This window comes from Mustela lutreola, chromosome 6 (assembly GCF_030435805.1).
Source record: "Mustela lutreola isolate mMusLut2 chromosome 6, mMusLut2.pri, whole genome shotgun sequence".
Taxonomy (NCBI): Eukaryota; Metazoa; Chordata; class Mammalia; order Carnivora; family Mustelidae; genus Mustela; species Mustela lutreola.
The window spans coordinates 120,588,870-120,844,781 of record NC_081295.1 but is presented as its reverse complement, the minus strand read 5'-3'; the positions used below and the strand labels follow the sequence as shown (position 1 = coordinate 120,844,781).

The 255,912-nt window shown below is 38.4% G+C and overlaps 4 protein-coding genes and 1 pseudogene across 7 annotated transcripts; 3 read left to right on the top strand and 2 right to left on the bottom strand.

Moving 5' to 3' along the window:
- The first annotated feature begins 30,593 nt into the window (after positions 1-30,593).
- LOC131834282 (SLA class II histocompatibility antigen, DQ haplotype D alpha chain-like) lies at positions 30,594-143,321 on the top strand. 2 transcript variants are annotated; one of them, XM_059178729.1, is made up of 5 exons: positions 30,594-30,752; positions 35,197-35,445; positions 35,899-36,180; positions 36,425-36,599; positions 143,003-143,321. In XM_059178729.1, the coding sequence occupies exons 1-4, from the start codon at positions 30,671-30,673 to the stop codon at positions 36,577-36,579; spliced, it is 768 nt and encodes a 255-aa protein (XP_059034712.1). In that variant the 5' UTR covers positions 30,594-30,670; the 3' UTR covers positions 36,580-36,599; positions 143,003-143,321. The 2 variants fall into 2 exon arrangements, with proteins under 2 accessions (XP_059034712.1, XP_059034711.1); XM_059178728.1 differs by lacking the exon at positions 143,003-143,321 and adding an exon at positions 36,781-37,131.
- Positions 58,172-66,586, bottom strand: LOC131834280 (HLA class II histocompatibility antigen, DQ beta 1 chain-like). Of its 2 annotated transcripts, none has more exons than XM_059178725.1 (6): positions 66,396-66,586; positions 64,648-64,920; positions 60,237-60,518; positions 59,665-59,775; positions 59,160-59,183; positions 58,172-58,532 (listed from the first exon to the last, which is right to left on the bottom strand). In XM_059178725.1, the coding sequence occupies exons 1-6, from the start codon at positions 66,490-66,492 to the stop codon at positions 58,519-58,521; spliced, it is 801 nt and encodes a 266-aa protein (XP_059034708.1). In that variant the 5' UTR covers positions 66,493-66,586; the 3' UTR covers positions 58,172-58,518. The 2 variants fall into 2 exon arrangements, with proteins under 2 accessions (XP_059034708.1, XP_059034709.1); XM_059178726.1 differs by having other exon boundaries at positions 64,648-64,917.
- LOC131834279 (HLA class II histocompatibility antigen, DQ beta 2 chain-like) lies at positions 58,172-171,910 on the bottom strand. 2 transcript variants are annotated; one of them, XM_059178722.1, is made up of 6 exons: positions 171,756-171,909; positions 169,980-170,249; positions 168,207-168,488; positions 167,603-167,713; positions 167,093-167,116; positions 58,172-58,532 (listed from the first exon to the last, which is right to left on the bottom strand). In XM_059178722.1, exons 1-6 carry the CDS (start codon positions 171,865-171,867, stop codon positions 58,519-58,521), a joined length of 813 nt encoding a protein of 270 aa, XP_059034705.1. In that variant the 5' UTR covers positions 171,868-171,909; the 3' UTR covers positions 58,172-58,518. The 2 variants fall into 2 exon arrangements, with proteins under 2 accessions (XP_059034705.1, XP_059034706.1); XM_059178723.1 differs by lacking the exon at positions 58,172-58,532 and adding an exon at positions 166,195-166,534 and having other exon boundaries at positions 171,756-171,910.
- Positions 137,021-143,321, top strand: LOC131834281 (HLA class II histocompatibility antigen, DQ alpha 2 chain-like). The gene is made up of 5 exons (XM_059178727.1): positions 137,021-137,154; positions 141,439-141,684; positions 142,128-142,409; positions 142,654-142,828; positions 143,003-143,321. Exons 1-4 carry the CDS (start codon positions 137,067-137,069, stop codon positions 142,806-142,808), a joined length of 771 nt encoding a protein of 256 aa, XP_059034710.1. The 5' UTR covers positions 137,021-137,066; the 3' UTR covers positions 142,809-142,828; positions 143,003-143,321.
- Positions 171,911-247,015: 75,105 nt separating the features above from the next.
- LOC131834671 (H-2 class II histocompatibility antigen, E-S beta chain-like) lies at positions 247,016-254,142 on the top strand (annotated as a pseudogene).
- Positions 254,143-255,912: the final 1,770 nt, after the last annotated feature.

The window sequence follows — 255,912 nt, the reverse complement described above, 5'->3', positions numbered from 1 at the left end:
CCCATGATAATTCCTACCTGGTTCCTAATTAATTAAACTAATTAATTAAATTAATTAATTAAACATTAATAAATGTTTAATTTTTATTTCATTTCTATTCATCATTTCAGTAACAAAATAATCACAGAAAGGGGGAGGAAATGGCCTAAAAATTTATTTAAACTGATGATAAGGATAAATTTTTTTTAACAAGAGATTTAATTTTTTTATTTATTTACTTTTTTAATCCAGTATAATTTGCATGTAATATTGTATTAGTTTCAGGTATACAATATAGTGATTCGACATTTCTATATATTACTCTGTGCACATCATAGTAAATGTACCCTTAATACACTCATCTATTTTACCCGTCCTTCCACCGACCACCCCCTTGGCAACCATCAGCTTGTTCTTTATATTTTAGAGTCTGTTTCTTATATTTGTCTTCTTTTTCTTTGTCCATTGTTTTGTTTATTACATTTCACATATACATGTCCTTCTCTGACTTATTTAAAAATGACTAAATATCTAAAAGTGAGACATGAAACCATAAAACTCCTAAAAGAATTACAGGTGCTAATCTCTTTGACATCAGTCACAGGAACATTTTTCTAGATATGTCTCCTAGATATGGCAAGGGAAACAAGAACAAAATTAAACTATTGGGACTACACCAAAATAAAATGCTTTTGCACAGCAAAGGACCAAAAAGACAACCCACCAAATGGGAGAATATATTTTCAAATGGCATATCTGATAAAGCGTTAGTATCCATAACATATTAAAAAAACTTACACAACTCAACACCAAAAGCAAAAAAAAATATCTAATTAAAAACTGGACAGAAGACCTGAACAGACATTTCTTAAAGAAGACATACAGATGACCAACAGACATGTGAAAAGATGCTCAACATTAGCTCATCATCAACGAAATGCAAATCAAAAGTACAATGAGATATCACCTCACACCTGTCAAAATGGCTAAAATCAACAACACGAGAAATAACAGTTATTTGCAAGGATGTGGAAAAAAGGAACCTTTGTGTACTGTTGGTGGAAAAGCAACTGGTTCAGTCACTGTGGAAAACAGCATGGCAGTTCCTCAAAACATTAAAAATAGAAATACCCTATGAGGGGCGCCTGGGTGGCTCAGTGGGTTAAAGTCTCTGCCTTCAGCTCAGGTCATGATCTCAGGGTCCTGGGATCAAGCCCCGCATTGGGCTTTCTGCTCAGCAGGGAGCCTGCTTCCCTTCCTCTCTCTCTGCCTGCCTCTCTGCCTACCTGTGATTTCTGTCTGTCAAATAAATAAATAAAATCTTAAAAAAAAAAAAAGAAATACCTTATGATAGGACAATAGCACTACTGGATATTTACCAAAGAATACAAAAATACTAACTTGAAAGGATATAAGCCCCCTGATGTTTATTGCAGCATTATTAACAACAGCCAAATTATGGAAGCAGCCTAAGTGTCCATCAGTAGATGAATGGATAAAAATAAATGGATATATATATATATATATATATCCATTCATATATAGATATAGAAGTATCTGTATATGAATTCAGCCATATAAAAGAATAAAATCTTCCCATTTGCAACATAGAGGGTATAATGCTAAGTGAAATAAGTCAGTCAGAGATAGATTTCACTCACATATGAAATTTAGAAAACAAAACAAATGAACAAAGAAAAATAGAGAGAGAGGAAAAACCAAGAAATAACTTTTAACTATAGGGAAAATGCTAATGGTCATCAGAGGAGAGGTGGATGGGAGTATGGGTTAAATATGTGAATGGGATTACACTTACCATGATGAGCACTGGGCAATGTATAGAATTGTTGAATCCACTATATTGTACACTAGAAAGTAATACAACACTATATGCTAACTACACTGGAAAAATAAAAAACTTAATATAAAAAATAAAAATTAAAGAGTTTTATCTTTAAAAAGATAAAGGCAGAGGACATGAACAGATATTTTTCCAAAGAGGACATATAGATGGCCAAGAGGCACATGAAAATGTATTCAACATCACTAATCATTAAGGAAATGAAAATCAAAACCACTATGAGATACTACCTCACAACTGTCAAAACGGCTAAAATCAAACACAAGAATAAGCGTTGGCAAGGATGTGAAGAGAAGAAGGAACACTTGTGCACTGTTGGTGGGAATGCAAACTGGTACAGCCATTGTGGAAGACAGTATGGAAGTTCCTCAAAAAATTAAAAATAGAATTACCGTATGATCCAGAAATTCCACCACTGGGTATTTACTCACATAAAAATAAAATTTTTAATTATCCCAGAAGAAGGGGCACCTGGGTGGCTCAGTCAGTTGAGTGGCTACCTTCGGCTGGGGTCATGACCCCAGGGTCCTGGGATCGAGCCCCATGTTAGGCTCCCTGCTTAGTGGGGAGCCTGCTTCTCCCTCTGTGTGACACTCTGCCTTTTTGTGCTTTCTCTCGCTTGCTCACTCGCTCTCTCTCTGTCAAATAAAGAAAGAAAGAAAATCTTAAAAAAAAAATTATCCCAGAAGAAAATAATTTCCCAAGATGTCAAATAAATAAATAAAATCTTAAAAAAAATACTAGTTCTTTTTGGATTCTTTTTCAAATATCTCTTCATGACAAGAATAGGACATTAGTTGCTGGGAATGTTCTTGGGGTAACTGCTCATTATAATTCAGGAGTTGGCCAGGATACTACTAGTAATCTTTGCCTCCTAACATAGACTTGTGGAACAGGATCTTCACCCTTTGGGTGGAAAAGCATATTTCCTAAATTAGACAAAAATCTTTGTAGTTTAATTTTTATCACTAGGTGGACACCTTCATACTATTCTAGGCTTGCCAGTTCTGGGGCAATGGTGAGAAAGTGGAAATCCTTGTTTGTATATGAGCCACATGATCATAGTTCATGGAGATAGGAATATCCTTAAATAGAATTTGTTGCAGTTTCTTATAGGTATCCATAGATTATTGGACTACATGTCAAGAAAGGCAAAAAATAACAAAATATCCTGCCATTTTCAGCATTGGAAAGAAAAGAATGGTAATGGTAATACAGTTCTACTTTATGACTTAAAAGTTGGTCCAGCATGAAGCCTCTTACACACGCAATGTATACAGAGAATTGGTCACTGTTTTCGATAATCTATCATGTACAATAGAATATAAAACCAACTTTATTATTGTCAGTTTGCAGCTACCTCTCAGTGGGGTGTCTGGATTTTGGAGGAATTCCAAGACTGCCAAAATCCAAGTCCATAAAAACTAGAGTGGTTCACATTATTACTTGTTTTAAAAAATAAAAATTAATGCACCACATTCCTTATTACATAAAAAATGCTTGCTTGATAAAGAAGGTTGAAAGTCTACATAATTAATAGAAACAAATTAATTTGTCTGCTCTATCATGAGACAACTGCTACAACCATTTTAATGTATATTTCTGGCTTTTTTCCAAAATATATGCATCTTTATTTTTTTAAAGTGAGTTTATAATATAGATTTTTTTATCTTGCTTAGAGTACTTAACACTATATTTTAAATATTTTCTCATTTCCCCATTCATTATATTTCTATAAATGTTCATTGTAAAGTCTAAATAATTACTCATGAAGACCTCTGCCATGGTTCTATCTGCCATAATTTACTACTGTAACAGAGAACATGTTTTATTAATTAAATTTGTTATTCTGAGTAATTGAAGACCCACATGAAGTTGTAACAAGAAATACAGAGAAAAAAATACAAAGAGATCTTTGTATTTGTACCATTTACAGAATTTAGTCAAATGGTAACTACCTAAAATATTGCAGTATAATACCATAACCAAAAGATTAATATCAATAGAGTCCAGATACAGAATATTACATAATCACAAAGATCCCACAAGTTGCCCTGTCATAACTACATCTACTTCCCTTCCATCCCCTATGCTTACCCCACAACCCTCACCTTAACCCCTGGAAAATACAAACTTCTTCATTTCTATATTTTTTCCCATGTCTAATTTCTTTTATAAGGCAATCACTTATAGTAGTATGAAATCTAAAGAAGTCTACTGACATGCCCTCCCCCAGAGAAATTACTGAAAAATTACTATTTAGAAAAACTAAAGTCTCCATCTCAGAGGAAGGGGCAAACAGCAAATGATGAAATATTTGTTCAAGATAATCTATAAAAGTTTACAAAGAAAATTAGGGTCTGTGATATTTCAAAACAGACTCTATCCCTCTGCACTTTACAGTTTATCAAAGCAGAGATTCCACTCCAGATTGTTCCAACCAAGAACAAGGGGCTTTGCCTCCCCTAAGAGCCAGCCATTGGCTTCCTTCCCAGGAGAAGCAGGACTTCAGCATAAATCATCCTGTCTTCAGCTATCTGTTGCTGAGGCAAAGTCCTAAATGAGTGCAGTCTAGAGATGGGGTCTCATCTTCTGCTCAACCACCACTTGTGGCCTGGAGGATCTACCTTGAGTGTGGCGTGAAGAGAATACTGGGCCCCCCTACCCCTTTCCTTGACTAATAATGTGATGATTCCATGCCAGGAAAGTCAAACCAAGAGAACTTCAAGCTATTGGCCACTCCATGCACCACATGCTCTGCCCTGAAAGAGGAGATATCACTCAAAGAAGTTTACCATTGGTCCCACAACTAACTACATGATCCTAGCTCAAATATTTTTCCTGGAGTGAGAGGCCATAAAAGAGACACCTCCTATAATAGGCCTTAAGAAAGTGACTTCACTTGTGCAGAGCATGGAGAAGTTTAAACCAAAGGCACTCCCCAAAACAGTAGAGGTTCTGGTGAAGGGCAATTGGGAGGGGATTCATGGATCTAATGAAGATGCAGCTTAGACTGTAGGTTGACTAGTTTGCAGGAAAAAACTGGTGAATGTGTCAGCTGAGATGAGTCCTCCTGGGGTCAGAACAAAATTCAATAACTGACCTCAGAAACTGTTCCACAGAAAGAATAACAATCTTACTGGATCATTTGAAGAGAAATGTATGCCCCAAGGCACTACTGAAAGCAATGGCAATTAGTGGAGTTTTAACAGCTGGATGTGGTGAGGAAAAGAATGGAAGAGTCCTACCAGTACCACTATCATTCCAGGGTAACTGTGGGCATACTAGAGCTGCAGCTCCTTGAGGGGAAACACCAGAAACTTAGCTCTATGGGTTGAGAGAAGGAAAATAGACTTCACAGAAATAATCTAACCAATCATTATACAAAAAGAGAAGCAAATAACAAGCCCCAGGGGCCAGGGGTAGTATCCAAAGATGCTATTATATATTTCCTAATATATACAGTTCCCCCCCAAAATTGTGAGACATGCAAAGAAATAGGAAAGTGTGACCAATTAATCAGAAAAAAAGAAGGTAGGAGCACCAGGTTGGTCAATGGACCTTGTAGCTCTTGATCTTGGGGTCAAAATTGTAAGCCCCACATTGAATGTAGAGATTACTTAAAAATAAAATCTAAAAAAAAAAAAAAAAAGGGAAAGTAACTGAAGTTGAAACTGCCTATGAGAATAAGCAGATACTAGATTTATTAGAAAAATATTTGAGTAACCAATATAACCAGATTCACAGACATAACTGAAAATATGATTACAAAAGTAAAAGAAGATATATTGATAATGTGTCAAAGAATATCAATCGAGATGAAAGTTATTTTTAAAAAGTTTCTGGAGTAGAAAAGTATAGTAACTGAAATAAAGAAATCATTAGAAGGGATCAACAGTTAGAATAAATAGGTATTGAACTTGAGGATGTATCAATAGAAATGATACAAGTCGAAAGAAAAAAAAAAGGAAGAACAATGAAACAGAGCCTCAGAAAAACATGAGACATCATTAAATGCATCATCATGTGTATAATGGAAATATATAAATGACAGGAGAGAAAGGAGAAGAAAATAATTCCAAGAAATAATGGCTTAATACTTCCCAAATTTATAGAAAAATAATATCCTACACATACAATAAGTGTGACTCCAAGTAGAATAAATATAAAGAGATCCAAGGACACATTATAGTAAAAAATGCTGAAAGTCAGTGACAAGGAGAACATTTTGAAAGCAGCAAGAAAATATAATGATTCATTGCTTACAAGAAAACACCTTAACACCTAAACACCTTAACTAAGCTTATTTATCTTCAGAAAAAGACAAGCCATATGTATTAAGGTAACCAAGTGCTCAAAGGAAAAAACACTATAACAAAGAATCCTATATCCAGAAAAGCTCTCACTCAAAAATGAAGGAAAAATAAAGCTTTCCCAGACAAGCAAGAACTGAAAGAATTTGTTGCTAGATTTGCTTTACAATAAATACTAGAGGAAATTCCTCAGGTGTAAGCAAGGCTGGAGATAGTAATTTGAATCCACACAAAGAACATTGCTAAATGTAATTATGTAATTTTAAAGACACTAAATGCCTATTTTTACCAATTTTCCTTTAACTGTTTAAAAAGAATTATATAAAATAATATACATATACTATATTATGGAGTATATAATATATAAACATGTGTGTATCTATATGTTGTCAATAACAGCACAAAGGAAATGGGAGGGAACACAATTATAATGGGCTAAGAAAATTAGAATAGATTATAAATAATTCTTTACAATCAATATATATTTATATCTATTTATAACTATTATATCTATTTATAACAATATACAGTTGGTTTTTCAACATTAATAGATGTAATATTAACACCTCATAAAAAGGGAAAGGGGAATAGAGCTTTGTAGAAGGAAAATGTATATATAGATATAGATATATCTCAATTAAGCTAGCATGATACAGAATAGATATAGATATAACAAAATTAAAATGTTACATTAGGAAATATTTACTTCATTTAAAATAATAGTAGAAGTACAGTAGAGAAACAAAAGACACACCACATAGAAAGCATAAAACTAAAGTGGCAGATATAAATTCAACTATATAAAAAATAACATTAAATGTGAATGGATTTAAAATCTATCAAAAGGGAGAGATAATCAGACTGGACAAACAATTGTCCAATTGTATGCTGTCTATAGGAGATCCACTTTATATTAAAAAACAAAAAGAATAAAGATAAAAGGAGAGAAAGGGTATATTATAGAAGCAGTAACCACAGGAAAGCAGGAATGGCTATACTAACAGACAAAACAGATGTAAAAGTATCTTTCCAGAGACAAAGAGAGCATTTTATAATGATGAAAGGAAGCTGTAACAATTATAAACATATATGCATCTAGTAAAAGAATATCAACTACATGAAATAAAACTTGACAGAAATGAAGGGAGATATAGACAATTAAAAATAATACTCTAAGACTTTAATACTATACTTTCCATAATGGGAGGAACAATTAGAGAGAGGATCAAAAAAGGAACAAAGAACTTGAGTAACATTATAAACCAACCAGACCTAAGAGACATCTATAGAGCACTCCACCAAACAAAATAAACACTCTTCTCAACTGCACAGGAAACATTCTCCAAGAGAGATCATGTAGTAGGCCATAAAAAGGACTTCGATAAATTTAAAAGGATAGAAATATTACAAAATATGCTCTCTGACCTCAATGAAGTGAAAGTAGAAATCAAATGAGGAAAATTGTGAAAAAATATGTTGGAATTATAAAACACATTCCTAAATAACCAATGGGTCAAAGAATAATCAGAAAGGACACCAGGCACTACTTTAAAATAAATGGAAAATGAAAATACAAAATATCAAACCTTATGGGATACAGCTACAACAATGCTTAGAGGGAAATTTATAGCTATAAATACATATATTAAGAAAAAAAGGAATATTTTTTAAAATAAATAGTTTAACCTTGCATATTAAGTCACAAAAAGAGAGGAGGGACATCAGAAAAATGGAGGGCTAGAAGGTTCTGACACTTGTCTTTCCAAAAAAACAATAAACAACTACAACCAAAATAGCCCTGGGAAATCTCTGGATTGCAACAAAGAAGCAAAAACACTTGCAAATTTTAAAAACTGAGGATGGCCACATAGAGAAGTAAAGAAAGCATTTTACCCATTTCTTCCCTTTCCCCAGCCTCAAGAAATTAGGTGCTAGAATGGATATATACCACAAGAAAAAGGAGAGCAGGAGAACCCCAGCAAGCCCCATCACTGCAGGTGTTGGGAAACCTTTGTTCCAGAGTCCTCCCATACTCTTCACCAGTGTTAATCTATCTGATTGAGCTACCTAGAATCCCTTTGTCTGCACCTACTTCCCCAGGCTAGAGTTGTCACTGTAGTGAGATCTGCCCCCAAGGTCTCTAGGCGCTATCATGTCCACTCAACAGAACTAGAATGCCTTAGCATCTCACCATATGGAGGGCCAGAGTTACCACTGCTTGGTACCCTATTCCATGCCCCAAGCAGTAGCTTTTGACTACTTACTGGGGTAGTCTCCTGAGTACCACCCTCAATCCTATGTCAGGGCCCTGAACTTTCAATGCTGGCAGTCCTGCCAGCGGCCCTGTGCTCTGCTCTCAAGGGTCCCAGATCGTACTCTGCACCATCACTGCAAGCAACACTACCCCCGCCTAAAGCACTCATCATGCTAGGTTGCAACATGTAACTTTAATAAGACATTATTAGGAACTGATGCTTCTGTCCTGTGACTCCCCTCTGTCGCTAGAGTTGGGATTTTGAGCCACTACCACAGGCTGTGTTGCTACTGCACCTTGGGTCCTGGGCATAAGTCACTGATGCCCCTTGTCGTCCCAGGAGACTTGTTTCTGTGTTTTCCCCTTTTGCCCTAGAAGAGACAATGAAGGAAGCCCCAGAACCCAGATCCTGGCTCCGGGAGATATCTACACACACCCACACCTTAGATAGCAGTACCACTGCCTCAGAAAACACACTTGAGCTCCAGGACCCAGGGTGGTAGTTTTGTGCACCTGACTCCAGGATCCTGTGTCAACTATTCCTCTGAGTGCCAGCACACCAGAGTAAGTGCTATGATGGATAACCTAGACTAGAACTTCCAATCATTGGTGAAAAAGAACAGGGAGACTGCAACAGCCTTCACCTGCAAGGATCTCACTAGCCCTATCATCACTACCATTCATAGAACCTCTGCAGTCTTCACCACAAAAGACCACCACAGTCTGGCCAATGTCAAGGTCAGTTGATGGAGCTGCACAGAGACTATGCCATTCTGATTTCCTAGAACTAAAACACTGCACCCCACTCCCTGGTGCCATCTTGTCAGGAGTATATAGCAATTGGAAATACATATGCACCAAGTAGGAGAGCGCCTAAATATATGAAACACTTGATAAAAAATCACAGGGAAAAATTGGGGTGCCTGGGTGGCTCAGTGGGTTAAAGCTTCTGCCTTCAGCTCAGGTCATGATCCCAGGGACCTGGGATAGAGCCCCACATTGGGCCCCACATTGGGCTCTCTGCTCAGCAGGGAGCCTGCTTCCCTTCCTCTCTCTCTGCCTGCCTCTCTGCCTACTTGTGATCATGCCTGTCAAATAAATAAATAAATAAATAAAATCCTAAGAGGAAAGACCAAGAAAATCTTTAAAAAAAAAAAAAATCACGGGAAAAATACACAGTGATGCAATAATAGTAGGGGGCTTCAATACCTCACTTTTAGTAATAAGTAGATCATCTAGACAGAAAATCAATAGAGAAAAATGGATGTGAATGACACTTTATACCAAATGGACCTAAGAGATATATACATAACACTCCATTCAAAAGTAGCAGAATACACATCTTTCCAAGTGCACAGGAACATTCTCCAGGATAAATCGTGTTAGGTCACCAAATAAGTCTTAAAATATTTAAGAAGATTGAACTGAAATGATATCAAGTATCTTCTCTGACCACAGTGATATGAAACTAGAAATCAGTAACCAGAGGAAAAGCTGAAAAGTTCACAAATATGTGGAAATTAAATAACACACTTCTTAACAATAAACAGGGCAAAGAAGAAATCAAAATGTATCTTGAAACAAACAAAAATGGTAACACAGCATACCAAAATCTATGGAATGAAACAAAAGCAGTTCTAAGAGGGAAGTTTATAGTAATAAAGTCTACATTAAAAAGAAAGACCTAGGGGCATTTCGGTGGCTCAGAGGGTTAAGCTTCTGACTTCAGCTTAGGTCATGATCCCATGTTCCTGGAATCAAGCCCCGCATCAGGCTCTCTGCTCTGCAGGGAGCCTGCTTCCTTTCCTCTCTCTGCCTGCCTCTCTGCCTACTTGTGATCTCTGTCTGTCAAATAAATAAATACCTAAAAAAATAACATTACACCTCAAGGAACTAGAAGTAGAAGAAAAAACTAAACCCAAAGTTAGCAGAAGGAATGAAATAATAAAAATCAGAGCAGAATTACATGACATAGAGACCAGAAAGACAATTTTAAAAGATCAATGTTTGATTATACATATTAAAGTGTCATGAGTTTAATGCATCATGAATACACAAAAGCATCATATCACATATGAGAAACTCCCAGACATCAGTCTGAGTTTGATCCTGATTTTCATTCTTCAAAACAAAACTATAATTATAAGTAGCAGAAAAAAATCAATGAAACTAAAAGTTACTATTTTTTGGTATTGTTTTGAGGTTTTTTTTGTTTTGTTTTGTTTTGTTTTGGGAGAGAGTGAGAGAGAGGAAAACAGGCCACAAGAAAGTCAGAAAGAGAAAGAATACACCAGGCAGGATCCTGGCCCAGTGCAGAGCCTGACCAGAGCCACAATCAAAAGTCAGACACCCAACCTTTAAAGCAACCAAGTCATCTCTTTAAAAGTTGGTTTTTTGAAAACATACTTAATATGCAAACCTTAAGCTAAACTAATAAAGAAAAAGAGAGAGATGATTCAAATTAATACAATTATAAATGGGATAGGAGAAATTACAACTGATACCACAGAAATAAATGGGATCATTAAAGATTACTATGAACAATTATATGCTAAAAAATTAGATATTTTAGAAGAAATGGATAAATTCTTAGGAACACATAACTTAACAATACTAAGTCATGAAGAAATAGAAAACCTGAGCAGAACCAATAGGAAGGAAGGAATTTGTATCAGTACTAATAATCTCCCAACAAACAAAATGCCAGGATTAGATGACTTTCAAGGTGAATTCTACCAAACATTTAAATAAGAATTAGTAACAATCCTTCTCAAACTCTTCCAAACAATTGAAGAGGAAGGAACACTTCCAAATGCATTTTACAATACCAGCATTCCCCTAACCCTAAAGTCAGGCAATGACCCTGCAAGGAAAAGAAAATTACAGGCCAATATCCCTGACAAACATAGATGCAAAAATCCTAAACAAAATACTAACAAGGTGAATTCAAGAACGCATTAAAAGAATCACACACCATGATCAAGTGGGATTCAACACGGAATGCAAGGATAGTTCAATGGGATGCACAACACTAACAGAATGAAGAATATAAATTATATAATGGATTCAGCAGATCCACAAAAAACATTTGACAAAATTCAACATCCTTTCATGATAAAAATTCTCAACAGATGGGGTATAAAAGGAATGTTCCTCAATATAATTAAGGCCATATTTGACAAGCCCACAAGCCCACAGTTAGCATCATACTCAATGGTGAAAAGTTAAAAGATTTTCCTCAAAAATAAATAAATAAATAAATAAATAAATAAGATATTCCTCTAAGATCAGGAACAAGAAAAGGATGCCCATTCTTACTGTTTCATTTAAACTAATACTGGAAATCCCAGTCAGAGAAATTAGTCAATCAATTAATTAATCAATTAAACTTTTAAAAAATAGAAAATCCTAAAGACCCTACCAAATACTGTTAGAACTAAGAAATGAATTCAGTAAATTTGCAGGATACAAAATTAGTGTATATCAGCTGCAACTTCTATACACTAATAAGGAACTACCTGAAACAGAAATAGAAAAAAAATCCCATTTGTAAAGTATCAAAAACAATAAAATACATAGAAATAAATTTAACCAAGGAATTTAAAGAATGTACTCTAGAAATGATGAGACACCAACGAAAGAGATTAAAGAAGACACAGCTAAATAGAAAGATATCCCATATTCTTGGATTAGAAGAATTAATATCATTAAAATAACCATAATAGGGGCTCCTGGGTGGCTAAATGGGTTAAAGCCTCTGCCTTCCACTCAGGTCATGATCCCAGGATCCTGTGATTGAGCCCCGCATTGGGCTTTCTGCTCAGCAGGGAGATTGCTTCCTCCTCTCTCCCTCTCTGCCTGCCTCTCTGCCTACTTGTGATATCTGCCTGTCAAATAAATAAATAATTTTTTAAAAAATATCCATAATATCCAAAGTGATCTCCAGATTCAATGTAATCTCAATCAAAATTCCAATGGTATTTTCACAAAAATAGAAAAAAATAATCCTAAAATAGGTATGGAAACACAAAAGACTCCAAATAGCCAAGGCAATTCTGAGATAGAACAAAGCTGAAGGCATTACTTTCACTTATTTCAAGCTATATTACAAAGCTGTAGTAATAAAAGCAGCAGGGTATTGTCATAAAAATAGACACATAGATAGATGAAACAGAATAGAGAGCCCAGGCATAAACCCACACATAGATAGTAAACTAATTTTGACAAGGGTGTGAAGACCACACAATGAGGAAAAGACAGTCTCTTCAATTAATGGTCTTGAGAAAACTGGTATCCACATGCAAAGAGTGAAACTGGTCCCTAACCTACCACTCACATAAGTAAACTCAAAATGTATCATAGACTTAAATGTAATACTTGAAACCGTAAAGCTCCTAGAAGAAACTTAGTAAAACACATCTTTGACATTAGCGTTGGCAATGATTTCTTGGATGAAACATCAAAAACACAGGAAATAAACACTAAAATAAGCATTTGGGGCTACATTAAACTGAAGAGCTTCTACACAACAAAGGAAGCCATCAATACACTGAAAAGTCAACCTACAAAATGGAAAAAAAAAATTCACAAAGCAAACACCTGATAAGGTGTTAATACAGAAACATATAAAGAATTCATACAACTCAATAGCAGGGGGAAAACTCAAATAAGCCCTTTTTAAAATGTGCGAAGAACCTGAAAACATTTTTCCAAAGAAGACATACAAATGACTAATAGGAATATAAAAAGCTGCTCAACACTAATCATCAGCAAGATGCAAATCAAAACTACAATGAAATATCACCTCACACCTGTTAGAATGTCTGTCATCAGGACACCTGGGTGGCTCAGTGGGTTGGGCCTCTGCCTTCAGCTCAGGTTATGATCTCATGGGGATCAAGCCCCACATCTGGCTCTCTGCTCAGTGGGATCCTGTTTCCCCCCTCTCTCTCTCTGTCTGCCTCTCTGACTACTTGTGATCTCTGTCTGTCAAATAAATAAAATCTTTAAAAAAAAAAAAATGGCTGTCATTAAAAAGACCAGAGATAAATGTTGGTGAGGATGTGGAATATAAGGAACTCTTGTACGCTATTGGTTGGAAGGCAAAATGATAGAACCATTATGGAAAACAATATGGTGGTTCCTTAAAAAATTAAAAACTGAACTATTCTATCATTCAGCAATTCCAGTCTCGGGTATATATCTAAAGTAATTGAAATCAGTATCTTGAAAAGATGTTTGCACACTCATGTTCATTACAACACTATTCACGAAAGCCAGGATATATAAACAACATAAATGTCCTTCAACAGACAAATGGATAAAGAAAATGTGGTATATATGCACAACAGAATATTACTCAGCCATAAAAAAGGACACATTGCCATTTATGACAACATGGATAGAACTTCAGAGTACTATGCTGATTGAAATTAGACAGGGAAAGACAAATACCATGTGATCTCAGTTATAGGTGGAAGGTAAAAACAAAACAAACAAAAAAAGGCAAGCTCATATCACAGAGAACAGATTGATCATTCCCATAGGAAGAGAGTAGAGGATGGGTGAAATGGTTTATGGAGGACAAAGTTACTAACTTCCAGTTATAAAAAAAAATTAATAAAAAGGTTGTAATGTATGACATGCTGCCTATAGTTCATAATACAGTATTACATATTTGAAAGTTAAAGAAGTAAAAATTTTGAAGTTTTCATGAAAAGAAAAAAAAGTTATAATTATGTATGGTGACTGATGTTACTAAACTTATGGTTATAATTTTGCAAAATATACAAATATTGAATCATTATGCTGTACACCTGAAACTAAGATATTGTTATATGTCAATTATACATCAATTTTTTAAAAGCGTGGTAGTAAGATAAATCAGATAACAGGTGAACTAGACTAATTCTCAGAAAGACACAAACTACAAAATTAAATCAAGAAGAAATAGCAATATGAAATAAATAAATTCTCTCATAGAAAAAGTTTTTAGAAAAGATTCTCAGAATCTCTTAACCATTTACCAGATATGCACAGAGAGTTGCTGTGAGGGAGATGTTCAGATCAAAATGTTCAGAGTGGGAAAAGAGAACAGTGCCTCTCACCGAATTACTCAACACAGTGCAGCTGGTCTCCCCAAAACAAAGCAATCCTGAGGACTCAGGTATGTCCTTCATTTTCCCCATGTGATATACTAAGAACTCCCATAGTAAGGAGCCCTCAATAACTGAGATAATTAGGAGGGAAACTTATCCTCTGCTAGGGTGAACACGCTGTCTAGTTGATAGACCTATTGAGTAAACAAGGGAATAGAGAGATGCTTCTTTTTGGCATCCAAGTGTCAGAAAGGATTCCTAGTATTACATTTAAATTTATGTATAAGGAAATCTACTGGAAAAAAAAATTACAGATTTTACAAATTTACTGGATGATGCCCGAGCGAGAGTGAGAAAGCTGTAACAAACTGTAAGAGAAAATGCAGGACAGCTAAAAGTGAGCCCTCGTGATACCAATCTTGTTATAATTCCGTAATGTCATGTATCTTTATTCAGCACCAGAAAAGAACAGGAGTATAAATGGGTAGTGAGACACAGTATTTGTCACTGATAAATTTGCTCAACAAAACAAAATCCTATTCTTATACTTTAATTACCACATTGCTCTTGACTCAGTAGCAATGTAAAAAAAAAAAAAAAAGTGGTTCAAATTATCAGCTTTCATGTTTACAAAATTGTATAACACAAAGCAAATTAGGGCTGATGTATCAGATTTACCATTGGGTAAATGGTAAGGGGAAGAAGGGAGAGGAGGGTGCTGGTGAATTTAGCCCAGGCCCTGAAGGACTCACTGGTCTGGAAAACACACTCGTGCCCTTATTGATGGTCAGCACATACTCATATGCTGGCCTCCGGGAGGGGACATTTACTGCCTAGACCCCGAGCTGGCAGCCGGCATGGTTCCCATCTCTGCTCAAGTGTGAGCCCTACCAGCCCAGCCCCCTGTTAATGAAGTCCTCAGCCTTCAAGCCCAGGCTCTCAGATGTTGAGACAGTGGCCCTGAGACTGTTTGTCCAAAGCTGAATGCACTCTCACTAACATACCAAACAATTTCTCATTCTTCTTATTGTAATGGGTTTCCCTATTGTGTTTGGAAAGCTTTGCAACATAGTTACAAATATGTTGGATACACATGCCTAGAAAGTGTCCTGTAAAATGTAGTGCTTAACTGAAAATTGTCTTCACAGTGGGAAGTATTAACCTACACTCCTTGGATAACTTTACTTAATAAAACTTTTTGGAGGATCAACCAAAGTCTATGGTATTACCTCAAATTTACATTGAAAACGTCAGAGAAACTAGTAACACATTTGATGATTGTAGGAAGGGAGGAGCTGTCTGGGTGTGGGAAGTAGTTATTAGACCAGGATTGTGGTTGAAGGGTAAGGATGATGACATAAAGCTTTGCATAAACCACACTTTAATGAAACCATGATACACTGTTAGATACTTTTCCTTCCAGCTAACAAGGCAAAAGAGGGAAGGCAGCATCATTTGTCTCCGGCAGACTAAACTGTCAAGAAGGCACACCCAAATCTGCGGTGGCAGGCAGGGTGGGGGGAGAGAAATTCCATTTCCATCTTAGCTCCATGAAACTGGTGTATGCAACACTCGTTTTTGGAGCAGTGGGCACAATTTCTGAAGTTACTGACCAGGCTGTCCCCACTGAGTCTCTTTTCTGCCTTTCTTCCCCTCCCACAGGATTTCAGGTCCCCCTGGGGGATCACGGTCACAATGTTTACCACTTTGGAATCCTTTTATGTATCTTAATCATTTGAATTTCTCATTTTTGTCCAACATGTTCTTTTTTTACCCACTCACTACATGGAATTAAAATAATTACTACTTTGTACCTCACACATAAAGAGAAGAAAAACATGAACCTTCTCTAAATCCAATGAAGCCTTAAATTCAGAGCCCATGAACTGTGGTAATCAAGTGAGCAGAGACAGAAGAGCACTACTGAGGTTCACACTGCTTTCCCTGCAAGAGGAAACTTTCAGAAGAAACGCCCAGTCTGTCGAAAGTACAGCAACTTTCATGTTGGAACCTCTGGGATCGGAGGCAGCCTTGACTTCTTGGGCTGAATTTAGCAATGGTCTCAGCACAGGAACACTTGTTTGGTTTTTGATGAAGCTGGAAAGTTTAGCCTCAGAGTGTTTGAACCTGTAAGGTTTCTAGTTGACTGAATAACATTTCAGAATCTTCAGCTGAGCATGGATATGTCCAAAGGGTGTCACCTCTTTAAATAACCCTTTAAGTAAATGACACAGTCATACACACATGAACAAAATACTGTGTCAGTTATGAGAAACAGAGATGAGGAACAGCTCTTTTCTACCCAAAATGTGTCCACAAGGAACAGCTACACAAGAGCAACTCTCCACTTCTGGCTTATCCTGGTGAAACACTGCTAGGTGGAGGCAATTGAAGGTGTATGGATGTGGCCAGAGGACCAAGCAATTCCTTCTTTAGAAGAATTATGTGGTCTTCTGCCTGTGAGGGGAAGTGTGACACAAATGCCTTTCTGGAACACAGTGTAGAGCAGCCTCCCCACTAGCACATCACCTTGAGGTTAGACTGTCTGAGTTCGAATTCTGGCAAAACTGTCTAAGTTTGAATTCCACCTCCTCCTAATAGTGTGGCCTTGGGCAAGTGTCCACCTCCTTGCTACAATTTCCAAGCTGGTAAAATAGGAAAGGGAGGTGATAATAATATACCTACCTTGTGACATCATGAAGATGAAGACAGTTCATATACTACAAGCACTTAGAACAGTGTCTGATATATAAAAATCACTCAGTAAATATTAGCTATTATTATTAATTATCAATATCATCATGTCTAGAGGGCAACCTGGGAATCTGCCTTTATTCTCTCACTAGCCTGTTTGGTTAGGATACAGTACATCAGGGAGAAGGGTAGGGATTCTCACTGTCAAAAGCCAAAAGAAGCCTGGCTTTCTTTATATTAAGTGGGAAAGGGAAGGAGAGAAGGAATAGGAGGAATGAACCATTCATACTTTAGGTTCTGCCCTCTCCCTACTCACCTCCAGGAAACAAACCACCAATAAAACATCTAGGCAAACAGCTGAATCCATCCCCTTCCTCCCTCCCTTCCTCACAGGTCCCAGAATGTGCTGGTTGACTCTGAAACTGTAGGAATCAGGTTCACACCTGATTGATTCAGGTCAAACATATAGTTGATTTGGGGATTTATTGGCTGTTTGGTGAGCACAGCACATCCTGAAACTGAGCAGACATAAATATAGTATCTTCTGCATTTCTAGAAGTGCAAATACTTTAAGAGGTTGATATTTATAGCTGTCATTTCCCTTCAGACCTATGGTTGTGAGCCCAGCCTTGGTTTAAGTGCAACACTTGGTTATGACCTAGATCAAAGGGATAATACATATTCCTCCATCTGACCGCTGAGCCCTTCGCTCCTCTTTACATGTGGAACATTTTACTCCATAGAGAAGCAGAGCACTCTAAGCGACATTCCCATATTTGACACGCTATCACATTTCTTCACCCAAATCCGCAACTCCACAACCCAGTTCCCTCTAGCCAGGCTGTGGTGACAGTCTTTGGGGAAGTTGGGTGTAAGTGAAACCAAAATAAGATAATGGGTACATTCCTCTCAGGCCAATTAAAACCATCTGAGAGTCAGCATCATTGGTCTCTGGCAGACTAAGCTATGAAAGAGTCTAAGAAAAACATATGTAGATATATGAGAAGAAAAAGTATCCATTAACAAGAGTAAAAACAAAAAAAACCCAAAATATTCAGTCATATATTTACCAAGGGATATAAAGAGTCATCAGAAAAAACATTACAAAATGTTTCTGAGGACACCAAAGATGAAAAAGCGGGGCAGGACATAATGTTTAGTGAGAAATATAAGCTGTGGATTTAATGTAGTTTCCATCAAGATCTACACAACATTCTAAAAATTAATAATGTGTTTCCAAAAGTCAGTATTCAAAGTACTCATAAACAAATAAATGTGTGTGTGAGTGGGTGTGTGGGTATATGTATTTCTGACATTATACTGAGTAGTTTTTAAAAAATAATTAGCTTTTGCCTCCACTTTATTGCTTAATTTATAAAAATACTGTTCCTTGGGATGCCTGGGTGGCTCAGTAGTTAAGCATCTGCTTCTGGCTCAGGTCACAATCCAAGGTCCTGGGATCCAGCCCCAGGTCAGGCTCCCTGCTAAGGGTAAAAGGCAACTTAGCCCAACCCCCCAGGAACCTCTGAGTCTACTTTAACATTTAAAATTTCCTTTGGAAATTTCTTTTCTCTCTTACCCCTCCAAGATATATGTTAGCAATCGTCCTCCAAGCATAGGGCCCACTGACACACAACTGAAATGGTCTCATAACTGACTTCTTAGGAAAGAATAATAAATAATAAAATAACTGTCTCATAACTGACTTCTTAGGAAAGAATAATAAATGACATTTTCCTAAAAATAGTTAGCGCCCCCAGGGTCCTGGAAACTTTGTTTCTAAAATACTTTGGCGGTTCCTTTTGTCCCCTAAGCCCTTGTCCACTTGAAACTATATAATCACCACCCCTCACAACCACAGTGCAGCTCTTTCTATCCACAGGTCCTGTCCCTGTGCTTTAATAAAACCAGCTTTTTGCACTGAACATGTCTCAAGAATTCTTTCTTGGCTGTCAGCTCCAAACCCCAACATTTCCACATCAATATGCTTTACTTTTTCTCACTCCATAAAGGCACACTGAATTGCTACCCCCTTTTGCTTTAGAGAGTCTGTAACTTTCTAGAGCAATGATTCCTCCAACTGATGTTGATGAAGTTCTAGAACCTAGGTGAGGTTCGGTGGGCTGAGGTCCGGAGCCGATGACCAAGAAAGAATTCTTGAGACATCTTTGGTGCAAAATGGTGGTTTATTAAAGCACGGGGACAGGACCCGTGGGCAGGAAGAGCTGCTGCCCTGGGTTGTGAGGGATGGCAGGTTATGTACCCTGCTGTTGGGGGAAGGTGAGGGGAAGGGAGGTTTCAGTGGAGTTTTCATATGCTAAAGAGGGCCTACAAGGTGCCAGGATGTTCCAGGCCTGCCAGAGGCCTTGCCCTTGCTGCTGGATCAATGTTGTCTTTAGACCAGCCATTAACATTAAGATAGTTGGGAGACTTTTTGGTGGGGTGTCACAATCCTGCTATCAATCGTCTTTGTTAGTGAGATTTAGAACATTTGTAAGCCAAGGGAGACTCCTGTCTAGCAGGATTGTGAGCTCTGCAAGTTAACTATTTGCTTATTGTTCATGGCAGTCAGGGCTGCCTGAGGGATGCTACACATATGGAGGGGAGTGGATGAAGGGGGGGTGCAAGGCACCAGCTTTTGCTTTGTCCTCAGCCAGCCTCCTGCTCCCTCATCAATGTAAGGGCCTACTTAGCCAGAGGGAGCCATTTTGTTGTTTATTCAGTAAACTTAGATTGATCCTATGCAGTAAACTTAGATTGACCCTACCCCTACCCAGAGAAACTTACTTACAAAGCCCAGATACAAGGGCAGGTCAGGCCAGGTGGAGACATCCAATCAGTGGAGGGCGCGTACTGACTCCCTAGCTACCAGGGAGAGTGGGCCCCACCTTTGGGGCACCAATTCTGACCAAGGTGATGGGCTAGGGTAAATTGTAATCTCATTGGCCACCTGTGTGTAGCCAGGCTCAACCACATGGCCTTTGCTCTATAAAAACTAGTCTGTGAGGTGGGGAATGGTCACCTCTTTTTAAGAGATGGCCCTGACCAGACAGTTTGATTCTCAATGCTTGGCGCGAAATAAAGCTTTGCTTGACCTTCGCTTTGTATCAGTCTCGCTCCTTTAATCACGGACCCATTATTGGGGTACTTAAACGTGACATCTGGCAATGTCTGGAGATACTTTGTGTTGTCACAACTAGGAAGTATGCTACTGACATCTATCAGGTATGATGAGGGAACAGAAGGCTGGCTGACAAAGGACAAAGGACAAAGCAAAAGCTGACACCCTCCAACCTTCCCCCACCCCCACTCCTGGGTGGGACATACAGGACATTCTTTAGGAATATCCCACCCATCTTAATGTTAATACCTTGCTAGAGGGCAAAATGACCCTGGCAATGGCAATGCCTCTGGTAACTGGTATCTTGTAAGTCCTTTTTAGCATATAGAAGTTCTATTGAAAACTCCTTTTTCCTTACCTCCATGGTACATAACCTGCCACCCCTCATAACCCCAGGTCAGCAGCTCTTCCTGCCCACGGGTCCTATCCCCGTGCTTTAATAAACCACCATTTTGCACCAAAGATGTCTCAAGAATTCTTTCTTGGTCATCGGCGCTGGACCTCATCCCACTGACCCTCACCTATATTCTAGAACTTCATCAGGCAGAAGACAGGGATGCTGCCAAACATCCTGCAATGCACATGGAAGTCCTTAGAAAAGAGAATTATCCAAGTAACTGTTACAAAAGGTACAAATGTACAATTATAAAATAAATAAATCATGGGATATAACGTATAGCATGATGACTATAGTTAATCACTTATTGATTAACTGTCAATAGTGAACTTACTACTATCAATAGTTAACTATATATTGTTGTTATGGAGAACAAAGGCACAATAAGCATAGCTAAAATTAAATCTTCTTATAACTTGTAGCCCATTGACAAATACTGGAAGCAGGCAGAATTAAAACAATTAATGTTTTAATTCCTCCAGGAATCCCCAGGCTTAATGTTAATGTCTTCCTAGAGGGAAAAACAACACTACTTTGACAATAGACCTCTAGGTCCCAGTAAGTCTTCTTCAGCAGATGAAAATCCTTTTGAAAACTTCCCTTGTCTTTAACACCCAAAGTACATAACTCCATAGTCATATAGTCATTCACCCCTCACACTTACCATGCAGCTCTTTCTGCCCAGGGATCCTAACTGCTGCTACAATAAAAATACTTTTTTGCACCAAAAATGTCTCAAGAATTCTTTCTTAGCCATTGGTTTCCAAATCTTACCTACTTTAAACCACATCATTATAACAAATATGTTGATATTATCAATATTATCAATAGTTAACTATTAATAGTTAGCAAATAAATGTATATTTGAAAACTGCTAAGAGAATGAATCTTAAAAATTCTCATCCCAAGGAAAAACAAGTATAACTATGTATGGTGATTAATGTTAATTAGACTTACTGTGGTGACCATTCCACAATATATACAATTATCAAATCATTATATTGTACACCTGAAAGTAATATAATGTTATAGGTCAATTATATCTCAGTAAAACAAAACAAAACAAAACAAAATCCTAGTCAAAATACTGTGATTGAGAAACCTTTAAAAAAAAAAAAGAGGGGGCCGCCTGGCTGGCTCAGTGGATTAAAGCGTCTGCTTTTGGCTCAGGTCATGATCCCAGGGTCCTGGGATTGAGCCCCACATCCAGACTCCACCTCCAGAAGCAGGGAGCCTTCTTCCCTTCCTCTCTCTCTGCCTACTTGTGATCTCTGTCTGTCAAATAAATAAAATCTTTAAAAAAAAAAAAAAAAAGAGGGTGGAAGAAAAGATGACTTTTCTATTTAATCTTCATTTATGCCATTTTGGGTGTTCTTCTTTTCTTTTCTTTTCTTTTTTTAAGATTTTATTTATTTGTCAGAAAGAGAGAGGGAGAGAGAGCGAGCACAGGCAGACAGAATGGCAGGCAGAGACAGAGGGAGAAGCAGGCTCCCTGCCGCGCAAGGAGCCCGATGTGGGACTCGATCCCAGGACCTGGGATCATGACCTGAGCCAAAGGCAGCTGCCCAACCAACTGAGCCAGCCAGGCGTCCCTGTTTTTCATAATCTTTGTATAAATCCAGATTTCTGTGTAATATCATATTTCTACCACATGAAGAAATGGCATGTGTTCTTTTATAAAGGACTGTAAAAATTCTGTGGACTTCAATATTCCTGCTTCTCAAAGGTAAGAATGAATGCATAACTCTCAAAAGCACAGGCTAAAAAAAGAGGCCTAAGGAGTTGTGTGTTCTTCCCTTCCCCCTTATCCTCTCCTTAGAGCATAGTCTAAACCCTCTCAAGCTCTACTGTCTCTAGAGTACAAAACAAACTTTTTCTTTTAATGAGAGAGTGTTTGTGCCTGCCTCAAGCTATCCATAAACAATGTCGTTGCAGGACTAACCCCTGTGATTTTTAATAAGATGGCAAAACTCCCTCAGCAAAAGCCAACAGGAAACTTTGAAAGAGACAATGTTTATTACTTACAAATCCTGGAAAATACACAGCAGCCTGGGGCCATTCAGTGATGTCTTGGTTGGGAGTGGGGAGGAGCAAGTCTGGGGTCCTGAATCATTGAGGCTGAGTTGGGGGCAGGGTTTTGCAGATTTACTCTTTGATGATGAATTTAAAGCATGAAGGAAAACTAAGGCAAAGGAAGAGGGAAAAAGGAAGGGAGGGGGACTTAGTTATCCAAGTGAGTTCCTTCTCTAAAAGAAACAAAAAAAATCAAAGTGGGACACTGGGCCCTTTACCTAGTCCTTAGGTTGGCAACTTGTTTATTCAAGATAGGCTTTGAAGGGTAGCTTCTTTGAAGTGGACCCCTCAGCAATCAGGCTTAAGTAGGGCAATCTCATTGCAAAAAAGGAAAAGCAACTGCCAGGGTGTGTACTAGAGAGTTTTAGAGAAATACTTCAGTAGGAATATTTTGTAATCAATTCTATTATTGTAAACACAATTTTATGAAACACTTTTTGAAGTGTTTTTTTTTCAAAACTCCCAAATTTTATGCATATGTGGATTAGTTTTCCCTAATATTATCAGTTATTAGAACATTAGAATTCAAATTCTGTTATCACTTGTATCTTTAAATTCTGGCTAAATCCCAATTTAAAACTTTCTAGGCAAAAATGCTTTAAATATTTGTGTTAACATCTGGTTTCAAAAATGTAATTAACAATAAATAATTAAATTTAAAATTTTATTTAAGAGTTTTTCATTTGTCTTATTGACTAGTGATAAGTAAATTTTTCTGTATAATGAATTTTCATGATAGGATTGGAGAATTCCTGGAGAGAGAACCAATCACCACTGGACATGAAGAACATCATCTGTCTCCAGGCAGTCAGTTCTATAACCCGATGAATTAAGAGCTTCAGTTCAATTTAAACAAGCATTTGTTGACTACATGCTATAATCCCTAGCACACAGTCCTCATCAAAGAACCTATTCAGTTGAGCTGAAGAGTTCCCTTGAACTCTAGTGAAAGAAGATCTGGAGTTGGAGGCAATTTTTCAAGTTTTTCAGCAGTTTAAAAGAGAAATTAACTAGTTCATACATATAGGAGTTTTGGTGGCAAAACTAGGTGGGAGTGATACTAAAACAAAATAATCATCTTTGCAAAGCCCATCTGTTTCATTAATGTGGTGCCTAGAAGGGGTCTCTCTCTCAATCTGATGGGGGCTCCAAATGTGGAGGGATGATCAGGTGGAAGCCAGTGGCACTGGAGGTGAAAGAATTCACCTGAGGCAGAACAAAGGAGAAAGAAGTTTACTGAATACACAAGAGAGGGTAAGACCACAGAGGAGAGACTGTCTGTAAGGAGGCAGTGGGTGGGGGTTGTGTTTAAAGGGGGAAGATGAAGAGGTATGGCAACCTATGGAACTCTCCCTTTTTTGGTTACTTCCTGGATGTGAGTAGCCCATTGATTGGTCCGTGAGGGCCTGTGGATATTTTGAGGTGGGTCACCTGATGGACCTGTCTGTATTCCATCCCTCAAACCTGTTTGCCTAAAAGCAGTCTCTACAATTACCTTTGTCGTATGAGAGGCCACATGACTGGATATCAGTACACAGGCCTTTGCATCAGAATGTGCTTGGTGACCATAAGAATATCACTTATAATTCTCCCACTTTCTTTGCTTTCACCTGGAAACCCTAAAATGTTTTTTGAGAGAACAAATCAAAACATCTTGTGCATGTTGGAATTCAACTGTTCTTAATTCACATCTCCTTTAAGAAAGTCATGGGGACAAAGTAAAACTTACTAGGCAAGTGGGTGGAATTCAGGCCATATAAGGAAGCACTCTAACTCTCACATGCAAAACTCATTGCTCTACTATACCCAGAAGCCAGAGAACATTGTGGTAAATTACAAAATAGTCGTAAGTTCTTTGCAACTCATAGTATTAAGAACTGCAATGTTAACTCACCTCTTAAATTGACTTAGTACTGTGACTTGCTTTTATTAATAGAATGTAGTGGAACTGCTGGTGTGAGTCTAAATTTAGGCTGTTGAAGCTACAGCTTCTCCCTTGCTCTAGCACCTTGTGAGTAAGTCTGAGCCCACCTGCTGGATGATGAGCCCAAATGGAGAGGCCCGGCCCTCTGGGCTGCCACAGTGGCTGCCACAGACCTGGGAGCACCTGAAAACAGAGGAGCTGGCTCAGAACAGAGTGCCCACATGGGTGTAGCAATGATTAGGGAACAAAAGGCAAGGAGAGGACAAAGTAGAAGCTGACACCCCACAACCCCCTCCCCCACCAGATGGCATATATGTGACATTTCTCATGCACTCCTGGCTGCCCTAAAGCTAAGAAAAGGAAAAACAACTTACAGAGACCACAATCCTGCAAGACCTAAATCTCCCTCAGTTTACTTACAAATGCCTTGGCAATAGCTTCCAGAAGAGAATGTAAATACAATCAAATGTCCTTATACCCTGCACCTATTAACAGATACCTAAGTAGGCAGAGTGTAATGTTCCTCCAGGAAGTTCCCAACTATCTTCATGTTAATGCCTTCCAAAATGGAAAAACAACCTAAACTTGACAATGACAAGACCTTTGGTATCCTGTGAGTCTTCTTTATCATATAAAAATCCTTTTGAAACCTCCCTTTTTCATTACATCCCCCAACCCCATAGTATATAATCAGCCACCCCTCAAACCCTGGGCAGAAGCTGTTTCTGCCCAGGGGTCCTGTCCCCCTGCTTTAATATATCACCATTTTGCACCACAGACTTCTCACGAATTCTTTCTTGGTCCTCAGTTCCAGATTCCACCTTACCAAAATGCACCTGTGTCCCAAAACCCCATCAGCTCCATTTAGTATCTTACAAAATCATGAGAAAATACTAAAACATTACTCAAATCATTTCATTTTATAGCAGTTTGTGTATAGAAAAAGCTGATGAGACAACATCCTTCACAAAAAAAATTCAACTTCCTGGTGATCTCTTGGTGCTCCTGTGGCTCACAGGCTCTCCAAACTCATCCTGCCACGGAGAGAAGGTTGGATGAATGAGGGAAAAGCTATGGGCCATCCCTGGCCTAGCGCCATTAATATTAGTCAGTAGAGTTGCTATCGTTTGTGAGTATTGCCATGTGCCAGGCAATTGTATTTAAATCTTACAATTTGTATGTAAGGGCCTACTTGATCGGAGCAACCTCATCCCCATAGAATAGCCATTCCGTTGTTTAGGCAGTGAACTCAGGTTGACCCTGCCCTCTTCCCCCAGAGGAACGCACTTAGAAACAGAACCGGTGAAATACAGCCGGCTGGTAAAATACGGCCAGCTAGCCTTTGATAACAGAGCGCAGGTACCAGGACGTGTCAGGCCAGGTGGAGATGTTCAATCAGTAAAAACGCACTTATTACCTCCCTACCCACCAAGGAATGTGAACCCCGGCTTTCAGGCGCCAAACTAAGGCGCCAATTCTAACCAAGGTGATAGGCTGATTTAAATGACTATCATAGGGTAAAGTATAATCCAATTGGCCACCCGCGTATAACCTAGCTGATTGTATGACATTCTCTGTGCACTACATTCTCATTGGCCAGGCTCAACTAGATAGCCTTTACTCTATAAAAACTGGCTTATGAGGTTAGGGGTCCGTGGCTTTCACTTTGTAGGAAGCGGCCCCCACCGGTTGGTTTGGTTCTGGGTGCTGGCGCGAAATAAAGCCTTGCTTAACTTTCACTTTGGATCGGTCTCATCCTTTTGTCCACAGACCCTTCACGTACTTATTTATAATTTCATCTCATCACATACTAACACCTAATGGTTTTCATCCCCTTTAATAGAAATTTAACTTAGGATCATATATTTTGAGTGACTTGCCCAAGGTGATGCAGGATTGAAAACTTACTTATTTGATTACAAAGTCTGTCCTTTTCTTATTTCTGCTGTTCTGGACTCAGTTATTGCTGTGAAGCACCTTTAACGTCTGCAAGATGGGAGAGGCTTTGACCTTTTTAGTAAAACTTCACCAACACATAATAACCAGGGTTAGGACAGAGCAAAGGAGTTGAAAGTCAGAACCAAGGATTTTGAAAATACACAAGTCCCTAGAAAATGTTATAAATGTTAATTAGAACTAACCTACATTCTGTTGAAATAATTTCTTATATTTTATATTGTATAATATATTGTATATATCAATATATATTACATTTATATTAGTAACTTTAAGTTAAATCAATGGAGGAAATTTGTGATTTTTGAGAAAATTATTAGACAAAGTAATCTCCAAATTTTATTTCTACAATTAATTTATAAAAAAGAGTCTTTCATTTACCTTTCAGTTCGTAACAAATTAATTTTTGGCAAAAATGATACACCATTCTCTTGGATCCAATTCACTACTAATTTTACCTTATGTTAAAATTATGATCTGAAGACACAAATGACTAGAGCATGTTCCTTGGGTGACAGCAGGAGGAGGTGAGACAGAGTCAGGTTATAGACAGAGCTCATCTTCTCTTAGTTAATGACATGGACTTCTTGGACATCAACATTCCCCAGGACTTGAAATCTGAGACTAGACCTTCAACTTCTCATCCAAGGTGCAATTCTGATCCACAGGGCTGACACACTTACTTCCCAATTTGTGTTAAATTATCTTTAAAGATGTTATTAATAGGTAAAGTTCTGAGTATCATCAAGAAAGTTTTTGTCCATTTGTCAAAATTTTGAGTAATTTTCACAAGGAAATATCAAAAGTTCAAAATAGCCAAAGTAAAACCAATGAATCGCTGAAGTAGTAATTAGTAAAAATATATTTTTACTAATGCCACATGCCAAAAAGACAGTTTGCAAACCAGAAGCATTTAAACCAGAAGGTGGAAGGAGACTCAGGGGTCTTTTGTTACAAAATAGCTTATGTTATGATAAAGCAGTGACTGCTTATTCTTCATAGTCATTGGCTACAATATTACAGTTTTCAGTGGTTACCTCATATCAACCATGGGAAATAGTTCAATGTTCTTTGTCATTTCCAAAGACAAGCACGAAATGATCCAATTCATTTAGCCTTACAAAATAAGCTAACTTAAGTTTTGTTTATATGAATAAACTGGTTTTGTCTGTTTAGGGTATTTTTGAGGCAAGCTCCATTTATTTCTGATTTTAACAGTAGAAAGCAGTTAAGTCTGGATCCAGGAAAAGTGTAGAAACATATTATTTCCTGCACAGAAAGAAGAATGCCACATGGTAAATGAAGCATGCCTCAATGGAACCTCAGAATCTCTCTTCATCCATAATGACACACACTTGAAAACTAAATCCACACATAGGGTCAAATATCTATCCTAATTAGCTTAGGACTCTGTATTCTGAATCCACACAGGAAACTCCCAACCTCTACAAAGACTCATGGCTTCTACCCTTGTCACATTTCACCTCTGCACTCACCAGCTGTGTGACCCTGAGCAAATTCCTCCACCTCTCTGAAACTCAATATCCTCTTTGAAAAGCAGGAATACTAGTGTACTACAGGTAAAGTGGGAGCCCTAGGAATTTTTCATTTCAGGTGCAGCATATGTCTATTCCTCACAGCACCCTGATGAGCTGCCGTTGATGCCTCCAGCCAAAGACCACCAGGAGCACACCTGTGGATGAACAAGGTGGTTTAATTGTTCTTGTGGTGAGGGAGAAAACTCACCATGCTCACCATGGAGAATCACGGGGCATCTCAGTAAGAGGGTGTTGCAACCAAAGAGCAGAACCAGAGGGAAGTATTCATTAAGAGAATTCTTGCAAGGAAGTAGTTAATACAATTGTGGGGTGCACAATTGTGGCAGATTTGATCCACAGGGCTGGCCATTGTCAGGAAAGGCAGACTTGACTCCAGGAATAAGCAGGTGCTACCGTCCACAGTGCAATCTCTTATCTCAGGGAAGCCTCATCTCTGCTTTTTTTTTTTTTTTTTTTGGTCCTTAATTGGCTCCACACCTATCATAGAGCCCTGCATGGGGCTTAAATTACACAACCCTGAGATTAAGACCTGAGCTTCAATCAAGAGCCAGATGCATAACCCACTGAGCCATTCAGGAGCCCACAGATCTGCTCTGAAGACATTATAGCTGGTTGGTTCTGACTCATCCAGATTATCTAGGAAGATCTCTCTTTCCTGATCAACTGATTATGAACTGTAATCACATCTCCAGAATATTTTCAGAGCCACGCCCCATTAATATTTGACTGATTAACTGAGGACTAGAGCCTAACCAACACATAAAACTGACAGTTTAACTACTATAGGGTTTGGGCTTGTGTTAGGTGATTTTGAGGAAGATTTAAGAGAGAGGGTATTTGCTCTTAGTTGGATTGTCAGGAGGTAGATGGTGGGATGGAATATTTCTACAGTTGGGCATCTTAATAAATCTTACCTAAAAGGAAGGAAGACCAGGCTGAGGCTAAAGTTCTACCTGGTAATGAAGCAGAAGGCAATTGTATCATCTAGGAAAGAGGGATGCTTGCTCATTTTTGTGGCTTTGACAATCTTTGTGTTTTGTCTGTGTTCAGGCATGATTACTGAGTGGCCTTGTCCTCTGTCTTGATCCGTCATGGTCACTGAGTGGCTGTCTGACACTGCTGTCCTATTACATTGTTTATGTTCACCAGGAAAACACCAGAGCCTAGCTGTGATTTGCAGACCAGCTCTTGGCAACACCAAGACCTGCTTAATAGTACCAGGTGGCTGCTAGATGCCAGGGCTTTTCCTGTCTCACTCTTCCTACAGTCTCTGTCATCATGAGGTATGACAGTGTGCCGAGAAACAGAAGGCCATCTAACAGGGAAAGAGTTATTGATTCTGAGTGGAATCACCCATTAACCAGTGGCTTCCAAAACACACATAAAATCAATTCTTCTGAAAATAAAATTAATAATAATAATAATAATAATGTCTCCCTCTAATGACTGCCTTTGACATTAGCTCAATTTCTAGCCCCTTACAAATATCTGGAATATGTGGCAAGATAAAGAATATGAAAATATTCAGGAGGTTCTCAGAAGGAAACCAATTTCTAAATCATAGCAATTCTCAATCTGCCCTCAACATTTTATTTACATTGTTATTGTAAAAAAAACTTAAAAACTAAAAATCGTACAATGAGGCAGCCCAAGCTGTCTTTTATGTATTCAGTGTCCCCAGATTGCCCTTAAATGTGTATAGACAGCAGTAAAACACAGAGCACAGAGAATATTCCAGGCAGGGGAAAATTGAGGTGAAAGATGATGCAATTACTATAGACAGCATTCATGAATTTATGATTTCTTCTATTGTCCCAGGTGTAAATATGAGACTTTTGAGAACAAAAGAAGAACTTAAATCAATTAGATTTACATAAGTAGAAAAGCAAAGGTATTCCTTGGCCATCAGCAGCAGAAATACCCTAGGCAGGTAAATCAAAATTTGGAAAATTGTACATGCACAATGGAAGTAAAAAAGAAAGACAATCCATTTTCAGAGGTCAGGAAAAGGGGAGGAGTTACAGATTTCCAGGGAGGGAATCAATTATGGGAGAATTTTTGGAGATTGTAACCCAGAAAAGCCTGAAGAATACCATATTAGTGATGATATCTATACATGAAGCTACTCAGAAATTCCACCCCTCTCACCACCAGCAAGTACACACACCCATAAGAAGATTCTGATTTAAGACCCTCCCTCCTTTCCTAGAGAATATGCCCAGGTGGCTACATCAGAACAAGGGGATTTCCCAACCCTTCTTGGCTCTTAGTACAAGCTCTTCAACTGGCAACAGAAGTGTCATCAGAGGGGATTTTTCTGATTGGCCAGAACCTAACCTGGCAGGGTTTGGTTTGTTGTCTTTAGATTCCCTTATCAGTTGGGTTCTTACCGCTGCTCTGCAACTCTGAAGGGCCACTGAGGAGACCACATCGAGAAAAGGATGACCCTAAGCAGAGTTCTGATTCTGGGGACTCTTGCCCTGACCACCATGATGAGCCCTGGTGACAGTGAAGACATTGTGGGTGAGTGCACAGCTGAGGGATGTGGGGACTAGACTTGCGAAAAAGTTGGAAGGGGGGAAAATGGAGATTGGCATAGAAATAGCAGAGGCTCCTCGAAGGTGTTCTCAATATTAAGCAGATCTAAAAATTATGGTCACTCCTTCAGGGAACTAGAGACCCAACCCACTCTCTCTGCTACCTGTGCTGTTGCAGAGTTCATCCTTTCTAATATCAGATCCAGTGAATATAGCCTGCAGGGCTCAGTGACATTCATTTACGGTTGCCTCAGAGATTAAAGATGTTTCCACGAGTGGATGTTTTGTTACTAAAAATTCATGAACTATTGCTCTCAAATGTTTCTAAACAACATTTTGAAGCTTTTTATGTTTCTTTAAAAAAAAAAGAAAATATTTTATTTACTTATTGACAGAAAAATAGACAGCAAGAGAGGGCAAGTGGGAGAGGGAGAAGCAGGCTTCCTGATGAACAGGGAGTTGGATGTGGGGCTGGATCCCAGGACCTTGAGATCATGACCTGAGCCAAAGGAATGCTTAATGACTGAGCCACTGAGGCACCCCAGCTTTTTATATGTTTCTTCTGTAGTCTCACTTTGGGTAAAGAGTTCCGTGAATTATGTATATACTATGTAGATATAAAGAAGTGTGTCCTCTTCTTCGTCTCAGATTTACACATTTTCATGCCAGGAACTGGCATGGGGGCAGTGACTAAACAAGCCCAGCTGAATGCCTTTAGACCAGTCAGTCTACCACATGACCTCATATATGTCACTTCACAAATAATCAAATCAAATATGTATTTAGAAATGCTTTTCCAATGATGAAGACATAGAAATGTCAATGATCTTTCTTTTTTCTTAATTGTTACTATTACAGGTGTGGCTTAATAATTTTTTAAATTTTAATTCCAGCATACTTAACATACAGTGTTATTTTACTTTTGGGTGTACAGTATAGTGACTCATAATTCTATACCTTACTCGGTGCTCACCTAGATAAGTGTATATTTAATCACTTTCACCTGTTTGTTTGTTTTTTAAAAGATTTTATTTATTTGACAGAGACACAGCAAGAGAGGGAACACAAGCAAAGGGAGTGGGAAAGGGAGAAGGAGGTTTCCCGCTGAGCAGGGAACCCGATGTGGGGCTCGATGTGGGGTTCAATCCCAGGGCTCTGGGATCATGACCTAAGCCAAAGCAGATGCTTAATGACTGAGCTACCAGGCACCCCTCCTTTCACCTTTTTTAACTGCACCCTCCACCTAATCTCTGGTAACCATCAGTTTTTTCCCTAAAGTTAAGACTCTGTTTTTCTTTTTATTTACCTTTTTACTTGTTCATTAGTTTTGTTTCTTAAATTCCACATATGAGTGAAATTATATGATATTTATCTTTCTCTGATTATTTCACTTAGCATTACACTCTCTAGCTCCTACCATAATGTAGCAAATGGCAAAATTTCAGTCTTTTTATAGCTGAACAATATTCCATTGTATATATATATACCAAATCTTCTTTATCCATTTATCTCTCCATTGATCCAGATATCTATCAATGGACACATGGGCTGCTTCCATAATTATGGAATTATGGAATTCTGTACTCTTCCAAACTAGAGAATATTTTTATTTTTATTTTAAAATTGAGAACTTTATGATGAACTTAAATTATTTTATTAAAAAATTAAAAATATATAATATAAATAAAAATAATGTAACATATAAATTAAAATGTGTTATTCTCAAATTGTCAATTCAAATGACATGTCTTGCTTTCTATCTAATGGAGATCCTTAAAAGGAAAACAGGGCAAACACACATTAATTATTTAATCCCTCCAGCCCCTCTGCCTTTATTGCCTACCTCTTCCCCCCCTCTCTTCAGCCATTCCTTTATAATCTTTTCCTTCCAGAGTCTATCCCTGGTCCTTTTTATTGTTGTTTTATTGACATGAAGAATGGTTTTGTAAAAACCGAAGTAGAAAAACTAAATAGTTAAGAGGGGATGTGAAATGGAGCATACTCTAATTTTCACCAACTTTGTTAATCATGACTGCTCCCATTCTAATTTAAGTATCTCTTGTTTCTCCAGAGAATGTCCAATTCCTTTTTTCAGCATCACACCAGAGCACCCTAATCAGACTCATCTTATCCATTAGGTACAGTAAGCACAGTACCAAGGGCTTGTGATGCTCATAGGACACCATGAAAATGTTTTAATTTCTTTTAAAATTAGAAGAAAAAAGTGAACTTTTAGAGTAGAAGAAAATATTTTAATTTTTAATATAGCCTGGATTATATTTGTTTTTGCACCAATATAGTCACAAATACGATTCTTAATATTTTTATGAAAAAATGGGCCCATGAGAGGAATAGCACTAAGGCTCACAAGTCATAATACAGCCTTGGTCACTGCTGCTTCTGACCTTCATATGGTCCACCTTTGTGTCTCCTAGCTTTCACTCCCCCAATTTCTATGATCCTTGAGAACAGCAAATGATATTCAATACACACTTTTCAGCAACCAAGAGATAAATTTTGGAGATTCAAAGATGAAAAGACATGCTATCTGCCCCTTGGTGCAGGAGCAAGCTGAAAGTATAAAAGTGAATTGCTTCTAGTTGGCCCCATAGTGTGATACTCATCAACAGTTGGCAACCCAGGACAAGTACCAGGTGAAAACAACAGTTGCATATATTCATGTTTGGAAAACAGTCAAGGATAAAAGGTAGAATTTATAAAGGTTTTGTTGAGGGCATTTCAAATAATCAACCAAGGGAATCATACTGGGCAGGGAAGAGAGTGAGTTGGATGAGGTATGGATAAATTTGGAGAGCAAGACACTGGGATGGAGGTGCTAGAGGATATAATATGGTCAAAAACATGTTCAATGAGAGAGCTTAGCTAAAATTCGGTAAGTAAGCAGAAACTTAAGGAAAAAAATGGAGGTATCCAGAAAATCTGTAAAGATAACTTTGTTTCAAGGAGAAAGGCCCCTGCAAAGACCAAGGAACATGAAGGAATAATATACTTTGGTTTGACTGGGCAGCTGAGGTATTGCAGAGGAAGTGGGACCATAAGACTGCTGTTGTTCCCTTCCAGGACTCACCACAGCTTCCTGTCTTTGTTCCTATACTCATCTGGCTCTCTCACTAACAATAAGCTCCTTGATCCCTGCTCCTCATGATGTCTGACATCTCGATGATGTTCAGTAAATGAGGAAGAACACAAAAAGGAAGTGATTAAAACACACACACACACACACACACATACACATATATTTCTTCACAAAAAAAAAAGGTAGGCTCATTGGGTAGAATCCTACTGTTGCCATTCTACTTGGGTGTCCTCACATGAGTTCATTGTCCCTTTGAGAAAAAGGGCCATAGTTTACCTGGAGCTCTCAATAGACAGAAATGTTGCGTCAGAATAAGGGGAGAGGTTTAGTAACATCCTCTAAGCCATGATGGGGTAGAGCAGTGGGGTGTGACAGAAATCTAAAATCCAATATATCTTTCATTTTGTATCTCTGATAAAATCAAGTGCTCTCTTCTGAGGATTACTATTGTTAACAAAACAGAGACCTTAGGAGCATTGTTTATTTTTTATATACTTTATAGTATTGTCACTGTCCTTGTCACACTCTCACATCCTACAATATTTAGAAGAAATTCTTGTAAAACAATAAAGTCCTGTGTGTTCTTTTTGGAAAGACAAGAGGAAGAAGGAGGAGAAGGAGGAAGGAGAGAAGGAAGGAAGGAAGGCCTGTGTAGAAAATGTTCTGTTCTGAACCAGTCTGGAGGGGGAGAGGAATCCAAATGTATTTCTTATTAACTGATGAAAGAATTAAGTAAGAGATAAAACTTATGAAGCAGAGGGAGGTAAACTCAATCTCTGAGAAAGGAAGCTAAGAACATGATTTTTTCATTCCTTTTTAAATTTCATTATGTTTATCATAAATGGCACACCTGTGTGTGCCAGGGGCTAAGCTACACACACAAGGAACAGTAGTAACATGGCTGTTGAAATTCTGTCCTCATGTAACCTACATGACAGTGGAAAATCATCTGCATTTTAACTGGACACCCACCAACCCTGAGGGAAAGGGAGCAGGAAAATTTGCCTAAAGACTGCGAAAGGGGGCGGATGGGTGGCTCAGTCCCTTGAAAGACTGAATCTTGTTCAGGTCATGATATCACAGGTCATGAGACCCAGCCTGGCCCTGGGCTCTGTGCTCAGTGTGGAGTCTGCTGGAGACTCTCTCCCTTTGTCCCTTCCCCGACTTGTATTCTCTCTCGAATACACAAATCAATCTTGAGAGAGAGAAAAAGAAAAACAGTACCAAAGACAAAGCCCACAATATTTGAAAACCAGTTTAGTTTCCTCTGTCACTCAGTTTAATAAGGTTCTTTCTCCCTTTGTTTTTTTCTTGTTCCTCACTCTCTCATCAGCTGATCATGTTGGCTCCTATGGCATAGAAGTTTACCAGTCCTATGGCCCCTCTGGCCAGTTCACTGAAGAATTTGATGGAGATGAGTTGTTCTATGTGGACCTGGAGAAGAAGGAAACTGTCTGGCGGCTGCCTGTGTTTAGCACATTTTCAGGTTTTGACCCACAAAATGCATTGAACGAAATAGCTACATCAAAACAAGGCTTGAACATCCTGATTAAACGCTCCAACTATACCGCTGCTACCAATGGTATGTGTCCACCACTCTGCCTCTCTTTACTGAATCTATCCCTACATATCAGGTCTCTTTCTCTTCTTCCCTATGATAGATATACCCTTGACTGCTTTCCAAGGATCTTTCCCCAGATCTTCTCATAGTAATTACTGAACACTCATTCTCTGCCATCTCAGAGCTGAAATATTGTCATGTAATACAAGGATCCTTACCCCCATACCGTGTTCCCTGAACCCCTCAAGGAGAAGTCCTAGAGATCTGCCACTTTAGTAAGCACGCCCATACGGGGAAGGGCACAAGGATAAAATACAGGCAGTGTGTAGATAGCATTTCCCAAGCAGAAGGTAAGTAAGAACTCTTCTACCATCAGATGGGGAACTGTTGGTGGATGGGCTCTTGAAGGACACAGTGCAGAACCTGAGGGTAGAGCTCTTTGCAATTCATATCAGTGCTGCTTCCTCACCACAGAGGTTCCTGAGGTGACGCTGTTTCCCAAGTCTCCTGTGATGCTGGGTCAGCCCAACACCCTCGTCTGTCTGGTGGACAACATCTTTCCCCCTGTGATCAATGTCACGTGGTTGAAGAACAGGCACTCAGTCACAGAGGGTGTTTCTGAAACCAGCTTCCTCGCCAAGAAGGATCATTCCTTCTTAAAGTTCAGTTACCTCACCTTCCTCCCTTCTGCTGATGATATTTATGACTGCAAGGTGGAGCACTGGGGCCTGGATGAACCACTTCTGAAACACTGGGGTACGTATGAATTCCACCCCCTTGGCACCTTCTTTCTCTATCAAGTTCAGAATATCCTGCCTTTGAGTCTGTGAATCTCATGTTTTCTATACCTTAAAGGTTTCAAATAATAGACTTTACCCTCTTCCTTAACCATGGTGCCCTGAGTCCTCATAGATCAAAAACAATCCCTCCCGCTCCAACCCACACATGTGTACATGAACCAACACTCTTGTGTTCTGTTTTCCACAACTGCATTTTCTAGAACCTGAAATTCCAGCCCCTATGTCAGAGCTGACAGAGACCGTGGTCTGTGTCCTGGGGTTGACTGTGGGCCTTGTGGGCATCGTGGTGGGCACCATCTTCATTATCCAAGGCCTGCGCTCAAGTGGTGCTTCCAGACATCAAAGACCCTTGTGAGCCACACCCTAGGAAGGAAGGTAAGCGTTCAGATTTGTCAGAGCTGAGAGCTGAGAGCTGGAGACAAAGCACAGGAGGAAGGAAACTGGGAGGAATTTGTGGACACAGATATGGTTGAAAGGTTGTAGGAGTCTGGGGGAGGGCATGATGACAGCAGAGGAGCCCCCGTGGATCAACCATCCCATGTCTGTCCTATTGCAGGAGCACCGCATGCTCACCGACCAGAGCAGAAGAGTGGACTTCATAGGTGACCTAGCACTATTGACTGGCTAAGTTTGTCATATTCCTTCTCTGTCCAACGTTGCCCCTCTCACTTCTTCTCTAGGATTTAAGGTCCAGCTACATCCTCTGAGAGCTCCCATACCCTTTGGAATTCTGCCCCTTGAATGCCTGATTTTTTTTTTTCTTTTCTCAATTTTTATCTACTGTGAGATCTCTGGGATATTCCACCCAGTTACCTGCTTCTTTGTAACCCTGATCCAGAACTCCCATGGAAATAATAAATTTCCCTTTAGATCTCCTAATAAAATTTTCCTTTCTTTCATCTCAGAACTGACTAGTACTCTGGCCTCTTATGCTTATTGCCACTTATGCTCACTTTCAAGGTTATGTTTCATGTCCAGTAACACAGGAGCAAGCAAATACAGGCTGATAGTATTTTGATATTTTAGCTGATGTTAATATTTCTTTCTTATTATTCCCACACTAGGGCATTACCACTCCCCCTAATTCAGACATTAGTGAAAGTAATATAAGCCCTTTGTCTTTGCTATAGATTTGATATAGAAGAAATGCAAAAATGAAGAAATAAGTTCCTACTCATTTTAGTATAGTTTTACAAGGCTAAGGCGGAGAAGAAAAAGGAACTTTGAATTTCAAATATACTGAAAGTCAAATTGTTTTCCAAAAATTTAAAATTTCAATTCTTAAAGAATGAATAGCAATAGGAGAAGCTTTCCTCTTCTTTCCTCGCCCATGAGAAGATAAGAATTCTTTAGGCAGGAAAAGAAATGGATGTCAGTTAGGAGAGCATTAGAATAAGACCATAAGGTGAATATGTGAGAAGAACCAAATTTGGATATGGGGTGTGTGTGTGAGTGTGTGTTATTGTAATACAAGGGTTATACTGAATCACATCATGAGTGGTGTTCCAAGAATACATAAATGCTGACCTACTCAGACCTTTTCCCAATGAAATACCAAGGAAAACAAATTTTTTTTTTTTAATTTGACAGAGAGACATCACAAGTAGGCAGAGAAGCAGGCAGAGAGAGAGAGAGGAGGAAGCAGAGAGGAGAGAGCCCGATGCGGGACTCCATCCCAGGACCCTGAGATCATGACCTGAGCTGAAGGCAGCGACTTAACCCACTGAGCCACCCAGGCGCCCCAAGGAAAACAAGTTTAATGGAAGTCGTGTTTTATTAAGGGAATTCATTCATAAAGTCTTCATGTAATTTTAAAATGAAATTAATTCTAAAATGAGCAATCATTTCATTTTATCAGATAAAAGTTAAAGTGGGATCACCACATTATATTACTATACATAAAATTAGGTATCAGTACTCATGATATTAAATTACATGATTCTTTAAAAATTATTTGAGTTCTTTGAATTATTTCTGATCATGTGCATAAAGTGTGACATTATTAATATTTAATATCAATATCATACTATTTAGTAAGTAAATAATTAGAAAATCATTTTTTTCAGCAAATAATTTGCACGTAAAAATACAGAACCGAGAAAATTCACGTAAAAAAAACTGAAGACATATCAATCAAATGTTAGTTTTGGATGCATATTCAAACAAAACAACTGTTAAAAACTTCTTATGAGACACAAAAATTGAGCACTGGCTGTATTAAGAAATTATCTAATTTTAGATGTGGTTATGGCAATGTTATGTTTCTAAAAAGTTATTATATTTTAGATTTTCATAATAAAATATTCATCAGTGACATGATGTTTAAGATTATCTTCAAAATAATACAGTATGCATATAGGATTAAGTGGGTGGGTGTACTAAATTATCCAGAATTAATAATTATTAAAGCTGGACTACTGATACACACCACTATTCTCTCTAATACTACGTATAGCTAAAATTTTCCATAATACAAAGGTTTTTTTAAGTATTACAGAAAAGAAAAGAAATAGGCAGAGAAGCATTCTGTTTGAAGATATATTGGCTTTTAAGGTTTTCCTCATTTTTATCCCAGTTAGGAAACCGTGAGTATCCAAGTCCTGCTCTGGACCATAGGCCTCCCAGAAATATATGTCACAATGAATAATAGTAAAGGAAAACAAAATACTGCTTACTTTACTATTGGCTGAACTAAGCCCCAAACTTTGCTAATATATTCACTAATTTAATCAATAATGCAAAAATAAAGTGGTCATTGAGTACCAGTGTTGTTATATATATCATACTATGCTCTGAGTGTATTCAATTAATGTGAAAGCAGATGCATTCCCTGTCTTAAGAAAATTTACATTCCAGTGGGAAGAAATATACATATATAAAATAATTCCATTAGCATATAATGATAAGTTCTAAGAATTCAAAAAAGAACAGAACAGTGTAACATGAGCCTATTGCACAAGAACCAAGCACAATTTGGTGGAGGTTAGAGGACTCTAGAATATGAATATTATGAAATAGGTATGAAATAGGTATTATATAATATGTAAAGCAAAAATAAATAAATAAATAAATAACCCAATTAAAACTGAAATAATGGGGGTACCTGGGTGGTTGAGTTGGTGAAGCATCTGCCTTCTGCTCAGGTCATGATACCAGGGTCCTGGAATTGAGTCCCACAGTAGGCTCCCTGCTCTGTGAAGAGTCTGCTTCACTCTCTGCCCCTCCCCACCCCACTCATGCTCTCTATTTCTCACTCTCTCAGGTAAAATCTTTAAAAAATAAAATAAGATAGAAATAATGGACTAGAATATACTTAAGGCAGAATGGACCTAAGGGATATTTCTAGAGACCTGAATAGACATTTTTTTTTCTAAATTGTATTTAAATTCAATTAGTTAACATATAGCTGTATTATTAGTTTCAGAGATAAATGTTGGTCATTCATCAGTCTTATATAATAACCAGTTCTCATAACATCACATGCCCTCCTTAATGTCCATCACCCAGTTACCCTCCACATACCCCCCTCCCCTCCAGCAACCCTCAGTTTATTTCCTATGATTAAGGGTCTCTTTTGGTTTGTCTCCCTCTCTGATTTCATCTTGTTCTATTTTTTCCTGTCTTCCTCTAGGATCCTCTCTCTTGTTTCTTATATCCCACATATGAGTGAGATCATATGATAATTGTCATTCTCTGACTTACTTATTTCTCTCAGTCTAATACCCTCTAGTTCCATCCACATCATTGAAAATAGCAAGATTTCATTTTTTGATGACTGAGCAATATTCCACTGTTATATCACATCATCTTTATCCATTCATCTGTCAATGGGCAGCTAGGCTCTTTCTATTGTTCTTTCCGTAGTTTGGTATTGTGGACATGGCTGCTATAAACATTGGGATGTAGATGCCTCTTTGGATCACTACATCTTTATCTTTGGAGTAAATCCCAAGTAGTGAAGTTGCTGGGTCATAGAGTAGCTCTATTTTCAACTTTTTAAGAAACCTCTGTACTGTTTTCCAGAGTGGCTACACCAGCTTGCATTCCAACCAACAATGTAAGAAGTCTGGGTGGCTCAGTCATTAAGTGTCTGCCTTCGGCTCAGGTCATGATCCCAGGGTCCTGGGATCAAGCCCTGCATTAGTCTCTCTGCTTAACAGAAAGCCTGCTTCTCCCTCTCCTACTTTCCTTGCTTGTGTTCTCTATATCTCTGTCAAACAAATAAATAAAATAATAAAACAAATAAATAAAACCTTAAAAAAAAACAGTTTAAGAAAGTTCCCCTTCCTCCACATCCTCACTAACATCTGTTAATACCTGACTTGTTGATTTTAGCCATTCTGACTGGTGTGAAGTGGTATCTTGTGGTTTTGATTTGTATTTTTCTGATGCTAAGTGATGTTGAACAGTTTTTCATGTGTCTGTTGGTCATTTGTATGTCTTCTTTGGAAAAATACCTGTTCATGTCTACTGCCCATTTTTTATTGAATTATTTGTTCTTTGGGTGTTGAATTTGATGAGTTCTTTATAGATTTTGGATACTAGCCCTTTATCTGATATGTCATTTGCAAATATTTGCAACATACTGTTGGTTGTCTTTTGGTTTTGTCAACTGTTTCTTTAGCTTTGCAAAAGGTTTGATCATGATGGAGTCCCAATAGTTTATTTTTGCCTTTTTTCCCCTTGCCTTTGGAGATGGTCTAGCAAGAAGTTGCTACAGCTGAGGTCATAGAGATTACTGCCTGTGTTCTCCTCTAGGATTCTGATGGATTCCTGTCTCACATTGAGGTCTTTTATCCATTTTGAGTCTATTTTTGTGTATGGATCAGGAAATGGTCTAGTTTCATTCTCCTACATGTGGCTGTCCGATTTTCCCAACACCATTTGTTAAAGACATTGTCCTTTTTCCATTAGATATTGTTTCCTGCTTTGTCCAAGATTAGTTGATTATAGAGTTGAGGATCCATTTCTGGGTTCTCCATTCTGTTCCATTGATCTATGTGTCTGTTCTTATCCCAATACCATACTGTCTTGATGATTATATCTTTGTATTAGAGCTTAAAGCCCAGAATTGTGATGCCACCAGCTTTGCTTTTCTTTCTCAACATTCCTTTGGCTATTAGAGATCTTTTCTGGTTCCATACAAATTTGGGGATAATTTTTCCAGTTCTTTGAAAAAGTTGATGCTATTTTGATAGGAAATGTATTGAATGTGTAGATTGCTTTAGGTAATATAGACATTTTAACAAATATTATTTTTTCTAATCCAAGAGCATGGAATGTTTTTCCAGCTCTTTATGTCTTCCTCAAGTTCTTTCATGAGCGTTCTATAGTTTTCTGTATACAGATCCTTTCCCTCTTTTGTTATATTTATTCCTAGTTATCTTATGGTTTGGGGTTCAATTGTAAATGAGATTAACTATTTAATCTTCTTCTTCTGTCTATTGTTAGTTTATAGAAATATAACTGTTTTCTGAGAATTGATTTTATATACTGCCAATTTGCTGAATTCCTGTATGAGCTCTAGCAATTTTGGGGTGGAGTCTTTTGGGTTTGCCACATAGAGAATCATGTCATGTGTGAAGAGTGAGAGTTTGATTTCTTTGCCAATTTTAATCCTTTCTATTTCTTTTTGTTGTCTGATTATTGAGGCTAAGAATTTAGTACTATGTTGAATAGTAGTGGTGATAGTGGACAGCCCTGGGATGTTCCTGACCTTAGGGGGAAAGCTGTCAGTTTTTCCCCACTGAGAATGATATTTGCTGTGGGCTTTTCATAGATGGCTTTTATGATATTGAAGTACATTCCCACTATAAATACACAATAAGTGTTTTTTATCAACAAAAGATGTTATACTTTGTCAAATGGTTTTCTGCATCTGTTGAGAGGATCCTATGCTCCTTGTCCTTTCTTTTATTAATGTAGTGTATTATATTGATTAATGTGTGAATGTTGAAACATCCTTACAGTCCAGGAATAAATCCCACTTGATCATGGTGAAGAATCCTCTTAATGTACTGTGGGATCCTAATGGCTAGTATCTTGGTGAGAATTTTGGCATTGATATTCATCAGGATATTGGTCTGTCATTCTCCTTCTTGGTGGGGTCCTTGTCTGGTAATGATGGCTTCATAGAAAGAGTTAGGAAGATTTCCTTCCATTTCTATTTTTTGAAACAGCTTCAAAAGAATAGGTATTAATTATTCTTTAAATGTTTTATAGAATTCCCCTGGGAAACCATCTGGCCCTGGACTCTTGCTTGTTGTAAGACTTGATAATTGCTTCAATTTCCTTGCTGGTTATGGGTGTTTTCAGGTTTTCTATTTCTTCTTGTTTTTACTTTGGTAGTTTATACCTCTCTAGGAATGCATCCATTTCTTCCAGATTGCCTAATTTATTGGCAACTTGTTGCTTATAATATGTTCTTATAATTATTTCTTTTTCTTCACCTTCACTCATGATTGTATTTATTAATTCTTTTTTAAAAACTGCTCCTAGTTTCATTGTTCGGTTCTACTTTTCTTTTAATTTCTATTTCATTGATATCCACTCTAATCTTCATTAATTCTCATCCTCTGCAGAGTTTAGGCTTTACTTGCTGTTCTTTCTCCAGCTCTCATGGGTGTATGGTTTGGTTGTTGTATTTGAGACTTTTCTTATTTCTTGAGAAAGCCTTGTATTGCTATATACTTCCCTCTTGGGACTGCCTTTACTGCATCCCAAACTTCTGAACAATTGTGTTTCCATTTACATTTGATTCCAAGAATTTTTAAAATTCTTCTTTAATTTTCTGGTTGCACCATTCATTCTTTAAGAGGATGCTGTTTAAATCTCACAAAAAAAAAACTGAGGGTTGCTGGGTGGGGAGGGGAGTGTGGAGAGGGTGGTTGGGTTATGGACATTGGGGAAGGTGTGTGATATGGTGAGTGCTGCGAAATGTGTAAGCCTGATGATTCACAGACCTGTACCCCTGAGGCAAATAATACATTATATGTTAATAAAAATATTTTTAAAAAGAGGATACTCTTTAGCTTCCATGTATTTGAGGTCTTTTCAAATTTCCTCTTAAACTCAAAATGGATAAAAGACCTCAACATGATACAGGAATCCATCAGAATCCTAGAGGTGAACATAGGCAGTAATCTCTTCGATATCAGCCATAGAAACTTCTTTCAAGATATGTCTCCAAAGGCAAAGGAAACAAAAGCCAAAATAAATTTCTGGGACTTCATCAAAATCAAAAGCTTCTGCACAGCAAAGGAAGCAGTCAAGAAAACAAAGAGGCAACCCACGGAATGGAAGAAGATATTTGCAAATGACAGTACAGAAAAATGGTTGATATCCAGGATCTATAAAGAACTCCTCAAACTCAACACACACAAAGCAGAAAATCATATCAAAAAATGGACAGAAGATATGAACAGACACTTCTCCAATGAAGACATACAAATGGCTATCAGACACATGAAAAAATGTTCATCATCACTAGCCATCAGGGAGATTCAAATTAAAACCACATTGAGATATCACCTTATGACTGAGTTCAAATTTTAAAGCACTGTGGTCCAAAAATATGCAAGAAATGATCCCAGTTTTTTGGTACTGGGTTGAGACCTGATTTGTGACCCAGGATGTGATCTATTCTGGAAAATGTTCCATGTGCGCTTGAGAAGAATATGTATTCTATTGCTTTAGGATGCAATGCTCTGACTATATCTGTGAAGTCCTTCTGGTCCACTGTCATTCAAAGCCCTAGTTTTCTTGGTGATCTTCTACCTAGATGATCTCTCCATTATAGTGAGAAGGGAGTTAAAGTCCCCTACTATTATTATATTATTATGGATGTGTTTTTTAAATTTTGTTATTAATTGGTTTATATAATTGGCTGTTCCCATGTTAGGAACATAAATATTTGTAATTGTGAGACCTTTTTGGATAGACCTTTTAATTATGTTATTGGATCCTTCCTCATCTCTTATACTCTTTGGTTTAAAATCTGATTTTTCTGATATATGTGTTGCCACTCAGCTTCTTTTCATGTCCGTTAGCATGATAAATTGTTTTCTACCCCCTCACTTTAAACCTGGAGGTGTCTTTGAGGCTAAAATGAGTTCCTCTCTGTTCCTTTCTAGTCTATGTTTCTTTTGGGCTCTCTCTTCACTTAAAGAACCCCTTTTAATAGTTCTTGGAGGGCTGGTTTAGTGATCACAAATTCTTTTAATTTCTGCTTGTCCTGGAAGCTTTTTATCTCTCCTTAAATTTTAAATGACATCCCAGCTGGTTAAAGTGTTCTTGGCTGCATATTTTTCTCATTTAGCACCCTGAATATATGATACCAGTCCTTTCTGGTCTACCAGATCTCTGTGGATATGTCTACTGACACTCTTGTTTCTACCTTAAAGGTTGTAGACCTCTTGTCCCAAGCTGCTTTCAGGATTTTCTCTTTATCTCTGAGATTTCAAGTTTCACCATTATATGGTGGATTGTTGACCTATTTTTATTTATTTTGAGGGGTGTCCTCTGTGCCTCCTGAACTTGAATGCCTGTTCTCTTCCTCAGATTAGGGATGTTCTCAGCTATAACTTGCTCTAGTATACCCTCTGCCCCCCCTTCTTTCCTCTTCTTCTGGGATCCCAATTATTCTAATATTGTTTCATTTTATGGTATCAATTCTCTCTCAAATTCTCCATTTATGATCCAGTAGTTGTTTATCTCTTTTTCTCAGCTTCTTTATACTCCATCATTTGGTCTTCTATATCACAAATACACTCTTTGTCTCATTTATCCTAGCAGTAAGAGCCTCCATTTTTTATTGCATCTCTTTAGTGGCCTTTTTTATTTTGACTTGATTAAATTTTTGTTCTTTTATTTCTCCAGAAAGGGATTCTCTAGTGTCTTTGATGCTTTTTTCAAGACTAGATAGTATCTCTATAATTGCTATTCTGAACTCTGGTTCTGACAACTTACTTATGTCATTACTGATTTGGTCCTTGGCAGTCAGTACTACCTCTTGTTCTCTTTTTTTGAGGTGAGTTTTTCTGTCTTATTATTCTGTCCAGAGAAGAACACACTAAAATGGAAACAACAATCCCAAAGAATTATACATTAAACAGATCAGAAAAAAAAAAACAAAACCAAATAAAATAAAATAAAAGTAAAAAGAATATAATCAGACTGGTGGACAGAACAGAGCAATACACCAGTTCCTGTGTGTATTTTGGTCTGTTTGCTAGAGAACTAAGTCTCAAATTGTAAAGAAAGAAAAATCTATATATATGTACAAAAATGAAATTAAATACTATGAAAGGATAAAATGTAACTAAAAATGAAAATTAAAAGATAGAAAAAAAGGAATAAAAACAGACGGGTGAACAGAACAGAGCAATACACTACATACTGAGTGTATTTTGGTTGGTTTGTTAGAAGAACCTACATCTCAATTATAAAGAAAGAAAAACACATAGACAAATTAATTTCAATACATTGAAAGGATAGAATGTAACTCTAAAGATTAAAATTAAAATACTTTAACAAAGCAAAACAAAACAAAAAGCAAAGAGAGAGAGAATATGATCAGATAGATATTCTATCTAAAGATAGAATATGATCAGATATGATCAGAGAACAAAGCCATACAATAGGTTCTGGGTGTATTTTGGTCTGTTTGTTAGAAGTAACCATATCCCAAAATTGTAAAGAAAAACTTATATGTGTATATATACATATACATATATGTGTATATATACATAATGAAAGGAAAGACTGTAACTAAAAATGAAAATGTAAGATTCTTTTAAAAAGTTGATAAAATAACAAAGGAAACAGTTAACAAAACCAGAAGACAACTGACAGAATGAGAGAAGATATTTGCAAACAACATATCAGATAAAGGGCTAGTATCCAAAATCTATAAAGAATTTCTCAAACTCAACACCCAAAGAACAAATAATCCAATCAAGAAATGAGCAGAGGACATGAACAGACATTTCCGCAAAGAAGACATCCAGATGGCCAGCAGACACATGAAAAAGTGCTCCACATCACTTAGCATCAGGGAAACACAAATCAAAACTACCATGAGATATCACCTCACACCAGTCAGAATGACTAAAATTAACAAGTCAGGAAATGACAGATGCTGGCGAGGATGCGGAGAAAGGGGAACCCTCCTACACTGTTGGTGGGAATGCAAGCTGGTGCAACCACTCTGGAAAACAGCATAGAGGGTCCTCAGGAAGTTGAAAACAGAGCTACCCTACAACCTAGCAGTAGCACTACTGGGTATTTACCCTAAAGATACAAATGTAGTGATCCGAAGGGGCACGTGCACTCAAATGTTTATAGCAGCAATGTCCACAATAGCCAAACTATGGAAAGAACCTAGATGTCCATCAGCAGATGAATGGATAAAGAAGAAGTGGTATATATATACAATGGAATACTATGCAGCCATCAAAAGAAATGAAATCTCGCCATTTGCAACAACGTGGTTGGAACTAGAGGGTATTACGCTTAGCAAAATAAGTCAATCAGATAAAGACAATTATTATATGCTCTCCCTGATATGAGGAAGTTGAGGGGCAACATGGGGGATTTGGGGGGTAGGAAAAGAATAAATGAAACAAGATGGGATCAGGAGGAAGACAAACCATAAGTGACTCTTAATCTCACAAAACAAACTGAGGGTTGCTGAGTGGGGGGGCTAGGGAGAGGGTGGTGGGGTTATGGACATTGGGGAAGGTATGTGCTATGGTGAGTGCTGTGAAGTGTATAAAGCTGGCAATTCACAGACCTGCACCCCTGGGGCTAATAATACATTATAAGTCAATAAAAAAATAAAAAAAAAATTTAAAGTTGATAAAATAAGAAATTGGTTGAATAAGGAAAGAAAAAAAATTAAATGGGAAGACTAAAGAATCTGGCATAAAAACATAAATTCTGTATACTATTTTCCTCTAGGACTGGAGTTTTGCAATTCTCTATGATTGGTAAACTTGGTCTTGACTGGATGTTCTTGTTAATCTTTTTCTTTGGGTGGGGGGGGGGGGCCTCTTGTGATGAATATCAGTTGTCTTTGCCCTGGGCAGAATTGCACTGCCCTTGCCAGGGGGCTAGACTGGGTAATCATCTCTGGATTGCTCTAGATTGCTCTATGTAACTTTTGTTCCCTGAAGGCTTTCTGCACAGATTTAAAGGATGAGAATGAAAATAGAAGCCTTTCTGTCTCCAGTTCCAGAGCCAAGAGCTCCGGAGCCCTACTCATCAGGGCACTCTCAGAGACTAGCAGTCAATCACTCCTGTCTCCCTGGTCTCCTTCCACACTCTCTGCTCACTTAGCCTGTGGCTGAGTGTTTCTATCTCAGGAACACGACCCCATTTTGAGTCTCCAAACCTTCCAGACTCCTGCAGCACAAACCCACACTGCAACTTCCTGGAAAGGAAGGGTGGGGGGTTCCCCAGTTCAAAGCTTGCTGGGCCTCTGCTTGGGGAACAGTCACCCAACTATTCTGGGTTTCATGTTTTATGGCAACTCCCATCTGAGAGCCCACTCCTGGGCTTGCTGATTAGAGCTGGTTTCCCTACTCCGATGATGCCTAGGAACTCTGCTGCACTCAGGCACTCCTGGTCTTCCTGTGACACCAGGGATCCTGAGACCACATTGTTCCACTTGGGATTCCACCCCACTTCACCACCTGAGTGTGTTTTAGGCAGAGATATCCCTCACTGGAGCAGACTTCTAAAAGTTCTGATTTTGTGATTTGCTGCTATATCACCTTATGGTAGCCAGCTGCCAGAGGCTCCCTCCCCCTACTCAGATCTAACTTCCCATACACCACTGTGGTTTCACTTCTCTGCACCTCCTGTTTTGCAGAAAATGGTTGCTTTTATATTTGTGGAGTTGCAGCTATTTTCTTAGATCCCCAGTTGAGTATGCAGGAGATCAGAATGATTTGATAGCTACCTAGCTGAATTCCTGGGACCAGGTGAAACTAAGGTCTCCTACCCCTCTATCAGCTTGGACCAAAAAAGCTGAAAAGACATTGATTTTTCCAAGAAAAGTATTAAAATGGCCAAAAAGTACATGAAAAGGTACTCAACATTATTAGTCACTAAAGAAATGCAGATAAAAACCTTAATGAGATGTCACCTCCCACTTGTTAGAATTGCTATCATCTGGAAAATAAGAAATAACAAATGTTGGAAGGGATATGGAAAAAAGGGAACCTTTATGCACTGTTGATGGGAATGTAAATTGGTTCAACCTTATGGAAAACAATACGGAGTTTCCTCAAAAAACTGAGATAATTGCACCTTCATATTCATTCAGACTTTATTTACCATAGCCAAGACATGGAAACAATTTAAATGTCACTGATGATGAAGGGATAAAGCAAATGTTATACACACAGACATAGACACACCACAAAACGGAATACTACTCAGGCATAAGAAAGAATGAAATCTTGCCATTTGTGACAACATGAATAGACCTTAAAGGTATTATGCTAAATAAAATAAAGCAAATAGAGAAAGACAAATACTTTCACTAACATGTGGAATCAAAAAAAAAAAAGAAAGAAAAGAAAGAAAAGAAAAGAAAGCTAGACTCCTAGATACAGAGAAGAGATGATGGTTGCCAGAGGAGAGTGGGGGGTTGGTTGGTGGGCAAAATGGGTGAAAATATCAAGATTAATAAATTTCCAGTTGTAAAATAAACAAATCATGGGATGTAATGTATAGCACTGGGAACAGACAATAATACTGTATTAACTTTGTATGGTGACAAATGGTAACTCGACTTATTATACTGACCATTTCAAAATGCTTATAAATGTTGAATAACTATGTTGTATAACTGAAACTTATATAATATTGTATGTCATTTATACTTCAATTAATTTTGTATGGTGATGGATGTTAACCAGACTCATTGTAGTGATCACTTCACAAGACATACAAATACCATATCATGTGGTACACCTGAGAATAATATAAAGTTACATGTCAGTTACATCTCAATAAAAAAGAAATAACTTTTTCACTTTGGGAAAAAAAAGTTATTTGTAACAATTTTTTGATATAAAACCAAAAGCACAAGCAGCAAAAGCAAAAATACACAAGTGGGACTACATCAAATTTAAAAAAACATCTGCACAACCTAATAATCAGTCAAATGCAAAGGCAACCTAAGGAATGTAAAAAAAAAATTTCTAAATCTGACAAGGGGTTGATATAAAGGTACTCATACAAATCAATAACAAAGAAAACAAACTGTTTTAAAAGTGGGCAGAGGAGAACATCCGGGGAAGAGGGCAGAGTCGGATGATCTTAAGCTCACCTCATCCAATGGATACAACTAGGAAACATCCACACCATTGTAAATAACCTAGAAAACCACGTGAAGGCTGGCAGAATAGACTCTCCACAGCTAAATAGAGAGAAGAGGTCACATTCAAGAAGCAAGGAAGGGAAGAGATGATGTTGGGAACAAACTGGACCCACCGGACTGTCCTCAGGAGGGAGGATGCTGTGGGCTCATAGCAGGGAAAGAAGCAGACCTTCACTATAGGTTCTCCAGGAACAAGGAACCCATACAGGGAAGATGAATCCCTATAATATTTGTCTTTGACAACCAGAGTGATATAATTTTGCAGGTTCTTAGCATCAGCAAGGCTTAACACTTGGAACTTTAAAAATCAGCAGACCTGACCCCTGGGGAACCAGAGGGCAATAGGAAACCGAGTCCCAGCCTTTAAAAAGACAACACAAAATACAGCCCCAGGGAGATGCAACACATAGGCAGCAGTTTCAAAACTGCCTGGAGTATACAGGAGACAGTTTTATTTACTAAACTCAGAGCACATGCTGGAGTGGCAGGGATCTTTGGGAGACTTCCTCAAGAACAAAAAAGCTAATGGGTGTCATTTTCATCCCTTGCTACCCACCCTAGATGCACAGACACCTGCAGGAACCAGCATAGAACCGACATCTGCTACTTAATTTACTAACAGTGCTCCCCACCCACACACTTTCTTATTGACACACTTACTTCAACCAGACCTTATCTCTGGGATCACTCTCACATTGGACCTATGCAAACCTTGATAACACCTCATACCCATTCCTGCCTTCTCTTGTGGATCTGCTTCCTACAAAACTTCTGGCCAGAGGCCATCTGAAGCAATGCCACACTCCTGGCAAGAGGCAAGCAGCCCTGACAGGAGCCAGCATCACTGCAAAGTAACTCCTGCCCAGGAAAGAGGGAAGATAACCACACACATGTGTCTAGTTACAGCCCCAGCAGTGGACTGGGGGCAGATATCTGGTCTGAGTGTAGACATCTGGTCTGACTGCAGGCTCCAACCAACAACAAAAGCTCAGGAGACAACACAGAGAAAGGTAGCAATTCAGTGCTACCCTATCTCTGGCAAACAACTGGTCTGATTCAGTTCAAGCCTGATGATCTTAGTCCGGAGAACCTAAAGTAAAGGTCTGCTTCTTTCCCCTCTGTGAGCCCACAGCATAGGGCCAATGCAGGCCCAGACTACCCCATAAGTAACACAGGGACCACTGCTGAAGCTGACAGAAAAAAATTTGCAAATAAAAGGAAAGAAGAAGCCACAAGGAAGGTAAGAAGTGTAAAGCAATGGTTTGAGGAGAAACAGATGAAGGGTTCTGCATAGAGGAGGGAGCCATGGTCAGAGATAAAGGCAAGAAAGACAGGATTACACAGATGAAGGAGATTATACATGCAAGAAGAACACTTCCCCAGAGCCACTGGCTGGGAAAATGAAGGGAGCTGATATTCATGAGTTCTTGCTACCAGTGGGACTAAAAGACTGGAGTTTAAATGGCCAGGGGGTAATCTGAAGAATGCTTGGGATACATAGAGTGTTGGGGAGAGGTGATTCCCTCTTCCTAGAGCTGGTCCCTGAGAGGCAGAGTTCAGGGAGATGGCTCTTCAGGACAAAGGAGCTGGCCAGTGCCTTATCCCTCCCCCACATCTCAGCACAAACACAGAAAGTAGCCTTAGACCTGAATTGGCTGCCTAACCTGCTTGCACCAAGTCCCACACCTCTGTGCTCTAGGATGACTACCCATCTTGGGCAAGTATGCCTCTGTCCCACATGGCAGTCCCCTTCCCCAGAAGACCAGAAGAAACCCCATTCCACACCATGCCTCCCAACCAGAGATTCTGCAAGGCTTCTGTTCTAGTGGAAATAGTATCAAGTCTCATTTAGCAAGAATACCAGAGCATGCCTAATTAAAACTTGCCACTTTCTAGGCAAGGACCAAAGATTGCCCACTGCAGACAAGGAGAGCCTCTGCAGACAACTGCCCTGAAAAAATGAAGCAACCAAAACACAACAGCACACCAGCACAACACACACCGGACACAGCCCCTGAAATTCCTTGCCAGGCTCTGGACACAATATGAGCTCTTTTTCATAAACCAATTACCTCAGGAGCAGGAAATTTTTTTTTAAGATTTTATTTATTCATTTGACAGACAGAGATTACAAGTAAGCAGAGAGGCAGTCAGAGAGAGGAGGAAGCAGGCTCCCCGCTGAGCAGAGAGCCCGATATGGGGCTCGATTCCAGGACCCTGGGAGCACAACCCGAACCAAAGACAGAGGCTTCAACCCACTGAGCCACCCAGTCACCCCAGGAGCAGGAAATTTAACAGGCTTTTCTTACACAGAGAAAAAGTCAGAGACATAGAGGAAATACCAAGACAAAGGAATTCATTCCAAATGAAAGAACACAATAAGGTCTTGGCCAGAGATCCAAATGAAACACATATAAGTAACATGACTAATGGAGAATTTAAAGCAACAGACATAAGGATACTTGCTGGGCTTGAGAAAAGAGTGGAACACTCCAGAGACGTCCTTATCACAGAATAAAAGAGTTAAAAAGGAATCAGTCAGAAATGAAAACTGCAATAACAGAGATTGGAAACAGGATGGATGCAATGAACACAAGGCTGGAAGAAACAGAGGAATAAAGAGATATAGAATGGAAAATAATGAAGCTGAACAAAAGACAAAAAGAATTACAAAACACAACAACAGACTTATGGAGCTCAGTGACTTCATAAAAAGTAGTAACATCTGTATCATAGGAAGAAGAACAGAGAAAAAAGAGGGCAGAAAATTTATTGGAGGAAATAATAGCTGAAAACTTCCCTAATATGGGGAAGAAAATGGACATCTAGGTCTAGGAGGTACAGAGAACTCTCATCAAAATCAACAAAAGTAGGTTAACATCAATATTATAACTAAATTTGCAAAATATACCAATAAAGAAAAAATCCTAAAAGCAGCAAGACAAAAGGAGTCCTTAACTTATAAGGAGAGACCCATAGGCTAGACACAAATTTCTCAACAGAAATTTAGCAAGCCAGAAGGCATAGCATGATATATTCAACATGCTGACTGGGAAAAATCTGAAGCCAAGAATACTCTATCCGACAAGGTTATCATTCAGAATAGGAGTAATAAAGTTTCCCAGACAACAAATACTACAGGAGTTCATAAGCAGCAAACCAGACCTCCAAGAAATATTAAAGGGAGATTTTTGAGTGAAAAGGAAAGAACAAAAGTGACATAGACAGGAAAGGAACAGAGCAAATCTGCAGAAACAACAAAACAGGAATAAAATGGCACCAAACTCATATCTATCAATAATAACTCTGAATGTAAATGGACAAAATCTCCAATTAAAAGACATAAGGTGTGAAAATTTAAAAAAACACCACCCATCTATCTGCTGCCTATACAAGACTCATTTTAGACTTAAACATAACTGCAGCTTGAAAGTGAAGGGATGGAGAAATATTTATCATGCAAATTTTTGTCAAAAGAAAGCCAAAGTAGTAATACTTATATTGGACAAGCTTTAAACCAAAGACTGTAACAAGAGATGAAGAATGGCACTATATCATAATAAAGGGGACAATGAACAAGAAGTTCTAACAATTGTAAATATTTATACAGCCAATATGGGAGTGCCCAAATATATAAAACAATTAATTAACAACATAAAGGAATTCATTGATAATAATACAATAATAGTAGTGGACTTTAACACCCCACTTATATCAATGGACAGATCATCTAAATAGAAAACAAACAAGGAAGTAATGGCTTTTAATGACACACCGGACCAGATGAACTTAACAGATATATTCAGAACATTCCATCCTAGAGCAGCAGAATACATTTTTTTCAAGGGCACATGGGATCTTCTCCAAAATAGTCACATACTAGGTCACAACTCAGGCTTCAACAAGTACAAAAAGATTGAGATCATAACCAGGCATATTTTCTGACCACAATGCTATGAAACTTGAAGGTAACCCCAAGAAAAAATTTGGAAAGACCACAAATCCATGGAAGTTAAACAACATGCTGCTAAACAATGCATAAGTCAGTCAGGAAATCAAAGAGGAAAATTTTGAAAAATACATGGAAACAAGTAAAAATGAAAATACAACACTCTAAATCTTTGGGATGGAGCAAAAGTGGACCTCAGAGGAACATATATAGCAATACAGGCTTACTTTAAAAAGTAAGATTAAAAATCTCAAATAAGCAACCTAACCATACACCAAAAGGAACTTACACCTAAAGAGGAAAAAGAAAAAAAAAAAAAAAGAAAAAAAAAAAAAACTAAAGCCAGCAAAAATGAAAAAGAAAGGACATAATAAAGGTTAGAGCAGAAAGAAATGAAATAGAAACAAAGAAGAAGGAGGAGGAGGAGGAGGGGTTAGAGGGAGGAGAAGTAGCAGAAATCAGTGAAATCAGGAGCTGATTCTTTGAAAAAAATTAATACAATTTACAAACCACTAGCCAGACTTACCGGAAAAAAAAAAAAAAAGGAGGCCCAAATAAATAAAATCACAAATGAAAAGAAAAGAAGAGATCATAACAAAGAGCACAGAAATAAATTACAGAGAATATTCTGAAAAACTACATGCCAACAAATTGGACAATCTGGAAGAAATGGATAAATTCCTAGAAACATATAAATTACAAAAGCTGAAACAGGAAGAAATAAAAACATTTAACAGACTAATAACCAGCAAAGAAATTGAATCAGTAAAAAAAAAAAAAAGAAAGAAAGAAAGAAAAAGAAAGAAAGAAATTGAATCAGTAATCAAAAATATCCCAAAAAACAAAAGTCCAGGCCAGATGGCTTCACAGGGGAATTTCCCACACTTTTCCAAAAAATAGAAATGGAAGGAAGACTGCAAATTTATTCTATGAGGCCAATAGTAACCTGATTCCAAAACAATATAAAGACTCCATTAAAAATGAGAACTATAGGCACCTGATGAACATGGATGCAAAAAATTCTCAACAAAATACTAGCAAATCAAATTCAGCAGTGCATTAAAAGAATCACCAGTTCGATATTCACAAATCATTCAACGTGATATGCCACATTAATGAAAAAGAATATAATAACCGTATGATCCTCTCAATAGATGCAGAAAAAGCATTTAACAAAGTACTACATCCACATATAATAAAAACCCTCACCAAAGTACAGTTAGAGGGAACATGCCACGACATAATAAAGGCCATTAACAAAAATCTTAATACTTAATACCATCCTCAGTGGGGAAAAACTGAAAGCTTTCCCTCTATGGTGAGAAACAAGATAAAGATGTCTATTCTCACCACTGTTGTTCCGCCTAGTACTGGAAGTCCTAGCCTCAGCCATCAAACAACAAAAAGAAATAAGGGCATCTAAATCAGCTAGGGAGAATTCAGACTTTCAGTATTTGCCAATGACATGCTATTCTATGGAGAAAACACAAAAGACTCCAACAAAAAATATTGCTAAAACTGATACACAAATTTAGTAAAGCTGAGGGATACAAAATCAACATGCAGAAGTCTGGTACATTTCTATACTCCAATTATGAAGCAGCAGAAAGAAATCAAGGAATCACTCCTATTTATAAAGACACAAAAAGTAATAAGATACCTAGGAATAAACCAAACCCAAGAGGTAAGAGATCTGTACTCTGAAAGCTATAAAATAAATAAAAGATGACACGCAAAGAAATGGAAAAACAGTCCATGCTTATGATTTGGAAGAAATATTGTTAAAATGTCTATACTACCCAAAGCAATTTATACATTTTAATTTAATCCCTATCAAAATATCAACAGAATTTTTTACAGGGTTAAAACAAGCAATCCAATAATCTGTATGGAATCACAAAAGACCCTAAATAGCCAAGGCAACCTTGAAAACGAAAAGCAAAGCTGGAGGCACCATGATTCTGGTCTTCAAGATACATTACAAAGCTGTAATGATAAAGACAGTATGATACTGGTACAAAAACAGACAAAAGATCAATGGAACAGAGTAGAAAACCCAGAAATGAACCCACCACTCTACTGTCAATTATTCTCAGACAAAGCAAGAAAGAATATCCAGTGAAAAAAAGACAATTACTTCAGCAAATGGTGTTGGGAAAACTAGACAACAACATGCAAAAGAATGACACTGGACCACTTTCTTACACCATACACAAAAATAAATTGAAAATGGACAAAAGATCTAGGAAACCATTAAAATCCTAGAGGAGAATACAGGCAGTAACCTCTTTGACATCAGCTGCAGCAATTTCTACTAGATATGTGCCCTGAAACAAAGGAAGGAAAGCAAAAATAAACTATTGGGATTCCATCAAAATAAAAAGCTTCTTCACAACACAGGAAACATTCCTCAAAGCTAAAAAGCAACCTATGGAATGGGAGAAGATATTTGCACATGATATATCTGCTAAAGAGTTAGTATTCAAAGCCTAGAAAAAAATAATCAAACTCAACACCCAAAACACAAATAATCCAGTTAAGAACTGAGCAAAAGTCAGGAGTAGATATTTTTCCAAAGAAGACACACAGCTGGCCAACAGACCCATGAAAATATGCTCAGCATCATTCATCATCAGGAAAATACAAATCAAATCTACAATGAGATACAACCTCATACCAGTCAGAATGGCTGAAATTAACAACATAAGAAATAATAAGTATTGGCAAGGATGAAGAGAAAAGGGAATCCTCTTGTACTGTTGGTGGGAATGCAAACTAGTACAGCCACTCTGGAAAACAGTATGGAGTTTCCTCAAAAAGTTAAAAATAGCACTACCCTGAGATCCATCAATTTTCCTACTAAGTATTTACAAAAGAATACAAAAATACTAATTTGAAGAGATACATGCAGACAAAGATACAAAAAGATACATGCAGAGAAAGATACAAAATAAGCAGAAATAAAGAGAGTCAGATGAATAATGGCAAAAGTGCAGATAGAAATAGAAAGACAGAGGCAGAGATGCAATGAAAGCGTAAGAGTCACAACAGGGACAGAAAGGCATAAAAAGAAGTAGACATAAAAAGATCCAGAGACAGGGGGCGCCTGGGTGGCTCAGTGAGTTAAAGCCTCTGCCTTTGGCTCAGGTCATGATCCCAGGGTCCTGGGATCGAGCCCCACATCGGGCTCTCTGCTCTGCAGGGAGCCTGCTTCCTCCCCTCTCTCTCTCTCTGCTTGCCTCTCTGCCTACTTGTGATTTTTCTCTCTCTGTCAAATAAATAATAAAATCTTTAAAAAAAAAAAAAGATGCAGAGACACCCCTATGTTGACTGCAGCGTTATTCACAATAGTCAAGATGTGGAAGCAGCCCAAGTGTCCATGAATAGATGAATGGATAAAGAAGATGGGGGGGGGGTGTTACTCTACCATAAGAGTATTAGGTCTTGCCATCTGCATCAATATGGATGGATCTAGAGAGTATTATGTTAAGTGACAGACAAAGACAGACAAATACCACTTGATTTCACTTATATATGGAATCTAAAAAGCAAAATAAACAGACTCATAAATACAGAGAACAAACTGGTGGTCACCACAGGGGAGATGGATGGGGGGATAGACAAAAAAGTAAAGAGGATTAATAGGTACATCTTCCCGTTGTAAAAGAAGTCAGGAAGAGAAAAAGTCAATATTGTCAATAATATTATAAGAATGTAATATGGTGACAAATGGTGACTACACAACTATTGTGGTAACAATTGAGAAATGTATGAAATTGTCAAATCACTGTTTTGAACACCAAATACTAATAGAACATTGTATGTCAACTGTACTACAGCAATAAATAAAGAAACAAACAAATAAATAAATAAGGTGCAGAGAGACACACTGAAAGAGATACAAAGGACAGGAAAAACACATAGAAGTTACTTAAAAAAAAAAAAAAAAAAAGATTTGTTGATTTGAGAGAGAGACCAGGGAGAGAGAGGAAGAGAGAATCTCCAGCAGACTCCCCACTGAACACAGGGCCTGACACAGGGCTGGATCTCAAGAAATTGAGATCAGGGCCTGAGATGAAACCAAGATCCCCACCCTTAACCAACTTAGCTACTCAGGTGCCACTGGATCTAGTCACTTCTATAATCAGCTGGACCCCAGATGTCTGTGTAACCTGAACAAAGTAAACCTGAATTGAGTTTCAATCATGTGAAATCAGAAACAGTACTTTTATTTTTAGTTATATTTTCTCAAAATAAAAATGGACCTTTATCAATGTGACTTGCCAAGATATACTGGAAACACCCTTGGGGTTCTCTGAAACACTAGGTGCCACTATACCTGTGCCAACATAATCCCACGTCACCTTACATACATGATGCTCACCACACCTAAAAAGAGGCCGGCACACCCTTAGGCCATTGCACGGAACAATTATCAAATACTCATGAAGAATGTGACTATCGAATTGATCTTCTCTCTCCTCTGCCTGCTCTTCACTTGGCACCCACAGTGCCCCTAGTTTCCCTTCAAGGAGCAGTTATGCTCCACCTACAGAAACTGGGCACTGCACTGGTTTCCTGCCTCCACCCAGTTAAGAAGACTCAAGGTACAGAGAACTCATAATCATGTTTAATCACTGTAAAATCTCTACATTCAGCTAAATGGCTTCAATGTGCTCCTCTTGCACCATCTGAGAAGGAAGAATGAAAACAGAAAAACCCTTGGGGCGGGAGTAGATGCTGCTGGCAGGGAGCTCATAGGCAGAGGCTCTGAAGCCCCCAAAAGGAAGCAGGACCTCAGTCAGATCCTCAGGGCAGGGGTCACAGGAGGTGACATGGTGACAGAGGCACTGTAGGACTCTGATCCATGTGGGGAAAAGAAGGTCTGTAGCTGGGAATTCTGGGCAAGGACAGGCAGACATTAGAGAAGGCAGAATCCCATGTATCCTCGGGCGTCAGCGCAGGAGCCCTGTAAAAAAGAGGGTGATCAGCACAAGGGACCCTGAAGGACATTCCCTCTCCCCTCCTCTCAGGGCCACTGAAGCATCAGAGAAAGCTGGGGTCCAGGGCATACTGTCATCACCTCTCCCAGTATCTCTGGAAAGGTGCAATCAACTCAAGAGTTTCATCACCTCTCCCAGTATCCCTGGAAAGGTGCAATCAACTCAAGAGAACAGGGCACTCTGGCTGCACACAGGTGTGGGAGGCAGTGGAGCAGCTGTTAGCCTTTCAGGGAATATTAAGCTTTTACTAAATGTAATGATAACTCACCTTCTTTCCACCACTAGTAAGTGGTGGCCTTTCATTTATAAACTCTCACAGGCAGTAGCCGCCAACATGAAAAACAACATGGTCATCATCCTGGTGTCTAACACCCAAGACGTGGCTCTGGTTCCACATTTCACGGAAAGATGCCACCAATGTTGTGGCCTGGTTCGGGAACAACTCTGGGTCCACCTACAGAAACTGGGCAAACTTCTCCCTAACTCTTGATCTCTGTCGCAGGGACAAGGCAATGAACTGAGCGCTCTCACCTCATGCTCTGCCCTCTTTCACCGGTGCCCACACCCCCACCGAATCAGAGCAGAACTAGTACCTGTTGGCGGAGATCCATGAGGTCCTACAAAAAGAAACGATACAGAAAAAGGTCTCATTACACAAACAGCCAGTCTTTCACTCACCCCAAAGGGAGGTAAGATAAGCAATTTAAGTGGAATTTTACTTTGTCCCTACCCATTAACCATAAGACCTTAACTGCCCTAAGTTAAATCCCCCAAAATGAATGAAACTGTCCCCAGTAGGAAGGGAAGCAGATGCTCTGACCCTCATAAAGGAGGAAGCGTTCAGAAAGGAGCCAGAGAGACAATGATGAACTGTCAGGAAGCCTTAGAATATACTCCACCTGAGACCTCCATGATGGGGCTCCTTTCAACCAGTAACATCAGAGTCCAAAGCCTTCCCCTAGGTTGTTCCATCTCCTCCCACCACCAGCCCAGCCTCCTTCCTTTCAGGGTCAGAAGGAAAGAGCTACATCTAGAGGCCCCCCTGAACAGAGGGCCTCAGGCATAGCCCTTCTCCCCCATTTCCCCAGAGCACCTTACCTTTCTGGCTCCTGTGACGGATGATAAGGCCCAGACCGAGGAAGATCAGCCCCAGCACAAAGCCTCCGATGCCACTCAGCATCTTGCTCTGGGCAGATTCCGACTGTGCTCCTGGGAGCAGAGCCTGAGTGTCAGGCTGAGTGTCCCCATACCCCACAATGTCCCTTTGGGAAGCCTGAAGTCCTGGAGGTGCCAAGCAAGCCCAGTGCTCCCTTCTGGCCACCGTTAGGGGAGGAAAGGACCCACTGACAGACCCTCATACCCAGTGGGTATGTGAGAGTAGGGGAAAGCTGGATCCTGCTCCTCCAGACACAACCCTAACCTCAGATTCCAAGATCCCTGTCACCAGCCAGAGTATAAATCCGTTAGAGTAAAGGACTGGGCTGTAGGTTCAGGGTATGGAGAATGATCTCTCTAGTATCTAGAGAGAGACAATGAGATCGAGATTCTTCTGATACCCCTGACCATGGGCATCAGAGTGACATGAAGAAGAATGGAATGGGATGGGCTGGAGGAAACTCTGCTCTCTGCCTTGTGGGGCCCATGGTAAAAGGAAACAGAGTGTCCCTTACGCCACTCCACTGTGATGGGGCTCTGGAGGCTGGGGTGCTCCACATGGCAGGTGTAGACATCTCCTCGCTGGGGAGTCACTTCCAGCATGACAAGGATCTGGAAGGTCCAGTCCCCATTCCTAATAAGTGGAGTGGACACCACACCAGCTTTCTCCTCCTGGTCATTCCGAAACCACCGAACTTTGATCTGGCCTGGGTAGAAATCTGTCACTGAGCAGACCAGCATGTTGTGGTGGTTCAGAACCTCCGTCCTGGATGGGGAGATGGTCACTGTAGGTTCCACTGAGGGGAGTAACAGACAAGAAAAGACAGTAAGATGTGAGACTGCACAGCAAGTCTCCCCATGGAGAAGAGTCCTGTCTTGGTACCAGGGTGGAAAGATCCCTGGATTCTGAGTCTTGGATTAAGATCTGAGCTTGGCCACTTTATTAGTTTGAATAAACATATGAGTCAGTTTTCTTTTCAAAGTCTGAATAAATCATAGTAATCATCCTATAAAAGTTATTCTCTTGATACTAATTGATAAAATGAGGCATTTTGAAATTACAAATTACTGCATTACACAGGATATTCATAAAATTTTTAAAAATAAAAATAATAAAGCAGGACTTCTCCCTCCACACTTTTTGATGTATAAAGTGGTTGCTAATCTCTAACTCCCAGGGTAGTTTGTTGTGAAATTAAATGGTGTAATATAGATGGTGTATGGTAAGGTATTTTTCTAGACATAGGTGTTTATTAAATAACTACAATTAACTTGCAAAATGTCTACCCCTTAAGTGGATGGTGATGATTTGAGCAGGAGTTCCAGGGAAGAAGGGTGAGTAGGGTTCAGGCCAAAAGAAACTTGAAACAATTTTTATTCAGTAATTTAATAGCATCAGTTTATTGACTCCAAAACTTCAGCTCTATTTTGACATTGGTTGAGATATTCTAAGAAATTAAAATTCTGCCTTACAACACCATTCAATACTGTTTATATTTTTAGTAAACACCTTTTTCTTAGACTTCGCATTCACAAACCCTAAGTTATTAAGATTGAAGTCACAAGGGTTACTTTAAAACATGAAGCAAAATAATAAAGTCGAATTAATAGAGTCACTTTTAAGGCTTATTTTCCCTTCTATATTCTCTTTAGCTTAAGTGGATGGGTGGCCAAGTGCATTCATTCATTAATCCCAGGAATTCTCACACTACCTGGCAGTCACGGGGTCAGGTACTAGGCAGACAAGGATAACCAGTTCCTACCCCCCAGAGAAGACCAGGACTAGTCACAGCCATTTAATTCCTATTCTCCTGAAACTGTTCCAAAAAATAGAAATGGAAGGAAAACTTCCAAACTCATTTTATGAGGCCAGCATCACCTTGATCCCAAAACCAGACAAGGATCCCATCAAAAAAGAGAGCTATAGACCAATATCCTTGATGAACACAGATGCGAAAATACTCAACAAAATACTAGCCAATAGGATTCAACAGTACATTAAAAGGATTATTCACCACGAACAAGTGGGATTTATTCCAGGGCTGCAAGGTTGGTTCAACATCCGCAAATCAGTCAATGTGATACAACACATCAATAAAAGAAAGAACAAGAATCATATGATACTCTCAATAGATGCTGAAAAAGCATTTGACAAAGTACAGCATCTCTTCCTGATCAAAACTCTTCAAAGTGTAGGGATAGAGGGCACATACCTCAATATCATCAAAGCCATCTATGAAAAACCCACCGCAAATATTCTCAATGGAGAAAAACTGAAAGCTTTTCCGCTTAAGGTCAGGAACACGGCAGGGATGTCCATTATCACCACTGCTATTCAACATAGTACTAGAGGTCCTAGCCTCAGCAATCAGACAACAAAAGGAAATTAAAGGCATCCAAATCAGCAAAGAAGAAGTCAAATTATCCCTCTTCGCAGATGATATGATACTATATGTGGAAAACCCAAAAGACTCCACTCCAAAACTGCTAGAACTTATACAGGAATTCAGTAAAGTGTCAGGATATAAAATCAATGCACAGAAATCAGTTGCATTTCTCTACACCAACAGCAAGACAGAAGAAAGAGAAATTAAGGAGTCAATCCCATTTACAATTGCATCCAAAACCATAAGATACCTAGGAATAAACCTAACCAAAGAGGCACAGAATCTATACTCAGAAAACTATAAAGTACTCATGAAAGAAATTGAGGAAGACACAAAGAAATGGAAAAATGTTCCATGCTCCTGGATTGGAAGAATAAATATTGTGAAAATGTCTATGCTACCTAAAGCAATCTACACATTTAATGCAATTCCTATCAAAGTACCATCCATCTTTTACAAAGAAATGGAACAAATAATTCTAAAATTTATATGGAACCAGAAAAGACCTCGAATAGCCAAAGGGATATTGAAAAAGAAAGCCAAAGTTGGTGGCATCACAATTCCGGACTTCAAGCTCTATTACAAAGCTGTCATCATCAAGACAGCATGGTACTGGCACAAAAACAGACACATAGATCAATGGAACAGAATAGAGAGCCCAGAAATAGACCCTCAACTCTACAGTCAACTAATCTTCGACAAAGCAGGAAAGAATGTCCAATGGAAAAAAGACAGCCTCTTCAATAAATGGTGCTGGGAAAATTGGACAGCCACATGCAGAAAAATGAAATTGGACCATTTCCTTACACCACACAAAAAATAGACTCAAAATGGATCAAGGACCTCAATGTGCGAAAGGAATCCATCAAAATCCTTGAGGAGAACACAGGCAGCAACCTCTTCGACCTCAGCCGCAGCAACATCTTCCTAGGAACATTGCCAAAGGCAAGGGAAGCAAGGGAAAAAATGAACTATTGGGATTTCATCAAGATCAAAAGCTTTTGCACAGCAAAGGAAACAGTTAACAAAATCAAAAGACAACTGACAGAATGGGAGAAGATATTTGCAAACGACATATCAGATAAAGGACTAGTGTCCAGAATCTATAAAGAACTTAGCAAACTTAACACAAGAAATGGGCAGAGGACATGAACAGACATTTCTGCAAAGAAGACATCCAGATGGCGAACAGACACATGAAAAAGTGCTCCATATCACTCGGCATCAGGGAAATACAAATCAAAACCACAATGAGATATCACCTCACACCAGTCAGAATGGCTAAAATCAACAAGTCAGGAAATGACAGATGCTGGCAAGGATGCGGAGAAAGGGGAACCCTCCTACACTGTTGGTGGGAATGCAAGCTGGTGCAGCCACTCTGGAAAACAGCATGGAGGTTCCTCAAAATGTTGAAAATAGAACTGCCCTATGACCCAGCAATTGCACTATTGGGTATTTACCCTAAAGATACAAACGTAGTGATCCAAAGGGGCACGTGCACCCGAATGTTTATAGCAGCAATGTCCACAATAGCCAAACTATGGAAAGAACCTAGATGTCCATCAACAGATGAATGGATCAAGAAGATGTGGTATAGATACACAATGGAATACTATGCAGCCATCAAAAGACATGAAATCTTGCCATTTGCGACAACATAGATGGAACTAGAGCGTATCATGCTTAGCGAAATAAGTCAAGCAGAGAAAGATAACTATCATATGATCTCCCTGATATGAGGAAGTGGTGATGCAACATGGGGGCTTAAGTGGGTAGGAGAAGAATAAATGAAACAATATGGGATTGGGAGGGAGACAAACCATAAGTGACTCTTAATCTCACAAAACAAACTGAGGGTTGCTGGGGGGAGGGGGTTTGGGAGAAGGGGGTGGGATTATGGACATTGGGGAGGGTATGTGCTTTGGTGAGTGCTGTGAAGTGTGTAAACCTGGTGATTCACAGACCTGTACCCTTGGGGATAAAAATATATGTTTATAAAAAATAAAAAATTAAAAAAAAATTCTAAATAAAAAAAAAAAGAAAACAGCCTTAAGATGAATCATAATTTGAAACCAAGAAGTCAGAATTTGTCATGTGACGACTCTAACATATTTACCACGTGTACCAGGCATCCTCCCCAGACCGGTTCCAGCTCACTAAGCTGCACTGGGGCAGGGATGGGGGGCTCACTGGGCTCTGCTCAGGGAAAAGTGTGGAGGGAGGAAGCAAACACACTTATGGTGGCGGGGGGGGGGGGGTGCACAGAAATGGTGGAAACCGCAGAGGAAGCTGCCCCTCTGGATGGATCTGCCCACCTAACAGTGCAGAGCTGTGAGGTCCATCCCCTCGCTCTGCACAGCCCCTCCACCACCGGACCGCCCCCACCTCCTGTCCCGGCCTCCCCATTCTCCCATGGGCAGCTGGGAGCCTCCCAGCGCTAGAGGCGGCTGCAACACGGTTCGGTCTGCCCCTCCCCACCGAGTGACTGCCTGGCTGAAGGGGGACGACCACGGAGGGCGAATGGCCTGGCCCTCACCTCTCTGATGCAGGATAATTCTCTCGTGAATCTCGTAGTTGTGTCTGCACACGGTGTCCACCTCGGCCTGCGTCCGCTCCACGATGTCCTTCTGACTGTTCCAGTACTCAGCGTCCGGCCGCCCCAGCTCGGTCAGCGCCAGGTACTTCCCCACGTCGCTGTCGAAGCGCGCGTACTCCTCCCGGTTATAGATGTATCTGGTCACGAGCCGCACCCGCTTCGTCCCGTTGGTGAAGTAGCACTCGCCCTTAAACTGGACCACGAAATCCTCTGCTGGGAAGCACCGTGGGTCAGTCAGATCCCCACCGCTCAGCCCAACCGACAGCCACCGCCCAGCGGGTCTTGTGGGGCACTGGCAGGCGGCCTGATAAACCCAAAGGCCTCCCGCCTTGGATTCCTGTCACCCCTGCCCTGAGCATCCTCCTTCCCAGGCCTGCCTGCCCTCTCCAGGGCTTCCAGAACCGCCTTCATACAGGGAGGGGAGCGAAGAAAGCCCCTCTTTAGGTACAACCCCTGCGACCTCTGAGCCCTGCCTGAGCCTGAGAACTGAGGAAAACAGGGCAGTCTCGCTGATTTTACATCCATCCCTGTGTTCAGATAAGGACATTCTCATATGAAGTCCCAATTTACATAGAACTCCAGGGAACCTCAGAGACAAATGTCTGCCTAAACACAAGAGTTCAAGGGAATGAGCAGAAAGAATCACCTCCTCCTGAAAAGCATATTCTCTTGGTCCCCTGCAAAGGGCCTTCCTTCTAATGCCTGGGTTTACCCTGAGTTTCTGTCACACCCACCCAACTGCACTATGAGGATTGCTCACTCCTCCCGGGCTAGAAGGGACACACACCTTCCACGTCCTAGAAAGAAGCATTTTATTAACAGAAAGAATACGGTCTTTTGAATGAGATAAAATAGATTTCCAGTTAAACCCTGCCACTTACCAATTCGAGTAGATTACTAAACGGAATAGCTATGTTATACATAAAATTTGTAAACCGGAAGTTGTAATCGCTACACGTTGCTTTGTTAGGAAGATCCAGAGAGAATTCGTATGAAGATACTAATCTTGTGGCTGAAATTGTTTCTCAGTATATGCTATTTCTTCTTCTTTACATTCTCCTTTCTCCTAAATTCAGTACCCTTCAATTCAAGTCTCTGAATTCCACACAAGTTACTATCTAACCATAAACTAGTGATACTTGAAGTTAAAACTCCTGTCTGTGGTCACCCCGTCAGCTTCACTCAAATACCAGGAGTCTGCATCCATTCACACCCCACTCAGAATCAGGAATGTAGAGTCCTTTTAGTCAAATACAAAGAGTACAGAGACCATCACTGTCCCATATTTCTCCAACACAGAATCTCATAGTATGTGGCCTCTACAAGGTCTTGGGGGACCCTGAAATGAAAAATCCTGCTGTGGTTTTATTTTCTTACTTTCAAAATATCCTTATTTCCAAAAATAACCTGAATGTCACTTTGTATGAATGTCAGTGGTAGCAGATGCATGTTTTGTTTCCTCCTCCCCATTATAATATCCCCAGGATGGTTTGAGCCCCGGGGATAGGGATTGTCCTCATCCTTAGAGGTGGCAATGAGAATGTAACACAGCTGTCTACCCCAAAAAGAGAAAACCTATAGAAAGACTATATTCTGAGATCATAGAACCTTCCACACTCTAGCCCAAAGGTCCTTCAGAGCCGCCTCCCCAGAGAGGTGGCTCTGGGGAGCAGATGCCCTGCACTTACGTGGAGAGTCTCTGCCCTCAGCCACTGGGACGCTCAGCACCACCAAGGTCATCATCACAGCTGCTGACCAGAGGCCTCTGGGGATCCACAGAGCCATCTTCCCAGACAGCACTGGGAACAAGGGAAAAGAAATAGTAGTCAACACAGCTCCCACCTGGTGGTTCTGAGTACTCACTTCAGAGAATAAAACCTGTGAGGGCTTACATACACAGTAGGATTGGAGAGTCCCTAGGGAGGGAACCAATCAGCACTAGAGCAAAAGTACCTCATCTGTTTCTGGGCAGAGATTTTTTATGAAGGTTCTCAGTTTTTAGTAAGGTTCTCAGTCCTAGGTTAGAGTCCCTAGAAAGTGAACCAATCACCACCGGAACTGAAATTCCTCACCTGTCTCTGGGCAGACAGTTTTTATGAGAGTTCTTAGTCCAATTATTTATGAAGGTTCTCAGCCTGGCAGTATGTCTTCATCAAATTACACTAGATGAACTTTTGAGGTGAAGATTTTCTCCTAGTTACAGTAAGTCTAGAGATTGAATGCCTCAGAGATTAAAGAACTGAATGAAAAATGACTCAAGCGAAGACATCTTTGTGACATTAAGGATTTTTAGTTTGTATGCCTGGGATTTTTAGTAGGAAATCATATTTCAGGGAATACAAAATTATTGTCTCAGAGATGGCTACTTCTATTACCTTAGACACTCTGAAGAGCCTTAAGTTGTGGTGGGAAGAGCATAGTTCTTAGGAGGGAAAGGTTTTGACCTGTAGTTCTACTACTAATAGGCTTTATGAGAATCAGTGAATTACTGAACCTCTGGATCACATTTCATGAATTTTATGTCCAGGTCATCTTATACACAAACTTAAGACTAATATGACTTCCTTAATATTGCAAAATGTTCCTCAGCTACCATGTGCAACTTTTGGGAATACCAGGTTAATATGGAGAGCAAGAAAACAAGTTGAGAAGAAAAAAAAAAAGTGACACCCAGTCCTGTGGGCATGTGATTCTTCATTATGCAAGAGTCTTTTATATTTGTGCTTTCTGAATGAAAGTATTTTAAAAGTTAAGTTCACTTTTAAGTATAGCCATCCTATGTCAGCAAAGGTGCAATCCAAAACATTCACAGAAGTCAGACTCCATCACCTTTAGTTACAAGGGTAGAGAGCAAAAAATGTGGAGAAGCATTTCCTGGGGACTGAATGGAATTAATGAGGGAGCAGATGTTAGAGTTATAGATTGTGCACAGATGTGGCACTTACTGGGCCAGTCCTACGTTATCAAACTGTGAATGGCAACAATATCAATGTGTCTTTTTAACAGATCTATTAATTACCAGGCTCCTCTCACTCATGACTAGGGTGAGTGTTACATGGTTATAGCAATTACAACAGTGGGTGGCAAACATTGATAAACAAAACATCAAGTATCTCCCTCTCTTTCTCCCTCCTTCTATCTCTTCCCTATATTTTGTGTCCTTTTATAACAGAGGCTGGGATACCAAAGCAGAATATAAGGAGTTTACCAGGTAAAAAGAGATAGAGCAGAGACACAAGAAGTTTCCATTGGTGGCACATGAAAGCCGTGAGTCAGCTCAGTATTCTGTACTAGGTGCATGGTTCCAGAGCACCTGAGACTTAGTGCCTGGGCTTCCACTAGCAGTGGTGTACTTAGGATCAGAATAAGAAGGGTCTCCATGGTAGGATGGAAGGAGAAAGGAGGGACATCAGAGCTGGAATAGGGTTGGGGAGGCAAGGAAGCATGGTCAAAAGGGGACCTGGAAGGTACATTAGTCCCCTTAAGCCCCATCTCAGTGTCCCTCAGAATAAATGGAGAAGTCTGGCTCAAACCTTCCCTCTTGTCTTAAGGGGAAATTCTCTCCACTCTGTTGTGGGGCTGTGTGTAGAGGCTGAATCAGACCTGCTCATTGCCCAGTCTCACAGGCCTCTTCGCACTTTCCAATGAGCAACAAAATTGTCAGCTTAGAACCCTTTTTCTGATTGGCTAAAACCTTATCTGCAGGGCTCTGGCTTCTGTCAGCTGCCTCCCCCTGAGCCAGTCAGCATTCTCCACATTTCCTAGAGCTCTCTCTATGGTCCTCATACTCTGCTGCATTACTCAGGGAAGCCACTGCTGGCCTGGCCTAAGAGGAAAGCAACTCAGACAACTGATTCCAGGTGCTTATCTCAGTCTCCCTCTTGGGTCTCTGTGGAGGCAGAGCACTTGGGATGAAGGCAGTATGTACGCCATGTGGGTAGATGGTGCAATATAGAAATGGTCATGAAATGGGCCAGACTCCGTAAAAATATTCTTCCCAGGGGACATCCTTTGTTCCCCCAGAAAGAAAGATAAAATTTTTGTACTCTCTATAGCAATTTAGGGAGAAGTTATCATCCCTGGTCAGCATCCCTTGGGAAAGTTTCTTGGTCAGTGTAGTTAATCGTAAGCATAATAATAACAATCATCTGTGACCAGAAGGGCCCCCCAGGACCCTATTCTGTTTTTAACTCAGGAATTTTAAAATGTTAAATATTCTGAAAGGTTCTGTGACTTCCTTAATGCCAGTAATAATATAAGAGAAATCCTGCCCCAGCATATTATTTCCCTTTAATAAAAATTTAGCAAGCAATTGTCCCTAATTTTCTCTAAGTCTTTATAAAGCTGCTTACATATGTCCCCAATATCAACCCAGTTATATGAATTTTCCATGACACAGATAAAGTAGGACCTTGCTCTTAGCACAGTTAATCTCTTTAAGGTCACATTTTAGAATCTGAAGAAGGAGTGGACTTAGTAGCACATCAGCCATGGATAAACCATTTCAGCTCTGAAAGACTTAGTTTGCCTCATCTGTAGAAGGAATACACACCTCACTGGACCACTGTCATGATAGATATAATACATATAAATTATATACAGATATAATTTGTAAAAGTCCTCTGTAATCTATGCTGAGTGACACACACATCAGTTCCTAATTTAATAGTGAGCACATTTATTTAAAACATCATTAGCAGACACAGAAAATTCTTCTTGTTATTTCTCATCTCTCTTCAGATGAAAGAATCATCATAGTATTGAATCCCTGCTTCCTCCTTCATCAGTATGGAGAGAAAGGGAAGAGGAAGTATAGTAGATGTATTTAACCTTGAACCCATTACATGTTCCCTCTCTGAAGTGCCATGAATACCATTGCACAGATCTACCATTTCAGCTATAATTTCAGTCTCAGGATCTGGACCTTTTCTCAGTGTGCTCACAAATGTGGAAACTTGAGTGCAAAACACAGAGTCTCAATACAAACTGAGGAAAGAAGAAAGTGAACACAGCTGTGGGAGCTACATGGACAATTATGGCATTCATCTAGGTTTGACTGAGAGAAATAAGTCTGGTCACTTCTCATTGTGACTTCTGACAAATGTCTAAAAGCCTCATCCGGTGCCACTTTGCCTGAGTGCCCTACATTCCTCACTTTCATGATCATGAGTCCCCTCTGACTGAACTCTGACACATACATTTATGTAGTTTCATTTCCAATAATTCTCTCTTCCCCAAAATCCAACAAAAGTCAGATGGTGGGTCCTGTCACTCAATACTTTTTACACACCTACACAGTTAAGGTCCTGGGTTTCAAAGGTGGACATGCACAGATCCTATCTTCTAAGAGGTCAGACATATGTGGGGAAAAATAAAAGAGGAAAGTTTGTAACAACCACTGAATAACAACGTGAAGTACTTCCTGACTAAAGGCAAGACCCAGCAGTGTTGAAAGTCCAGGGGACACTTAAAACTGTCAAACAATAATGGTGCCCATTAGTTTAGTTATTTTCTTTTCTCTTGGAAAGTGTTGGCAACGTAGGACTAGAAGATGATGATTATTGATAGATTTATTCATGCATAATAATTTTACAAGATGAGAATGAAGAGTTGATGGTACAGTGGTAATGAGAGTTGAAAGTCAAGCTTTTCAGGTGTGCCTCTTAGTGGAGGTGATGGCTCAGCAGATAAAGGGCTACGTTCATTTCAGGCAAAAAAGCTTACATGAGTGCGGGGGTAGGTAGGATGCTCAGAGCATACGGTTTGGTGTGAGTAGAGTGGGATTTGGTTATCCTGGTCCTTGTGAGGTGTGGTGACAGCACCATTCAAAGCTGTCTGGGTTTTCCTCACAGTGTGACAAGGAAAATAGAGGGAATTTAAGCAGAGGGGCACCATGACATGCTGGTCCATTCATGAAGCTACCTTGGAAGCAGCATGGAAGGAACTCTTCAGAGGATCTGTACATGACCTTTTATGATCCAGAAAGGATCCAGGTTAGTTTGATGAGCCCAATCCACCAAAATCCAATTTACTGAGGAACAAGTCTGTCAATGGTCAGTTTGCTAAATTTACCAAAATTATTAAAGTGCCCCAAACTCATTTCCCTTTTTTTCCTATTTCTAAAGTCTGTAGATATTCTTATTGATGTGTTAAAAGTATTTTTAGAAGACTGTCAATCACAGATCTCCAACTTTCTGGGGTCCTGTCATTCTCCCATGATCCCCATTCTCTTGCTCTCTGGGCTCCATTTCATCTTTCTGCTGAAAAACAGCTCCCCGTTTCCATGAAGCTTTATAACAAATGCATTTATAACACAAAATGAAAAGTGGTCAATCACACTTCACAATTTCAGAAGTTCTTTAAGATGTTTTAATTAATATAAGTTGTAGTAGAAATTTTATCTAGAAAATATATTTTGGTTGAATTTGGTAAATGTTATGACTTGATCCTTTCGAGAAATTCACAAAAGCCTTTAAAATGCTAAAATACACAAAATGAAATACAATTCTTAAAAGGATTTGGCACCAAGTTAAATATAAACTGAATGTTTCTACATGAAATGTTGTCATTTTGTTATGTTCACTAGACAAGTAATGAGTAAGTTCAATAAAACTATTTCTCAAGCAAAATTGGGTTAAATTACTAAACGCACTAAATCAAGTCATATGTTACTCAGACTGAGGCTTGGGCTACTTGCTGTGAATTGGCCATTTGTTGAGTACACTGATCTTTTGAAATAAGCCCCCTGATCTGTCAGGCACATCCTTGAGACTGAACAGGAAACTTCACCCACAAGTTACTTTTATCCAGTTCTTGTTTCTGGACCAGACTTCTCAAATATAGAATGCTCCAATAGTAAACCTGACATTTCAAGAAGGAGGAGAGGGCATCTGGGTGGCTCAGTGGGTTAAAGCCTCTGCCTTCCACTCAGGTCATGATCTCAAGGCCCTGGGATCCAACCCCACATCTCATCGAGCTCTCTGCTCAGCGGGGAGCCTGCTTCTTCCTCTCTCTCTCTGCCTGCTTGTGATCTCTGTCTGTCAAATAAAAAAAAATTTTTTAATTAAAATTTAAAAAAAAAAAAAAAAGAAGGAGGAGGAGAGAGTTGCCTTGGTTTAAGGAAGTAGTTACCAAACCAGGAGCATAACCAAATATGGACTATTGCTTTTAAAAAAAAGGGATTCACTGAGGTTGTGTTTGAGTTAAATCATTAAACTCTCCAGCCAGTGAGCAGGTGTGAGGTAGCATCACTTGTTTCTAGCAGACCAAGCCACTAAGTCTGTTCGAGAAAAACGTTACTTATAAGAGTAATAAATATACAAAACTCAAAACAATAAACTTCATTGGCATGTGTACAATCCCTCAAAAAGATATGACGTAAGAACAGAAAGAAGTTTAATAATAAAGATAACATGTTCTTGAACAGGACAACTTGTGTCAATTTCCCAAATAAAATATTTAAATTTGGTGTTACTTTAATCTAAATATCTGTAAGATAATTTTATTAATAAAATGTTTCTAATTTTTGTCAAGAATAATAATGGGGGGATGCCTGGGTGGCTCATTGGGTTAAGGCCTCTGCCTTCGGCTCAGGTCATGATCCCAGGGTCCTGGGATTGAGCCCCACATCGGGCTCTCTGCTTGGCGGGGAGCCTGCTTCCTCCTCTCTCTCTCTGCCTGCCTCTGCCTCTCTTCCTACTTGTGATCTCTGCCTGTCAAATAAAATAAATAAAATCTTTAAAAAAAAAAAAAAAGAAGAAGAATGGTAACTAATAGTTGTTAATAAGTAAGATGGGGGTTGCTCTAATAGATGTCTATAACATCTATCTAATAGATGTCTATTTTAAAGCCAAACAATTAAAAAATGTGTCATACTTTACCAAAAGAAGGATAACTGTAGAATAAAATCATATGCACAGAAACAGAACCTAAGTTTTGTTAAGATTAATGAGATTGAGAAATTTACTATATTTCTAGGAATCTGTTAACTTTTGAATAAAGTTTTGGGAGGGGAGACAGGAACAGATTTCTAAGAAACTTTCACATTATAGGTTATGCTCTCCACTTCTCCATGGCACAGAAGGGCCAGTTAATGGAGTCAGTCCTAGTTTGTGGGGTAAATGGCAGTAGCTAAGGGGGATTGGAAATCAGTGGGGCATGAGAGTTCAAGAGATCAAGAGACCAGTCTTTTGAGAGTCTTTTAATATATGTTTGGTTGTCATGACACCTAGAGCTATAATGGAAGGGAGGGCAGCATTGTGGTAAGGAAACTGTGACGAGTGAAAAAATTCTAATATGAAGTTTCAGGGGAAGAAGAAACTTAAAGAATTAAAAGAATTAAAGAATTTAAAATAATTCTTCATGGTGGTAGAAATATAATACAAATTTGATATTTCTCAAGAGATTGAAATAAAGGTTTAAATCATTTTTAATTATGTCTTAAGGCATTTACTTCTCCTTCTTTAAAAAAAAAAACTAGTCAGACTAGTTTCAAAGACAGAACAAGTTACTCTGCTTTCCTTTTGGATAAATCAAGAATGTTGTATATAATAAAAATGAATTTCTAAAACAGTGGATAGGGAAAAATTTACTAAAACCAGCATTGGGTCTATTGATCATTACTAGCAAAGTAAAAAGAGCTCATATGTAAATGCATATATGGTGGTATTGAGACAGAGGAAAGTTTCACATTTGAATGAAGGTGGCATTCAAAATGTAGGAAAAGTGTTAACATTTATTTTATTAAAAAATAGATGATTTTCAAGAACAAAATAAATTGCAGAGACAAACTTTATTAAAATATATTTTTAAAACTTTATATTTAAAACTCATCATAAAGACAAGTTAAAAGAAAAATCAAGAATGGATATGTAAATGTATATCAATCAGTAAGCATTCCAGTTTTATGAAAAAAAAAAAGCTACAGGAGATGCAGTTAGTAAAACTTAATAAGCAAAAGCTAGTATATTAGTTTCCTGCTACTATCATAATTCATCAGTACAAACCTAGTGGCTTAAAACAACACCTATCGGAGGAGTCAAGATGGCGGAGAAGTAGCAAGCTGAGACTGCTTCAGCTAGCCGGAGATCAGCTAGATACCTTATCTAAAGATTGCAAACACCTGAAAATCCATCGGCAGATCGAAGAGAAGAAGAACAGCAATTCTGGAAACAGAAAAACAACCACTTTCTGAAAGGTAGGACCGGCGGAGAAGTGAATCCAAAGCGACGGGAAGATAGACCCCGGGGGGAGGGGCCGGCTCCCGGCAAGCGGCGGAGCAACCGCGCACAAAATCAGGACTTTTAAAAGTCTGTTCCGCTGAGGGACATCGCTCCAGAGGCTAAACCGGGGCGAAGCCCACGCGGGGTCAGCGTGGCCTCGGGTCCCGCAGGGTCACAGAAGGATCGGGGGTGTCTGAGTGTCGCAGAGCTTGCGGGTATTGGAACGGGAAAGCCGGCTACAGAGACAGAGCCGACAGTAAGCTCACAGCTCCGTGTTACCTTGAACCGGTCGCAGGCTCGGTGAGCTCGGAGCGCGGCCGGAGGTCAGGCAGACGGGAGTAACTGGGCGCGGTTCTCTGAGCGCGCACTGAGGAGTGCGGCCCTGGGCTCTCGGCTCCTCCGGGCCGGAGACCAGGAGGCCGCCATTTGTATTCCCGTCCTCTGGAACTCTACGGAAAGCGCTCAGGGAACAAAAGCTCCTGAAAGCAAACCCGAACGGATTACTCACCCCGGCCCCGGGTAAGGGCAGTGTAATTCCGCCTGGGGCAAAGACACTTGAGAATCACTACAACAGGCCCCTCCCCCAGAAGATCAATAAGAAATCCAGCCGAGACCAAGTTCACCTACCAAGGAGTGCGGTTTCAATACCAAGGAGAGCAGCAGAATTCCAGAGGAGGAGAAAGCCAAGCACGGAACTCATGGCTTTTTTCCTGTGATTTTTTTTAGTCTTGCAGTTAATTTAATTTTTTTTTTTCATTTTTTTTTTTTCTCTCGCCTTCGGGTAAAATTTTTTTTTAACTGTTACCTTTTTCTTTTTTAACGATTTTTTACTAGTTTATCTAATATATATATTTTTTCTTTTTTACATTTTTCTTAGGTGTTTTCTTTTTTTAAAAAATTCTTTTCTTTTCTTTTTTTTTTCTTTTCTTTTTGTTTTTTTTTCTTTCTTCCTTTTTGAACCTCTTTTTATCTCCTTTCTCCCCACTCACAATTTTGGATCTCTTCTAATTTGGTTAAAGCATATTTTCCTGGGGTTGTTGCCACCCTTTTAGTATTTTACTTGCCCCTTCATTTACTCTTATCTGGACAAAATGACAAGACGTAAAAATTCAACACAAAAAAAAGAACAAGAGGCAGTACCGAAGGCTAGGGACCTAATCAATACAGACATCGGTAATATGTCAGATCTAGAGTTCAGAATGACAATTCTCAAGGTTCTAGCCGGGCTCGAAAAAGGCATGGAAGATATTAGAGAAACCCTCTCGAGAGATATAAAAGCCCTTTCTGGAGAAATAAAAGAACTAAAATCTAACCAAGGTGAAATCAAAAAAGCTATTAATGAGGTGCAATCAAAAATGGAGGCTCTCACTGCTAGGATAAATGAGGCAGAAGAAAGAATTAGTGATATAGAAGACCAAATGACAGAGAATAAAGAAGCTGAGCAAAAGAGGGACAAACAGCTACTGGACCACGAGGGGAGAATTCGAGAGATAAGTGACACCATAAGACGAAACAACATTAGAATAATTGGGATTCCAGAAGAAGAAGAAAGTGAGAGGGGAGCAGAAGGTATACTGGAGAGAATTATTGGGGAGAATTTCCCCAATATGGCAAAGGGAACGAGCATCAAAATTCAGGAGGTTCAGAGAATGCCCCTCAAAATCAATAAGAATAGGCCCACACCCCGTCACCTAATAGTAAAATTTACAAGTCTCAATGAAAAAGAGAAAATCCTGAAAGCAGCCCGGGAAAAGAAGTCTGTAACATACAATGGTAAAAATATTAGATTGGCAGCTGACTTATCCACAGAGACCTGGCAGGCCAGAAAGAGCTGGCATGATATTTTCAGAGCACTAAACGAGAAAAACATGCAGCCAAGAATACTATATCCAGCTAGGCTATCATTGAAAATAGAAGGAGAGATTAAAAGCTTCCAGGACAAACAACAACTGAAAGAATTTGCAAATACCAAACCAGCTCTACAGGAAATATTGAAAGGGGTCCTCTAAGCAAAGAGAGAGCCTACAAGTGGTAGATCAGAAAGGAACAGAGACCATATACAGTAACAGTCACCTTACAGGCAATACAATGGCACTAAATTCATATCTCTCAATAGTTACCCTGAATGTGAATGGGCTAAATGCCCCTGTCAAAAGACACAGGGTATCAGAATGGATAAAAAAACAAAACCCATCTATATGTTGCCTCCAAGAAACACATTTTAAGCCCGAAGACACCTCCAGATTTAAAGTGAGGGGGTGGAAAAGAATTTACCATGCTAATGGACATCAGAAGAAAGCAGGAGTGGCAATCCTTATATCAGATCAATTAGATTTTAAGCCTAAGACTATAATAAGAGATGAGGAAGGACACTATATCATACTCAAAGGGTCTGTCCAACAAGAAGATTTAACAATTTTAAATATCTATGCCCCCAATGTGGGAGCAGCCAACTATATAAACCAATTAATAACAAAATCAAAGAAACACATCAACAATAATACAATAATAGTAGGGGACTTTAACACTCCCCTCACTGAAATGGACAGGTCATCCAAGCAAAAGATCAGCAAGGAAATAAAGGCCTTAAATGACACACTGGACCAGATGGACATCACAGATATATTCAGAATATTTCATCCCAAAGCAACAGAATACACATTCTTCTCTAGTGCACATGGAACATTCTCCAGAATAGATCACATCCTCGGTCCTAAATCAGGACTCAACCGGTATCAAAAGATTGGGATCATTCCCTGCATATTTTCAGACCACAATGCTCTAAAGCTAGAACTCAACCACAAAAGGAAGTTTGGAAAGAACCCAAATACATGGAGACTAAACAGTATCCTTCTAAAGAATGAATGGGTCAACCAGGAAATTAAAGAAGAATTGAAAAAAATCATGGAAACAAATGATAATGAAAATACAACGGTTCAAAATCTGTGGGACACAACAAAGGCAGTCCTGAGAGGAAAATATAGAGCGGTACAAGCCTTTCTCAAGAAACAAGAAAGGTCTCAGGTACACAACCTAACCCTACACCTAAAGGAGCTGGAGAAAGAACAAGAAAGAAACCCTAAGCCCAGCAGGAGAAGAGAAATCATAAAGATCAGAGCAGAAATCAATGAAATAGAAACCAAAAAAACAATAGAACAAATCAACGAAACTAGGAGCTGGTTCTTTGAAAGAATTAATAAAATTGATAAACCCCTGGCCCGACTTATCAAAAAGAAAAGAGAAAGGACCCAAATAAATAAAATCATGAATGAAAGAGGAGAGATCACAACTAACACCAAAGAAATACAAACTATTATAAGAACATACTATGAGCAACTCTACGGCAATAAATTTGACAATCTGGAAGAAATGGATGCATTCCTAGAAACATATAAACTACCACAACTGAACCAGGAAGAAATAGAAAGCCTGAACAGACCCATAACCAGTAAGGAGATTGAAACAGTCATTAAAAATCTCCAAACAAACAAAAGCCCAGGGCCAGACGGCTTCCCGGGGGAATTCTACCAAACATTTAAAGAAGAACTAATTCCTATTCTCCTGAAACTGTTCCAAAAAATAGAAATGGAAGGAAAACTTCCAAACTCATTTTATGAGGCCAGCATCACCTTGATCCCAAAACCAGACAAGGATCCCACCAAAAAAGAGAGCTATAGACCGATATCCTTGATGAACACAGATGCGAAAATACTCAACAAAATACTAGCCAATAGGATTCAACAGTACATTAAAAAGATTACTCACCACGACCAAGTGGGATTTATTCCAGGGCTGCAAGGTTGGTTCAACATCCGCAAATCAGTCAATGTGATACAACACATCAATAAAAGAAAGAACAAGAACCATATGATACTCTCAATAGATGCTGAAAAAGCATTTGACAAAGTACAACATCCCTTCCTGATCAAAACTCTTCAAAGTGTAGGGATAGAGGGCACATACCTCAATATCATCAAAGCCATCTATGAAAAACCCACCGCAAATATCATTCTCAATGGAGAAAAACTGAAAGCTTTTCCGCTAAGGTCAGGAACACGGCAGGGATGTCCATTATCACCACTGCTATTCAACATCGTACTAGAGGTCCTAGCCTCAGCAATCAGACAACAAAAGGAAATTAAAGGCATCCAAATCGGCAAAGAAGAAGTCAAATTATCACTCTTCGCAGATGATATGATACTATATGTGGAAAACCCAAAAGACTCCACTCCAAAACTGCTAGAACTTATACAGGAATTCAGTAAAGTGTCAGGATATAAAATCAATGCACAGAAATCAGTTGCATTTCTCTACACCAACAGCAAGACAGAAGAAAGAGATATTAAGGAGTCAATCCCATTTACAATTGCATCCAAAACCATAAGATACCTAGGAATAAACCTAACCAAAGAGACACAGTACTATACTCAGAAAACTATAAAGTACTCATGAAAGAAATTGAGGAAGACACAAAGAAATGGAAAAATGTTCCATGCTCCTGGATTGGAAGAATAAATATTGTGAAAATGTCTATGCTACCTAAAGCAATCTACACATTTAATGCAATTCCTATCAAAGTACCATCCATCTTTTTCAAAGAAATGGAACAAATAATTCTAAAATTTATATGGAACCAGAAAAGACCTCGAATAGCCAAAGGGATATTGAAAAAGAAAGCCAACGTTGGTGGCATCACAATTCCGGACTTCAAGCTCTATTACAAAGCTGTCATCATCAAGACAGCATGGTACTGGCACAAAAACAGACACATAGATCAATGGAACAGAATATAGAGCCCAGAAATAGACCCTCAAATCTATGGTCAACTAATCTTCGACAAAGCAGGAAAGAATGTCCAATGGAAAAAAGACAGTCTCTTCAATAAATGGTGCTGGGAAAATTGGACAGCCACATGCAGAAAAATGAAATTGGACCATTCCCTTACACCACACACAAAAATAGACTCAAAATGGATCAAGGACCTCAATGTACGAAAGGAATCCATCAAAATCCTTGAGGAGAACACGGGCAGCAACCTCTTCGACCTCAGCCGCAGCAACATCTTCCTAGGAACAACGCAAAAGGCAAGGGAAGCAAGGGAAAAAATGAACTACTGGGATTTCATCAAGATCAAAAGCTTTTGCACAGCAAAGGAAACAGTTCACAAAATCAAAAGACAACTGACAGAATGGGAGAAGATATTTGCAAACGACATATCAGATAAAGGACTAGTGTCCAGAATCTATAAAGAACTTAGCAAACTCAACACCCAAAGAACAAATAATCCAATCAAGAAATGGGCAGAAGACATGAACAGACATTTCTGCAAAGAAGACATCCAGATGGCGAACAGACACATGAAAAAGTGCTCCATATCACTCGGCATCAGGGAAATACAAATCAAAACCACAATGAGATATCACCTCACACCCGTCAGAATGGCTAAAATCAACAAGTCAGGAAATGACAGATGCTGGCGAGGATGCGGAGAAAGGGGAACCCTCCTACACTGTTGGTGGGAATGCAAGCTGGTGCAGCCACTCTGGAAAACAGCATGGAGGTTCCTCAAAATGTTGAAAATAGAACTGCCCTATGACCCAGCAATTGCACTATTGGGTATTTACCCTAAAGATACAAATGTAGTGATCCAAAGGGACACATGCACCCGAATGTTTATAGCAGCAATGTCCACAATAGCCAAACTATGGAAAGAACCTAGATGTCCATCAACAGATGAATGGATCAAGAAGATGTGGTATAGATACACAATGGAATACTATGCAGCCATCAAAAGAAATGAAATCTTGCCATTTGCAACAACATGGATGGAACTAGAGCGTATCATGCTTAGCGAAATAAGTCAAGCAGAGAAAGACAACTATCATATGATCTCCCTGATATGAGGAAGTGGTGATGCAACATGGAGGCTTAAGTGGGTAGAAGAAGAATAAATGAAACAAGATGGGATTGGGAGGGAGACAAACCATAAGTGACTCTTAATCTCACAAAACAAACTGAGGGCTGCCGGGGGGAGGAGGTTTAGGAGAAGGGGGTGGGATTATGGACATTGGGGAGGGTATGTGATTTGGTGAGTGCTGTGAAGTGTGTAAACCTGGTGATTCACAGACCTGTACCCCTGGGGATAAAAATATATGTTTATAAAAAATAAAAAATTTAAAAAAAAAAAAAAAAGAAAAGGGACAATCAGAGAACTAAAAGATTCTAAAAGTCATTAAAAATTATGAATGGGCAAAAAATAATGAATTGGCAAAACTAACTAGGTACAGGTGTGTCTGGGTGGTTCAGTCGTTAAGCATTAGACTTTTGATTTCAGCTCAGGTCATGATATCAGGATCCTGGATTGAGCCCCACCTAGTACTCTAAACTGAGTGAGGAGCCTGCTTAAAACTCTCTCTCCCTCTCCCTCTTCCCTTCTTCTCAGCTCTCTCTCTCTCTCTCACTCTCGCTCTTAAAAAGAAAAAGAAAAAGTAACCAAGTACAGCAATTCTTCCTCTTACATGCAACTCTATTTTTTAATTATCTCTTTTCTCTATACACTTTAATTTTCTGAAGGACAGTCTTGTTCTGTTTCTTTTTTCACAGTATTTCAAATCTCTCTGAGAATAATTATTTGTTTATGTTGTTGTCTTCCCTGCCTTACCTCTGAGGTCATTTTTTCCCCATTTTGTTCATTAAGTCCTTCTTTATAACACTGTTGGATTTCCAAAAATTATCTTCTCTTCATTGATTATTAGTTGATGTTTTCAAATGAGGCACTTAAGTCATGGCTTAAGAGACTGTAGTAGTAAAAGGCTTATGAAAAGATGGGCTTTGGGCTTACTTGGCTGATAATTCACTGGAAATACCATAATGAGAAAACTCTCTCTTTAGATGACTCATATATCCAAAAAGGAAATTTTCAGTCTCTTAGATGGGGGGTGGGGTAAAGTTATGGTAAATGAATGGATGTTCGTGTTCCATTATGGGGAAGTCCAACCATTCAATAGAGTTGCTAAAGGTGCTTGCAATGAACTCCCATAAGTGTACAAAATTTTAAAGGACTAAATAAATGAATTATGACATTATTATATATAGTCCTTCAAAACAATGGTTTAAAAGGACATTTAGCAACAAAACAAAATTGTTTATCACGTGTTAAATTTAAAAGTAGTTACAAATAGCCTATTCCACCATGATCTCAAGCCTCTAAACATCTTTCTATTTATAACTATATGTAAATTTATATTTTCAATGCCTGGAAGGAAAAAAAATATCACTCAAGAGTCTAGAATACAATAAAGGTGATCTTTTTTCTCCTCTTCCTGCTTCAAATGTTGACTGACAAATCTATTGTGGTTGGTTTAAAAACACAGCAATTAAATGAAATCTACATGTGGAGCTATTGGTCAGAATACTAGAACTGTTGAAGTTGAATAACCAAATAGCCTGTCCCTTTGTTCACCTCAGCCAGGCTTGTGGATGCAAAGCTTGTGGATGACGGCTTGTGATGCCATCAATGCAACACAATTAGTTTCCAATCTCAACTGCTAAACTCATTTATCAATCATTTTATTTATTCATTCATTCATTCTATTTTATTTTATTTTAATTCCCATAGAGTTAACAGCAGTGTTATATTAGTTTCAAGTCTACCACATAGTGATTCAGCAATTCTATATATTACTCAGGGCTCTTTGCAGTAAAAGGACTCTTAATTCCCTTAACTATTTCACCCATCCCCCATCTACCTGTCCTCTAGCAACCACCTGTTTGTACTCTAAGAGCCTGGTTTTTTAAATTTTTCTCTTTTTATTTCTCTCTCTGTTTTTGTTTTTGTTTCTTAAATTCTGTAGGTGAGAGAAATTATATGGTATTTGTCTTTCTATGACTGACTCATTTCGTAATGATTCAAGATCTAAATTTGAGACATGAAACCACAAAGTTCCTAGAAGAAAACATAGGTGATAAGCTCTTGACATCAGTCACAAGAACATTTTTCAAGGTAGTACTCCTTTGTCCTGAGAAACAAAACCAAAATTAAACTATTGGGACTACACCAAAATAAAATGCTTTTTGCACAGCAAAGGAGGCCATCAACAGAACAAAAAGACAACCCCTTGAATGGGAAAAGATATTTGCAAATAGCATATCTGATAAAGGATTAGTATCCAAAAATAATGAAAAAATGTATATAACTCAACACACAAAGAGCCCCCAAGAATCCAATTAAAAGCTGTACAGAAGATATGAACAGACATTTCTCCAAAGAAGACATACAGATGACCAAGAGACACATGAAACAATGCTAAACACCAACTCATCATCAGAGAAATGCAAATCAAAACAATGAGATATCGCCCCACACCTGTCAGAATGACTGAAATCAACAATACAAAAACAACAGGAGTTGATAAAGATGTGGAGGACAAGGAATCCTCCTTCTAGGAACTTTGTGGTTTCATGTCTCACATTTAGATCTTGAATCATTTTGAAATAAGTCAGTCAAAGAAAGACAAATACCATATGATTTCACTCACATGCAGAATTTAAGAAACAAAAACAAAAAAAGAGGGAAAAAAAGAGACAAACATAAAAATACAGGCTCTTAAACAAACCGGTGGGAATGCAAACTGGTGCAACCATTGTGGAAACAGTATGGAAAATCCTCAAAAAATTAAAACTAGAATTATCATATGATCCAGGAATTCCACCAGTGGGCATTTACCCATTTAACGATAAAATTTTTAATTATCCCAGAAGAAAACAGTTTCCCAATATGACCAAACAATATTAACCAACAAAGTATTTGTCCTTTTTGGATTCTTTTTGGATTCAAGTATCTCTTAATGACAAGAATAGGACATTATTTGCTGAGAATATTCCTGGGGTGACTATGCTCTTGTAATTCAGAAGTTACCCCATACACAGCTAGAACTCAGCCTCCTAATAGAATTGTGGAACCAGATCTTTACCCTTTGAGTAGAAAATACGTGTTTCCTAAATTAGACAAAAACAAACAAACAAACAAACACAAAAACAAAAAACAAAACTCTGTGGTTTATTTTTTATCACTATGTATTCACTGACTTTCCAATCCATTCCCTGATTTACTGATAATGTAGGTACCCGCATGGCAATGCCATGTAAACACTTGAAATACTGCAAATCTGGTGTGGATGCTTGTGTTTCTACAGCAAGTGGACATCTTTGTATTACTCTAGGCTTGCCAGTTTCTAGTCAATGGTGAAGAAGTGGGAAACCTCATTTTATATGAACCACAAGATCATACTTCATGATGGAATATACTTCAATAGGATTTCTTGAAGTTTTCTATAGCTATCTGTAGGATATTGAACTATCTGTCAAGAAAGGAGAAAAATACCCAAGTATCCTACCATCTTCAGCATTGGAAAGGAAACAACAGTAGTTGTAATGAAGTTCTACTTCATGACTTGAAAGTTGGCCCAGAATGAAACCTCCCTACTCAGGGGGTAGGGTATGCAGGGAATTGGTCCCTGCCTTTGATTATCTACCATGTACAAAAGAGTATAACACTGACTTTACTGTAATCAATTCCAAGCTACATCTCAGTGAGATTATTGAATTTTGGAGGAATTCCAAGACTGCCAAAATCCAAGTCCATAAGAACTCTAAAGTTTCGCATTCTTCTTTGCTCTTGAAAGTAAAAATTAATACACCACATTGCATATTTTTTTATTTTTGTTAAAGATTTTATTTATTTATTTGACAGACAGAGATCACAAGTAGGTGGAGAGACAGGCAGAGAGAGAGTAGGAAGCAGGCTCCCCGTGGAGCAGAGAGCCCAATTCAGGGCTCGATCCCAGAACCCCGAGATCATGACCTGAGCCGAAGGTAGAGGCTTAACCCACTGAGCCACCCAGGTGTCCCAACCACATTGTATATTATATAACAATGTTTGCTTGATAAATAAGTTTGAAAGTCTATATAATTAATAGAAACTAATTAATGTCTCTTCTCTATCATGAGATAACCAGTACAAAAACTTTAATGTATATTTCAGTATTTTTTCCAAAATATATACCATTGCTATATTTTTAAATTTTATTTTATTTTATTTTCAGTGTTCCAAAATCCATTGTTTATACACCACACCTAATGCTCCATGCAATATGTGCCCTCCTTAATACACACCACCAGGCTCACCCAACCCCCCTCCTAAACCCTCAGTTTGTTTTTCAGAGTCCACAGTCTCTCATGGTTTGCCTCCCCTCTGATTTCCCCCAACTACCTTCTCCTCTCCATCTCCCAATATCCTCTGTTTTATTCCTTATGCACCAAAAGTAAGTGAAACCATATGAAAATTGACTCTTTGCTTGACTTATTTCGCTCAGCATAATCTCTTCCAGTTCTGTCCATGTTGATACAGAAGTTGGGTATTCATCCTTTCTGATGGAGGCATAATACTCCATTGTCTTTATGGACCGTTTCTTTAACCATTCATCTGTTGAAGGGCATCTAGGTTCTTTCCACAGTTTGGTGACTGTGGCTATTGCTGCTATGGACACTGGGGTACAGATGGCCCTTTTATTCACTACATCTGTATCTTTGGGGTAAATACCCAATAGTGCAATTGCTGGGTCATAGGGTAGCTCTATTTTTAATTTTTTAAGTAATCTCCAGACTATTTTCCAAAGTGGATGTACCAACTTGCATTTCCACCAGCAGTGTAAGAGGGTTCATCTTTCTCCATATCCTCTCCACACTTGTTGTTTACTATCTTGGTGATTTGGGTCATTCTATCTGGTGTAAGGTGGTATCTCAATGGGTTTTTATTTGAATCTCCCTGATGCCTAATGATGATGAACATTTTTTCATGATCTGTTAGCCATTTGTATGTCTTCTTTGGAGATGTGTCTGTTCATGTGTTCTGCTTGCTTTGTGTGTGTTGAGTTTGAGGAGTTCTTTATAGATCTTGGATATCAGCCCTTTGTCTGCAGTGTCATTTGCAAATATCTTCTATTCCGTGGGCTGCCTCTTTTTTGTTGTTGTTGACTGTTTCCTTTGCTGTGCAGAAGCTTTTGATCTTGATGAAGTCCCAAAAGTTCATTTTTGCTTTTGTTTCCTTTGCCTCTGGAGACATATCTTGAAAGAAGTTGCTGTGGCAGATGTCGAAGAGGTTACTGCCTATGTTCTTCTCTAGTATTCTGATAGATTCCTGCCTCATGTTGAGATTTTTTTATTCATTTCAAGTTTATCTTTGTGTATAGTGTAAGAGAATGGTCGAGTTTCATTCTTCTACATATAGCTGTCCAATTTTCCCAGCACCATTTATTGAAGAGACAGTCTTTTTTCCACTGGGTATTTTCCCTCCTTTGTTAAAGATTATTCGACCATAAAGTAGAGGGTCCATATCTGGGCTCTTCACTCTGTTCCACTAGTCTTTGTGTCTGTTTTTGTTCCAGTACCATGCTGTCTTGGCGACTCCAGCTTTGTAGTAAAGTTTGAAATCAGGCAACAGGATGCCCTAGTTTTGTTTTTCTTTTTCAACATTCCCTTAGCAATTCAGTGTCTCTCCTGGTTCCATACAAATTTTAAGATTGTTTGCTCCAGTTCTTTGAAAAAATGCCAGTGGGTTTTGATTGGGATAGCCTTGAAAGTATAGATTGCTCTAGGCAGTATAGACATTTTAACAATGTTCATTCTTCTGACCCATGAGCATGAAATGCTCTTCCATCTTTTTTGTGTCTTCTTCAATTTCTTTCATGAGTGTTCTGTAGTTCCTTGAGTACAGACCCTTTACCTCTTTGGTTAGGTTTACTCCCAGGTATCTTATGGTTCTTGGTGCTACAGTAAATGGAATCAATTTTCTGATTTCCCTTTCTATATTTTCATTATTAGTGTATAAGAAAGCAACTGATTTCTGGACATTGATTTTGAATCTTGCCACATTACTGAACTGCTGTATGGGTTCTAGTAGCTTGGGGGGGGGCATGGAGTCTTTTGGGTTTTCCATATAAAGTATCATGTCATCAGTGAAGAGAGAGAGTTTGACTTTTTTGCCAATTTGAATACCTTTATTTCATTTTGTTGTCTGATTGCTGTTGCTAGGACTTCTACTACTATGTTGAACTGCAGTGGTGAGAGTAGGCGTCCTTGTCATGCTCCTGATCTCAAAGGGAAGGCTGTCAGCTTTTCCCCATTGAGGATGATACTTGCTGTGTATTTTTCATAGATAGATTTTATGAAGTTGAGGGATGTTCTCTCCATCCCTATACTATGAAGCATTTTAATGAGGAATTGATGCTGTATCTTGTGGCGTGCTTTTTATGCATCAATTGAGAGGGCCATATGGTTCTTCTCTCTTTTCTTACTGATTGTTTTTGTTGTATTGATTGATTTGAAAATGTTGAACAACAATTGCATCCCATGGATAAATCCCACCTGGTCATGGTGGATAATCTTTTTAATGTACTGTTGGATTCTATTAGCTAGGATCATGTTGAGAATCTTGGCATTCATATTCATCAGAGATATTGGTCTGAAATTCTCCTTTTTGGCAGAGTTTGGGGATCAGGGTAATGCTGGCTTCATAAGAAGAGTCTGGACGTTTTCCTTCTGTTTCTATTTTATGAAACAACTCCAGGATAATAGGTATTATATCTTTTTTGAATGTTTGGGAGAACTCTACAGGGAAGCTATCAGATCCTGGGCTCTTGTTTTTTGGGAGGTTTTTGATCACTGCTTCAATCTCGTTACTAGATTTTGGTCTATTCAGGTTGTCAATTTCTCCCTGATTCAGTTTTGGAAGTTTATAGGTTTCGAAGAATGCATCCATTTCATCTAGGTTGCTTAACTTATTGGCATATAACTGTTGGTAATAATTTCTGATGATTGGTTCTATTTCCTTGGTGTTAGTCCTGGTCTCTCCTTTTCAATAATAATTTTATTAATTTGGGTCCTCTTTCTTTTCTTTTGGATTAGTTTGGCCAGTGGTTTATCTGTCTAATTGATTCTTTCAAAAACCAGGTTCTAGTTTTGTTGATATGTTTTACTATATCTCTAGTTTCTATCTCTTTGATCTCTGCTCTGATCTTAATTATTTCCCTTCTTGTGTGGGGGGGGTTGGCTTAATTTGTTGTTGATTCTCCAGTTCTTTAAGGTGTAAAGAGAGCTGGTGTATTCTGGATTTTTCCATTTTTTTAAGGGAGGCTTGGATGGCTATGCATTCCCCCTTTAGGACCACCTTTGTTATATCCCATAGGTTTCGGATGGAAGGGTCTTCACTCTCATTGGAGTCCATGAATTGTTTAAGTTCTTCTTTGATTTCCTGGTTGATCCAAACATTGTTAAGCAGGGTGATCTTTAGCTTCCAAGTGTATGAATTCCTTCCAAACTTTTTCTTGTGGTTGAGTTCCAGTTTCAAAGCATTGTGATCTGAGAATATGCAGGGAATAATCTCAGTCCTTTGGTATCAGTTGAGCCCTGATTTGTGACCCAGTGTGTGGTCTGTTCTGGAGAAAGTTCCATGTGTGCCCAAGAAGAATGAGTATTCTGTTGTTTTAGGGTGGAATATACTGTCTGTATCTATGAGGTCTATCTGGTCCAATGTATCATTCAATGCTCTTGTTTTTTTATGGATTTTCTGCTTGGATGATCTATTACTGAGAATGGCATCTTAAGATCCCTTACTATTGGGGCGCCTGGGTAGCTCAGTGGGTTGAAGCCTCTGCCTTTGGCTCGGGTCATGGTCCCAGGGTCTTGGGATTGAGCCCTGTGTCAGGCTCTCTGCTCAGCGGGGAGCCTGCTTCCCTTCCTCTCTCTCTGCCTGCCTCTCTGCCTACTTGTGATCTCTCTCTGTCAAATAAATAAATAAAATCTTAAAAAAAAAAAAAAGATCCTTTACTATTGATGTATTCATATCAGTATGACTTTTTTTTTTTCAATATGACTCTTTATCTTGATTAACTAATCAAACATACATAAGCACTCTTATGTAGTTGCTCCCATATTGGGGACCCAAGTATTTACAGTTGTTAGATCTTCTTGGTGGATAGACCCTTTAAGAATGATGGAGTGTTCTTCCTTATCTCTGACTACAGTCTTTAGATTAAAATCTAATTTATCTTACATGAGAATTGCTACCCCAGCTTTCTTTTGAGTCCTGTTAGCATGAAAGTTGCTTCTCCATCCCTTCACTTTCAATCTGGATGTATCCTTAGGTTCTGAGTGGGTCTCTTTTAGACAACACATGGATGGGTCCTGTTGTTTTATCCAATCTGCAACCCTGTGCAATTTTATGAGAGCATTTAGGCCATTCATGTTGTGAGTGATTATTCAGAGATACGTTTTTATTGACATCATGTTGCCTGTGAAGTCCTTGTTTCTATATATTGTCTCTGTAATTTTTTGTTCTGTTACACTCTTGGGTTCCTTCTTCTTGTATAGAACTCCCTTAATATTTCTTGTAGTGCCAGCTTAGAGGCCACATACTCTTTTAAACCTTTTCAGTCTAAGAAGCTCTTTGTCTCTCCACCCATTTTGAATGTCAGCCTTGCTGGATAAAGTATTCTTGGCTGCATGTTTTCTTTTTAAAGAGTTTATTTATTCATTTGACAGATGGAAATCACAAGTAGGCAGAAAGGCAGGCAGAGAGAGAGGAGGAAGCAGGCTCCCTGCTGAGCAGAGAGCCTGATGCAGGGCTTGATCCCAGGACCCTGGGATCATGACCTGAGCCAAAGGCAGAGGCTTTAACCCACTGAGCCACCCAGGTGGCCCTTGGCTGCATCTTCTTCTCATTTAATGCCCTGAATATGTCCTGCCAGACCTTTCTGGCTTTCCAGGTTTCTGTGGAAAAGTCTGACGTTATTCAGATGGATCTTCCTCTGTACATAAGGAATCTCTTCCCCTTAGCTGCCCCCAGAAGCTCTTGTCTAAAATTATGATTCATGAATCTCACTACCAAGTTTCTTAAGGTCTTTCTACATTCATTGATTTTGGACAGAGTGACCTTTCTGTTTCTAGGATATGAACAGTTGTTTCATTCCCCAAATTGGGAAAATTTTCATCCAGAATTTGTTCAACTATATCTTCTAGTCTTCTCTCTTTCTCCAACCCTCAGGGATCCTAATTATTCTGATGATGGAACATTTCATGGTGTCACTTATTTCCCTAATTCTGTTTTCATGGCTTCTAAGCTGTTTGTTCCATGTCTCCTCCTGATCCTTTTTCTCTATCAGTTTGTCCTCTAGATCACAAATTCTATCTTCTGCCTCAGTTACCCCAGCTGTTAGAGTATTTAGATTAGATTAGATCTCATTGATAGCATTTTTAACTACTTCCCAAGTGGCTTTCACTTCTGCCAATAGAGATTCTATGTTGTCACTAATGGTTTTCTCCAACCTAGCCATTGCCTGGATAATTAATACTCTGAATTTCCTTTCCAACATACTGTTTATGTCCATATCCAATAGTTCTGATGGAGAGGGCACAGTCTCTGAATTTTTTCACTGTTGGGTGTTCTTCCTCCTAGTCATTTTGGTGAGAGGTGGTTGAGAGGATGTGTAGCTGAATATATCAACCATGATCCAGGCAAAGCATACCCTGGAATGCTTCTGAGCAATCGGAAGTCAGCACTGTGCTGCAGTCACATGGAAGATGTAACCAATGCTCTGGGAAGTGCTAATGCCAGAACTCTGCAGGGCGGGGCTCCCTTTTTCTGTTTTTAAGTGTGTTTATAACATAGAATTTTTTATCTTGCAGAGATTGCTTAACACTATATTTTACATATTTACCCAATTTCTCCATTTATTCTTTTTCTATAAATATTCATTTTAAGGTCTAAATAATTATTCATGAAGACCTGTGCCATAGTTCTATCTGCCATAATTTAATGCTCAAATGGGGAGCATATTAATTAAACTTGTTATTTTGAATAATTATAGACCCACATGAAGTGATAACAAAAAATACAAAGACATCTTGTGTACCATTTACACATTTTTCTCAAATGATAACTACTTTAAAATATTACAGTATAATACCACAATCAGAAGAGTAACATTGATAGTGTCCAGAACATTATCATAATCACAAAGATCCCATATGTTGCCCTATTATAGCCACACCTACTTCCCTTCCATCCCCCATACCTACCCCCAACCCTTACCTTAACCCCTGGAAAATACAAACTTGTTCTTCATTTTTATAATTTTTTTTCCATTTCTAATATCTTTTATAAGGCAATCACTTACAGCACTATGAAGTATTAAGAAGTCTATTGACATGCTACCCCCTGGAGAAATTGATGAAAAAAATTACTATTTAGAAAAACTAAAGTCTCCAGCTCAGAGGTTAGGGGCAAACAGCAAATGATGAAATATCTGTTCAAGAAAATCTATAAAAGTTTGGCAAGAAAGATGAGAGTCTGTGGTATTTCAAAACAGACTTAACCCCTCTGCACTTCCAGTTTATCAAAGCAGAGTCTCCATTCCAGATTGTTACAGCCAGGAACAAAGCATTTTGTCCCCACCACCACAAGATCCAAGTCACTGGCTTCCATCCCAAGAGAGGCAGGACTTCAGCATTTGTCATCCTGTCTTCAGCTATCTGTTGCTAAGGCAAAGTCTCAAATGAGTGCAGTCCAGAGGTGGACAGTCTCATCTCCTGCCCAACCATCACTTGGGGAATGGAGGATCTACTTTGAGTGTGGCATGCTGAGAATACTGGGCCCCCCTACCCCTTTCCTTGACGAATAATGTGATGATTCCATGCCAAGAAAGTCAAACCAAGAGAGCTTCAAGCTGTTGGCCACTCCCTGTACCTCGGGCTCTGCCCTTAGAAAGGAGATATCACTCAGAGAAGCTTACCATTGGCCCCACAACTAGCTGCATGAGCCTAGCTCAATATTTTGCCTGGAGTGAGAGACAGGCCATAAAAGAGATACCTCCTATAACAGTCTTTAAGAAGGTGACTTCACTTGCACAGAGCATGGGGAAGTTTAACCAAAAGCACTCCCCAAAACAGTAGAGGTTCTGGTGAAAGGCATTTGGGAGGGGATTCATGGATCTAATGAAGATACAGCTGAAACTAGGTTGGCTAATTTGCAGGTAAAAACTGGTGCATGAGTCAGGTGAGAAGAGTCCTCCTGGGGTCAGAACAAAATTCAACAACTAACCTCAGAAACTGTTCCACAGGGGGAGTTACAATCTTTTTTAATTCGTTTGTAGAGAAACGTATGCCCCAGGGCACTACTGAAAGCAAACCCAATTATTGGAGTGTAACAGCTGGATAAGGTGAGGAAGAAGTAGGAGAGTCCTACCACTATCACTGTCATTCCAGGGTAACTGTGGGCATACTAAAGCTGCATCTCCTTAAGGAGAAACATCAGAAACTTAGTTCTTTGGGGTGAGGGAAGGAAAATAGAAACATTCCAATGAATCATTATACCAAAAAAGGAAGCAAATAACAACCTCCAGGGGATCAGGGGTAGTATCCAAAGATGCTGTAATATATTTCCTAATATATACAGTTTCCCAAAAAAAAAATTATGAGACATGCAAAGAAATAGAAAAGCATGATCAGTATATATATATATATATATATATATATATATATATATACTAACTAAGCCACCCAGGCCTCCTAAAGCATGTAACTCTTGATTCAGGTTTATGAGTTTGGGCCCCACATTAAATGTAAAGATTACTTAAAAATATAATCTTAGAAGAAAAAAAGAAAAAAGAAGGTAACTGAAACTGCCTATGAGAATAACCAGATGCTAGATTTAATAGAAAAAGATTGTAAAGCATCCATAAAACTAGGTTTATAAACATAACTGAAGGTATGACTTGAGAAGTAATGGAAGGTATGACATAAATGTGATGTCAAAGAGAGAATATCACTAGGGATGAACATTATTTTTAAGAAACAAAAAATTTACTGAAGTTGAAAAGCACAAAAACTGAAATAAGGAACTCATTAGCGGGGATCAACAGTTAGAAATAATAGGTATTAAACTGGAGGAGGTATTGATAGAAATGATGCAACCCAAAAAAGAAAGGAAAAAGAAAGAACAAAAATGAACAAATCCTCAGAAAAATGTGGGAAACCATATAATGCATCTTCATATATGTACTGGAAATATCTGAAATAGAGGAGAGAAAGGAAAAGAAAATTATCAATGGAATAATGGTTGACAACTTCCCAAGTTTGTTGAAAAATTATCTTACCCATCAAGGAAGTTTGACAAACTCCAAATAGAATAAATATACAGTGATCCACAGACACATTATACTATAAAATATTGAAAGTCATTAACAACACAAAGGAGACAGGAATGAGCAAAGCTCTAATGGGTAAGGAAATGATAATAGATGATAAATAATTATAACAACATACTGTTTTGCAACATTAATAGAGGTAATACATATAATAATTCTTCATAAAAGGGGAGGGAGAATAGAGCTTTGTAGAAGAACATTTACATATATAGTATTCAAATTAAGCCAGCATAATACTGATTGGGTATAACTAACAAATTTAAAATGTTACATTAAGAAATATTTACTCAATTTAAAGAATAGTAGAGGTGCAGAAGATGAACAGAAAGATATGCCACCAAGAAAACAATGAAGTAAAGTGGAAAAATCTAAATTTAATGATACAGAAAAAAAAAATGAAATGTGAATGGATTTAATAATCTCTCAACAGGAAGTTTATCAGATTGGGTGGAACAATTATCCAAGTGTGTGCTGTCTGTAAGAGACACACTTTTATTAAAAAACAAATATAGTAAAGATAGAGGATGGAAAAAATGTATATTATGGAAGCAGTAACTACAGGAAAGGTGGAATGACTATACTAACAGACAAAATAGACTTGAACCAAAAATATCTTACTAGAGGAGAGTTTGAGGAAGATGGCAGAGGAATAGGGGACCAAAGTTACATCTGATCCTTGGAATTCCACCAGCTATCAAACCTTTCTGAACACCTGTGTATCAATCTGAAATCTAAGAAGAGAAGTGCTGCGACTCTACAATAGAAAAGTGATTACTTTCTGCAAGTAGGAAGTGTGGAGAAGTGAATCTGAGGAGATATGTCAGAAGATAAACCTCAGGAGGAGGGAGTCACCATAAACTATCTACCAGAAAGTAATATAGCACCAAAGCACAAAACCAGAACTTTTAGAAGTCTGCTGGGGTGAGGGATATCCCTTTCTGAAAGTGGCTCAGGTGGAGAAGTAGGGCAGAATCCTAGATGGGACAGTGTCGTCTCAGGGTCCCCAGGGTCACAGAAAGAATGGGAGTGCCTAAGTGCGGCACAATTCCCATCAGAGCGAGGAAGGTGGCTATAGTCAGCAAGTCCAGGAGTGGACTTTCAGCTTGATGTTTCCATAAACTGTGAATTGCAGCAAGGACAAGAACCATATAATCCTCTCAACAGATTCAGAAAAAGTATTTGACAAAGTACAGATGAATCAATTTCTTGACTAAAAGAAAGAAATTGATCAATTTCTTGATTAAAACTCTTCACAAATAAATGAAACAAGATGGGATTGGGAGAGAGACAAACCATAAGTGACTCTTAATCTCACAAAACAAACTGAGGGTTGCTGGGGGGGAGGAGGTTGGGAGAAGGGGGGTGGGGTTATGGACATGTGCTATGGTGAGGGCTGTGAAGTGTATAAACCTGGCGATTCACAGACCTGTACCCCTGGGGATAAAAATATATTAATTTTTATAAAAAATAAAGAAAATGTTTTAAAAAAACTCTTCACAGTGTAGGGATAGAGGGAACATATCTCAATATCATAAAAGCCATCTATGAAAAGCCCACAGCAAATATTCTCAACAGGGAAAAACTGAGAGCTTTTCTCCTAAGGTCAGGGATGCAACAGGGATGTCCACCCTCACCACTTTTGTTCAACATAATACTATGTACTATTTAAATTACCTCAGCAATCAGACAACAAAAAGAAATAAAAAGCATCTGAATAGGCAAAGAAACTGTTACTCTTTGCCTGATAGGATTAGGACATGATACTCTATGTCAAAAACCCAAAAGACTCCAGCCCTAAATTGTTAGAACACACACAGGAATTTGGCAAAGTGGCAGAATACAAGGCACAGAAATCCATTGCATTTCTCTACACTACATGAGACAGAGAAAGAGAAGTTAAGGAATTGATCCCATTCACAGAGCAATCAATATGTTCAAAGCAATCCCTATCAAAATACAATCAACAGTATTCATTATTTTTTCACCACAAATAATGAATACTGTTATGCTGAAAATAAATAAATTAATAAAAAAAGTACAATCAACATTTTTCACAGAGCTAGAACAAAGAATCCTAAAATTTGTACAGAAGCAGAAAAGACCCAAATAGCCAAAGGAATGTTGAAAAAGAAAACTAAAACAGGTAACGTCACAATTCCAGACTGCAAGCTGTATTACAAAGCTGTAATCAAGATAATATGGTACTGGCACAACAACTAACACATAGATCAATGGAACAGAATAAAGAACCAAGAAACACACCTCAACACTATGGCCAACTAATCTTCGAATAGCTAGAAAAAATATACAATAGAAAAAGTCTCTTCAAAAAGTGGTGTTGGCGAAAATAGACTCAAAATGGATGAAGGACCTCAATGTGAGAAAGGAATCCATCAAAATCCTTGAGGAGAACACAGGCAGCAACCTTTTGGACCTCAGCCGCAGCAATGTCTTCCTAGGAACATTGCGAAAGGCAAGGGAAGCAAGGGCAAAAATGAACTATTGGGATTACATCAAGATCAAGCCTTTTGCACAGCAACGGAAACAGAAAACCAAAAGACAACTGACAGAATGGGAGAAGATATTTGAAAATGACATATCAGATAAAGGACTAGTGTCCAAAATCTATACAGAACTTAGCAAACTCAACACCCAAAGAACAAATAATCCAATCAAGAAATGGGCAGAAGACATGAACAGACATTTCTGCAAAGAAGACATCCAGATGGCCAACAGACACATGAAAAAATGCTCCATATCACTCGGCATCAGGGAAATACACATCAAAACCACAATGAGATATCACCTCACACCAGTCAGAATGGCTAAAATTAACAAGTCAGGAAATGACAGATGCTGGCGAGGATGCAGAGAAAGGGGAAACCTCCTACACTGCTGGTGGGAATGCAAGCTGGTGCAACTACTCTGGAAAACAGTAGGGAGGTTCCTGAAAAATTTGAAAATAGAACTACCACATGACCCAGCAATTGCACTATTGGCTATTTACCCTAAAGATACAAACATAGTGATCCGAAGGGGCACGTGCACCTGAATGTTTATAGCAGCAATGCTTACAATAGCCAAACTATGGAAAGAACCTAGATGTCCATCAACAGATGAATGGATAAAGAAGATGCGATATATATACACAATGGAATACTCTGCAGCCATCAAAAGAAATGAAATCTTGCCATTTGTGATGACATGGATGGAACTAGAGGGTATCATTCTTAGTGAAATAAGTCAGTTGGAGAAAGACAACTATCATATGATCTCCCTGATATGAGGAAGTGGAGATGCAAATGGGGGGTTAAGAGGGTAGGAGAAGAATAAACGAAACAAGATGGGATCAGGAGGGAGACAAACCATAAGAGACTCTTAATCTCGCAAAACAAACTAAGGCTTTCTGGGGGGAGGGGTGTCAGGAGAGGGGGGTGGAGTTATGGACATTGGGGAGGGTATGTTCTATGGTGAGTGCTGTGAAGTGTGTAAACCTGGCAATTCACAGACCTGTACCCCTGGGGATAAAAATACGTTATATGTTTATTAAAAAATTTTAAAAATTAAAAAAAGAAAAAAGTGGTGTTGGGAAAATTGGACAACCACATGCAGAAAAATGAAATTGGACTGTTTTCTGACACCATATACAAATATACACTCAAAATGGATGAAAGACCTAAATGTGAGGTAGGTATTCATCAAGATACTAGAAAAGAGCACAGTCATCAAACTCTTTGACCACAGCCCCAGCAAACCTCTGTCTAGACATGTCTCCTAGGGCAAGAGAAACAAAGGCAAACATGAGCTGTTGGGACTTCATCAAGATAAAAAGCTTTTGCACAGCAAAGAAACAGTTTACAAAACCAAAAGGCAGTTCTACAGAATGGGAGAAGATATTTGCAAGGGGATAAAGGGTTAGTATCCAAAATTTATAAAGAACTTAACAAACTCAACACCCAAAAAACAAATAATCCAGTCAAGAAATGGGCAGAAGACATGATTCTCAAAAAACAAAAACAACAACAACAACAAAAAACATTTAAATGACCAACACACACATGAAAAAATTCTCAACATCACTCCATATCAGGGAAATACATATCAAAATCACAGTGAGATACTACCTCACACACAATGACTACAATTAACAAGTCAGGAAATAACAAATGTTGGCAAGGATGAAGAGAAAGAGGAATCCTGTTACACTGCTGGTAGAAGTACATGCTGGTATAGCCAGCCACTCTGGAAAACAGTATGGAAATCTTCAAAAAGTTAAAAATAGAGCTCTGCTATGACCCAGCAACTACACTACTAGGTAAATATCCCAAAGATAAAAATTTAGTGCTCCAAAGTGATACCTGTACCCAAATGATTATAGCAGTAATGTCCACGATAGCCAAACTAGGGAAAGAACCCTGGTGTCCATCAATAGATGAATGTACAAAAGCAATATGGTATATATATACAATGGAATATTACTAGCCATCAAAAAAAAAAAAAAAAGAAATCTTGCCGTTTGCAACAAACTTGAAGGAACTAGAGGGTATTATGTTACGTAAAATCAATCAGTCCGAGAGACAATTATCATGTGATTTCACTCACATGTGGAATTTAAGAAACAAAACACAGAAGCATAGAGGAAGGGAAGGATAAATGAAACAGGAATGAATCAGAGAGGGAGACAAACCATAAGAGACCCTTCACCATAGGAAACAAAATGAGGGTTGCTGGAGGGGAGGAGGGTGGGAGGTTGGGGCAACAGGGTGATGGACGGTAAGGAGAGCACATGATGTAATGAGCACTGGATGTTATACACAGTTGATGAATCACTGAACTCTACTTCTGAATCTAATAATACACCATATGTTAATTAATTGAATTTAAATTAAAAAATATATCTTTCTACAGACAAAGAAAGCATTTTCTAATGATGAAAGCATCATTCTATCTGGAAACTATGACAGTTATAAACATATAAGCCCCTAATAACAGAATACCAAGTGCATGAAATAAAACTTAACAGAAATGAAGGGAAAAACAGACAACTCAAAAATAATACTTGAAGACTTTAATACAATACTTTCAATAATGGATAGAACAACTAGAGAGATCAACAAGGGAATATAGAACTTGGCTAATACTATAAATCAACCAGATCTAACCACCATGTACAGAATACTGCACCCAACAACAAAATGTACATTCTTCTCACATATACAGGAAGCATTCTCCAAGACAGATCAGGCAGTAGGCCACAAAATGAACTTCCATAAATGTATAGGATGGAAATATTACAAAATATTACAAAATATGTTCTCTGACCTCAATGAAATATTTGTAAAACAAATATTTTGACATTAAAAAACACATCCTTAAATAACCATTGGGTCAAGGAATAATCAAAAGGGAAATCGAGCAATACTTTGAGATAAATGAAAATGAAGATACAATATACCAAAACTTCTGGGATATAGCTACAACAGTGTTTGGGAGGAAATTTGTAGCTTAATTTATATTAAGAAAGTAGGATATTTTTAAAAATCAATACTTTAAACTTGCACCTGAAGACACAAAAAGAGAGGCGGGACATCAGAAAAATGGAGGGCTAGGAGGTTCTGACACTTGTCTCCCCAGCAAAAACAATAAACAACTACAACCAAAATAGTTCTGGGAAAGCTCTGGATTACAACAATGAAGCAAAAACACGGGCAAATTAAAAAAAAAAAAAAAAAAAAAAAACTGAGGAGGGCCACATAGAGAAGTAAAGGAAGCATTTTACCCATGTCTTCTCAATCTCCCAGCCTAAAGCAATTTGGTGCCAGAAGCAAATATAATTTCTCAGTGAAATTATAACCCACTGCCCTACCAGCTGCCCTAAGCCCCTCTCACATGGGTTCCAGTTCATAGCTCAGGCTATGTTACTTAGCAGCACTTCCACTTCCTTAAGCCCCCACCTCCCTAAGGTTGTAATGCGGGGCTGTCATGAAGCATTTTCACTGACTGATGCTTCTGTCCTCTGACTCACCCCTGAAGCTAAACTTGGGATTGTCATCCACTACAACAGGCTTCGCTGCAACTACACCTTGGGCAGTTATGGCTGGAACAAGCTATGGCTACACTTTTCAATCCCAGGACCCTTGCTTCTATGTTTTCTTCCCCTAACTCACCGGACACTGAAGGGAGATCAAGACCCAGATCTTAATGCCATGGGATATCTGCATACACCCACATCTTAGACAGCATTGCACTGCCTCAGAAAATTCACTCAAGCCCCAGGATCCAGCTGCTGTGGCAGTTTTTGCACACCTGACTCCAGGATCCTGGGTCACCTATTCCTCTAAAGGCCAGCACCCCAGAGTAAGTGCTAAGATGTAACCCCTAGACTAAAACCTTCAGCCACAGGTGAAAAGTACACGAAGACTGCAACAGCCTTCACCTGCAAGGATCTCACTAGCCCTATCCACCTTGGCTACTCACAGAACCTCTGCCATCTTCACCACACTCTGGCCAGTGTCAAGGTCAGCTGATGGAACTTCACAGTAACTATGCCACTATGCTTTCCAAGAACTAAAATGCTGCATCCAATCCCTTGGTGCCATCTCGTAAGGAGCATATAACAATTGGAAGTACATAGGCACCCAGTAGGAGAGTGCCTAAATATATGAAACACTTGTTAAAAAAATCAGAGGGGAAAATAGACAGTGAGGCAGTAATACTAGGGGACTTCAATACCTCACTTTTAAAAATGAGTAGATCATCCAAACAGAAAATCAGTAAGAAAAAAATGGATGTGAATGACACTTTAGACCAAATGGACCTAAGAGATATATACATAACACTCCATTCAAAAGCAACAGAAAACACATCTTTCCAAATACACAAGGAACATTCTCCAGGAAAAATTATGTTAAGTCAAAAAATAAGTCTTAATAAATTTAAGAAGATTGAAATCATAGTAAGCATTTTCTCTGACTGTAGTGATATGAATATAGAAATCAGTAACTGGAGGAAAAGCTGAAAAATTCACAAATATGTGGAAATTAAATAACATACTTTTGAACAAAACGTTAAATAAATGGAAACACACCATAGCAAAATCTATGGAATGAAACAAAAACATTTCTAAGAGGGAAGTTTAAGTAATGCAAATCTACATTAATAAGAAAGACTTAAAAATAACATTACACCTCAAGGAACTAGAAATAGAAGAGAAATCTAAGCCTGAATTTAGCAGAAGTGAAAAAATAAAGACAGGAGTAGAAATACATGACACAGAGATGAAAGACAATTTAAAAAGATCAATGTTTGGATATATACATAATGCATCATGAATATACAAAAGCATCATATCACATTTGGGAAGCTCCCAAATATCAGTCTGAGTTTGACCCTGATTTTCATCCTTCATAATAAAACTGGAATTGTAAGTGTAGCAAAAAGAAAAAAAAAATCAATGAAATTAAATTATTGTTTGTTTTGTTGATTGTTTCTGTGTGTGTGTGTGTTTTGAGAGACAGAGAGGAAAAAAAGAGTGCACAAGTGGGTGGGGAGGGCAGAGGAAGAGGGGAAAGAGCAGGTTCCTCACCCAGCACAGATCCTGACACAAGACAAAATCAAGAGTCAGACACATAACCAACAGAAAAACCCAGACACCCCTTTAAAAGTTGGCTTTTTTTTTCCTAAGATTTTTTTTATTTATTTGAGAGAGAGAGTATGAAAGGGGCGAGGGGCAGAGGGAGAAACCGGCTCCCTGATGAGCAGAGGGCCTGATGTGGGACTTGATCCTGGGACTCCAGGATCATGACCTGAGCTGAAGGCAGTTGCTTAGCCAACTGAACCACCCAGGTGCCCAAAGTTGGCTTTTTTGAAAGCACATTAAATTGGCGAACTTTAGCTAGGCTAATAAAGAAGAGGAGAGAGGCGGGAAAGCTCTGCTGCAAGGACCTGGAGTATGTCCTCTTCAGGGAGCCGCCCATGGAAAGGGGGGACAAGGGCTGTTTTTCCACCTCCCCCAAACCCTGCATACTTCTGCTGCCCTGCCACTTCTACCCGGACCCAGTGATGGTGAGGTCTCTTCCTCTGCCCCTGCACACACCAGCCTGCAGTGCAGGAAAGGAGAGATGGAGAGTGGGTTGCTGATGGGCCTCCAGGAGACCCTTTAACTTCCCCAGATCTGATTATTATGCTGCTCTGCCTGTAGGAGGGCACCAACTGCCTAAGAGATGAGCAGTGGGAGAAATTACAATGGATGCCACAGAAATAAATAGGGTCATTAGAGACTACTGTGGACTCAGAGGATTTAGAAGAAATGAATAAATTCCTAGAAACACATAACTTAACAAGACTAAATCATGAATAAATAGAAAAATTGAGCAAATCAATAGGAAAGAAAGACTTTGAATTAGTATTCAAATATCTCCCAACACACAAAATCAGGATGAGATGACTTTATGAGTGAATTCTAACAAACATTTAAATAAGAATTAGTTAACAATCTTTCTCTAACTCTCCAAAAAATTGAAGAGAAAGGAACACTTCCAAACTCATTTGACAAAGCCAGCATTTCCTTTACACTTAAGTCAGACAATGACAGTGCAAGGAAAAGTAAATTACCGGCCAATATCCCTGAAAAACATAAATGCAAAAATCCTGAACAAAATACTAGCAAGGTGAATTCAAGAACACATTAAAAGGGGTATCTGGATGACTCAGTGGGTTAAGCCTCCGCCTTTGGCTCAAGTCATGATCGCAGGGTCCTGGGATTGAGCCCCGCCTCCCGTACTCTGCTCAGTATGGAACCTGCTTCCCCTCTCCCCCTGCCTCTCTGCCTACTTGTGATCTCTCTCTCTCTCTCTCTCTCTCTATGTCAAATAAATAAATAAAAATTTCAAAAAAAAAACACATTAAAAGAATCATACACCATAATCAAGTGGGTTCATCCCTAGAATACAAGGATAGTTCAACATATGCAAGTAAATAAATGTGACACACAACCATCACAGAATGAAGAATATAAATCATATAATTGTTTCAGTAGAAGAACAAAAATCATTTGACAAAATTCAACATCCTTTCATGATAAAAGTTCTCAACAGATTGGACATAGAAAGAATGTTCCTCAACATAATAAAGACAATATATGATAGGCCCTCAGCATCATACTGAATGGTTAAAAGACTTTCCTCTAAGATCAGGAACAAGACTATGATGCCCATTCTTGCTTATACATTTAAACTAATAGTGAAAGAACCAGTCAGAGCAATTAGTTCAAGAAGAAGGGGGAGGAGGAGGAGGAAGAGGCATCTAAACCAGAAAGGAAGAAAGACTCCAAATAGCCAAGGCAATTCTGAGAAAGAACAAAGCCGAAGGCAACACATTCCCTGATTTCGAGCTATATTACAAAGCTGTAGTAATCAAAATAGCATGATACTGGCATAAAAATGGGCACATAGATTGGTGAAACAGAATAGAGATACCAGATATAAAGCCACATGTAGATAGTCAACTAATATTTGACAAGGGTATGATGACCACACAATGAGGAAAAGACAGGCTCTTCAATTAATGCTCTTGGGAAAACTGGTATCCACATGCAAAGAGAGTAACTAGATCCCCAGCCTACACCACTCACCGAAATGCACTCAAAATGTAACATAGACTTAAATGTAATACTTGAATCCATAAAATTACTAGAAGAAAACTTAGTAAAACAGATCTTTGACATTGGCTTTGGTAATGATTACTTGGATAAAACATCAAAAACCCAGGAAATAAAAACTAAATTCAGCATTTGGGACTACATTGAACTAAAGAGCTTCTACACAGCAAAGGAAACCATCAATAAACTGAAAAGACAACCTACAAAATGGAAGAAAATATTCACAAAGCATATATCTTATGAGGGCTTAATGCCAAAACATACAAAGAGCGCATACAACTCAATACCAGGAAAAACAAACAAACAAACAAATAATCCCATTTAAAATAGGCAAAGGACCTGAAAACATTTTGGCAAAGACATACAAATGACTATAAGTATATAAAAAGCTGCTTAATGCTAATCATCAGGGAGATGCAAATCAAAAGCACAGTATCACTTCACACCTGCTAGAATAGCTGTTATCAATAACCGAATCCTATCATGGAAAAGGGTTTTAGAAACAGTCTCAGTATCTCTTCACCATTTACCAGGGATGCCCAGAGACTTGCTGTGACTATGTTCAGATCAAACTCTTCAGAGTGGGAAACAGTGCCTTTCACTGGATTACTTGACACAGTGCAACTGGGCTCCCCAAATGAAAAGAACTCCGTAGACTCAGGCCTGTCCTTCATTTTCCCCATGTGATGTAGTAAGAATTTCCACAGCAAGGAGCCCTCAATAACTGAGATAATTAGGAGAGAAATGTTTCTTCTGCTACAGTGAACAGTCTCTCCAGTTGATAGACCCGTTGAGTGAACAAGGGAATAGAGAGAGGCTTCTTTTCAGCGTCCAAGTGTCAGAAAGGATTCCTAGTCTTACCTTTAAATTTATATATAGGAAATCTACCAGAACAGAGAGATTATGGAATTTGCAAACTTACTAGATGATGCCTCAGCAAAAGTGAGAAAGCTCTAACAAACTATAAGAGAGAAAATGCAGGACAGCTAAAACTGAGCCTTTCATGGTACCAATCTTGTTATAACTCTGTAATGTCATGTATTTTTATTCAGCACCAGAAAAGAACAGCACTATGAATGGATAGTGAGACACAGTACTGGTCACTGATAAATTTGCTCAACAATGCAAAATCCTATTTGTCACTGATAAATTTTCTCAACAATACAAAATCCTTTTACTTCAGTTACTACATTGCTCTGGAGTCCGTAGCAATGTAAATCAAGTTGGCTCAATTATCAACTATAGAGTTTAGAAAATTCTGTAATATAAAGCAAATTAGGGCTGATGGATCATATTTACCACTGGGTAAATGGTAATGGGGAGAAGGGAGAGGAGGGTGCTGGTTAATTTAGCCCAGGCCCTGAAGGACTCACTGTTCTGGAAAACACACTCATATCCTTACTGATGGTCAGCACATTCTCATATGCTGGCCTCCGGGAGGGGACCATTACTGCCTAGACCCTTAGCTGGCAGCCAGCATGGTACCCATCTCTGTTCAACTGTGAGCCCTACTGGCCCAGCCCCCTGTTAATGCAGTCCTCAGCCTTCAAGTCCAGGCTCTCAGATGCTGAGACAATGGCCCTGAGTCTGTTTGTCCCAGAGCTGAACGCACTCACTATCACACCAAACAATCTCTGATTCTTCTTATTGTAATGTGTTTTCCCAATGCATTTAGAAAGTTTTGCAATGTGGTTACTCATGTTTTGGATTCACATGCCTAGAAAGTGTCCTGTAAAATATAGTGCTTAACTGAAAATTGCTTTCACAGTGGGAAGTATTAACCTACACTCTTGGATATCTACTTATAAAACTTTTTGGAGGATCAACCAAAGTCTATGTTACTACCTAAAATACACATTGAAAACATCAGAGAGACTAGTTACACATTTGATCATTGTAAGAAGGGAGGAGCTGTCTGGGCATAGAAAGTAGTTACTAGACCAAGGTTGTGGTCCAAGAGGAAGGATGATGACATAAATCTTTGCATAAACTACGATTCAATGAAACCATGATATATTGTTAAATACTTTTCCTTCCAGCTAACAAGGCAAGAGAGGGAAGGCAGCATCATTTGTCTCTGGCAGATGAAACCATCAAGAAGGCATAACCAAACCTGTGGTGGCAGGCAGGGGTTGGGGGAGAGAAATTTCATTTCCATCTCAGTTCAGCGAAACTGGCATGTAGACACTTATTTATGGAGCAGTGGGCACAATTTCTGACGTTACTATCCATGCTGTCCCCACATGAGTCTCTTCTCTGCCTTTGTTCCTCTCCCACAGGATTTCAGGTCCCCCTGGGGGATCATAGTCACAAAGTTTCCCACATTGGAATCCTTTTATGTATCTTAGTCATTTGTATTTCTTATTTCCCTCCAACATGTTCTCTTTTTACCCACTCACTACGTGGAACTAAAATAATTACCACTTTCTACCTCACAGATAGAAGAGGAAAAACATGAACCTTCTCTAAATACAATGAAGCCTTAAATTCAGAACCCATGAACTGTGGTAATCAAGTGAGCAGAGACAGAAGAGCACTACTGAGGTTCACACTGCTTTCCCTGCAAGAGGAAACTTTCAGAAGAAATGCCCAGTCTGTCGAAAGTACAGCAACTTTTATGTTGGAACCTCTGGAGTCAGGGGCAGCCTTGATTCTTCGCTTCATTTAGCAATGGTCTCAGCACAGGAACATTTGTTTGGTTTTTGATGAAGCTGGAAAGTTTTTTAGCCTCAGAGTGTTTGAACCTGTAAGGTTTCTAGTTGACTGAATAACATTTCAGAATCTTCAGCTGAGCATGGATATGCCCCAAGTATGTCTCTCTTTAAATAACCCTTAGGTAAATGACACAGGCACACACGCATGAACAAAATACTGTGTCAGGTACAAGAAACAGAGATGAGGAACAGCTCTTCTCTACTGATAAGGTGTCCCCAGGGAACAGCTACACAATAGCAACTCTCCACCTCAGGTTTATCCTGGTGAAACACTGTCAGGTGGAGGCAATTGAAGGTGTATGGATGTGGCCAGAGGGCCAAGCAATTCCTTGTTTAGAAGAATTATGTGGTCTCCTGCCTGTGATGGCAAGTGTGGCATAAATGCCCTTCTGGGCCACAGTGTAGAGCAGCTGCCCCTCTAGCATGTCACCCTGAGTTTAGACTGTCTTGAGTTTGAATTCTGGCTCCACCTCCTCCTAACTGTGTGGCCTTGGGTAAATATCCATTTCCTCCATGCTCCAATTTCTAAGCTGATAAAAATAGGAAAGTGAGGTGATAATAATATACTACTGAGTGATGTCATGAAGATGAAGACAGTTAATATACTCCAAGCACTTAGCAGAGTGTTTGGCAAATAGCACTCAGTAATTATTAGGCATTGTTATTATTATTTTTTATTAATTATCATTATCATCATTTCTGGAGGGTAACCTGGCAATCTGTCTTTGTTCTCTCACCAGCTTGGTTGGTTGGGATACAATACAGCTGAAGGGGATGTCCCAGTATCAAAAGCCAAAAAAAGCCTGGCTTTCTTTATATTAAGTGGGAAGGGGAGGAGAGAAGGAATAGGAGGGATCAACCATTCATACTTTAAGTTCTGCCCTCTCCCTACTCACCTCCAGGAAACTAACCACCAATAAAACACCTAGGCAAACAGCTGAATCCATCCCCTTCCTCCCTTCCTGATTTCCTTTCCATCGCTGACATGCCCCAGAATGTGTTGGTTGACTCTGAAACTGAAGGAATCAGGTAGGTTCATACCTGGTTGATTCAGGTCAAACATATGGTTGATTTGGAGATTTATTGGGAGTTTGGAAAACAGAGCACATCCTGAAACTGAGCAGACATAAATAAATGAAGTATTCTCTGCATTTTTAGAAGTAGAAACTGTTTCAGATGTTGGTATTTATATTGTCAATTCCCTTCAGACTTATGGTTGTGAGCCCAACCTTGGTTTAAGTGCAACACTTGGTTATGACCTAGATCAGAGGGATAATACATATTCCTCCATCAGACTTCTCTTTGCATATAGAACACTTTTCTCCAAAGGGAAGCAGAGTACTCTGAGTGACATTCCCATATTTGACGTGCTATCACATTTCTTCACCCAAATCCGCAACTCCACTTCCCGGTTCTCTCTAGCCATTCTGTGGTGACAGTCTTTGGGGAAGTTGGGTGTAAGTGAAACCAAAATAAGACATTGGGTACATTCCTCTCAGGCCAATTAAACCATCTGAGAGTCAGCATCATTGGTCTCTGGCAGACTAAGACATGAAGGAGTCTAAGATGTAGATATATGAGAAGAACTTACGTAGACATATGAGAAGAAAAAAAGTATCCATTAACAAGAATAAAAACAACAAAAACTCGAAATACTAAGTCATATATTTAACAAGGGATGTAAGGAATCATCGGAGAAACCATTGGAAAACATTTCTGAGGACACCAAAGATGAAAAAGTGGGACAGAACACAGTGTTCACAGTGAGGAATATAAGCTATGGATTTAATGCAATTTCCATCAAGATCTACATGACATTCTAAAAATTAATAATGTGTTTCCTAAAGAGCTAAATCCTGAGGCCAGACTCAGGATATCATGGGAAGAGAAAAACATATCCAGAAAGTGGCTCGGCAGCCCTGCCTTGCTCTGTTGACTTCCATACCAGACTGCCTCATGTCCACAAAGAGGACATCAGCTCAATGAGAACTTATTCAGAACATTTGCAGAAGTCGTGTTTAAGAGGCACAGTGATCTGACATTGAAAATTTATAATCCCTTGTCACCTCCCAGCCTGCCAGCAATGGCAGTGGTATATGCCAAGGTATTTGAGAAATACAAGGCTGGATAAAAGTCTTCCCAAAAATCTATGGTGACCTCAGCAGCACACGTGTAGCCTGGACATGGGACCCAGAGAAAAAGATCTACCTTCCCCATACCCAACACGTGTGCTTTCACCTACAGAAGTGTCTCATCATTCTCTTAAATTCTGCTGCCAAGGTTTTTAAAGAACGAAGCTCTCCCAGATTTATGACAGTTCAATTCAGTTATCTGAAGGACCAAGAATTTTTCCTTTTCAGCTAAAAAAGATGGCTCTAACTAAGAAAACCAGTTGTCATTATATTCATTATATTAATCCATGGGATGAGGAATGAGAAAATAAATTTCCTTATTTTAAAAGTAGTAACCACATCATCCTTTTTATGTGATTTGAGCAATAAGGACAGGAGATCATTGCTAATTGGGCTGTCCACTATTCCATCATATCCTAAAAGTTTAAGTTCCCCAAATTTTTCTTCTTTTTTGAAAATTGTTTTGGCTATCCCAGGTCCTTTGAATATATGTATAAATTATAGTTAGTTCAGTTATTTCTACAGAGAGAAAAGAAGAGGGAAGGAGAATCCTGCTGAGAAATCCATTGACTCCTAAATCAACTTCAGAGAATTCATTTTAACAATACTGTCTTCAAATTCATTATATATATAATATCCAAATATTATAATATATATATATATATACACACACACATATATATATATATATCCTTGAGGTATATTCATCTGTTGTTTGCTTTTCTGAGATATATACATACATATATATATATATATATATATATAGTACTTGATATATATATCAAGTATACACACACATTATATATCAATGTTTTAGATTGTTTTAATGTCTCTCAGCTGTGTTTTGTGGTTTTGGATAAGAGGTCTTCCTTTTTTTTGTTATAATTGTTTCTAATTATATTATGGTTTTGATAGCTATGATCTTGGTTGTTTTTAAATTAAGGTATAATATAGACAGTAAAATTCACCTTTTTAAATTCACAGCTCTGTGAGTTTTGACAAATAAATATAATCATGTAACCACTACCACAATCAAAACAATCGATGTACCCCTTTGGAGTCAACCCCTCTCCCCATCCGTACAATTTCCTTTTGCAAAAATGTCATATAAATGGAATTATACCATATAAAGGTTTTGGAGTCCGGCTTCTTTCATATAGCATAGTGACTTGAAATTAATAGTGATGCTGCATGAATCTTTAGTTCCTTCCTTTTTAGGGCTGAATATTATTCCATTGGATGGATGTCAGATAGCTTATTTACCCATTTCTTAAAGGAGGGACATTAGTGTTATTTCCAGTCTTTGTTCATTAAAAATTAAGCAGCTTTACTTTCTTCTGGAAATTTTAGGATTTGAGGTTTACTTTAATTCTATAATATATGAGTTAATTTTTGTTTGAGATGTGACTTATGGATCAAGAATTATTATTTTGCATATGGATATCAAATTTTTCCAGCACCCTTTGTTAAAAAGTCACTGAATTGTTTTTGCACATATGCCACAAATCTATTGATCATATATATGTAGGCCTAAGTGTGAACCATTCTGTTTCATTGATCAATATTCCTCTAAATCCACCAATACAATACCATACTGTCTTACTTCCTTTAGAGTAAATCTGGCAATCAGGTAGCATGAATCTTCCAAGCCTGTTTTGCTTTTTCAAAATCTTTTTTGGCTATTTTGTTGTCTTTTATTTGCATTTCCATATAAATTTTTTATTTTTTCATCTTATATTGAAATATATTTGATACATAACATTTGTATAAGTTGAATGTGTATAACATGCTAATTTGTATATTTAATATGATTGCCATTGTATCAATAATTAGTACCTCTATCATGGTATAAAATTACCCTTTCTTTTTAGTGGTTAGAATAATAAAGTTCTGGGCTTTTGACAGATGTTGAACTCAAAAATAAAACTACTTTACCAGCAAAAATGGGTTTATTCAGGAATAGCAGAGAATTGCAACTTGGGACAAAATAAGCATCAGCAAAAACCATCAGCTAGATCAATAAAGGAGAGGAACATTATTTTATGGAAAAGAAGAAAGTTGGGAAGGATTGTTTGGAACAAAAAATGTACTGGAGGAAACCAGGAATTCAGGTGATGACAGTCTCTTATTGGCTGAGTCATGGGGTAGTTGATTTCTTGTAGATGTAATGTACATCTTTCCCTATTGGAGCCTGTAATTGATGATTCTCTCCTGTTGACAATTCTGGTAGGGTCTAACTGGCATCAAAGTGGTAGTGGTTTGAGCTCCCCCTTCTGTCCTCCCAGCTCCATTTTAGTGAGGTTTCCTATTATTAATATTTACATGTGTGATGATTATAATACAATATTGTTGTCTATATTCACTATACAACACATTAGATCAGTAGGGTTTCTTTATTATCAGTTGCAAGTTTGTACCCTCAAGCAACATCTGTCCTATACCACCACTCCTATCCCCTGGTTATCACCCTTCTACTCTTTTTCTATGAGTTTGAATTTTTAGATCCCACATGGAAGGGTTACCATACAGTGCTTGCTTTCTCTATCTGACTTATCTCACTTAGCATAATATACTCAAGGTCCATCCATGATTTTGCAAATGGTAAGCTATCTTTGTTTCTCATGGCTATCGTATTCCAGTGTGTGTGTGTGTGTGTGTGTGTGTGTGTGCATCTCTTTTCATTCATCCATTGATGGGCACTTAGGCTGTTTCCATATCTTGGCTATTGTGAAAAATACTGCAATAAATTGGGAGTGCATATACCTCTTTGATATTTTTTCAATTTCCTCTGGGTGTATACTCAGAATGGAATTATTGGATCGAATGAGAGTTGTGTATTTAATTTTTTTTATTAATTTTTTATTTTTAATAAACGGAACCTCTATACTGTTTTCACATTGTATGAACCAATCTATACTTTCAACAACAGTATACAAGGGTTCCCTTCTCTCCATATACTTGAGCACACTTACCTCTGTGTTCCCTTTTTTTTTTTAAAGATGTCATTTATTTATTTGAGAGAGAGAGCACAAGCTGGGAGAGGGGCATAGGAAGATGGAAATGCAGACCCCCCCTCACTAAGCAGGGAGCCTGACATGGGGCTTGATGCCAGGACCCTGGGATCAAGACCTGAGCAGAAGGGAGACCCTCAACCAACAGCTACCCAGGTACCCCATCTCTTGTGCTCTTGATGGGAGCCATTCTAACAGGTATAAGGTGATAGCATACTGTGGTTTTGATATGCTTTGCCCTGATGATTAGTGGTGCTGAGCATCTTTTCATTACCTGTTATGATGAGGGAACAGAAGATAAGCTGAGGACAAAGCAGGGGCTGACACCCCACAACCCACCACCCATGGGATATATGTGACATTCCTTAAGCACTTCTCGCTCCCCTAAAGGAAAAACAAATTGTTAATTTATAGAGATTACAACCTTCAAGACATGAATCTCCCTCAGTTTACCAAAGTCTTAGCCATTTACAAGAACAAAACATTTCTATCAATGGTCTAGCTTCCTGAAGGGAATGTAGGTACAATTAAATGTCCTCATAATTTGCAACCCATTGACAGATACTTGAAGAGAGCAAAGTGTAATGTTCCTCCAGGAAGCTCCCAACTATCTTACTGTTAATGCCTTAGTAAAAGGAAAGAGAGCCTTAACTTGGCAATGGCAAGGCCTCTGGTATCCTGTGAGTCCTCCTTAACATACAAAAGTCCTTTAGAATCTCTATCATACCTCCCCCAATTCTCAAATACATAATCAGCCACATCTCACAAACCCAGGGAAGCTGGTTCTGCCAATGGGTCCTGTCCCTGTGCTTTAATAAAACCACCATTTGGACCAGAGATGTCTCAAGAATTCTTTCTTGGCCTTCAGCTCTGGACTTCACCCCACTGTAGCTCACCTATATTCCAAAACCACATCAGTAACAATGAGACACAGAATATGTCCACCATCATTTAAATTTGAAAGGTTAGCTGGGTTGGTAGTGATTTTAATATTGCGTCAGTGCATTTAGACCACACCCAGAGTACAGTGGCTTATCCAGCCTTGGGGAAGCCATGAGCCCAAGTTATAGCCTTTGGGTCCCAGGCAAGAGTGAGCCATATAATGCTGGGCCCCCTTGGTGGGGGAGGAGTCAAAGTGGAGGAGAAGCAGCTGGCTGAGACGACATCAGGTAGCAGGAGATCAGCTAGATAGCTTATCAAACCATTCCAAACACCTACAAAACAGGAGATGGAAGAGAAGAGCAACAATTCTAGAAACAGAAAATTGACCACTTTCTGAAAAGTAGGACTGGCAGAGAAGTGAATCGAAAGCGATGAGAAGATAGAGCGCTGGGGGGGGGGGGGGGGGGGCAGCTCCAGGCAAGCGATGGAGCAACAGAGCACAAAATCAGAACTTTTAAAAGTTGCTCCAGAGGCTAAACCGGGGTGAGACCCACATGGAGACAGCGTGGTCTCAGGTCCTGTGGGGTCGCAGAAGGATCGGGGGTGTCTGAGTGTCGCCAAGCTCACAGGTATTAGAGAGGGGAAGCCAGCTACAGAGACAGAGCCAAGGAGTGAGCTCTCAACTCAGGGTTACCTTGAACCATAATCCATGACTCAGAACACTGCTCTGTGAGTGGGCACCCCACAAGTTCCAGGGAGACACCACCTGGAATAGCTCAGGGATCTACGGGGTTTAGAGACTCCAGGTGGAGCTGTGTGCCAGAGACAGAGATGCTTGGTCACAGGCTGGGTAAGCTTGGAGTGCAGCTGGAGGCCAGGGAGATGGGAGTGATGGAGCACTTTTCTCCGAGGGCACACTGAGGAGTGGGGCCGAGCTCTTGGCTCCTTGGAACCGGAGATTGGGAGGCCACCATTTTCATTCCCATCCTCTGGAACTCTACAGAAAGCATTCAGGGAACAAAAGCTCCCGAAAGCAAACCTGAGTGGATTACTTAGCTTGGCCCAGGTAAGGGCTGTGCAATTCTACCTCAGGCAAAGGCACTTGAGAATCACTACAAGAGGCCCCTCCCACAGAAGATCAACAAGAAATCTGGCCAAGACCAAGTTAACTTACCAAGAAGAAGAGTGGAATTCCAGAGGAGGAGAAAGCAAAGCATGGAATTCATGGCTTTCTCCCCATGATTCTTTAGTCTTGCAAAGTTAATTAATTTTTTTTCTTCTACTAATTTTTTTAACTTTTACCCTTTCCTCTTTTAACATTTTTTAACTAGTTTATCTTAACAATAACTTTCATTTTTAAAAAATCTTTTTTGAAACTTCATTATTATAGTCATATTTTATGCTTCATTGTATCTAACTTTATTTTTTTTATACACATAGGGATTTTTCTTCAAAAAAATTTGGGGTACAACTTCTTCTAATAGATCAAAATGCACCCTAAATCTAACACCAGAGTTGTTCTAGTCTCCAGCCCAACCAAATTCTCTCCAATTTCTTTTTCTTTATTCTCCCAACCAACTTATCTTATCAACTCCTTTTTAAGAAATTAAAAAAAAATTTTCATCTTTATAGTAATATTCCATCCCTTCAGTGTGTTTACCCTTATATATGTTTTTCGTTCTTTAAAATGGTGGGAGGTAGTTTTTTCTAAGAGACCAAAATACTCCCAAAATTAAGTGGGTGAACCTGTTAGAGTCACCAGTCTAATAAATATACATATACATATATATTTTTTCTTTTTTTCTATTTTTTCTTTATTTGTTTTCTTTTTTAATTTTTTTTCCTGAACTTTTTACCACCTTTCTTCCCGGTACAAGTTGGGGTCTCCTCTGAATTGGTTAGCATACATTTTGCTGGGGTCTTTGCCACACTTTTAGCATTTTATTCACTCCTTCATATATTCTTATCTGGATAAAATGACAAGGCAGAAATACTCACCACAAAAAAAGGAACAAGAGGCAGTACCAAAGCCTAGGGACCTAATCATTATGAACATTGGTAATATGTCAGATCCAGAGTTAAGAATGGCAATTCTCAAGGTGCTAGCCAAGCTCGAAAAAGACATGGAAGATATTAGAGAAACATTGTCTGGAAAAATAACAGCCCTTTCTGGAGGAATAAAAGAACTAAAATTGAACCATGTTGAAATCAAAAAAGTATTAATGAGGTGCAATAAAAAAAAATGGGGGCTCTTACTGCCCGGATTAATGAGGCAGAAGAGAGAATTAGTGATATAGAACACCAAAAGACAGAGAATAAAGAAGCTGAGCAAAAGAGAGACAAACAATGACTGGACCATGAGGAGAGATTTTGAGAGATAAGTGATACCATAAGAAAAAACAATATTAGAATAACTGGGATTCCCGAAGAAGAAGAAAGAGAGAGGGGAGCAGAAGGTATATTGGAGAGAATTATTAAAGAGAATTTCCCTAATATGGCAAGTGAACAAGCATCAAAATCCAGGAGGTGCAGAGAACCCCCCTCAAAATCAACAAGAATATGTCCACACCCCATCATCTAATAGTAAAATTTACAAATCTTAGAGACAAAGAGAAAATCCTGAAAGCAGCCAGGGAAAAGAAGTCTCTAACATCCCATGGTAAAAATATTAGATTGGCAGCGGACTTATCCACAGAGACCCGGCAGGCCAGAAAGAACTGGCATGATATATTCAGAGCACTAAACGAGAAAAACATGCAGCCAAGAATACTATATCCATCTAGGCTATCATTGAAAATAGAAGGAGAGATCAAAAGCTTCCAGGACAAACTAAAAGAATTTGCAAACACCAAAACAGTTCTACAGGAAATATTGAAAGGGGTCCTCTAAGCAAAGAGAAAACCTAAAAGTAGCAGGCCAGAAAGGAACAGAGACACCTTATAGGCAATACAATGGCACTAAATTCATATCTCTCAATAGTTACCCTGAATATAAATGGGCTGAATGTCCCAATCAAAAGACACAGGGTATCAGCATGGATAAAAAAACAAAACCCGGGCGCCTGGGTGGCTCAGTGGGTTAAGCCGCTGCCTTCGGCTCCAGTCATGATCCCAGGGTCCTGGGATCGAGTCCCGCATCGGGCTCTCTGCTCAGCAGGGAGCCTGCTTCCCCCTCTCTCTCTCTGCCTGCCTCTCTGCCCGCTTGTGATCTCTCTCTCTGTCAAATAAATAAATAAAAATATTTTTTTAAATTTAATAAAAAAAATCAATATGCTGCCTACAAGAAACTCATTTCAGACCCAAAGAAACCTCCAGATTTAAAGTGAGGTGTGGAAAGCAATTTATCATGCTAAGGGACATCAAAAGTGAGCTGGGGTGGCAATCCTTATATCAGATCAATTAGATTTTAAGCCAAAGACTATAATAAGAGATGAGGAAGGACACTATATCATACTCAAAGGGTCTGTCCAACAAGAAGATCTAACAATTTTAAATATCTATGCCCTAACATGGGAGCAGCCAGCGATATAAACCAATTAATAACAAAATGAAAGAAACACATCAACAATAATACAATAATAGTAGGGGACTTTAACACTCCCCTCACTGAAATGGACAGATCATCCAAGCAAAAGATCAACAAGGAAATAAAGGCCTTAAATGACACACTGGACCAGATGGACATCACGGATATATTCAGAACATTCCATCTCAAAGCAATAGAATACACATTCTTCTCTAGTGCACATGGAACATTCTCCAGAATAGATCATCCTGGGTCATAAATCAGGTCTCAATTGGTATCAAAAGATTGGGATCATTCCCTGCATATTTTCAGATCACAATGCTCTGAAGCTAAAACTCAATCACAATGGTGAGTGCTGTGAAGTGTGTAAACCTGGCGATTCACAGACCTGTACCCCTGGGGATAAAAATATATGTTTATAAAAAATAAAAAATTAAAAAAAAAAAAAAACAAGAGGAAATTTGGAAAGAACCCAAATACGTGGAGACTAAAGAGCATCCTTCTAAAGAATGAATGGGTCACTAGCCATCAGGGAGATTCAAATCAAAATCAAATTGAGATACCACCTTACACCAGTTAGAATGGCCAAAATTAGTAAGACAGGAAACAACATGTGTTGGAGAGGATGTGGAGAAAGGGGAACCCTCTTACATTATTGGTGGGAATGCAAGTTGGTGCAGCCACTTTGGATAACAGTGTGGAGATTCCTTAAGAAATTAAAAATAGAGCTTCCCGATGACCCTGCAATTGCACTATTGGATATTTACCCCAAGGATACAGATGTAGTAAAAAGAAGGGCCATCTGTACCCCAATGTTCATAGCAGCAATGGCCACAGTCGCCAAACTGTGGAAAGAACCAAGATGCCCTTCAATGGACAAATGGATAAGGAAGATGTGGTCCATACGCACTATGGAGTATTATGCCTCCATCAGAAAGGATGAATACTCAACTTTTGTAGCAACATGGACAGGACTGGAAGAGATTATGCTGAGTGAAAAGTCAAGCAGAAAGAGTCAATTATCATATGGTTTCACTTATTTGTGGAGCATAAGAAATAACATGGAGGACATGGGGAGTTGGAGAGGAGAAGGGAGTTGAGGGAAATTGGAGGAGGAGATGAACCTTGAGAGACTATGGACTCTGAAAAACTGAGGTTTTGAAGGGGCGGGGAGTGGGAGGTTGGGGGACCCTGGTGGTGGGTATTATGGAGGGCATGGATTGCATGGAGCACTGGGTGTGGTGCATAAACAATGAATTCTGTTACACTGAAAAGAAATTAAATTTTAAAAATAGAAAAAAAAAAAGAAGAGCATTTACATTTCAAAAAAAATTAAAAAGTCCAAAACAAAATTTAAAAAAAAAAGAATGAATGGGTCAACCAAGAAATTAAAGAAGAATTGAGAAAATTCATGGAAACAAATGATAATGAAAACACAACAGATCAAAATCTGTGGGACACAGCAAAGGCAGTCCTGAGAGGTAAATATATCTCGATAAAAGTCTGTCTCGAGAAACAAGAGAGGTCTCAAATACACAACTTAACCCTACACCTAAAGGAGCTGGAGAAAGAACAACAAAAAAAGCCTAAACCCAGAAGGAGAAGAGAAATTATAAAGATCAGAGCAAAAACCAATGAAATAGAAACCAAAAAAAAACAATAGAACAAATCAACAAAACCAGGAGCTGGTTCTTTGAAAAAATTAATAAGATTGATAAACCCCTGGACAGACATATCAAAAAGAAAAGAGAAAGGACCCAAATAAATAAAATCATGAATGAAAGAGGAGAGATCACAACCAACACCAAAGAAATACAAAAAATTATAAGAACCTATTATGAGAAACTCTACACCAACAAATTTGACAATCTGGAAGAAATGGATGCATTCCTAGAGACATGTAAACTACCACAACTGAACCAGGAAGAAATAGAAAACCTGAACAGACACATAACCCATAAGGAGATTGAAATATTCATCAAAAATCTCCAAACAAACAAAAGCCCAGGGCCAGACGGCTTCCCAGGAGAACTCTACCAAACATTTTTTTTAAAAGATTTTATTTATTTATTTGACAGCGAGAGATCACAAGTAGGCAGAGAGGCAGGCAGAGAGAGAGGAAGGGAAGGAAGCAGGCTCCCTGCCGAGCAGAGAGCCCGATGCGGAACTCGATCCCAGGACCCTGAGATCATGACCTGAGCCGAAGGCAGCGGCTTAACCCATTGAGCCACCCAGGCGCCCCTCTACCAAACATTTAAAGAAGAATTAATTCCTATCCTCCCAAAACTGTTCCAAAAAATTGAAATGGAAGGAAAACTTCCAAACTCATTGTATGAGGCCAGCATCACCTTGATCCCAAAACCAGACAAGGATCCCATCAAAAAACAGAATTACAGACCAATATCCTTGATGAACACAGATGTGAAAATTCTCACCAAAATACTAGCCAATAGGATCCAGCAGTACATTAAAAGGATTATTCACCACAAACAAGTGGGATTTATTCCAGAGCTGCGAGGTTGGTTCAACACCCACAAATCAATCAATATTATACAATACATTAATAAAAGAAAGAACAAGAACCATATGATACTCTCAATAGATGCCTAAAAAGCATTTGACAAAGTACAGCACACCTTCCTGATCAAAACTCTTCAAAGTGTAGGGATAGAGGGCACATATCTGACATCATCAAAGCCATCTATGAAAAACCCACCACAAATATCATTCTCAATGGAGAAAAACTGAGAGATTTTCTGCTAAGGTCAGGAACATGGCAGGTATGTCCATTATCACCACTGAGAATTTGTTCTTTGGGAAAATTGGACAGCCACATGCAGAAAAAATGAAATTGGACCATTTCCTTACAACACACATGAAAGTAGACTCAAAATAGATGAAGGACCTCAATGTGAGAAAGGAATCCATCAAAATCCTTGAGGAGAACACAGGCAGCAACCTTTCGACCTCAGCCACAGGACCTTCTTCCTAGGAACATCACCAAAGGCAAGGGAAGCAAGAGCAAAGATGAACTATTGGGACTTCATCAAGATCAAAAGCTTTTGCACAGCAAAGGAAACAGTTAAAAAAACCAAAAGACAGCTGACAGAATGGGAGAAGATATTTTCAAACGACATATCAGATAAAGGGCTAGTATCCAAAATCTATAAAGAGCTTAGCAAACTCAACACCCAAAGAACAAATAATCCAATCAAGAAATGGGCAGAGAACATAAACAGACATTTCTGCAAAGAAGACATCCAGATAGCCAACAGACACATGAAAAAGTGCTCCACATCACTCAGCATCAGGGAAACACAAATCAAAACCACAATGAGATACCACCTCACACCAGTCAGAATGGCTAAAATTAACAGGTCAGGAAATGACATGCTGGCGAGGATGCAGAGAAAGGGGAAACCTCCTACACTGTTGGTGGGAATGCAAGCTGGTGCAACCTCTCTGGAAAACAGCAGGGAGGTTCCTCAAAAAGTTGAAAATAGAGCTACCCTACGACCCAGCAATTGCACTACTGGGTATTTACCCTAAAGATATAAACATACTGATCCAAAGGGACACGTGCACCTGAATGTTTATAGCAGCAATGTCCACAATAGCCAAACTATGGAAAGAACCTAGATGTCCATCAACAGATGAATGGATAAAGAAGATGCGATATATATACACAATGGAATACTATGCAGCCATCAAAAGAAATGAAATCCTGCCATTTGTGACGACATGGATGGAACTAGAGGGTATTATGCTCTGCAAAATAAGCCAATTGGAAAAAGACAACTATCAAATGATCTCCCTGATATGAGGAAGTGGAGATGTAATGTGGAGGGTTTGGGGAGTAGGAGAAGAATAAATGAAACAAGATAGAATCGGGAGGGAGACAAACCATAAGAGACTCTTAATCTCACAAAACAAACTGAGGATTTCTGGGGGGAGGAGGGGAGGGTGAGGGTGGCTTGATAATAATTCCCTTTTCTTTAAGTTAGTCCATGGGCATGTAAGATGAGAAAGACGTATTTGGAGTCGGTACAAATATTTAAGGTTTTTGTGTATTGCAAAGCACAGTTGGGCATTATTGAATCTGCTTTTGGGGCAGATGTATTTGTTGACAGTGCTTTAGCCTTAACAGTCTGAGTTAAGACTGACTATCGCATACCCAGCTTTTCTTACCCCTCTTTTCCATGAAGCTACTGCCATCAGTAAACTAGCTGTCATTTGCAATTTTAGTAAGGGCATCTTTTACATCTGGACAGCTAGAGTAAACAAGATTAGTTGATTCTGAACATTTTTGTTCCATAGAAGTACAATGGCCAGGTCCAGGCATAAGGGTAGCTGTGTTTAAAGTTTGACATGTTTTTAAGTATTATTTCAGGCATATCTGTAAGAATAACCTGGTATTTAATAAGCCAGCCTCCTATCATCTATTGGTGGCCTTTGATTTCTAAGACACTCTGGACCTGATGTGAAGTCATTACAGTCAGGGACTGTCCAGGAGTGAGCTTTAACGCTTCTGCCAAGAGGACTATTGTGTGCTTGGCTAATGTCTTTGTTTGAAATAGTACCTCGGTAGAGGTGGCTTTTAGGATAAATATGACTAAGGAATAGTATCTTCAAGAATACCTCTTTGTTTGAAATCCAGCCTTAACAACATTCTAATTGAAGAGAACCACTGGCAAGTGGGAGAAGACTTGGCTCAGGAGATAAAGGCATCCCCAAGTGCATCATCCAATCCAATCAAAAAGAAAGTGGGGTCATCGATTACCTCCATAAGTCCATAATGAATCCCATGGTGTAGGGTATGTTGTGACTTTTAAGGAAATATTTTGTCATCCTTGCCACATAGAATTGGTCAAGATGCTACTTGAGTTATATAGTCATTGGGGAATTGGGGAATTAATCCTAAATAGTCATATGCCCATGCGGGTCCTGTTATTATTCTCACAGAATAAAAAGCAAGAAGATTTTCCATACATGAGCTACTGTGGTAATTTTTCTAAAGTTTACCTCAAGTTGTCAAGCTTAGGTAAACAACAAACACTTAAAGACAATCAGAACTAGAATTTAACATCCACAACGTTGTTATTGAAATATAATTTTTCTCTCTAAAATAGCCCTCATTTCTAGAGATAGCCAAATCAGGACAAATTTGTTTGTAAAACAAGTACAATTTTAGCAAACTTGGCATAAGTATTTACATAAGCTCACAAAAATAGTGATTGATCATATAGATCTTTTAGAACCTGCTTTGCTGGATCTTTTACAAGAAGTCTCTAGGTTGAACTTTTAGTAATCTTTCCAGGCCAGAAGCCAAGCCAAGTACTTGCCATCAGACATGCCTTAATTTGGGTGTATTCCTCTTCATGGGATCACCAAAGTATCCTGAGGCTCCTAAACCTGCCAGGAAGTGACATTCTTTTCTCACCTGGTGAAGCTGCTGGGAACTCTGTAAACAAGGTATACCAGGTCAATATTTCAAAGAAGCTTTATGGCTCCAGTTTTTATAAAGTCTATCTAAATTCCTTAAGGCTCTTTGGTCATGTCTGAGTGTATGCTTTTCTCTTTCAAATATGACATTCTAGTTAAACCCTGGTTAAAATAACCAATGTTTCCAATGGTGTCCTGTTACAAGCAGAATAGATTCTTACTGAACTTAGGCAAATAACTATGATGGCCAGAGAAGAAAGAATACTTACTGAGACCTTTTGAATTTTGGGAGGTTCAGGTATATAAAAAGTTAAATGCTTTATTTTCTTATAAGTGAATATTTCATCACATTTCTGTAAGTCATAGATATTTTTAAAGTTTCCCTAGTCTGCAAGAGTAAATATTAGAGAACCAGCAATGTTTTAACCAAGAGTCACAAAAAACTCTATAATTATTTTTCCCCATTCACCTAGTCCCATGTTACCATTTCTTGTTTAGTTTGAATGCAGTTTTAACTAGTTAGTTCTATAAATTCTTACCCATTTTAGTTTTAGGATTTTAAAGTTATCAAATACCTGTATTTGTCCTAAAAGTCCTTTAATTGAATTTCCTTGAAGATGAACCATTTTACAAGAGGATAAGAACAACACCATAAAAGACAAAAGACTTAAAAAATGGGCATGGTTGAAGATCTGATGAGGTTACACTACAGCTGGCAAGGAAACAAGGTTGTTTCTGTGACACATAACACTTTAATAATCAAAATATCAAGCCATGACCTACATTAAAACTTTAGGCATTGCATCTCTAGAATAGTTAATAGCATTTACCAACAACATAACCTAAGGCTTGTCATTTGTTTAACAGTGCTTCCAGAGTAACTTAACATGCCAAATAAAAAGGCCTAAGGAGTTAAAGAGACTTCATCTATTGACTTCCTTTATTATTAACGTGAATCTTGGTAAAGTTTGTTAAACCTTAGAAAGATTTTATTTTTTTAAAGATTTTATTTATTCACTTGATAGAGAGAGATTATAAGTAGGCAGAGAGGCAGGCAGAGAGAGAGAGAGAGAGGAGGAATCAGGCTCCCCACTGAGCAGAGAGCCTGATTGGGGACTTGATCCAAGGACACTGAGATCATGACCTGAGCCAAAGGCAGAGGCTTAACCCACTGAGCCGCCCAGGCACCCCAAAACCTTAGATAGTTTTAAAGCATATGCCTTAATAGGATTAGGGCTACTAGGGCTATTAGGGCTAAGACCTGATACAGGCAAAACACAGAAACTGGTTCTTCTGGACAGGCAAAGAGAAACAAGTCAATAATTCAAGAAAACTTTGTCTTTGGAACAGAGAGAAAGCAGACTTTAAATTTCCATTTCTTGTATTTTTCTTATGTATCTTCCACTTTTCCTCATATAGAGTCATTTCCCTTAATTTCATCAGTCTTAATTACATTTAGAATTTTGCATTCTTTAAAAACCTTAGTCTCCAGTGAAGGCTAAGGACTAACCAATTGTGAACTGTTACACTAGAATTTTTTAGATGGCAAATTTGTGAATCAGTTAAGCACAAAGCATGTTTACCAACAGACTCAAATACCCTTAGTTTTTTGCAATAAGTAGTCAAAAGCACAAACCTACACCCAGATCTCAATGCTTTAGCACATTACCTTATTCAGAAAAGACCTAGATATCCAATAAATTCAATCCCACTTATCATACAAGCAAAACTTTAAAGTTTCAGGTTACTAAAGACTTTGAAGGCTATCTTAACTTCTATGAAAACTTTGGTGAGACAAGATTAACCACCATTTAAAGTCATACTTTTGCTAACAAACTGCAAAAAAAGATAACATGAGCTTATTTGATCTCTAGCAAATCTTGGTAGAATAAGTTTTACCTTTAGTGCTGATAAAGTTGAAGATATGTCTATATTAATTAAACTGACAAACAACTTAGTTTAAATACTGAATTATGTTCCCCTGGATCCTCCTCATTGTCAATTTGTTTATTATTTATTTATTTTTTACCTGAGACACTGGTGGGGAAATCTGGAGTGGGCAGTGTTGTGTCCAGGGTGTGTTCTTCTTGCTCCTTGACAGTGAAGGGAGGAGGAGACACTGAGGATGGTGCAGAAGCCAGTTATGCAGGCTGCACCCAAGGTGTTGCAGAAACAGGAGAAGGGGGAGGGGGAGACAGAAGAGATGAAGTGCTGCCAGAAGGCAAAGAAAGAGTTCTCAGTTCTAGAGTTCATCAGTTCTAACAGAGGAACAGATACCATGTTTTCCTGCCAACAAGGGGGAATAAGTAGTCCTTGTTGGGCCAGAGAAAAAAGGGAATTTCCCTGAAACAAAGAGTGTTTTGGCAGCTGCTTGGGAATATTCCTTAAAGTCCTCATCCTGAGGCACATAGAATAACCACAGATGGTTCCAGTTATAGCCATTAACCTGGGAAGTGAATGAGGGAGAAGCCCCCACATCTATTAGGAGGAACAGTGAGAGAGACAGTCAAGAGTCCCCTTTGTCTGGGATGGCCTGTGTTTCCTCCAGCAACCTGGATTTATTTGGAGGCCTATTTAAATAATTATCATTCAGCATATTGGGAGTGGGGTTTACTACCTGACAGGTTCAGGCAAACACATTCGGCAAGAGGCCCTTAGGTCAGGGTCATAGTGTAGAGCAATGAAGGCCTAAGTATGAACAGTGAACATACTGTAGGTCCACTTGTCCTATTTCCTCCAGACAAGATCTAGAGGGTAGATCCCACTGTGGCCATGCAGTGTTATAGGAGCTCAGCCCTTTCCTAAGTTTTGCATTCTGAATTGTTTCCAGTGGGTTAAAAGGCACCCCAAGGAAGAGTTCTTGAGAACCAAAGAAGTCTACTGAGGCCATTCTCCCAGAAAATTAAAGAATATCCATTGCCAAATCCTCCAACTTCTGGGTAGCATCCCATGCAGAATATGTCAGAGGATCCATGTATTAAAAGCAACCAGAGGTGTCCCTCAAACAAAATTGTTGTTGATCACCATCCTGCTTTCCCTCATTTATTCCTTAAAAGATCCTGGAGGGATGCTGGCAACCCCTCCCATTCCTAACAATAGCTAGTCCCCTCAGCGTCCTGGAAACCTTGTTTCCAAAATAGCTTTGATGAAGTTCTAGAATATAGGTGAGGTTCGATGGGGTGAGGTCCAGAGCCGATGACCAAGAAAGAATTCTTGAGACATCTTTGGTGCAAAATGGTGGTTTATTAAAGCACAGGGACAAGACCCATGGGCAGGAAGAGCTGCTGCCCCAGGGTTGTGAGGGGTGGCAGGTTATGTACCATGGGAGTGGGGCAAGTAAGGAAAAGGGAGGCCTCAATAGAACTTTCATTTGCTAAAGAGGACTTACAAGATACCTGATACCAGAGGCCTTGCCATTGCCAAGGTCATTTTGCTCTCTAGCAAGGTATTAACATTAAGGTGGGTGGGAGATTACTAAAGAATGTCACATATGTCCCACCCAGAAGTGGGGGGAGGGAGGAGGTTGCAAGATGTCAGCCTTTTGCTTTGTCCTCAGCCAGCCTTTTGTTCCCTCATCATTCCCTCCTGAACAATTTTGACCCTTAAATCTTTAAGGTTGTTGAAGGTGGAAGGTCTCATCTTCTGTAACTTCTTCCTACTGAACAGGGACATACAGTTGTTCCTTCCTACTCAGGTCAACACTGGTCAGTTGGGGAATGTGTAGGGGAGTTACAAAAGACAGAGGCATCTGAGTCCAGGACTGCTAAGGTGATCTTCCCAAGTGGGAAGGATCATCTGTGGAAGTTATGGCAGCAAAGGAGTTTACAAGAGATGAGGAGACATGGGAGAAAACAGCAAAACATGATTAGTGTTAACAAAAAGAAAATGAAGCTCAAATAAGTTTTTTGCTAGTTGACAAAAATCCTTTTCCAGTCCAGGAGTTTAATCAATCATTAAAGGAGAAAGGGACTGTTTAAAGTGTTAACTTGAGTATGTCAGAACCCAAGAAATATTTTGTGATAATCTGGAGCATAAACATAGTATTTTCTTTTTGTGTTAGCACAAGGTCTACCTTGTGTAGCAGTCAAAACATCCAATGCCAATGCCATTCTATTTTGTAAAGTTGCTTTACACATTTGTATTACCATAGCATTTTAATAGAGAAATGCTACTTCAAGGGTCATTTGGGGCTGACCACGTACTTAGTAAGAGCTTCCATTGCCACCAATGAGACAGAACAAGTCCACCACTGTTTTAAGTTTTGGAAGGTTGGCCAGGTTGGTAATGGTTTTAATAATGCATCCATAATTCCAAGCAAAACCCAGAGTACAGTGGTATATCCCCCCTGGGGGAAGCCATGAGCACAAGTTATAGTCATATAACCATTGGGTCCTGTTAGGAGACAGTCCTCCAATTTTGGGTTTCTGTCAAGGGTTATCCAGTTTTGGAGGGTCATTTTTTTAATGTGTAAAAAAAAGCAGTCCATTATTACTTTGTAAGGACCAAGGGAGTCCAAACCAAAGGACAATTTTCTTTCATGATGTATTTGTCACCTCCATGGCCTTTTTGCCCAAATCAGTGGCCTGATGTAAACCCTGTATTACTTTCATTGGTTCCTAAGGTTGTATCTTTGACATCCTTGAAGTGAATTACAGCTGTCTCCTTAGGTAGGTGTACAGCCTTAAGAAGAGTAGTAATTTTAGGCCTGTATTTTGTTGTGAAGTTATGGCTTGATAATAATAAACCCCTTTTCTTCCAAATTGCTCCATGGACATGTACGACTAGGAAAGCATATTTGGAGTCAGTATTAATATCAATTTATGAGGCTTTGGCAATTGCAAAGTGCTAGTGCGCACTATGGCATACCCAGTTTTTCTTATTCCTTTTTTTTTTTTAATTTTTTATTTTTTATAAACATATATTTTTATCCCCAGGGGTACAGGTCTGTGAATCACCAGGTTTACACACTTCACAGCACTCACCAAAGCACATACCCTCCCCAATGTCCATAATCCCACCCCCTTTTCCCAAACCCCCTCCCCCCAGCAACCCTCAGTTTGTTTTGTGAGATTAAGAGTCACTTATGGTTTGTCTCCCTCCCAATCCCATCTTGTTTCATTGATTCTTCTCCTACCCACTTAAGCCCCCATGTTGCATCACCACTTCCCCATATCAGGGAGATCATATGATAGTTGTCTTTCTCTGCTTGACTTATTTCACTAAGCATGATACGCTCTAGTTCCATCCATGTTGTCGCAAATGGCAAGATTTCATTTCTTTTGATGGCTGCATAGTATTCCATTGTGTATCTATACCACATCTTCTTGATCCATTCATCTGTTGATGGACATCTAGGTTCTTTCCATAGTTTGGCTATTGTGGACATTGCTGCTATAAACATTCGGGTGCATGTGCCCCTTTGGATCACTACGTTTGTATCTTTAGGGTAAATACCCAGTAGTGCAATTGCTGGGTCATAAGGCAGTTCTATTTTCAACATTTTGAGGAACCTCCATGCTGTTTTCCAGAGTGGCTGCACCAGCTTGCATTCCCACCAACAGTGGAGGAGGGTTCCCCTTTCTCTGCATCCTCGCCAGCATCTGTCATTTCCTGACTTGTTTATTTTAGCCATTCTGACTGGTGTGAGGTGATATCTCATTGTGGTTTTGATTTGTATTTCCCTGATGCCGAGTGATATGGAGCACTTTTTCATGTGTCTGTTGGCCATCTGGATGTCTTCTTTGCAGAAATGTCTGTTTATGTTCTCTGCCCATTTCTTGATTGGATTATTTGTTCTTTGGGTGTTGAGTTTGCTAAGTTCTTTATAGATTCTGGACACTAGTCCTTTATCTGATATGTCGTTTGCAAATATCTTCTCCCATTCTGTCAGTTCTTATTCCTTTTATGGAAACTACTGTCATCAGTAAACCATCTGTCATTTGTATTTTTAATAGGAGCATATTAAATCTGGCCAACTAGAGTAAGCAACATCAATAACCTCTGGCCAGGTTGAGGAATATGGATAACTACATTTAAAGTTTTAAGTATTTCTGGCATATCTGTAAGTGTAGCCCAGTATTTCATAAGTTGGCCTCCATCATCCATCAGTGGCCTTTGGTTTCTGAGACATTTTGGACCTGATGTGAAGTCATTACAGTCAGGGACTGTCCCATGTGAGCTTTGAGGCTCTTTTTACAAGGAGGGCTGTTCTATGCTTAGCTAAAGCATTTGTTTTCAACTGTACCTCAATAGAGTTGGCTTCTAAGATAAATAGGACTAAGCTCCAGCCCTAACAATATCCTAATTACAAAGGATCACTGGCAAGTTGGAGAAAATTTGTCAAGTGATAAGGGGAGTCCCACATGCATTACCCAATCCAATCATAAAGAAAGTGGGGTCATCCATTATCTCCACAAATCCATAGTTAATCCTATGGGGTAGGGTGTACTGGTTTTTAGGCAATTATCCTAGCCCCACAGAATTGGTCAAGGTGTAAGTTACATAATTGCTGGGGAATCAATCCCATTTTCCAGTTGTTTAAATAGTTATGTGCCCATGGGGTTCTGTTATTATCCTCACAGAATAAACAAGATTGTCTAAATGAGCTATTGTGCAACTTCTCTGATGTTTACCTCAAGTTGTCTAATTAGGTAAACAAAACTTTAAAGACAATCTAACCTATAATCCACAAAGGTGTGTTATTAAAACACAATTTTTCTCTCTAAAATAACCCTCATTTCCAGAGAAATATATTTTTATATTTATATAAAATATAAATATATTTTATATTTAGGACTAATTTATTTGAAAAACAAGTCCAGTTTAAACAGATTTGGACTAATTATTTACATAAGATCATCAAGAACAGTGAGAGATCATGTAGATCTCTTTGCTGGAAATTTATATAAGGAATCTCTAGGTTGAACTTTTAGTAGCCTCTCCAGGCCATAAGCCAAGCCACATACTTGCCATCAGACATGCCTTCAATACCTGTCGATTTGGGTGAACTCCTCTTCCTGAGGTCCACAGTGTATCCTGAGGTTCCTGCACCTTCCATGAAGTGACATTCTTTACTCACCTGGTGAGGCTGCTGGGAACTCTTTAAGCAAGGTACCAGGCCAACAGTTCCAAGGGGCTTTAAGGCTTCCAGGTTTCATAAAGTCAACCTTAGTGCCTTAAAACTGTCTTTATGTCTTTATGTCATATTTGAGAAAGACATGCATAGACTCAGATATGACCAATATGACCAATATCTGAATCTATGCATGTCTTTCTCAAATATGATATTCCAATCAAAGCCTTGGTAAAATAACCCATGTTTCCAATAGTGTCCTGTTACAAGGAGAACAGATTCTTATTGAACTTGTGCAAATGACTGATTGTCATGGAAGAAGGAATACTTACTGAGACCTTTTGAGCCTTAGAGGATTCAGATAAAGAGAAAAGTTGAATGCTTTGATTTGTTTACAAATAAGTATTTTTACATTTCTGTAAGTCACAGATATTTTAAGAAAAAAGTTTCCCTAATCTGGAAGAGCAAACATCAGAGAACCAGCAACGTTTAAAATAACAGACTCAACACTATAATCTTTCAGTCATTTAGTCCCATGTTACTAATTCTGGTTTAGTTTGAATGCAGCTTTAGGTAGTTCTGGAAATTCTTATCCATTTCAGTTTTAGGATTTTCAAATATATCAAATATCTGTATTTGTCTGGAAAGTCCTTTATATGAATCTCCTTTAAGGTGGAACTCATTTTACAAGAGAATTAAAACAATTATAAATGACAAAAACTCAGAATGGATATGGTTAAAGAGCTGATGAGATGAGAGTTTACAATTTAGCTGGCAAGGAAATCAGGTTACTTCTGTGATACATAACACTTCAGTAATTACAATATCAAGGGATGATCTATCAAAACACTAAAACTTTAGGAAATGCATAGAATCTCTAGAATAGTTATAGCATTTATCCAAATGTAGCCCAAGGTTTGTCATTTATTTAGCAGTACTTCCTAAGTAACTTAGCATACCAAAAATAAGCATAATGAGTTAGAGATTTCATTTACAACTTAAATTTTGTCAACTTTTGCTAAAATCATATAAAGTTTTAAAGCACATACCAATATAATTAAATTAAATATAATTAGGGATGTTAAAGACCTAATATAGGCAAAATGAGGGAAATGTTTTTTTCTGGATAGGCAAAGAGGAAACAACTGTTTACATTTTCTTCCTAACCGCAGATTAATTTAAGAAAACTGTCTTTTTGAATGGAGAGAATTTTAATCTTACACCAATGTACCTTTAAAACCCATTCATTTCAATATTAGTCTGTCCTGACCAAGCCTAAAATTCTATTCCAAAGTTTTCCCTACACAAACCTTCTACAACTTTTCTTTGCATTCTGATTATGTTTCCAAACAACCATTTCCTTTAGAACAAATTACCATTTATCTTTAGCAAAATGCATTCCCATTCCTTATCTTGCTTATGTATCTGCTTTTCCACATACAGAGTTGTTTCCCTTATTTCCATTAGTCTTAGATACAGTTAGCAGAATTTTGTACTCTTAGAAGCACCTTAGTCTCTAATCAGTTATTAATCAATTGTGAATGTTACAATAAAATTCTTTAGATGGATACATCAGAGAAGTTGCACAATAGCTCATTTGTAAATCAGTTAAGCACAAAACATGTTTACCAATAAATTTAAATATTCTTAGTTTCTTTACAATAAGTCAAAAGCGCAAACCTATGTCCAGTAATTGACTTAGCATTTTGTCCCATTTGGAAGACCTAGATGTCCAACAAATTTAATTCCATTTATCATCCAAGCAAAACTTTATGAACTTTCAGGTTACCGAAGACTCTGAAAGCAATCTCAGCAATTACCCATGAAAACTTTGATAGACAATAAACCATCAGTTTAGTCATCTTTTTGCCAACAGCCCAACAGAGGTAACATGAGGTTTATTGACTTTCAGTAAACCTTGATAGAATAAATGTTTCACATTTATTGCTGTAACTTCAAAGACATGTCTATCTTAATTAAACCAACAAACAACTTAGTTTAAATACTGATTTATGTTCCATCTGAGCCCACTCATTTTCAGTGCCTATCTGAGACAAAGGTGGGGAAATCTGGAGTGGGGGGGTGTTAGGTCCAGGGGGTGCTCTTCTTGCTCCGTGACAGTGAAGAGAAGGAAACTTTGTGCATGGTCTAGAGGCCAGTCATGTATGCTGCACCCATGTTGGTGCAGAAACACAAGAAGGGGAAACAGAAGAAACAAAGTGCTACCAGGAAGCAGAGAAAGGATTTCCGGTTTTAGAGCTTATCAGTTCCACAGAATAAGCAGATGCCATGTTTTCCTGCCAACAGGGGGAGGGGTTAAGCAGTCCAGGTCTGGCCACAGAAGACAGGGAATTTCCCCAAAACAAAGAGTTTCAGCAGCTTCTTGGGAATATTCCTTAAAGTCTCCATCTCAAGTTAGACTAACCCCAGCTGGCTCCAGTTAAAACCATTAACACAGGAAATGAGTGAGGGAGAAGCCCCCACATCTATTAGAAGGAACAGAGAGAGAGACAAAGTCAGAGTCCCCTTTGCTAGGGATAGCCTGTGTATCCTCCAGCAACCTAGGTTTACTAGGAGAAGGCTGATTTACATAACTGTCATCCAATAGGTCAGGAGGGAGTTTACTAGCTGACTCATTCGGGCAAACACATTCTGCAAAAGGCCCTTAGGTTGGGGTCCTGGTGTAGAGCAATGAAGGTCTAGGTATGAACAATGAGGATATCCTAGGTCCATTTGCCCTGTTTCCTGCTGAGGGGATCTAACCAAGAGCATAGGCTGAGAAAAGAGGCCTAAGGGGTTGTGGGTCCTTCCCCTCTCTCTTATCCTGTCCTCAAAGCACAGTCTAAGCCCTCCATCTCTACAATCTCTCAGGTGCTAGACAAAGCTTTCCTTTTCATGAGATAGTGTTTTGTGCATGCCTCAGGCTATCCATAAACACTGTTGTTGCAGGACCAACTCCTGTGATTCTTAATAAGATGGAAAGATCCCTCAGCAATAACCAGGAAACTTTGGAAGAGATAAGGTTTATTACTTACAAATCCTGGAAATTACACAGCAGTCTCCAACCATATACTGAGGTCACAGGTGGGAGTGGGGAGGAGTACCTACCTTTACCAAGGCTGAGAGTAGGGGCCCAGGATTTTGCAGGTTCACTCTTTATTGGTGACTTTAAAACATGAGAGAAGATTAAAGCACAGAAAGAGAAAAAAGGAAGGTGGAGGAAGTTAGTTATCTATATCAACTAAATCTCAGGCACCTTGGTTGGGCATCAGCCTTTGGCTCAGGTCATGATCCCAGAGCCTTGGGATGGTATCCCACAGCTGGCTCTCTCCTCAGTGGGGAATCTGCTTATCCCTCTGCCCTTCACCCTGTTCATGCTCTCTCTCTCCCAAATAAAAAAAAAGCTGAAAAATAAATAGATGATAGATAGGTAGATAGATAGATCAACTAGATCTCTATAACAAACAGAAAAATCAGAGTAGGGAATCCTGGCTCATTACCTTTGGCTGGTAATGTGTTTATTCAAGGTAGCCTTTGAACTGGATGCCTCAGCAAACAGTCTTCACTAGGACAATCACATTACAAAAGGAAAATCAACTGCCAGGGCTTATATTACATATAGCTTTAGAGAAATACTCCACGAAGAATAATTTGTCATCAATTCTATTATTGTAAACATGATTTTATAAGATACTTTTTTTGTTGGAAACGTTTTTTTGAAAATTCCCAAACTTGCACACATGTGGGTCACTTTTCCCTATTATTGTCAGTTATTTGAACATTAAAATGCTACTTGTGTTATGACTTGTATTTTAAAATTCTAGTTAAATCACAATTTAAAACTTCCTAGGCAAAATGCTTTAACTATATGTATTAACATCTGGTTTAAAAAATGTAATTTAAAATAGACAATTACATTTAAAATTTATTTCATCTTTTTCATTTGCTTTATTGACTAACAATAAGCAAATATTCCTGTATAATGAATGATCATGGTAACCCATGTGCTAAACAGAGACAAAAGAAAAAAATTAAATTACCTTTCTTCCTACAGCCCATTGACCAGTCCTTGAAACCATGGGAACTGAGCTGCTTAGATGTTGACACTTTGCTAAGGGCAAAAGTCAATATTAGCCTGACCCTCCAGCGTCCTGTGAGTCTGTTAAATGTATTCTACTTTAAACAAGTTTCTATTCCTTTGGAAGCTCCCTTTATCTCCATTCCCCTCTGCTCCATCCCCTTCCCAACCTCCCAGATAAATGTTAGGAATCATCCTCCAAGCATATGCCTCACTGATATATATCTGAGGGGTCTCATGACTGAGGATTCATTAAACAGTAGTGAAAGACATTTCCTAAAAATAGCTAATGCTTCAAGGTTCTGGATACCTTGTCTTCAAAATATCTTGGAGGCTTTTGCTGCCCCTAACCCCCTCCCAGCTTGAAAGTATATAATTGGTGACTCTTCAAGACCCTAGGGAAGCTCTTTCTACCCATGGGTCCTGTCTCCCGTGCTTTAATAAAATCACTTTTTGCACTGAAGACATCTCAAGAATTCTTTTTTGGCCACCTTATCCAAACCCCACCTCTTCAAACTACATCAAAGTACATTAGGATTGGAGAGTTCCTGGAAAGAGAACCAAACACCCCTGGACATGAAGACCATCATCTGTCTCCAGGCAGTCAGTACTGTAACCTGATAAATGAAGAGCTTCAGTTCAGTGAACAAGCATTTATTGACTATATGCTATAGTCCTAGCATGCCGTCCTTATCAAAGAACCTATTCAGTTTAGCTGAAGAGTTCCCTTAAGTTCTAGTGAAAGATCTAGACATGGAGGCAATTTTTGAGGGTTTTCAGCAGTTTAAGAGAGAAAGCAACTAGTTCATAGAAAGGAATTGTTGGTGGCAAAGATTAGGTGGGAGTGATATTACATGAAAAACAGAATAACTGTCTTTGCAATGCCCATCTGCTTCATTAATGTGGTGCCTAAATGTGGTCTCTCTCAATCAGATGGGGGCCGCAAATGTGAGGCATGGATCAGGTGGAAGCCAGTAGCACTGGAAGGGAAAGAATTCACCTGAAGTAGATCAATGGAGATAGACAAGGGAGGGTAAGACCACAGAGGAGAGGCTGTCTGTAAGGAGGCAGTGGGTGGGGGCTGTGTTTAAAAGGGGAAGATAACGCTGTATGGCAACCTATGGAACTCTCCCTTTTTTGCTAACTGTGCCAAGTTGTAACTAGCTCATTGGTCAGTGAGGGCCTGTGGATATTTTGTGGTGGCTCACCTGATGGACCTGTCTGCGTTCCATCCCTCAAACCTGTTTGCCTAAAAGCAGCCTCTACAATCAGCTTTTTCATTTGAGAGGACAGGTGACTGGATTATCAGTACAAAGGCCTTTGCATAAAAATGTGCTTGATAAGATCACTTACAATTCTCCCACTTTCTGTACTCTCATTAGGAAACCCTAAATGTCTTTTGAGAGAACAAATCAAAACATCTTGTGCATGTTGGAATTCAACTGTTCTTGGTTCACATCTCCTTTGAGAAAGTTATGGGGAGAAAGTAAAACTTAGTAGGTGAGTGGGTGGGATTCATGCAATTAAGGAAGCACTCCAACTCTCACATGCAAAACTCATTGCTCTATTATACCCGGAAGCCAGAGAACATTGTGGTACATTGCAAAAATTGTCATAAATTCTTTTACAGCTCATAGTATTAAGAACTGCAATGTTAACTCACCTCTTAAATTGACTTAGTACTGGGACTTGCCTGAGCTGCCCCAGAACAGTGTGCTCACATGGGCATGGCACCATTTGCTGTCTTTCAGAATCATGAGAAAATACTAAAACATTATTCAAATCATTACATTTTATTGTGGTTTGTGTATAGAAAAAGCTGATGAGATAATATCCTTCACAAAAAAATTCAACTTCCTGGTGATCTCTTAGTGCTGCTCTGGTTTCCAGGCTCTCCAATCCCACCCTGCCATAGGGAGAAGGTTGGATGAATGAGGGAAAAGCTATGGGCCATCCCTGGCCTAGCACCATTAATATTAGTCAGTATAGAGTTGCTATCGTTTGTGAGTATTGCCATGTGCCAGGAACTGGACCATATCTAAACCTTATAATTTGTACTTATTTATAATTTCATTTCATCATATACTATCACATAAAACAAGATGGGATTGGGAGGGAGACAAACCATAAGTGACTCTTAATTTCATTCCCTTTTATAGAAAAGTTCACTCAGGCTGATATATTTTGAGTGACTTGCCCAAGGTGAATTAGTGTTGAGCACTTACTTATTCAATTACAAAGTCTGTCCTCTTCTTTCGTCTGCTTCTCTGGACTCAGTTATTGCTGTGAAGCATCTCTCATGTCTACAAGAGGATTTGGCCTTTTTAGTAAAACTTCACCAATGCATAATAACCAGGGTTAGGACAGGACAAAGGAGTTGAAAGTCAGAACTAAAGAATTTGAAAATACACTAGTCCCTAGAAAATGTTATAAATGTTAGTTAGAACTAACCTACATTCTGTCTAAATAATTTCTTAGAGGGCTTCCAATGATGTCAGTTATAAGGACATATTTCATTTATATTAATCAAAGGAGGAAATTAGTTAAATCAAAGGAGGAAATTAGTGCCTTTTAAGAAAATTATTGGACAAAGTAATATTTTAAATTTCAAAATTTTTTCTACCATTAACTTATAAAAAAAGTCTTTCATTTACCTTTCAGTTAGTAACAAATTAATTTTTGTCAAAAATGATACACCATTCTCTTGGATCCAATTCACTACTAATTTTACCTTATGTTAAAATTATGACCTGAAGACTGAAGTGACTACAACAGTTTCCTTGGGTGACAGCAGGAGGAGGTGAGACAGAGTCGGGTTATAGACAAAGCTCATCTTCGTATAGTTAATGACATGGGCTTCATTAGACTTCAACTTCTCCCAGGATTTGAGATCTGACACTGGACCTTCAACTTCCCAACCAAGATGAAATTCTGATCCACAGGGATGACATCCTAATTTCCTAATTTGAGTTGAATTTTCCTTAAAGATTATATTAATAGTAATAGGTAAAATTCTGAGTATCGTCAAGAAAGGTTTTGTCCATTTGTCAAAATCTTGGGTAATTTTTGCAAGGAAATATCAAAGGATCAAAACAGCCAAAGTAAAACCAATGAATCTCTGAAGTGGTAATTAGTAAAAATTTATTGTGCATATGCCAGTAAGACAGCTTGCAAACCAGAAGCATTTAAACCAGAAGGTGGAAGGAGGCTCAAGTATATCTTGTTATAAAGTTGCTTATGTTATGAGAAAGCAGTTACAGCTAATTCTTCAAAGGGACTGGCTACAATATTACAGTTTTCAGTGGTTACCTCATATCAACCATAAGAAACAGTCCACCTTCCTTTGTCATTTCCAAAGGCACAAGCAAGAAATGAACCAGTTCAATTAGTCTTACAAAATAAGCTAAATTAAGGTTTTTGTATGAATAAACTGGTTTTGTCTGTTTAGTGTATTTTTTAGGCTGACTCCTATTTGTTTCTGATTTTAGCAGTAGAAAGCAGTTAAGTCTGGATCCAGGAAAAGCATAGAAACATGTTATTTCCTGCACTAAAAGAAGGATGCCACATCATAAATGAAGCATGCCTCAGTGGAACCTCAGAATCTCTCTTCATCCATAATGACACACACTTGAAAACTAAATCCACACATAGGGTCAAATATCTATCCTAATTATCTTAGGACTCTGTATTCTGAATCCACACAGGAAACTCCCAACCACTACAAAGACTCATGGCTTCTACTCTTGTCACATTTCACCTCTGCATTCACCAGCTGTGTGACCCTAAGCAAATTCCTCCACCTCTCTGAAACTCAATATCCTCATTGAAAACCGGGAAGATATTAGTGTACTATACCTATACCTCCAGGTATAGGGGGAGCCCTAGGAATTTTTCATTTCAGGTGCAGCATATGTCTATTCCTCACAGCACACTGATGAGCTGCCATTGATGCCTCCAGCCAAAGACCATCAGGAGCACACTTGTGGATGAACAAGTTGGTTTAATTGTTCATTGTGGTGAGGGAGAAAACTCACCATGGAGAATCATGGGCATCTCAGTAAGAGGGTATTGGAACCAAAGAGCAGAACAAGCAGGAAATATTAATTAATAATTATGGGGTACACTGGGCAAATCCAATCTACAGGTCTGGCCATTGTCAGGAAAGACAGACTTGATTCCAGACATAGGCAGGTGCTACAGCCCACAGTGCAATTTCTTCTCTCTCAGAGAAGCCTCATCTCTGGTCTTTTTTTTTTTTTTTTAATTGGCTCCACACCTGGCATGGAGCCCAACATGGGGCTTAGATTCTGACCCTGAGATTAAGACCTCAACTTCAATCAAGAGCCAGATGCTTAACCCACTGAGCCATTCAGGAGCCCATAGATCTGCTTCTGAAGACTTTACAGCTGGTTGGTTCTGACTCATCCAGATTATCTAGGAAGACTTCTCTTTCCTAATCAACTGACTATGAATTGTAATCACATCTCCAAAATATTTTCAGAGCCACGCCCCATTAATATTTGATTTATTAACTGAGGACTAGAGCCCAACCAACACATAAAACTGACAGTTTAACTACTATAGGGTTTGGGCTTGTGTTAGGTGATTTTGAAGAGGATTTAAGAGAGAGGGACTCTGCTCTTAGTTGGATTGTCAGGAAGTAGAAGACAGTAGGATGGAATAATTCTACAGTTGGCATCTTAATAAATCTTACCTAGAATAAGACCAGGCTGAGGCTAAAGCTCTAACTGGCAATGATGCAGAAGGCAATTGTATCATCTAGGAAAGAGGGATGCTTGGTCATTTTTGTGGCTTTGACAATCTTTGAGTTTTGTCTGTGTTCAGGCATGATTACTGAGTGGCCTTGTGCTCTGTCTTGATCTGTCATGATCACTGAGTGGCTGTCTGACACTGCTGTCCTATGACATTGTTTATGTTCACCAGGAAAACACCAGAGCCTGGCTGTGAGTTGCAGACCAGCTCCTGGCAACACCAAGACCTGCTTAATAGTACCAGGTGACTGCTAGATGCCAGGGCTTTTCCTGTCTCACTCTTCCTACAGTCTCTGTCATCATGAGGTATGACAGTGTGCCAAGAAACAGAAGGACATCAGACAGGGACAGAGAGATGGACTCTAAGTGGAACCCCCCCACACTCCCACCCCCATTAACTTGTGATTTCCAAAACACACAGAAAATCAATTCTTCAGGAAAATAAAAAATATGTCTCCCTCTAATGACTGCCCTTGACATTAGCTCAATTTCTAGTCCCTTACAAATATCTGGAATTTGTGGCAGGATAAAGAATATGAAAAGATCCAGGAGATTCTGGAAAGGAAACTAATTTCTAAGTCACAGCAATTCCCCTCACTCTGCCCATTTGATCTGAATTCTTCATTACAAAAAGAATTGAAAAACTATAAATCATAGAATGAGGCATCCCAAACTGTCTTTAATGTAATCAGTGTCCCCTAATTGCCTAAAACACAGCATTTACTGTAGGCAGCATTCATGACATTATGACATCTCTCTCTTTTTTTTTTTAATTTAACACACTGAGAGAGAGCAAGAAAAGGAACCCCAGCAGGGGGGTGGGGTGGAGAAGCAGGCTTCCTGCTGTGCAGGGAGCCCAACCCAGGACCCTGGGTTCATTACCTGAATCAAAGGCAAATACTTAACAACTGAACAACCCAGGTGTCCCAACATTATGATTTCTTTTATTGCTCCAGATGCAAATCCTGGACATTTTGAGAACATGAGAACTTAACTCAACTGGATTTGCATAAGTAGAAAGGCAAAGGTATTCCTTGACCACCACCAACAATACTTTAGGTAGGTGAATCTACTCAAATTGTGGAGAATGTTTTATGCACTATGGAAGCAAAAAAGAAAGGCAATAAACCCACATATGGAGGCCAGGAAAGGGGAAGGAGTAAGGAATTGCCAAGAAGGGGAATCAATTTATGGGAGAATTTCTGGGAGTTGTCACCCAGAATATCCTGAAGAACACCATGTAAGGGATGATGTTATCGGTACACAAGGCTAATCAGAAATTCCCACCCCTCTTGCCACCAGCAAGCATACACTCCCATAAGAAGATTCTAATTTAATATCCTCCCTCCTTTTCTAAATAATTTCCCCAGGTCTATTCTGAATGGAGGCAACATCACAAGGGGATTTCCCAATCCCTTCAACTTTCTTTGTACAAACTCTTCAAGTGGCAACAGAGGTGTCATCATATAGGGGATTTTTCTGATTGGCCAGAACCTGACCTAGCAGAGCTTGGTTTGGGTGTCTTTAGATTCCCTTCTCATTTGGGTCCTCACCATTGCTCTGTCACTCAGAACAGCAACTTCAGAAACCACATGGAGAAAAGGATGAACAGAGTTCTGATTCTGGGGACCCTCACTCTGACCACCATGATGGGTCCCTCTGGTGGTGAAGACATTGTGGGTGAGTGCACAGCTGAGGGATGTAATTACTATATTTGGGAAATGGAACTAGAAGAGATAAAAATAGAGATTGGCATAGAAATAGTAGAGAATTTCAAAGGTGTTCTCAATATTAAACAGGTCTAAAAATTATGGTCATTCCTTCCTCCAGGAAACTGGAGATCCAGCCCATTCTCTGCTACCTGTGCTGTTGCAGAGTTCATCAAGGACATTATTCCTTTCTGCTATCAGATCCAGTGAATACAGCCTGCAGGGCTCAATGGCATTCATTTATGGTTGCCCCAAAGATTAGAAATGTTTCCATGAGTAGATGTTTTGTTACTAAAAATTCATGAACTATTGTTCCCAAATGTCTCTGAACAACATTGAAGCTTTTTATGTGTTTCTTCTGAGTCTCACTTGGAGTAGAGTTCCATGAATTATGTATACTACGTAGATATAGACAAGGGTGTCCTCTTCTTTGTGTCAGATCTGCACACATTTTCATACTGGAAACTGGCATGGGGGGATTAGGCAAACAAGCCCATCTGAATACCTGTAGTCCTTGTAGACAAGTCATTCTACCACATGACCTCATATATGTCACTTCACAAATAATCAAGTAAAAAATGTATTTAGAAATGCTCTTCCAATAATGAAGAAATAGAAATGTCAATGATCATTCCTGTCTCTTAATTGTTACTATTACAGGTGTGGTTTGGTATTTTTTATTTTAATTCCAGGATATATTATAGTTTCAGATGTACAATACAGTGACTCAATGGTTCCATATATATTCAGTGCTCATCAAGATAAGCGTACTCTTAATCCCCTTCACTTGTTTCACCCATCCCCCCACCCACCTGACCCCTGGCAACCATCAGTTTGCTCTTTGTACTGAAGATTCTCGTTTGTTTTGTTTTGTTTTTTGGTCTTTTTTTCTTTGTTCATTAGTTTTATTTCTTAAATTCTACATACGAATGAAACCAGATAGTAGTTGTCTTTTTCTGGCTGACTTATTTCACTTAACATTATGGCCTCTAGATCTATCCATGTTGTTACAAAGGCAAGATTTTATTATTTTTATGGTAGAATATTATACCATTATAGATAGATAGATGTTAGATAGGTAGATAATAGATGATAGATAGATAACTGATTGATTGTATCCTCTTTATCCATTCATCTATTTTTTTAAGATTTTATTTATTTATTTGACAGCGAGAAATCACAAGTAGTCGGAGAGGCAGGCAGAGAGAGAGAGGGAAGCAGGCTCCCTGCTGAGCAGAGAGCCCGATGCGGGACTCGATCCCAGGACCCTGAGATCATGACCTAAGCCGAAGGCAGCGGCTTAACCCACTGAGCCACCCAGGCGCCCTATCCATTCATCTATTGATGGACTTGGGCTATCCATAATTTTTATCTTTAACAAAGTAAAGAATATCTTTATTTTTATTTAAAAGTTGAGAATTTTATTATTAAAAACTCCATTAATTAAATTATGTTATCCTTAAATTGTCAACTCAAATTACCTATACTTCATTCTAGCTAATGGATACCCCTTCAGAGGAAAACTGGACAAGCACACACTAATTATTTAATCACTCCAGCTCTTCTACCTTCACTGTCCACCTTTTCACACCTTCTTTTCATGAATTACTTTATCATCCTTTCTTTTCCTTCCAGGATCTGGAATAGATACTTGTTGTTTAATTTTTTAGGGTTTATTTATTTATTTAAGAGAGAGAGAGAGAGCATGAGCCTGTGAGTGGGAACAGGTAGAGAAAGAGAATCTCAAGCAAATTCCCTAGTGAGCATAGAACCCAAGGTGGGGCTTGGTCCCACAACCCTGAGATGATGACCTGAGCTGAAGCCAGAGGTAGCTCTTAACAGACTGAGCCACACAGCTTCCTTCTGTCTTATTGACCCAGAAAGTTCATTTATAATAACCAAAGTAGAAAAAACAAATTAAGTAAAATGGCGCATGCTCTAATTTTCACCAACATTGTTAACCATGACTACTCCCATTCTAATTTCATTCGGTGGTTTCACTTGCTTCTCCAGAGAACTTCCAATTTCCTTTCTTCAGTGTTACACCAGAGTGCCCCAGCCAGGCTCAACTTATCCATTAGATATAGGTAGGGCAGTCCCAAGGGTATGTCTTGCTTATATGGCACCTGTAAAAATGTTCTAATTTCTTTTAAATTTGAAAGAAAAAAATGAACATTTAGAGTAGAGGAAGACATTTTAATTTTTAATTAAGTTTGCATTATATTGGTCTTTGGACCAATGCAATCATGAAATATGATTTTTAATATTTTAATGGAGAAAGGGGCCCGTGAAAGCAATAGTGTTTAAGCTCGCAAGTCATAATACACCCTTGGTTACTACTTATTACTTCCATATTGTTCTGCTACTTCTGTGTCTATCAGTCTCCACTCCCCCCAACTTTCTCTGATCCTCAAGAATAGCAATTGACATTCAATACACACTTTTGAGCACACATGAGGTAACTTTTGGGGATTCAAAGATGCAAGAACATACTATCTGCCCCCTGGTGCAGGAAAGCAGAAGGACCATTGCTGTGCAGGACCGTGGACTCAGCTGGGACTGAAACTACAAAAGTGGACTGGTTCCAGTTGGCCTAGCAGTGTAATGTTCATCAACGGTTGACAATTCAGGACAAGTACCCGATGAAAACAATAATTGCATATATTCATGTTTGAAAAAGGAGTCAAGGATAAAGTATAGAGGATAAAGAGGCTTTGGTGGAGGGTCTCTTAAGTAATCAACCAAGGGGGTCAAAGAGAGTGAGCTGGATGAGTTATAGATAAATTTGGAGAGCAAGACACTGGGATGAAGGTGCTGGAGGGTATAATGTGATCAAAAACATGTTCAATGAGAGAACTTAGCTAAAATTTTGGTAACTAAGCAGGTACTTGGAGAAGGAATTGGAGGTGTCCAGGAAATCTGTAAAGAGAACTTTGTTTCAAGGAGAAAGACCCCTGCAAAGACCAAGGAACATGAATGAATAACAAACTTTGGTTTGGCTGCTGAGGTATTGCGGAGGAAGTGGGACCATAAGACTGCTGCTGTTCCCTTCCAGGTCTCACCACAGCTTCCTGTCTTTGTTCCCGCACTCACTTGGCTTACTGTCAGCAATAAGCTCCTTGAAAACCATGCTGACTGATGTTTTACTCCCTGCTCCTCATGCTGTCTGACATCTTGCTGATGTTCTGTAAATGAGGAGGAACATAAAGAGGAAGTGTTTAAAACAGCAACAACAACAACAATGCATATTTCTTCACAAAATTGTCCAGTTAGCCTCACTGAGTGGAGTCCTACTGCTGCCATTCTACTTTGGCTTCCTCACACAAGGACATTGTCCATTTGAGGAAAAGGTCCATAGTTTGCCTGGAATCCTAAACAGATAGAAATGTTGAGTCAGAATAATGAGAGAAGTTTAGTAACCTCCTCAAAGGAAAAAAAGGGGGGGGAGGAGTTGGGAGTGGAAAAAATAAAATCTAATAAAGCTTACACTTTGTATTTCTGATGAAATCAAGTGCTCCTCTCTGAGGATTACTATTGTTAAAACAGTGACCTTAGAAGCATTGTTTATTTTGTATATATGTTGTAATATTGTCATACAATTTCTTTTACCCTATAATAGTTAAGAAACTCTTTTAAAATAATATGGTTCTGTGTGTTTTTCTTTGGAAAAATAAGAAGTAGAAGGAGGAACAGAAAGAGGGGGGAGGAGTAGGAGGAAGGAAGGAAGGAAGGAAGGAAGGAAGGAAGGAAGGAATGATGGAGAAAATGTTCTGCTCTGAACCAGTCCTATGGGGAGGGGAGTCAAAATGCATGTGTTATTAACTCATGAAAGAATTAAGAAACAGATAAAACTTATGAAGCTGAGGGAAAGAAAGTGAATTTCTGAGAAAGGAAGATAGGTTGTGATAATTCATTCATTCCTTCATTCATTTTATTATAATATTTATTACAAACCTACTGAATGTACCAGGTGCTAAACTAGGTACACAGGGAATAGCAGTAACAAGGCTGCTATAATTCTGCTCTTGTGGAGCCTACATGACACTGGAAAAGCAGACTTTCTGCTTTTCTAACTGGACAATTACCAACGCTGAGAGAGAGGGAACAGAGGTGGTGCTGGGAAATATGCCTAAGGACTATGCCAAAGATGAAGCCCACTATATTTGAAAGCCAGTTTCTTCTGTCACTTGGTTTAATAAGGCTCTTTTCTCCCTCTGTTTTCTACTTCCTGATCCTCGCCCTTACTGACCAACAGATCATGTTGCTTCCTATGGCATAAATGTCTACCAGTCTTATGGTCCCTCTGGCCAGTTCACCCATGAATTTGATGGAGATGAGGAATTCTATGTGGACTTGGAGAAGAAGGAAACTGTCTGGCGGCTACCTGTGTTTAGTACATTTGGAAGTTTTGACCCACAAGGTGCACTGAGAAACTTGGCAATAGCAAAACAAAACTTGAACATCCTGATTAAACTCTACAACTATACTGCTGCTACCAATGGTAAGTGTCCACCACTCTGCCTCTCTTTACTGAATCTATCCCTACATATCAGGTCTCTTTCCCTTTCTCCCTATGATAGATACACTTGACTGCTTTCCAAGGATATTTCCTCAGATCTTCTCATAGTAATTACTGAACACTCATTATCTGCTATCACAAAACTGAAATATTGTCATGTAATACAAGGACCCTAACTTCTTGTACTCCTTGAACCCCTCAAAGAGAAGTCCTATAGATCTGCCACTTTAGTAAGCATGCCCACAGGGGGAAGAGCACAGGGATAAAATACAGGCAGTGTGTAGATAGCATTTCCCAAGCAGAAAGTAAGAACTCTTCTACCATCAGATGGGGAACTGTTGATGGATGGGCTCTTGCAGGACACAGTGCAGAACCTGAGGGTAGAGCTCTTTGCAATTCATATCAGTGCTGCTTCCTCACCACAGAGGTTCCCGAGATGGCTCTGTTTCCCAAGTCTTCTGTGAGTCTGGGTCAGCCCAACACCCTCATCTGTCTTGTGGACAACATCTTTCCTCCTGTGATCAATGTCACATGGTTGAAGAACAGGCACTCAGTCACAGAAGGTGTTTCTGAAACCAGCTTCCTCGCCAAGAAGGATCATTCCTTCCTAAAGTTCAGTTACCTCACCTTCCTCCCTTCTGCTGATGATATTTATGACTGCAAGGTGGAGCACTGGGGCCTGGATGAACCACTTGTGAAACACTGGGGTACGTATGAATTCCACCTCGTTGGCACCTTCTTCCTCTATCAAGTTCAGAATATCCTGCCTCTGAGCCTGTAAATCTCATGTTTTTTATACCTTAAAGGTTTCAAATAATAAACTTTACCCTCTTCCTTAACCATGGTGCCCTAAGTCCTCATAGAACAAAAACCATCCCTCCTGCTCCATCCCACACACATATACATGAACCAACATTCTGACGTCTGACATCCACAACCTCATTTTCACAGAACCTGAAATTCCAGCCCCTATGTCAGAGCTGACAGAGACCGTGGTCTGTGCCCTGGGGTTGTCTGTGGGCCTTGTGGGCATCGTGGTGGGCACCGTCTTCATTATCCAAGGGCTGCGCTCAAGCGGTGCTTCCAGACATCAAGGACCCTTGTGAGCCCCACCCTAGAAAGGAAGGTAAGTGTTCGGATTTGTCAAAGCTGAGAGCTGGATTCACAGCACAGGATGAAGGAAACTGGGAGGAATTTGTGGACACAGATATGGTTGAAAGGTTGTAGGAGTCTGGGGGAGGGCATGGTGACAGCACAGGAGCCCCTGCGGATCAACCATCCCATGTCTGTCCTATTGCAGGATCACCGCATGTCTGCCGACCAGAGCAGAAGAGTGGACTTGATAGGTGACCTGGCACTATTGCCTGGTCTAGCTCACTGTATTCCTTCTCTCTCCAGTGCTCCTCCTCTCACCTCTTTTCTGGAACTTAAGGTCCTCCTATATCCTCTGAGAGCTCACATACCCTTTGGAATTCTGTCCCTTGAATGCCTGATTTTTTTTTTTCCTTTTGTCAGTTGTTACCTACAGTGAGCTATCTGGGATATTCCATCCAGTTCCCTGGTTCTTTGTAACCCTGATCCATTATTACCGTGGAAATAATAAATTTCCCTTTATGAGATCTTTTAGTAAAACTTTCCTGTCTGTCATCTCATGGCTGACTAGAGCTGTGGCCCCTTATGCCTCAGGTCCACTTAATCTCACTTTCCAGATTATTTTCATGGCCAGTTACACAGGATCAAGCAAGTATAGACTAATATTTTGATATTATAGTTAATGTTAATATTCTCTCTTCCTGATTATGTTGAGTGAAATAAGTCAAGCAGAGAGAGTCAATTATCATATGGTTTCACTTATTTGTGGACCATAACAAATAGCATGGAGGACAAGGGTCGATGGAGAGGAGAAGGGAGTTGAGGGAAATTGGAAGGGGAGGTGAACCATGAGAGACTATGGACTCTGGAAAACAATCTGAGGGTTTTGAAGGGGCGGGGGGTGGCAGTTTGGGGGAAACAGGTGGTGGGTATTAGAGAGGGCACGGATTGCATGGAGCACTAGGTGTGGTGCAAAAACAATGAATACTGTTACACTGAAAAAAATAAATAAATTTTTTAAAAATGTAAAAAAAAAATCTCTCTTCCTATTATTCCCACACTGGGGCACTACCACTCTCTTCCCAATTCAGACATTAATGAAAGTAATATTAGAACTGTGTCCTCTGTATAGACTCTTTATAGAAGAAATACAAAAATGAAGAAATAAGCTCATACTCATTTAATATAGTTTTTAAAAGTTATGACAGAGAAATAAGTTGGAATAATGGAATTTTGAATTTCAAGGTACCAAAAGTCAAAATTGTTTTCCAAAACTTGAAAATTTCAATTTGTGAAGAATGATTGATAGTAGGACCAGCATCCCTCTCCCTTACTCATCCAGGAGAAGATGAGAATTCTTTAGGCTAGAAAAGAAATGGAAGCCAGGAGAGGTTAGAATAAGACCATAAGGTCCATATCTAAGAAGAACCAAATACTTTATTGCTACTTAGGGATAGTAGCAACAGTAAGAGGAATGGGAGTAGAAACCACAGGAGTATTTAAGTTTCTGAGAACACAGGTGCAGTTTGCTTCACCTCCTACATGAATCCCTGCTAGATAAGCACAGAGACTTTCCTGTACCACCATGGCATGTCAGGGACACTAGAGTGAATATAGCTGCAGGATGTTTCTAGGCAGATCAGTTTAGATCAGTGATTCCCCATGTAGCCTGGTACACCCTAGCAACACACTCCGATACCCCAGCCCCCTGCCTCTCACCCCTACCCCTCCTGATCAAGGAAAGAATGAGCCTATGAGAAAGAAATCTCAGGAGGGACAACATGGTGGGGATAATGTACTGGCAACTATGGATGCTGCGTCTTCTTCTAGATTCATTGTCTCCTAGTGGAAACTCTGGCAGAGGAAATGGATCTACGGATGGAATTCCCTGGCTTTCCTGAGTGTGTCCACGACTTTACTCTGTGTCACTTGACTTGGAGTCATTTTGCCCTTTGAAATTGTTTTAGGCATAATTTTGCCCCGGTCTTTTCACTCTGTACCTGCTGTGTCCATACATTTTATCTAACACACTATTATGGAATTGCTGTGAAATGTATGAGGCTGTTCCTGTCCATGGCCCCCTGCATGAATGAAGTTAAAGTATAATTGGGGGAAAAAGACATAATTTTCATATAATAGTTGATACTTCATAGTTTGAGGGAAAGAAACCTAAATTCAATTCAGGATTTAGCACTTTATAGCTAGTATTTTAAACATGATAACACAGAATAAATATATTCTGAGTTATATATTTCTCATCCATAATAGGGAAGTGAAAATACTTTCTTGCAGTTTCAACAGAATTTGAAAAATCTTGATATTTAGGCTGTACAAATACATAAGAAAACATTGCTAGTTCTACCCATAATTAATTTATTTAAAAGGATGGATCATATCATACAGAAAGGATTTCTGTTTTTCTGAGTCCTTTAATGATGTAGGAGATTCAAACATGCAGCTATGAACTATTTTCTTTTCATAAATTACTGAGAGGATTTTTTTTTCCCAGAAACTCTGAGATATCGAGATTAGGTTAGGCTAAGAGAACAGATAGAGTATAGCAGTCAGGGACATATCACTGGTGGAGGGTTGTTAAAATAATTATTAGAACAAAAAGTTGAAATATTTGACTTTTGGTTTTTCATCTCTAATAAAAGATGTATTTCCCTCATTATGGCACATAAATTTTTAAACAAAGTATGTTATATGTAAGCGATCTTATGAATGTTTACTTTGGGGAGAAGTGGAAAGATTCAAGGAGAAAAAACTACCTGTGGGGTAGAAAGAAGACAATAATTAAAAATTCAGGCTAGGAATTGATAAATTTGGCTCAGAGGTTATCATGAAAATATATGTAATAGAACACAGGATTTTAGGCCAGTGAAACTACTCTGTATGATACTATAATGGCAGACACATGCCATTACACATTTATTCAAACACACAGAATCTACACCAAAATGAACGCTAATGTAAACTATGAACTTTGGGTGATAATCTGTCAATGTAGTGTCATCAACTGTAATAAATATACCACTCTGGTAGGGGATATTGATAGTAGGGGAAGCTGTGTTTAGTGGGGACAAGGATATCTGTGTACTTTCCACTCAATTTTGCTGTGATCATAAAACTACTATAAAATAAAGTGTATTAAAAAAAACAAACAAACAAACAAACAAAAAGCAGCAGGATGCCTGGGTGGCTCAGTCAGTTAAATGGTTATGCATCTACCTTTGGCTCAGGTCGTGATCCCAGGGTCCTGGGATCAGTTCCCTCACCCAGTCCCTTCCTCAGCGGGGATCCTTGTTCTTCTGCCTGCCACTCCCCCTGCTTGCGTGCTTCCTCTCACTGACAAATAAATAAACAATCTTTTAAAAAATAAAACAGAAAATGTTAGCAATTAAGGTATCAAATGTATAAAATAAAAATTTTACTATAAAAAAAGTAGATCACCTGAAAATGCACAAATGTACTCAGGAAAAGTTTTTGGCATTAGGCTTTCAAATTAATGTTATGTAAATTTAAATGACTCATGAGGTGAGAACCCAGGAATTTGGACATTATGTGTGTGTGTTTGTGTGAGTGTGTGTGTGTTTGTGCGAGTGTGTGTGCTCATGTGTGTGTTATTCTTAGAGTTATATTAAATCTCATGACTAGTGTTCCAGGAATATACAAATGTTGACCTACTCAGACTCTTTCCCAAGAAATACTGACAAAAAAATTTAATGGAAGTTGCCTTTTGTAAATGGGATTCATTCATAAAGTATTCAAATAATTTTAAAATGGAATTAAAATTGTTTCTTAAGAAAAGAGCAATAATTTCATTCTATCAACTAAAAGTTAAAAAGGATCACCACATGATTACTATAAACAAAGTTAGATATCAATCCTCATGATATTAAAGTATGATTCTGAAAAAAATTATTTGAGTTATTTGAACTATTTCTGGCTGTGTACATAAAGTGTGACTTTATTAATATTTAATATTAATATCATACACAATTAGAAAATCACATTTTTTCAGCAAATAATTTGCAAGAAAAACAGAAAACAGAAAAACTTCACATTAAAAAGTACTGAATACATATCAACCAAATGTTAGGCTTTGTTTGGATGCATATTCGAACAAAACAACTATTAAAAATTCTTTTGAGACAATCACAAAAATTGAACACTGACTGTATTAAGAATTATTTTTTCTAATTTTAGGGGTGGTAATGGCAATATTATGTTTCTAAAAAGTCATTATATTTTATTTTTAATGTGCTGTTGGATCCTGTTTGCTAGGATCTTGTTGAGAATCTTAGCATCCGTATTAATCAGTGATATTGGTCTGAAATTCTCCTTTTTGGTAGGGTCTTTGCCTGGTTTGGGGATCAAGGTAATGCTGGCCACGGTCGCCAAACTGTGGAAAGAACCAAGATGCCCTTCAATGGGCGAATGGATAAGGAAGATGTGGTCCATATACACTATGGCGTATTATGCCTCCATCAGAAAGGATGAATACCCAACTTTTGTAGCAACATGGACGGGACTGGAGAGATTATGCTGAGTGAAATAAGTCAAGCAGAGAGAGTCAATTATCATATGGTTTCACTTATTTGTAGAGCATAACAAATAGCATGGAGGACATGGGGAGATAGAGAGGAGAAGGGAGTTGAGGGAAATTGGAAGGGGAGGTGAACCATGAGAGACTATGGACTCTGAAAAACAATCTGAGGGTTTTGAAGGGGTGGGGGGTGGGAGGTCGGGGTACCAGGTGGTGGGTATTATAGAGGGCATGGATTGCCTGGAGCACTGGGTATGGTGCAAAAATAATGAATAATGCTAAATAATAAATAATGAATAATGTTATGCTGAAAATAAATAAAAAATAAATAAATTTTAAAAAGTCATTATATTTTAGAATTTTCTAATAAAATATTCATCAAGAACATGATAAGATGTGTAAGATAACTTCAGAATAATCCAGGATATGTGTAAGATTAAGTATGTGGGTTTACAAAATTATCCATTAATTAATAATTATTAAAGTCATATTGCATGGCACTATTGTCTTCACTACTATATATGGTTGACATTTTCCATAACACAAAATTTTTCAAGAGTATTCCAAGAAAGACAAAAAAATAATAATAATACACAGAGAGGCTTTCTCTTGAAGTTACTTTGGTTTTGAAGGTTTCCCTCATTTTTTCCCACTTAGGAAAATGTGAGTAACTAAATCCTCCTCCAGACCACTGACCTCCCAGAAATGTAACACAAAAGAATATGTATGTCACAAGAAATAAGAGTAAAACCAAAGTAATGTTCACTATATTATTGGCTGACCTAAGCCCCAAATTTGTTAATATATACACTAATTCAATTAATAATGCAAAAATAAAAATAGTCATTGAATACCAGTGTTGTGATACATACCATGCTATGTTCTGTGTGTACTAAAATAATGTAAAAGCAGATATATTCATTGTTTTCACAGAATTTACATTTCAGTGGGAAGAAATATACATATATAAAATTCCACTAGTGTATAATTATAAACTGTAAGAATTCATAAAGGAAAAGAACAAGGTAACATGATACTAATGGACAAAAGACAAGCATAATTTGGTGGAGGTTAGAGAAGGTTTGAATAAATGCCTGGGATGAAATAGATATTGTATAGTATGTAAAGCAAAAAACTAGTAATAATCCAATTAAATAAAAATAATGGACTTGAACTATACCTTGGACCAAATAGAACCAATAAACATGTTAGTGATCTAAATAACATTTTTCTAAGAAAGGCATTCAAATGTCCAACTGGTACATGAAAAAGAGTTCAACATCATTAATAATTAGAGAAATGCAAATCAAACCCACAATGAGATATCACCTCACACTTGTCAGAATGGCTATCATCAAGAAAGTAAGAAATAACAAGTGTTGACAAGGATATGGAGATAAAGGAACCATTACGTACTGTTGGTGGGAATGTAAATTGGCTCAACCCTATAATATGGGGTTTCCTCAAAAAATTGAGATATCTGCAGCTTCATATCCATTGCAACTTCATTTATAATAACCAAGACATGGAAACAATTTAAATGTCCACCAATGATGAAGGGCTAAAGCAAATGTTACACACATACACACACACATACACACCACACAACTGAATACCTCTCAGCCATAAGAAAGAATGAAATCTTGCCATTTGTGACAACATGGATAGACCTTAAGTGTATTATGCTAAATGAAATAATATATAGAAAGAAAGACAAATACTGTATATTTTCACTTATATATGAAATCTAAAAAATAAAACAAATGAAAAAACAAAAGCAGACTCCTAGATACAGAGAAAAGACTGATGGTTGCCAGAGGAGAGGGGGTTGGTTGGTGAGCAAAATGGGTGAAAGTATCAAGAGGAATAAATTTCCAGTTATAAAATAAATAAATTATGAGGATATAGTGTCCAGCACAGGGACTATAGACAGTAATACTGTATTCTTTGTATGGTGACATGTGGTAACTAGACTTATTACACTGATCATTTCATAATGTATGTAAATGTTGAATTACTATATTGTACACCTGAAACACATATAGTATCATATGTCAGTTATATCTGAATTAATTTTTTATGGTGACAGATGTTAACTAGTCTCATTGTAGTGATCATTTCACAAAATATACAAATATTACATCATGTTGTACTCCTGAAAATAATATAATGCTATGTCAATTATATCTCAAGAAAAAAGAATGAATGTTTTAACATTGAGGAAAATGTCTTGGCAACAATTTTTTGGATATAAAACCAAATGCACAAGCAGCAAAAGCAAAAATAAACAAGTGGGACTACATAAAATTTTAAAACTTCTGCACAGCCAATCAGCCAAATGCAAAGGCAACCTATGGAATGTGAAAAAAATATTTGTAAACCATCTATCTGACAAGAGGTTGATGTAAGGTTACCCATACAAATCAAGAACAAGGAAAACCAACTGATTTAAAAGTGGACAGAGGAGAACTTCCAGGGAACAGGGCAGAGTAGGAGGATCTTAGGCTCACCTCAATCCATGGATACAACTAAATAACATCCACATCATTGTAAATAGCCCAGAAAATCACGTGGAGCCTGGCAGAAAAGACTCTCCACAGAAAAATGAAAAGATACCACGTCCAAGAAACAAGGAAGGGCAGAGATGCTGTTGGGAGCTAAATGGAAACACAGGACTATCCATAGGAGGAGGGATGCTGTGGGCCCCAAGAGGGGAGATAAGCAGACCCTTCACACCAGGCACTCTAGGCACATGGAACCCACACAGGGAAGGCAAATCCCCATAACATTTGACTTTAAAAACCAAAATGACACAATTTTGCGAGTTCTTAAATCAGTAAAGCTGAACACCTAGAACTTTAAAAATCAGCAGGCATGGCTCCTGGGGAGCCAGAGGGCAATAGGAAACTGGGTCCTTGTCCTTAAAGAGACAATACAGCACACAACCCTGTGAAGATACAGCATGCAAGCAGCAGTTTGAAAACAGCCTGGGGTATACAGGAGGGATTTTTCTTTACTAATCACAGACCAGGTGCTAGAGTGGCAGGGATGTTGGGGAGATTTCTTCAAGAACAAAAGAGCTAGTGGTTCCCATTTCCATCTCTTACCCTTCACACTAGACACACAGACACCCATTAGAACCAGAGTAACAACAAACTTGCTACCTAACTTGCTAACCGTGTGCCCCAACTCCACATTCTCTTAGGGATGCAACCCTTCAACCAGACCTCATCATCAGGATCCCTCCACATCAGACACATACAAACTTTGATAACACCTCATACCCTGTCCCACTTTCTCCTGTGGACCTACCCCTTGCAGGTAAGGAGAACCTTTATAGATGACTGACCTGAAAGTCAGAGCAGACAAAACACAACAACAGAAAACAGACAGCACACACCAGAAACACTCCCTGAATTGGCAGGCCCTGAACACAATATGACCTCTTCATGAAGCCATTATTCTCAGAAGCAGGAAATATATTAGACTATTCTAACACAGAGAAGAAGAAGGCAGAGGCCTAGACAAAGTGCCAAGACAGAGGAAATCATCCCAAATGAAATACCAAGATAAGGTCATGATCAGAGATCTAAGTGAAACAGGTATAATTAATATGTCTTGTGGAGAATTTAAGGCAACAATCCTAAGGATACTTGCTGGACTTGAGAAAAGAATGGAAGACTTCAGGGAGGCCCTTACCACAGAGATAAAAGAGTTAAAAAGGAATCAGTCAGGAATGAAAAATGCAGTAACTGAAATTGGGAACAGGATGGATGCAGTGAACACAAGGCTGAAAGAAGTAGAGGAACAAATACAAGATATAGAACACAAATAAATGGAATATAATGAAGCTGAACAAAAGAGAGAAAAAAATATTATGGAACACAAGAACAGACTTAGGGAACTTAAGGAACTTGATGACTCTATAAGATGCAATAACACTAATATTAACATAAGTCCCCAAGGAAGAGAGAAGAGGGGGGAGAAAAATTTTTTGAGGACATATTAGCTGAAAACTTCCCTATAATCTGGGGAATAAATAATCTGGGGGAAGGAAACAGACATCTACATCCAGGAAGCACAGAGAAATCCTATCAAAATCAACAAAAGCAGGTCAACACCAAGACATATTGTAATTAAATTTGCAAAATATAGCAATAAAAGAATCTTAAAACTAGCAAGACAAAAGTAGTTCTTAAATTACTATAAGGGTAGTTACAGATATCACAACAGAAATTTAGCCACCCACAAAAGAGTGGCATGATATGCTCATCTGAATGGGGAAAATATGTGGCCAAGAATATTCTATTCAGCAAAACTATCATTCAGAACAGAGAAGAGATAAAGAGTTCCCCCAGACAAACAACTACTACAGGAGTTTATGACCACTAAATCAGCCCTGAAAGAAATATGAAAAGGGACTTTTGAGTGGAAAGACCAAAACCGATAAAGACAAGAAAGGAACAGACAAAATCTGCAGAAACAAAGAAAAAACAAATAATAAAATGACAATAAATACATATCTATCAATAGTTACTCTGAATATAAATGGACTAAATGCTCCAATCAAAAGACATAAGATGTCATAATGGATTAAAAAAAACAAGACCTATCTATACGTTGCCTACATGAGACTCATTTTAGACCTAACCACAACTGCAGATTGAAAATGAAGGGATGGAGAAAGATTTGTCATGCAAATGAATGTCAGAAGAAACCTAGAGTAGCAATGTTTACATTCAACAAAGTAGACTTTAATCCAAAGACTGTAACAAGATGAAGAAGGACATTATATCATAATAAAGGAGACAATCCATTAAGAAGATCTAACAATTGTAAATATTTATGCCCCCAACAGGAGTGGCCAAATATACAAATCAATAACAAACATAAAGGAACTAACTGATAATAATACAATAATTGTAAGGAACTTTCATCAATGGACAGATCATCTAAGTGGAAAATGAAGAAGAAACAATAGCTTTTTTTAAGATTTTATTTTTTATTTGACAGAAAAAAGAGAGATCATAAGTAGACAGAGCAGCAGGCAGAGAAAGATGGAGAAGCAGGTTCCCTGCTGAGCAGAGAGTCCCATGCAGTCCTCGATCCCAGGGCCCTAAGATCATGACCTGAGCTGAAGGCATTGGCTTAACCCACTGAGCCACTCAGGCGCCCCAAGAAACAATAGCTTTGAGTGACACACTGGACCAGATGGACTTAAGAGATATATTCAGGGGGTGCCTGGGTGGCTCAGTGGGTTAAGCCGTTGCCTTCGGCTCAGGTCATGATCTCAGGGTCCTGGGATCGAGTCCCACATCGGGCTGTCTGCTCAGCAGGGAGCCTGCTTCCCTTCCTCTCTCTCTGCCTGCCTCTCTGCCTACTTGTGCTCTCTGTCAAATAAATAAATAAAATCTTAAAAAAAAAAAAAAAAGAGAGAGAGAGAGAGATTCAGAACACTATCCTAAAACAGCAGAAAATACATTCTCATCAAGGGCACATGAGACATTCTCCAGAACAGATCATATATGAGGTCACGATTCAGGCCTCAACAAGTACCAAAAAAAAAAAAAAAAAAAAAAACCAGATTATATCATCATATTTTCTGGCCAGAATGCTATGAAACTTGAAGTCAACCATAAGAAAAAATTTGAAAAGACCAAAAATTCATGGAGATTAAAAACCATGCTACTAAACAATGAATGGCTCAAGCAGGAAATCAAAGAAAAAATAAAATATATATGGAAACAGATGAAAATGAAAATTCAATTATCCAAAACTTTTCAGATGTAGCAAAAGTAGACCTGAGGGAAGTATATAATAGTACAGGCCTACCTTAAGAAGCAAGAAAAATGTCAAATAAATAACCTAACCTTATACCTATAGGAGCTTACACCTAAAGGAAAAAGACCAACACACAATGCCTGAAGTCTAAAGCAGAAGAAAGGAAATAATAAAGATTAAAGCAGAAATAAGTTACATAGAAACTGGGGAAAAAATTTTAAAAAGAACAGATCAATGAAACCAGGAGCTAGTTCTTTGGAAAAATTTGTAAAATTGATAAACCCTTAGCCAGATTCATCAAAAAAGAAAACAGAAGGGACCCGAATTTTTTTAAAAAATCACAAATGAGAGGTGAGAAATAACCAAAACCACAGAAATACAAGTAATTATAGGTGAATATTATGAAAAACTATATGCCAAAAAATTAACAACCTGGAAGAAATGGAAAAATTCCTATAAACATATAAACTACCAAAACTGAAACAGCAAGAAACAGAAAGCTTAAACAATCCCAAAGCCACCAAAGAATTTAATCAGTAATCAAAAAATCTCCAAAAAAGAAACCCCAAAAGTCCAAAGCCAGATGGCTTCCCAGGAAAATTTTACTAGACATTTAAAGAAGAGTTAATACCTATTCTCAAACTATTCCAAAAAATACAAATGGAAGGAACACTTTCAAATTCATTCTATGAAGCAAGCATAACCCCGATACCAAAACCAAGGAAAAAGCACCCTAAAAAAGAGGCTAAAATCCCTGAAGAACATGGATGCAAAAATTCCCCCATAAAATACTAGCACACCAAATCCAACAGTACATTAAAAGAATCATGTCACCATGATCAAGTGGGATTTGTTCCTGGGCTGCAAGAGTGGTTCACTATTCACAAGCCAAACAATGTGATACACCACATTAATAATATATGTTTATAAAAAATAAAAAATTAATAAAAACACACACACATTAATAAAAGGAAGGATAAGAACCATATGGTCCTCCCAATAGATGCTGAAAAAACATTTGACAAAGTACATCTATTCTTGATAAAAAAAAAAAAAATGCTCAACAAAGTAAGATTAGAAGGAATAAACCTCAGCATCATAAAGGCCATATATGGGAAAAAAACACTCTTAATATCATCCTCAATGGGGAAAAATTAAAAGCTTTTCCTCTATGGTCAGGAAGAAGACAGGAATGTCTACCCTCAGAACTGTTATTTAACATAGTATTGGGAGTCTTAGCTATGGCAATCAGACATAGAAAGGCATCCAAATTGGCTAGGAAGAAGTCAAACCCTCACTATTTGCAGATGATATGATACCCTATATAGAGAACACAAAAGACTCCACCAAAAAGTGCTAGAACTGACACACAAATTTAGTAAACCAGCAGGACAGAAAATCAATGTATAGAGATCTGCTGCATTTCTTTATACCAGTAATAAAGTAGCAGAAAGAGAAATCAAGGAATCAATCCCATTTACAATCGCAACCAAATAATAAGATGCCTAGGAATAAACCTAACTGAAGAGCTGAAAGATCTTTACGCTAAAAGTTATAAAACATTGGTGAAAGAAATTAAAGATGACACAAGCAAGTGGAAAGATATTCCATGCTCATGGGCTGGAAAGGCAAATATTGTCAAAATGTCCATACTTCCCAAAGCAATCTACACAATCATTGCAGTACCTATCAAAATGCCAGATGCATTTCTTCACAAAGCTAAAACAAAAAAATCCTATAATTTTTGTGGAACCACAAAAGGCCCTGAATGGCCAAAACAACTTTGAAAAACAAAAGCAAAGCAGGTGGCACCGCAGTTCTTCTGGATTTCAAGGTATATTATAAAGCTGTAATGATAAAAACAGCATGGTACTGGCACAAAAACAGACACAAAGATCAATGGAACAAAATAGAAAACTCAGAAATAAACCCACAACCATATGGTAAATTAATCTGTGACAAAATCACAAAAGAATATCCAGTGGGAAAAAGACAGTCTCTTCAACAAATGATGTTAGGAAAACTGGACAGCAACATGCAAAAAAATGAAATTGGGCCATTTTCTTACACCTTACATGAATGTAAATTCAGAATGTATTAAAGACCTAAATATGAGAAAATAAACCATTAAAATCCTAAAGAAAACATAGGAAGCAACTTCTTTGATACTGGCCACAGCATTTCCTTACTAGGTATATCTCCTGAAGCAACAGAAACAAAAGTAAAAATAAACTATGAGAACTTCATCAAAATAAAAAGCATCTGCAGAGTGAAGGCAACAGTCCACAAAATAAAAGGCAACCTATGGAATGGGAGAAGATAGTTGTAAATGACATAGCTGATATATGGCTAATATCCAAAATGTATAAAGAACTTATAAACTCAACCCCTAAAAAACAAATAATCCAATTTTTAAAAGGGCAGAAGACATGAAAAGACATTTTTCCAAAGAACACATACAGATAGCCAACAGACACATAAAAAGGTGTTCAACATCCTTCAACATCAAGAAAATACAAATGAAAACTATAATGAGATATCACCTCACACCAGTCAGAATAGCTAAAATTAACAACACGAGAAACAACAGGTATTCAGGATTCAGAGAAAGGGGAACCTTCTTATATTGTTGCTGGGACTGCAAAGTGGTACAGCCACTCTTAGAAAACAGTATGAAGATTCCTCAAAAAGTTAAAAGTAGAATTATCCTACAATCCAGCAATTGCACTACTAAGAATACAAAATACTAATTCAAAGGGATACATGCACCCCAATGTTCATAGCAACATTATCAACAATAGCCAAAGTATAGAAAGAGCCCAAATGTCCATTGATTGATGAATGGATAAAGAAAATGTGGTAAATATACACAATAGACTATCACTCAGCCATAAAAAAAAAAAAAAAACAAGAAGAAAAGAAATCTTGCCATTTACAATGATGTAGATGGACCTAGAGAGTATTATGCTAAGCAAAACAAGTTGGTCAGAGAAAGACAAATACCATATGATTCCATTCATGTGTGGAATTTAAAAAACAAAATGAACAAAGGAGAAAAGAGAAAATCAAAAAATGGACTATTAACTGTAGAGAACAGAGGGCTACCAGGGGGGAGCTGGGTGGGCAGATGGGGGAAATCAGCATTGGGAGTTAAGACTAAATTTATTATGATGAACCCTGAGTAACATATAGAATTGTTGAATAACTCTACTACACATGTGAAACTATATAGTACTGTATGTTAAATAATACTTGAGGTAAAATTTAAAATTAAAAAAAAATGTATTCATGATTTTATTTATTTGGGTCCTTTCTCTTTTCTTTTTGATAAGTCGGGCCAGGGGTTTATCAATTTTATTAATTCTTTCAAAGAACCAGCTCCTACTTTCGTTGATTTGTTCTATTGTTTTTTTGGTTTCTATTTCATTGATTTCTGCTCTGATCTTTATGATTTCTCTTCTCCTGCTGGGCTTAGGGTTTCTTTCTTGTTCTTTCTCCAGCTCCTTTAGGTGTAGGGTTAGGTTGTGTACCTGAGACCTTTCTTGTTTCTTGAGAAAGGCTTGTACCGCTATATATTTTCCTCTCAGGACTGCCTTTGTTGTGTCCCACAGATTTTGAACCGTTGTATTTTCATTATCATTTGTTTCCATGATTTTTTTCAATTCTTCTTTAATTTCCCGGTTGACCCATTCATTCTTTAGAAGGATACTGTTTAGTCTCCATGTATTTGGGTTCTTTCCAAACTTCCTTTTGTGGTTGAGTTCTAGCTTTAGAGCATTGTGGTCTGAAAATATGCAGGGAATGATCCCAATCTTTTGATACCGGTTGAGTCCTGATTTAGGACCGAGGATGTGATCTATTCTGGAGAATGTTCCATGTGCACTAGAGAAGAATGTGTATTCTGTTGCTTTGGGATGAAATATTCTGAATATATCTGTGATGTCCATCTGGTCCAGTGTGTTGTTTAAGGCCTTTATTTCCTTGCTGATCTTTTGCTTGGATGACCTGTCCATTTCAGTGAGGGGAGTGTTAAAGTCCCCTACTATTATTGTATTATTGTTGATGTGTTTCTTTGATTTTGTTATTAATTGGTTTATATAGTTGGCTGCTCCCACATTGGGGGCATAGATATTTAAAATTGTTAAATCTTCTTGTTGGACAGACCCTTTGAGTATGATATAGTGTCCTTCCTCATCTCTTATTATAGTCTTTGGCTTAAAATCTAATTGATCTGATATAAGGATTGCCACTCCTGCTTTCTTCTGATGTCCATTAGCATGGTAAATTCTTTTCCACCCCCTCACTTTAAATCTGGAGGTGTCTTCGGGCTTAAAATGTGTTTCTTGGAGGCAACATATAGATGGGTTTTGTTTTTTTATCCATTCTGATACCCTGTGTCTTTTGACAGGGGCATTTAGCCCATTCACATTCAGGGTAACTATTGAGAGATATGAATTTAGTGCCATTGTATTGCCTGTAAGGTGACTGTTACTGTATATGGTCTCTGTTCCTTTCTGATCTACCACTTGTAGGCTCTCTCTTTGCTGAGAGGACCCCTTTCAATATTTCCTGTAGAGCTGGTTTGGTGTTTGCAAATTCTTTCAGTTTTTGTTTGTCCTGGAAGCTTTTAATCTCTCCTTCTATTTTCAATGATAGCCTAGCTGGATATAGTATTCTTGGCTGCATGTTTTTCTCGTTTAGTGCTCTGAAAATATCATGCCAGCTCTTTCTGGTCTGCCAGGTCTCTGTGGATAAGTCAGCTGCCAATCTAATATTTTTACCATTGTATGTTACAGACTTCTTTTCCCGGGCTGCTTTCAGGATTTTCTCTTTGTCACTGAGACTTGTAAATTTTACTATTAGGTGACGGGGTGTGGGCCTATTCTTATTGATTTTGAGGGGCATTCTCTGAACCTCCTGAATTTTGATGCTCGTTCCCTTTGCCATATTGGGGAAATTCTCCCCAATAATTCTCTCCAGTATACCTTCTGCTCCCCTCTCACTTTCTTCTTCTTCTGGAATCCCAATTATTCTAATGTTGTTTCGTCTTATGGTGTCACTTATCTCTCGAATTCTCCCCTCGTGGTCCAGTAGCTGTTTGTCCCTCTTTTGCTCAGCTTCTTTCTTCTCTGTCATTTGGTCTTCTATATCACTAATTCTTTCTTCTGCCTCATTTATCCTAGCAGTGAGAGCCTCCATTTTTGATTGCACCTCATTAATAGCTTTTTTGATTTCACCTTGGTTAGATTTTAGTTCTTTTATTTCTCCAGAAAGGGCTTTTATATCTCTCGAGAGGGTTTCTCTAATATCTTCCATGCCTTTTTCAAGCCCGGCTAGAACCTTGAGAATTGTCATTCTGAACTCTAGATCTGACATATTACCGATGTCTGTATTGATTAGGTCCCTAGCCTTTGGTACTGCCTCTTGTTCTTTTTTTTGTGTTGAATTTTTACGTCTTGTCATTTTGTCCAGATAAGAGTAAATGAAGGGGCAAGTAAAATACTAAAAGGGTGGCAACAACCCCAGGAAAATATGCTTTAACCAAATTAGAAGAGATTCAAAATCGTGAGTGGGGAGAAAGGGGATAAAAAGACGTTCAAAAAGGAAGAAAGAAAAAAAAACAAAAAGAAAAGAAAAAGAAAAAAAAAAAGAAAAGAAAAGAATTTTTAAAAAAAGAAAACACCTAAGAAAAATGTAAATATATATATATATATATATATATATATATATATTAGATAAACTAGTAAAAAATCGTTAAAAAAAGAAAAAGGTAACAGTTAAAAAAAAATTTTACCCGAAGGCGAGGAAAAAAAAAAAATGAAAAAGAAAAAATTAAATTAACTGCAAGACTAAAAAAAAATCACAGGAAAAAAGCCATGAGTTCCGTGCTTGGCTTTCTCCTCCTCTGGAATTCTGCTGCTCTCCTTGGTATTGAAACCGCACTCCTTGGTAGGTGAACTTGGTCTCGGCTGGATTTCTTGTTGATCTTCTGTGGGAGGGGCCTGTTGTAGTGATTCTCAAGTGTCTTTGCCCCAGGCGGAATTACAACGCCCTTACCCGGGGCCGGGGTGAGTAATCCGCTCGGGTTTGCTTTCAGGAGCTTTTGTTCCCTGAGCGCTTTCCGTAGAGTTCCAGAGGACGGGAATACAAAGGGCAGCCTCCTGGTCTCCGGCCCGGAGGAGCCGAGAGCCCAGGGCCCCACTCCTCAGTGCGCCCTCAGAGAACAGCGCCCAGTTACTCCCGTCTGCCTGACCTCCGGCCGCGCTCCGAGCTCACCGAGCCTGCGACCGGTTCAAGGTAACACCGAGCTGTGAGTTTACTGTCGGCTCTGTCTCTGTAGCCGGCTTTCCCATTCCAATACCCGCAAGCTCTGCGACACTCAGAATGAAAGAGGAGAGATCACAACTAACACCAAAGAAATACAAACTATTATAAGAACATACTATGAGCAACTCTACGGCAATAAATTTGACAATCTGGAAGAAATGGATGCATTCCTAGAAACATATAAACTACCACAACTGAACCGGGAAGAAATAGAAAGCCTGAACAGACCCATAACCAGTAAGGAGATTGAAACAGTCATTAAAAATCTCCAAACAAACAAAAGCCCAGGGCCAGACGGCTTCCCGGGGGAATTCTACCAAACATTTAAAGAAGAACTAATTCCTATTCTCCTGAAACTGTTCCAAAAAATAGAAATGGAAGGAAAACTTCCAAACTCATTTTATGAGGCCAGCATCACGTTGATCCCAAAACCAAACAAGGATCCCACCAAAAAAGAGAGCTATAGACCGATATCCTTGATGAACACAGATGCGAAAATACTCAACAAAATACTAGCCAATAGGATTCAACAGTACATTAAAAAGATTATTCACCACGACCAAGTGGGATTTATTCCAGGGCTGCAAGGTTGGTTCAACATCCGCAAATCAGTCAATGTGATACAACACATCAATAAAAGAAAGAACAAGAACCATATGATACTCTCAATAGATGCTGAAAAAGCATTTGACAAAGTACAACATCCCTTCCTGATCAAAACTCTTCAAAGTGTAGGGATAGAGGGCACATACCTCAATATCATCAAAGCCATCTATGAAAAACCCACCGCAAATATCATTCTCAATGGAGAAAAACTGAAAGCTTTTCCGCTAAGGTCAGGAACACGGCAGGGATGTCCATTATCACCACTGCTATTCAACATCGTACTAGAGGTCCTAGCCTCAGCAATCAGACAACAAAAGGAAATTAAAGGCATCCAAATCGGCAAAGAAGAAGTCAAATTATCACTCTTCGCAGATGATATGATACTATATGTGGAAAACCCAAAAGACTCCACTCCAAAACTGCTAGAACTTATACAGGAATTCAGTAAAGTGTCAGGATATAAAATCAATGCACAGAAATCAGTTGCATTTCTCTACACCAACAGCAAGACAGAAGAAAGAGATATTAAGGATTCAATCCCATTTATAATTGCATCCAAAACCATAAGATACCTAGGAATAAACCTAACCAAAGAGACACAGAATCTATACTCAGAAAACTATAAAGTACTCATGAAAGAAATTGAGGAAGACACAAAGAAATGGAAAAATGTTCCATGCTCCTGGATTGGAAGAATAAATATTGTGAAAATGTCTATGCTACCTAAAGCAATCTACACATTTAATGCAATTCCTATCAAAGTACCATCCATCTTTTTCAAAGAAATGGAACAAATAATTCTAAAATTTATATGGAACCAGAAAAGACCTCGAATAGCCAAAGGGATATTGAAAAAGAAAGCCAACGTTGGTGGCATCACAATTCCGGACTTCAAGCTCTATTACAAAGCTGTCATCATCAAGACAGCATGGTACTGGCACAAAAACAGACACATAGATCAATGGAACAGAATAGAGAGCCCAGAAATAGACCCTCAAATCTATGGTCATCTAATCTTCGACAAAGCAGGAAAGAATGTCCAATGGAAAAAAGACAGCCTTTTCAATAAATGGTGCTGGGAAAATTGGACAGCCACATGCAGAAAAATGAAATTGGACCATTTCCTTACACCACACACAAAAATAGACTCAAAATGGATGAAGGACCTCAATGTACGAAAGGAATCCATCAAAATCCTTGAGGAGAACACGGGCAGCAACCTCTTCGACCTCTGCCGCAGCAACATCTTCCTAGGAACAACGCAAAAGGCAAGGGAAGCAACGGAAAAAATGAACTACTGGGATTTCATCAAGATCAAAAGCTTTTGCACAGCAAAGGAAACAGTTAACAAAATCAAAAGACAACTGACAGAATGGGAGAAGATATTTGCAAACGACATATCAGATAAAGGACTAGTGTCCAGAATCTATAAAGAACTTAGCAAACTCAACACCCAAAGAACAAATAATCCAATCAAGAAATGGGCAGAGGACATGAACAGACATTTCTGCAAAGAAGACATCCAGATGGCGAACAGGCACATGAAAAAGTGCTCCATATCACTCGGCATCAGGGAAATACAAATCAAAACCACAATGAGATATCACCTCACACCAGTCAGAATGGCTAAAATCAACAAGTCAGGAAATGACAGATGCTGGCGAGGATGCGGAGAAAGGGGAACCCTCCTACACTGTTGGTGGGAATGCAAGCTGGTGCAGCCACTCTGGAAAACAGCATGGAGGTTCCTCAAAATGTTGAAAATAGAACTGCCCTATGACCCAGCAATTGCACTATTGGGTATTTACCCTAAAGATACAAATGTAGTGATCCAAAGGGACACATGCACCCGAATGTTTATAGCAGCAATGTCCACAATAGCCAAACTATGGAAAGAACCTAGATGTCCATCAACAGATGAATGGATCAAGAAGATGTGGTATATATACACAATGGAATACTATGCAGCCATCAAAAGAAATGAAATCTTGCCATTTGCAACAACATGGATGGAACTAGAGCGTATCATGCTTAGCGAAATAAGTCAAGCAGAGAAAGACAACTATCATATGATCTCCCTGATATGAGGAAGTGGTGATGCAACATGGAGGCTTAAGTGGGTAGAAGAAGAATAAATGAAACAAGATGGGATTGGGAGGGAGACAAACCATAAGTGACTCTTAATCTCACAAAACAAGCTGAGGGTTGCCGGGGGGAGGGGGTTTGGGAGAAGGGGGTGGGATTATGGACATTGGGGAGGGTATGTGATTTGGTGTGTGCTGTGAAGTGTGTAAACCTGGCGATTCACAGACCTGTACCCCTGGGGATAAAAATATATGTTTATAAAAAATAAAAAATTTAAATAAATAAATAAATAAATAAATAATAAGTAAAAAAAAAAAAAATGTAGCTTTGAAGACCACAATTTTAAAAATGGGGAGAGGAACCGAGTAGACATTTTTCCAAAGAAGACAGACAACTTGCCAGCAGTACATATATATAAAATATTCAACTTAGGCAATCATCAGGAAAATGCAAATCAAAAGTACAATTAAATAGCAGCTCTCACCTATTTGAGTTCTCAGAAAGACAAGAGATAAGTTCTGGTGAGGATGTGGAGAAAAGGGAACTTTATGCACTCTCAGAAGGAATGTGTATATTGGTATGGTAGATAACCACTATAGAAGGCAGTAAGGATGTTCCTTGAAAAAATTAAAAATAGAACTACTGTATGATCCAACAATATCACTTCTGGAAATACATTCAAAGAAGATGAAAACTAGATATTAAAGTAATATCTATACTACCATGTCTTTTGCAGCATTATTCACATCTTAGCACAATAGCTAAGATATAATAATATCCTAAGTATATCCACAGATAAATGGATAAAGAAGATGTGATATTTATTTACATATGAATAAGAAGGAATACTGCCATGAATAAGAAGGAATACTGCCATTTGATTGAAAGTAAGACCAAATACTTACAACCAGTAGATTATTCTAGGATACCCATACATTTTTCTCCAAGGAATAAGCCTAAAAAGACTCAGCTCTTTTTGCGGTGCCTGAGTGGCTGTGGGTTAAGCCTCTGCCTTCAGCTCAGGTCATGATCTTGGGATCCTGGGATTGAGCCCCACATTGGGCTCTCTGCTCAGCGGGGAACCTGCTTCCCTCTCTCTCTCTGCCTGCCTCTCTGCCTACTTGTGACCTCTCTCTGTCAAATAAATAAATAAAATCTTTTAAAAAATAAAAGACTCAGCTCTTTTTGTTAGCAAACTTCTTTGTACAGGCTGTTCTTATTTTGACTAAATAATCAGTTAAAGACTATTTCCCAATGAAATGTGGCAGCAAGGAATAGTTGTTTATATGAAACTGTCACTGGACAGAAGGAAGAAGACTCTGATCTTATTATTAAAAGGATACCTGGTTGGCTTCCTTGGTGGAGCATATGATCTCTGGGCTTTGAGTTTGAGCCCCACCTTGGGTGTAGAGATTACTTAAAAATAAAACCTTTAAAAAAAAAAAAAAAAAAAAAAAAAAACAAGAAGAACCCTTCTTGCATAGGACCAAGATGACAATGCTGACCTGTAAGAAAATCCTAAAATACACTCTACCACTTACCACCACAACAGAGCTTAGGTTTCAACTACAAAAATCAGATCTCATTGTTTCCCTAAACTCTTAATCTGGTTTAATCTCTAACCCTACCTCTTCACTTTGCAGGGTCAAAAGCAAAGAGCTACATACAGAGACCAAGGGCTCCCTGGACATCTAGCACAATCCCTTCCCATTTTCCCAAGAGTGTCACTCCCTCTTGACTCCCACAGGGAATGACAATGTCTACCCTGAGGAAGACAACAAAACCAGTACAAAACTCTGACCACTCAGCATCTTGTTAGGGAAGATTCAGACCATGACCTTGGAGAGCAAAATCCTGAATGTCAGTATTTGTCCACCTTCATAGTGCCCATGAATGACTGAATGATGATTGCATGAATAAGAAAGACAAAGGCACCAAGGAAGCCTCATTCTCCATTCTGACCTTGTCCAGGAGACTAAAGGACCTGCCATTGCCTACTGAGGCCCACTGAGTGAGTGGGAGAGCAGGGAGGTAAGAAGCCTGTTACTCATTGGCATCACCCTTCATAACCTCCGAGTAAAGTTCCCAGTCACATGTCTTAATAACAAAACCTGGAGACTGAGATTGAGACCACCATTTATTGCTGGGCCCACATCAAAGGAGCCACTCTGTACAGTGACTTTCTTACCACCTGTCAGCAATCAACAAGTCACTATGTTCACAGACAAGAGGAACCCTATCCTCTGAGAATCCTAGCTCATTAAGGCCATTAGAAGACTTTCCAGGAGATAAGGGGTGGAATGGTTGTGAGTTGGTGCCCCAAAAAGGGACTCTAGAAGCAGAGGGGATCTCAGCCACTTATCCCCTGGGGTCCATGACATAAGAACAAACTGCCCCTTGCACTACTCCACTGTGGTGGGCTCTGGAGGGTGCTCCACATGGCAGGTGTGGACATCTTTCCACTGGGGGATCATCTGCAGCTTCACCAAGACCTGGAAGATCCAATACCTGTCCCCAGAAAAAGGGGTGGATACAAGGCTAGTTATCTGCACCCAATGCAAGTGAGGGTTTTTTTAAGAGATGTGCACGTTACTCAAGCCTGACCAATCAGAATCTTCTAAAATTGTTCAAACGTTAGTAGATACTATAAAAACACACAAGGGAACCAGACAGATAGATGTACACACAGAAATAAAGACGAGATAAGATGTGAGGTAATGAGAAAGAGAGAGATGCAGACAGAAACAAAAGGATCCAGATAAATAATGCCAAAGGTGCAGAGAGAAATAGAGGCAGAAATGCAATGAAAGAGTGAGAGACAAAACAGAGACAGAGAGGCAGAGACAGACATAAAAAGATGCAGGGACATCCCCATGTTGATTGCAGCGTTGTTTACAATAGTCAAGATAAGGAAACAGCCCAAGTCCATTAATAGATGAATGGATCAAGATGTGACATAAATATACAATGCAATATTACTCTACCATAGAGTATTATATCTTACCATCTACAACAACATGGATGGAGCTACTGAGTATTATATTAGATGAAGTAAATCAAAGAAAGACAAATACCATATGATTTCACTTATATGTGGAATCTAGAAAACAGAACAAATGAACAAAGGAATAACAACAACAACAAAAAAAAAAAACAGAAATAGACTTGTAAAAACAGAGAACAAAGTAGAGGTTGCCACAGGAGAGATGGATAGGAAGATAGGCAAGATAGCTGAAGAGGATTAAGAGGTACAAACTTAGAGTTATAAAAGAAATAAGTCATGGAAAGAAAAAGTCAACATAGTCAATAATATTGTAATAAGGTGACAGATGGTGACTATATGTATTGTGGTAAGCATAGAATAATGTACAGAACTGTCAAATCACTATATTGCACACCAGATACTAACATAATATTATATGTTAACAGTACTATAAGAGTAAAGAAATAGAATAAAAAGATGCAGAGAGACACACGGAAAGAAATATGAGGAACAAAGAAAGACACATAGAAAGAAAGGTGCATAAATACAGATATAACAGAAGGATAAGAGGGAAATCAAGATCTCATTGAATGTCAGGATCTAGTAACTTCTGAAATCAGCTTGACCCCAGACTTCCTCGTAACATGAACAAACTAAGCTTGAGTTGAGTTTCTATCACATGAAACAGAAATAGTACTTTTATTGTTAGTTATATTTCCTCAAAATAAAAATGGACCTTGATCAGTGTGACTTGCCAAGATATCCTGGAAACACCCCCGTGGTTCTCTGAGACACCAGGGGTCACTATATCTTCCCCACATAATCCCGCTGTCAGCTTACATACACGACGCTCACCGCACCTAAAAAGAGGCCGGCACACCCTTAGGCCATTGCACGGAACAATATCAAATACCCATGAAGGATGTGACTATCGAACTGATCTTCTATCTCCTCTGCCTGCTCTTCACTTGGCACCCACAGGTGTCCCTAGTCTTCTTCAAGGAGCAGTTATGATCCTTTCCTTCTGCACTGATTTCCTGCCTCCACCCAGTTAAGAAGACTCGGGGTACAGAGAACTCATAATCATGTTTAATCACTGTAAAATCTCTACATTCAGGTAAATCGCTTCAATGTGTTCTTCTTGCACCATCTGAGAAGGAAGAATGGAAACAGAAAAGCCCTTGGGGTGGGAGTAGATGCTGCTGGCAGGGAGCTCTCAGGCAGAGGCTCCGAGGCCAGTGCAGGAAGCAGCACCACAGTCAGATCCTCGGGGCAGGGGTCATAGGAGGTGACCTGGTGACTCTGTCAGAGGCACTGTAGGATTCAGGCAGCTGGGAATTCTGGGCAAGGACAGGCGGACAACACAGAAGGCAGAATATCAGGTATCCTCCGGCATCAGTGCAGAAGCCCTGTAGAAAAGAGGGTATCAAACAGGGGACGCTGAGGAATGCGCCCTCTCCCCTCCTCTCAGGGTCACTGCAGCATGAGAGAGTTGGAGTCTGGGGCATACTGTCATCACCTCCCCTAATATCTCTGGAAAGGTATTATTAACTCCCCAGAACAGGGCACTCCAGCTGCACACAGATGTGTGGGAGGCAGTGGAGCAGCTGTTAGCCTTTCAGAGGATATTAAGTTTTACTAAATGTAATGATAACTCACCTTCGTTCCACCACTAGTGACCTTTCATTTATAAACTCTCACAGGCAGTAGCTGCCAACATGAAACACAACAAAAAGGGCATCATCCTGGTATCTAACACCCAAGATGTGGCTCTGGTTCCACGTTTCACAGAAAGATGTGGCCTCGTTCTGGAACAACTCTGGGTCTGCCTACAGAAACTGGGCAAACTTCTCCCTAACTCTTGATCTCTGTCGCAGGGACGAGGCCATGAACCGAGCGCCTGACCTCATGCTCTGCCCTCTTTCACGGGTGCCCACACCGCCACCGAATCAGAGCAGAACTTGTACCTGCTGGCGGAGACTCACGAGGTCCTACAAAAAGAAACGATACAGACAAAGGTCTCGTTACACAAACAGCCAGTCTCTCACTCACCCCAAAGGGAGGTAAGATAAGAAACTTAAGTGGAATTTTACTTTGTCCCTACCCATCAACCACAGGACCTTGACTGCCCTAAGTTAAATCCCCCAAAATGAATGAAACTGTCCCCAGTAGGAAGGGAAGCAGATGCTCTGACCCTCATAAAGAACAAAGCTTTCAGAAAGGAGCCAGAGAGACAATGATGAGCTGTCAGGAAGCCCTAGAATATACTCCACCTGAGACCTCCATGATGGGGCTCCTTTCAACCAGTAACGTCAGAGTCCAAAGCCTCCCCCTAGGTTGTTCCATCTCCTCCCAACACCAGCCCAGCCTCCTTCCTTTCAGGGTCAGAAGGAAAGAGCTACATCCAGAGGCACAGGACCCCCTGAGCAGAGGGCCTCAGGCACAGCCCTTCTCCCCCATTTCCCAGAGCGCCTTACCTTTCTGGCTCCTGTGACGGACGATAAGGCCCAAACCGAGGAAGATCAGCCCCAGCACAAAGCCTCCAATGCCACTCAGCGTCTTGCTCTGGGCAGATTCCGACTGTGCCCCTGGGAGCAGAGCCTGAGTGTCAGGCTGAGTGTCAGGCTGAGTGTCCCCATACCCCACAATGTCCCTTTGGGAAGCCTGAAGTCCAGTCTGAAGTACAGGACCTGGGGGTGCCAGCAAGCCAGTGCTCCCTTCTGGCCACCCTTAAGGGGAGGAAAGGACCCACTGACAGACCCTCACACCTAGTGGGTATGTGAGAGTAGGGGAAAGCTGGATACTGCTCCTCCAGACACAGCCCTAACCTCGGACTCTAAGACCCCAGTCCCTAGCCAGAGTATAAATCCTTCAGAGCTACAGGGCTGGGCTGTAGGGTCAGGGTGTAGAGAATGATCTCTCTAATATCTAGAAAGACAATGAGATCGAGATTGTTCTGATGCTCCTGCCATGGGCATCAGTAGTAACATCAAGGATGAGGAATGGAATGGGACGGGCTGGAGGAAGCTCTTCTTTCTGTCTTGTGGGGCCCATGGTGAAAGGAAACGGATTGTCCCTTACGCCACTCCACTGTGATGGGGCTCTGGAGGCTGGGGTGCTCCACATGGCAGGTGTAGACATCTCCTCGCTGGGGAGTCACTTCCAGCATGACAAGGATCTGGAAGGTCCAGTCCCCATTCCTAATAAGTGGAGTGGACACCACACCAGCTGTCTCCTCCTGGTCATTCCGAAACCATCGAACTTTGATCTGGCCTGGGTAGAAATCTGTCACCGAGCAGACCAGCATGTTGTGGTGGTTCAGAACCTCCGTCCTGGATGGGGAGATGGTCACTGTAGGTTCCACTGAGGGGAGTAACAGACAAGAAAAGACAGTGAGATGTGAGACTGCACGGCAAGTCTCCCCATGGAGACGAGTCCTGTCTTGTTACCAGGGTGGAAAGATCCCTGGATTCTGAGTCTTGGATTAAGATCTGAGCTTGGCCACTGTATTAGTTCCAATAAACACGGGTCAGCTTACTTTTCAAAGTCTGAAGAAATAATAGTAATCATCCTGTGAAAGTTATTCTTTGTATTAATTGATAAAATGAAGCAATTTTAAATATTAGATTGCTGTATTACACACAACACTATTCATAAAATTTTTTAAAAAATGGAAATAGTAAAGCAGGACTTCTTTCCCTCCACACCTGTTGACATATAAAGTGGTTGCTAATCTCTAACTCCCAAGGTCGTTAGCTGTGAAATTAAATTGTGTTATATAGATGGTGTGTGATAAGGTATTTGTCTAGACATATGTGCTTATTAAATAAATATCTACAATTAACTTGCAGAATGTCTACCCCTTAAGTGGATGATGATGACCTGAGAAGGAGTTCGGGGGAAGGAGGATGGGTAGGGATTAGGCAAAAGGAAACCTGAAATAATTTTTTTATTCAGTAATTTACTAGCATCAATTTATTGACTCCTAAAGTTCAGCTCTTCCTATTCTGGCATTTGTTGAGCTTTTCTAAGAAATTAAAATTCTGCCTTCCAATATTGTTTGTATTTTTAGTAAACACTTTCTTGGACTTTGCATTCACAAACCCTAAATTATTAAGATTGAAGTTACAAGGTTTACTTTAAAACATGAAGCAATATAATAAAGACTAATTAATACAGTCAGTCTTTAAGGCTTATTTACCCTTCTGTTTTCTCTTGAGCCTAGTGGATGAGAGGCCACCTGTATTTATTCATGAATTCCACAGAAGTTTGCACTCACTCTACCTGGCAGTCATCGTGTCATATACTAGGCAGACAAGGATGAGGAGTTCCTCCCCTCAGAGAAGTCCAGGACTAGTGGCAACCATTTAAGAAAACAGCATTGAGATGAATCATAATTTGAAACCAAAAGTCAAAATTTGGCTTGGTGACAACTCTTAACATATTTACCACGTGTGCCAGGTGTCCTCCCCCCACCAGGCCCAGCCCACTAAGCTTGGCAGGAGCTGGCACAGCTCACTGCAGGACCAGGGCAAAGACAGGTGCTCACTGGGCTCTGCTTAGGGAAAGGTGGGGAGGGAGAAAGCAAACACTCTTAAGTAAGGAGCCGGGGAGACGCAGAAGTGGTGGAAACCGCATAGGAAACACAGCCCTACTGGAGGACCCCCCCACGAGGGCTGCGAGGAAGGGCGGGGGCGGGGGTCTGTCCCCACCCCACTCCCTGTCCCCGCCTCCCCATCCACCTTGTGGGCCTGGGTCCCATGGAAGAGGCCACACCCACCGTGCTGGGTCTTGCCAGTACCCACGAGAGAGACGGAGAGGGAAGCCCAGCTAAGATCCAAAGGCAGTGCTTACCTAGCCTCTGCAAGGTAGAACTCTTCTCCATCTGGTAGTTGTGTCTGCAAACTGTGTCCACCTCCGCCCGTGCCCGCTCCACGACATCTTTTTGTCTGTTCCAGGACTGGGCGATAGACCGCCCCACCTCTGTTACTGCCTGGTACTCCCCCACGTTGCTGTCAAAGCGCAGGACTTCCTCCCTGTTATAGATTAATCTATCCAGGAGCCGCACCTGCTTCGTCCCGTTGGTGAAGTAGCACTCGCCCTTAAACTGGAACACAAAATCCTCTGCGGGGAAGCACCGTGGGTCAGTCAGCTCTCCACCGCTCAGCCCAACCGACAGCCACCACCCAGCGGGTCTTGTGGGGCACTAGCAGGTGGCCTGATAAACCTGAAGGCCTCCCTCCTTGGATGCCTGTCACCCTGAGCATCCTCCTGAGCATCCTCCTTCTCAGGCCTGCTTGCCCTCCTCTGAGGACCTCCAGAACCGCCTTCATACAGGGAGGGGAGGAAAGAACGCCCCTCTCTAGGGACAAGCCCTGCGACCTCTGAGCTCTGCTGGGGCCTGAGAACTGAGGAAGACAGGGCAGTCTGGCTGATTTTACATCTATCCCTGTGCTCAAATCAGGACATTCTTACATGAAATCCCATTTTCCATACAACTTCAGGGAACCTCAGAGACAAATAAGTGTCCACCTAAGCACAAGAGTTCAAGAGAATGAGGAGAAAAGTCGAAAATGAAGCTTGACCTCCTCCTGAAAAGCATATTCTCTTGGTCCTCTGCAGAGGGCCTTCCTTCTAATGCCTGAGTTACCCTGAGTTTCTGTCCCACCCACCCAACTGCACTGTGGGTTGCTCACTCCTGCAGGGCTAGAAGGGACCACATCTTCCAAGTCCTAGAGAGAGACATTCATAGAAAGAACATAGTCTTTGAATAAAATAAAATAGATCCCATTAAACCCTTCCATTTACCAGCTTGAGTAGGTTACTAAACAGAATATTGGTATCATATATAAAATTTGTAAAACGGAAGTCATAATGCCTACACATAGGGGTGTTAGGAAAATCCAGAGAGAATTTATATGAAGATACTAATCCTGTGGCTGACATGGTATGTGCTATTTCCTCTTCTTTACAGTCTCCTTTCTCCTAAATTCAGTCCACCATCAATTCAAGTCTCTGAATCCCACACAAGTTACTATTTGACCATAAACCAGTGAAACTTGAAGTAAAGACTTCCTGTCTGTGGTCACCCAGTCAGTTTCACTCAAAAACCAAGAGTTTGTATCCATCTGGACTCCACTCAGAACAGGAATATAAAGTCCTTTTTGTCAAATACTAAGACTGGAGAGACTATCACTGCCCTGTATTTCTCCAACAGAGAATCCCATAGTGTGTAGCCTAGATAAGGTCTTGCAGGGACCTGAAATAAAAGATCCTGCTGTGTCTTCTTTGGACAAATTCTTATTTTCAAAAATAACTCCAATGTCACTTTGTCCCATCAGTGGTAGCAGATGCATGTTTTGTTTCCTCCTACCCATTATAAAATCCCCAGGATGGATTGAGTCCATAGATGTGGATGTCCTTATCTCATCATTAGAGTAGAAATAAGAATGTAACAGAGTTGTCTACCCCAAAGAGAGGAAACCTGTGATGAAAGACTATATATTTGGAAACCTGTGATGAAAGATTATATATTCTAAGATCACAGAACCTTCCACATTCCAGCCCAAAGCTCCTTCAGAACCTGTTGCCTAAGGTGGTGGCTCTGTGGAGCAGGTGCCCTTCACTTACGTGGAGAATCTCTGCCCTCAGCCACTGGGATATTTAGGACCACCAGGATCATCATTTCAGCTGCTGTCCAGAGGCCTTTGGAGATCCACAAAGCCATCTTCCCAGGCATCATTGGGAACAAAGACAAAAGAAATGGTAGTCAACACAGTTCCTACCTAGGAGCTCTGAGTACTCATTTCAGAGAATAAAAGCCTATGAAAGCTTCCATGCACAGTCGGATTGGAGAGTCCCTAGGAAGGGAACCAATCTGAACTATTGCCGAAGTACTTCACCTGTCTCTGGGCAGATATTTTTTTATAAAGGTTCTCAGTCCAATACCTAGAACTGTGTCTTCATCAAATTATACTGGATAAATACTTGAGGTGAAGATTTTCTCCTAATTATAGAAATTCTAAAGACAGAATGCCTTAAGGGTTTAAAGAAACAAACAAAAAAATAACTCAAGAGTAGACATTTTTGTGACATTTGGGATTTTTAGTAATAAATAAGTGGGATCATATTTCAGGAAAGAAAAATAACTGTCACAGAGATGGCCACTTCTATTATCCTAGAAACTCTGAAGAGCCTTAAGTTGTGGTGGGAAGAGCATTGTTCTTATGAGAAAATGGTTTTTAGCTGCAGTTCTACCACTAATAGGTTTTATGAGAGTCAGCAAATTACTGACCCTCACTTTGCCCCAGGCTTCTCTTGGTAAAATGTGGATCATGTTTCACACATTTTATATCCAGATCATAATATATACAAACTTAAGTGTAATATGACTTGTTTAATATTGCAAAATGTTGGAGAATTAGTCCAAAATGGTGGAGGAGTAGGAGACTTTAGTTTTGTCTGGTCCCAGGAATTCAGCTAGATAGCTATCAAATCATTCTCTACCCTATGAACTCACCCTGAGATCTAAGAAAAGAATAGCTGCAACTCTACCAATAGAAAAGTAAGCACTTTCTGAAAGAATGGCAAGAGAGAAAAACTATCTACAAAAAAAAAAGAACAAGAGACAGTATTGACTGTCAGGGACCTAATCAGTATGGATAAGTAAGAACTAGAGTTCAGATTAATGATTATAAAGATATTAGCTGGCTTTGAAAAATTCATAGAAGACAGTATAGAACCCCTTTCTAAGAAAGGTAAATAAAAGAACTAAAATCAATCAAGTCAAAATCAAAAAGTGTATTATTGAGATAAATAAAATGGAGACTCTAACTATGAGTATAAATGAGGCAGAAAAGAGAATTAGTGTTACAGAAGACAAAATAATGGAGAATAAAGGAGCTGAGAAAAAGATAAACAACTATTGGATCACCAGGGTAGAATCTGAGAGATAAGTGATACTATGAAGTGAATCATTACTAGAATAATTGGGATTCCAGAGGAAGAGGAAGCGGGAAGGGGAGTGCAGAAAGTATATTGGAGCAAATTATAGTGGAAAACTTCCTTAACTGGGGGGAGGAAACAGACATTCATATCCAAGAGGCACAGAGAATGCCCCTCAAAATCAATAAAAATTGGTCAACACCTCCACATATAATAGTGAAACTTGCAAATCCAGGAGATAAAGAGAAAAATCCTAAAAGCAGGCTGGGGCAAGAGCTTTGCAACCTACAAGGGTGGAAATAATAGACTGACACCAGACTTAACCACAGAGACCTGGCAGTCCAGAAAGGACTGGCAGGATATATTCAGGGTGCCAAATGAGAAAAATATGTAGCCAAAAATATTTTATCCAGCAAGGCTGTCATTCAGAATGGAAGGAGAGATAAAGAGCTTCCAGGACAAACAGGAGCTAAAAAAATTCGTGAACACTAAACCAGCCCTGCAAGAAAAGTTAAAAGGGATCTTTTAAGCAAAGAGAGAGACCAGAAGTAACATAGACCCAAAAGGAACTGACACAATCTACAGAAACAGTGACCTTATAGTTAATACAATGGCATTAAATTCATATGTTTCAATAGTTACTCTAAGTGTAAATGGGCTAAATGCCCAAATCAAAAGACATGGTGGGGCACCTGGGTGGCTCTGTGCATTAAGCCTCTGCCTTTGGCTCAGGTTATGATCTCAGGGTTCTGGGATCAAGCCCCACTTCGGGCTCTCTGCTCATCAGGGCATCTGCTTCCCCCTCTCTCTCTCTGCCTGCCTCTCTGCCTGCTGGTGATCTCTCTGTCAAATAAATAATAAATAAAATCTTAAAAAAAAAAAAAAGGAAATCCCTCCTTCTGCCTGACAGCTGGTACTTTCAAAAAAAAAAAAAAAAAGACATGGTGAATCAGATTGGATAAATATTGAAATATTGAAAGGGGTCCTCTAGGCAAAAAGAGAACCTAAAAGTAGCAGGCCAGAAAGGAACAGAGACAATATACAGTAACAGTCACCTTACAGGCAATACAATGGCACTAAATTCATATCTCTCAATATTTACCCTGAATGTTAATGGGCTCAATGCCCCAGTCAAAAGACACAGGGTATCAGAATGGATAAAAAAACAAAACCCATCTATATGTTGCCTCCAAGAAACACATTTTAAGCCCGAAGACACCTCCAGATTTAAAGTGAGGGGGTGGAAAAGAATTTACCATGCTAATGGACATCAGAAGAAAGCAGGAGTGGCAATCCTTATATCAGATCAATTAGATTTTAAGCCAAAGACTATAATAAGAGATGAGGAAGGACACTATATCATACTCAAAGGGTCTGTCCAACAAGAAGATTTAACAATTTTAAATATCTATGCCCCCAACGTGGGAGCAGCCAACTATATAAACCAATTAATAACAAAATCAAAGAAACACATAAACAACAATACAATAATAGTAGGGGACTTTAATATTCCCCTCACTGAAATGGACAGGTCATCCAAGCAAAAGATCAGCAAGGAAATAAAGGCCTTAAATGACACACTGGACCAGATGGACATCACAGATATATTCAGAATATTTCATCCCAAAGCAACAGAATACACATTCTTCTCTAGTGCACATGGAACATTCTCCAGAATAGATCACATCCTCGGTCCTAAATCAGGACTCAACCGGTATCAAAAGATTGGGATCATTCCCTGCATATTTTCAGACCACAATGCTCTAAAGCTAGAACTCAACCACAAAAGGAAGTTTGGAAAGAACCCAAATACATGGAGACTAAACAGTATCCTTCTAAAGAATGAATGGGTCAACCGGGAAATTAAAGAAGAATTGAAAAAAATCATGGAAACAAATGATAATGAAAATACAACGGTTCAAAATCTGTGGGACACAACAAAGGCAGTCCTGAGAGGAAAATATATAGCGGTACAAGCCTTTCTCAAGAAACAAGAAAGGTCTCAGGTACACAACCTAACCCTACACCTAAAGGAGCTGGAGAAAGAACAAGAAAGAAACCCTAAGCCCAGCAGGAGAAGAGAAATCATAAAGATCAGAGCAGAAATCAATGAAATAGAAACCAAAAAAACAATAGAACAAATCAACGAAACTAGGAGCTGGTTCTTTGAAAGAATTAATAAAATTGATAAACCCCTGGCCCGACTTATCAAAAAGAAAAGAGAAAGGACCCAAATAAATAAAATCATGAATGAAAGAGGAGAGATCACAACTAACACCAAGGAAATACAAACTATTATAAGAACATACTATGAGCAACTCTACGGCAATAAATTTGACAATCTGGAAGAAATGGATGCATTCCTAGAAACATATAAACTACCACAACTGAACCATGAAGAAATAGAAAGCCTGAACAGACCCATAACCAGTAAGGAGATTGAAACAGTCATTAAAAATCTCCAAACAAACAAAAGCCCAGGGCCAGACGGCTTCCCGGGGGAATTCTACCAAACATTTAAAGAAGAACTAATTCCTATTCTCCTGAAACTGTTCCAAAAAATAGAAATGGAAGGAAAACTTCCAAACTCATTTTATGAGGCCAGCATCACCTTGATCCCAAAACCAGACAAGGATCCCACCAAAAAAGAGAGCTATAGACCGATATCCTTGATGAACACAGATGCGAAAATACTCAACAAAATACTAGCCAATCGGATTCAACAGTACATTAAAAAGATTATTCACCACGACCAAGTGGGATTTATTCCAGGGCTGCAAGGTTGGTTCAACATCCGCAAATCAGTCAATGTGATACAACACATCAATAAAAGTAAGAACAAGAACCATATGATACTCTCAATAGATGCTGAAAAAGCATTTGACAAAGTACAACATCCCTTCCTGATCAAAACTCTTCAAAGTGTAGGGATAGAGGGCACATACCTCAATATCATCAAAGCCATCTATGAAAAACCCACCGCAAATATCATTCTCAATGGAGAAAAACTGAAAGCTTTTCCGCTAAGGTCAGGAACACGGCAGGGATGTCCATTATCACCACTGCTATTCAACATCGTACTAGAGGTCCTAGCCTCAGCAATCAGACAACAAAAGGAAATTAAAGGCATCCAAATCGGCAAAGAAGAAGTCAAATTATCACTCTTCGCAGATGATATGATACTATATGTGGAAAACCCAAAAGACTCCACTCCAAAACTGCTAGAACTTATACAGGAATTCAGTAAAGTGTCAGGATATAAAATCAATGCACAGAAATCAGTTGCATTTCTCTACACCAACAGCAAGACAGAAGAAAGAGATATTAAGGAGTCAATCCCATTTACAATTGCATCCAAAACCATAAGATACCTAGGAATAAACCTAACCAAAGAGACACAGAATCTATACTCAGAAAACTATAAAGTACTCATGAAAGAAATTGAGGAAGACACAAAGAAATGGAAAAATGTTCCATGCTCCTGGATTGGAAGAATAAATATTGTGAAAATGTCTATGCTACCTAAAGCAATCTACACATTTAATGCAATTCCTATCAAAGTACCATCCATCTTTTTCAAAGAAATGGAACAAATAATTCTAAAATTTATATGGAACCAGAAAAGACCTCGAATAGCCAAAGGGATATTGAAAAAGAAAGCCAACGTTGGTGGCATCACAATTCCGGACTTCAAGCTCTATTATAAAGCTGTCATCATCAAGACAGCATGGTACTGGCACAAAAACAGACACATAGATCAATGGAACAGAATAGAGAGCCCAGAAATAGACCCTCAACTCTATGGTCAACTAATCTTCGACAAAGCAGGAAAGAATGTCCATTGGAAAAAAGACAGCCTTTTCAATAAATGGTGCTGGGAAAATTGGACAGCCACATGCAGAAAAATGAAATTGGACCATTTCCTTACACCACACACAAAAATAGACTCAAAATGGATGAAGGACCTCAATGTACGAAAGGAATCCATCAAAATCCTTGAGGAGAACACGGGCAGCAACCTCTTCGACCTCTGCCGCAGCAACATCTTCCTAGGAACAACGCAAAAGGCAAGGGAAGCAAGGGAAAAAATGAACTACTGGGATTTCATCAAGATCAAAAGCTTTTGCACAGCAAAGGAAACAGTTAACAAAATCAAAAGACAACTGACAGAATGGGAGAAGATATTTGCAAACGACATATCAGATAAAGGACTAGTGTCCAGAATCTATAAAGAACTTAGCAAACTCAACACCCAAAGAACAAATAATCCAATCAAGAAATGGGCAGAAGACATGAACAGACATTTCTGCAAAGAAGACATCCAGATGGCGAACAGACACATGAAAAAGTGCTCCATATCACTCGGCATCAGGGAAATACAAATCAAAACCACAATGAGATATCACCTCACACCAGTCAGAATGGCTAAAATCAACAAGTCAGGAAATGACAGATGCTGGCGAGGATGCGGAGAAAGGGGAACCCTCCTACACTGTTGGTGGGAATGCAAGCTGGTGCAGCCACTCTGGAAAACAGCATGGAGGTTCCTCAAAATGTTGAAAATAGAACTGCCCTATGACCCAGCAATTGCACTATTGGGTATTTACCCTAAAGATACAAATGTAGTGATCCAAAGGGACACATGCACCCGAATGTTTATAGCAGCAATGTCCACAATAGCCAAACTATGGAAAGAACCTAGATGTCCATCAACAGATGAATGGATCAAGAAGATGTGGTATATATACACAATGGAATACTATGCAGCCATCAAAAGAAATGAAATCTTGCCATTTGCAACAACATGGATGGAACTAGAGCGTATCATGCTTAGCGAAATAAGTCAAGCAGAGAAAGACAACTATCATATGATCTCCCTGATATGAGGAAGTGGTGATGCAACATGGAGGCTTAAGTGGGTAGAAGAATAAATGAAACAAGATGGGATTGGGAGGGAGACAAACCATAAGTGACTCTTAATCTCACAAAACAAACTGAGGGTTGCCGGGGGGAGGGGGTTGGGGAGAAGGGGGTGGGATTATGGACATTGGGGAGGGTATGTGATTTGGTGAGTGCTGTGAAGTGTGTAAACCTGGTGATTCACAGACCTGGGGATAAAAATATATGTATATAAAAAATATATGTTTATAAAAAATAAAAAATTATAAAAAAAAAAAAAAAAAAATGCAAGACCCATTTATATGCTGTTAATAAGAGACTCATTTTAGACCCAAAGACACCTCCATATTTAAAGTAAGGGGGTGGAAAACTATTTGTCATGCTAATGGATATCAAAAGAAAGCTTGGGTAGCAATCCTTATATCAGACAAATTAGATTTTACCAAAGACTGTAATAAGAGATGAGGAAGGACACTGTATAAGAACTAAAGGTTCTATCCAACCAGAATATCTAAGAATTATATTTATACCCCACATGGGAGCAGCCAATTAATAACAAAATTAAAGAAACACATTGATAATAATCCAGTAATAGTACAGGACTTTAACACCTAACTCGCTGCAATGGACAGATCATCAAAGCTGAAGATCAACAAGGAAATTAGAATATTGAAAGACACACTTGGACTTCACGGCTATATTCAGAACATTACACCTGAAAGCAACAGAATACACATTCTTCTCAAATGCACATTGAACATTCTCCAGAATAGATCACATACTGGGTCACAAATCAGTTCTTAATTGGTACCAAAGATTGAGATTATTCCTTGCATAATTTCAGACCAAAATCTTTGAAACTTAAACTTAATCACAAGAGTAATTTTAGAAAGAATGCAAGTACACGGAGGCTAAAGAGGATCCTATTAAAGAATGAATGGGTGGACCAGAAAATTAAAGAAGAATTTTTAAAAATTCATGGAAACAAATTAAAATGAAACCACAACTGTTCAAAACCTTTGGGATGCATCCAAGGTGGTCCTAAGAGGGAAGTATATAGCAATACAAGACTTTCTCAAGAAACAAGAGAAGACTCAAATAGACAGCAAATAAAGCCTAAACCCAGCAGGAGAAGAAAAATGTTAAAGATTAGAGCAGAAATCAATGAAACGGAAACCAAAAAAAAGCAGTAGAGCATATCAAGGAAAGTAGGAGCTGGTTCTCTGAAAGAATTAATAAGATTGATAAACCCCCAGCCAGACTTATCAAAAAGAAAAGAGAAAGGACCCACATAAAATCATGAATGAAAAAGGAGAGATCACAACCAACACCAAAGAATATAAACAATTCTAGCATATTATAAGCATCTATATGTCAACAAATTAGGCAATCTGGAAGAAATGGTTGCATTCCTATAGAGGTATAAACTACCAAAACTAAAACAGGAAGAAATAGAAAACCTGACCAGACCAATAACCAGCAAGGAAATTGAAGCAATAATCAAAAATCTGCCAACAAGACTCAAGGGCTGGATGTCTTCCCAGTGAAATTCTAACAAACATTTAAAGAATAATTAATACCTATTTTTCTGAAGCTGTTTCAAAAAATAAAAATGGAAGGAAAACTTCCAAATTCATTCTATGAGGCCAGCATCACCTTGATCCCTAAACTAGCACAGAGACCCCACCTGAAAGGAGAATCACAGAGCAATATCCCTGATGAACATGGATGCAAAAATTCTTACCAAGATACTGGTCAATAAGATCTAACAGTACATTACAAGTATTATTCACCACAACCAAGTGGGATTTATTCCTGGGCTACAAAGTTTGTTCAACCTCCATAAATCAACCAACGTTATACACTACATTAATGAAAGAAAGGACAAGAGCCTCATGATCCTTTTCTTTTCTTAATTAAGAAAAAATCCATATTTTCTTAATTAAAGTTCTTCACAATGTATAAATAGAGGGAACATACTTCAATATCCTAAAAGTCATCTATGAAAAGCCCACAGTGAATATCATTCTCAATGGGAAAAAAATGAGACCTTTTCCTCTAAGGTCAGGAACACTACAGGAATGTCCACTCTAACCACTGTTGTTCAAAATAGTACTAGCTGTCTTAGCCTCAGCAATCAGACAACAAAGTGAAATAAAGCCATTCAAATCAGAAAGAAGTCAAACTCTCACTCTTCACAGATATTTTGATACTTTATGTGGAAAACCCAAAAGACTCCACTCCAAAACTGCTTTAACTCATACACAAATTCAGTACAGCGGCAGGATATAAATTCAATGCCCAGAAATCAGTCGCATTTCTATACACTAACAATGAGATAGAGGAAAGAGAAATTAAGGAGTTGCTCCTATTTACAACTGAACCTAACACTCTAAGACTAGGAATAAACCTAACCAAAAATGCAGAGGATCTGTACACAGAAAACTGTAGAATACTCATGAAAGAAATTGAGGAAGACAAAAAGAGATGGAAAAACATTCCATGTTCATGGATTGGAAAAACAAATATTGTTAAAATGTCTATGCTACCTAGAACAATCTATACATTCAATGCATTCCCTATCAAAATCACATCAACTTTTTTCAAAGACCTGGGACAAATAATCCTAAAGTTTGTATGGAACCAGAAACGGCTTAGAATAGCCAGAGGAATGTTGAAAAAGAAAAGCAAAGCTGGTGGTATCAAAATTTCAGGCCTCAAGCTCTATTACAAAGCTGTAATCATCAAGACAGTATGGTATTGGCACAGAAACAGACAGATAGATCAATGGAACAGAATAGAGAACCCAGAAATGAACCCTCAACCCTATGGTCAACTAATCTTCAACAAAGTAGGAAGGAATAACCAGAAAAATGACAGTCTCTTTAACAAATGGTGTGGGGAAAGATGGACAGCCGCATGTAGAAGAATGAAACTGGACCATTTCTTTACACTATACACAAAAATAGACTTTAAATGGATGAAAGACCTCAATGTGAGACTGGAATCCATCAAAATCTTAGAGAAGTACAAAGGTAGCAACTGCTTCAACCTTGGCTGCAGCAACTTCTTGCCAGACACGTACCCAGAGGCAAGGGAAACAAAGGCAAAAATGAAAAGTTGGGACTTCAAGAGAAAAAGCTTTTGCACAGCAAAGGAAATAGTCGACAAAACCAAAGACAACCTAGAGAATGGGAAAAGATTTAAACTTATCAAACTTAACTCCCAAAGAACAAATAATCCAATCAAAAAGTGGGCAGAAGATACGAACAGACATTTCTCCAAAGAAGACCTACAAATGGCCCAAAGACACATGAAAAACTGCTCAACATCAGTCAGAATAAGGGAAATACAAAGCAAAACCACAATGAGATACATACCACCTCATACCAGTCAGAATAGTTAAAATCACCAAGTCAGGAAATGATAGATGTGTGTGAGGATATGGAGAAAGGGAAACCCTTCCACACTGTCGTTGGGAATGCAAGCTGGTGCAGGCACTCTGGAAAGCAGTATAGAGGTTCCTCAGAAAGTTAAAAACAGAGCTATCCCTATGACCCAGCAATTACACTACTAGACATTTACCCCAAAGACAAAAATATAGTGATCCAAAGGGGCACCTGCACCCCAATGTTTATAGCAGCAATATCCACAATAACCAAACTATGGAAAGAGCCCAGATGTTCATCGACAGATGAATAAATAGAGAAGATATAGTATACATAGACAATGGAATACTACTCAGCCATCAAAAAATGAAATATTGCCATTTGTGATTACATGGGTAGAACTAGAGAGTATTATGCTAAGCAAAATAAGTCAAACAGAGAAAGACAATTATCATATGATTGCACTCATATGTGGAATTTAAGAAGTAAAACAGGATTATAGGGGAAGAGAGGGAAAAATAAAATAAGATGAAATCAGTGAGGGAGACAAACCATAAGAGACTCTTAATCATAAGAAAAAAACTGAGGGTTGCTTAAGGGGAGGGCTGAAGAGTGATGGGGTGAGTGGGTAATGGACATTAAGGAGAGCTTGTGATATAAGCAGCACTGGGTATTTTACAAGACTGATGAATCACTGACCTCTCCCTCTGAAGCTAACATTACATTATATGTTAATTAGCTGAATTTAAGTTAAAGAAAAAGAGAGAAAATTTTTTTAATTTTCTTTAAATTTTAAAAAATTTTAAAGAAAAAAAATATATATATATATTCTTCAGCTGCCATATACAAGTGCTGGGAATACCAGGTTATTATGTGGAGCAAAAAAACAAGCAGGAAAAAAAAAATAGTGACAACCAGACCTGTGGGCATGTGATTCTTCATTATGCAAGAATCTATTACATTTGTGCACTTGAATAAAAATATTTGAAAAGTTAAGCTCACTTTTCTCTTATAAGTTCTTCAGCTGCTTAAATCTTCCCTGAAATATGAAATAAGTTCATTGATATCAGAAAAGGTGCAATCTTCAAACGTTCACAGCATTCAGACACAATCACCTTTAGTTATAAGGGTAGAGAGTAAAAGATGTGGAGAAGCATTTCTGGGGCCTGAATAGTGTTGATGAGGGAGCAGATGTCAGAGTTACACATTGTGTACAGATGTGGCACATACTGAGCAGATGTCAGAGTTACACATTGTGTACAGATGTGGCACTTACTGTGCAAGTCCTAAGTTATCAAACTGTGAATAGGAGCAGTATCAATGTGGTGTTTTTTTTAACAATTCTATTCTTTATCAGGGTCCTCTTGTGCATGCATGACTAGGGTCAGTTTTAAATGGTTATAGAGAAATTAGAATAGTGTGTGGCAAACATAAATAAACACAACATTAAGTATGCCCTACCCTTCTCTCCCTCCTTCTATCTCTTCCCTATATTTTGTGTTCCTTTATAACAGAGGTCAGGAATGGAAAGCAGAGTATAAGGGGTTTACCAGGTAAAAAGAAATAGATCAGAGACACAAGGGGTTTCCATTGGCGGCCCATGAAAGCAGTGAGTCAGCTCAGTATTCTGTATTAGATGCATGGTTCCAGAGCACCTGAGACTTAGTCCCCAGGCTTCCATAAGCAGTAGTGTACTTAGGATCAGGGTAACTCTAGAGTAACGAGAGTTTCCATGGTTGGGTGGAAGGAGAAAGGAGGGACATCAATCTGAGAGCTGGAATAGGATTGGGGGGCTAGGAGGAATGGTCAAAAGGGGACCTGGAAGGTACATTAGTCCCCACAATGCCCACCTCCGTGTCTCTCAGAATAAATGGAGAAGTCTGGCCCATCCCTTACCTCTTATCCTAAGGGGAAATTCTCTCCACTCTATTGTGGGGCTGTGTGGTAGAGGCTGTCACACCTGGACATTGCCCAGTCTCACAGGCCTCTTCACATAGACTTTGCAATAAGCAATAAAAGTATCAGCTTAAAACACTTTTTCTGATTGACTAAAACCTCATCTGCAAGGCTGTGGCTCAAGCTTCTGCCAGCTGTCTCCCCCTGAGCCAGGCAGCTTTCTCCATATTTCCTAGAGCTCTCTGTGCACCTCATACTCTGCTGCATTACTCAGGGAATCCACTGCTGGCCTGGTCTGAGAGGAAGACAACGCAGACACCTGATTCCAGGTGCTTATCTCAGTCTCCCTGCTGGGTCTCTGTGGAGGCAGAGCACTTAGGAAGAAGGCAGTGCGTAACCATGTGAGTAGATGATTCCATCAACAAAGAGTCATAAAATGGGTCAGGCTTACAGTAAGGAGCCTCTCCACAGGGGACACCCTTTGTTCCCCCAGACTGAAAGATAAGTTTTGGTCTCTTTCTTTGTGGAAAGTCAGCATTCCTTGGAATCTGTGCTTGAGCAGTGGAGTTAACTGTGAATATTAGCAATCATCTTGAGACCAGAAGGGCCATCCAAGACAGCTTGCATGTTCTATAAATATATAAATAAAATCTTTTTAAATATTTTAATATAAATTGGAATAAATACTTTAAGTTATTAAAAAATACACTTTGAATTCAGTAAATTTTATGAACTGATCTTTTAGAGAAATTAGCAAAAGCCTTTGAAATGTTAAAATTCATAAAATAAAATATATCTCTAAAAGGATTTGATACATTTGTACCTGAAATGCTGGCATTTTGTTCTATTCACTAGACAACTAGTGAATAAATTCAATGAAACTACTCATGAAACAAAATTTTGTTAAATTACTAAATGTGCTAAATCTAATCAGTATGTCATTCAGCCAGCTGATGCTTGGGCTCCTTGCTGTGAATTGGCCATTCATTCAGTAAACTGATCTTTTGGTGAATAAACCCCTTAACCTGCCAGGCACATCCTTGAGAGTGAACAAGAAACTTCTTCTCAAATATTAGACCCCCCAACAATAAACCCAATGTTTAAAGAAGAATTAACATCAATTTTACATAGTATCTTCCATAAAATAGAAGAGGAAGAATGGAATCTGGGTGGCTCCGTCAGTTAAGCATCAGACTCTTGGTGTTGGCTCAGGTCATGATCTCAGGGTTCTGGGAGGGAGTCAGCCTCCATGTTCAGTGGGGAGTCTGCTTCCCCTCCCCCTCTCCCTTTTCAACTGGTCCTCCTTCTGCTCTAGCACTCTCTCTCTCTCAAACAAATAAATAAATCTTGAAAAAAAATAGAAGAGGAAGAATTACTTCCCAATTTACGTTATGAAGCTTGTATTACCAAAACAAAGCAAAGAAAGGATAACAGAGAAAACTGCAGAGCAATATCTTTTAGGAACATAAATATAAAAATCTCTAAGAAAACATTAGCAAATAGAATTTAACAATCTATAAAAAGACTAACTCCTTAAAAAAAAAAAAAAGACTAACTCCGTGACTAAGTGAAATTTATTTCAGGATGTTCAACATTCACCCGTCAATCATTGTGATCCTCCATATTGCATGCTAAAGAACAAAAAATTACATGATTATATCGACTGGTACAGAAAAAGCATTTCAGGGGCGCCTGGGTGGCTCAGTGGCTTAAGCCGCTGCCTTCGGCTCAGGTCATGATCTCAGGGTCCTGGGATCGAGTCCCACATCGGGCTCCCTGCTCTGCAGGGAGCCTGCTTCCTCCTCTCCCTCTCTCTGCCTGCCTGTCTGCCGACTTGTGATCTCTGTCTGACAAATAAATAAATAAAATCTTTAAAAAAAAAAAGCATTTCATCAAATTCAACACACATTCATGAGAAATACTTTCAGAAAACTAGAATATAGGGAACTCTGTAACATGATAAAGAGCTACCAAAATTCCTAACATCATACTTAATGGTGAAAAATTGAATACTTTCCCCCTAAGATAGGAAACCAAGCAAGGGTATCTTCTATCACCATTGTTATTCAGCATACTAATGGCAGTTCTAGGTAGATCAATAAATCAAGAAAAGGAAATAATAGGCATAAAGAACAAGAAGGAAGAAATAAAACTATCTCTATTTACAGATGACATGATCATCTATAAGTAAATTGCCAAAAAAGATTAAAAAAAAAAACTCTCTGAGAATAAGTGAATTTAGCAGGAGTGCAGGTTACAAGGTCAACTTACAAAACCTATTTTATTTTTATATACTTAAAATAAACACAGAAAATCATAATTAAAATATAATATCTTTTATAGTTACTCAAAAAAATAAAATGGATATAAATCTAATAAAACTTAAATGCTTTAACTTCCACTAATTATATTTTCATTTCCTTTGAATTATTGGTTCCCAGGGGCTAGGAAGGGTAAGAGAAAGATGAGTGTGACTATAGAGGAGTAGCAAAAGGGAGATCTTTACAGTGATAGAATAGTTCTGCATCTTGATTGCAGTAGTGGTTAGGCAAATCTACACATGTCATGAAATGACCTAGAAATATACACATGCACTAGACCAATGTCAGTTTCTTAGTCTGATATTGTACTATAGCTATTTAAGACTGAACAGTCAGGGAAAATTGGATGAAACCTATACCAGAACCCTCTGTACTATCTTTGCAACTCCTGTAAATTTATAATTATTTCAAAACACAACGTTTAAAAAGAAAGCCAACCACAATAAAAGTTTTATTTTTTAGATGTTTAGTTCAATATGGTACCTAATAGAAATTACCCAAAGTGAAACACAAAGAGTAAAAAAGAGGAGGGGGAAATAGCAGAATAGAGTATCCAAGAGCTGCACTACCATATAGGATGGATTAACATGTGTGTCAAAAAATGTATTACATTGCCTTCACTAAAAAAAGGTGGGTTTTTTTTTTAGGGTGCTTGGGTGGCTCAGTCAGTTAATCCAACTCCTGAATTTGGCTCAGGTCATGATCTCAGAGTCATGAAATCAAGTCCCACGTTGGCCTCCATGCTGGGTGGAGCGCCTGCTTAAAATTCTCTCTCTCCACCTCCCTCTGACATTCCTCAACCCCTCTTTCTCTTAAAAAAAAAAAAAATTATTTTCTTTACTCTTTTTCTCTTTCTGATTCACTTTTGCTCATTTCTTTTGACCTATTTCAAATTCATTGATTGTTTCCTTGGCTGTGTCAAGCTTGCTGATGAGCTCGTGGAATTCTTCATTTTTGCTAATGTGTTTTTTTTTTTAAATTTCTAGCATTTCCATTTGATTCTTTCTTATAGTTTCCATTCTTCTGCTGAAATTGTCAATCTTATCTTGCATATTGTCTAACTTTTTCATTATAAACTTTGTGTTAATCACAGTTATTCTATTTTATTTTTATTTTTTAAAGTTTTATTTATTTAGAGAGAGCATAAGCAGGGGGAATTATAGGGAGAGGGAGAGGGAGAGAGAATCTCAAGCAGTTTACATGCTGAGTGCAGAGTCCTACCTTGGGTTCCATCTCACAACCCTGAGATCATGACCTGAGCTGAAACCAAGAGTCAAATGCTTAGCCAACTGAGATGCACAGATGTCTCCAATCACAGTTATTTTAAATTCTCCAGCTTATTGTTTTAACGTCTATGTCATATCTGAGTCTGGTCCTGATCATTTCTTTGTCTCTCCTGACTGTATTTTGTTTCTTGCATTTTGGTATGCCTCATAATTTGTTTTTTAAAAAGCCACATATCTTGTATAAACAGAAGGTACTTGGGTAATTTTCTTATGCTTGGAAATGAGCCTGCCTTTCTTTCTGGTAGGCCTTTATTGTGGAGATTTTTGCTAACTTAGTCATTAATTAAACTGGATTTGGTGTTTGTTGTAATTGTGGTTACCCTCGGTACATTGACGGCTTCAAATTCCTCCAATGATACTTTGTATTTGGCTCTTCTTCTACCTTTATGTCTTCACTTTGGTCCAGTTCCCCCAAGAGAATCTGTTTCTTGAAACTCTGCCAGCTATATCCCACGTATATTCATTATTTTTACTCAATTGCTGTTAATATGGTGAAGGAACGTGGGATAAGGTCATTCTCTGATGTTATAATTATACTTAAGTCTTGGGCAAGTGCTGTAGACTTAGGTCTCATCATGGTGACCCTCAGAGTATCTTTGCCCTTCTCATGGATAGGACTCCTTTCCTTATTCCCCTCCCAGATTCAGGCTCATGATATATACCCTATTATCAAAATGAAGCCAGTCCAATAGGATAATTGAATGTTGTTGGCTAAAGGACACTGCCCTCTAAGATGTGGTGTAAGCCTTTCACCAATGATGTGAACCAAGATGGAGTGATTCCTCACACTACTAAACCTACTTAGGGACTTTTTCCTGTCTCTAGAAACTTGGGCTCTCTCAATTCAGACATCCTGGTTCCCAGAAGAAAAACATTTCTGAAAAATGACACTATAAGATCCCAGTGAAATTTGACTGTGATTGCCATCACGTGCTATAGGATTAACAAGCAAACATAGGAATTTATGTTCTGAATGGAGAAACTGATCTTAATTATAATTACCATGGGAAGCCAGAATTGCTCATACACAGGAAGGGAAGGGAAGAATATGTTTGGAATTCATATAATTCGCTGGGTAGACTTTTAGTATCTTTATATATGGTAATAACTGTCAATAGACGCTTAAACAACCATAATTCTACAAAGGCAGAATAAACAAGAGCATAGAGACTCTTGAGATGATAGGTGCTATAATCAAACTAGAAAAACAATCTACACTAAATTCAGAGGATGAGGGGACCTGAGAATGTCTTCTGAAGGAGAAAAGATGAAAATTAGTTACAGTCACAAGGCCAGCTACAGCAGTGGACACTGTAGCAAATTTCAACAATTTCCCTGCTTTGGTCTTCCAGGAGATCACAACTGGCCAACTTTTGACCTCTCTTCTTGAGGAAAAATTAAGGTGTGTTAATTTTCACAGAAAACTATACTGAAGTTAAGAAGCCTGGGTCCCTGAATTACCACCTGAATGAGAGTTGCCCACTAGTCATCAATACCCACCTATTGTTACAATAATGAAATTTAAACATCTACTGTCTTTGAGCCATCATACATCTTTGGGTCCATTTGTTAAAGCAGTTTGGCCTCCCCTAATTAATATATGAAGAAAAAAATTGTGGAGACATATCATTTTTATCTATAAAATGGAAAGATCTCAAAAAATATGATAATGCATTCTCATACATTGATGGTGAGTTGTAAAATTTTTGTAGAGGGAATTTTGACACTATTGATCAAAATTACAAATGTGCTGTCTTTGACCTAGGATATCCACCTCTAACAATTTATCTTCATATATCTTGAACAGGTAGAAAGTAATGTATGTATAAGGTTATTTGTTACACCATTGTTAAAAGAACAAAGGAACAACCTGAACGTCTATCTCTATCAGACTAAGTGGCTATTTTCAAAATGAGGCAGATATTAATGTTCTGATATGAAAACATCTCAAATAGTTTCAAAGAGCAAAGTATATGCCATATTATGATGTGTGTTAATAATGGAGAGCTGTTCAGATGGAAATAGAAATTTTTTGCTTTCATATGTTTAATATATTTCTGGAAGGATAACCATTAAGTACAAACAGCACTTAACTCCTCAGAGGCACATGTAGTGGCTGTATGTTTGGTTAGGAAAAGATATAAAATATCTACTGTAATTCACCTAGGTAACAAATTCTTTACCATGAACATGTATTAGCTAGTCAAAATAAATTGAATTTAAAAGCAAACCAAAAAGGATGGAGAAAAATTAAATTAGAATGTAACCCTTTTACTGGTTTCTCATAGACCAATCTCACATGAAATGATCCTCTTTTTGCCTTAGAATTATCAAAGATATAAGACAGAATATTATGAAAACATTCAAGCTCATGATGATGCTAAGTTAGCAGCTAAGGTATGTGTCTAAAATTCAGACCACATCAATCCTCCCTGTCTACCCTTCACCCTATTCTTCAAAGCAGGGCCTTTTTCACGGGCCGAGCTTCCTTTCATGTGCCAAATCAGAACATGGGCTTGCCTTTCGTTGAGATATTGCCTCCCAATTTTATATCAATCAAATAAATTGTGAGTATTTTGAAATAATCTTATGGAAAGACTACCTTGTTGAATGTTATGTTCAATTCTGGGTATTCTGTCCTAGGCTCCTCTACTGTACTGACATTACATCAAAATTATATATATATATATATATATATATATATTCTTCACACTTGTATCAGATTACTATGTTGTAGATCAGCCTAAAAATATTGTGAATCAAAACTTACTATAAGAAGTTGGGAAGAGGGGCACCTGGGTGGCTCAGTGGGTTAAAGCCTCTGCTTTCCGCTCAGGTCATGATCCCAGGGTCCTGGAATCGAGCCCCACATTGGGCTCTCTGCTCAGCAGGAGCCTGCTTCCACCTCTCTCTCTTATCTGCCTGCCTCTCAGCTTACTTGTGATCTCTGCCTGTCAAATAAATTAATTAAATCTTAAAAAAAAAAAAGTTGGGAAGAAAATCTTCAGTTGGAAGTGAATACATAATATTAGCAGCCTAGACACTCACTGCAAGAGGAACAAAGACTAAGAGACCACGGACGACTTTTTTTTTTTTTTTTTTAATCACAAGACTAGCTCATGGAGGAGGGGAGAGTTGCCTTGGTTTAAGGAAGTGGTTACTAAAACAGGGCATAACCAAACATGGTGTGTTACTTAAAAAAGAAAAAAGAAAAAAAAAAGATTCACTGAGGTTGTGTCTGAATTAAATCATTAAATACTCTCCAGCCAGTGAGCAAATGTGAGGTAGCTTCACTTGTCTCTGGCAGACCAAGCCTCTAAGTCTGTTAGAGAATAAAGTTACTTATAAGAGCAATAAATATACAAAACTCAAAGCAATCAACTTCACCAGCCATGTGCACAATCCCTCAACAAGAAGAGATTTGACCTAAGAACAGAAAGAAGTTTAATAATAAAGATAACCATGTTCTCAAACAGGACAACTTGTGTCAATTTCCCAAACAAAAGACATAGGTTTGATGATGCTTTAATCTAAATATCCATAAGACAGTTTTATTAACAAAATGTTTCTAATTTTTGTTGAAAATAATAATTGTACACAAATAGCTGTTAATAAGTAAAATGGGAGTTGTTCTAATAGATGTTTATGAATTATTTTAAAGCCAAGTAATTGAAACATGTTCATATTGCTACCAAGAAAAAGGATAAGTGTAGATGAAATCCAATGCACAGAAACAAGAACCTAATTTTTGTTAAGATTAATAAGATTGGAAACTTATTCACCATATTTGTAGGACTCACTTAACTTTTTAAGAAAATTTTGGGAGAGGGAAGAGAAACCAATTTCTAAGAAGCTTTCATTTTACAGGTTATGCTCTTTACTTCTCCAGGGCACAGAAGGGCCCACAACTTGTTCTGGAGTCAATACTGATTTGTGGGGCAAAGGGCAGTAGCTAATGGGGATTGGAATTTAATGAGAGGCAAAGGGTCAGGAAACCAGTCTTTTTTTTTTTTTTTAAGATTTTATTTATTTATTTGATAGAAAGAGACACAGCGGGAGAGGGAACACAAGCAGGGGGAATGGGAAAGGGAGAAGCAAGCTTCCTGCTGAGCAGGGAGCCCGATGCGGGGCTCCATCCCAGAACCCCTGGGATCATGACCTGAGCTGAAGGCAGGTGCTTAACGACTGAGCCACCCAGGCACTCCAGAAAACCAGTCTTTTGAAAATCTTTTGAGATATGCTTCATCATCATGGCTCCTAGAGGAAAGGAGGGAAGCATTGTGGCAATGAAACTATGGTGAGTGAAAATGTTCTAGTATGAAATTTTAGGGAAAGGACAAATATTAAAAGAATTTTAAATCATTTTTTCATGGTGTTAGAAATATAATACAAAAAATAAAATACAGACTTGATATTTCTTAAGAGACTATAATAAAGGTTTTAAATAGTTTTTAATTATGTCCTAGGTCATTTATTCTTGCTTCTTTTTAAAAAAAAATTGCAATGCTGGACTACTTTAAAAGACAAAGTAAGTTATTCTGTCTTCAGTTTGGATAAATTAAGAATGCTGTACAAAATAAAAATAAATTTCTAATACAGTGAATGGGGAAATTTTACTAAAATTAGCATTGGGTCTATTGATTATTACCAGCAAAGTAAAAAGAGCACATACCTAAGTACATATATGGTGGTATTGAGACGGAGTAAAATTTCACATGTGAAATAAGAAGGTATTCAAAATATAGGAAAAATGTTAATATTTACTTTATCAAAAAGTAGTGGGATGATTTTAAAGAACAAAATAAATTATAGAGAAAAATATTATTAACTATATTTTTTAAACTTTGTATCTAAAATTCAACACAACCACAAGTTAAAAGAAAAATTAAGAAATATGTGAAATGTTTATCAACCTTCAAGCATTCCAGCTATAAAAAAAAACTACTGAAGTTGCAGAACGTAAAATTTAATCATCAAAAGATATTATATTAGTTTCCTTCTACTGTCATAATGCATCAGTACGAGCTTAGCAGCTTAAAACAACACCGATTTATTGGAAAGGCACAAATGAATGCTGGACTTAGTGGAGTTCTCCATTTAAAGTCCCAAAAGACAGAAGTCACTAGCTGGGGTTATAGTTTTCATCTCAGTATTGGGGTCCTCTTCCAAGCTTGCTGGCAGCTGGCAGAATTCATTTCCTTGTGGAGTTCAGTCCCGCTCTCCAGTTGGCTGTCAGCTAGGAGACACTTGTCTCTTAGATCCTTGACATGTGGCTCTCCCCATACCCAAAGTCAGCAACAGAGAATCTTCCTCACACGGAATTTCCCTCATTGGGATGAAGGTAAGTCATTTTCAGGGTTCACCTCTATGATCATACCCACCCAAAATCATCTCCCTCTTTTTTAATTAATATATAATGTATTATTTGCTCCAGGGGTACAGGTCTGTGAATCATTAGGCTTACACATTTCACACCTCTCACCATAGCACATACCCTCCCCAGTGTCTGTCACCCAGTCACCCTATCCCTAGTCCCCATCCCCCAGCAACCCTAGATTTGTTTCATGAGATTAAGAGTCTTATGGTTTGTCTCCCTCCTCATCCCATCTTGTTTCAATCTTTCCTTCCCTACCTCCCCACACCTCCCCGCCTGCCTCTCAAATTCCTTATATCAGAGAGCTCATATGATAATTATCTTTCTCTGATTGACTTATTTGACTCAGCATAATACCCTGTAGTTCTATCCATGTCATTGCAAATGGCAAGATTTCCTTTCTTTTGATGGCTGCATAGTATTTCGTTGTACATATAAATACCACTTCTTTATCCATTCACCTGTTGATGGACATCTAGGTTCTTTCCGTAGTTTGGCTATTGTGGACATTCCTGCCATAAACATTTTGGCACACTTGTCCCTTCAAATCACTAAAATGCTTTAAATTTTTCATTTGATACTTCCAACATCAGATTCATCTTGGTGTTGGTATCAGTCAGTTGTCTTTTCTCATTCAAGTTGTTATTTTCCTAACTCTTTGTATGACAAGAGCAATATTTTATTGTATCCTGGACACTTTGCTATTATATTAGGAGGCTCAGGATCTTATTCAAATCTTTTATTTTAGCAGGCAGTCCCCCTTTTCAAGATTAGCATACATCCTGGAATCCTCTTTTAGTCTGTGGTTCTAAAGACAATTTTGTTTTCAGAACCCTTGCAGTGGTGTCATCTGTTTCATTCACTTTGCACCACTGGGGCCTCCCACTCAATTTCATTTGGTGTCATCCATGGGGATGGACCCCATAGGCCAACTGGTGCAGCTAGCTGGAGGATAGGGTCAATCAGCCAAGGGAGGGAATGTACCTTTGGTCTGATCTCCAGCCTCCCCAGTACAGAAAGTCTTCTTGCTTGCCCTTTGCTGGTGCTATAGAGGTAGAGAAGCACAAACAGGGGCTGCCCTCTACTGCTGGGGGCAGAATGGCAGGAATTGTTGGGCCTAAGTCACTTTCTACCTCTACGTGATCAATAGACCCTGGTCTACTAGTGTGGCTGGGTGTGTATGGGAGATGGAGTGCCACACCTAGTTTTTGTTAGCTCTAGCATGGGCCCTCCAGCAGCCCCTCTTTGTCTGCTCTTCCTTTTTCATTTGTCAGTCAGTGCTGCAGCTGCGTAGTGGGTGGATTTATCGAATTTCAAAGTCTCAGCTCCACTTTGACCAGAAGTCTTCTTCTTTTAACTCCTTGTGATTATTCTGGCTGTTTCATGTTTTGGATCTGTATTTCCTATGGTGATCTCATTGTTGTTAGGGAATTTTTTCCTCTTATGACAGTCCTGTATGCTGCTGGCTGTATAAATGCCCCTAGCAAGTGGCTCTATCTCTTCCATTATTTTTCCAGAAATTTCATGATCCTGGACCAGTTTTAGGTCAATGTTTTATTTTAATATTTTTACAGAAGTAGGAGGTTAAGTTTTTATAGTTTCATTTTTATCAATAGGACAGATATTTTCATTTTCATTAATGAGTAAGGAAAATGAAACCAAAAAGATGTGTCAGAACTTCACTTACTTGTCCATGATGTGAGGAACCCTTGCTCAGTCAGGTAACAGTTTTCAAATATTGGAAGGATATTTTCTCCTGTTTTGTGCTATTCACAATGGATTGGCTACAAACGTGATATCCTTCTAAGTTTAATCTGCATCCATCATTTTCTTAAGTCTTACCAAGGTGTGCAAACTGCAGGCAATGGGCTGCCACCTTTCTTTGTAAGTAGGCTTTATTGGAACACAAACATGCTCATTAATTTACATACTGTCAATGACAGATTTAACACCACAATAGCAAAATGGAGGAATTGTAACAGAAACCATATGGCCTACAAGGCTAAAATATTTTCTACATGGCCTTGAAAAAAAAATTGCCAACCTCTGATCTAAACAATCAACCAAACAGTAAGTGAAGTCCCAATTTATAGCATTTGTTCATTTCCATAATATAAATATGCCCACCATAGTTGTTCAAGTTACCAACATGATGTCACTGAAACAAGAGTTGGAAAGAGATACTCAGTAGAACACCCTTGTATAGCATTTGCAACATATAAATACAACAGTTGTAAATAACCTCAGGAACATAAACAAGAGTAACATGTAGTAAAATAGCTGGGAAGTGAGGACTTTTTGGTATTTGTTTCTTTTGTTTTTAATATTAATTACAAGGTTTTATGACTTAATTTTTAATAATGGCTGCGCTTAACAACTGAGTTACAAAATTCATGAAGTAATTTGCTCTTACAAGCTTGTATGAGCTGGTTGAGTGCACCCTGCTGATACCCATAAAACAATTCCAGTCTCTTTGATTTGATGTCTCCTTTTCCAATATTTGCACAAAATATTAAGTTTCATCTTCCACTCAGCTGCAGCAGGGATTTCCTCTTAGTTTCTGATATCTGTATAATACTTTTCTTGAACTTACAGCTCTTTTTTGTGTATTTTATTATGAGAAACTTCCAGTGGTTTCACATCTTTAGTACTTCCCAAGAGACCTCATGTTGCAACCCTGATAAGTAGCCTGATTTCTTACATCCTTACCACTCATTCCCTACTTTGGCTAGTGTCTTTTCCAGTGTCTGTCCAAAATATTTTCAGCTTCCACTCAGCTGCAGCTGGGATTTCCCACTTAGTTTCTGATATCTGTTGATCACTTTTCTTGATTTTTAGCTCCTTTTGCATGTTTTTTGTAATAATCTTCCACTACTTTCATATGTTTAGTGTAGGTAGAGGTATTTCCCAAGAGACATCATGTTGCAACACTGATAGGCAGCCTGATTTCATACACCCATACCACGTATTGCCTACTCGGTAAATTAACATTTTATCCCTTGTCCTAGAGTTTCACTACTGACACTACAGATAGAAATTATGGGTATTTCCTGACTTGTCCGCATGACTGGTGGCAGATATTAAGATTTCCTGCACTGTCAAGGGACAACTACTTGGGTTTTAAAATAGAACAACAGGAGGGACATTTTGGGAGGAAAGAGGCAGGTGGAAGTTGGATTTAAATTTATATCAGTGAGGTTGCTGTAGGAATAAGGTGGGAAACTCAAATTGGTTAATTTGAAGAGAGTTTAATAAAGGATCTATTTACAAAGCTATGGTCATCAGAGTGTAGGCAAACCATAGCAATAGAGAGATATCATAACCGAGGGACAGCAGGAGCGTTGTTACCCTCCTCAAGCCTGAAGGAATGAAGGAACAAAGTAACAAATGGGCCCTGGAGGCAGAGAGTACTGTGTAAAGAGCCACCAGATATATGCGACCTTCTAGTTAAGCAAAACTCGCAGCCTCCCGTGACCTGGTTACAGCTGGAGTGATGGTTAGTGGGGAGCGACAGTTCAGCCCACTTTCTGTCTTCCTCCACTCCAATTATGCTCTTCATTACTCAAAGAACTCAAGCAGTTAAGAGGTAATTCCATGTGGGTCAGCTGCTGGGAGCTCAGAGTAAGGCAGAGAATGGGGGAGAATAAATAGGGAGGGCAAACAGAAGATCTATGGCAAGGAGGGAACGGAACCATGGAATCTGGGAGAAAGCCACAGATTGGAGGTGATGCGAACTCTAAATAGATTATTTGAGTGGTTTCTCCTATTTTCAGAAGATCAAAAACAAGGGTGATTTGGGAAGGAAGCTTATCCTACACTGGCTGAATTTTAGGACTATTTATATTAAAAAGAAATTCATGGCTGTTAATATAAAGTCAAATATATTCCAATCTCTCTCTCTCTCTCTCTCTCATTCTCCCCTGCATGCATACACAAGTTGTAAAGATTCTGTATGATCATAATTATTGGTTTACGACTCACTCTCATTTCTCTATACTTATTTTTTCATCTATTTTTTGTTTGTTTTCAATAATATAATAAGCTGTGGTGACTCCAACACAGCACGTGCACTAGAACCTTGACAAAAACTTTACAATATATCCAAGTCCATTAGGACAAACTTACTAATTGTGCTGTCTAAATTATCTATATCTTTACTCTGTCTTGCATGACCTATGAGGAATTAAGAGCCATATATCAAATATCCTAATATAATGCTTTGATTTATCATCTTCTACTGGTATATTTATTTTTATTATAATCTTTGAGGTTATTGTATTAGATGCACATATGCTTAGAGTTGCTATATGGGTCTTGATATTGTGAATGTTTATCATTACATGAGTCCTTTTGTCCTACAGTATTTTTCTTAACAATTTTTTTTTAAATAACCTCTACACCATATATGGGACTTGAACTTACTGCTCTGACATCAAGAGTTGCATGTTTTATCAACTGAGCCAGCCAGGTGCCCCTTTCCTTAAAATTTAGGTTTTTGACCTTAATATATACATACCAATTTTGTTTACTTAGTACTTGCATGACAGACCTTTTCCATCTTTTGCAATCAATTTCTGGAATGGCCTTTATATTTTTAGTCATATGTCTCATAAATAATATCACCCAAATGCATATTTTGTGTCAATCTGTCGATCTCTATCTTTTAATCAAAAGTTTTGTCCATTTGCATTTACTGACATTAATGAGATATCTAGATCTTTCGTACCATCTCATGTTTTCATTTTATTCTCTGCATGATTTAAGTGGCTTCTTTCACTCTTCATTCATGTCTGGAATCCATGATAGCATGTGTAGCAAGCCCCAGGCTGCTGCCTGGCAGGTGTCTCTCTTTTGGCCTCTGTGTGTTTCCAGAAACTGTTTAGGTTGCTCATTTCTAGCATCTTCCTTCATGTAGGAATTATTGTTCCATAACCAGTCTTTTGAAGATATTAAGATTCTCTCCTGCTTTCATTATAGCTTGTCTCTGGACCCAATTCCTTGTCTTCATGCAGACTGTGTTTCTTTAGACACCAACAATTAATAGAGAATCCCTCATTGCTTGTATTTTTTTTTCAAGAAAACTTTTAAAAATCAATTAGCAATGTCCTTGAAACACCAACTTGATGCATTCTTTTCAATGCAAGTAATCTATTGAAAATTCTATAGGTTATCCAAAGTACATCCCCCTGCTAATCTTAACTTTTTGAGAAAAGTAAACTAGGTTATGAAAGAGCTCTTACAAGAGGAGAAGAACTGTCTGACACTGTAAAAGTTAACAAGACAAGATTTTTGGTGAAAACAAAGCATGACAATAAATAGCCTTTGCAGAGGTTCATTAATATCATTGAATATCATTGAATTGTTTTTCTCCAACCAGTGAGGAGCATATGGGGAGGCAGTATCACTTGGCTCAATCAGTCCAAGCTAATAACCACATGTAAAATATACAGTAGCAGCAGGGGAAGCAGGGAGAAGATGGAGTGAATTTTCATTCGAAATAGAAACAGAAATGTAACATTGTAAGGCTTTACTTTGAGAAAGAAATATAAATATTAAAATTTTTAATAACATTTTACCATGGAACATAAAACCATGAGTAATTGAAGAAATATATGATGTTCACAGGTGGAAATAGAATTTTGGACTTAATGTATTTTCAAACAAAACCCACATAATAATGAGAATATAAACAGTAGATTAGGTAAAAATACTAAATTTAATGAAGTGTATACTTTAGTTATATTTAAATGAAGGGTATACTTTAGTTATATTTAAAAAGTCATCTTCCTAGGAAATATACGCTGCAGTATTTAAAGATAAAGGGCCATGACGTGTACAATTTCAGAAAAAAATATTATATGTATATTTAGTACATATATACTCTTCTTATTCTTACAACTTTTCTCTGTTTTACATCTTTATTATTAAAACAAAAAATTACAAGGTTATAAAAATACTACCCGTATAAAATAAAAATAAAATTATATTAAAAAGGGACAATCAGAGAACTAAAAGATTCTATAAGTCATTAAAAATAATGAATGCTCAACACTAACCAAGTACAGGGGTTTTTGGGCAGCTCAGGCAGTTAAGCATGACTTTTGGTTTCAGCTCAAGTCATGATCTCGGGGTTCTGGGATTGAGCCCTGCTTTGGGTTCTGTGCTGAGTATGGAGTCTGCTTGAGATTCTATCTCCCTCTCCCCCTGCCTCACCCACTTTTCTCAGTCTCTGAAAAAAAAAATAAGTAGAGCATTTCCTCCTCTTACTACAACTTTACTTTTTAATTATCTCTCTTCCCTATACACTGTTACATTTTCTAAAGAACAATCTTGTTCTGTTTCTTTTTTAATAGCATTTCAAATCTCTCTGAGAATAATAATTTTTTGTTTAAGTTCTTTTTCTTTCTTGCCTTAGCCCTGAAGTCATTTTTTCCCTTTTTGTTCACTGAGTCCTTCTTTATCACATTGTTGGATTTCCAAAAAATATCTTCCTTTCATTGGTTATTAGTTCACATTTGAAATGAGGCAGATAAGAGTAGGTTATAGGGGTGGGAGTGGGAGGGGGAGGGATTTGGGTGTCTCAGTCAGTTAAGCAGCCAGCTTTTGATTTGGGCTCAGGTCATGATCTCCAGATCTTGGGATCAAGCCCTGCATCAGGCTCTGTACTCAGTGGGGAATCTGCTTGAGGATTCCCTCTCTGTCTCCCTCCTCCCCTCCCCATGCTCACACCATTCTCTCTCTAAAACAAATAAATAACTCTTTCTTTTTTTCTTAAGTGACTTAAGGAATGAGACAAAGATGGAACTAAACATGGGCACAGGCAGTGGACACACTAAAAGCCAAAGATGACAATGAACATATATGTAACATCAGTCACTCGTGATAACCTAAGTCTACCTGACATGCTGGCCTGGATCAACGAGTCTCTGCAGCTGAATCTGACAAAGATCGAACCATTGTGCAGGGGTTGCCCACTGTCCATTTATGGACATGCTTCTCCCTGACTCCATTGCCTTGAAGAAAGTGAAATTCCAGGCTAGGCTTGAACATGAATACATCCAGAACTTCAACATACTACAACTGCTTGTAGTTTTAAGAGAATGGGTGTTGACAAAATAGTTCCTGGGTACAAATTGATAAAAGGAAAGTTTCAGGACAATTTTGAATTTGTTCAGTAGTTTCAAGAAGTTTTTTAATGCGAACTATGATTTAGGTGGGTCACCTAGGGAACGGAAGCTGACCCTGGGGCTTACCGTGTGGATGCTGCTAACACTGATTGCTAAAGAAGGAGTTTTTATGGGATACACTGAGGTGGGACCTCAGTAGAGAAATGTAAAGACTAATTTGAATTTTAAGCTAATGTGAAATGTTGGCAGAGAATGTTTTAATAAGTAAATGCCCTAAGAGTATTTTTTTTAGATTTTTATTTTTTTACTTGACAGACAAAGATCACAAGTAGGCAGAGAAGCAGGCAGAAAGAGAGAGGAGGAAGCAGGCTCCCCGCTGAGCAGAGAGCCTGATGCGGGGCTCTGGGATCATGACCCTGCGGGGATCATGATCATGACCTGGGATCTCAGGACCCTGGGATCATGACCCAAGCTGAAGGCAGAGGCCTTAACCCACTGAACCACCCAGGTGTCCCCCCTAAGAGTATTTAAAACAGCTTCTATATTTCAAAATATAAAATGTAAGATGACAGGGGATTTTACATGTTTGACATTGTGTCTGGGAAGGAAGAAGGGCCAGACCTCTGGACCTTTGGAATTTGCTATTCACAGTCCTTACAGGACTGCTTGAATCTTAAAGACCTAGACCGTGGCCCAAAAGGGTAGTTTAAAAAGTGGCTCTGTAAAGCCATTTGATATCCTTGACCAATAGTATCCTTGCTCTAAGAAGCAAGAGGCATTGTCGCCTGGAAATAGAGGGTGTTTTTCAGCCCTGAGATGTTTGAATTGAAGAGCTTGAATTTCATTGAGCATTTCTCTGATAATTTTTCCAGTTATCCCAGAAATTTCTATGTATTGTGTGTTTTGGGAAATGAGGTGTGTCCAGTTTTTAAATCTAATGACTACTTTTGGGGACTTGCCCACATCTCTGGGATTTGAATTGGGGTCTTGTCTCATTTTACTGTCATTTAAGTCTACATTGAACATGTTTCTCTTCTCTGCTCCCCTTGCCCACGGAGAACTCTTCTTTGGCTTCTTAAAGCTTGCTGCTTAGAGTGTAAGTTCAGCAGGCAGGTGATCACACTGCAAATTCTTTCTGGATCTCCAGCAAAGGGAGCAGCCAGTGAAGGCCATCACTACCTTGGGATCTGCCAGGCTGGGTCTTCTCAGTACCTGCTGTATTGGAATACTTTGCCAGTACACTAATTTCTTTGGAGATAAAATTTGTTAACATGTTACTAGATGTTAATTTTCTATTGCAGAAGAATCAGCACCGTGTCCAAACTAATTATTAGTATTTAAAATATTTCATTCCTTAACTCTTCTTCATTTGCTTTGCCCCTAGCCTATTCAGTTACTTTGGCAGAATTCTGCAAAATGTGTATCAGGCACTATTGACATTGTTCAACCCCTGATTTGTTCCTGGTGGTAGCTTGTCTTACAATGTGTGTAGAAAGCAGCTATTTTATAATAAAATTTTTGTGTAGTGCATGCTCTGTGTGGAATTCAGAGGAAAACCCAGATTCAGTGATTAACAATGCCAAAAACTGCAAGTAACTAGCCATTGTTCAAATAACAGTGGTGCTATTTCTCTGTTGTGGCCTTTTAGATTTTGGTTTCCCTAAAATTGCATTTTATTAGGAATCTATTTTCCACCTGGTCTTTCTTGATAAGGTTTTTTTCTACTTTCAACAGTTGCTAAATAAAATTCTGTTTTCAAGAGTGCCATGTCTTCTAGAAAAAAAACAAAAATGTCTTAAGAGAACTGTAGCAGTAAGAGGCTTACGAAAAGATGGGCTTTGGACTTTCTCAACTGACAATTCACTGGAAATGTCATAATGTGAAGTTTCTCTCTGTAGGGGACTCATATATCCAAAAAGCAAACTTTTAACCTTTTATTTGGGGTGAGGTGGGTAATGGTATGGTAAATAAATGGAAACTCACACTCATGCTCTATTATAAGGGAAGGCCAATCATTCAATACAGATGCTAAAGATGCTTTCAATTAATTCCCATAAGTGCACAAAATTTTAAAGAACTAAATAAATGAATTATGGCACAATTATATACAGTCCTTCAAAACAATGTTTTAGAAGGACATTTAGTAACAAAACAAAATAATTTATCATACGTTAGATTTAAAAGCAGTTACAAATTAACCTATTCATTATGATCTCAAACCTCTAAACATCTTTCCACTTATATCTATATCCACATTTATATCTTCAAAGCCTCGAAGGGAAAAATGTCACTTAAGGATCTAGAATACCATAAAGGTGATCTTGTTTTCTCCTCTTTCTGACTCAAATATAGACTGACAAATCTATTGTGGTTGTCTTTTAAAACACAGCAGTTAAAGGAAATCTACACGTGGAGCCATGAGTCACAGAACACTTAAAGTTGAGTAATAATAGAACTCTTGAAGTTAAGCAACCAAATAGTCTGTCCCTTTGTTCATCTTCGTCAGGCTTGTGGTACCACCTACTGTCAAGGCAACATAATTACAGTTTTAAATCTCATTTAAACTGCTAAACCCAGAGTGCCTGGGTGGCTCAGTGGGTTAAAGCCTCTACCTTCAGCTCAGGTCACGATCTCAGGGTCCTGGGATCAAGTTCTGCATCCGGCTCTCTGCTCAACAGGGAGCCTGCTTCCTCCTCTCTCTCTGCCTGCCTCTTTGCCTACTTGTGATCTGTCCATCAAATAAATAAATAATTTCTTTAAAAAAAGTACTAAACCCACTTCTCAATCTTTTTGCTTACTTATATATTCATTCATTCACTTATTCATTCATTCATTTTTATTATTTTATTTTAATTCTGGTATAGTTAACATACAGTGTTATTAGTTTCAAAACTACAATACAGTGATTCAGCCATTCTATACATTATTCAGTGAGAAAAAGAGATAAAGCTCTGACACTTTCCATATGATCTAAATCTTGAACCCATAAGCTCTGAGGTATTAAGATGGTGAGATGGGAACCCTGACAAGGACAGGGCACTCTCTTCCATGGGAGAAGAGAGTTGTCTGAAGTATTCCCCTAATGGTGGTGCACATACAAGCCATCACCCTCTAAGCTGGAAATGCCCACATTTACTTGTCTTGCTGTGAGGAGATAAGTTTACTAGCCACAAAGGATGACAGTTCATAAAATGTGTACATAAGATCAAGATAGTTTCAGAGTTCTAACCCATGCAGATTCTGTAAAATATACATTCACACAGTCAAACCCATGTGTGGATGCTTATTCACAGATTATTAATTTTTATTTACTAGGCATTTAGTTCATAGATTTCAGGCATTATAATCAGTACTGAGAACACAGAAATGTCCACCCAGATCTTGCCCATTAGTGATCTGACAGAAAAGAACTAAGTCAGCAAAAACAGGGCAAATGTCTATCTCCTGAGAGAGAGCTGGCCCTGGATAGGGGTGAACTGAAGGAATATTTAGAGAGACTCATATTCATCTACTTCTTTTGAATAATGGAAGTGGGGGTCATAAAAATTGGCCCAGAGAGGCAGTGTTGCATAACAGTTAAGCATGCTGCTCTGCAAACACACTGCCTATGTTTGAATTGTGGCTTTCCCGTTGACTGCTGTTGCAACAGCACACAAGTGAACTCCCCTGCACCAGTTTCCTCATCTGTAACTATGAACGATGACTCTCACACCTCCTCAAAAGACTATTTGTTGTAAGGACTCAGTGAGCCAATATTCATAAAGTATATAGAAAGGTCCTAGGCATGTAGTAAGCTGTCAATAATAAAAATAAAATAAGAGAAACAAAAAAATAGAATAATAGCAATCACTTTGTACCAGAGGTCTACCATTCCCTTAGGCTCCGTGAGAAATAAATTGGCCCCCAAAGCACTAGGGAGGCATCTGTGCACACTTCCCCTACCCTCAGTCTTTTTTTCTTCTAAACCACTAGTATACCATGAATCTTTTTTGACCTAGAAACTTCAAGATTCAGCTACTCATCAATAGGTCTGGTCTTGAATTAATTTTCATTGATTAGAGCCAGGACCAGGGACATGGCTGGGTTATAAATGATTTTGTTTGACTCTGATGTTCATTTCACCCATTATGCAATAACTATGTCCTGGATTTCCCAACTGGGAAACACATTAAGCTCCTGATATTTATACTCATTTTTTGCAATACTTGCTAGTGCCAGGCCACCACAGTTTGAGATCAATAACTTGATTTGTGACTTCAAGATCTGAGGTGGTATCTGTCCCCTCATCTCACTGCTGATCCTATCATCTCCCTTTGAGATTAGAACAGTCTTGTAGAGGCAAGGGCGGGGAAGATACACATACACACAAGGGGGCTTCCTACAACTACTTCCTTCCCCAAAACTCGGACACTTAAAGCTAACACTCAACTGTAACACTTAAGTAAAGACACTGATAACAAAGAGACTTTACAGGAGTTGTTTTCAAGGATAATGGTTTCCTCTTCAGCCAATGAGGGAAGGAGGTATGAGGCAGCATCATTTGTCTCTAGCAGACTGAATTACTAAGAAGGCCAACAAGATACATAGAGTTGCCATTTTGGGGAAACAGTGCATAAAATAAACATACCAAAAAATATGTTATCGTTAGGAAATACAAACATCTTTGAGGTCATATAGTAAAAGAGTTACTGAAAAGAGATCACATATTCTGAGGCTTATGGATCTTGAAAGAGTTGACCACATGAATTTAAGGAGCTATCAACAAGCATAGATGGGCAAAAATAACCACTATACTCATTTTTTCTATCACCACACATCTTTTCATTTTGTAATGAACTTTCTAATACACTTTACTTTTTTTACTCTGATTATTCTTTTTATCATAGAACATTTTATTGTTATGTGGAGGCAACTGTTACATAAATATTACTGAATATACAGATTGGAGATATAACAGAGCTATTTTCTAGCACCAGGATCAGGGCAACAGTGGAATGAGGGTCATTCAAATGCAATGGAATGTACTAGCCCACAATCTTGATATCTTTGATACACACAGAACCTCAGCAACCACAACGGTGATGACAAAAAGCTCTTCTGCAGATGGGAGGTGGCATCACATGCCTCTGGAAGAGTCAATCACAAAGAAGGCAGATTAGAAAAATATATTTGGTGAACCTGGTGGTGGCTTTTATGGAGGGCATGTATTGCATGGAGCACTGGGTATGGTGCATAAACAATGAATGCTGGAACACTGAAAATAAGTTTAAAAATAAATAAAAATTTTTATAAAAAAGAAAAATTTATTTGGAGAAATGGGAGAGATGTTGTTTAAGGATACAAACTTGCAACTAGTAGAGAAATGCATCCTGGAGATCTAATGCACAGTAAAGAGAACATTGGCTTATAACCACCAAACATGTAAAAAATGCAGAAATTTTTCTATTTGTAATAGAAATAAAACGCAAAATATCAAAAAATGAAATTAAAGATATGGACAGAATCATGAAAAAATTAGGAAATTTAATAGAGGTCCATAAAAAAATATAGATAAATGGAACAGTATACCCTGTCCTAGATAGGTTCTAGATCCTTTCTCTCTTTATAGCTGTATTGATATATAATCGACACACAATCAACTGCTCATATTTAAAGTGAATAATTTCAAGGTGTCTGGGTAGCTCAGTTGGTTGAGAATCCCACTCTTGGTTTCAGTTGAGGTCATGATTTCAGGGTCCTGGGGTGACACTCACACCAGGATCTGTGCTCAGGGGGAATTCAGGATTCTCTCTCTCACTGTCCCATGTCCCCACCCTCTGCTTTCCCTCTCTCTCAAATAAATAATCTTTAAAAATATAAATTGAATAATATCATGAGTTTTGACATATGCATACACCCTTAAGGCCATCACCACAATCAAGATACAGAACATATCCATCATCCCTAAAACTTCTTTGTGACTCTTTGTAAACAATCTCCACCCTCAATCCCCAAGCAATCACTAAACTGCTTTTTTTCACTGTACATTCATTTACATTTTTGAAAATTTTAAATGAATGAAATTATACAAGAACTCTTTTCTGTCTTCTTTCATTTAGTATAATAATTTTGAGATTCAACCTTCTTGTTGCATATATTGATGATTTTTTCCTTTTTACTGTTGAGGAATATTTTAATAGATATATACCATAATTTCTTTATCCATTCCTCTGTTGATGGATATTTGGTTTGTTTCCAGTTTGGAGCGATTACAAATAAATCTTCTATAAATATTCTATAGAACTATTTGTATGTATATATATTTTCTCTTCTCTGGAGCAAATAGTTAATAATGGAATGCTTTAAAAAAATAGGGTACATTTTGTTTATCTTTTTTAAAAGCTGACAAACTATTTTCCAAAGTGATTTTGGTGCTATCTTACAACCTACCAGCGGTATAAGAGATTTCTAGCAGTTTCACACCCTTGTAGTCTAACTTACTGACTTTTCTTTTGTAATTGGTAGTTTTATTAGTTACAAAATCTTTGCCTAACCTGAAGACACTGAGATTTTTCTCCTATGTTTTCTTACTGAATTTTTAGAGTTTTCACTATTTAGGACTATGATCCATTTTGAGTTCATTTTTGTATGGTACCAAATTTGCATTGTTGTTGCTGATTAAGCTCTTTTCTATCAGTTCACTGAGAATAAAATCTAGGTGGACATCTCTGTGTTCTCAGTACTTATTATAATAATTTATTTATATTATAATATATATGTTATATATAATATATAGATATTATAATAATTTATTTTATATATATATATATATATAAAATGCCTGATATCTACTAAACATGAGACAAGGGTCTAAGTTCAATTTTGTTTGTAGATTATCTAATTGTCCCAGCACCATTTGTTACAAAGATTATCATTCTCCCTAGTGAATTACCTAGACACCTTTGTCAAAAGTTGATTATATACATAAAAGACTATTTCTGGAATCTCTATTCTGTTCCATATGCCTATATATCTATCTTTATACTCATACCACACTGTCTTGATGTAGCTATCTAAAAACATCTTAAGGGGTGTCTGGTGGTACAGTCAGTTTAGTGTCTGCCTTTAGGTCAGGTCATGATCTCAGGGTCCTGGGATTGAACCCCATATCTGGTTTCCTAGTCAGTGAGGACTCTTTCTCTGATCTTTCCCCTTTCATGTGTACACTTTGTCTCACTCAAATGAATAAATAAAATCTTTTCTAAAAAATATTATAATTTTTAAGGTATAAGGTACAAAGGTATAAAAGCTTCAACTTTATCCTTATTTTAAATTACTTTTGCTATTCCATGTCCTTTGCATTTCCATATAAATTTAGGAATAAGTTGGTTAATTTCTTCAATAAAGTCTGTATGGTTGTGAATTACAATTGTGTTGAAGTTACACGTCAATTAGAAAAGAATTTATAAACACCCAAAGAACAAATAATCCAATCAAGAAATGAACAGAGGACATGAACAGACATTTCTGCAAAGAAGACATCCAGATGGCCAACAGACACATGAAAAAGTGCTCCACATCACTCAGCATCAGGGAAATACAAATCAAAACCACAATGAGATATCACCTCACACCAGTCAGAATGACTAAAATTAACAAGTTAGGAAATGACAGATGCTGGCAAGGATGCTGAGAAAGGGGAACCCTCCTACACTGTTGGTGGGAATGCAAGCTGGTGCAACCACTCTGGAAAACAGCATGGAGGTTCATCAAAAAGTTGAAAATAGAACTACCTTATGACCCAGCAATCGCACTACTGGGTATTTACCCTAAAGATACAAACGTAGTGATCTGAAGGGGCACGTGCACCTGAATGTTTATAGCAGCAATGTCCACAATAGCCAAACTATGGAAAGAACCTAGATGTCCATCAACAGATGAATGGATAAAGAAGAAGTGGTATATATATACAATGGAATACTATGCAGTCATCAAAAGAAATGAAATCTTGCCATTTATGATGATGTGGATGGAACTAGAGGGTATTATGCTTAGCAAAATAAGTTAATCAGAGAAAGACAACTATCATATGATCTCCCTGATATGAGAAAGTGGAGATGCAATGTGAGGGGTTTGGGGGGTAGGAAGGGAGGGAGACAAACCATAAGAGACTCTTAATCTAAAAAAACAAACTGGGGCTTGCTGGGGGAGGAGGGTTGGGAGTGGGTGGTGGGGTTATGGACATTGGAGAGAGTATGTGCTATGGTGAGTGCTGTGAAGTGTGTAAATCTAGCAATTCACAGACCTGTACCCCTGGGGCTAATAATACATGATATGTTTATTAAAAAATAAAAATAATTTTAAAATATAATTTAAAAAAAGAATTTATATATTAGTAATGTTGATTCTTACAGTTCTTGAACATAGTGTATGTCTCCATTTATTTAGGTATTCTTTAATTTCTCTGCAATGGTTTATAGTTTTCGGTATACAAGTTGCACTCACCTTCTGTCAAGTTTATTCCTGAGTGTTTTATATTTTTATGTTATTGTAAATAAAAATTTTACATTTCAAATTTTGATTGTTCACTGCAAGTACTAGAAATAAAATTGATCACCTTTATCGAACATGTATCCAGCAACCTTGCCAGATTCAATTTTTCCTTACACTAGATTTCTTTTGTAGAGTCTATAGATATTCTATCACAGGAATTGAATTCAAATAAGAAGTTGAAAATATAAATAAATAAATAAATAACAAGTAAGCAAAAGTTAAAGAAAAATAGAGAGAAACTGACTCTTAAGTATAGAGAACAAACTGATGGTTAACAAAGGAGAGTGGGTGGGGGGGTGAAATAGATAATGGGGATTAAAGAATACATTTGTCATGATGAACACTGAGCAATGTAGAGATTATTGTACCACTATATTGTACACCTAAAACTAATATTACACTGTGTGTTAACTAACCAAAATGTAAATAAAAATGCACAAAAAAGAAAAATAAGATAGTAAATAAATAGACGATGGGGATTATGGAGTACACTTATGGGTCCACACCCAGTGTTGTATGGAAGTGTTGAATTGTACAAATGAAACTAATATTACACTGTATGATAACTGGGAATACAAGTAAAACCTTAAAAAAAAAGAAATTGACAAAATATGGTCAATAAACAAATGCAGGCAACTACTGTTTTTATAGTTTTGTAGCTACATTGTATGAGCTAAGGATGACTTTTACATTTTTAAATGGTTATATTTTGGATGATTGAGTATCAATATCTTTCCTTGATTTTGTCTCTTAGACCATAAACCTTGCAATGCTCACCATCTGGCCCTTTACAGAAAAAGTTAGCCAATTACTATTTATAGAGTCAATCATGTTACCTGTAATATACTTTTACTCTGTCCTTTCCAATTGACATGACCTTTAATTCTTTTCTTAATTTTTGTACTGGGTAGAAACTTCAATATTATATGGACTACAAGTCGTGAAAGCAGAAATTTTTGCCTTAATCACAATCTTAGGGGGAAAGCATTTATACTTCCCCAGTAAGTTTCATGCTAGAACTAGGTTTTTCTTAGATGACTTTGGTCAGGTTGAGAAAATTTCCTCCTATTCTTAGTTTACTAAAAGTTCCTATCATGAACAGGTATTGGATTTTATCAAATATATTTTTGCATTAATTGAGTGGATATTTTTGTTGTCTGTCTAATAATATAGTGAATTACATTGGTTGAATTTTTTTCAAAGATTTTATTTATTTATTTGACAGACAGAGATCACAGGTAGGCAGAGAGGCAGGCAGAGAGGCAGGCAGAGAGAAAGGGGGAAGCAAGCTCCCTGCTGAGCAGAGAGACCGATGCAGGGCTCGATCCCAGAACCCTGGGATCATGACCCAAGCCCAAGGCAGAGGCTTTAACCACTGAACCACCCAGGCACCCCTATATTGGTTGATTTTTGAATGCTATTTAGATTAAACCATTTTCTTGGGTGACCTTTGGTACTTTGTATTTTTCAAGGAGTTTTCCCATGTCATTTAAGTGGTCCAATATTTAAGGATAAAGTTTTTGATATATTCTTTTTATTACAATTTTAATTTCTGCACAATCTATAGTGATGGCCCTTCTCTCATTCTTGACATTTGTAAATTATGTTTTCTCTCTTTCCTTCCTGATCACTCCTACTAGAGGTTTATGAAGTTTACTGACCTTCCCTAAGAATTTTATTTTTCACCATTGCTTTTCTCTATTATTTACTTTTCTCTATTATTTTTCTGATTTCCATGCCATTGATTTCTACTCTGTTCTTTATTATTTCCTTTATTCTGCTTAATTTGGGATTCAGTTTCTATCCAATTTTCCAGTTTTTTAAAGTAGAATTTTAGTCTATTGATTTGAGATCTTACCTCATTTCTAGTATAAGCATTTAACCCTATAATCATCCATAAAATTACAAATTATTTACATGCATTGCATAAATTATGATATATTATGTTTTATTTCATTTATCTCAAAATACTTTCTTAATCCTCAGATTTCTCCTCTGGACCCATTGTTAATTCAGAAGAAGTATGTTTTTTGGTTCATAAATATTTAATAATACATTTTTGCATTGATTTCTAATTTAATTTCATTTTGGTCAATGAACAAACTTTGTATGATTTTAATCCTTATGAATTCATTGACCCTTAAATTCTCCCTGCAAAAAAAAAAAAAAAAAAAAGCATTCGGCATAATTCAGAGTCCACTCATTTCAAAATCACCCAATAAAATAGGAATGTATGTATATATGTATATCATCTTAATTATACATCTGTGTGTATATGTTCCCTTGGAGGAAAAAGGAGGCATGAAAGGCTCCTGTTTTATTAAAATACAATACTATTGTTTAATTTTAAAACTATATAAATGTATTCTTATGATAATTTTAAATATAAATTTAAAATAAAATACCACTCTTTCTAAAGTATCAGAAGTTAATGCATTAGATCATGCAGAAGGTAATGAAAGCTCAGTGTGAAAAAGAATAGCAGCTTGCACTGGAGTGGAAACAACGAAGATTTCTTTTTTTAAAGCATGCAATTTTATAGTAGTGACTTCTTACCTGTTAGAACATGTAAAAGACTGAGCTCCTCGGTCTTCAGGAAAAAACAAGCTTTAAGTTTGGCTCCATTTCATGCTTGTTTCTCAAACATCTAAAACCACATCTTGGTGGGGTGTGTGTGTGGCTCAGTGGGTTAAAGCCTCTGCCTTCGGCTCAGGTCATGATCTCAGGGTCCTGGGATGGAGCCCCACATCAGGGTCTTTGCTCAGCGGGGAGCCTGCTTCCTCCTCTTTCTCTCTCTCTCTCTCTCTCTGCCTGTCTCTCCATCTACTTGTGATGTCTGTCTCTGTCAAACAAATAAATAAAATCTTTTTTAAAAAGATTGCACCATATTTTGGAAACAAGGAAGGAATGACCAGGGAAACAGGAGCTGGCCAGGCAGCCACTCTCTAAGAAGGAATGCTGGCCTTTCCCAGTCCAAATCTGTATAAGTTGAGAGGAGGAAATGAAAGCCACAGCTTGCCTTGAATTTCAAAAGTGCAGAGTCTCCACCTGCTGGTTTATGAGATCCAATTAATATGCTTATAGCTATCACTTTTCTAGGATGGTCAAGAGGAATCTTGAACTTCCAGTCAATCACAATGCAATCAATGTTTTTAGCATAATTTTACATCAGGAAAAAACCAGGATATATACTCCAAAATTTTTTAAATGTAATTTAGGTCTTTTAGGGTGTATCAATGAGAAGTTTTGAATCATGCCACAGAGGGCAAGTTTAAAATAACACCCTTGTTAGCAATCCCTTTCCTTCTATCCACTCCTTGTAGTTTCTGCTCAGATTTTCTTCTCCCCGCCTTGTCTCTCTTCCATCTCCCTATCCCAACCTACTCTTTCACACTTTCTTGCAACACCCAGCTTCCTACATTCACCTTTCTTCTTCATTGTTTTCTGCCTTCTGGTATTTGAGATAAGAAATCTGTTCATTGCCTAGTTCCTGTCCTTTTATGTATAAACTATATGTTAGTTAGCTTCTTTCCTTTCTAAAATCTGTGAGATCAATCTTTTTTTTCTTGATTTATATCATACTTTATTTTCTATCTTTTATATACCAGATATACTCATAGAAGGAAAAAGACTAAAAGCACAGATTTACACCGAAAGAAGTGATAAATAACTGCTCTTACTCCAAAAAAATCATATTAATATAAACAATTAAATTTTCAGATATGTGAATAGGCCATGTTCTGTAAATAATAATGTGTTATTTATTATATGTCACATAAATATTAGTTTTACTAATTTGCAAAGTATTTTAGCCTTGTCTATTTTTTCCCTATGCCTCAGTTTTCTTATAACTTAGGGACTCACCTCTTTTTATAGTTGTACCAGAAATTAAGATATTTTGCTAATAAATCATCCTTGAAATCTTACCAACAGAGTAAAGTCACATCAAACACACTGAGATCTATTTTTTTGAAAAACACTGTGATTCTGAATCTTATTTATAGGTAAAATTCTAAAGCCCAAATCATTCTTGTGAGGGGCCACCAGGAGGATAGACACACTGTCAGTGAGCAACTGCTACTCCATATTTTTCCTCCAGTGTGAGAGTAGATCCTTATTCTTTGGTTTGAACACCAGATAAAATCTGTAGATCGTTGGATTTAGAGTTCAGACTCTACAACAAATACCTATAAGTAGACACTAGACTTACATGCAACACAGGGTGCTTCCCTACCTAAAATCTTTTTGAAGTGCTGAACTTCACCTTGAATTCAGTCCAGGTATACACAGAGTGAAATCCACCCTGTTTACTTCTCTCTCTTTTTTCACACTTTTTGCTAAGTGTATATTTCTGCTCCTATGAGATCATTCTTTAATTATCATTGTTTTTCTTTTACTTCTGATCTTGTAATCAAAAATTTCATCGCTACATATGTAATTCATGTATTTTCATTATTCCTGCTTGATGCCTTTAAGTTGCTTGAATCGTACCCATCCAAAAACTAAAGTCCTCCTTTAACTCAGGAAAAGGTCTTCTATTATTTCTTTAATTATATTCTTTTCTACATCCCTTATGCAAAAGTGGAGGTTGCTGTATAGAACTTCCTCAATATATTTTCTCAATTTTGTGTGACTCAAGGTAGCTGAGACTCAAGGGTCCAGTTTTGTCTTGTTCTTTCTCCCCCACCCATCTATATTTTTATGAGTCTAAGACCATTAACTGAGAAGTCTGATTACTGTTTAGTGCTTCTACACCTGCCTTTAAGAATGCTTCCTCAAATTGAGCACTGAATATTATATAAAACTGAAGTATCATTGACTTGTACCCCTGAAACCAATAATACTTTATATCTTAATTAATTGAATTAAAATTTTAAAAATTATCTTAAAAGGAATGATTTCTCATTACCTTCAAAAATGAAAGTAAAGTTTGGGTTTTGGGTTTTTGGGGTTTTTTAGAAATTATATTTATTTATTTGACGGAGATCACAAGTAGGCAGAGAGGCAGGCAGAAGAAGGGGGGGGAACCAGTTTCCCTGCTGAGCAGGGAGCCAGATGTGGAGCTTGATTCCAGGACCCTGAGATCATGACCTGAGCCGAAGGCAGAGGCTTAACCCACTGAGCCACCCAGGCGCCCTGTGTGTGTGTGTGTGTGTGTGTGTTTAAGATTTTATTTATCAGAGAAAGAGAAAACATGCAAACAAGAGGTCGGGGGTGGGGGGGGGGGGTAGGCGCCACAGGCAAGAGTCCGGAGTGGGAGTGGGAGAGGGAAAAGCATGCTCCCCATTGAGTAAGGAGCCTCGTGCAAGGCTCAGGGCTCAATCCCGGGACACCAAGATCACGACCTGACTTGAAGGCGGATGCTTAACCCACTGAGCAACCCAGGCATTCCAAGAATGAAAGCAATTTAAAATGAAACAATTTATTTTTATTTTTATTTTTTTATTAACATATAATGTATTATTAGCGCCAGGGGTACAGATCTGTGAATCGCCAGGTTTACATGCTTCACAACACTCACCATAGCACATACCTTCCCAAATGTCCATAAGCCAACCACCCTCTCTCTAGCCCCCTCCCGCCATGTTGTCAGAGGACTGGTAAGACAACATGGTAATGAAAAGCCGGTGACCTCTACGAGTTGAGAGTGGCCCCTAACCAACAGCCAGCAGTAGATTAATTATACCAACAACCTGAATAAGCTTGAAAGTTTCTTTTTCCCCAGTCAAGACTCCAGTTAGTAACACAGTCTGTGAGACCCCAAGCAGACGAACCAGATAAGTTGTGACTGGATTTCTGACCAATACAAACTGTCAGGAAAAAAACCTTTGTCATTGTAACCTGCTGTTTGTGGTAATCTGTTATGTGGCAGTAGAAAACCAATATCATCATTAATACCCATTTACTTATGTTCTTTCACTAACATTCTCTGGACTCTATGCCATTTTGCAATGCCTCTTGTTGTGTTTGAATTTAAATATATTACCCATTTGTAATTGAGTCTTTATTTCCAATATGATTTTGTCTTTTTAAATTACTATTTCTGGGTTGCCTGGGTGGCTCAGTGGGTTAAAGCCTGTGCCATAAGCTCAGGTCATGATCCAGAGTCCTGGGATCAAGCCCCACATTGGGCTCTCTGCTCAGCAGGGAACCTGCTTCCCTCTCTCTCTGCCTGCCTCTCTGACTACTTGTGATCTCTGTCTGTCAAATAAATAAATAAAATATTTTTTTTAAAAATTACTATTTCCTCTCCTGAGTTCAGTTAACTCTCATTTCATGACTTCCTATCTTCCTTCCATTTAATTCCTGGGTATTTAGTTTCTAAATTTGGAATTTTTTTCAACTCATGAATGCCTGGTTCAGTCTGGGGCATAGGTCTCTTCTGCTTCACTAGTGGGGATGATGTTCTTGTTCTTGTTTTCATTCTCTTTCTTGTTTTGGAGAAAATATGGAGCTTCAGCAGAGCACATCTGCAGCTATCTGTTCATTCTGTAATGTCTATTTTCCTGGACCAGTGAAAACAGTTGTGTGTAGGTGGGATAAAAATTTTTATGGCTCTCTAGGTTTCTTTTTTTGGTCTTTTTAATTTAATTTAATTTAATTTGTTGTTTGGGGTTTTTTTAACATCTTAATTTTATTTTTTTAATTTTTTTTAAGTGTTCCAAGACTCACTGTTTATGCACCACACCCAGAGCTCCATGCAATGCACACCCTCCATAATACCCACTGTCAGGTTCACCTATCCACCCCCATCCCCAACAAAACCCTCCATTGGATTCTCAGAGTCTAAGTTTCTTAATTCAAGATCACCCTGTCCTATTAGCACAGTGAAGTACATTTTCACTAATAATGGGAATCTTTGGGGAAGAGAGAGGTTGACAGTTCTTCTGAGTTTGTGATTCTCTTTTGTTTCTGAAAGTAACACAATTTCTCCTACCTGCTTCTTTTTTACTTTTACTACCATGATTCTTGGGAGCCTCCAAGATTTAAAGCACCACTTTGTTCCCTATAATTATACCGTCTCAATCCTATTCTCCTTTGACTCTCTCCATATTCAAGTTCCTTTTTGTAGCTTCCACAGTATATATACCATATCCATATACATGTCCCAGATTTGTTTCAAAATCTCCCCACTCAGAAAAAAAAAAATATTTGCAAGAATGATTTTCTCTCTGCCCACTCCACTCTTTTTTTCCCAGTCAAACTAACCATTCTGACACAGACCCTAATTTTGGCTTTGAAGGATTTGGGTATTTATTTCCAGTTTATATATTAAGTCAAAGCTCATAGTATTTTCTGTGTTCTGGTTGCAGTGTAACTGTGGGTTACACGATTTTCTTGTCTGCTTTAGAGCATAAATCATGAGTAGAGTTGGTTGATTTTTAACAAAATGAACACGCTAGTTGGACCAATATTTACATCAAGAAATGAAATGTTTACCTCAAACTCAGAAGTCCCCTCCAACTACCTTCCAGTGACTTCCTCAAGGATAGCACTATCCTAATTTTTAGGAGTATGGATTACTTTTATCTGTTTTGAATTTTACATAAATTAAATCAAATCCTGTAAGTCATTCATGTCTGACTTCTTTTACTAAAAAATATGTTCATTCATTCATGTTGTTAGTTCATTCATTCTTATAAATAGTATTGTATTCATATTCCTAAATTTATATATTTTACTCTTCATATTTATTTTGATAGTCTCCAGTTTGTATTTACGACTAGTTCCATAATTATCATTCTTCTATATGTTTTTTATTGAGCACATAAACATAATTCTTTTAAGTGAGTACCTAGTAGTGACTTCACTAGGTTTTTAGGATATGCATGTGTTCAACTTTAGTAGATCTTGCAAAAAAAAAGAATTTTTTAAGTGTTTATACCAATTTACACTCTCACCAGGAGTATATAACAATTCTAATTGCCTTACCTATGTGCCAAAACTTAATATTATCCCTTTTTTTTCCTTACAGCAATTCTGGTAAGCATAGAGAGATGTCACATTGTGAATTTAAACGTTACTAACCAATAATTAATGTGGTTGAGTCTCGATTTGTATGTTTATTGGCCATTTGGATATTCTGTTTTATAAAGTAACTGCTAAACTTATTTACCCACTTCCTGTTATGTTTCTACCTTTTTGAGATTGATTTACAGAAATTCCTTGTGTTTTTTATATTTTAGATATAAACTCTCTTGTTGAATATATGTAAATATGTGTGCTCATGAGAGAGATCAGTCTGTAGTTCATCTTCTCGTTGTTTTGGGTTTGATTTGTTATTTTCCTAAGGTGGAAGCCTATCTCATTAATGTGAGGTTTGTTCTCTTCTAATAGAGGTGGTTACAGCTATAAATTTCTCCTTAAACAATTGCTTTAGCTGCATCCCATAAGTTTGGTATGTTGTATTTTTGCTTTCACCAGCTTCAATTTCTCTTGTGACTTTTTTCTTTGACCCACGGGTTATTTTAAACTATGTTGTCTAATTCCCAAATATTAAGGAAATTTCTCATTTCTTTCCATTCTTGATATTTAATTTAATTCTACATACTTTGCATCATTTCAGCCTTTTTGAAATTATGAAGACTTTTTTATGGCTTAGCATATGATCTATTGTGGAGACTATTCCATGTGCACTTGAGAAAAAGATGTGTTCTGCTATTACTGAGTGGAGTTTTCTATAGATGTTCATTATATCATGTCAATTGATAGCCTTGTTTGATTTGTCTATACCCTTGCTAATTTTCTGACTACTTGTTCTATCAGTTTTGAAAGCAGCATATTGAGATCTTCAATTATCATTATTGAATTATGTGTTTCTCCCTCCACTTATGTCAGGTTTTGCTTCATATACAATAATATTATATTATATATATGTTAATAATTGTTATTATTGTATATATTATTATATATATGCTATTGTATATATGTTAATAATTTTTATATCTTCCTTATTGTATATATGTTAGTATTGTAAATATTGTTCTTCATACTTGTATTGTATATATGTTATTATATATAGTATACATGTTACTGTATTGTATTGTTATTATATATGTTATTGTATATATGTTAATAATTCTTATATCTCCCTGAAAAATTGACCCTTTCTTTTGTCATTGTGAAGAGTCCCTCTTCATCTCTAATAATGTTTATAACAAAGTCTATTTTTAACTTATATTAATGTAGTCACTCAATCTTGCATGATTACTGTTACATGAATATTTTTTCCATCCTTTTACTTTCAAACTATGTGTATCTTCAAATCAAAAGTGTGTTTCTCATAAATACCATATAGTGGGATCATGTTTTTTAATCAGTCTGGCAATATCTTTCTTTTGGTTAGAGTATTTATTTATTTAGATTTAATGTAACCATTTATGTGGTTGGATTTACAATAGCAATAGCCATATTGCTATTTATTCTTTATATCTCATGTCTTTTTCGTTCTTTTATTTCTCCTTTACAGTCCTTTTTTCTTTTAAACAGATTTTTGTAGTATTCCATTTTAATTTTTTGTTGATGTTTTAACTTTTTTAAAGTTATTTTCTTAGTGTTTTCTCCAAGAATTATAATAGGCATCTTAATTTATTGCAATCAACTTCAGATTAATACTAACTGAGTTTCAGCAAAATACTAAAGCTTTTGTACCAGGTAGTTTTATACCCTCTCACTCTTGTGTGATTATTGTCATATATATTATTAACATGTTACAAGCCCAACAATTAAGTATTATAAGTATTGTTTTATAAATCTTTTTTCTGTTAAACAAGTTAAAGGAGTAAAAAAAATTTTTATATTTTATATTACCTTTTATATTACCCTACATATTTACTAGCTCTGGTATTCTTCATTTCTTCCTGTGCATTCAACTTACCATATATTCCCCCAATATAGTTCTATTCCTACCCCTACTCCTTTGTGATACTGTTGTCATATGTGTTACTTTATGTGTTATAAACCCAGCAATAAAATTTTATAACTATTGTTGTTTGCCTTTTAAGTAGATTAAGAAAAGCTACTAAGTATTTACCCAAAGGAAACAAAAACACTGATTTGAAAGGATACAGACACCCCACTCTTTATAGCAGCATTATCAACAATAGCCAAATTATGGAGAGAGCCCAAATGTTCATCAACTGATGAGTGGATAAAGATGTGGTGTCTATATACAACAGAATATTGTATATAGTCATATTGTAAATCAATATTTATAAAATTGTAAAGCCAATATTGTAAATCAGCCATAAAAAAGAATGAAACCTTGCCATTTTCAATGGCATGTTTGAAGACAGAAAGTATTATGCTAGGCAAAATAAGTCAGCCAGAGAAAGACAAATACCATAAGATTTCACTCATATGTGGAATTTAAGAAAGAAAACAGATGAACATGGGGCGGGTGGGGAAAGAGCGAGGCAAACCCGAAAACAGACTCTAAACTACAGAAAATAAACTGAGATTTACTGGAGGGGATATGGGGGGGGTGGATGGGTTAAGTAGCTGATAGGTATTAAGGAGGGCCCTTACTGTAATGAGTCCTGGGTATTGTATGAGAGTGATGAATCACTAAATTCTACACCTGAAACTAATGTCGCAGTGTATGTTAACTAACTGGAATCTAAAACTTAAAAGGAAAAAAAAAGGAGACCAACAGGTATATGAAAAGATACTCAATATCATTAATCACCAAGGAAATAGAAATTAAAACTACAATGATATATCACTTCACATCTGTTAAGGTGAATATTATTTGAAAAAAGATAAGTTTGGATGAGGATGTGGAGAAAAGAAAACCCTTGTACACTGTTGGTGGGAATGCAAATTGGTGCAACCATTATCAAAAACGGTGAGGAGATTCCTCAAAAAATTAAAAACAGAGATACCATATGATACAGCAATCCTCCTTCTGGAAATATATTCAAAGGAATTGAAATTAAGATCTTGAAGTGTTATCTAACTCTCATGTTCATAACAGCCAAGCTATGGAAGCAACCTAAATGTCCATTGATGGATAAATGGATGAAGGAAATATGGTAAGTATATACAATGGACACTATTCAGCCTTTAAGATAGAAAGGATATCCTGCAATTGTGACTACATGGATAAACCTGGAGGACATTATGTTAAGTGAAATAATCCAGACACAGAAGGACAAATACTATGAAACCACTCACATAAGGAATCTAGAATACTCAAACACATAAAAGCAGAGTTGATTGGTAATTTCCAAGGGTTGGAAGGAGGAAGAAGTGGGGAGGTATTAGTCAAAGGGTGTACAAAGTGTAAGTTATGCAAGATGAATAAGTCCTAATGCATATATGCCTATTAATTAATAATACTGTATTGTACATTTAAAAATGTGTTAACAGGATTCTTTATGGTAAAAATGTAACAGGATATGTCTTATGGTTCTTATCATGATATAATGACAATAATAATAATTATTAACCAAGGAAAAGGGCAGGAGGAAATTTTGGAGGTGTGGATATATTTATGACATAGATTGTGATGATGGTTTCTCAGATGTACACTTACCTCCAAACTCATCATGTTGTATATATAAATATACAGTGTTCTGTATGTCAATCATACTTCAGTAAGGTGGAGGGTTTTTTTTAAAGAAATATATGTATATATTTTTATCATTACTTTTACCAGTATTTTTTGTTTCTTCATGTAGATGAAAGTTTCCATCTGCTGCCACTTTCTGTTAATTCGAAGAATTTCCCTTAGTATTTCTTGCAGGGAAGATTTACCAGCAAAAAATTCAGTCCCACTTGAGCTGGGTGTATCTTCCTTTCACCTTCATTTCTGAAGGATAGTTTCACTGAATCCTTTCAGCACTTGAAATACATCAACTCTTAATCTCTACTGGCCACTATTATTACTGATGAAGAGTTAGTTGTTATACTATTAGGAGTCCCTTGTACAGGTTGAGTCATTTTATTACATTGAAGATTTTCTCTTCACATTTTTGGCTTTCAAAAAGTTTGACTATGATGTGCCTAGATGGGGATCCCAGTGTTTCTTTCACCTGGATATGTAGATTAATGTCTTTTATAAAATTTGGCAAGTTTTCAGCCATTATTTCTTCTCCTTTCTCTTTCTACTTCATTTCATGTATATTGGTATACTTGACACCCCACATGTCTCTAATGCTGCTTTTCTTCATTCTTTTTAGTCCCCATTCTTCAAAGTGGATAAGTTCTATTGACCAGCCTTCAAGTTTACTGATTATTTCTTCTGCCAGAACAGACCTACTGTAGAATATTTCATTCTAGCTATTGTACTGTTCAACTCCAGAATTTCCAGTTGAATCTTTTCTTCTTTTTGTTGATATTCTCTATTTTACGAGAAGTTTACTCATTCTTTCCTTTAACATTTTAAGTATGATTTCTTTTAGTTCTTTGAATGTATTTATAACTTATTTGAAGGCTTCATTGAGCCAGCATCCAGGCTCCTGCAGAGACACCTTCTGTTGACTTTTTTTCTTGTGTGTGGGTAACACTTTCTGTTTTCTTTTGCATTTTTTGTTGTTTTTGTTGTTCTTGAAAATCAACATTTTAGATAATATGCTATATTCATTCTGGATTCTGATTCCCAACCCTCTGGGAGGGAATGTCCTTGCTGTTTGTTTATTTTCTGTTTTAGTGACATGCTTGGGCTAATTCTGTAGTCTGTTTCCCCAAAATGTGCAGACTATGGTGTCCCTGCTCAGTTTCTTTAACAACTCCTGTTTTTATTTTTAAGCCTGCATTTCTAGGGTCACCCATGGGTCATTATAACTTAATGCAGCAGCAATTTATCAGAGGTTCTGCTTCAATATCTTGTGCCAGTAAGGCTTGTACAATTTATACTATTGGATCTGAGTGTGACTTGAGGAATAGTCTCAAAGTTCAAGGAGTTTACAAATATGTCCTAGTTTTTACTTTCTACATTCCCAAGGCCTTCTCATTCATCCAGGGAAGAGTAGATTCCTAAGACCCTATCTGGTCCCTCCTGAGCATGCATAGCCTAGCTTATGTGCACAGACTTCTAGACCACCAGGCATAAGTGGGATTTTAGCAAGATTCTTTTTGGCTGTCTTGTTCCCTGGAGTCCCCTGTTAAATTTCTGACTGCTCTGCCATTTTATTGCTTCTTCCAAGCAGTATTGTGACTTCAAACTTGTTGAAATGTTCATCTTCCCTGATTATTTCTATAACATCCTAAGACATTGATTTTTCTTCATGCTCTTTCTCAAATAATATCAGTTTCCTCTGATAAAACAGAGGAATTGTCACATTTCATGGCCTGGCTGGCCACCTAGTAGAAATTCTACACGATCAACTGAAGTTGGGAGGGGCTGCTGTTCAAAGAATCCTCTAACTAAAATACTACAGATGTCTACTGTTATTATTAGGTCTTAGTTTAGATTCCCTTGTTAAATGTTTCCCAATTTTTATTCCTTTGGTCAGTTCTCCGAGGCTGACAACTTTGTCCAGTTTTATCACTGCTTTTTAGTTTATTTAAAGTTATTGAAATGTTTTCAGTGTCAACATATGTGGTATATTTTTGTGTATTTTCCGTGTAAATTGAAAACAATGTATATACAGCAGTTGTTGGCATACATACACTTAAATTATATATCTTTTTGATGTATTGGCTCTTTCATTTTGAAGTGTCTCTCTTTATCTTCATATCTTCATAAAGTTTTCTTTGATTAATATTAATGTAGGCATTCCACTTTCTTATTAGTAATACTTTCTTATTAGTAGATGCACAATATTTTTTCCATTCTTTACTTTAGATCTATGTTATTATACTTACAATCTTTCTTTTGTGGGCAACATATATTTAAATGTTTTTCTTGTGAGAAGCCTTGCTTTTTAATCCAATCTATCAATTTTGGCCTCTTAATTAGAGTATTTAATGATATTTGTTTAATGCAGTTGTTGATGTGGTTGGATTTAAGTCTACCACTCTGCTGCATATTTTATTTTTTCCCACATCTGTGTCCTTTATTCTTCTTTACCTGTCTTTTTGGTATATTCATTTTATCTCTTTCAATAGTAGTTGAGTAGAGATGTTATAGCTAGAGTCTTCAATATTTGTGAAACTTAACTGGAAAATCTCAGAAAAGGAAAATACAACCCTTGAAAGGCATGCAGAATAGGCTTTCCTCTTTGAATCTTCAGCCCTTTTGAAAGTCTCTCCTCAATTTCAACCAACTTTTCAGCACCAAACTTTGACCTCTGTCTTCTCACCCTGATAAGACTGTATGTTTTTGTTTAAGCTATATTCTCCCAGCTTCTCCTTAAAACCAACAAACACCCTCAGGGGAAGATCTGAGGAAATGTTGAGCTTACCTAACTTATCTTCTGTCCCTTTTCTGAAAAAAAAAAAAAAACTTTTCCTATTTATTCTACTTTGAATGATCTCCAATTCTTTCTAGTAGCTTTTTTTAATCATTCTTTTAGTTAGACTTTATATTTTTTATAAGTAAAAGGGCTAGATGTCGGGTTTGAGACTTGACATCTCAATAGCAATGAGTACACCTAGCATACAGATATTGCTTTCTAAATACTATTCTCTCCAAAAGGAACCAGAGTTCCTTGGAGATATAACCGATTCTAGAGTTGAGGAAAGGAAAATGCAAAATGATCATAGACTGTAAGAATGCATTAAAAAATGGTAGGTGCATGCTAGATATCAGAAACTAAGGATGTGTTCAAAAAAATGGTGGAGACATGCATTTCACACAGATAAGTGAAAAATAACTGAAAAAATAAATGCATACCATAAAAACTCAAATCACAATATAGTATGGCTATATTAATATCAAACAACATAGACTTTACATAAAGTTTTGCAATAAATAATTTAAAAATTTAATGATAATAGGAGCAATAAAGAAATAGATAACATTTCTAAATATGTGGGCACCTAATACTATACCTTTGAAATAAATGATGCAAAAGTTGAAAAAATAAAAGAAAAAAATTGCAATTATAGATATTTTTATTTTTTTCAAGTTTTTATTTTAACTCCACTTAGTTAATGTACAATATTATATTAGTTTCAAGTGTACAACAAAGTGATTCAACACTTCCATAAAATACCCAGCTCTCATCACAGCAAGTGTACATCTTAATCCTCATTACCTATTTCTCCCATCCTCCCACCCATCTCCCCTCTGGTAACCATCAGTTTGATCTTTGATTCCTATAGTTAATACTCTTTTCCTTGGCTTATCTCTTGCACTCTCTCTCTCTCTCTCTCGCTCCTTAACTCCCTCTCCCCCCACACTCCCTCCTTCTCTGTTTTTTTCCATTTGTTTGTTTTCTTTCCTAAATTCCACATGAGTGAAATTATATGGTATTTGGCTTTCTCTGAATGGCTTATTTCACTTAACATTATACTCTGTATCTCCATCCATGTCACTGCAAATAGCAAGGCTTCATGATTTTTTGTGGCTGAATAATATTCCAGTGTATATATAAATGACATCTTCTTTATCCACTCATTAATAGATAGACACTTGTACTGCTTCATATCTTGACTATTATAAATTGTGCTGCTATAAACATTAGAGTGCGTGTATCCCTTTAAATTAGTGTTTTTGAATTCTTTGGGTAAATACTTTATTTTTAACTTCTTGAAAAACCTCCATACTATGTTCCAGAGTGACCACACTGGTTGACATTTCCCATCAACAGAGCAAGAGGGCTCCTTTTTCCCACCATCCTCACCTACATACATTGTTTCTTGTGTTGTTGATTTTAGCCATTCTGACAGGTATGAGATGATATCTCATTGTGTTCTTTATTTGAATCTCCCTGATGGTAAGTGATGACAGACATCTTTCCATGTGGCTATTGGCCATCTGTATGTCTTCTTTGAAGAAATATATGTTCATGTTTTCTGCCCATTTTTCAATTGGAATATTTGTTTTGGGGGTATTGAGTTTTTTAAGTTCTTTATATATTTTGAATACTAACCCTTTATCAAGTATGCCATTTGTGAATATCTTCTTCCATTCTGTAGATTGCTCTTTAGTTTATTTATTTATTTATTTATTTATTTATTTATTGCTATACAAAAGCTTCTTATTTTGATGTAGTGCCAGTAGTGTTTTGTTTTTGTTTTTTGCTTTTGTTTCCCTTGCCTCAGGAGGCATATCTAGTAAGAAATCGCTATAGCCTATGTCAAAAAAAATTACTGCCTGTATTCTCCTATAGGACTTTTATGGCTTGCTGTCTCACATTTAGGTCTTCAATCCATTTTGAATTTATTTTTATGTATGATGTAAGAAAATGGCCCAGTTTCAATCTTTTGCATATTGTTTTCCAGTTTTCCCAACATCATTTGTTGAAGAGACAGTCTTTTCCCATTGGATATTCTTTCCTATTTTGTTGAAAATTAATTGAGCATATAGTTGTGGGTTTACTTTGGGATTTCCATTCTGTTCCATTGATCTATGTCTGGTTTTGTGCCCGTACCATACTGTTTTATCACTACAGCTTCATAACATAACTTGAAGTCCTGAATTGTGATGCGTCCAGCTTTAACTCTTCTTTTCCAAGATTGCTTTGGCTATTTGGTGTCTCTTGTGGTTCCATACAATTTTAGAATAGATTGTGCTAGTTCTGTTAAAAATACTAGTGCTATTTTGATAAGGATTTCATTAAATGTATAGATTACTTTGGCTAGTATAGACATTTTAACAGTATTTGTTTTTTCAATTCATAAGCATAAAATATTTTCCCTTTTGTTTGTGTCTTCAGTTTCTTTCATCAGTGTTTTATTGTTTTCAGAATACAGATATTTCCCCTTTTTGCTTAGGTTTATTCCTAGGTATCTTATTTTTGGTGCAATTGCAAATAGGACTGTTTTCTTAATTGCTCTTTCTGCTGCTTCATTATTGATACATAGAAATGCAACAGATTTCTGTACATTAATTTTGTATTCTGTGACTTCGCTGAATTCATTTGTCAGTTCTAGAAGTTTTTTATGGAGTCTTTCAGGTTTTCTATATATAGTATCATGTCATATGAAAATACTGAAAGTTTTACTTCTTCCTTACCAATATGAATGCCTTTTATTTCTTTTTTGTTTTGTTGTCTGGTTCTTTTGGCTAGAACATCCAATATTTTGTTGAATAGAAGTAGTGAGTGTGGACATCCTTGTCTTATCCCTGGCCATAGAGAAAAAGCTATTGGGTTTTTCCCATGAGAGCTGAGGTTAGCTGTGGGTTTTCCATATAAGGCCTTTATTATATTGAGGTATGTTTCTTGTAAACCTACTTTGTTGAGGGTTTTTATCATGAATGGATGTTGTACTTTGTCTAATGCTTTCTCTGCATCTATGGAATGATCATATGGTTCTTATTCTTTTCCTTGTTGATGTGATGTCATCACATTGATTGATTTGTGAATATAGAACAATCTTTGTAACCCAAGAATAAGTCTTCTTTGATTGTGGTGAATGATTCTTTTAATGTACTGTTGGATTCAGTTTGCTAATAATTTATTGAGAATTTTTGCATCTATGTTCATTAGAGGTATTGGCTGTAGTTCTCTTTTTTATTGGAGTCTTCATCTGGTTTTGGAATAATGGTAATACTGGCCTCCTAGAATGAATTTGGAAGTTGTCCTTCCTCTTCTATTTTTTAGAATGGCTTGAGAAGACTAGCTATAAACTTCCTTAAATGTTTAGTAGAATTTACCTGTGAAGCTTTCTGGTCCTGGACTTTTTTGGGGGAGTTGACTGCTGGTTCAATTTCTTTGCCAGTTACTGGTCAGTTCAAATGTTCTATTTCTTCCTGTTTCAGTTTTGGTAGTTTATATGTTTCTAGGAATTTATCCATTTCTTCCACATTGTCCAATTTGTTGACATATAGTTTTTCATAATACCTCTTATAATTGTTTGTTTTTCTGTCCTGTTGGTTGTTATTCTCTTGGCTCAATTGTGATGTTATTTATTTGGGTCCTTTCTGGTTTTGTCTTGATAAGTCTGGCTAGTGGTTTATCAAATTAATCTATTTTTTTTTTTCAGAAAATCAACTGGTTTCAGTGATCTGTCCTATAGTTTTCTTAGTTTCTATATCATTTATTTCTGCTCTAATCCTTATTATTTCCTTTCTTCTGCTGTCTTTAAGCTTCATTGGTTGTTCTTTTTCTAACTACTGTCAGTATCAGGTTAGATTTATTTTTTTATATATTTTCCTTGCTTCTTGAGGTAGCCTGTATTGCTATAAACTTCCCTCTTAGAACCACTTTTCCTGCATCCCAAAAGTTTTCAATCGTGATGTTTTCATTTTCATTTGTCTGCATGTACTTTTTTATTTCTGTTTTTATTTCTTGGTTGACTCATTCATTGTTTAGTAGCATGATATTTAACTTCCAAGTTTTTGTGGTGTTTCCATATTTTTCCTGTGTTTGACCTCTAGTTTCATAGCTTTGGGGTCAGTAAAGATGCATGATTTCGGGCTTCTTGAATTTGTTGAGGCTTCATTTGTAGGTTAATATATAATCCAAAGAATGTTTTGTGTATACTTGTAAAGAACATGTTTTTCTGTTTTAGGATGGAATGTTAATATATTTATCTGTTATATCTGTTATTCAGATATATCTGAATATATATGTTAAGTCCATCTGGTCCAATGTCATTCAAAGCCATTGTTTCCTTGTTGTTTTTTTCTATTTAGATGACCTGTCCTTTGATGTAAGTGGGATGTTAAAGTCCCCTACTCTTATTGTATTTATTGATTACTTCCTTTATGTTTGTTACTTACAGTTTTACTTATTTGGGTGCTCCTATGTTGGCTGTATAGATATTAACAATTGTTATATTTTCTTGTGGATTGTCCTTTTTATTATTATATAGTGTCCCTCTTTGTCTCTTGTTACAGTCTTTGCTTTAAATTCTAGTTTTTCTGATATAAGTACTGCTATTCCAACTTTCTTTAGACATCATGTGCCTAATAAATTTTTTCCATCTCCTAACTTTCAATCTGCAGGTGACCTTAGGCCTAAAATAACCTTAGGTCTACCTCCTATAGGCAACATATAGATGAGTCTTGTTTTTATCCATTCTGTCACCCTGTATCTCTTGATTGGAGTGTTTAGTCTGTTTGCCTTCAAAGTAATCATTGATATATACGTATTTATTGGCATTTTATTATTTGTTTTGTGGTTGTTTTTGAAAATTTTCTCTGATCCTTTCTTGTATTTCTCTCTTTCATGTTTTGCTGATTTTCCTTAGTGATATATTTGGATTTCATTCTCTTTATTGTTTGAACATGTATTAGTATGTTTTGATACATGATTAAATTTGTATATGAACTTATGCATTTTACAGTCTGTATTAAGTTGATGGTCATTTAAGTTTAATTTAAGTTTGAACCTATTCTTTACTCTTCTCCCCATATTTTAGGTATATGTTATTATATTTTACATCCTTTTATATTGTGAGTTCCTAGACTGATTTTTTTACATAAATATTCATTTTTACTACTGTCACCATGACTCCTTTACACCTAAAGAATCCCTTTAATATTTCTTGAAGGGCTAGTTTAGTGGTCATAAGCTCCCTTAGTTTTTGTCTAGGAAATTTTATCTCTTCTTCTATTCTGTCTGATAGCACTGCTGGATAAAGTATTCTTGGCTACAGATTTTTCCTATTGGCACCTTGAATATATTATACCACTCTCTTCTGGCTTAGAAGATTTCTGCTAAAACATCAGCTGATAGCCTTGTGGGTTTTCTCTGGTGTGTTACTATCTTCTTTTGTCCTGCTACTTTTAAATTTTTTTCTTTATCGCTACATTTTGCCAATTTAATTACACCATGTCTTGGTGTGGACCTGCTTCTGTTAATTTTGTTAGGGGTTCTTTGTGCCTCCTGATATTGCTATCTGTTTCCTTCCCCAGACTATGGAAATTTTCAACCATTATTTCTTAAAAAAAGTTTCTGCCCCTTTTCTCTCTCTTCTTCTATATTCCTATAATTCTCTATAATTATATTATAATTATAATTATATATTATAATTCCTATAATTCTCTCCCTTCTCCTATATTCCTATAATACAAATGTTATTATGTTTGATGGAGACACTGAGTTCCCTAAATCTATTCTTGTTTTACTTAATTTTTTTTCTCTCTTTTGTTCAGCTTGATTACTCTCCATTACTCTGTCTTCTAGGTCATTAATTTGCTTCTTCCAGTCTGCTGTTCATTCTATCAAGCATCCTTCTCATTTTGTTTATTGAGCCCTTTATCTTTCCTATGTTATTCCTTATCTCTACATTAGGGTCTCACTGATGTCTCCCACTTTTTCTCAAGTTCAGGGAGTATCCTTATGATTGTTGCTTTAAATACTCCATCAAGCATAATACATATATCTGTTTCACTTAGATCTCTGGCCATAGTCCTATCCTGTTCTTTCATTTGGGATAAATTACTGTGCCTTAGCACTTCAAATAAATTTATGCATCTGTGCATGTTTCTGTGACTTAGGAATGTCAGCTGTGTCTCTTGTTCTTGAGGATAATGTCCTTGTGAAAAAAAAAGGTCCTGCCATCTAGTGTTCTCTCTTCCCCAGGGCCTGATGCTTCCAGGAGTGTCTCCAGTGTGTTTTAGCTGTGCTCTGCTATTTTATTTTGGTCACTTTATCCTTCAGACCTGTTTGTTATCTTTGCTTGCTGTGGGCAGTGTTTAGTCCCTAGGCTTAATGTGGTGTGTCTTAACTAGGTGTGCTCTGGTCTGAAATGAGATCTGTCACACCACCACTGGAACTGAAACACCACAAAACTCCCCACTCAGGAGACATGTGAGGAGGGGTTTGGGCCTGTCTTCTGAGGAAAGGAGTCCACTCTGCTGGGACTGAGGCAAGTATAACTGGAAGAACAGTTCTATAGGAGCATGAAGGACATAGCCTGGTATAAGCAAGTTAGGTAGTAAGTGTCAGTGTGCTATTTCCTACAGGTGGTCCTGCACTTATGCTGAGGGATGGGGGAGGGAAATGGAACCTGCCAATTCCTTTGTCCCTAAAGGAGTCTTCCCATGAATGCTGCTTCACTGAGACATATTCCAAGATGAGCAAATAAGTTCTTCACTGTGTGCCCCAGGTGCTCTTCAGATCGCTATTTCCACATTGTATGCCCATGGGCTATTTACCCTGCCTTCTCTCCAAGAGCAGTCCTAATAATTTCTGAGCTCTACCCAAGCCAAGCCCACTGATCTTTAAACTCTAGGCCTTAAACCCCACTAGTTGCAAGAGTTCACAATATTTAGCCCTTCTGTCTTTCTAAGTCAATTGCTATGGAAATTCATGTTCCCCATGTACACCCCTATGTGCTAATCTATCTCCTACCCCAGTCCATGACTGTGACTACTCCCTTTTCTCAATAGCAGCCACAATCTGTTTTTCCCAAACCACATCTTTGTACTTCCTATATTCTTTGATGTGGCTTCTTCTCTATCTTTAGTTGTGGAATTTGTTCTGCCGGCCTTGAGGTTGATTTCTATGGATTTAGGATGATTTGATAGTTATCTAATTGTATTTGTGGAACAAGACAAGGGCCCTCCTATTCCACTGCAATCTTCCCCTCTCTCCCATAATCAGAGATTTTTAAATGCTTCTCTTTGTGATTATAAAATAAATAAACTTTAAAAAATCAGTTAAATATATTGAATAATTGAGTAGCACTAATGATCAAATTAACTAAATGACATTTTTAAGACATTACACTACATGATGGAAAACTACAAATTCATTTCAAGTGTACATGGAACATTCACCCAGATTAACAATATGCTAAGAGCATAAATTAAGTCTCAAGAAATCCAATGGTATTAAAATTATGAACCAAAAAAAAAAAATGAACCCAGTTCAATATCATAACAAGGGAAGATCCTAAACTTACCTCTTCTCAGGGACACCAAATCTACAACTTTATATGGAACAATGTCTTCTTTTTTAAAAACTAGCTGAGCAACTCCTACACATAAATTCAACAGGAAAAAAGACTTCAAGAACCACAATAAGGGGTGCCTGGGTGGCTCAGTGGGTTAAGCCGCTGCCTTCGGCTCAGGTCATGATCACAGGGTCCTGGGATCGAGTCCCACATCGGGCTCTCTGCTCAGCAGGGAGCCTTCTTCCCTCTCTCTCTGCCTGCCTCTCTGTCTACTTATGATTTCTCTCTGTCAAATAAATAAATAAAATCTTAAAAAAAAAAAAAAAAAAGAACCACAATAAGGAGGGATTTCAAAACACAGAGCTTCTCCATGAGGAGAGAGGAATATTAACCTCAAATTAGATACCCCAACTTTTGAGACCTTCACCTAAGAGATGAGCCCCCAAGACCTCTAACTTTGGAAACCACCTGGGCTTGTGACCATGAGACCCACAGGGCTATAGTAAACTGAGAAATGGCTCTTACACTGCCCATGAACTGGACTTATTCATGCCAGTGCCAAGCACAGAGTTAGCCAGCTGACTTACAATGCCCATGAACTGGACTTATTCATGCCAGTGCCAAGCCCAGAGTTAGCCAGCTGAGAGGCAGCCAGGCTTTCTATGAACCAGACCTGAACATTCTCTAGGAAAGATCATATGTTGGGCCACAAAACAAGTCCTAATAAATTCAAGAAAATTTAAATCATGTTGAGCAACTTCTCTTGCCACAATTGTATGAAACTAAAAATCAGTTACAAGATGAAAACTGGAAAGATCCAGGTCAAGATGAGCATTATTGCAATTAGTACTGGCAGCAGCAAAGTTGGACAGCAGGAATGTTGACAGTTTAAAGAATTTAGTGTTTAATTGCTGTTCTGCAAGGAAAATAAACCAAATGCTATGTATTTTGCCTGGATGGCAGAGCAAGTTGCCTCTAGGACAGATTATTTTATGCTTTTGTGTTTTTCATAGGTTAGAATTTGTAAAAACAGTAAGGATTCCTCAATTCTGGAGAAGCTTAAAATTTCTAATAGTCCTTACATTACCTTCTGCTGTGATTATTACAAAGCTTGTGCAGTCAATAGTTTTTTTTTGTTTGTTTTGTTTTGTTTTTGTTTTAGATTTTTTATTTATTTATTTGACAGAGAGAGATCACAAGTAGGCAGAGAGGCAGGCAGAGAGAGAGGAAGGGAAGCAGGTCCCCTGCTGAGCAGAGAGCCCGATGTGGGACTCGATCCCAGGACCCTGAGATCATGACCCGAGCCGAAGGCAGCGGCTTAACCCACTGAGCCACCCAGGCGCCCCAAGTGCAGTCAATAGTTTAAAGAACTTTTTTATTTTATGTTCTCTATGTTCTTATTCTAGCAACTAACTCCTCTGAAAGCTTTTTTCTTTAAGATCAGGTCCTAAATTTTGAGCTACAAAGACCAACAGGCTATCTTTTGAACTCAGATGATCTTTAGCTTTCTAAATAGATGTGTAATAGCACCCTGTTTTGCTCCTTTATCTTGCTTACATAGCCTACAGAATGAACATATGACCAAAATACAGATGCTAGTGATAATTAGTCAGGGCCATATGCTCCAAAGTTCTCAAAATTACTCTACACTATTGAAATAATTGGTTTGTTTGACAGGTATTCCACACTGGAAGAGATGTTAAAACAAAGGAAGTATCTCATTCTCTCCTTTGGGAAGAATAATTACCAGTAAGTTTAGTTTTTCAGAGTTGATACTTGTTTGTCTATAAGGATGGATTATAAGAAAAATAACTGCTAAAAGATTTTATTTATTTTCAAGAAGACAAACAACTTTCCAGGCACACACTTGGAATCATTGGGCAGTTGTTAATGAAAAACCAAAGTGGAATTTTGAAAAATAATCTTGCCAGAATTTATATTGAATAAAGAGGTAAATACTTTGCCACAGCACAATTAAAACAAGGTCTAGATCAAAGAGAAAGAAAACCAAAAATCTTCCTGCACACAATGTTAATGGACAGACCTGTGAGAAGTTGTTTTCTCCAGCTGTTCTGACACTACTCAATGGCAAACACTCTGGTTCTTGAAAGAAAGAAAGAAAGAAAGAAAGAAAGAAAGAAAGAAAGAAGAAAAAGGGAAAGAAAAAGAAAAGAATAAAATCCAGAAGTTGAAACCCTGTCCACTAACTGAGATAGCATCAGAGTGTCAAAACTGGCTCCATGCAAAGTTCCTAAGGTAGGACATCACTGAGATATCATTGGGAAGTGTCCCATCAAGTAAGCTAGGTAATAGTACAGACTGTAAATGACTCACTCTTCTTCTGTTGAGGATATATATCTTCTATGGTAAGAAGAAATTAGCCCTGTTTATCCATTTCTTGTTATTAGGTTAGGGACCACTGACCTGCTTCTCGCTTTAAGTTCCATATTAGTGGGGGCGGGGTGGGGGGGTTCCAAGATGGCTGAGTAGTAGAGGGACTCTGGACTTGCCTTGTCCTTCAAATACAACTAGATCAATCTTCAACTACTTTGAACAACTAGGAAGAGGATCAGAGGAGTAAGGAAATAATCTGTACAGTTGGAGTGAGAGGATTTGGCAGAAGAGAAATTCAGAGCCTAGAATTGGGGGAGTGGGAAGATGCATAGCCCAAAAAGGGGAGGAACCACAGTTTGTGGAGCAAAGTCAGGAGGAGGGAGTAAGTTGGAAAGATAGCAGTGGTTTGTGACCTCACAATAAGCCATGGCAAGAGGATCCCTGGGTTTCTCAGGGAAAGCTTGCTCCCCTTCCTGAAGAGCATATTTGTCTCCTGCAGACAAAAAGGGACTATCAAGCAGTCACTGAGTGGAGCATAGCAGTGAGTCTCAGAAGTACAGAGAGAGCAGAAAACCTCTTAAATTTCTTTGTAAGCCACAATAGACTTTAACCTCAATGCAACTGACAAACAACTGCTTTTCTGGGACAGATTGAGAGGAGTACAGAGACTGGAGTAGCTCATGGATAACCTGGCTGCTGCTTTTTGCTGTCTGACACAATACATTCAGGTTTCTGCAATGGCTTTTCTGGGACACCAGGGATTAGGAGACTGAGTCGAGTGCAGATGGCTGGTAGCCTGGCTCTAATTTTTTGCTGAGCATTATAATAAACTTGAGCCTCTGAGTGTGCTCTGTGCAGCAGTTTTTTTGGGATGGTGCTGGGCACACCCTGAGCCTCCCAAATGGGACATGGGAGTGAGTGTACATATTACCAGGCCCTTTAAAACTTGGAGTTTTACATCCCAGCCACTGGACAGAAAGAAAATACAGGTGATCTGTGGATCTGGGCACACCACTGACCTGGACACAGACAGGTAGGGCAGGGAATTCACCAGGCCCCAAGTCAGAGGAGATTGCTTCCTTCTCCAAGAGGGTCTCCTGAGCAGCAGCTGTCAGGAATTCCACTCTCCAGGAACAAGAAGGCAAGGTGATCTCCTGTTCTACCTCTTCCACTACCCCTCCCTGCTCCCACCCAACAGCAGAGTCAGACTCTGATGAGAAACACAGCTCCTCTAGTGGAGACTAGAGTCCACTACACTAAGCCCTGAGACTCTGGCCTGGTAGGACCAATGTTATAAAAGCAAGTCAGTCTGTCAGTCTGTACAGCAAGCCTTTCCCTTGGAAGATCAACACAAACACCCTACATCTACCAAGTCTATTGATTAAAGACAGCTCCAAAACATCAGCACTAGCTAAACTTCACAAAAAAATCAAAGTTTACCTACTTAAGGGAAATAATACTCCCCACTAAAAGCAAAAAGGAACTCTGTAGGGACACCTGGGTGGCTCAGTGGGTTAAGCCTGCCATAGATTTAATCAATATGGATATAAGTAAGATGATGAAACTAGAATTCAAAACAACAACTATAAAGATATTAGTTGGGCTTGTAAAAAGCATAAAAAACACCACAGAATTCGTTATTGCAGAAATAAAAGAACTAAAATCTGATCGTGCTGAAATTAAAACTGCTATTACTGGGTTACAGTCAAAAATGGAGGCTCTAACTACTGGGATAACAGGAAGACAGAGTCAGTGATAAGACAAAAATGATGCAAAGCAAGACAGTTAAGAAAAACTGGATCATGAGGGGAGACTTTAAGAAATCAGTGATACCATAAAGCACAATAATATTCAAATAATAGGGATCCCAGATGAGGAAAGAGAGAAAGGGGCAGAAGGTTTATTTGAACGAATTATAGCCAAGAAGTTCCCTACTCTGGGCAGGGAAACAAGCCCTCAGGTCCATAAGGCACAGAGAACACCCCTCAACATCAGTAAAAATGAGTCAACACCCTGACATAAAATAGTGCAGCTTGCAAATTTCAGAAACAAAGAGAAAACTCTGAAAACCACTTGGAACAAGAGGTCCTTAACCTACAAGGGTAGAAACATAAGGCTGGTTCAGAGAGACCTGACAGACCAGAAAGGACTGGCATCATATATGCAATGTGCTAAATGAGAAAAAAATGAAGCCAAGAATACTTTATCTGGCAAGGCTGCCATTCAGAATGGAAGGAGAGATAAAGAGCCCCCAGGACAAATGGAAACTAAAAGAATTTATGAACACTAAACCAGGCCTATAAAAAATATTAAAGAGGATCCTATAAGTAAAGAGAGAGCCCAAAAGTAACAAATACCAGAAAGGAACAGAGACAACCTACAGATAGAGTGACTTTATAGGCAATGCAATGGCACTAAATTCATATCTTTCAATAATTACTCTCAATGTAAATGAGCTAAATGCCCCCAACAAAAAGACAGCATATCAGATTGGATAGAAAATAAAATAAAATAAAATAATAAAATAAAATAAAACAAGACCCATCAATATGCTATCTACAAGAGACACATTTTAGACCAAAAGACACCTCCATTGAAAGTGAGAGATTGAAAACAATTTACCATGCTAATGAACGTCAAAAGAAAGCTGGGTAACAATCGTTATATCAAACAAATTAGATTTTATGCCAAAGTCTGTAATAAAAGATGGAGAGGGACATAATCAAAGACTCTATCCAATAAGAAGATCTAACAATTGTAAATATTTATGCCCTTAACTTGGGAGCAGCCAATTATGTAAACCCATTAACAAAAATAAAAGAAACTTATTGATAATAATACAATAATAGCAGGGGACTTCAACACCCAACTCATAACAATAGACAGATCATCTAAGCAGAAGATCAACAAGGAAACAAAGGCTTTGAATGACCCACTGGACCAGTTGAACTTTGCAGAAATAGAGCACTTAATCCGAAAGCAACATAATACACATTCTTCTCAAGTGCATATGGAACATTCTCCAGAATAGATCACATGCTGGATCACAAATCAGGTCTCAACTACGTACCAAAAGACTGAAATTATTCACTGCATATTCTAAGACCAGAATGCTTTAAAACTTGAACTCAATCATAAGAGATAATTTGGAAGGAACACAAATTCATGGAGAGAGTACAAATATAAATACAAGTTGAAGAGCATCCTACTGAAGAATGAATGGGTCAACCAGGAAATGAAAGAAGAAATTTTTTAAATTAATAGAAGCATTAAGAATGAAAATATATGGTCAACTTATCTTCAACAAAGCAGGAAAGAATGTTCAATGGAAAAAAGACAGCCTCTGCAATAAATGGTGTTGGGAAAATTGGACAACCACATGCAGAAAAATGAAATTGGACCATTTCCTTACACCACACACAAAAATAGACTCAAAATGGATGAAGGACCTCAATGTGAGAAAGGAATCCATCAAAATCCTTGAGGAGAACACAGGCAGCAACCTGTTCAACCTCAACCGCAGCAACATCTTCCTAGGAACATCGCCAAAGGCAAGGGAAGCAAGGGCAAAAATAAACTATAGGGATTTTATCAAGATCAAAAGCTTTTGCACAGCAAAGGAAACAGTTAACAAAACCAAAAGACAACTGACAGAATAGGAGAAGATATTTGCAAACGACATATCAGATAAAGGACCAGTGTCCAAAATCTATAAAGAACTTAGCAAACTCAACACCCAAAGAACAAATAATCCAATCAAGAAATGGGCAGAAGACATGAACAGACATTTCTGCAAAGAAGACATCCAGATGGCCAACAGACACATGAAAAAGTGCTCCACATCACTCGACATCAGGGAAATACAAATCAAAACCACAATGAGATATCACCTCACACCAGTCAGAATGGCTAAAATCAACAAGTCAGGAAATGACAGATGCTGGCAAGGATGCGGAGAAAGGGAAACCCTCCTACACTGTTGGTGGGAATGCAAGCTGGTGCAACCACTCTGGAAAACAGCATGGAGGTTCCTCAAAATGTTGAAAATAGAACTGCCCTATGACCCAGCAATTGCACTACTGGGTATTTACCCTAAAGATACAAACATAGTGATCCGAAGGGGCAAGTGCACCCGAATGTTTATAGCAGCAATGTCCACAATAGCCAAACTATGGAACCTAGATGTCCTCAACAGATGAATGGATAAAGAAGATGTGGTATATATACACAATGGAATACTATACAGCCATCAAAAGAAATGAAATCTTGCCATTTGCAACAACGTGGATGGAACTAGAGCGTATCATGCTTAATCAAATAAGTCAAGCAGAGAAGGACAACTATCATATGATCTCCCTGATATGAGGAAGTGGTGATGCAACATGGGGGCTTAAGTGGGTAGGAGAAGAATAAATGAAACAAGATGGGATTGGGAGGGAGACAAACCATAAGTGACTCTTAATCTCACAAAACAAACTGAGGGTTGCTGGGGGGAGGGGTTTGAGAGAAGAGGGTGTGGGGTTACAGACATTGGGGAGGGTATGTGCTTTGGTGAGTGCTGTGAAGTGTGTAAACCTGGCGATTCACAGACATGTACCCCTGGGGATAAAAATATATGTTTATAAAGAATTTAAAAAAAGAAAGAATGGAAGCAGAGAGAAAATTTGGGAAACGTGTGACACTTGTACATATGACAGTGACTTGGATTAGTGTTCCCTGGCCAAATTTCAAGGCCCACAAATATAAATATATGGTATTATAACAGATAGTGCGTATTTCTGGAGCTTTAAAGATTTTTGAGAAAGACTTCTTTTGCTTTATGTTAATTTATGTCTTCAGAAAGTATTTTTTGGACATCTACTTTGTGGTGGCATCTTAGTCCTTTTTAGTCATTTTTAAGAGATTTAGGAATACTACAACTGGCATTTTTTTTAATCAAAAGTTTTTTTGTTGTTGTTTTTGTTTTTAACTCATCTAAGCTTCTAAGCAATAGACAATACCTAATCAGTCTTTCCCTCAGTTAAATGGTAAGAGCCAGACACAAGTTCTTCTTTTCCCTGACTTAAGTTATTTTATCTTACTATTTTAGGAATAAATATAATTGTGTCTTCTTATATTAGTGGTGAATATTTCATTTCTGTAACTGTTACATAGGTAGTTTGTGCTAATGTATTGGAGAAGCAAAACATATATGCCCCCTCTAGGAACCACTTAAAGTTGTTGTGAATTCTTCGAGAGTGGTATTTAGAATATAAATGTATAAAGAAATAAACAATACTTGTTTCTCGAAAAAAAAAATGAAAATACAACAGTTCAGAACCTTTGGGATGTAGCAAAGGCAGTCCTACGAGGAAGGAATACAGCAATACAGGCCTTTCTCAAGAAACAAGAAAAGCCTCAAATATACAACCTAACCTTCCACCCAAAGGAGCTGAAGAAAGAATAGTAAATAAACCCTAAACCCAGAAATAGAAGAGGAACAGTAAAGATTAGAGCAGAAATCAATAAAATGGAAACAAAAAGAACAGTAAAACAGAACAGTGAAACTAGGAATTTCTTCTTTAAAAGAATTAATAACATTGATAAACTCTTTGCCAGACTCATGAAGAAGAAAAGAGAAAGGGCCCAAATACATAAAATCACAAATGAAAGAAGAGAGATCACAAGGAACACTGAAGAAATATAAACAATTATAAGAACATATAATGAGCAACTAAATGCCAACAAATTAGGCAATCTGGAAGAAATGGATGCATTTCAATCAAAACTAAAACAGGAAGAAATAGAAAACCTGAACAGACACATGACCAGCAAGGAAATTGAACCAGTAATCAAAAATCTCCCAACAAACAAAAGTCCAGGACCAGATGTCTTCCCAGGGGGATTCTATCATTCAAAGATCTAATACCTATTCTTCTTGAAGCTGTTTCCAAAAACTGGAAGGAGAACTTCTAAACTCATTCTGTGAAGCCAGCTTCACTTTGATCCCAAAACCAGACAGAGACTCCACCTAAAAGGAGAATTACGGAATTCATCCCTGATGAACACGGATGCAAAAATTCTCACCAAGATAAGGCCAGTAGGATCAAACAGGACATTAAAAGGATTATTCACCACTACCAAGTGCGATCTATTTCTGGGCTGCAAACATTGTTCAGTATCTGCAAATCAATCAATGTGATATATCAAATTAACAAAAGAAATAATAAGAACCATATGATCCTCCTAATAGATGCAGAAAAAGTGTCTGACAAAATACAGCATCCCTTCTTGATTAAAATTCTCCACAGTAGAGGGATAAAGGGAATATATCTCAATATCATAAAAGCCATATAGGTAAAACCCACAGCGAATATCATTCTCAAAAAACTGAGAGTTTTTCCCCTAAGGTCAGGAACACAACAGGGATGTCCATTCTCACCACTGTTGTTCAACAAAATATTAGCAGTCCTAGCCTCAGCAATCAGATAACAAAAAGAATTAAAAGGCATCCAAATCAACAAAGAAGAAGTCAAACTCTCACTCTTTGCAGATAACCTGATACTCTCTGTGGAAAAACAAAAAGACTCCACCCAAAATGGCTAGATCTCATACAAGAATTCAGCAAAATGGCAGGATATAAAATCAATGCCCAGAAATCAGGTGCATTTCTATGCACTAACAATGAGACAGAAGAAAGAGAAATTAAGGAATCGATCACATTTATAACTGCACCAAAAGGTATAAAGATACCTAGGAATATACCTAACCAAGCACATAAAGGATCTGTACTCTGAAAACTATAGAACACTAATGAAATAAATGAAGGAGGAAGACACAAAGAAACATAAAGACATTCTATGCTCGTGGATTAGAAGAATAAACATTGTTAAAATGTCTATGCTATCCAAAGCAATCTATACTTTCAATGCCATCTGTACCATCAATATTTTTCACAGAGCTGGAACAAACAATCCTAAAATTTGTATGGAACCAGAAAAGACCCCAAACAACCAGAAGAATGTTGAAAAAGAAAATCAAAGCTGGAGGCATCACAATGCCAGACTTCAAGCACTATTACAAAGCTTTAATCACCAAGACAGTATGATACTGACACAAAACCAGACACACAGATCAACTGATCAGAATAGAGAAACCAGAAATGGAACCTATATTCTATGGCCATTAATTCCCACAGAATAAAAAACAGTCTCTTCAACAAAAGGTATTGTGAAAATTGGACAGCCACATGTAGAAGAATGAAACTGGACCACTTTCTTATACCAAACACAAAGATAAACCCAAAATGGATGTGAGATCTAAATGTGAGACAGGAATCCATCAAAATCCTAGAGGAGAACACAGGCTGCAACCCCTTTGACCTCAGCCAGCAATTTCTTGCTAGACACATCTCCAAAGGCAAGGAAAACAAAGCAAAAATGAACTATTGGGACTTCATCAAGGTAAGCTTCTGCACAGCAAAGGAAATAGTCGACAAAACCAAAAGATAATAGAAGATATTTGCAAATGTCTTATCAGATAAAGGGTTACTATCCAAGATCTATAAAGAACTTGTAAAATGCAATACCCATAGAACAAATAATACAGTCAAGAAATGGAGCAGAAGACATGAACAAACATTTCTCCAAAGAAGACTTACAAATGACCAACAGACTCATGAAAAAATGCTCAACATCACTCAGCATCAGGGAAATATAAATCAAAGTCACAGTGAGCTACCACCTCACACCAGTCAGAAAGGCTAAAATTAATAAGTCAGGAGCAACAAATGTTGGCGAGGATGGGGAGAAAAGGGAACCCTCTTACACTGTTGGTGGAAATGCAATCTACTGCAGCCATTCTGGAAAACAGTATGGAGGTTCCTCAAGACAATAAAAATAGAGCTATCCTACAACCCAGCAATTACAGTACTAGGTGTTTGCCCCAAAGGATATACATGTAGTGATCTGAAGGGGCACCTGTACCCCAATGTTTACAGCAACAATGTCCACGGTAGCCAAAAGAGGGAAACAGCCCAGATATCCATCAACAAATAAATGATGAAGAAGTGGTGTATATATACAATGGATTATTACTCAGAGATCAAAAAAGTAAAATCTTCCCATTTCCAATGATGTTGATAGAACTAGAGGGTATTACGCTTTTTAAGAAACAAAACAGATGAACATAGGGGAAGGGAAGGAAAAATAAAATGAAATGAAAACAGGGGAAGACATGTCCTAAGAGACTCTTAAATATAGGAAGCAAACTAAGGTTGCTGGAGGAGAGGAAGGTGTGGGGATGGGGTAATTAGGCGGCATTAAGGAGGGCATGTGATGTAATGGGCACTGGGCATTAGCTGCAACTGATGGATGACTGAATTCTACCTCTGAACTAATGATATACTATATGTTAACTAATTGAATTTAATTAAAACAATCTTTTTTATGTTTCATATGGGTGGTAGTAGCTTTCTGAGAATTGTAGAACTTCTGTACTGAGCACCACTTTCTTCCAGAAACCAACTTAACTATCTTTACTCAGGATATGAGTGTTTATTTGAGAATTCCCATACACAGTAGAGGTTGAGCAGAACTGCTTCTCCTCTTGCTTTCAGTGGAGAAGTTCAGCCTCAAGATCACCTGTAGGACTGATGTTGGGTGACAGTTGCGACATTGTATTGCATGAACTGTTCTTATATTGAATTAATATCAAAGAAGAGTGCAAAATACACACTATAAAGCAGCACATTTTTATTATTCATCACATAATTATCAGAATCATTGTCCCATTGTTGTAAAATCAAATTTGTATGATTTTTAATTTATATACAAAATTTATATAAACAAATTTTGATACTGTTCTTTTTGTATTTCAGTATGTTCATGATACAGAATTACTTATCTTTGTCATTCCTTTTGTTCTATAATCTAAGGTGAATTTAGCTTGGCTTTCCCACATTATCACCTGTCACAATTAGTTTCTGAGTAAATTATGATTAATGTTTGTCAAATTAAATGTGACATTCTGGATGTGATCTCACAGCTTTCAGTAGTACTGAATTATCACTTGGATCCAAGAACATAGTTTCTTCTCAAATCCAGGGACAATAATGACTCCTATCCAACCTCTCCACAAAATTTTGAACTTAATAGAAATATATTTTTCCAAAGTAAGTGAAATACTATTTTTGTCCTGAAATGTTCAAACTTGCACAGCATTATGCTGAGAACTCTGAAATAATAATTGAGAGGGATAGACCGGATTTAGGAATTTGGTGGTCACTGTATTCTTTCCTAGGAAAAAGACTTGTAAGTGAGCTGTGAGTGTCATTACATAAGACAAATGCAAATTTTGTCATTTTCAAAGGTGAGTAACAATAATGAGGGAACTTTTCAAGGAACTAGAATTACTACACAGCTGCCACTTCAATTTATATAAAATCCTGTCAGGGCCTTCATTTCAAATGTGAGAGGTTAAGTAATCTTCCCAAACCTACAACACTAAGTCATGGTGCAAAAAGCACCAGATGAAAGGTCTCCTGACTTGCAGTTATCTTGGCACATCTTCAGTTCCTAAACACACTCACACATACAGTTGTGGAAATAACTCTTGTCTTCAAGAAAGAGAAATAAGGGGTGCCTGGGTGGCTCAGTGGGTTAAAGCCTCTGCCTTCAGCTCAGGTCATGATCCCAGGATCCTGGGATCGAGCCCTGCATTGGGCTCTCTGCTCAGCAGGGAGCCTGCTTCCTCCTCTCTCTCTGCCTGCCTCTCTGCCTACTTGTGATCTCTGTTTGTCAAATAAATAAATAAAATCTTTTTTAAAAAAATAAAGAAAAAAAGAAGGAAAGCGAAATAAATGCTCCTAAAAGTTTCTAATTTGTGTGCACATCACTACCCAGCACAAAATTGGCTAACAAGATGGGTCCAAAAAAATATTACACATGCAACTAGATAGATCAAATCTTTAAAGTACTTAAATTAAAACAATCTTTTTTATCCAGGAAATTTTCAAAATTAGATCTTAATACTGAATCTCTGACCAGCAAGAGATGATGCTTTTCATACCTGAGGCTGATTGGTTTTCAACACAGAGATTACCCAATCCAGAATCAAGTATCAATTCCTTGGTTAGTATGACTTTGTGTATGGGGTAAAAGATGGTCATAGTCCTCACTGAGACTTACCTGCTCCCAAACCGTGTCCTCTCTGTTCTCCACCATGGCATGTCTGTGGTCCCCTAGAGGCTTATCAATGGCAGCTCTGATAGTGATACTGATGATGCTGAGCCCTCCCCTGGCTTGGGCTAAGGACATTCACATAAGTACATAAGCCATTGTGGGATGGGGGAAGGAAGGGAGTTAGCTTTGTCACACATCCAGGCCATATCCCTTAGAAAATTATAACATTTTCTTCAGTGACCACCCATCTCTATTATACGGATCCCACTTCTTTCCACAGCAAAAAAAAACCCTGCATGCTTGCCCTATCTACAAGAGCTTCATAAGGGGCCTCCATACATATAGGTCATTTCTTCATAATTCTCTTCTAATAAAATTTCTCCAGTCTTCCATCCCATTCATTCAGGTTCATGAGAAGATTTAGAAATAATACTGTCCAAATAGTTTACCTTCTGGTAGTTCCCTATTTTTTTTCTTTCTATTTATTTATTTCGTTTTATTTTATTTTATTTTATTTTATTTTATTTTATTTTATTTTATTTTTGAGAGAGAACGAGAGCACACATCCACAAATAAACAAGATAGGAGGAGGAGCAAGGTAGAGGGAAAGAGAAAATCCTAAGCAGGCTCCAATGTCAGCACGGAACCCAACCAAGGGCTAGATCTCATGACCCTGAGATCATGACCTGAGCTGAAATCAAGAGTCCAATGCTTAACCAACTAAACAACCCAGGCACCCTCAGTGGTTCCCTTTTTGAGTTGAGTTATGCCAGTAAAAGGGTAAATTTGCCTGAAAATTTTATAGGGAGTCAAAAGAGATCAGAAAGATCTCTTGCAGAAGATCTTGTGTTATGGCCTCAGCAGGATTCATGATGTTGGTGCCTCTCCCTAATATGTAAAGATATATCGAGAGGCCTCCCACATCCTCTCCTTTCCTTTGCTTCTGAACCCTAATGTTTATAAGCCCTGTATCCCTGTGCTGTAAGTTATCTGACAGAAGTTAGGATCTGTTTTCCCTCTATTTCTCCTGTGGAGAGCACTCTGGAACTGAAGCAGGGAAACTTAGGGCTTGAAATGACCTATAAAAAAGGAGAATCTGTGGGGTGTCCTTCAATGCCTTAAAGAATTTAAGGATTCTTCTAAAAACCTGGCACAGATTAGTGTTCAGTATGAACCTATTTTGACAAAAAATATATGAAAGTCTATTTGTATAAGCCAAAACTAGTCAATTATGAGCAATTTTATATGATTCGACTGTACACCCTGAGCCGTGTACCAATGGTATGAAGATTGCTTATATTCCTGGGGCTGAAAGTCAATAAAAAAGTTGAGTAAAGTCACTGGCCTCCTGGAGTCTTAGCCCCAAATTTCATAGGTTCATTCGCCATGCCCTCTCTTTAATTAGACATGTTTTTATCCTCTGTGTCTAGTTTCTCACTATTCTTTCCCCAGCTATGCCATCACCATTACTGAAAATCCCCAATGTCGGCTCTGACCCTTAGTACTATCACATTTCCACTGGACGAAATGAAATACAACAAAATGTTCTCCTTCTTAAAATCACCTTTCCTTATCTGAGAATGTTTCTTCTGACTAGTAGAAGAAAGAAGAGGTTTGTCTAAATTTTCATATAGGAAGCAGAAGGGATCTAATGTGTCATCAGAATAAAAGAGTGTTGGAGCTTGAACCCTTTGTTACTTTCCAGGATCCTACAATGATCAAGTCCCAGAACACTTTATTCATTTAGACCACAGATACTCTTCCAAGTAACTATTATATACTGGATCCTGTTTTAGGACCAGAGAATTCTATTTGGTTAAGAAAGAAAAGTCCCCTACAGTCATAGAACTTACCTAACAACTGGAGAGAAAGACAATAACTGAATACATATTTTAACAAAAAAAGGCATCTGGGTGGCTCAGTCAGTAAAGCATCTGCCTTCAGCCCAGGTCATGATCCCAGAGTCCTGGGATCAAATCCTGTGTCAGGCCCCCTGCTCAGTGGGAAGCCAGCTTCTCCCTCTACCTCTGCCCGCTGCTTCCCCTGTTTATGTTCTCTCTCTCTCTCTCTCCCCTTCCCCATCAAATAAATAAATAAGATTTTTTAAAGTATTTAACAAAAAGGAAAAATAATTCCAGAGAGGAATAATTACTCTTAAAAAAATGCATCAGTGTAGTGAAACAGAATTGAATTCACCCAACTTCAGCACAAGGGCTACAGAGCTCTTCCCGGCAAGAGACACTAGTTAACACATGAATGATGAGAATAAAACAGTCGTTTGAAGGATCTAAGTGACAAGTATTCCAGGGAGAGGGAAAGGCCTAAGTATGGGAAGATGTTTGCGGAGTTTAAAAAACACAAAGAAGATGAGAGTAGCTGATGCATAGTGAGCAAATTGAGGAGTAGCATAAGATGAGGTTGGAGAGGAAGTTAAGGAGCCAGTTCATATTAGATCCTGATGGCCATGGTAAGAAATTTCATTTTTATTTAGAGAGATATGTGGACTACTGAAGGGATAAAGTTAAGTCCATTTACATTTTTTAAAAACTATTCTAACCACCATTTGAAACGAGATTGTAGAAGTTCACAAATGGAGTCAGGGAGACTATCTAGGAACATGATATAATTCTTCAGGGAAGACAGGCTTATGGCTTTGTTTAGTGTACTAGTGGGTGACAAAGATAGCAGTAAAGCAAAGTGAACAGTTTTGGGATAGATTTTTATATGACATGTTCATAAATTAAATGAGTGGAGTGGGTAGAAAATCAAGCTTCTCCCTAAGGATTTTGTCTTCCATAATGACTAGGTGGATGCTGATGCTTTTTATTGAGATAGGGAAGACTGAGGGAGGAAATTATTTCAAGTGATGGTTAAAAATAAAGTTTTTTTAAGCTTGAAATTATTCTTGACATTTATGTGGAACTCTCAGCATTCAGTAGAATATATGAGACTAGAGTTTAGGAGGGGGCCAGGGTTAGAGGTGGATATGTTGCTGTCATTGATATACATACTGTTTTAAATTCCAGGAGAGGAGGTCTCACAGGGACAGAGTGTGTAGAAGACAAGAAAAGGCAAGAACTAAAGAGTCAGCAAAAGGGACTGAGAATGGTACCAGTGATGGAAAGAGGAAAACCAACATACATGGAAGTCAAGGAAAGTGGTTTTTTTTTTTTTTTTCAAGGGGGAGAGAGTGACCAGATAAGTAACACTAAGAGGTGGGTGAAGTGAAACGTGACAGAGAAGTGAACTGGATTTGGTGGATTTGACATTTGCAGATTCAATCAAGTATCTAAGATAAAAACTAGATCAGAGCATTTGAAAAAACAATGGGAGCCAAAGAAATAAAAGATGGGTTAGAGATGACTCTTATGAGTAGCTGACCTCATGAAAAGCCTGTGCTCTGCGATCAAGAAGTCAGTCATTACAGTATAAGAATAAAAGAACTTGAAGACAAGCTGGGAGAACTTAAGAATCAGAAACATTCAGTCATCAGCAAGAAAACACTGGAGTGACCTTGCATGCAAAGGTGACTTGTTGTGCAAAAAGCCTTTAATTCATAGGAGAAATATTTTAGCAACCCACACTACACCAGCTATTATCCTAGGTGATGAAGATGGAGTAATGAAAAACACAAATCTGATCTCTATCAGCATAAAGCATCATAACATTTTGCAGTTACCATGTAGCAGGCCTATAAATATCAGTATATAATTCCCATGCCTACCCTATCCTATCTATAGCAGGTAAAAACCTATATATCTATGGAATCTAAAATTCAAAGTGATTTACCCAGTGTCACATAGTATTAAAACACAGATCATATACTATAAATCCATAAATCCAAGTATGTTGAAAATCCCTCTTTTCTATGAAGTCAGCAGAGTTCTTTTGTATTAAGTTCATGTATACTCCATTATTAGGCATAAACCAATGGTTCTGCCTTTATATGTTCAAATGGTAATTAGCGATAAAATTAATAGAAGAAAATTGCCAAATCATAACAAAGATATTATTTGCTTTAGGAGGTTAGGTAGAAAGAGCTTATGAGTTTACATGCATAGGAGTTATGAAAATTAAAATGGTTATATATATTGGGGAATTATTATGTGATCAGCATAGGAAGAATCACTATTTAACTTCATACTTGGTAATAACACTGTGAGAATATGATATTATTAAATCTATTTTGGAAATGAAGAAAAAAGGTTATGGATATTAAAAATTTATCAAAGTAGAAGAGGTCATATTAGTTTGTTTCATTACTTTAAAAAACTAGAGAGTTGCAAAAATTCACTTTTTTGTTGAATCCATTTAATCAAAACAAATGCAACTCTTCATTTCTATTTTTTGCTTTAAGCCAAATTTTTCATTATTTCACACAGTCTGTATTAATTTTCAACAACTTGCCTTTTTAAACCTTAAATGGTGGTGACAGCAACAAATATTTTTTAGTATAATGTTTCACATTTCTGCAGTAATTCCACTTTCTAGACCACTGATGATATCAGGAGCTTCCATTTATCTGCCTCACTTTTAACCACAGGGTTATTCTTTAACTCTTTTGGCATTGACAAATGACAAAACTAAATCAATTTAGTAAAATGTTTGATATCCTTTATCCAAGGGAAAATAATCCATGGATTAGGGGAGTAAAGTGATTCAAAAACTGTGGAGCCCTTTTCCCAAGGTATTTGGGCAAGTGTGAGTTTATAGAGCTTTAGAAGAGGGAACATGGAAACCATGCATGATTGGCTAAAAGGTTGGGGGTTTCCTTATAAGGTTACCAGGTCTTATTTTCAGGGGGAAGGTAAGCTAGCTAAACTCAAGTTGGAGAATTGTAACTGGTATATGTTGTTTCCTTGACAGGTGTTTTCTGTAAGTGCAGACTGTAAGTTTAGATTTGGGATATGGGTGGAATGTTGGAGTGACCTCCATTTATGGGTCCTGATAAAGGAATTAGCTTTATTTTCACATTGCAATGACATAAAGACAAAAACACCAAAATATATACATTTATATCATAGATAACTATGTTTACACATATTAAACTACAGAAGGATAAGTAAGAGCTCTGAGACATATTTGACTCCTTAATTCATCAGGTCAGATTTACCAAATGAGTTTTGGCACCAAAAACAAACAAGAAAAAAAACTGATTTTCTGAGCTATCTGGATTGAAAATTCAGAAAAGGGATTGTGATCCTGTAATAGGACCATGGTTTTTCTCTCTTTAAAACTCTTCATGGTTTTCCACTACATTTAGTACAAAATAAAAATCCTACTATCACCCACAGGCTTTAAGGGCCCAGCCCCAAGTGACTTCTCCAATGTAATCTTTTCCCTTCCTTCCTCTCAATATCTGTGCTTCAGTGAACTTTCCTTCTGGTTTCCTAAGGAGGTTCACCATCAATTCTTTCAAGCTTTTGTTCAATTTATTACCTTTACCTGAAACAGGCCCCCCCTTGCTCCCAGACACACACACACACACACACACACACACACACACACACACCCCTTCTCGCTCACATCTACTTAATCTTTCATGTCACATCTGGAATGTCACCCTTGAGACCACCTCTCTGGCACTCCAAGGAAACTGAGATCATCCAATTATTCTCGGCTCTAGAACTGCACAGGTCTCCTGTGACATTTCTCACCCCGTACAAAGTCGGCCTGGCTGGGTTTTGTGCGTCACTTTCCCTGCATTTTCAGATCCGGGAGTGGAGGGGACGCTTATGTTTCCTCCTCTGGATTCGCAGGGGCAGCAGGGGCCTGAGCCTGCTCAGGCTAAACCGAGTGTTCAGGGGGCGGGGAAGCAGGTGCGACGTGTTTATGGCGGGGGAAAGGGCTGTGGGAGGCGAGGAGGGAGGCCGGTGTTTGTCAGCCGCAGGCGTCCAGGAGGAGGCGGTGAGAGTCAAGTGTCCTTGCTGCTCAGGCTGGGGGTCCGCCGCCGAGCCCGGGACCCAGTGGCCGCCTCTGCCGCCGCCCGCAGAGGGAAGACGGGCGGTGTGTGCTGGTGGTTGGGGGCGCCAGGGGAGCCAGCGAGGGCGCCGCCGTCAGCGTTTTCCGGGAGCCCGCGGGTGACCGGATCGTCTCTGTCCCCACAGCACATTTCCTGTTGCTGGTGCAGTCGGAATGTCATTATTGCAACGGCACGGAGCGGGTGCGGCTGCGAATAGGTATTTCTACAACCGCGAAGAGTAGGTAGAGGACGTGCGCTTCGACAGCGACGTGGGGGAGTTCGGCCGGTGACCGAGCTGGGGCGGCCGGTCGCTCAGTCCTGGAACAGCCAGAACGACTTCATGGAGCTGAAGAGGTCCGAGGTGCAGACACAACTACAGGGTGGGTGCGAGCTTCCTGGTGCAGCGGCGGGGTGAGCGCGACAGGGGCGGGGAGCCAGGGAATGAGTGAGAGACAGAAAGAGACCCCGTCCAGGAGGAGCTCGCAGGATCTTGAGCCAGTCCAGGGCAGGAGGGTCCCTCTGAGAGCTCATTTCAGGAAGAGTGTGGTTGTGTCCGTGTGCGGCTGTGGGGGATGCGTGGTTGTGATTGTGTGGATGTGTCTGTGTGTGACTGTTGGGACACTGTGATGTGTCTGTGTGTCACTGTGGGAAGAGTGGGAGGGGTGCGCTGTGAGTGAGGAGGACGGAAATGAGTGCGCGGTGGGCTGTGGGCCTGGATGTGGGGGATGGGTCGGGAGAGTGGACGTGGGGGGAGGACACAGTGTGTGAGGGTTCCTTTTTCCTTACATCATGGCCAGCATTTGTAATTTCTTCTCTTTTTGATTTTAGCCTTTCTGGATGCTATGGGGTGATAAGTCATTGTGGTTTTGATTTGCATTTCTTTGATGATCAGTTATGTTGAGCATCTGTTCATTTATCTGTTGGCCATCTGTAAGTGTTCCTTGGGAAAATGTCTATTCAGGTCCTCTGCCCATTTTTTAATCAGATTTTGTAAAGATGTTTTTATTTTTAAGTAATCTCTACACCCAACATAGGGCTCAAACTCAACCTCAAGATCAAGATTTGCATGCCCTACTGACTGAGCCAGCCAGGTGCCCCAGTCTGGTGTGTGTGTGTGTGTGTGTGTGTGTGTGTGTGTGTAGTTGTTTAAGTTCTTTATATATTCTGGATATTAACCCCTTACAGCATATATAATTTGCAAATATCTTCTTTTGTTCAGTAGGTTGCTTTTGTTCTGTTGATGATTTCTGTCACTGTACAAAAGGTTTTTATTTTGATGTCCCAACAGTTTGTTTTGTTTTTGTTTCCCTTGCCTTAGAAGACATATCTAGAAAAATGTTACTATGGCTAGTATCTGAAAATTTATTGCCTGTTCTCTTCTAGGATTTCTTTTAAAGATTTTATTTATTGGACACAGAGAAAGAGGGAGAGAGCAAGCCCAAGCAGGGGGAGCGGCAGGCAGGGGAGAAACAGGCTCCCCTCTGAACAAGGAGCCCCATATGGGGCTGAATCCCAGGACCCTGGGATCATGACCTGAACCAAAAGCAACCCCTTAACTGACTGAGTCACCCAGATGCCCCTTTTCTAGGATTTTTATGGTATATGTTCCTTAATTCTGAAAACCCTGAAGTAAGTGTACTGTGTGCAAAACCATTTCACTGAGAAAAAATATAAAAGACAAATTTGGGGGGGCTGGGAGAAACTTTGAGTCACATCTTCCCTCTAAGGCTTCTCTTAGGTAAATTTATGGGTACTTTTTTTCCTTAGAGACAGTGTTTTCACACAGTTGAATTTATTTTAAAACTACCTTTTAAATTCTAATTTTTCTTCTTATCATTAACATACTGAGGTTTCTCTTTTTATGCTAATATCATGTAAGTAGCTAATACTATTACTTTGTACAGTTAAAACAATTTACCTCACATTCCCCTTTGTTAGATTTTTTTTTCAAAGTTAACACTAAGTTGGAAATTTCTTTTTTTTTATTTGAGATTCTTCTAATTTTTTCACATACTTAAATGCCAATTGTAATTACTGCTCTAAGTATTATCTATTATCCATTATCTCTGAGATCCCAGTTTTTTTCAGTGACTTTATGTGTTCCCTATGTAGTAGAATTCTTTTTTTTTTTTTAAATAACATTTTTTTTAAAGATTTCTTATTTATTCATTTATCTGAGAGAAAGAGAGATCACAAGCAGGCAGAGAGGCAGGCAGAGAGAGAGGAGGAGAGCAGGCTCTCCACTGAGCAGAGAGCCCGATGCGGGACTTGATCCCAAGACCCTGAGATCATGACCTGAGCCGAAGGCAGAGGCTTAACCCACTGAGCCACCCATAGCGGCGCCCCGCTATGTAGTAGAATTCTTAACACTTAGCTGAAATTTGATTCAGCATTTCCTCCAGTTTCTGGTATATATATGATTCTGTTTTATTTTCCATGTTGAGAATTTATACATTTCTACTTACTGAGATATACTGTAAAATTGTTGGCAAAGATTCACCACCAATCTTAAATCTGCTATTTTGTGGTATTATATAAAAGTTGTCCATTTCGGGGCACCTGGGTGGCTCAGTGAGTTAAAGCCTCTGCCTTCGGCTCAGGTCATGATCCCAGGGTCCTGGGATTGAGCCCCACATCGGCTCTCTGCCTGGCGGGGAGCCTGCTTCCTCCTCTCTCTCTGCCTACTTGTGATCTCTGCCTGTCAAATAAATAAATAAAATCTTTAAAAAAAAAAAAAAGTTGTCCATTTCTTTAAAATGGTACTTTAAATACCAATTGTATTAATTTAATATTAAATACCAATTTAAATACCAATTGTATTAATTGAGGGCCTGGTAGTATCAGAGGTAGTCTCAAATATTAAACACAATATTAATGAATCCCAGATGCTTCAAATATCAGTTTAGAAAAAGAGAAAACTATAAAATGATAACAATTCCAATAAGGACAGAGAATGATTAGTTGAGTATAAGGATAAGAACTTTCTAATGAATGACTTTCCTTCTTTCCCTCTGTAACTCAGAGATATATAAAACCACCTCTGTCTAATCCTGCAATCCAGGGCAGAACCATTTCTGTGATTTTCAAAGGTGTGAATGCACCAACATTCCCACAAACAACTGCTGCTCCCCAATTTCTTCATAATGCTTTGAGTCATATTTTCTCTCATAGGTAACAAAAACAATAAATAGTTAACATATCATGAAGGCTCAGTTCCAGCCAATGTTTTACATATTGTGGACCCAATGAACCTCATAAAAGTTCAAGGGGTAGTTAGTATTATTCCCTCCCTTTGTAGGTGAGACAACTAAGGCACAGAAGAATTTGAAAACTCTCCCAGGTTCAACCAGTAAGAGTCAGAGCTTGGATTTAAACCCAGGCAACCTAGCTCCAGAAGTGACACTTTCAGTTCATATCTCTTATGTTAGGCAAAGATTTGTAAACACTTCAACAAGTGAATAAGTATTGTACACTATGAAAAAGAAAAGACCACAAGTTTCTCCAATATCTCTCAAATCTAATGGACCCTTACGGTCAGAATTAAATTCAAGACTCGTGATACTGGCTCTTATTGGGCCACATGGCCAGCTTTGGGGAAAGCATGCTTGAGACTCAGCCTGGGAACAGCGACCAGAGGCAGCCAGGCAGCCAACCAGGGAGACTGAGTCTGTCTTCCTCACTGAGTCCCTCTACCTCTTCTCTTCTAGTGGAGCCTATAGTGACTGTGTATCCTGGGATGACCCAGTCCCTGAAGCACCACAACCTCCTGATCAGCTCTGTGAATGGTTTCTATCCAGGCCACATTTAAGTCAGGTGGTTCTGGAATGGCCAGGAAGAGGAATCTGGAGTCGTGTCCACAGGCCCGATCCGTAATGGAGACTGGATCTTCCAGACCCTGGTGATGCTGGAGACAGTTCCTCAGAGTGGAGAGGTCTATACCTGCCAAGTGGAGCACCCCAGTTTGATGAGCCCTGTAACCGTGGAATGGAGTGAGAAGCTTTTTGATCTCCTAAGTTCCTCACCCACTAGGGAGGGGACTTTGTTTTTCCTGAGTGTCAAGGTTCTCCCTCCTTACACCATATTTTCATTTGCTCCATGATCTCTTCTCTTCAGCACAGATCCCTGGGGGTAGCATGGTAATTGTTTCTCAAAGCCTAACTCCCAGGGAGGGGATTATGCCTTGCAGGCAGAAAGAGGTCATCCCCTGTTTTGATCCCTCCACGATATCACAGGTCATGGTTCCCCTTGACCTTGGGCACCAGTCCCCTGCCTCTGGCTGAGCTTCTGCTTCTGGTACTGTTGGCTTTGACTTGTTCATTGTGATCTCCAAAGAGGTAGGTAATCTACAGTGGAGGGACCTTCCTGACATGAGGGAAATCCAATTTCAGCTGGGCTTTCTGTTAGCTCTGTCACTCTGGAGAAGCTACTCAAACCTCATGGAGTCGTAGGCTCCTCATCCATCCGATGTTGAAGTAGTGGGTTTATCAGAGCTGTGATATTTAAATGAGCTCATTGCCTGAATCTTGTACATATTCAGTGTGATTTTTAAATCTCTTTTATGGTAATGTCCAATTATTTTAGTTCTTTCAGGGCAGACTTCTTCCCCCATTCTCAAAGTTCTGAATCCCCGTGGCTCCATAAAAGAAGTTGGATTTCGAATAAAAATCACTAAAACAGCATCTTCTCTTAGGGACACAGTCTGACTCTGCACAGAGCAAGCTGCTGAGTGGAACTGGAGGCTTTGTTCTGGGTCTGCTCTTCCTCGTGGTGGGGCTGTTCATCTATTTCAGGAATCAGAAGGGTAAGGCACCTGTTGGTGAGTCTCCACCGGACATTTCTAGAGGAAGAAACATGGCTTTGTTTAAGTTAGTTCTCCTGTCAGTGTATAAAACCTATCCTAACCTGGTCAACCTCAGATTTCCCAGAAATCCAGAAATCAACACTCCATGGTTACTGTGTTGAAGTATAATATGCTGTGGCCTGTGGAGATAAGAAAAACATTAACAGACATGGAGATCATGGGTAGAAAACCTGGGACAAATGCAGGAAGCGTCACTAGTGAAATCACACTGGATTTGTGTGACAGAAACTTCCTGGGTCACACCTCCCACTTCCTGGTCTCCTCTCCACCGTGGCATCATGCAGTGCGGGTTGTGGTGTTAGAGAAATCTAAAGCGGGGCTCTGGAGCTGGGGACATTGTATCTGGGGACATATTTGCCTCTATACTTTTAAGTATATATGTTCCCCCTCTCTTTTCAGGCCACTCTGGACTTCAGCCAACAGGTAATGCTCTTTAATCCTCTTTTAGAGGTAGACTTGGTCTCCTAGAACCAATAGTAGAGACAAGCCAGGAGACAGAAATAATGGGAAGCAGTTGGCAGTAAAGCTCCTTTTCTCCACTTAATAAATGGTCTGCACTCAAAAGTAGCACTGGCTCAGGGAGACCTGAGAATACATTCTTCTTCTTGCTGCAGGGCTTTAACTCAAGGCCCTGGGAGAGGGAAGAGGCTGCTTGGAGAGGTGGGTCTGGAAACAACACTCTGCTCTGTCTTTGCAGGTCTCCTGAGCTGACGTGGAGATGGTGACACTCCAGGAAGAACCTTCCTTCCCACCTTCTTCTCAGAATGAAAGGCTTCCCGTTCTCAGTCCTCCACAAATACAGTGCCTTCTTAGGATCTGATTGGCCCAGCTTCAGTGACCCTGCAGCACCTGTCCTCCCTAAGGCTCCCTCTGCTCTCTCCTTGACCTGGAAGCCCCAGTGTAACTGCAGGAACTCATCTTTGTTCTCTCCTGGTCCCCTTCTGTGTGGCCCTTCCTGCCTCCCTTGCATGGGAACTCACCTTCTGCTCACGTGTCTTCATAAGCTTTTCTCAAATAAACAAGGGGTGATAATCATGTACCTCACATATTTCAAGAAAAGAAGTGTTTAAAAAAAGAGACTCTTCAAAGTGTAGGGATACAGGGCACATACCTCAATATCATCAAAGCCATCTATGAAAAACCCACCGCAAATATCATTCTCAATGGAGAAAAACTGAAAACTTTTCCGCTAAGGTCAGGAACACGGCAGGGATGTCCATTATCACCACTGCTATTCAACATCGTACTAGAGGTCCTAGCCTCAGCAATCAGACAACAAAAGGAAATTAAAGGCATCCAAATCGGCAAAGAAGAAGTCAAATTATCACTCTTCGCAGATGATATGATACTATATGTGGAAAACCCAAAAGACTCCACTCCAAAACTGCTAGAACTTATACAGGAATTCAGTAAAGTGTCAGGATATAAAATCAATGCACAGAAATCAGTTGCATTTCTCTACACCAACAGCAAGACAGAAGAAAGAAATATTAAGGAGTCAATCCCATTTACAATTGCATCCAAAACCATAAGATACCTAGGAATAAACCTAACCAAAGAGACACAGAATCTATACTCAGAAAACTATAAAGTACTCATGAAAGAAATTGAGGAAGACACAAAGAAATGGAAAAATGTTCCATGCTCCTGGATTGGAAGAATAAATATTGTGAAAATGTCTATGCTACCTAAAGCAATCTACACATTTAATGCAATTCCTATCAAAGTACCATCCATCTTTTTCAAAGAAATGGAACAAATAATTCTAAAATTTATATGGAACCAGAAAAGACCTCGAATAGCCAAAGGGATATTGAAAAAGAAAGCCAACGTTGGTGGCATCACAATTCCGGACTTCAAGCTCTATTACAAAGCTGTCATCATCAAGACAGCATGGTACTGGCACAAAAACAGACCCATAGATCAATGGAACAGAATAGAGAGCCCAGAAATAGACCCTCAAATCTATGGTCAACTAATCTTCGACAAAGCAGGAAAGAATGTCCAATGGAAAAAAGACAGCCTTTTCAATAAATGGTGCTGGGAAAATTGGACAGCCACATGCAGAAAAATGAAATTGGACCATTTCCTTACACCACACACAAAAATAGACTCAAAATGGATGAAGGACCTCAATGTGCGAAAGGAATCCATCAAAATCCTTGAGGAGAACACGGGCAGCAACCTCTTCGACCTCTGCCGCAGCAACATCTTCCTAGGAACAACGCAAAAGGCAAGGGAAGCAAGGGAAAAAATGAACTACTGGGATTTCATCAAGATCAAAAGCTTTTGCACAGCAAAGGAAACAGTTAACAAAATCAAAAGACAACTGACAGAATGGGAGAAGATATTTGCAAACGACATATCAGATAAAGGACTAGTATCCAGAATCTATAAAGAACTTAGCAAACTCAACACCCAAAGAACAAATAATCCAATCAAGAAATGGGCAGAAGACATGAACAGACATTTCTGCAAAGAAGACATCCAGACGGCCAACAGACACATGAAAAAGTGCTCCATATCACTCGGCATCAGGGAAATACAAATCAAAACCACAATGAGATATCACCTCACACCAGTCAGAATGGCTAAAATCAACAAGTCAGGAAATGACAGATGCTGGCGAGGATGCGGAGAAAGGGGAACCCTCCTACACTGTTGGTGGGAATGCAAGCTGGTGCAGCCACTCTGGAAAACAGCATGGAGGTTCCTCAAAATGTTGAAAATAGAACTGCCCTATGACCCAGCAATTGCACTATTGGGTATTTACCCTAAAGATACAAATGTAGTGATCCGAAGGGG

Bases quoted from the DNA above. Each gene is read 5' to 3' on its own strand.
- LOC131834280 (XM_059178725.1), bottom strand. From the start codon at position 66,492: ATGGCTCTGTGGATCCCCAGAGGCCTCTGGTCAGCAGCTGTGATGATG. The intron at 64,921-66,395 runs GTAAGTGCAGGG...GGTGCTTCCCAG, and splicing joins TGAGGGCAGAGACTCTCCAC to CAGAGGATTTCGTGGTCCAG. The intron at 60,519-64,647 runs GTGAGGGCCAGG...TACTCCCCTCAG, and splicing joins AATTATCCTGCATCAGAGAG to TGGAACCTACAGTGACCATC.
- LOC131834281 (XM_059178727.1), top strand. From the start codon at position 137,067: ATGGAGAAAAGGATGAACAGAGTTCTGATTCTGGGGACCCTCACTCTG. The intron at 137,155-141,438 runs GTGAGTGCACAG...ACTGACCAACAG, and splicing joins TGGTGGTGAAGACATTGTGG to ATCATGTTGCTTCCTATGGC. The intron at 142,410-142,653 runs GTACGTATGAAT...TCATTTTCACAG, and splicing joins ACCACTTGTGAAACACTGGG to AACCTGAAATTCCAGCCCCT.
- LOC131834282 (XM_059178729.1), top strand. From the start codon at position 30,671: ATGACCCTAAGCAGAGTTCTGATTCTGGGGACTCTTGCCCTGACCACC. The intron at 30,753-35,196 runs GTGAGTGCACAG...CTCTCTCATCAG, and splicing joins TGACAGTGAAGACATTGTGG to CTGATCATGTTGGCTCCTAT. The intron at 35,446-35,898 runs GTATGTGTCCAC...TCCTCACCACAG, and splicing joins CTATACCGCTGCTACCAATG to AGGTTCCTGAGGTGACGCTG.
- LOC131834279 (XM_059178723.1), bottom strand. From the start codon at position 171,867: ATGATGCCTGGGAAGATGGCTTTGTGGATCTCCAAAGGCCTCTGGACA. The intron at 168,489-169,979 runs GTAAGCACTGCC...TACTCCCCTCAG, and splicing joins TTCTACCTTGCAGAGGCTAG to TGGAACCTACAGTGACCATC. The intron at 167,117-167,602 runs GTAAGGCGCTCT...TTCTTTTTGTAG, and splicing joins CCGTCACAGGAGCCAGAAAG to GACCTCGTGAGTCTCCGCCA.